Here is a 288,358-nt window from a genome sequence, read left to right as displayed (position 1 = left end):
ATATCGACTATTAGAGAAGATATAGTAAATCCCCTACTATGGAGTGCACGTAAAAGAACAATAGCAGTGGAGAAGGTACCTACTAATTATTAAGAGAACATAGCTGGAGAGAGGATTAAGAATGAAATGTGTTGTCTCATCCATATGCCAATTCAATTCAGTTATTTGAATTCAATTCGACAGGTACTTACCGAGTAATACATCATGTGCATTATATATAGTATGAATAATTGTAAAAGGAATATACAGTTTTTAGACAAAAAGATAAATGCTTTGCAGAAGTGTTTAAGACTGGTGCTTGGGGATGTATGAATGGAAAATGTAAATAGTTCAAACAGAAATCAGTTAAGTATGGTTTAGATCAAGAACTGGCAATATTCATGATGTAAATATGATGCAAAATTCACATTTCAGTGTATGTACATAAAATTATACTGGAACACAACCACACCCATTTGTTTACTTGTGCCTTATGACCGTCCTTGAGCTACAAGGGTAGAATCAAGTAGTTGCAACAGAATTTGTGGTCCATAAAACCTAAAATAGATACTGTTTGGATCCTTACAGAAACTTAAAAAATCAAGAGCTCTAAAATCAAAACACCTGGTTTCAAATCCCAGGGCACTACTGCTTGTTAGCATGAGATTTTGGTAAGTTACTTTTCTGTACCTTGATTTTATCATGTATGAAATGATTATAACAATAGTACCCTCTTCAAGGGAATGCTGAAAGAAGTAAGGTGTTTATTTTATTTTATTTAAGATTTTATTTATTTGTGAGAGACAGAGAGAGAGAGAGAGAGAGGCAGAGACACAGGCAGAGGGAGAAGCAGGCTCCATGCAGGGAGCCCGACGTGGGACTCGATCCCAGGACCCCAGGATTATGCCCTGGGCCGAAGGCGGCGCTAAACTGCTGAGCCACCTGGGCTGCCCGTTTATTTTATTTTTTTAAGGGGTTGAAAATAGTACTTATCTTTTTTTTAAATTTTATTATTTATTCATGAGAATACACAGAGAAGAGACAGAGAGAGAAGCAGAGGCACAGGTGGAAGGAGAAGCAGGCTCCATGCAGGGAGTCCGACGTGGGACTCGATCCGGGGTCTCCAGGGTCACGCTCTGGGATGAAGGCAAGTGCTAAACCGCTGAGCCACCCGGGCTGCCCAGAAGTAAGGTGTTTAGAATACATCTAGAATATATAGAGAGTTCTCAAAACTCAACAAGATGATATGTAACCCAATTAAAAACTGTGCAAAAGATTTAAATAGCCACTTCACCAAAGAGGAGATAAGGATGGCAAGTGGCCATCTCTACATGCAGAGATGCTCAATATCATGAATTACTAGGGAAATGAAAATTAAAATCCGTGACATCACTGCACAACTATTAGAACAACTTAAAAACAAAAACTTATAATACCAAGTGCTGGTAAGGATGTTGAGCAACTAGAACTCTACAACACTGTGAGAGTGGGAATGCAAAATGGTAGCCACTTTAAACATTTTTTTATTATTATTTATTTATGATAGTCATACAGAAAGAGAGAGAGAGGCAGAGACACAGGCAGAGGGAGAAGCAGGCTCCATGCACCGGGAGCCTGATGTGGGATTCGATCCCCGGTCTCCAGGATCGCACCCTGGGCCAAAGGCAGGCGCCAAACCGCTGCGCCACCCAGGGATCCCTGGTAGCCACTTTAAAAACAATTTGGTTACCTCTTATAAATATTCACTTACCAAATGACTGAGTCCTTCCATTCCTAGGTAGTTAACTCAAGTGAAATGAAAGCATAGGTTCACACAAAGACATATACATGAATGTTTTTTTAGCAGCTTTATTCATAATAGCCTTAAAGTGGAAAGGACCCAAATGTCCACAGATACCAATTACAGTACATCCATATAATGGAATACTACACAGCAATTAAAAGGAATAAATGATGACATACATTAACTGTACGATTCTCAAAAATATTATGCGAATAAGTCAGACATAAGAGGCTACATATTGTATTGGCCCATCCATACAACACTTTTGAAAAGGCAAAAATATAAAGACAGAAATAAGACCAGTGGTTGCTAGAGTTTGGGATGGGTGTGGAGACTAACTAAAAGAATTATGAGGAAAAATTTGAGGTGATGGAAATAGTCTGTATCTTGATCACAGTAGTTATGTGACTATATAAAATTCAACAAACCTCATATCCAAAAAAACCCATAGATCGTATCTTTAAATCCAACTTTAAAAAATTAGCGTCCTGAAAATTTCCAGAAAATTGAAGATTTGTTATAGATAAATTTTCCAGAACCATGAGGGGAAATAGATCTATTTAGCACAAGGTAGTAGCTGGGAAAATTTTTAATGAGAAAATTCTTGGGTTCTAGAATGACCTAGGCAACATGAAGTCCCAATAAAGTTTTAAATCTATTATATAATACATGGTTTTAGAGTGTTGAGAAAAGAAGTATTATTCACAAAAGCAGGCATGGTTTCAATAATAATAAGCCATGTAAAAGTAACTTTTTCTTTTTTTTGGATGCATCTGTTTTGTTTTAAGATTTTATTTATTAGCGAGAGGGTGTGAGAAAGACCAAGCTAGGAGTAGGTAGAGGAAAGAGAAGCAGGCTCCCCGCAGAGCAGGGAGCCCAACACAGGGCTTGATCCCAGGACTCCAGGATCATGATCTGAGCCAAAGAAAGATGCTTAACCAACTGAGCCACCCAGGTGCCCTAGAATTATAGTTAAATAATAAAGACAGGTAAAACCTCAAAATAATGATGAAAACAACAGGCAAGGTATTGGAAAAAGATTAATCTCGACACATTTTGCTAAAAGGTGGAAGCATGCCAACCGAGGAGCAGAACTGGGGAAACCCCAGCCTAATTAAACTACATGCTGAGGGACTTCATCAGAGGATGTGTCCAGCAAACTCTGAGAGTTTCAGGTTGTGAATAGCAGATATAATAAAAGTTGGGAGTGAGAAGTGAGGTTGAAAATTGAAAAAGTAATTGAAGATTTATATATGGAAAAAATGGGGATCCCTGGGTGGCGCAGCGGTTTGGCGCCTGCCTTTGGCCCAGGGCGCGATCCTGGAGACCCCGGATCGAATCCCACGTCAGGCTCCCGGTGCATGGAGCCTGCTTCTCCCTCTGCCTATGTCTCTGCCTCTCTCTCTCTCTCTCTCTATGTGACTATCATAAATAAATAAAATTAAAAAAAAAAAAGATTTTAAAAAAAAAAAGAAAAAATGGACTTGTCTGCCATTCTCATCTTCATTCCTACCCCATGAAAAAAGGTAGACAGACATTTACTTTTAGGCAAATTAGATGCTTCTCAATTTCTTTAGAAAAGGACTACCCTAGGGATGCCTGGATGGCTCAGTGTTTGAGCATCTGCCTGAAGGCTCAGGGTATGATCCTAGGGTCTGGAATCGAGTCCTGCATTGGGCTTTCATCAGGGAGCCTGCTTCTCCTTCTACCTGTGTCTCTGCCTCTTTCTGAGTGTCTCTCATGAATAAATAAATAAAATCTTAAAAAAAAAAAAAAGAAGAGAAAAGAACTATCCCACATAGATGCTAAGAGCCCAAGTAAACTCTCTTTGTTTTGGCATTTATGGGGCTAAATTGTTCAAATTTCATATAATATTAAATTCCTACCACTTTACTTTGAAATAAAGCCCAACAATCAACAAATATCACCCACATATATAGAGCTCGTGGTTAACCTTTTTATTTCCTCATCTAGAAATACGTACAAATAACTAAACACAACCAGATATTTGAAGAACTGCTACAGCATAAAAGATAAATACTAGGATAAATAAATCTGACATCACAATTAACAAAGATAATTCAGAAAATAATAACTTTAGGGACATCTGGGTGGCTCAGTGGTTGAGTGTCTGCCTTTGGCTCAGGTCATGATCCTGGGGTCCTGGGATCAAGTCCCATGTCAGGCTCCCTGTGGGGAGTCTCTCTCCCTCTACCTATGTCTCTGCCTCTTTCTCCATGTCTCTCATGAATAAATAAATAAAATCTTGAAAAATAAAAAGAAAAAGAAAATAATAACTTTAAAAATACCCCTGAAGAGGATCTTTGAGAGATTATATTAATAAAGGTATTGTAGTTATATGAAAATCAGAGACAACATAATTTTTTGGGAGTAAAACAATGTATTTCCTAAAGGAATAGAGAATGAAGATGAGGAAGTCTCTCATAACGAACAAAAATATGGAAAATATAAAAAATAATATTCATTTCAAGAGATCTAAAACAGTAATTCTAGAAGAAAAATATGTAAATGAAGGGGAGAAAATGATAAAGAATACAATAAAATTTTCCACAGATGAAAACATACAACATTGAATTAAAAGGGCCTTGTCATATAGTCTCTCTTTCCCTGTTTTCTCATAAGGAGAAATAATCATACCTACTTCACAGGGCTGTTGGGTGTGATAATACATATAAAGCACTTCCAACAATCCTTTATGTATAATAAGTACTCAGTAAATTTAATTTGTGATTACTATATTATCAGTGTTGAGCAAGATGAATGCAGAAACATACACATAAGACACCACTGGGAAATTTTAGATCTTTAAGAATACAGAGAAACCCCTAAGAGTTTTCAGAAATAAAAGGATGTCCTATAAAAGAACAAAAATTTTATTGTGTCAAAAGGAAATATATTATGTCAGAAGAAAATAAAGCAATATCTTTAAAAACTTGTGAGAAAAAAAAAAGATTTTGAAATTGGAATTTTATACCCGACCAAATTATCAATCAAGTGTAAAGACAGAATGAAACCTGTTTTAAACATCCAAGACCTCAGAAAGCTTTCCTTCCATATATCCTTTCTTAATGAATTATTTGAACACATACTTCAGGACAAATAACAGTTTAAACCAAAAAATAAGAGAATGCAAAACAAAGAACAGGTTCTACTGAGGAGAGCAAAGCTGCAAACTCCAGATTACAATGGCATAGCTAATCTTGAAAGCAAATAGTTTGGAGTAGAAAGTTGGAAGGTATCAAGGTGGATGTCTTTGATTATAAAAAGGGCAGCATATACTTGATATCTGAGGGAAAATAAACTTGAGGCTATGTTAAAGCAGTTAGAAATGTCATTAGAAACATTAGAAAAAATACAAAGCTTCATTAAAATGTCACAGTTCAAAATTGAAGCAACTGGCCCAAATATGATAAAGAAGTCAGTAGACTTCAAGAACAAAACTGGAATCTATTCTGAAAAGTGAAAGGTGTACAGAAGGCATGGCCTAGATAGGAAACACTAAAATGTAGCAAAATATTTAACAATTAGTATCCTGTAAGAAAAGAGTGAGTATGCTTACTTATGTTTGTACCTATTACACTTGTTTGATGTTAGAAACATCTGAGAGGCACAGAGACTGGGACTTTGGAACCACAGCACACTATTCAACTTTGCTGGGATTAATATTTTCATGGTTATATAACATAAATGTTCCTATGTAATGTAAACTTGTGATTTTTTATTTTTTTTATGAAAAATTCAGAACTCATACAAAAATACTGTGTAGAACAATGAACCCATCATCACCCAGCCTCAACGGTGATCCATCTCAGTAAGGATGGATCCTGAGGGCCATCTCAGGGCCAATTTTGTTTCATTTATACTTCCTTCCTCACCCTATCTCCTGTATTGTTTGGAAACAGAGCTAAGCCATTATATCATTACGTCATTACATCCATAGTAACTAATCCAACAGTTCAGTTTTTAGCTTTAAATAATAACTGTTCTGGGCAGCCCAGGTGGCTCAGCGGTTGAGCGCCGCCGTCAGCCCAGGGCGTGATCCTGGAGACCCGAGATCAAGTCCCACGTCGGGCTCCCTGCATGGAGCCTGCTTCTCCCTCTGCCTGTGTCTCTGCCTCTCTCTCTCTCTGTGTCTTTCATAAATAAAAAATTAAAAAAATTTTAAAAAATAACTGTTCTTTCAATGAACTTCAAACATTGGTTGCTATGCCTCTTAGGTCTCCTTAATTTGTAGGATCTCCCTCCATCCTTGTATTTATTTTTATTTATTTTTTTATAGAAACAAAATTTTTTTCTTGATGAGTTTTTTGCAGTCTGGATTTCTCTTTTTTTCTATTTATTTATTTATTTATTTATGTATTTATTTATTTATTTTTCTTTTTTTAAAGATTTTATTTATTTAGGAGATAGAGACAGTGAAAGAAAGAGACCGTGGGTGGAGTGAGGGGCACAGAGAGCAACAAGCTCCCCTCCGAGAATGGAGCCCGATGTGGGACTTGATCCCAGCACCCTGGGATCAAGACCTGAGCTAATGGCAGACAATCACCTGAGCCACCCAGGCACCCCACAGTCTGGATTTTTCTAATTAAATCTCTATTTGTTGTCCTTTGTCTTCTGCATTTTCTGTAAATTAGTAAGTAGATCCAGAAGTTTAGCCTGATTCAGGTTTGAATTTTTGGCTTTTTAGACAATGGTATGTACTTTCCTTAGGAGGCTCAAAATGCTTAGCTGGTCTTTTTGTGATATTAGCACCTTTTGATGATCCTTAATTCATTAGCAATTGTAAATTGGGTCTTCTACTTCTATCACTCCTTCTTCACTTATTATTTGAGACACTTCTCTAAAGATAAACTTCCTGTCATCAGCCATCTGGGTAACCTGGGGTATAGCTCAAATAAGAAAGATAGGATAAATTATTGTTTCTTTCACTTTACTTACCCATTTTTATTAATGAGTTGATTCTCTAGTATCCTACCAAGATGACCAATAAGAATTTTTCATGTGTTTTTAAAATATGTTTGTAAAATCATGAATGTAAAGTAGTTGATGTTTCCACCCACTGCAGTTATTTTCCTTTTAATGCTCAAACTGTCCCATCCTTAAAAAATGAGAGCCTTTTCAGGTTGGCTTCTAGATCCTTTTGACATGACTTGAGTATATTTCACAATATTCTTGCTTCTGATGCAGCAGGATGTTCCAGCATCACTTTATATATTTCCTTACCCAGCTCTTGAACCAGCCATTTCTCGAAGGTGCTCTAGTTCTATTTAATGCACAATGGTGCTTATAGATCACAGTCTAGGTATAAGGAATTTCATCACTACTGGCCTGGTCATTGTTACTACACTTTTTCAATCTAAGAGCTAGAAAGCATTTTTGCTTGTTTTGCTTTAAGATAAATCATTACTTCCAAATGAAATTCAGGACTACAGGATTGCCCTTTTTGATTTTTTTTTTAAAAGATCTTATTTATTTATTTGACAGAGAGAGAGAGAGAGAGAGCACTTGCACATGTGCACAAGTAGGTGGAGTGGGGGAGCGGCAGACAGACTGAGAGGGAGAAGCAGGCTTCCCACTGCGTAGGAAATCTGAGATGGGGGTGGATCCCACAATCCTGGAATCATGACCGGATTGCAAGGCAGACACTTAACAGAACCACCCACACACCCTGCCCTTTTTGATTTTATATCTCCTTTCAGCCAGGCTGAATATACCAGCTCTCAACAACAAAAATATAATTACTAATTTGCCTTATCCTACCTAAAAACACAATACAATATTTTTTTTACATTTTTAAAATTTAAATTCAATTTGCCAACATATAACACCCAGTGCTCATCCCATCAAGTGCCCTCCTCAGGCTATCCTGTCCCCCAGTTACCCCATCCCTCCACCCACCTCCCCTTCCACAACCCTTTGTTTCCCAGAGTTAAGAGTCTTTCATGGTTTGTCTCCCTCTCTAATTTTTCCCACTCAGTTCCCTTCCTTTCCCTTATAATCCCTTTCACTATCTCTCATATTCCACATATGAGTGAAACCGTATGATGATTGTCCTCCAATTGACACAATACAATCTTAGAATACCAGAAACAATACTACAAAATCAGTTACAAAAATGTAACTGAAATACTTTAAGATTTTTTCTTCTGGCAATTTTTTTCTTAAGGCATATACCAGTAGAGATACATAGTCACATTTATTATATGTTAAAGTTACTTGAAATAGTTTTTCTTTGTGTGGTAATACCACCAACTGGATTTGTATTTGGGATAACTGTTCCATTTTGCTTTCAACTTAACAGAATTGTTTCCTTAAATTTAATTTTGTTTTAGAATGTGGACTATTTACATGTTTTGAAAGCCACATTTATGGAATTATATGTATTTAAAAAACCAACTTTATATTTTCATCACCACCTCTTATTATATTCCCTTCTTCTCCCTACAGAAAACTTGCTTTTATGGTTTATCCTTCACTTTTTTTAGGTAAGCAAATGTACATATAGAGATAGATATCATATCTTTCAATTTCTTAAATGGTAGCATACTATATGTACCTCTTCTCACATTGTTTTCATTTAATATATCCTGGAAATCGCTCCATAGGAACACACAGAAATATTCACATTCCTTTTAAATATTTTTTAAAGGTATAGTGGAAAGATAATAATGAAATGTAATGTTTAAAATGTAAACTTTTATCCATTTTTACACATGTATGCACCATGGTCAAGACAACAGACAATTCCTACTCTCATAAGTTTCCTGTGCCCCTTGTAATTTATCTCTCCACCACATTTGTCCCCAGCTGATTTTTTAAAGATATATTTATTTGAGAGAGAGAGAGAGAGAGAGAGAAAGAGAGAGAATGAGTGTGTGTGTGTGTGTGTGGGGGGAATAGGGAGATAATCTCAAGCAGACTCCCTGCTGAGTGCAGCGGTGGATGTGGGACTTGATCTCATGACCCTGAGGCCATGACCTGAGCCAAAAGCAAGAGTTGGATGCTTAATGGGATGCCTGAGTGGCTCAGTGATTGAGCATCTGCCTTTGGCTCAGGGCATGATCCCGAAGGGTTCCGGCATCCAGTCCCACAATGGGCTCCCCACAGGGAGACTGCTTCTCCCTCTGTCTGTCTCTGCCTCTTTCTCTGTCTCTCTCATGAATAACCTTTTAAAAAAGAGTTAGATACTTAATCAACTGAGCCACCCAAGTGCCCCTCCAGCCTATTTCTGATCAGCTTCCTATCACTACAGATCAGATTTTATTTTCTAAAATTTTGTTGCTTTTTAATAGTTATATCACATTATTTACTCATTCACCTACTTATGGATTATGTCCAGTTTTTGGCTATTACACATAAAGCTGCCATGAACATTGATGTACCAGATTTGTGTGAACATATCTTGTTGGTTTCTTCAAAAGCTAAACATACACTTAGCATAGAACTCAATCATTCTACTTTTAAGTAATACCACTTTTGTAGTTGCACGATAGTCTTTTGTATAAATGTTTCATAGTTTGTAGGATAGTTCTCTACTGATGGACATTAAAGCTGTTTTTAGTTTTTTACACAGTAAACAATCATCTATGTCATCTGGCATTTCTGCCAGTGCATATTTAGGGCAGATTCCTAGAAATGGGATTTTTACCAAAGTTTTTCCAGTGAAGGAGGGGCTAATAAGGAGAGAAATCGTTCAGTTTATGACTGCATTCTGGAAACTTATCATAATAGAATCTAAAGGTGAGCCAAAAATATCTGAAATTGCAGTCAACCCCAAGCCCCTCCTAGTTCAAATAACGACAAGTTCAAAGAGAGATGCACTTTAAATTCAAGATCCCAATAGGTTAAAAGCAAAAGGATGGAAAAAGATATACTATGCAAACAGTGATCACAAGAAATCTGATATGACTATATTAGTATCAGACAGAGTAGAATTTAAGACAAGAAGTATTACCAGAGATAAAGAGGGATACTTCATAATGTTAACAAAGTTAATTTACCAAGAAGACATCATCCTAAATGTGCAAGCACCTAATAACAGAATTTTTCTTTAATCATATACTCAATTTCCATACACAACTGAATATTGCTGTATTTTATAAAATCTTTTTTCATTGTTCTATTCACAGGCAAATACCATCCTGTTTTTATTAAGGCTTAGAGAAGCTTTGTGATGTGCTTTTAATATCTGTTAGACTTAGGCCCTCCATCTGCCCCCACTGCTCTTCTCAGTTTTTCTAGCTATTATTACTTGTTTTTCTCCCTTGAAGTGGACTTTATAATCAATTTATCTAGCTCCATAAAAAAAAGTTTGATGGTAGTTTTATTGTGTTACATTAAATTTATAAACTAACTTAGGAAGACAAAAACCTTTATGATGTTGAGCCTTCCTGCTCAAGGACATATATTTTCCTCATTGATTCAAATCTATTTGGCTTATTGATTTTTACCTTATGGAATAAAGCTATAGACAAATTATGGCAGATGTCGTAATAGTTATAAAACAATATTATCAATTTTGGAAATGCAAAAGAAAAAGTATAGCTGATTGCAGTTGAGGGACAGGAGGTGAGGAGGAGCAAAAAAGAAGTGTAGGGCTTTTATTATCCTTAATGAAGTAAGAAATCCAGAGATGACAAAACAAGAAAGACAGTGGTTACCTATTTTTACCGAAGTTAGAGAAATTATAACAGTTTTATGTTCCTATGTTGTGAGAGGAAAGAAGGGTCGAGAAGGTGTATAGAGCTAAAGCACTGTCCACCTTAGCAGGACCTAACAGGGAATGTCTAACAATAGTCCAATGATTTGGAGGACCGTAGGAATACGATTATTTAATGGATAGTTATGGAAAGTAGGACACCTTAAATAATCTGAGCTCTGTCCTCACACTTGGATTGCTGCTTTCATCAGGCAGATGCCTACAGACTCAACTCTATTTTGGAGGTCCCCCACCCCCCGTCCCCTCCCTGCACAGCAAAGATAGAAAGCCACTTACCAGTTCAGGAACAGTACCCCCCCCCACACACACACACACCCCGCCCCACCCCACTCCAGTGGGATCATGCCATACCAGGGCTGGCAAAACAAAAACTGTATTGTAGCTGTCCCTCTATGTTTTCCATCTGATCTCCGTGCCCCAAGAGGGACTTCTTTTCTTTTTATTGAAATCTAGGGGCTAATTGATTTGATTACTCATGCATACTAGGGAACAGTAAGTAGGCTATAAATTTTTGAAGTGGATTGGCTGAAGTCAGTTTACAATCAAAGACAGTGATTTGAGGAAGTAGGCGATGGAGTAAGGATGAGGCTGCTCCCCCAGTTAGAGCCTCAAAAAGCCTCAGGCTCCATCCACAACCAGCCCCAAATCCTTCCATGACTTCTCAGCAAAGCTTCTCCCCACCCCCACTTGCTCCCTTCTGGCTTTTTAGACCTTTTTTTTTTTTTTTTCTCTCTTTAGGGTTCTCTATTTATTCATTCAGATAAGAATATGTGAACTGATGGGTAAAGGGTGGGGCCAGGGAACATGAGACAGAGTACGTAGTGCATCTCCAGTTTTAGGTCATTTCCGTCCTTTCTCTCATAAGCCAATTTCTAAGTTTTAGATCTACCATGAGAATCAGGATCATTAAGTAGGCTGGATTTTCAGGTCTGCTGACCACCACAACTCCCATGGTGAGGCTATGAGATAAAGAATTATAATCCAAGGCATCCTTGGTGACAGCAGAATAAAACCAAAGAAAGCTGGAGAGTGTTCCAAGAAAGATCTCTTCATGAACAGAGAAAAACTTCACAATGACAAACACCCCCTGAGCTCCATGGAACACCTTAGGTGTTAACTCTCTAGAAAAGTTGTTCATCAAAGGCTAATTAAATAAAAGTGATAATTTGCCATGGAGGCTGGCCAAGGCCCAAACAATAAAATGATATATTTTGCATCTCCAACCCATCTCCATGACAGGAGAGTGTAGACACAGTCATTATAAGGACATTCAAGTCTCGAATCCTCCCCAAATCCTGTGTGATGGAAAACACCCCCTGATGTGGTTGGTGTTCCTGATACTTGCCATTGGGGATCACTACATACTTCCTGTAGGAAAATAAGTTATGTCGGTGAACATTACCTTGAAAAAAGGCAGCTTGTTGGTCTGGGTATTCCGACAGTTACTAAAGATGGGGTGATGTAAGGGGACTCAGGTATGTGAGGGAGAGGAAGAAGAGAGAAAGAAGTAACAAGAGAAAGGTCAACAAGAAGAGGAAGCTTTGTTTCTGAGAGTGAATCATGGCAGAGTGAGTTGGAAAAATGTTTTCTTTTGCCCCAGGCTTTCCCTGTCTTGCCCTTCACAGGCACAGAGGACTCCCTTCAAAGGGGAGAGGGAAGGAGCAGGAGGAGCTCCACTACCCCCCACACCAGCTGCATAGTTAGGTGTTTCCTTCCAATGCCCTCCTTCACCTGCCAGCCAACTGCGGAGTTGGAGCTTGTGCTCTGTTACCCACTTGTGAGAAGAGGGAAGTACTGTCATGCTACCTCCATTTTCTTGTGTCTCTGAGGAGATGTGGAGTCAGCTAATCTCTAATCCATCCATCTCCACTCAGATGAGGTCCTTCTCTGAAGAGCAGATGCCTTCTCAGGTCCAGGTGTCTAGCCGCTAAGTGTCTTTGGTGTCTGGAAGCCCAGCAGGGTGGCCCTGACAAGTTCCCTGGCATGCTGCCCTGATGCACCTTCTTTTGTCCAACTCTAGCAGCTCTTTCTGCAGCTCGGTTCCACACGCTTGCTCCGCTCTACCCACATATTTTCTATTGCTGGCTGCTTTCCTATATTTAACAATTCAGTCAACATTGGTTTGTACCATGGGTTTACTCTCTAGCTGAATGGAGGTAAAAAAAATCTGGTAATGGAATGAACAAATACACTTGAGCAAAAGGAGTAGAGTGGAAAGATAAATTAAACCCTACGGGAGACCAAGAGAAAAGATGATTAATTACAACAAAGTGAATCAGGAAGTGCTTCATGGAAATTGTATCTGCACTGGGCCTCAGTGGGCAGGTTTCAACAGGCAAAAACAGGAAAAGGTATTCTAAAGGGTAGAGGTGGTGTAAAACAAGGACAACTCCAGAAAAGATTAGGGGAGGTGAAATTCTGATCACTGAGGGCCTTGAATGCTCTGCTCAGGAATTTGGGCCACATTTTGTAAAGAGTGGGCAACCAGCGAAAGCTTTTATGCAGCATCAGATCTGATGGCAGTTATTATCTATACAGTACTCACTGTGATCCAGGCATCCTGCTAAACATTTCATAGGCGTTCACTTACTTTACCTTCATAATGAACCCTTGAGGATGGTGAATTGGGACAGCAGTTTGGAAATGAGTCAGAGATAGAACGGTTAGGGAATAAGCGGGAGGAGACGACATGATTTTAACAGGCCGGGGCTCAGGCACAAAGGCCTGAGCTCAAGCCTCCTGGCAGCGGCAATGAGAACTGGCATTAGAATTCTGAGAGGGGAGAATCAAAGGATCTGATGGCCAATTAGCTTCTGGAGTCAAGGATGCCAGTGACTAAGAGATCTAGTAAACAGTGTCAGCAGTCTTGGGACTTCACTCACTTACCCTCCTCCAAACTCCCTGCCTCAGGAGAATGAGGCACGTTCCCATCAGCCAAGTATGAGACTTGGAGTTTCAGGAAAGTGAGAGCAATGAGAGCTCTTCTAGCTGGTCCAGGTGGAAGACAAGCTAGGATGCAGAGACAAATGAACTGGGAGCAATAAGCCCTCCCTATAGGAACTATGAAGTAATTATGTGGCAGGCCCCGTGCTGGGCACTTCACAGACCTCATGTCATTTAATATTCAAAATATTACCATACTGCTTTACTATAATGAAACTGAGATTCAGAGGGATTAGGTAATCTTCCTGAGCTCACACAGCTACTAAGGGGCAGCACTGAGAGACACATCCAAAGTTGATGCTTCTTGCCAGTGCCTAAAACTGTCTATAGGGAAGACAACTTCTCACAGAGCCACACCTGGCTCAAGTTGGGTCCATTCTCACATCTCTTCATTCAGATATTAATCCATTCATTCATTTATTCATATATTGTGCAATTGCTGATCACCTACCATGTGGCAGGCCCTGTGTTGCATATTTAGGATAACCCTCAATGAGAACAGTCTAGAAGGGGAGGCAGACAAGCAAACAGAGGAAAGCAGCTAGCCTGGCTTGAGAGGGTGAAGAGGAAACTGAAGAATACTTTCAGAGGTGACACCTAGGCTCAGTCTGGAAGGAGTAGAGGATGGCTAGGCTAAGGTGAAGAAGTGAGGAGAGAGCAATATTCCAGCCAGTAGGACTGCTGCAAATATGCACAGGCCAGCTCGAGGAATGATGAACTCTGTACTGAAGACCAGAAGCAACTTGGGTTGCCAAAGGCAGAGATGAGAGGCAGGAGGCTGGAGTGGGGGGCAAGAGAGTACACCATTCAGAGTCATGGGGATTGAATTTCACCCTGCAAGCCTCAGGGACCACTGAAGGACAGACCTATATTGAATGAGAAAATGCTCCACATCACTTGCCATCAGGGAAATACAAATCAAAACCACAATGAGATACCACCTCACACCAGTGAGAATGGGGAAAATTAACAAGACAGGAAACAACAAATGTTGGAGAGGATGTGGAGAAAAGGGAACCCTCTTGCATTGTTGGTGGGAATGTGAACTGGTGCAGCCACTCTGGAAAACTGTGTGGAGGTTCCTCAAAGAGTTAAAAATAGACCTGCCCTAGGACCCAGCAATTGCACTGCTGGGGATTTACCCCAAAGATTCAGATGCAGTGAAACGCCGGGACACCTGCACCCCGATGTTTCTAGCAGCAATGTCCACAATAGCCAAACTGTGGAAGGAGCCTCGGTGTCCATCGAAAGATGAATGGATAAAGAAGATGTGGTTTATGTATACAATGGAATATTCCTCAGCCATTAGAAACAATGAACACCCACCATTTGCTTCAACGTGGATGGAACTGGAGGGTATTATGCTGAGTGAAGTAAGTCAATCGGAGAGGGACAAACATTATATGGTTTCATTCATTCAGGGAATATAAAAAATAGTGAATAGGATTAAAGGGGAAAGGAGAGAAAATGAGTGGGAAATATCAGAGAGGGTGACAGAACATGAGAACTAACTCTGGGAAACGACCAAGGGATATGGACGGAGAGGTGGGTGGGGAGATGCGGTGACTGGGTGACAGGCACTGAGGGGGGCACTTGACAGATGAGCACTGGGTGTTGCACTATATGTTGGCAAATCGAACTCCAATGGAAAAAAAAAAAAAAACACTTAAAATCCCATCCTTTCTCCCAACAGGTAGCTGGTTGAACAATCCAGTTGTTCTCTTCTAGGTGGATCAAAGAGACATTAAAAATAAAATTTCTTTTTATTTGAAAATAAATGAATGAATGAATGAATGAATGCTCCCTCAGGCTGCAGTGGGGAAGAGACAGGTGGTGAGGGAGGAGGCTGCTGATATGCTAAGCAGAGGGAAGAAGATCTGAAAAGTGTTCACAGGCTAACACAGGGGCTCCTAATAAGTGATCTTGCAGGGCAGCAAAGAGCTGAGGCCCCCTTGAGGATGACCCATGTACTCTGCTGCCTCCACTCTCAATGGCCTTCTGCAGGTAGTGTGGATACCAGTCAATCCTTATGCTCAGTGCAGACAGCCTGTTGGATGCCTGTGGTTCCCAAGCCATGCTATGTCTCTGTGGAGTGAGGCTTCAGTCCTGTGGCCACCAGCCCAAAGAGGGTGTACTCCTCTCCCCATGTGGAAAAGGTAAATTCAGGAGATCTAAATCTCTCAAATCTTTCATGTTCCCAAGAAAGACCTGACTTCAGGAATGGCCCTTGGCCAGCTCCTGGGAGGTGAGTTCTGAGTCTCTGGAACAGTCTGCCTGGTAAGAGTGTTTTTGTATGCCTGAAGCCTTGGGCCATATGTTACCAGTTTGATCAGATAGTTTAAACAATGTGATTTATGGTGAACACCTGATTTGCTCTGGGGGCTGAGGTCTGAGTAGCTGAGGTCAGCCACACAGCATGGCATGCCTACATGACAGATCTCCCCACCAATAAAAACCCTGGACACCAGGGCTTGAGTGAACTTCCTTGGCTGGCAACACTTTGCATGTGTTCTCCTGCACTAGTACCAGGAGGATTAAGCATATCCCCATCAGCTCTCCTGGAAGGGGACACCTGGAAGCTTGTACCTGGTTTCTCCTGGACTTTGCCCCATATGCCTTTTTCCTTTGCTGATTTTAATCTATATCCATTTACTGTAGTAAACCCTAACTGTGGGTATAACAGCTTTCCTGAACCCTGCGAGTTCCTCTAACAAATCACAGAGCCTCAGGATTGTCCTAGGTACCCCAACACATTCTCACCTGGGGTGACAGCAGAAGAGACAGCTGGGCAAGCACACAGCCCAAACCCAGTCTTTCACCCCAGAGTAGGCGACTTTAGAGTCAGGTCTGCAAAAACCACCTACATGGAACATCATGTACTGCACAGAATGGACAAGAATGCCTGGAACACTGGGAGGATCTTTTCCAAAAAATACTCGCTGTTCTCCCTGTGGCCTCTAGGAGCTTGCTTTGACTTGACCTCTATTATCCAACAAAGCGCTTCACCTTTTCGTTTTCAGCTTTTGCGAAAAGCCTAATATCCTCCCTTTACCCTTCCAGTTTGTTTCTTTTGCCAGATAGTTGTGGCAAAATTGGACCCATAACTGCAGGCAATTTCCAGATTTTGTAAAACTGAATTTGCCCCAGAAAACAGATGTAAGAATCTACAGTATGCTCTAGAAATGTAATATATCACTGTTGGGTAAATTTATAGGTTATCCTAATAATGTGCTGTGACACAATAGGGAAATTAAGCTTCTCAGCAATGGGTCTTACCTACAGCCAGGAAATCTGAGGTTCGATGTTATGTGAATACAAGCTTTTTGTGTGCAACCTTCCTCCTCACTTTACCATTCGGTTGGTTTGTTTACAGAACATGAGATACCACCGTGAGTGGTGTCCACATCCTCTTCACAGAGAAGGATACAGATTAACAGGTATTTATGCTCAACTTGCAGTCCAAGTCCATTCTTGGTTTCAACTAAAGCCTAGACACTAGGAACTTTTTACAACATTTCAGTTAAAGACTTTTCAGAACACAACCATGTACATATTTGTAAAGCTACTGATTCTCCCCAGGCTCTCCCATGACCTGGCTGTGCTTCCCCTTCATGATCTCCCACTCTCCAGTACACTGGGACCCTCAGTTGCATACCTAGGTCAGTGGCAAGCAAGACAGAAGGTTCTTCCCCTGTTTATGACCTTGTATGAGGCAGGGCTCCATGTGGAAAACAGAAATCTGGGTATTGTAGGCAGAAAGGAATTTAATATAGGCAATGAGGTGGTAGCAAGTTATGAGAAGGGCTGGCAATGTGGATTCTAGGCTGGGTTCCAGAAAGCCAGCACTTATAACTGTAGGGTTCAAGTCTACACTGACATGACTGCTAACCAAAGATCTACATCCTCTGTTACCTCCTCCACAACCACCTCAAAACACCAGGAAGCTAGAGACTGACAGTGCTGCAGGACTCCCCTCTGTCCTTCACCTAGCTCAGCAACAACCACCAAGGGAACAAGAAGACAGCCTCTCCCTCACAATTCAAATCCTGCTCAGACATGTAAGTGCATGCAAGGCCCTAGCTGTGAGGGAAGCTTGGGAACTTTCCAGCATTCTCAGTACAGGAAACATACCAGGAGATGAGAGTATAGGCAGAGTCGTGCGATATGCTGCATCCACTGCAGGCCATCGAGGTCCCTTCAGTATCTAACATTCCATGTGTAACCAGGATCCTGAATGGGAAAAGACAACCATCTCCAGAGAAGGCCATTAAAGAGGAAAATATGCCTTTTGCTACCATTGCCCCCTTCACTACCTTCTGCTTAGGGAAGCAGTTATTTCCAAGCTGTCCTGCCCTCTTAGCTGGTATCTCCTCTGACTACTTTCAATCTAGCCCCCCGTTCATAAAAGCAGACACTGACCCCAAGTCTGAAGCTGGAAGGGATCCTAGAGACAACTTTTTTATTTAAAGGAAAACAGGGGATCCCTGGGTGGCTCAGCGGTTTGGCGCCTGCCTTTGGCCCAGGACGTGATCCTGGAGTACCGGGATCGAGTCCCGCGTCGGGCTCCTGGCATGGAGCCTGCTTCTCCCTCCTCCTGTGTCTCTGCCTCTCTCTCTCTCTCTCTCTCTCTCTCTCTGTGTGTGTGTGTGTGTGTGTCTATTGTAAATAAAAATAAATAAATAAATAAATCTTTAAAAAAAAATAAAGGAAAACAGCTAGAATGTGAGTTCCCATAACTCTCTGACTTTATCACTTGGGTTTTCTGCCATCTTCATCAAAATATTTAAGGTAACTCAGTGCTGGTAGAGATGCCAGAGCTTTTCTCTTTCTATTTAAGTAAAGGTTAAAATGCCCTAACTTTTCCTATCAGGTATTAATCTCTTAATTTTGAATGCAAGTGGCCCCCCAAAAGGGCCCTGGTTGACCAGACCTTAGGAGGTCCTTCCTTAACTCTGACATAGGGAATGTAGGGACTATTCAGGAAGAGTATTTTAGCCAGAGAGATTTTCATTTGCTTCATTTGCTGCTCTGTATATTCATTCTGTATTTCCTAAAACAATATGAGGTATGAAAAGCAGAATTTAAAAAACAACATAAAAGGGAATACAGTACTCCAGGGTGGGGCTGGGAGGCAGAGATTTGGCTAGTAAAGAGACATACACACATCTTGGGACCTGTGATTCTGAAGATTCCAGAACTATTTCTTGGATAACTCTGAAGAAAGAGTCCAAGGATTTTGAGAATGGGATTTTGAGAATTTAGTTGGAAGACCTTAAACTGAAGAGTCTGAGAGTTTGTACCACTGAACATGACATTGGTAAACAGACAACAGACTGTTTTAAGGCAGGGTTTCCTAACATCAGTACTACTGACATTTTGGACCAGATAATACTTTGCTGTGGGGCTGTCCTGTGCATGGTAGAATGGTTAATGGTGTCTCTGGCCTATTGTCTTCAAGTGCAAGTAGCACCTCCACAGTCCTGATCACCAAAAACATACAATAGGTTACAACAGATGGTTCAAGTTAACATCAGCTAAACCCAGTGATCAATCCTAACATCTTAAAAAGTGAGATAATCCATCATATGTTCCTCTCAATGTGATGGAGTAGAAAGCACATAGCACTACGTATGGAGTATTACAGGGAAAAATAAAAGAGTGCTGAATCTAATTAAGTCTCTAGATTTAACTACCCAGTAAAAGGAAATACATGGGGTTAAAGGAACAGGTTAAATGACACCAAGAGGATGCAATCTGACAAATTCAGAATGAAGGAAATTCTACAGAGCAAATAATCTAGTTTCCTCAACAAATAAATGGGATGAGATAGCAAAATAATAATAATATTAATAAGAGCTGGTAGAGATTAAGATAAATTTAAAATACAGATCAACCAAATGGAACTTTGTAGATCTGATTTAGATCTTGATTCAAACCAACCAACCATAAAAAATATTTCTTTGGGAAATTATTTGAAATTAAACATGAACTAGATATTAGATGATATTAAAGACTTATCATTAATTTTGTTGAGAATAATAATGGTATTGTGATTGTTAGTCTTAAAAGAGTCCTCATGTTAGTGATAGACAAAGAAATGTTCACAGATTAAATGATAGGATATTTGAGATGGCTAAACTATTCCAGTTATATTCATGTATTGGTTGCATAAAGATGTAAATGAAAAGTAAAAGAAAAAAATAAAGTGCAGAGACTGTGTCTTTTTTATTCACCATTAACATACAAGACGGATCTCCTTTAATCTAAAGAGTTGGGTAGAAGGCATGTCTATAGAAACCAGGTTCCAATGATATAGATTATTGCAGAAGAGGTTTTCTGAAGAAAGAGAGAAGCAGATAAGATGTGTTCTAAGACTTTGCTACTCAAAGAGTAGTCCATGACCCATGAGCACCAGCATCTCTTGGGTTCTATAAATGCAAAGTCTTAGGCCCACCTCAGACCCACTGAATCAGAAACTGCATTTTAACAAGATACCCAGGTGATTCATTTGCACATTAAAGTTGTAGACTTACTGCTTTAAGTGCATGCTCATCTTTTAATAAAGTTGCTTCATTATCCACCTCTGAAAGCTCCTAGTGACCAAATCGAAGATTTCATGCAGGATCCCCTGGGAGCAAAGATTTGTGTATTAATCTGTTGCAACACCTACACCAGTTCCCTTACTAATGGCTGATCTACCATCTATTCCTGGCCCCAAGCCACACAACATCCTCCCTGCCATGCTTCCTAATTGGTAATCTGCCACCCATGACCTTGACCAGATGGTGTACTGCCTTGGGACCCCTGGCCTCATCAGCTGATTCCACACTTAGCCAGAACCACATTACAAAGGGAGGTTAGTGCCTGGAGCATCCATGGAGATGGATGGGCCCCCAAAGATTGTGGCATGCAATTAAAGGGAAAGAACTCTATTAAGTATTTTTATGAGAGGCCAAGGCCCTTTACAGATAGGGGTCACCAGCCCTGCTATTAATCTACTCTTGCTCTGTCCTCCAAATAGAAAATACTTTACATATGAAGAGATATGAGAAGGGCACAGGGGCAGATGTGGAGTACTTCAAATCCATTCGGAAAAGTGGGACTCTTTTCTACCTTCTCTTTCCCTAAGACAGGAAGGAAGGTTTGTCTCCGTTAGTGTTATCTTTCCTTTTGGGCAGAGCCAACTTGGGTGCAGCATCTATGCCTTCTTTGTGATTAACTTTTGTTCATGCACATGGCTGTTTAATGAATATTGATTCTGGTGATTGCTTGATTAATAAGGTCTGAGGAATTTCACACTTAATATCTGAGTTGAGATGAGGCACGTGGCATCATTTCAATTCTCATGAAACTGGCAACTACATCACAGCCTCTTTTATGAAGTGTCTTAAAAGAAATCCTTTCCATGTTTCTGAATATTTGCCATCAGATATGCCCGACATCTTCAAGTGTGACTCTTACAGTTTTGTGTCAGCTGCCTGTGGGTGAGCATTGGGGACTGTATTGGGGTAGAGTTTTAGGAGGTGGGCTCTAGAGCCTAATTGCTTGGGTTTAAATCCTAATTTTGCTACTTACCACCTCTGTGCCTCAGTTTCCTACATATAAAATGGGGATGATAAGGTCTTCTGTCTCACAACTTCATTGTGAGGGTTAGATGTAAAGCACTCAGAATAATGCCTGGGACAGAGTAAGTGCTCATTAATGTCATTATTATCACCTATGCAAATACTTACTATGTTCTAATACTAATTATGACACTAACTGGGTACCCTACAGTTCAATTTAAATCTGACACTAACTACTCAGACTTAGCACAGAGCCTAGAAATTAAGGGCAAAGTCCTTCTATTCTAAAACTACCTACCTGTAGTACCAGATACCACAAGATAAAGGGTAAGGTCCCCAAGACTGCTTTTACTTCAGATACCCATTGCAAGTGGTAACCTCAGGATACTTGCACTTCCTTATGATTTGGTTACAAATTCAGGGGTTTCTTTGAGCCCCACTCCCTTCAGGTTTGATACATCACTAGAGGTACACAGGATAAGTTCTTGGGAGAAAGGCACAGAGCTTCTTTGCCCTCTCTGGCTAGCTTCTTGGCACATCTATTTCTTTACCAACCAGGAAGCTCTCCTGAGCACTGGTTTTCAGTTTTTAACTGGGGTTTCATTACATTGGCACAGCTGATTAAATCATTGGTCACGTGACTGAACTCAATCTCCAGTCTCTCCCCTCTCCCCAGAGGTCAGGGGGTGGGGTTGAAAGTTCTAGTACTCTTTTTTTTTTTTAACATTGGTATTTCTTTTTTTTTTTTTTTAATTTTTATTTATTTATTCATGAGAGAGAGAGAGGCAGAGACACAGGCAGAGGGAAAAGCAGGCTCCATGCAGGGAGCCCGATGTGGGAGTTGATCCCAGGTCTCCAGGATCAGGCACTGGGCTGAAGGCGGCACTAAACAGCTGAGCCACCAGGGCTGCCCAGTTCTAGTACTCTAATCACAATCATGTCTTGTTTTTTTTTGACATGACCAGTCCCTCCACTGAAACTATTTAATAAGGCTCATCAAGAGTCACCTCATTAGCATAAACTCAGGTATGGTCAAGGGGCTCTTATAATAAAAAATTCTATCACACAGGAAATTCCAAGGGTTTTTGAAACTCTGTGCCAGGAACTAAGGACAAAGACCAGCTGTGTTTTTTATTATACGACACTCAACAAATATCCTAGCACTTACATTGGGCCAGGTACCACGTGAGGTAATGGGGAAAAATCTACACTTTCAATGGTTTTCATTAAGCCATAAGCCTGCAGGACAGTGCCGTATCTAGATCATGAATCAGGACCACCACCCTTATATCTCCATCATGACCACCCACACAGGAAGCACATTTCAGGGGTTTGGAGAACCTCATTTTTGAGCTGCAGGGTACCTGAGAACTTACAAACAATTCCGCCCTTTTACAGATGAAGAAACCAAGAATTAGTTGGCTCAAAGTTTTGTATGACATGTGCCATACATAATAATCTGATAACGCGGAGCTATTTCCATTCACCATAAGCTATGGGAGCGAAGACATCAGTACTTGATCAAAGGTAAAGGTAGATATTTAATGTCCTTTGCATTAAGGGCCTAGTCATCTTCCTTTGCCTACCTACTATTATGGTTCTCAGAGCTGGCTTGGAAGACCTATAGGACGTGATAGTGAGAGGCGTTGGTCAGAGGAACAGGCATCAGAACATGCTCCCTTTTCTCTTCCCTCCTCCTAAGCTAATTAGCTCTCCAGCCACCATCCTCCTTCCTTGGAGGAAAGGCCTTAAAACTTTGGCAAGCCCATCTGACTCAATATTTGGGGAAGGGACCCCCACTATGTACAAAGCAACCTACTAGCTGCTAAGTATACAGAGCTGAGTAGGATATGGGCTTAAATGATATCTACACCTATAACATGAAAAAAAAAGTTAGAAATGTGGTACCAAAGGCCTAATATACCATCAGAATATAGGGGAAAGAAAGATGAACTCAGGTGAGGAGTCCTAGTAACACTGCTTTCAGAAGATATTGACTTCCTTGCTAATCTAAAGGCCAATGAGAAAGGACCAAAAAGCTAAAATTATGGTGTGTGCCTGCCATGGTATGCAAATACACATTGTTGTATTTGACTTCAATTATCTAAACTAGAGACTTTCCAATAATTTTTATCACGTGCCCTGATTTATAAAACATTTTGATAATTTTATAAATACGTACATACTTAGCAATGGGTAAAATGTGAACATATACTGATGTACTGTATAAAACACATAAAACATAGCAAGACAATAAAAATGATAAACTGAGAAAACTGTTTTTCCCACAAATGTCTATATCACATAATATGTTCCCCCCTATTTTTATTTTGCAACCTGACACTGAAACTCCTGGATTGAGGGGTGATGTCTGTGTTCCCTCCTTTTGAGCCTGGACAGAAGTTTGTAACTACCTAGCTAGACTAGGTCATAAAAGGAGATACTGCTCTGATTGGCTTTTTCTCTCTTGGTATGCATGCCTTGTGGGGGGCTGAGCTGACACAGAAGGGTAGATGGTGGATAGGAGTGGACAGTTGGCATTTACTCCTGGACAGGAAGATTCGAGGCTAGCCTTTGAGCTGATGCAGGTGACACCATGTGGAACACAGATAAGCTATCCCTGTTGAGCACTGCCCAAATTGTTAAATAGTGTGCAAAATCAATATTGTGGTTGTTTTGAATCCTAAGTTTGGGGATGATCTGTTCTACAGCCATAGTAACTGGAAAAAAGAAAAAGATGAAGTAAAAAAATATTTCTAAAATCATTTTACTTTTTAAGGATACAAAAACTCTCTTTTAATATTATAATTTATAGATATTTTTAGTTAGAGCAAAGCAGTTGGATATACTTCATTAAAAAGTAAACTTCGTTTAACAATTTATAATACAATAATTCAAAGTTGTGGTTCTGTGCCTAGTTTATTTCTCTACTAGAATTTTTTAATTGATAATGATTCGATATTCATATATATTTTGAAGTGATCAACACAGTAAGTCCAGTTAATATCCACCACCCACAGTTACACTTTTTTTTTTTTTTTTGGCTAAAGTACTTTTAAGTACTTAGTAACTTTCAAATATACAACATATTATTATTAACTATAGTCACGATGTTATGTTGTTATGTATTATATTTCCAGAGGTTACTTATTTTATAACTGTAAGTTTGTACCCTTTGACCCTCTTCCCCATTAGATTTTCGTGACAGACTTGGCCAGGCAGATACCTCATTTCATGAAAACACAATATGTATCTATGGCTCGTATCCTGTTACTAATGTTACTAATCCATATCTCAGAGTCTTGAAAAATTTTAATTTTTTGTCTAACTTTTTGTCAGAGCTAAGCCTACCCATTTTGCTTTTACCCCATAATGTGGCTGACAGCTCAGGCCAAGAGTAGAAGGTTGGCTCTACCATTCTCCTGTTTGCTTGTCTGCTGCTTCTTTGCAGGAACCTCCTATTGCCACTCATTCATTTAGTGAGGAAGAGTTGAACTGAACCAAATTTTAAAGAGTATAAGCACTATTGCTGCAGTGATCTGCTCCTACCCTCTCTGTTTACCACCTTCAGTGCCTCCTCACCACCTTCAGAATGAATGAATGAATAAATAAATAAATAAATAAATAAATAAATATCCAAGCCTCAAACCTGGCAAGCTATGTTGTCTGCTCCCTCACATGCACCTGGGTGCTAGCCTTTCCAAATCACTTGCAGCCTCCGTTCAATTTCCCAATGAATGATCACAGAATAAATTGATATATATGAATTTAAATCAAATGCACAGAAGATAGCCACTCATGCAAATTCATATACACTTTGTCAAGGACAGCACAGAGAAGGGGTTCCACTTACTTGTAAGATAACCTTCTTACACAAAATGATGGCAAAAACTAAGCAAACATTCCTTAAAGGTGCCTGAAACTGTAGAGTTCAGGGTAGGGACAAAGGAGTCCTTCTCCTAAGTAAGGAGTCTGTACCAACCATAGTGTAATCTGTCTCTTCTGACTTAGCATGGATGTATTAATGACAGTCCCCCAACAATCAGCCTTGACCACCTTTCCCTCAGATGTGTGATCTTTAAAGCCTTATAATGGTTTAAGTATGGTTCCTATTATCCCTTAGAACAAGACTATTTATCTGATACACAACTTTACTTTTCAGATGAACATCTGTGGCAAAATACAATTCTGTTACCCAGACATTTCTTTTTTAGCCAAACCTTTAAAAACTCATCTATTCTGTAAAGTAGGTATATTTATATTCCTCTTTTCCTTAAGGGATGGAGGAGGGAAATGGAGTAGTCATATGCATTCAGCTCACCAGTTATTAATGTTGTGGATTACATTCTCTGTGGATTATAAGGGGTGTGTTTTTCATTCTGGGCCAACACTGACCGAAGTACCTGGGGAATAAAAACTCATTTTAAAATTAGCCCAAGCAAAAATAAATAAGGAGGGAAGAAAATGCATTGTTAAAAAGAATAATATGAAGCAGGTGAAAACCAGATAATACGGTTTTGATCAATCACTGCTTTGGATTGTCTTTTCCCTGCTTTCTCTGCTATTTGCATGCATAATTGAATGTTGCCTACTCCATGAAAAGAACACTTATGAGAAAATATTGCTATCAAGATGACCAAGAATGGTTAAATGTGTGCTTTACTAAAACTTCAAGGACCCCTTGTAGGAAATCTCTCCTGTTTGTGCCCACTGAGAGTTCAGGTCTGGTTCACCTTTCCTGGATAGCTGATGGACCTTCTAGGTAATGAGTTAGTTCTCCATATCTCAGTGCATCCCTATTAGGGATCCCTAATAGTATTTTCTTATGAAATGCCCTCAGCCATTCACAGTTCCTAGGAGATCCAAAAGTGACATTTCTTAACACTCATATTTACTTTTTATTTACTCCTCCTTTCTCTTATTCATCCTTTGGAAAGTATTCTGAAGATGTGGTCTCTTTTTCCTTTTCCAAATATATAATGACCTAAACCTTTAGCTCCTTGGTAACCTCTGTTTGGGAGTATCTTCATCTCTTACCTTTGTTGTCACTGGAGTGATAGCATCTGAGTTAGCTCAAGCGAAGAAGATAACATTAATTTTATACACTTCCAAAAGAATGAGAAGACTGTACATGATGTCGACACAGCTATTGGGATGACTTATTTATTAAAATGTAAGGTTTATAGTACAGATAAAAGAAAATTGTTTGATGGCAACTTCTTCTGTGGTAGAACATCCAATAGCTCAGGCCTGTATTTAGTGGAGTAATACCCAGAAAGCCTTTTCTTCCCTGCCTTGTTAAGTAGTACTATGTATCAGAACATCAACAAATCTTGTAAAATAATACCTTGAGGTGTCTCATTCTAGAAGCCATCTTTAGGAGCCAATCAAGCTCAGTGAACTGCTCCAGCGAAAGTTCTGACTTTCCAGTGAGTTCTTTGCTGGGCTTCTGTTGATAAGCTATTGACCTGAGGGGCAGAGGGCATCCTGGTTTTTTGTTCACCACTGGAAGTTTCAATGTATTCAGAGACACTCCTTAAGAAGGACAGAAAATGCCTTCTTTTACTCTTTTTGTGATAATGTTAATTACTAGGACCTTGAACTCCACGCAAAATAAGTGAAAATTGGTCTTCTACAACTCCCTACACAGGAAGGTTACTCAGCAGATTTCACTACAACCAAATTGCTTTCTCCTCCCTTACATATTTTCCATTTTTTAATCTAGACTTACAGATGCAGTCATTGAAAAAAAAAAAAAAACAACTAGCCTTTGGGCCTAATGTATTTTTTTTATTAATGATTTTTTTTAAATGGAACCTACATTGGCCTGACTTCCTTTTGTCTGAATAAAAGCTTTAGCACAGTATAAAAGGGTTGCATGTGCTGAAATGTTGCCCAAGGATATGTGTTATTATTCCTCCCCCCTTGACCAGCAGGGTCTCCGTTCTCTTTCCCTTTCAGCCTTTTGTTTGAACAGATGGGATTGGGGAAGCAGGGAAAGAAAGCCATTCTGTTCTCATTAACTCTCCCCATACACAAACACAAACCCGGGCTTCAGGGACTCTGAAACGGGATGGCTCCCACTCTATTGCCATTGAGACCCAATGTACTAAGATACAAAGGACGCCAGGCCAGAGGACTCACATCACCATTTCAATAAGGCCGACAACCAGTGAAATTACGTTTATATATGGTTTTATAAATGCATTCACAAAAATATGTGCCTATATCTTATACAACAGAAGCAAACATTATACGTATAGAGAAATCAATCTATTATATATACTATATGTAGTATAGTACTTTCAGAAATTTGTCACGTATGGTGATATCTTGAGCACAAATATATTTGTGATGAAAGATACTGGTATTCTGTGAATTATAAAATCCTCTCCCCCTTTATCATGTCTTCTCTCTATACAACAGAGCTTAAATATATTGAGAATGGTGGGGTTTTCCTATATCATGCTTTCTTGTTCAATTTTGATGTAAAAATTATCATTAAGGTTTCTAGTTTGGATGGTCTTGTTTGTTACAACTCTTGACCAAAAAACACAAAAATTTTAAAATATGGTCCAAATACTGACAGCTCTCTCTTTAGGGAGAGAGAATAAAAATAAAAAACTTAAATAAAAATATCTTGAGAGAAAGTGAAAGGCTTTACAGAACTAGATGAGGGTGTTTCCCCCTTGGTGAGCTAATTCTGGGAAGTGCTATCTTTTGTTCTGGATGCTGGATTAGAAAGTGGTCTGGCCTATCTGTTAGATCATATTTGCCTTTAAATCTCCGTCCATCCTCATTATTATGATGAGGGTACTGAGGCAAAGATAAACAGAGCCTGCAAAGATGTCTTCTCATGGCCAGATGCTACCACCTGAGCTTTTGCCTCCATGAGCCCCGAGTCTCAGGGGGGCAAGGAAAAAAGGAACACTGCCCAGGAACAGATGCATTTATATTTCATAGCACATTCATACATTTAGAGTGCAGTCCCAGAGGAGTGGGATGCTACTTTTATTCTTCTAGGACTTCCAATGGTGTGAAATACGTAGAATAAAACTGAAATGGATAAAACTATGGAGATAGTTAAAAGATCAGTGGATTTCTGGGGGTTGGGAAGAAGGAGAGAGGAGTACATGGAATACAGAGGGTTTTTAGGGCAGTGAAAATATTCCACAAGATATCATAATGATGGATATGTGTCATTATACATTTGTCAAAACCCACAGAACGTGCACCACCAAGAGTAAGCCCTAATGTAAACTATAGGTTTTGGGTGATAATGACATGTCAATGTAGATTCTTGACTATAACAAATGTAGCACTCTGGCAGGGGATGCTGATAGTAGGGGAGGCTGTGTGTGTGAGGGCAGAAGGTAAGTGGGAAATCTTTACACTGTCCTCTCGTTTTTTTTGTTTTTGTTTTTGTTTTGTCCTCTCACAGTTTTGCTCTGAACCTAAAACTTCTTTTTAAAAAAAGTCTATTTTTGTGAAAAGAAAATAAAAGAAAAAAGAAAAGAAAAAAAGAAAAGAAAAGGATTCTGTGGTATCTCTCTTGGAGGAATTCCCCTAAACACAGGGGAATATTTGTGTCAAAAATTAAACATTTCTACATGATAAACAGTCCTTTGCAGTTCTATGAAATATTTCCTTGGAGTCTGTTATGAACACAAATTAGCCAGTTTACGTTTTTAGACCCAAAGAAATTGAAGCACAAAATACTCTAAGCCTGAGTTTGTGATCAAAAAGAGAAACCAGGTAGAATCTGTATTATTTATTGGTAATTGCTAACTCATGACCACAGGATCCAAAAGAACCTGTTGAAAATAAAGCATTTTGTCAACTATCCAGATCACATCAAAATATGCTGATATTTAATATCCTGTTAGATAGAAAAAAAACTCTGCTGTATAGCATAATTGTTTCCTGCTGTATACAGAAAACAGAGATTTAGACTCTAACTAGAAAATCTTAGAGTGTCTTTCAGGATTTTTATTTTCAAAATCGGTTCAGATCGACTAGGCTGAGGACAGAGGAAGAGGACTATAAATTGGCCAAACAACTGCAGGGAAAAAAGGCCAGTGATAAAAGGCAGCCAGTCCCAAGGGGAGTTGCCTAGCAGGGCGCTGCAGGGGTCAGCACTGGCTTTAGTCCTATTTAATATTTTTATTACCAATCTGAGGGGGGAGGGGAGGTGGAATAAAAATGAAATCTGCAGATGGCTACTCATTATGGAGGATTTGCAGACCCCAGGAAGAGCAGGAATGAAATTCAGAGGTTCATTTGGAAAGGTGGTCAGAAAAGGACAAAGGAGGCTGAAAGCAGCGAGATGGGGAATCCCTAGGCAGTGACTCCACTGCAGCAGGTGAAAGGCATCTCGGGCTGCAGGAATTCTGAGAGCAGCCTGGCAGCAGTCAAGTTTCACCCCACACATTTTGGGTGTTTGACCTGGCAAGGTAAAGGTCTGTGACACTGACTTTAGAGTGCTGAATCTAGTTACAAGAGGACAAAGGAAATTTAAGTTAGGATCTCTCTCATCTCTGCCTTCATAACTGCAGGTGCTCCTGCTGAGGGGTGACTGAAGGCACACGGATGATTGAAAAGACCAGTATGCAAGCAGCTCCATGCCATTCTTTGATGTGCACCCACAGCCCTCTGTCCTCAGAGCCTGTCACCCTGGGCAGGTTGGCTCCTTAGATGTACAGTTAGCACAAAGCCTTTCTTCAGGAATAGCTACCCACCAACCTGGCCTCCCTTTGCCAGTGGCCCATTCAATTTTTGAAGTGGTACTCCTGAAAGTTCTGCAAGCCTTCCTTATTTGCTCAACAGAGAAGTCATCATCAACTCAAGAGATCTCCCCTTTGCTCTGAACCCTCTGTGGCTCCCCACCGCCTGTAGGAAATTAGCATTCCTTAGCCTGGGATTCTGGCTCTCCCCTAAAGACCATCTAGGTTTCTGCACTGTCCCTGGAGTCAGACTGATAGGCTTCAAACAGCCTGACTCACCAAATGCCCATTGTTCCAACTACCAATTACCAGGCACTTTCAACTACCAAATAGGGATGAAAACAGCAGCTGCCTCATAGTGTTCTAAGGGTCAAATGAAGTAAACATACATGAAATGCCTACATCATGTCTGGTATACCATAAGTGCTCAAGGGTTGCCAGCCACAGCTTTTTGTTTGACAATTATTCACAATCTATCCCCAATAACCACTTTATAAAATAACCTTTAAAGACAATCTTCTTTAATTTATGGCATGCATTTTATCTTCCAAAAATTGATATTTCTAAGACAAATATTTAACCTACCATATAAAAGTATATTTTTCCTATGGAAGCTTGATGACCTGCTCTGTGTTTGGACAGGTGTCGAAGTCTGTAGTGTTGCCTGCCTCATTGTGGACTAGCCTGTCATAGAGCATTCTTGGCTCTCTGGTCTCAGTCCAGCCATCTAGCCTCCCATCTTTCCCCTGCTTCCCCAGGCCTCTCACAGGCACATCCTGCCTTGGTCCAACACCCAGCCCCAGTCACCCATGTTGCTTGTTCCCCCACCTCACACAGCTAGGGGTTTCATGCCTCTGTGTATCACTCACAATGCCCTCTCTGTCCTGCCACTACTTCCTCATTTGGAAACAAAATCTCAAGTATTCTCTTTAAGGCCCAATCAAGATGGTACCTCTTCTGTGAAGCCTTCCCAGAACTACTCTGCTCCATCCCATCTCTGAGGAAATGAGTCTCTTCTTCTGGGTGCCCACTCTTATGACTCCCAATATCCTGCATATCTGTCTCCATCTCGATTGTAAGGGCTCCCCAGGGTCAGAACCATGTCTTACTCAACCTATATTCAAGTTCCTGGCACAACAGCCCTCAACAAATATTTGTCGAGTGGTTTATTAAACTTGTTAAATTAATGAGTGGAAGTTGTTCCAGCTAGAGAAAGGAAAGAAGCCCCAAGAAATCGAAGGATCACCTAGGAAAGGGGTACACCGGTAGAGGTAGAGGTAGAGAGAGAGAGAGAGAGAGAGAGAGAACAAACTTGGTCTATCCACTAGGACCCCCTGCTGGAGAAATTGAGTGCAAGTAGCTCTGAAATTAACCTTGGGACTGGGAGCCCTTTCCCCATGGGAACTGGGTCTGGGTTAGCCACAGAGAAGTGTTGGAAGTGAGGCTCCAAAATGCAATTTCACAGTTGGAGCCACCTCCCTCCTCCAGCGTGGCAGCAGCACGTCTGTCCTGGGACAGGCACACAGACTGTGTAATCAGGCTCAGCTGGTAATCAGGGAGCTGCCAAACAGACGCGAGACTAAATTACCTCCCTGTCCCAGACAAAGTGGCCTTCTCGATGAGGGTTAAAACCAGTGATGGCGGAAAAAACAAAAGAAGGAAAGTGGCAGCTGCTACCAAACACCTGGCCAGTGGACAGCTCCCAACTCGTCCTTATTCACCCGCAGACCCTCTAAAGCCAGGGTTGCTTAATGAGGAACGGGCATTTCAGACCAAAGGTATTTGGTGCCAAAGTCATCGTTAGAAGAGGAAAACAATTTATGCCCACAATAACAACAAAAGGGGCAGAACCAATTTCCTGTCAACAGTTTGCCAATGGCAGCCCGAGGAAACTTGAATGAAACAATGCGTCTCAGTTTCCCTCTTTTGGAATTGAGAGGAATGCACCCTCACACTCAAGATTCAGATGATGAGATCTTTTTGGAAAAGAAGACTCTATTACTATTCCTGCATGTGTGTGTCCTTGGGAGGGCTGGAAGGGACCTTGTAATTATAGTCAGAACCATGTAAGTTCATGAGCTGAGAGATACAAAGGGCTAGAGAAAGGAAGGAAAACCCAGAACTCAAATAAATGACCTAGGAAAGGGGCACTTCTGAGGCTTGGAAAGAGAATGAGGCTGCTTTATTCAATTTGTAGTTACTAAGAACTCTGTGTCCCAGGTCCTTGCTATGCACTGAGCATGCGGTGGTGGGCAAATCAACCATAAACTTCATGCCTTCATGAAGCTTACAGGTGGGGGTGGGGTGGGGCAAACTGCCATTAAACAAATCTTCCCAAAAGTAAATGTCAAACTGCATCTCTAAGTGCAATGAAGAAGCAGCAAGCTATAGGAGTGGCCATGGGGGACTGGATCCAGTCGGGTAAGGTCCCTGAGAAAGTGGTATCAGAGGGGAGAGATGAGGGGACAGGTGGGGTCCATTCCATGTGGAAGGGAAGGATGATCATTCCAAGCTGCTTGGACAGGTGGGCAAAAAAGGCTTTTGTAATTGCAGGTAGGTCTCATGATTCACTCAATCAATTATTGTCTGATTCAAACATTGTATACTATAGGTCTATAGCATAGGGCCAGGTTAGCTGCAAGGCAAGGCTGCTTTCTACTATGGAGGTGGATGATGAAGCAGAGGGTCTTCCCGAGTAGGATGGTAAACTTCACCTTCTACAGGGGCCAAGGGAGGTCTTGTGTTTCACTCAGCTGTTTGGCTAATCTGAACAAGGTCAAGATGTTCTGCTACAGCTCGTGGGTAGCAGACACTGAAATGGGCAGGAGTTACTCCAAGGAAGGGATTTTAGACAGGGCCTATAACGTTACATCATCTGTATCAGGCATCTATTGCCATAATGATCCTGAAAAACAAGTGAGCCCAGCAGTCAGTGCATTACCACACCAGCATTTATGCTCATGCTCACAGTCTACAGTTTTTCTGTAATTTAGCTGATCTAGAATGGGCTACCTGGGAGGTACCCCAGATTGTGGGTCAGCTAGGCAGGGCACCTGTCTTCATGTTGGGCTCAAGCCCACTCCGTGTGTCATTCTAGGATCCAGGCTGAAGAGGCAGGGCTACCCTCAAGGCATGTTCTTGTCATGGCAGATCACTGGATACAAAAACAAGACATTCAAGAACATTTAAGGCATCTGTTTGTGTCATGTCCATAAACATTCCAGTGGTCAAAGAAAGTCATATGACCAAAATCAACATTAATGAGACAAAGATGTATATTCCACCCATAGTGGGAAAGGGTAGGAAATGAATATTTGCTGACCAATAATGCAAATTATTATTCTATCCTTAAGACCAGCATGTGGTTATCTTAGGATCAGAAACTGGTGCTCTGGAAACTCGCTATTTGTATTGTCTGCTATTATTTCCTTTTTGTTCTCCCTTAGTATTTAGTTAAATTCTTTTTGAAAATGTCAGATTGTCTCAGCTGTGTTATGAATAACTGAGGGAGACACTTTTGTCTACCCTTGCACCTGAGTTTTAAATGGAAACTGATGTACTCCAGGGGGAGTATTCCAAGTGGGAGGTTAAACTCATGGGAACAGTTTCTAAGAATTCTTGTTCAGTAGCCACCGCCACCCCTTGCATGAGTTCTCCTTCCAGCATTCTTCTCTGCTCACTCTATGGAGGACTCTGGGTTTGACTTCATAAAAAAACAGTTTCAGTGTGTACATGTGTCAGGATACAGCATAGTAGACACAATGTGCTACCCATCCTAAACCAAGTTGCTTCCAGCTGACTTGCCATCAGCAAAACAAGCCTCCATAATACAGTCAGTTACTCTAACCATCAAGACAAGACTCTACACATCAGATTTCAGGCATGTCTTCATCTCTAGTCAGGCAGGGCAAGCAAAGTTGACCAATACTCTTATTTTAGAAAGTGAAACTCTGAAAAGTTATAAACACGTCCATGCTCTTTCTGAGAGAAGGTGCTGGAGGTAGTCAGGATCTGTCACTAAAACCCAAAATGCAGATCCAACCTCTGTGTCACAGAGAGTAGCCAGACCCTCTCCTCATTCTTCCTTACAGCCAGTGGTTCCGATTTGCAAGAGTGTTCCCCAAACTTTAATGGGCTGAGGAATCACTTGGGGAGGTTTGTTAAAATGCAGATTCTGATTCAATGGGCCTGGGGTGAGCTTAGAGTCTGCATTTCAAACAAGTTCCCAGGTTCTGACACTGCTGCTCCATCAACCACACTTTGAGCAGCAAGGGATATGGAAACCAAGCTCTGTTCCTTCTAGGAAATGAAGGGAATAAAACTGCCACTTTAGGTATATGAAAATATCAAAGTATGGGGCAACCTTTGTTAGACTTTGGAGGACTGGCTGCATATGGTTTCCAATCAAATCAGGGGAAAAGGGAAAAGTTATATAGAAGCTGATTTAGGCTTAATACTGATTCATTTAGCCTCAACCAACTGATTTAAACTAAATCTGGCTATAAAGAACTTATAACCACAGTTGTCTACCACTGAAATGGCTATTTCCGAAGTACAGCACTTCCATCTCTGAAGGTGCTGGTGAATGGGTGAAGAGACTACTGATGATTCTTTCTAATTTGTGATTTATCTTTTTTTGTTGTGAAATGCTCAGAAATGAAAGATGCTATAAAGCAAAACAGCCAATGGGAATGAATTCTAATCCCCTCTTCCCTCACAGACTTTGTCTTCCTAGGCAGTCACAGGTTTCTTAGGAATGGTGGGGGGCAGATGTGAAACTCTTACATACTGACCTCAAGGTACTGGCTTTGGAAGAATTCACGGGGTAATACAGAAACAAAGTATGAGAGACCCAGCAAGTCAGACAGGAGACAGTGCCCACCTGGGAACCCGAGCCTGTGGGCTCCAGTGCTAAGCCTGCCACCTGGACAGCTGTATGCCTTGGAGAGGCCATTGCCCTCGCTTTTCCTATAAGGGGATGAGAGATCTAGACTCCATCCCTTTACTTTGTTTTCCTGTCTTCTAAGTCATGGAGCCTTCTGTCAAATGAAATCTAAAGAGGAACCTAACATAAAAAGCAAAGCTGCTCTCATTGGGGCAGAGGGCCTGAACTTCTCTATAGGCCCCTCAACACTCCATGAAGCATTTCTATGGGAGCCAACAGCTGCAAAGACAGTGTGCAAACCAAAGCAAATCTCTGCCCTAGATGACCTCAAAGGTCCCTCCTGTTCCAAGGCTGCAGGAATCGCCTCATCTGCAAGAGTACCCTCTAAGACTGTGTAAAAGTTTGGAACTAAGCCTCTCCTAGCAGTAGGACACCTGTCTGTGAAAGGCGTGGACTTCCCCTTTTTGCTCTTATACACTCAAATTCAGGTTTTCACAGATACATGATAAAATCCTGAGCATGGGGTACTGTTCACTGATCTTTGGTTGCAAGGGACAGAAAATAAATTTGATCCCGGTTAGGCAAAAAAAGGAAAACGTGTTGGCTCACACGTCTAACGTTAAGAAGCACAGGAGGAGCTGATCTAAAGTCAACTAGAACTAAAGACTCAAAACTACTCTTTCCCTTCCTTCTGTCTTTGCTTCTGTTTATGTGTTGATTCCATTATCACTTCCCAAGTGATAAGCATCAGCTCTGGTCATTCTTCAAGCTTAGTAACTAGAAAAGGGTGAAACGGCCACTGAGACACCATGTCCAGTTAAAAAAATATATCAAAGGGAGGGCTCTGCCTGGACTATCCTGGGCTGGGCATCCCTCACTGGGACCCACTGCTACAGACACTGTCTGCATATAGACAACAGCACGGTGTCCTCTGTGGTGGGCAGAATCCACTGGAGCCACACGTTACGTGCGGCTGTTATGAAAATGAGGGGAAAGAGGAAGGGAAAGAAAAACAGCAGATGTCCACTGTACCTGCCATCCCAAGCCTTCCTCAGTGTGGTCCAGTGTGTGTTCAAGCATTACTGCTCATTAAAGCTGCATACAGCCTTCACTCCAACCAGACCAGACTGTCTCTTGCCTTTTGCTTTGTCTCCCTTGCCTTGACATGCCCTTTTCTCCCTTCTCTGCTGGTCTCCAGGCTCTCTATTCTTCAAGGGTTAGTTCAAATCCAAACTCCCCCAGAAAGGCCTCTTCTTCCATCTTGTATATTCTTTCCTTTGCAGGAGAAAGGATCTCCTGTCTGTACATTCACTGGTGTGTTGCCAATGTTTAAAAACCACTCTCCTGAAAAACAAAGAATCAGACAAAACCCCTGATTTTTAACTTGTCAACGTCCATGGTATATACACTCCTTCCATGGTCAGTTTCCTGCTCTCAGCGTGATGGTCACCGAAAGCAGAGTTGGAAAGAAGTGTGCAACACGGCATCATTACATAGAATTCCTAGCATACAGATCCAACAGACCCAAATAATCTCAAGAGCATATACATTAGTAAAGTGCAATAAATAATTACAAAGTTTATGAGTTTTGAGTATTTATTAGCTTTATCTTTAATGTAAATTCGTATCATTTTAAAATATTGGCAGTGTTTTAAAATCATCTCATAAAATTCTTAGAAAATTAATAGCTACTGTTTTAACTTTCCTAGGATCTCATTTCAGTAGGATCACATAGTAGGTAGTCTTTTGTTTCTGGCTTCTTTCATTAAGCCTAATACTTTTGAGGTTTATTCATGCTATTGCATGTTACTTTTTATTGATGAAGGATAGTCCATCACATGAATAATACCATAAAGTTGAAGTTATTCGTGATTTTGGTTTGTTTCTGGTTTTTGGCTATTATGCATAAAGTTGCTGTAAACATTTGTAGACAGGTCTTTTTATGGACAGGAGTATTCACCTGTCTTGGATAAATATGTAGGACATTGTTCTGTTGTAACAGTAAGTGTACATTTTACTTTAAAAGGAACCACATAAATGTTTTTCTAAGTGAGCTTATTATTTTGCATGAATATCAGAAAGGTAGAAGAACTCCACTTGCTCCCTGTGCTGTTGAACACTTAGTGTGATCAGTCTTTCTAATTTTAGACATTCTAGTGGGCAGTGTAGTGATAGCTTAATCTGATCTTGATATGTATTTCTCTAATGACTAGTGATGTTAAGGATCCTTTTATGTGTTTACTTGCCATTCATCTACCTTCTTTGGTGCAGTGTCAATTCAAATCTTTTGCTCAATTACCAATTGAGTTGTTTTATTATTGAGCTATAAGAATTATTTATATATTCTAGATGCAAATTATTTATTAGATGTACATTTTGTCAAAATATTCTCCCAGTCTGCGGCTCTCATTTTCTTAATATTATCTGCGCCCAACCCAAAGTCACAAATATTTTCTCCCACATAACAAAAACTACTATTTTTTTTAGCTCTTATATTTAAGTCTGTTTAATTTTTGTGTATCATATCAAGTAAGATTTGAGGTCCATTTCTTACATACGAATATCCAATTTTTCTAATGCTATATTTTTAAAAAGTCTTTGTTTTTTAGAATAGTTTTAGGTTCACAGCAAAACTGAGGGGAGGGTACAGATATTTTCCACATACCCCCTGCCCCCACACAGGCATAACCTCTCCAATTATCAACTTTCCCCACTACAGTGGCACATTTATTATAATTGCCAAACTTAAACTGACACATCATAATCACCTCAAGTCCATAGTTTACACTGGGATTCACCTTTGGTGGGTACATTCTGTGGGTTTGGACAGGTATACCATAACATGTATCCATAACATGTACCATAACATGTATTATGACAGCATATAGAATATTTTCACTGCCCTGAAAATCCTCTACTCTACCTATTTATCTCTCTTCTAACTCCTAATCTTTTTATTTACTGTCTTTTCCAATGTCTGATCTACTTTTTTTTTGTCTGATCTACTTTTAATCCCATTTAGTGTATTTTTATTTCAGATAGTTTATTTTTCATGTCTAGAAGTTCCATTTGTGTTTTCTTAGTGGGACCTACTCTTGTCACTTAGACATTTAAATTATTTGACTGGTCCTATCGGTGTTTAATAAGGCCATGGGATTTCTCAGAATAACCTACCAAATAATAGGGAGTTTGAAATATATAAATGTAGGGGCACCTGGGTGGCTCAGTCACTTAAATGTCTGCCTTCAGCTCAGGTCATGATCCCAGGGTCCTGAAATTGAGCCTCAGGGTCAGGCTCCCAGCTCAACAGGGAACCTGCTTCCCTCTCTCCCTCTGCCTCTCCCCCAATTTGTGCGTTCTCTCTTAGCTCACTCGCTCTCAAGAAAATAAATAAATAAAATATTTAAGAATATATATAGACGTGGATTATTAGTTGTATCACTTTGGGAAAGTCACTTAATTTCTCTGAGTTTAAGAATGATCATCTAGAAAAATAAAAGAATCATCATCTATAAAATTGAACTGAATGTTAATGTTAACTGAATGGGCAGGAATTTGTTGGAGCAGCAAACAGGTGGAAGAGGTATTTGTGGCCATGAGGCCCCTCTCTTAAGTTCTATAACATCACTGCTTTGGAAGCTGGTTTTAGCTATGAGTCAGAGGGAGGATTAGGAGTCCCTCTGCTCTTGGAAGGAGTGGAAGAGGAGGAATATTACTAAATACTACAAGCCCAGACCATACGTTGTAAGGTACAGTAGCTGTTCCCAGAACACAACTGAGATGATGATCTAGAGGATGTCATTCCTGCTCTTCAGAGGCCAGAAGTCTCAGGACTGTGGAGGGAGGATAATGAGGGAGTTTCAGGGAATGGGTGGCTCCTACCATAGAACCCAGCAAACAGGATGGGCATAAAGAGGAATCAAAGGATCGTATTCAAGCATGACCCCAGAAAAGGTAAAAGAATCAAGCAAGCTGTGACCACTTGTCTTGGGACAGTTAAGGACAGAGTGTCTTTCCTGATCTAAACTTATCCTGCAGCCCATGAGGCAAGGAGACAGAGCTATAAAGAGTAACAAGCCATACAGCTGAGGCTGGAGACACAGGCCAAGCCAGTGCTCACGTACCACACAAGGGATGAATTCTTCAGGTTCCGTGAGCACGGTTAGGATCACTGCTACTTAAGTCACAAAGACCAAAATGCTGGATAACATCCAGAGAGAGGGACTCTCGGTCAGCACATCGGCAGCAATCTTTCGGTCTAGTCTAGGAGCCCAGGTTTTTTCAGCTTCAGCACTAGTGATATTCTGGGATCAGACAATTCCTTATTGTGGGGAACTGTCTTGTGCACTGTAGAAAGTTTCATGCATCACTGACTTCTATCCACTAGGTGCCAGTAACACGCCAATCCCCTCCCCCTGACTTGTGACAACTGAAATGTTTTCAGGCATGGCCAAATGTCTCCTGGGTTGTCAGGTCGCCCTCAGATGAGAACTACTGATCTGGCCTTCTGGACTTACACCTTAGAAAAACTGATGGCACTAGCAATAATATTTCCTGACACCAGAGCTCAGTGTGAAATACAGGGACCTCTGCTCAAAATCCAGTATTTATGTTGGTTTAGTTACAGCTGTGAAGCAAAAAGCCATTTATATAAAAATCTGCCTCAAGCATTTAAAAGAAGGTAGTGGCTAATTACGCACACTCCAGAGCATGAATCCCAGGGCTCGGACTCCAGCTTCCCCACTTATTACTGTGTGGCATTGGGCAAGGAAATTTCGTCTTTGTGCCTCAGTTTATCTGTAAATTGTGGATAATCACAGGGACTACTTCACAAGGTATCTGAGAATATATATTTGTTGTTGTATGTAACACACTCAGGAGGACAGCATTTGGCAAATGGTGAGCCCTAAAGATGATCTATTTTAGCACTTCTCAGGGAGATTGCAACAATGTTCCAAGGGTACATGTGTTCATGACATTAATGCCACTAAGACTTCTTTCTTTTTTAAGTCTCCAAAATACTAACTTAAATATCTTGCCACTTACAACTACTTGAGAGCCTCCAATTAAATATGAGTATACATGGCCTTGAGTGGGGTCAGATAGGCCAGCTCCTGACTCAGACACTCAGATTATCACTCAGCTGCCACAGTGGTTTTGGCTACTGCAGAGCTTTCAATTATCTTTATTCTCAGTCATCATGTTTTCTAACCTGTGCCTATAACACGCTCTTGTACAAAGACAAAAAAATACAAGGAACACTGGTGCTGAAACACAAGAGGATGCATATGAAATTAACTAATTCTACGACTACGTCTGGAAATGATCTTCCTAAATCCATGAGTTTACTTTATCCAACCCAAATCCTAATTCACATATCCAGATACCGCCAACATTTCTAAAGTCAGTATCCAAAATATACTATTATAGTGAATTTAGCCTTTTATTTATTGGGAATAAAGAGACCCTTCACCCCTGCGTTGTGTTATTTGTCCCAAAGAGCTTACAAACAGCCTGACGCCCATTCAGGTAGACACTGATTGCTTCCTCCTACTGCTCTGACTTTGACTCCTTCCTGGTATCCAGGGCTTCAGAGGAAGCTGACTCCATCAGTCTCAGTGATTCAGTGTAAATGCATCCCTTGGACTCTGGTTTTCAGAGTAGACCTGATTTTAGCTTAAGAGATTGGGGAAGATGGTTGTTGGTAGTTTCTGGGGGGAACAGTACTCACAACTGTCTTCCTGGAAGTGGAAGAAGAAGCCTGGAGCCAGGAGTTGTTTGCAGTCAACTATCAACCACCAGGCATACGCCAATCATATGATAAGTGTTTAAGACAAGAGAAGGCAGAAGAGATGAAAACAAAAGAGATCCTGATGACACTGTCAAGCAGATGAATTATATCAATCCTACTGCCCTCCCCACTTCCAATAAAATGAGCTAAGCCAGCCTGCATTAGGTTTCTGTTACTTGAATCCTAACAAAATTTTACTGCTATACCTTTAGCTTCCCTATTTAGAAATAAACTTAAAAATTATAAGAACTAAATTAGAGATAAATGCAATCTATGAGAATGATCAACATTATATCATAAGAGCAGTTTTTATTTTGCTTGTATAGTCCATACTAAATTTCAATTTTCCAAGACTTTTGCTTCCAGTCAAAATGGAGCCAGCTTAACCCTTGTCTTTAAAACAATAAAAACTAATCCAGAAAAACACTTGAAATAAGTTTTTGAAATACTATACATTAGGCAATGAAAGAGTGTGATCCCTGAGATATAGGAAGCCAATGATGTAAGTCCTACAACTGCCCCAACACAAGGCCTGCAGAGAGCTTCTAGATGGTAGACAGGAAAGGATAACCATAGCAGAGTCCCTGCACTGAGGAAAAGGAGCTGAGGGCCCAGGGAGTCCAAAGAGGCTAAAGCTCACAAGCCATAGCAGCCGAAAAGAGAGCTGCACAGAGAGACAGCCATGAAAATCACAGAGGGCCCTCCTTGAGTACCGAGCAGCATAGTGATGAAGGTATCTGTGTCAGGGAACTACATGAGACTAGGCAAAAGAGCAATCCAAAAGGATCATACTAGGGGGAATGGTACCCACTGCTCATATATGGTCTAAGAAGGCCTGTTTCCACTAGCCAAACTGAAAAACCTTGTAATTTGTGAGGCATTGGGTAGACTGCTCAGAAGACTCTTGCCTCAAGAATAGAGAATAATTAGTCTTAGGTCAATTACTGCTCTGTTCCAGCCAAAAAATTATCTTAACTTTGAGATCAGAATGGAGACTAAACTTCCTCCAACCTCAAATTAATTTCATCACAAAGTTCAAGAAGATCTATAAAAATTTTAAAAACACAGCACCCAATTAGATAAAATTCACAAAGTCTGGCATCTATTTAAATATTATCAGGAATTCAAAAAAGCAGAAAAATAAGACTCATAATAATGACAATAATAATAATTGAAACTGACTCAGAATGGACACAGATATCAGAATTAGCAGACAAGGAAACTAAGATAATTATTATTCCATGTGTTTGAAAAATTAATTTAAGGAAGATACAAAAAGATCTAAATCAGACTTTCAGAAATGAAAGTATTAATATCTAAAATGAAAAATACACTGGCTGGGATTAACAAATCCTATACATTGAAAAAGAACAGATTAGTGAACTTGAAGATATAGCAATATAAGCTATCCAAAATGAAACGAGGAAAGAAAAAAGAATCTTGGAAAATGGAAAGAGCATCAGTGAGCTGTAAGGCAAGCCCAAGTGACTCTGTATAACTGGAGTTCTTCAGAGTGGAAGATACAAGAAAAATATCTGAAGAGATCGTGGTCTAATCTAACAAATTACATGAAAACTGCAAACCCAAAGTTCCAAGAAGTTCAACAAACCCCAAGCACCGGGAACATGAAAAAAACTCTATCACCAAATCATTAAACCAAGGCACATCAGAATATAATTGCATAAAACTAAGCATTAAAAGATCATCCTAAGCACAGCCTAAGGGAAAAAGGAAAATAGTGTACAATGGAACAAAGATAAGGATGATAGAATTGCTTGTGGGGCACAACACAAGCAAGATGACAGCAGAACAACTTTGAGGTACTGAAAAAAAACCATTAGCCTAGAACTTTTATCCACTGAAAAATATCTTTCAAAAACAAAAGCAAAATGAAAACATTTTAAGACAGGCAAAAGCTAAAACAATGGTTATCAACTGAGCCGTACCACAAGAAATGATAAAGGGAGTCCTTTGGGCAGAAGGAAAAATGCCGATTGGGCAATCTGGATGTTCACAAAGCAGTGCAGACCAATATCCTTCATGAACAAAGCTGCAAAAATTTTAAACAAAATTTCAGTACATTTAATTCAAAATTTATAAAAAAGGCAGTATATCATGACTAAATGGGGTTTATCTTAGAAATCCAAATTAACTTTGAAAAATTAGTCAGTCGGGCTGCCCTGGTGGCGCAGCGGTTTAGCGCCGCCTGCAGCCAGGGGTGTGATCCTGGAGACCCTGGATCGAGTCCCACATGGGGCTCCCAGCATGGAGCCTGCTTCTCCCTCTGCCTGTGTCTCTGCCTCTCTCTCTCTCTCTCTCTCTCTGTCTCAATAAATAAAAATAAAATCTTTAAAAAAAAGAAAAATTAGTCAATTTGGTAATTCACCACATCAACAAAGTAAAAAAGAAAAACCATATGGTCATTTCAATAGATGAAGAAAAAGTATATTCAGTCCTCTTTCCAAAAAATAAAATCAAAATCCATTTCTGATGAAAATTCTCAGCCAATTAGGAAAAAAAATGAACTTCTTCAACCTAATAAAGAAAATCTATAAAAAATCTACAGCTACTGTCATACCTAGTAATGAAAGACTGAATTCTTTTCTCAGAAGATCAGAGACAAGACAAGGGTATCCATCTCACCATGCCTATCCACACTGTACTGAAAGCTCTAGTCAGTGCAATAAAGCAAGTGAAAGAAACAGATGGCATCTAAATTTCAAATAAAGAAATATTCTCTTTGCAGATGACACGCCTGTAGAAAATGGAGAGGAATCCACAAAAAAGCTCCTAGAAATGCATAATGGAGTTTAGCAAGTTTATAGGATACAAGATCAATATACAAAAATCAAGGGTATCTCTATGTACATCAACAAAAAAATGGAAATCAAAATTTTAAGTTTATCATTTTAATCATCAAAAATATGAAATAGTTCCAGATAAATTGACAAAAGATAAGAGACATGTATACTGAAAACTACAAAACACTGCTGAAATGAAATTAAAGACCTATATCTAAGGAGAGATAGACTTTAATCATGTTCCAGAAAACTCAGTATTGTAAAGATGTCAATTCTCCCCAAATTGATTTATACATTCAACACAATGTATAAATATATAACTTGATGAGCTCATTCTAAAGTTCACATGGAAATGAAAAGGCCTTAGAAAAGACAAAAAAACTTGAAAGAGGAGAAGAAAGATGGAAGGTAAATATTACCTGATTTCAAGACTTTCAAAGCTACAGCAATCAAGTCTATGCAGTATTGACATTTAAAAAGATAAATAGATCAAATGAACAAAATAGAGAATCCAGAAATAGACTTACAGGTATACAGATAACTAATTTTTGACAATGGTATGAAGGCAAATCAGCGGGTAGTTTTTTCAAGAAGTGGTGCAAAACCAGTTGGATATTCTTACACACACCACCACCACCACCATCACCAAATTTGATCCAAACTTCACACCATATTACAAATTAACTCAAATCACAGGTCTAAATTTAATATTCACAGATTTATGTGTGAAAATAACCCAAACGTCTACAAATAGGGAATGGATAAACACACTGTGCATACTGATACAATGTAATTCTAATTGGCAATAAAAATGAATGAATTATATACAATAACAGGCTGAGTCTCAAAAGATAATTACACTGAGTGGCAGAAGCCAAATTAAAAAAAAAAAGGAGTAGGTAATATCATTCCATACATTCTCATAAGAGACTGGTGCAGTCTACAAGCTGGACAGATGACAGTTTCAATTCCCTATCTTTTAATGGTTGAATAAACTTTGGAGGATCACTCAGTCTCTCTGATTCTCAGGAGCCCCCCCCCCCTTGTCAAATGGGGAAGATTAGGGACACCTGGGTGGCTCAGTGGTTGAGTGTCTGCCTTTAGCTCAGGACGTGATCCTGGGGTCCTGGGATCCAGTCCTGGACTGGGCTCCCAGTGGAGAGCCTGCTTCTCCCTCTGCGTATGTCTCTTGTGAATAAGCAAATACAAATTTTTTTAAAGATTTTATTTATTTATTCATGAGAGACACACACACACACGCAGAGAGAGAAAGAGAGAGAGAGAGAGAGAGAGGCAGAGACACAGGCTGAGGGAGAAGCAGCCTCCCTCAGGGAGGGAGCCGGATGTCGGAATGGATCCTGGGACTCCGGGATCAAGCCCTGGGCCAAAGGCAGGCACTAAGCTGCTGAGCCACCCAGGGATCCCAGCAAATAAAAATCTTAAAAAAACAAACCCAAATGGGGATAACTATGCCTATAGTTAGTAACCTCCCAGTGCCTCATTTTACCCATCATTTTGGTCAGGAAGTTCAAAGACTCTGACTTTATTTCCCAGCTTTTGGTAAAATTCAATGGGGATACTAAAATTAGCAACTTCATAGGGCTGGTAAGGAGAATAAATGTATTAAATTTGTAAGGTACTTTAGAGTAAGACCCGGCACCAATTAAGTGCTTCAAATTTATTTAATAAATATTTAATGAGAACTATGATAGGCCAGGCTAATTTTGAGGATTACCATAAACAGATGCTGTCCCTGCTCCTATAAGGCTCAGTCTAGCTTGGAGAAAAAGAAATCCCCAGGGTAGAGATGTTTCCAAGGAGAAGTACTATCTAGGGGGAGTAAGTCAGCCTGGGGGCTACACTGAAGCTTCCCTGAGGACGTGACATTAGTTAAAACCCGGACTTGTTAGTGGGAGAGCTTTGGGGCTCTTTCTGCTTGGTCCTGTTTGGGGTTTCCTGGTGCTGGGAGCAAGCTCCTGGGGCTGCCTGATATTCAGAGGCAAAAAGAAAGGATGGCCTTGGGGTTGCCAAGAGGCCTGTTCTGAGCGACTAGACAAAGCCTGAGGCCGGGGTGCACAGGGCTCTGGACACAAGCACCCCTGGGACTCTATACCAGGCCAGCAGGCTGACTCCCTGGGCCAATGGCCCAGACGGAGGGAAGAACGGGATCCCAGAAAGAAAGATGCCATACTCCGCTTCGTCCACGCGGTGGAGTATTTAAGCCAAAGAAGGGACCTCTGGAGACCCTGAAGCCCTAGTTGCTCTGATTGGCCCAGAGTCACCCCCATCCAACCCTCTTCCCGCAGGTGCAGGTAGGACACCAAACTTCTCAAACCTGTGGGCAGTGCCGAGACCTATCCTGGGAAGAGGAAGTCCTCTATAGGCGTTAACAGATGGGAATATTTTAGAGCCAGGAAGGGGCCAAGGGAGACTATGTGGGCCTGGCCCTTTTCCCCACGAATGACGGCCGTGCAGGCCAGGAGGTGAGCGAGGGGTGCTGACCAGCGCGGCCCAGCCGGGGCTGCCAGACCAGCCCAGAACCCAGGTCCCCCGGCCGCCTGTCACAGTCCCCTCTCTGAGGGCCCTCTGGGTCCCCCCGACAGGGTCCCTGCCCTGTAGACCACCCCACCCCACCCCAGGATGTAAACTCAGCTGAGTTCAGACTAGCCACAAATCCCCAGTATGCAGCAGAGTGTCTGGTACATAGAAGACGCCCGATAAAAATATAATTAACAAGTAAGGGAAGACGATGACGTCAAGTCCTGATTGGTCTGTAAAATGAATTATTGTAAGGATTAAAATGAAATCAGTAAAAATTAAATAACGTATGCAAAATCACTATGCCACCTATGAAGAATTTAAAAAAAAAATGAAAGGGGTTAGGTCAAAGGACTGTATTTAGTGCCCACTCATAGGGTGGAGGACTGGAAATTGATAGCAAAAACAAGGGCCCTGCATTGTGACAATAATTAGCATATGTTTGTATTGATTTGTTTATTTTACTTCATCCTGTCCTGTTCAAGCAAAACAAAACAAGAATACGTGCTACATATGGGAACGATCCCATAAACTAGGATTGTGTGCGACACACAGTGACTGGGGCAGCAGCTAAACTGGGAGTGAACTGATTTGGTGGATACAAAGTTGACTCAAATTTCAGAAGCATTTCCCTGCTTATAAAATGAATTGATTAGGGCTGGTGAGCAAGAAAGCAAAGGAAAAACAAAGAGGAAAATAAAAGTAGCCAGAGAAATGGCTGGTACCTAAAAAGTAGACCATAGATGGTGAGAAAGCTGATTTCCAGGGCTGGGCTGTGAGGCCCCCAGTAGAGTCCAGGATCTGGGGACAGGAACTCTCCACACTGGAGTTTTTGTTTTTTTTTTTCTGTTAATACACAGTTCATCTCAAGCCAGACTTGAAGGTGAAACTTATATTTCAAAAATTTCTTTCTTTCTCTTGGTTATTTTTCATCAGTTTTGGTCAGGAAGTTCAAAGACTCTGACTTTATTTCCCAGCTTTTGGTAAAATTTTAAAAAACTTACATATTAAGAAAAGTAGGGCACATTCTAAATAAAGGGAACCCCGTGAGATTGAGACAATTGGAACAGTTTTCAGAACCTGACTTTGAAAAACACAAGACATATATGGTTTAACTTGGAAATCTTGTTCCCCTTAAATTTTCTAAAGAAAGCAGAGATCTCACATGTGGGCCAATGACATGGAAAGTTAACCATGTCTTAGGATGGCTATTTTTGTCTTCATCTTTAAAAACATAGAGAATTTGCCATTAGAAAGAATTGAAGGCTTTCACAGTTTCACTGATGGGTTCTCCAAGGTCCTGGCTTCCTGGACGTGAAGGTGTCCCGACAGACAGCAACTTGTCACACTGCCTCTCATCACAAGGCCCTCTGGCCTGGTCTCTCTTGAGAAGGATGACAAACTTCCCTTTTCCTTCGATCCTCTATAAATGTTGTGCATGACAGAGTCCTCACTCTTTCCAAAGCTGGTTTTCCAAGCCAAAGGAAGACAAAAATTTGGTCTGAATTCTAAGAGCCATAGATCACTCTAAAGAGTGGAAAGACATGACTAGACTATTCTTTGACCAGAAGAGATGGTTGAGGAGCCACTTAAGAAAAGGGATGTTTGCAGAGGAATTGCCCTGAGTCAGAGTTCAAGCAGCCAGGAGCACTGGGCTCCTGAGTCCTCACGTTGGCAGTCTCAAACAAGTTGCTAATCTTTCTGAATCTCAGCTCACCTGGAAAATGAGCACTAATCGCTTCTGCCCCAATTGTCTGCTGGATTCAAGGAGAAAATGGAACAGAAAAGGATTCACAAACTGTTATTGTTAGAAACTGACAAGTATTATAATAACCTATGTTCCACCATCTCCAGCCAAGAATGAAGTAAGAATGATAGCTACCATATCTGGGTACCTGCTTTGTACAATGATTTTCCATTTCTCTGTGCTAAACCTTACAATATGGTCATAATTATCCCCATTTGACAAGGGGGAACTGAGAACTGGAGAAAGTGAGTGACCCTCCAAAGTGCATTCAGCTAGTAAAAGGCAGAATGGGAATTAGAAGTCCCATCTGTCCAACTTCTAGGCTCTGTGTACCAGTCTGTTTTTAATGAAGAGGAAAGAAACAAAAACAATGTATTAGGGGCTCAGGTAAAAAAAAAAAAATATATGACAGAGATGGTAGCAAAAAAAACGAAGAGGGTTTCTGAGGAAGGCTGCTGAACTTTTATGTAAAATACTTTTAAATTTCTTTTTTAAGATTTTATGTATTTATTTTAGAGAGAGAGAGGATGGGGAGGGGCAGAGGGAGAGGGAGAGAATCTCAAGGAGACTCCCACTGAGCATGGAGCTAGACATGGGGCTCAATCCCATGACCCTGAGATCACGACCTAGGCCAAAATCAAGAGTTGGAGGCTTACCCAACTGAGCCACTCAGGTGCCCCTGAAATTTATTTTAAAATAGGGATGGGTCATCCTGGTGTCAAGAGTGTTCAGGTGTGGGCAGGGGTAGAAGAAGAGGAAGTGTGGCCCTGGGTGGGCTGCCAGGAAGGGTGTCCCTCTATCCCTCGCCTGGTGCCTGGCAGAGCCGTGTGAGCATGCATGGCACGGGGCCAGCCCAGGCCCCGTTCCCAAGAAGAGGGGATGGGAGGCAGAGAAAGGCAGGTGCAGAACATAAAGTTCACCTCGGGGGCTGCACTTGGTTCGTGTGTGAGCAGTGAGGAGGTAGGGGACAAGCAGCCCACCAGGAGGGGACAGGCTGGATTCTCTCCCTATAGTAATTGAATGAATCCGAGGTCTGGGTGGCCCTGTGTCTGTGCACACATCTCCACTGGCTGTTCCACCACTGTCCCACCTCTCTCCCGTCTCATCTTCTCTTCCTCCTTTTTGAGCTTATTTCTCTTTCTTGACCTTGCTGGCCTCCTTATTTCTCATGCACACGTTCTCCGCTTTCCTTCCTACCTCCTCCCTTTCCACCACTCTGGCCGACTGTATCAGCGAATCCCTCAACAGTGTCATATCTAACTTTTTTATTCATTGCATGATTTATTTTTAGCCTGAAACAACTGCATCCTAAAAATGGAGTTCCTGATGAGACAGGGGCTGGGCCGAGCTATGCGAGGTATCTGGGGCTGGGCCGCCCAGCCTGGCCCTCAGTCTCCGCTCGCGTGTGTCCTGAGCCCACGCGCACTGCTAGGCGGAGCCCAGGCGGCGGTGGACAGTCGGTCCCCGGGCCCAGGAGGGACACAGGAGAGGGACCAAATCTGCTTCTCTGCTCCCCACTTCTCTCAACCAGTCCTCCGAGAGTCTTCAAGCCGCTTTCCTGCACTCAATCTTTCTGGGAAAGTAAAAGGAGACTTTTCCCAGATGAAGAGAACACACCTGTTCATCGCGGGGCTCTACCTGCTGGCCTCCTGCCGGGCAGAAGAGGGGCTCAACTTCCCCACGTATGATGGCAAAGACCGTGTGGTCAGTCTCACTGAGAAGAACTTCAAGCAGGTTTTGAAGAAATACGACGTGCTTTGCCTCTACTACCACGAGTCCGTGTCTTCGGACAAAGTCGCGCAGAAACAGTTCCAGCTGAAGGAAATCGTGCTCGAGGTAAGCAGGGAGGCACACGGACCACATTGGCCCAGTGACCGGGGCCTGGCCGGCGGCTGGGATGTGGGAACACGGGTGCAGAGGCTCTGTCCTGAAGGCCACCTGCATTTTAGTCTGGTTTGAATCTGAAGATACTCTTGCTGCAGAGCTGGGGTGTGTGAACAGCAAAGGGTGGGTCCCGCCTCCTAAAATGGGGACAATTAGATGTGCTGCATGATGCCTAGTTCTGATTGAAGCCTATCACATGACAGTCCCCTTGACTTTTCAAGGGCAATAGTCCCAAGCGACTAATTCTTCTGAGATGATGTTAAAACTATCATTGAAAAGCCTGGCTGAAATGCAATTCAGAGATTATTTGTGGGTTTCATTCTGGGGTGCTAACTCCCCCCTCTTGGCTCCCTGAATTTCCCCCCGCAATCCTGGAGACACAGGAGGTATTTGACCTTGCTTCTCTTTCCATGGGTCAGATGCAGAATATCACGAAGTGACCTTTGCCTCTTGTGATTTGGGGCCAGTCTACATTGCACGGGTGTGAAAATCGTTAGCTGCGAGTTCATTAACGGGATTTTTGTTTTGTTTTGTTTTACCTTCAGAAAGTTCTTGGTGTGCATTCAGGGCAGATGCTGAAGTCAGTTCTTATTTTATCTGCATTACATGGCCTGTTTGTAAGCCTAGCACGGGGGCCCATTCTCTAATCCTTGGTGAGTGCCCCAGGGCCGATTTCCGCAGTGCCTCCTGGACAGTTTAAGATTGCTTACACCTCAGGAGCACCTGTGAATGCTAGGAACTCTAGTTGTCACCAAGATCCCTTCTCAGCCCCATGCTCAGCCCAAGCACAAACCTGGGGGAAAGGACTATTTGAGAATTAACAGCAGCTCACGAACTAGCGTATCAGAAAGCTCAACTTAATTGAATACTTTGATAAACCAAGTGTCCATATATGAAAACATGTCCATTTGAATCCCCCAAAATAGATTCTAATAAATTCCATGAAAACCGTCTCCAATATAGTAAAACATTTTTGATGACTTGAAAAGTACTTAAAAATCCTTAGTATCTCCAGAGCATCATACAAACACCTACTTTCAGAGCACTTACGTATGGTGGGGTGGTTATTACAGAGAGCTGGGGCTGACGAAATGCTAAGCATTTTAAAAATATCACCAGTACCGTCATATTTTTCCTCAGGCTTATCCTGGGGGTTGGAAGTGGAAATTCAGTTCCTTCTGTGGATTGCAAGCAAAGAGAAAGCAGGGACAGTTTTTAGATCTTTGTACTATATTTGGAAACATCAGAGGCTGGAAGAAACGAGGACATATAGCATAGCTTAGTCCTGACATCCTCACTCATATCGTCATCTCTGTTTCAAATTGCCCTACTCAGGTATCAAGAGACATTTTTTTATTGAAAAGGTGCGTGGAAGGCATAAGGATTCTACCCAGTATGCTCATCACTGCCTGATAGTCTAGATCTCAAAAAGAATGCCAGTATAGGTAATGACCTCCCATTTCTGATTCCCCATCATAGTAAAGCACAAACACACACACACACACACACACACACACACACACACACACACACACACATTCTCCCAAGGATGTATCTCCCCCAAAGTAAACCTGAGAAGGGACCTTTCCCTGGGCTGCCCATCCCTTCAGACACCTTTGATCCAAGAGTGGCCGGCAGAGACTGATGGGACATAGTGATGTCCCTCAGGCTGCTAAAGCTGGGGTGGACATCATTAGGGGGAGAAGGACGCAGAACTTAGAGTCAGGAGGTCTAGATTTATATTCTGGCTTTGCCTTTCCTAGGCACATGATGCAGGGCAAGTCACCTAGTTTCTCGGAGTCTCTTTTTCTTCTCTATAAACATGGGAAAAAAACCAATCATCATACATGGGTAAGAAATAATTAAATAACAGTAATATTTATTGAATGCTTGCTGTGTACAGAGACTGTTCTAAGCACTTTGTGTACATTAGCTAGTTTAATCTGTACGGTATTCCTGTGACATAAGCACAGTTCCTATCCTCATTTTACATAGGGGGACACTGAGGTACAGAGAGGGTAAATTGCCCAGTGCAGGCAAAGTCTTAGCCTCTGCACTGCACTATTGCTGTAACCAAATGAGATGCTGTTTAGTTAGCTGCTGGATACCCTGTTGAGGATCCTTTGGAGTCTGCCTTAAATAGAGTTGCTCCGCCCGTGGGCTGGGCCTGGGGAGGCCAGCTCTATCAGCAACAGGGTTGAGAGGCACCAAGCCCCCCACCACTACTCCTGTCCCTACCACGGAAGAACCTGGGGTCCCTTAGTGAGGACAGGGGAGGGGGAGTGTTTACTGGGGTGCTTGTCAGGTGCAGGCTCTTTTTCAGAGTCCAGGACAAAAATGGTTCCAGGAATCCCATGCATAGAAAGAGAGGGATGAAGCCTCTGCATTTCCTTCCTCGTCAAAACAGTTATTTTGTCCTCTTGATTCCCTGGCCCCCAAACCTGCGTTTAGGGAAATACTCTGCCAGTTTCAGGGTTGTGGCTGTTGAGGGATGAGAGAAGAGGAGCTCCTAGTGAGTATCCACAGGAAATGAGGCCTCGGCCATAGGCAGACAGCGCAGGGACAACCGGCACCTTTCCCCCAACTAATTCAGGAAGGTGGCTTCTGATGTGTCTTTATCACAATTCACTAAGACCTGGTGCTCATGAGCACATGCGGACACACATACACACACACAAAGGAAACGCAGATTTCGTGGGACGACACTTAATATTATTTGGGGAATGCTTGGATTTTTAACAAAATCCTTTGTCTTTTATTCTGTTCTGTTCTAGTCCATTTTGTTCTTCACTTAAAAAAATATTGATTCCAGGGTGCCTGGGTGGCTCAGTGGGTTAAGCAGCTGCTTTTGGCTCTGGTCATGATCTCAGGGTCCATTGATCGAGCCCCATGTGGGCCTCCCTGCTCAGCAGGGAGCCTGCTTCTCACTCTCCTCCTCCCTTATGCTCTCTCTCTCTTTCTGTCTCAAATAAATAAATAAATAAATAAATAAATAAATAAATAAATAAATAAAATCTTTAAAAATATATTGATTCCAACTTGTTAAATTGATTTCATTCTACAAAAGTGAGTTGTCACCTCCCAGTTGAAACACCTGAGAGATTTTTAGGGATTTGGAGCTCATAACTTGTCATGTAAGGGCCACCCCATTCTGTTAAAAACCCAAGGAAACCAGGGCCAGTTGTGCATATTTTGCCTGCCACTCTAAGGGATAGACAATGGAAAGACCCAGCAACAGCACCATCTGCAGGGTGAGGAGGTCATTCCCTGGGATTCAGGTTCTTGAAATGCTGATCAGTCACACAGAGATCTGTCACTAGCAGGTTGGACTTTTGGAGTAGCTGCTGTGGATACAGGGACATGAGACACCCAGGTGGCTCATGGCCTATGATGGAAGAAGGGCAAACAAAAAGCTATAGTGCAATAGGATCATTGTAATAGTGGAACAACTTACAAGGTGCTCTGAGAAGAACAAGGTCTCCTGCTCTCTGGGAGATATGTGGAAGGCATGAGGAAGAACTGGTCTGTGACAATGAGTAGAATTTAGCAGGCAATACAGAAGGGCTGGGGGTGGGGGGGACTGCAAGAGCAAGGATTCTAACAGCTCTCAAGTACTTTCCTCACCCAATTTTCCTAAAATTTGGCCATGAGGGCCTCATTCCTTTAGGATGGGGTTTTTGTCTTAGCTGAGGCCCTCTGGGAGAGGTAGTCCTTTGTAATGTTGCCCATAACTTACACCCGCATCTAACCAAGTTTGAGTTCTGTTTGAGAACAAGGTCTGATAAGGGGAAGAGGAGTTGGGAAAGAATGTAAGGTCACTAAAAGCTTAGGCAGAAAAAGAGAAAAAAAATAAAAAGACACTCAAGCTGGGAGGAGCACCCAAGCTCAAAACCGTTTTCCAGTCTGGCTGGGTCTAACTCTGGAGGGCAGGCACCAGGGGTGATGTGCGGTGCATAGTTAGGTAGATGCGTTGGGTAGAGGCTTGCTGAATGTGCAACATGTCAGATGAAATGTTGTCCTTGAGGACCGTCTAGATTGCTCTGAACCAGGACGCCTGAGTGGCTCAGCGGTTGAGTGCCTGCCTTTGGCTCAGGTTGTGGTCCTGGGGTCCCAGGATCAAGTCCCACATCTGGCTCCCTACATGGAGCCTACTTCTTCCTTTACCTGTGTCTCTGCCTCTCTCACTCTGGGTCTCTCATGAATAAATAAATAAAATCTTTAAAAAAAAAAAAAAGATTGTTCTGAACCCTTTACTTCAGAGCTGAGGCTTTGTTGTGACAGGACTGATAATCCTGACTCTTGACTGGGCATTTCATCCACGAAAGAGCGCATACTCATTTAGTAATGTTAGAATACATGGAGAAGAAAAAGGAAGAAAAAAAAAAAGGAAAAAAAAAGAAAAAGAAAAGAAAAAAGAAAAAAAAAGGAAAAAAAAGAAATAGCCCCCTCAGAAAGAAACAGTTCACGTCCTGAGATTTCTCTCCCATATTTTCTGTCTATATGTAAACATACATTTCTCTCTCTCTCTCTCCCTCTCTTTTTAAAGATTTTACTTATTTATATAAGTAAAAGGCAGAAGCATAGGCGTAGGCAGAGGGAGAAGCAGGCTCCCTGCAGGGAGCCCAATGCAGGACTCAAACCCAGGACCCCGGGATCACGCCCAGAGCCAAAGGCAGATGCTCAACCACTCAGCCACTCAAGTGCCCAAAACATACATTTTTAAAATGGATTTGTACCCTTTATACAGTTTTGTTTCCTGCTTTCTTCATTTCAGTATATTGTGAGTACTTCTGTGTCATTATAGAGTTTTTATATTCTTGACAAACCTGTCAGCACTGGCCTGGTATTCCTTTGTATGACCATGCATATATTTTTTTAAAGATTTTATTTATTTATTCATGAGAGACACACACACACAGAGAGAGAGAGAGAGAGAGAGAGAGAGAGAGAGAGGCAGAGACACAGGCAGAGGGAGAAGCAGGCTTCATGCAGGGAGCCCGACGTGAGACTCGATCCCAGGTCTCCAGGATCACGCCCTGGGTTGAAGGCGGCACTAAACCGCTGAGCCACCTGGGCTGCCTGACCATGCATATTTTTGAGATATTTTGCCTATTTGGAGATTTTGACACAATTTTCAGAGTTTTAAAAATCTTTGTTTAGACTGCCATTGTACTTTTAATGAAAATTCTTTGATTTTTTAAAAGCTAGATGAAATTTTTTCATAAAATTATCTGCCATTTACATTTTTTTTCTCCCATGAATTATTTTTCTGTGTCTTTCCCCCATTTTTCTATTGAGGTGTCAACACCATTATAAATTTTGTATACTATTTCCTTCAGCTTCGGCTGAGACAACATGCTGAGTTTTGCCACAGTGGCCAAGTTCTATTAGCATCACAGGACTCAGACCCAAGAGGAGCATCTGCCTAGTGATTTTGAGTCCTCCTTGCTCTTTGTTTCTTGCTTCTACTTCCCCCTTGAAACCACAATGTAAGCCACTGCTGCTGTCATGTGTTCTACAAAGGTTGCCAGAGAAAGTCCTCTGACATCACCAATCTCTCTTGGGTTCAAATGCTTGAGAAGTGGTGTGCTCTAACAGGGGCTTCCTAATCAGATGGACTTGGGTCCAGTTCCAAGGAAGTCTGTCTGTGTTCGGGCTCCTTGTTTGTAATGTGGAGACAGTGGTGGTGTGATGTCAAGGTAGCATGGTAGGAGTGTGGCTTCTGGCACATGGAAGGTCCTCCACAAATACTGGCAACTTGCAGCCCATGCTCCCCTCTCCGGTCACGATTTTAGACACCACCCAGCCTAATCCCATCGCTTAACAGACTGAGGATCCAGGCCACTTTCAGAGAGCTCAGGACTGGTAACGCGGTGCCATGTGGCTTATTCAGCCGGCTAAGCTCCAGAGAGCAGGCGAGACTTGCCCTTGATCACAGATTCTTGATGCCCACCCCCCCATCTCAGCTCTCCATCTGCTCTCCACCTCTGTATGTGATACACTCAGCAATTTCGCCCACACCATTAATTAACTAGGCCCCTTCCACAAATTCGGTCACAGTGCAGTCTATCTTTGAGAGGTGCTTCCAGTTTTCTTCCAACTCCTTCTCACTTACTCTTTCTCCCCATGGAGACATATGTTGAAGTTCTCCCTCTGGATTGGAAGCCTCCCGAGGGCAACCTGAATTCAAAGCAAACTTGGTAATAGAGGAAGTGAAAAAAAACAACAACAACGGAATCAAATTCATATGGGCAAGGACCAAAATCCTGCTTGTGAGTCAAAACCACAACTAGATGATCTAAGGGTGTGACAAGGTGGCAGAAGGGCACCTGGGTGGCAGAAGGAGTCTGAGCAGCTGTGCACAAGCACTATGACATCCATATTAGGAGTTCCTGAGCTCCCCGGAAATGGCATTCTAAATAGCTAAGCCTGGTATGGAAACTGTTTACTTCTTCCTGTCCCCTCCTGCCTTCACACAGATCGTATCTTTCCTCTACACCACTCCACTTCCAGGAAGACAGCATTCCAGCCTGAATAGGGAGAAAGGAAGAAGGACCAAAACTTTTTCCTAGTGAGCTTCATGCTCATATAGAAACAATGCCATGGCTATGTCAACATCTCTAGAAGGGAAGGAGAAAGGAGACATGCATGGACCTCAGTTTTAGGATCTCTGGGTATTCTGGATCGCATCTCATGTTCCAAGTTGATACTGTTAACTGTGCACATGTGTTTTGTGGGAGCAACTAAATAGGCCAAGCTATTACTAATATACATTTATTGGACTAGGAGAAAACATGGGGGATCTTCTCAGGCAAGTTATGGAATGCTTTGAACATGAAAATAAGTAATGTGAATCCCTGAACAGAAATATTAATTCATCAAGTATCCATTGCTGTTACCTGACTCTGAGTCATGTTAGCATGAATAGATGAGTGAATCAGTGAAAAGATGATAAATGAGCTGTGCTTTCCTCGTTGTGGATGGTGACAACTAGTTCAGTTGTTTACGGTGAGCAATGTCCCTTGGATGGACAAGTAGTCTGAGGTCTTATAGGAATAGCCATACCATCCTGGTAGTTGCATGCCAGGTTGACCTGGTGCTCCTGTTATTTTTCAAGAGACCTCAGCTAGGGTGAGAAGTCCGAGACTGCTCCTCAGCATCTCCCTGCAGGGACCTTCTGTTCTTCCTGCTTACGGGGGTCCCACTTCCACTCACCATGTAAAAGCTACTGCCATCCACACACACACAGCCTGCCTGGTGACTTTCTCCTTGGTCCTCTTAGATACTGAATGCAGCATCATCACATTAAATTATTGGAAATGGCCTGTCTACCAGTAGGAAGACAGCTTTTCATTATGACCAATTTTCCAGTGCTGGTAAACAGATTATTTTTCAATAGTTTTTGATGATAATTCTGGCATAGATCATTCATTGAGCCCTGTGAGGGATGGGGGAGGCTGGTTCCACCATCTGTAGCAGAATCAAGAATCAGAATCCTGATCAATGAAGGGCTCTGGGTTCTGGTGCTTTTTAAGGAAGTCTCTTGATGATGCTGCGCCCAGTCTACCAAGGTCCCTAACAGACTGAGCTCCCTTCTCTATTCTGAACTTAGTCTCCTAATCAATTTGCATATCAGTGAAATCTCTTTGGCTGGGAATGACACAATGTGTTTAGACCCTGCAGTATGCTCAGTGTCATTGACATGATTCTCATGTGCACTTTCTGAGCATGGCTGCCCTCTCATATCCAATCTCAGATGAGGGAGTCATGCTCAGGAAAAGCAGACAACTGGAGTTCAGAGTGCCTGAAATTCTCTTATACTTGCTTTTTGACCCAGAGCAGATCATGGATAGGCACCTCATTTCACTTATCTATTAAACCAGTCTTGTAGTTTCTATCAGTGAGTTTAAAGACTTAAATGAAAACAGATGAATAAAAATTTCTTATGAAATTATTAGAAGCTGTACAAGAATCAGATATTATTTTGTTCCACTGATTACTATTTAGGAGATTAATCTATGTAGAAGGCCTAAATGAGTGCCTAAAATTTAACCAGTGCTTATCAAATGCTAATTCTCTTCACCTGTTGTTTGAAATTCAGACCACATTCTTGGCCAATTGCAATAGTTCTCAAGTTTGGCTGCATATTAGAATCAACAAAGAGTTTTTTAAAATATTGGCACCTCAAGGTGCCTGGGTGGCTCAGTTGGTTGAGTGTCTGACTCAGTTATAGCTCAGGTCATGAGATGGAGCTCAGCATCATACTCCACACTCAATGGGGAGTCTGCTTGAGATTCTCTTTCACCCTCTTCCTCTGCCCACCCCCCTCACTCACATGTGCACTCTTCCTGTCTCTCCCTCTCTCTAAAATAAATCTTTGAAAACCAAAATACTGGTGCCTGGGTCTCCTCCTCCTGGATACTGATTTAATTGGTGATGGGGTAAAGGATGAATCCAGGTACTACAGTTTTTAAAAGCTCCAAGGGTGATTCTCATGTGCAGCCAAGCTTGTAGACACTTGAGACTTGATGCTCAAAATACAGACCCCAGAGCAGCATCAAAGGAATCACCTGGGTGCTTGTTACATTTAAATGGGATTCTCTAAATGATTCATAGGTACGGTGAAGTTTGCAAAGCACTGGTCTCTTTGGCTAGAGAAATTTTCTAACTGACCAGAATCATTTTGTAACTGCTTGACCTTTGGTCTATTGACTCTCTTAAATGCTATTGGACCTGTTAGCATACCTCTGTGGGTTTTTTTTTTTAATTTTTTTTTTCATACCTCTGTTTTGAAACTTCTGGGATAAATTGGTTCTGGGGCTGCAGGGATTCGGGTCTTCTCTGGGATTCAATCAAGCCTCTCAGTATTCTCCCACTGTCCCCTGTCACAGCCAGGGACTGACATTTTGGGCCTTCTTAAAAGGGGATGATTGGGCCCATGGGAAGTCCTACCTTCTTGAGAGGTTTCCAGTTGAATTATGGGGTTTTCTAAGGCCAAATCAAAAAGTAATCTTTGGTCAGGGTCCAGGATTTACCCTCTGAAAGAAAAAGCCATCTATTTGGTTGCTATGTAACATTGCCCTTTTCTACAAAGAAATGACAAATCTGAGAACCCTGGAGAATATGGGATACTGAGGTGTTAACCTGTTTAACAAGAAACTGTGGGAAAGCTGCTCAGAGCAAACTAGGAAGTGTTCTATAATGTGAAACTTAGCCCTGTGGCCATCCAAAGAGAAATATTCATTCTTTTATTTATTCATCACATATTCATACCTGCTTCCTTACCAGATGCAGATGAGAGGCGCCTGGGTGGCTCAGTCAGTTGAGCAGCTGACTCAGTTTTGCCTCAGGTCACAATCTCAGGGTCTTGGGGAATCAAGCCCTGCCTTGGGCTACGAGCTCAGCAGGAAGTCTGCTTAAAGATTCTTTTTCTCCCTCTCTTCCTTCTCCCTCTGCTCCTCCCCTGGTTCATGTGTTTGCTCTCTCTCTCTCAAATAAATCTTTCTTAAAAAATCTTCAAAAACAAAAAAACAACAAAACAAAACAAAACAAAACAAAACCAAAATGCAGACAGCATGGCCCCTGATAGCAAAGGACATATACTTTTATTAATGCTAAAAACTCATTTCCTTTAGTTCTTTGCTTAAATATCGCCTTATGAACAAAGTCATCTCCCTGACTGTGTATATAGATCACTCTTCGAGCACTCATTATATTTTTATTATTTTTTGTATATATATTTTTTATTGGAGTTCGATTTGCCAACATATAGCATAGCACCCAGTTGAGCACTCTTTTTAATCTCTTTTCCCTACTCTTTCTCCATAGAACTTGGCTGCCAGGTTGCCCATTGTCTGACACCCTTATAGAATGTAAAATCCACACAGGCAAATGCAAAATTTTCTCTTCATTGTTGTATGCCAGCACCTACATTAGTGTCTGGTTCATGGTAGGCACTCAGCAGTGTTTGTTGAGTGAATGTTAAATGAACAGAAGAGAAGAAGGAGAAGGGAGATAGCACTTATTATGAATTTACCATAAACCAGACCAATATGCATGCTTTATATATGTTATTTTACTTAATTCTTACAGCTTTTTTTCACACTACATGCAAAGAAATGATCCCAAAAGTTAAGTAGAAATTTTCCAAAGTCACAAAGCCATAAAATGGCAGAACATGAATCAGGATTTGAATTCATATCTATTTGGTTCCAAATGACATGTCCCTTCCATTACACCAAGGAACAGCTGAAAGGGATTGCTTCATGTTTGTAAGCAGTGCCAACTTACTAAGGGACAAGTGTCTTTAGTTTGTATTCTGGATTTTCACCCACACTTGAGCAACATTTAATTGTACCGTTGAACTATGTGAACCGAAATGACCAGTGTGAGCAAATGGGCTAATGCTTAACACCGAATTGGGATTTAATAAAAATCCAGCAAACACTGAATAGATGAATGGATGGGATGGATGGATGGATGGATGGAGAGAGAAGGAATGGCAAACAATTATAAATCTATTGCCTGTATTGAAAATATATTTCCCCTTGATCTCTTTAAGGTTAAATTAATTTTAAAAAAGCGTTGAGTAGAAAAGTATAAAATTAGGTTGACTGTCAGATTCAGGGAACTTTTTGTCATCCTTGTCTAATCCCACTGAAATATGGGTAAAACCAGTTTTTTTTTTTTTTTTCAAATCACAGGACACTTAGTCCCAAATATATATCCAGCATGGCCAGAAACCTCTGGGCTCTGGGAGGCTGACCCGGCCTTCAGACCTATTTAGCACTGGCAAATGTCCCTACGGTTGCATTTCTAAACCCCAAGAGAGGAAGGCAAAATGAAGTTACTGGAGTCAAGTAAATCTGCAGATGGAATGATGTGGGAACCGTGGGCAGAGAATAGCAACACGCAGAGGATTCAGGTATTTCTTCCAACTGTTCACTGCCCAAAAATGGCATCCTCCAAACTTGCACCTGCTGCCCTCTGTAAAATCAGATGAGGTCAGGCTTATTTTGGTTTGGCTTTGGGAATGAATCCTCTCCTGGAGCCAGTCCTCTCTCAGACGATGTATACCATGCCCACTCTGAAATTGCAGATCTCCTTAGAGTCCAAGTGCCACCCAAATATTTGATGAGAGTTTACTGTGCACTTCCCAGGAGCAGATGGTGGAGAGACAGAAGCGCTATTAGAAGATCATGAGTCTAATCATAGAATAGATTAATTCTCCTTCCACCTAGAGAATTAATAGAGATTTTATAAAATGGAAAACACACTCTTGATTGAGAAGTTTTGAGACCATTGGAACTTTCTTCCCTCACTCTAATGCTCAATTCCAAAGAGGGTATTTGGCCATCATATCCCTTCTCCCAAAGTTATAAAATGTTACATGGAGACCTGAGATACCATGAAAGTCAGAGCTATAAAACTATTAGAAGGTAAAGCAGTAAGATTAAAAAGTCAGAAATAAAGTGTTTCAGAATCACAGGGTTTTTCTTTGAAAACAGCAGCCCCGCTCTCTTGTAGTTTGAGCATCTCTGGTTGGTGTGGAGGATTTTTGTATAATTAACTGCTCAGCCTTAGCATCTAAAGTGACTTGTTCCACCACGAAAGCCAACCCTCCAAAAGTTCTGAGTCTGTACAATGAAGCCTCGAAGCTCCCTCTTCTATCAACTGGATGTGATTTTATCCAGATAGGCCTTTTTGGTTTGGACAGCCATGCAGGAAAGTGGCCAGCGTGCCATCTTGCAGTGTGCTGGGCTGGGCAGGCCAAAGCCGCTTCTGAGTGCCCACAAAGCCTGTTCCAGGAGCGCCCGCCTGCTGCCTGGTGCCCCACGCCAGGCAGGCCTCTCCTCACCATCTGCTGTGTGCTGGGCAGGGAGGCAGACCAGGCGAGCCAACAGGTACTCCCTCACATGCTCACCTGCCCCTACTTCACACTGACACACACAGCCAATTTGGCTCACGACACCAAACGATTCTGACCACACACACCCAACTTATTTATGAAGGCAAAGAAAGCATTCCCCGGACTCAAAAGAACAAGGGAACACAACAGTAAACAGCAGCCCTCAATATTGCCTGGTAATCAGACACACACTTTGGAGTGAGACCCATCTGACTGGAGTCCTTGCACTAGTGTGTGATTGCAGGTGGGTCACTTGGCTCCTCCAGGCTTCCTTTGGAAAATAAAAACCACAATGCCTCCAGCACAGAGTTCTTACAAAGAGAAAAGAGGTGATGTGTTAAAGTGACCGGCACATGTTTGGTGCACAGTAAAGGGCTGGCTGTTCTTAAAATGACTGCGTATGTGAAAGCATGTCGCAAGCTCCAGCTCTTCCCACGTACTGGATATCCGTGGTTGGTTGTCATTAGCGGATGCTGTCAACATAAATACTGGTCAGACATTTCATAAAGTTCAGCCAAGCAGTAACAGGCTTCTCTTCTGCTTTTCACGGCACCCTATAGGAGCAACAAGTCCAGGAGCTCCTGGCCTCGTCATTGTTTTACATTTAGGAAGCCTCTCCATCTGCTGAGGCACCTCCTGCCTATTTTCTTTTCTTTTTAAAGATTTTATTTATTTGAGAGACAGAGAGCACAGGTGAGGTGTGTGTGTGTGGGGGGGGGTGCATAGGGAGAGGGAGAAACAGGCTCCCTGTGGGCAGGGACGGGGGTGGATCCTGAGATGGAGCCCCATATTGGGCTCCCTGCTCAGTGGGGAGTCGGCTTCCCCCTCTCCCTCTGCCTGCCACTCCCTCTGCCTGTGCTCTCTCTTTCTCTCTCTGTCAAATAAATACAATCTTTAAAAAAAAAAAAACTCTACTGCAATAATGCTTGTAGGATGAAAAGGAAAAAAAAAAACTGGCCTTTCTCATTCAGCCAGTTTGAACATTGCCAGATGCTACATGATAAAAGATTGTGATTGTATGGTAGAGATGGTTGTAAAGTAGTGGTTCTCGATGTGTGGGCCTGGGATCAGCAGTATCAGCATCACCAGAGATGCATTTCTTGTCATAAATGCAAATGTTTGGGTCTCATCCCAGACCTGCTGAATCAATAAATCTGAGGTAGGCCCAGGAATCTGTTTTCACAAGGCTTCCCTCCAGGTAATGCTGATGTGGGCTAGGGGTCAGAAGCCACTAGCTTAGTGTCATGGGGTTGCCGAAAATGAATTTTTTTAAAGATTTTATTTATTTGTTTGACGGGGTGGTGGTGGAGCACAAATAGGGGGAACAGCAGAGGGAGAGGGAGAAGCAGACTCCCCGCTGAGCAGAGAGCCTAATGTGGGGCTCAATCCCAGGACCCTGAGATCATGACCTGAGCCGAAGGCAGACGCTTAACCAACTAAGCCCCTCAGGCCCCCTATCTCAAGTGAATTTAGAGGGAACAAATATTCTCTAAGTACTTGCTTCCATGCTACTTCTACAAGAATTAAATCCCACTTTTAGGTTAGAAAACGGAGATCAGAGAAGTCGTGACCTGCTCAGTCTCACAGTAGCAGAGCCAGGATCTGGGCCTGGGTGTTTCTGGGGCCCAGGTGCAGAGAGTGGAATGTAATGGTTGAGAGCCTGGGCTCTCTAGCTACAGTGTCAGTTTGGAACCCAGCTATGTCACTTAAGAGCTGTGTGGTCGTAGGCAAGTTGATTGACCTCTCTATGCATCTAAACTTCTGCTCTCTGTGGGTTTTGGGAAGATTCAATGAGATAATCCACCTAAGGCATTGGAGTAGTATTTGGTGTATAATAAACACCCAATGGGTGCTATTTTTATTATTGTTGTTACAGTGCTTCTCAACATGGTGGAAAGAACACATAGCCTTGGTCCTTGGGTCTCTTCCTTGGCATTGACCAAAGAGAGAGCCTAAGAGTGCCAGTGGAAGCCATCAACAGCCTCCCTCTTCTCCAAAGCTCTCTTGGAGGTCACCCATTTTAGCCTCAAGAGGCCCAATATTTACTTCCATCTCATAAAATAGCTGTTCCATTCCCTTGCCCGCCTCCTGCATGGAGACATCACGTGCCAACGCCTAGCTATACATAGCCCGGGCCTCATCTGAGGGTGGCAGAAAGTGACAGGAGATTACCGGGGATAAACGTCAGCTCTCCAGTTTCAAGGGAGGACACGCAGTTGTTGAATTGCTTGACATGTAGCCAGATGGTATCAGGGACAGTGGGTGAAAACAGTGTGCTTCTTGGCTTACATGGAAAGAGCAGGATTGCAGCCAGGGTATTTTTAATGACGGCCCGAGGGACATTCACTTTGAGCAAAGATCGGTGACATTTTTTCCTCCACGCTCCCCAGTCCTTGATTTTCTTCAGAATCTTGCCCCTGCTGAAGGTACCCCTCCTCACACTCAGTTCCCATTAACGGAACCACTGCATGCCTTCCCCATCTTCCCTCTGACCACTGAATGTGGTACAAATGTAGGAATGCATTTGGAGGGACAAACACAGGGTCCCTGCTAATGTGCATTTGCTGTCCAGAGGCCCAGGGAGCAGTCACGCAGCCCACGGAACATGACTGCTGGTGCTGCTGGACTTTTCTCTCCCACTTTTCATGGGCAAACTTCTTGAATGAGTGATCCACACCTGCTCTAACATGTCCTTGCCACCCACTCAGCTGCTTAACTCCCAGTGCTTTGGCTTCTGGCCCAGATCTTCTCTGAAAGGTCACTGGTGACTTACCAGTCTCACCTCACGGTGGTCCCACTGTCCGTGACTCCCTGTAATATTTGATCCAACCACCTGCTCCTTCTTGAGCTTCTCTCCTGCCGTGACTTTGGAGTCATCACACTATGTTCCTTGTCCTCCTCTGATATCTCCCCGTACTCCTCCTCTCTGCCCTCAGGGCAGGCTCCTCTTTCTACTCATGCCTCCTATGAGATGGCCAGTCTTCCAGCCTGTGGTTTTCTCACACACTGACCTCCCTGAAAATGCCACCTGCCCTTATGCCTCCACCTTTCACTTCCACTGCTCCTTTGGGACTTCACCCCCTGAGCACTAGGTTGGCACTTCCATCTCTTGGCTGGACTTGGATTGCCATGGACGCGTTGCATCTAAATCCAAGCTGAGAACTTTGCCTCCAGTCCTGGCATGCCCTTCTGATATCACTGTGTTGTCCTTCACTCTGTTCCCTGGCTGGGGACCCTGGAATCATCTTGCCTCCTCTTTTTTGTGAGTTCTCCCTCATTTCTCTCTCCAAAGCCATGGAAGAGTTGCCAGTCTGACTGACTCTCTACTTGAACCATCACCTCCCACGTTACATCTCCTCCGTCCACTGCCTCCACTTCAGTCTGAGACCAGTCCTCTCCCATTCAGGCAATGGCATCAGCCTCTCAACTGGTCACTTTTCCTTTCCACTCTCTTTTCTGTCTGTCTGGCCTATGCCCTCAGATCAACCTTCCTCAAACTTCAATTAGTCATATTGTTCTTCTACCCAAATACCTCCTGCTCAGAATCGCTCATCCTAATATTCAAATCCTTTACATTCTTTTTCTCATGTGCCTTAAATACATCACTCCATTCAGTGCCCTCAGATAAGCTCTCTGCCCAAGTAAACCAGCCTGTTCGACGCCCACCCTGCATGTCTGCATCTCCCAACCTCTGCTTCTGCCATTCGTCTTCCTGAGATGCGCTCGATGCTGACCTCTGCCTATCTGTGCACTCCTCCTTGGTCCAGGTCTAGCTGGTCTCTCCTCTCCCAAGCAATCTCCTCATTCATTGATTCATTTCCTTGAGAAATTAATTGTGTTTATAGTTACTGCAAGGTAGTGATGTGGTTCCAGCTCCTCTGACTTTTCAAGGAAAGCCAGAAATCTCAATTTCCATGTGAAATTGCTTAATTAAAATTTTTTTACACCATGCTGTAAAGCTGCTACCTACCAGAGGCACATAGTCCCTTAAAATTATAATGTATAGACTACTTCATGTGCAACACAGATATGAAATAGTAATATATTCAAGGTACAGAGACAAAAGAGGGGAACAATTCTACCTTTCAGGACAGGTTTTAGGTCTATACAAGTAGATTTTCTTGCCAGTCAGGAGTTGGACATTCATCCTATGAGTGTGGGATTTAAATGACAGGACAAAAATATAGCAGTGTTATCACTTTTTCATTTTACAGGTGAATTTAGTAATTTAATATTTCCATCAGTTAATGTAACCAGATGACTTTAAAATCTTGTCATTTTTATTTTATGAAAATATTCAATGAAACAAATTCAGGTTTTTTTTTTTTTTAGATAGGGAGGGAAAAAGACAGGGGGAGGAGGGGCAGAGGGAGAGAGAGAATCATAAGCAGGCTCCTCACAACCCTGAGATCATGACCTGAGCCAAAATCAAGAGTTGGGAGGCTTAAATGACTGAGCCACCCAGGTGCCCCTCAATGAAACTATTTTTTATGGGGATATAACTGACATATAACATTGTATTAGTTACCTGAAACTAATACAATAATATATGTATGCAATAATAATATAATATAATATAATACAATATACAATACAATAATAATATAATAAATATATGAAATATATATAAATGTATATATATATCTCATATATATAAATGCATATATAGTGAAATGATCCACCACAGTGTCACTAACACATCAATCACCATACATAGGTACTAATTTTTTTGTGTGATGAGAACCTTTAAGATCTGTTCTCTCACCACCTTTTAGACATACAATGCAGTATTAACTATGCCCATTATGCTGTAGAGTACATCCCCAAGTCTTATATTTCTTATAACTGGAAGTTTGTACCTTTTGACTCCGATTATTCATTTTACCCACCCCCTATAAACTCTTAGCTGTTCTTTGTATGTATGAGTTCAGTTTTGTTTTGTGTTTTGTTTTAGATTCCACAATTCAAATGAGATCACACTGAGAGCAAGGAACTAATATTTTCTGAGATCCATTCCGGTCAGGTTTATATATACTAGGGAGAGCACGGGAGGAAAAACAAACATGGACATAGAGCTTAACAGATATCAAATGAGTAGGTATAGAGAGACGATTGTATAGGTCAAGGTGTTTTTACGAACTGAGAAAGGTGTAAAGGAAACTCCCAAGACACCTTGGACAAGAGTACAAAAGGTACTTGATTCAGACGGGGGGTCAGGGAATGCCTTTTGAGAAACTGTCATTTATGTGTAGACTTCAAGGATAGTAGGAGTTGGCAAAGTATGAAGAAAAGAGTCTTCGAGAATGATGGAAGGGCGGACATGGAAGTAGAGCCATTCGGTGACTTTCTGTGAATAGACCCAGGCATTCCTTGCAGACAGCTGCAGCTGCTGCCCAGCCTCGGTCTTAGGGACACGGCTGAACAAGGACACCCCATGCACAGAGCTCCTGGGGCAGGAAAGAATTTGATGTTTTGAGGAACTGAAGAAGAGTGTATTAGGTAAGAGGCAGAGTGGCCCCACATGAGGTTGGAGATGCAAGCAGGCCAAACTGTGCAGGGCCCTGTTGGGTATATTAGGAATTTTAGATTTCATTCTGAGTGCGTGGAAGGTAAATCCATGCTGCTTATCACAGCCCCTTGGGCTCTGCATGATTTCACCTCCCTGCCCACGAGCTCGCTCGCTCTCTACTTCCCCATAACCCTTGTTTTCTACCTTTTGTCTTTATGTACCTACCAGCTAACTTTTCATTAGCTTCGTCCTTAATGAAATCAGAGGGTCCTTGACACTCTAACCTGCCTTACACACTTTTGTTGAGCACATACCTTGATCATAGCAGGTCCTTGATGAAAAGTTTTTGCTTTCTCTACATCCTGATACATTAGGCTTTGGTCCTTTTGAATTGGCACAAGGTCTAGAATCTTATCCAGCTGCCATAATATTAAGAAAAAAATATAACATTTATTAAGCACTTACTGCATGCCGAACACTGTGTCAGCAACTTTACGTGCATTATCTCATTTAATCTTCAAAATAGCCTCATGAAATAGATATTGTTATTGTCCATATTTTATAGCAGAGCCCCAGCACTTGTGATCCTGTCAGGAATCCTGTCAGAGACCCCAAGCATTGTATTCTTTTTTTTTTTTTTAATTTTTAAAAGATTTTATTTATTTATTCATGAGAGACACAGAGAGAGAGACAGAGACACAGGCAGAGGGAGAAGCAGGCTCCATGCAGGGAGCCCAATGTGGGACTCGATCCCAGGATCTGGGATCATGCCCTGCATGCCCTGAGCCAAAGGCAGACGCTCAACCGCTGAGCCACCCAGGCATCCCCCAAGCATTGTATTCTTAACCACTGGGCTAAACTATTTAAAGATGGGATTCATTTATTCATTTAAAGATGAAATTTACTTTGATTCCACCATTGCAGGTTAACAGTGCTGCCATAAATACATACTCAATGCGATATAAAGAGAGAAAGGGTATACTATGAATATCTTCTTATTTACACTGACTTGTGCATATTACTTAGTATAACTTTATTATTATTGTTATTAAGTTAGTTTGTACTCAAAGGAATCATCCAGGGCCAAAGAAAATGCTAATGCTTCTGGAAAGAATGAGCATTGGACCCATGCCCAGGGCTTCATGTACCAACCAATAAGAGATAACCTCGGGGATCCCTGGGTGGCTCAGCGGTTCAGCGCCTGCCTTTTACCCAGGGCGTGATCCTGGAGTCCCGGGATCGAGTCCCACATCAGGCTCCAGCATGGAGCCTGCTTCTGTCTCTGCCTCTCTCTTTCTGTCTGTCATGAATAAATAAATAAAATCTTCAAAAAGAAAAAAGAGAGATAACCTCATTCTGTAGGATAGAGAAGGCCATCTGAGAAGTAACCAACCAACCAGATAAAACCAGTGGGGAAAGATTATAAGCCAAAAGGAAAAGATTGAAGTCACATCGGAAAAGAGTATTCCAGTTTTCTGAGAATTCAGGAAATATATTGACTCTATTTTTTTTCTCTTCCTCATATTTGTGACTCTTAATCACTGTAATTAGTGATTGCCTCTTCCAACTTTGGCTCAAAAGTCCCTTGAACTTATCAAGTGCTTGGGCCAGCTGATTCATATATCCAAAGTATGCTGAATGTCTCTAAGGAGCTATACGAGAGATCAGAGGCGCAAAATGGGGTCCTTCTCCTTCGGGAGGAAAGATTGACAATACAGAAGAGGTTTATATGTGACTCTAATGACTGCAAAATAAGTAAGTGTCAGAGGGCCATGTTCTTGCCATGGGCTATTGGAATTCACAGAAAGGAGGCTGGAGTGAAAGATGAGCCTGGAGCTGGCTTTACAGCCAGGGGTGCCAAGGCTGGCAGCAACTGAGAGAGTGCAAAGAGACTGGGCTGCAGCAGAGTGGAGAAAGTAACATATGAGCTGGAGATTTAGGATCAGAGCAAAGGCAGAAACAAGATGGAGCCAAGTTTGAGAGGCAGACAATGTCCAGCTGGCCCCATCAGCTCGGCAGAGATTCTCGATCCTGGGGGTACTGGGTCATGTCGGGACTCAGCCCAGGAGAGCCTGGGCTTTCACCATAGACATTCTCCCCCAAACCAGTCTCACTGCTCTCTCTTGGGTTGCTGCCAGCACTGGCCACCCTTGGCTCAGCCCATTAAGGTTGCATGCTAGGGCTCACGGGAGTGATGACAGAGCTCAAGTGGGCAGGCTTTGGGCCTAATCAGGGTGGGAGGCGAGAGTGACAGGACACTACAGGGACCGTGCCTGTGGGTGCCAAGAAGGAGGTCGGGAGGTCTCAGCTAGCATGGGTTTCTGGTCCATCTGTGACTGCCAGCTCTATCCATCCATCTGTTCTTAGGACAGTGACTGGCTATGCTTAAACAGGAAACCCAATAAACAGGACTGAGCTTGCTTGAGATAGCACTTCTCACTCTGATGGGTTCAAAAGTCACATATAAATAATGATAAGGTAACTAGAGGCCGTGGCTTCCATGCCTAGGGGAGGCACACGTTTGCATCTACCTAAAGCCCAACAAAACATGGTGGGGTATGCCTAGGAGAGGTCAGAATTAAAATTGCTGCTTAATGCTCAGAGTTCATCTCTTATATTCTTACTATTATTAATATTTCTATCCTATGCCTAAGATAGAGGGGTCAACAGAGCCAAGCATGGGCTTGAGGGTCACAGTTGAAAAACATGATACTGTATCACTTTTGGATGAACTGACAATCATTTATAGCAGAGCTTTCCAGAGTGTGGTATGTGGTATGAGATCTGCTGTGTCAGAATCATGGGGTGTGGCAGTGTGGTTATGAAAACGTACATCTCTAAACCCCAGCCCAGCTCTATTCTCTGCTTTCTGGTGCTAAGGCCCAGGAAGCCCCATTTTAACCAGTGATTTAAATGTATGCTGAAGTTTAAGAACCATTGCTAGAGGCTCATGCTGCAGGAGTAGGAAAACTTACTACTATCACAAAACCATTAGGTCTCATCATCATTAATTTTGAATGATAGACAAGGGAACATTTAAATAAACATTTTGATAGCACTAAATAGGGCAATCACACTTAAATATTTTAGAAATGACCTTGTCTAATGAATTGAATACAGCAGAATAGAGCCAAGTGACTTTGCAGAAAGATTGGCCTGTTCAAGTATTGCAGGAAAGCTCAAGATGAGCCATAACATAAACACTGATGATGATGTATTTCATCCTAAGCCTTCCCTAGTCTCTGTGAAAATCCAAGAAAGGAGAAAAAAATGGCTGGAGGGGCAAGTGGTGCTGTTTGTTAACTGTTCTTCCACCCCCAGTCACCAGGGGCACTCCACAGAACAGCTTCTGTGCTTCTGATCAATATGTTAAGCCTTAAAGGAACAGAAGTGGCTAGGAGCAGAAGGAAAGAAAGGGAATGGGGAGCACGTGAGGAAGTTAAGGAGGGAAGAGTGAACAGGCAAAAAAATCCCTCAAAGAAGTTATAACAGGAAAGAAAATTCAGGGAAGAAGCCATAGATGCCAGGAGCAGTGAAGGGAGATATATGAATGAAGAGAAAATTAGAGAAGCAACCACAAAAGGGGAAGTAGAGGGACTTACAGCACAAACTGTAGAGCCAAGTAGATCCAGGGTTGCTCCACCAAGAAAGCAAAAAATCTAAAAGAATGTGTACCAAAGAACAGGACTACAAAATATGTGCAACAAAAACTGATAAAACTGAAAGGAGAAGTAGACAAATTCTTAAGGTTGAGAACAAGGCATAGATGTTCACTTTATTCAATATAATGCTGAAACTTCTTGTCAGTGTGATAAGAGAACACACAAAAATGAAAGACATACCTCTTATTTTTTTTAAGATTTTATTTATTTATTCATGAAAGACACACACACACAGAGAGAGAGAGAGAGAGAGAGGCAGAGACACAGGCAGAGGGAGAAGCAGGCTCCATGCAGGGAGCCCGACATGGGACTCCATCCTGGGTCTCCAGGATTGCACCCCGGGCTGCAGGCAGCGCTAAACTGCTGCGCCACTGGGGCTACCCTAAAGGCATAACTCTTAGAATTAATAATAGTTCAGCAGGGTTTCAAAATACATGATAAACATGCACAAACCAATTATATATCTATTTACTGGTGATAAACTGGCTTCTATTATATCCATGTGTTTATTGCCACCAAAATTTGAAATATGATACTATTAATAATCACTCAAAACTTTTAAATAGGTAGGTAGAAACCCAACAAAACACACAGAAGATTTGTATGCTAAAACCTATGTAATGCTGATGAGAGAAGTCAAAGAAGCTCTAACTAAATAGAGAGACATACCATGTTCATGAATTTACTATATAGATATAGTAAATCTGTCACTTCTTCCCAAGTTAATAAACAGATTTAAATGGGAAGATTCAATACAATTCTTGTGAAAATCCTAGAAATACTTTTTGTAATTATAGACAAGATTATTCTAAAGTTTCCGTAGAAATGCAAAGGAACTAAATGGCTAAAGCAATTTTGAAAAAGAAGAATCATGTGGGGGGGGGGGGGTGCCTGGCTGGATCAGTCAGGGAAGCGTGCAACTCTTGATCTTGGGGTTGTGAGTTCAAGTCCCATTTTGGGTGTAGGGATTACATAAGAATAAAATCTTAAAAAAAAGAAAAAGAATCATGTGGGGAGAGGTAGTCTGCTCACCTTCTATTATATAGCTACTGCAATCAAGGCCATGGGATATTGGCAGAAGAGTTCCACGTAATTATGTCAACTGATCTTTGGCAAAAGTGCAAAAGCAACTTAATGGAGGAGAAATGGACTTTTTGACAATGTTGCTGGACAAAACAACAACAACAGCAACTTTAACATAAATCTTAGACTTTCCCAAAATGTAGCTCAAAATGGATCAAGAACTTAAAAGTAAAAATAAAACAATAAAAATTTTAGGAAAAGAAGGGCACTTGGTTGGCTCAATCAGTTAGGCAGCCAACTCTGGATTTTGGATCAGGTCATGATTTCAGGCTCCTTGATCAGCAGGGAGTTGGCTTCAAAATTCTCTCTCCCTCTGCCCCTACTCCTGCTCTCTCTAAAATAAATAAATAAATCTTTTTCAAAAAAATTTTAGGAGAAATTTTCAGGATAAAGATCTAGACATGGGAGAAGATATTTGCAATGAGTTATCAGACAAAGGGCTAGTATCCAAGATCTATAAAGAGCTTATTAAACTCAACAGCAAAGAAACAAACACTCCAATCATGAAATGGGCAAAAGACATGAACAGAAATTTCACCAAAGAAGACATAGACATGGCCAACAAGCACATGAGAAAATGCTCCACATCACTGGCCATCAGGGAAATACAAATCAAAACCACAATGAGATACCACCTCACACCAGTGGGAATGTGAAAATTAACAAGACAGGAAACAACAAATGTTGGAGAGGATGTGGAGAAAGGGGAACCCTCTTGCACTGTTGGTGGGAATGTGAACTGGTGCAGCCACTCTGGAGAACTGTGTGGAGGTTCCTCAAAGAGTTAAAAATAGATCTGCCCTACGACCCAGCAATTGCACTGCTGGGGATTTACCCCAAAGATACAGATGCAGTGAAACGCCAGAACACCTGCACCCCGATGTTCATAGCAGCAATGTCCACAAGAGCCAAACTGTGGAAGGAGCCTCAGTGTCCATCGAAAGATGAATGGATAAAGAAGCTGTGGTCTATGTATACAATGGAATATTACTCAGCCATTAGAAACAACAAATACCCACCATTTGCTTCAATGTGGATGGAACTGGAGGGTATTATGATGAGTGAAGTAAGTCAATCGGAGAAGGACAAAATATATATGGTCTCATTCATTTGGGGAACATAAAAATTAGTGAAAGGGAATAAAGGGGAAAGGAGAGAAAATGAATGAAAATATCAGTGAGGGTGACAAAACATGAGAGACACCTAACTCTGGGAAATGAACAAGGGGTAGCAGAAAGGGATATGGGTGGGGGGTTGCGGTGACTGGGTGATGGGCACTGGGGGGGGGGGGCACTTGGCGGGATGAGCACTGGGTGTTATGCTATATGTTGGCAAATTGAACTCCAATATAAAAAAAGGTTAAAAATAAATTAATTTTTTTTAAAAAAAGATCTAGACATAGAGTTCCTAGACTTGACACTAAAGGCACAATCCATAAATGGAGAAGCTGTTAAATTGGACTTTATCAAAATTAAAGACTTTTCTTCTGTGGAAAACTCTATTAAGAATATAAAAAGATAAGCTACAGAGTGGGAGAAATATTCGTAAACCACATCTCTGACAAAGGGCTAATATTAAAGAGCTCTCAAAACTCAACAATCGGGCCCAGGTGGCCCAGTGGTTTAGCGCCGCCTTCAGCCCAGGGCCTGATCCTGGAGACCGGGGATTGAGTCCCCCGTCAGGCTCCCTGCATGGAGCCTGCTTCTCCCTCTACCTGTGTCTCTGCCTCTCTCTCTCTCTCTCTCTCATGAATAAATAAATAAAAACTTAAAAAAAAAACCCTCAACAATCAAAAAGCAACCCATTTAGTAAGTAAGCAAAGACCTGAGCAAGAATTTCATGGGAAAGGACTCTCTAGGTCAAATAAGTACATGAAAAAATGTTCAAATGTTCAGCCTCATTAGACATTAGAAAAATGCAAATTAAAATCATAATGAGGGATCCCTGGGTGGCACAGCGGTTTGGTGCCTGCCTTTGGCCCAGGGCGCGATCCTGGAGACCCGGGATCGAATCCCACGTCGGGCTCCCGGTGCATGGAGCCTGCTTCTCCCTCTGCCTGTGTCTCTGCCTCTCTCTCTCTCTCTCTCTCTCTCTCTCTCTGTGTGACTATCATACATAAATAAAAATTAAAAAAATAAAATAAAATAAAATCATAATGAAATGTCACTACCATCTATTGAAATGGCTGAAATTAAAAATAGTGACAACTCCAAATCCTGGCAAGGATGTGGGAGAACTGGATTACTCATCACTAAATTGCTGGTGGGAGTGCAATATCCAGCTACTCAGGAAGACAGTTTTACAGTTTCTTTAAACATTAAACATGCAATTACTTTATTCAGCAATCACACTCCTGAGCATGTTTCCTAGAATAATGAAAACTAAACTTCACAAAACATCTGTACATTAACGTTTGTAGGAGCTTTGTTCATGATAGTCAAAAACTTTAAACAACCTAGATGTCCTTCCATGGATGAATAATTGACCAAACTCTAGGTACCTCCATACCATGGAAATACTGCTCTGCAATTTTAAAAAAGATGGTCTTTTTCTCTACACAAAAATCTCGATGAATCTCCAGAGAAATATGATGAGTTAAAGAAACTAATCCCAAAAGGTTACATACTGTATGGTTAAACTTATGTAATATTCTTGAAATGAAAAGGTTATAGAAATCTCTTTAGGAAGGGAATGGGAGTGGGAGCAAGCAGATGTGACTATAAAGGGATAACATGAGGGGTCCTTGTGATTATGGAAATATTCCGTATCTTGACCACATCAATGCCAATGTCTAGTTTGTGATATTGTACAGTTTCACAAGGTGTTACTTTGGAGGAAACAGGGTGAAATGTACAAGAGATCTCTGTATTATTTCTTAGAATTACATGTTAATCTATAATTATCTTTTTTAAAAAGTTTAAAGAAAAGTAATTTTAATATTTCATGATCTCTCTGATAGTTTCTGCACTGTTTCTGTTTAAGCCCCCATTCATCAGAGAGCAGGACCTCCCTGCTTCCTTAGATGTGAGTTTCAGGAGGGTTAGCATGATGCCAGTCCCGGGTTTGGAGTCATCATCTGTTCTGGTGTCTACCCAGAGTAGCATCCAGCCATCTGTCCACCTGCTCTATCCTCTTCGCTTTTGTGCCTGATGGTTCCATTCCAGTGCTCCACTAGTTATTTCTCTCAGTCGGCTGCGGGAAAACTTCAAAGACCATCTCGGGTCTATTTGGCAGACACACCCAGTGGATATTCCCACTCCACAAGCCCAGGGGCTGGAGGAGCTCGAGGACTATGCCTGGGCATTGGGGACACGGGTCTCCTTTGTTTTAAGTTTCCTCAGCTTTTCTGGCATCCCTCAGCTGTATCAAGGATGAAACAGAGGATTTGATGGTGCATGGTTAAGTGACCACACAGTGCATGTTGTGGTCTCTTGTGTCCCCACGTGACTCCAGGTCCAGTTGGTGGCTAGGGAAGGGCTTTGGGCCCCTTGTCATGTATCCACAGCCATCCAAATACTCTTTGCTTCCTTTTTGATTCTTCTATCCTGCAATTTAAATTTATCTACCCAGAGGAAAGTGTGGGACAGTGGATATATTCTTCCAAATCCTATGTCTTAGGTCTGGTCCTCACATTTTTCTCTCTTTGGTTCTCAGCATTCGGCTAAATCCTTCTCCTGGGAGAATAGCATGGAATCCCTTTGTTGCCACTAGAATTGGTCAGATTAACAGGACACATGGAGGCAAATCCTCTTGTCATTACATCATAATATCATCCTGTGACATTTTCTACCATCTTTCTGTCCTCGGCCTACTTACTCTCCAGCTTGTCTTTCCCTTCAGCTTGTCGCCCAGGTCCTGGAGCATAAAGATATAGGCTTTGTGATGGTGGATGCCAAGAAAGAAGCCAAGCTTGCCAAGAAGCTGGGTAAGTGGGACTTTTTGAGGTCTACCAGGGAAAAAAATCAATGTGTCTTGCAAGAAAAGTACAGTTTAATTTCTTCATGCATGATGACTATTTAAAAATGAATAAAAAATGACTCTGCACACCTTAGGCCTGGGTGGGGAAGAGTTTCGTGAAAGCAGTATCATGTGAATTATTTCACATGAATGATCTAATATATATTTGTATCATTGTAGAAACTGATGCCAAAGAGTTAAATCTTTCTTTTTTGGCTCCTAGAGAAGGTTAAAAGCCTAACCTTTTTATCTGACTGCTGTGGTGATCTCTCTGGGGGAGAGAAAAATCCTTTCTTCCATCACCTATTATTTCTTTACCCCTTGGCTGAAGCAGCCAACACAACATAGCATTAATAGTAGTGACTCTGAGGTCCCAGTGGTTTCTAAATGTAAAGCTAAACCCCAGCGGGGCATTATCATTAAGATCGAGAGGGAGGATTTAGATGAGGCATGGTTAAGTGACCATACAGTGCATGTTGTGATCTCTTGTGTCAATAAATCATGTTTAAGTGCAAGTGAGCTTTCAGATTCTCACACCTCTAATCCCAAGGAGAGAGAGTATGGGTAGGTCCTCTGCTTTCTGAACACTCACACATGTGTACTGTCCATTTTGCCTTTTCTGCATGACCAGTGAAGAATGGCTATTTAAAAATAGCAAAGGGTTATAAACCAGGACCTTTGAAGAAAGGTTAATTGGATTTGGAGTAGTAAACACAGAGGGAAAAAAAAAAAAAAAAGATTGGTAGTGGCATCAGGTACGTGAAAGTTCATTATCTTAGGGCATTACAAACAATTGTTCTCTATTTTATTTTCAAGAAGACCAGCTTTTTTTTTTAAGATTTAAATTTTACAAGACTGTATTTAGATTAGACTAAGAAGAACTCATGACTGTAAAATGATAATGAATTATTAAGGATGTCTGGGGTATCTTTTTCCCTGGAGACAAATTAAGGAATATTTTTTTCCCTTGAGCAGGAAAACAAGGTATGTTAAACTCTTTCCCTAGTCAAAAGCAACTCAATGACTTGTTTCTCTTCTCCTAGAACCAATTGATTCCCTAGTTTTCTTTCCTATTGTTTTCATGGGAAGCTGAATTTGGGAGAGTTTCCAGTAAATTTAGTTAGAGGAAAACACTAGTGTTCTCATGATCTAAAGATTTAGAGAGGACACGCTGGGCAAACTTTCAAAAGAGTGGACCAGTGGTTATTCTCCCAATGGATAGAACTTGAAAAATCTACATGAACTTTTCTCCAAGCTCAGCCTGGAGGAATTGAGGCAGGTTCTTTTGGACTATTTGGTTCTTAGAGCTTACAGGACAATTATAGTTTGTGAACCTGCTCCTTCATCTTCACCTGCTCTTTCATTTGCCTGAGTTTCATCTCCATCGGGCTATGCTGAAAAAGCCTCCTAACTGATTTCACTCAGAGCAAAATCCGACATCAGAACACTGGCTGATGTTCTGAAGGTAACCTTCATGATTGGTCATTGCTGACATCAAGGAAACCTGGTACATTGGCCCTTTGGATTTACAAATGGTGCTCCGGGATATGACCAGAGCTCTTTAGAGATGCATGGGACACAGCAGGCAGTGGACCAGCCTCCCTTTCCCTAGAGGTTCTGCAAGAGAGTTCATTTGGAGAAAGCATCCTCCAGCTAATAGAAAGCTTGAAAACAATTAGTCTAAGGAATTAAGGATGCCATGTAGTTGGACTAAATGCTAGTCTCAGTTATTTAGCATTCCTGGGGGGGAAACACTGTTTTCCAGCAAACATTTGTTAAAGCACACAGCATTACACCAGGAGCAATGGAGGGTAGAAAAGATGTAGAACCTTCCCTGGTGGCATCATCAACAAAGTGGGAAAAGGAGATGTGCAGAATTCAGCTATGATTGAAAAGTAAGCTGTTTGTTCTGGCCACGGACATTTATGATGTACCTGATGTGTCCAGCCTCTGTACAAGGTCCTGGGGTACCAAGGTGACAGTGGTGCTGCCTTTGGAGAGCTTTCTGTTCCAGTGAGTACTGTAAATAGAACCAAGAGAAGAGCAGTAGTGACAAGAGTGTGGCCTTCTGGGGAAAAATAAGTCCTAAGCTGAGACCCGAAGGAACTGACCAGGATGGGGGCACAGGGGTAGAAGTGACCAAATTTGGGCAACCGGGAGAACATCTGTGACTTTTCCTGTGAAGGGCAGGATTGGCGTTATGTTGCAGAGGGACTGGAATGCCTGGGTAAGAAGTCAAGTGGGCAGGGGGCAGTGAAACTTTTAATAGGGAGAATAGGGTTGGCAGTATTTTTGGAAAATTAAAGCAGTGGTAGAGTAGAGAACAGATTTTTCTTTCAAGTTAAATAAAGTCCAGGTGGAGCTGGTGGTTCTTGACTATTTCAATTTAAATGTGTACTTCGGAAGCCCGTTGCAGGCATGGTTTCAAGGGAACTGATCCTAAGTTTAATGCTAGCTCCACTGGTCCTGACCCCACTGTCACCCAAGAATCCTGAGCCAGACCTCAGCCCACAGGATGGCTCTTCTTGCATCTGAATGACCTTGTCTCAGGGACTCTTTGTTTCTTCCAGGTTTTGATGAAGAAGGAAGCCTGTATGTTCTTAAGGGTGATCGCACGATTGAGTTTGATGGCGAGTTTGCAGCTGACGTCTTGGTGGAATTTCTCCTGGATGTAAGCATTTATGCACAGTGGCCCTGCATGGAGCTGTTTGGGTTCAAATGTATGGGGAAGTAGCATCCTAAAATAAGAACAGAGAAGCTAGGTAACCTGTCCTAGTCTAAGACCGATTCCTCATGCTTCACAAAAAACTAAGGAGTGCCTATTTCACAGTGGTGTTTTCTTTTTTTTTAAGATTTTATTTATTTATTCATGAGAGACACAGAAAGAGAGGCAGATATATAGGCAGAAGGAGAAGCAGGCTCCTCACAGGGAGGCCCGATGAGGGACTAAATCCCAGGACCCTGGGATCACAACCTGAGCCGAAGGCAGATGCTCAAGCATGGAGCCACCAAGGAGCCCCCACAGTGGTATTTTCTTCTACTGGGAAGCTAGTCCTTAAGTTACCTTAGAAACTGTTTTATTATTGACCAGAGGGTTACGAATCGGGACTGTGTAGTAGTAACCCATGAATTCTCTTAGCAATTATACACCACTGTGCCCTGAAATACCCTTGGCTTTGTTCCAGCGCTTCCGGAAGGGGGTTTAAGAGAGTGGGAAAGAGAGGTGGATAATCACCTGGAGATGGAGTAACAATCAGCTGAGTTACCCTCAGAATAGAATAAAAAGATACGGGGCTAATGAGCCCCCCAATATCACACTCCCTCCCAGCATGGAGGTCTTAGATCCACCTGCTTAGGCAGATAGAGGAACAAACACCATAAAAATATGTTATCCATAGATAAACGCACACTTTCAATAATAGCTGTGAAGCTGAATGCTTTTGAACAGATTCTTGTACAGGTAAATGACATCCCTCCTGATGATTCCCTGTCTACCAGCTAGCGCACAGGGTCTGTTGCCTTTTCCTCACAGCCTCAAAAACCCAGGGAGAGTGAGTCAGAAGTGAGTTGAAGGCCACCTTCTGCAAAAAAACACCCATAGATTCTGCTTGGCTCTCTCCTGGACTCATACCTGCAAGCCCTCAAAAAAATGAGGGAGGCAACAGAAAGCCTGGCACTGTCCCATATCTATCAGCTAAGTGGGGGCTCTTAGATGCACAGAACAGAAATCATGCTCAACCACCTGAACCAAAAAGCACAAATAGAAGAGCAGAGTGAGTACAGATTTTAGACTTATTGATGAATCATAGGTAATGCTTTATGTGTGGTTTTTCCTCACGCTGACTCTTCTCAAGTTGGCTATAAGATAACCAGTGACTGGAGTTGACATGTCACATCTCCTCATTCATATCCAATGTTTGGGGGGGTGTGAAGTGGGGGAGAGGATCTGGCTTCCACTGTTCTCTTAAAAGGAAAGGAGAACTTTCCTAAAGCTTTCGGGCAAATCTGCCCTACAGAGTCATTGGCCAGAATTGGGTCACATGCTATTCCTAAATCAATAATGGACAAGAGAAGTACAACTTGCCTAGTCTCGGCCTACCCCTTGAGTTAAGCCAGTTCCTCAGAATGCTCTGCTGCTGGGCATACTGGGGGAAGATGGGGTCCACAGCTTCCTGCCAAAGTGTCCTACATGTGCGCCTGGTTTCTCACTGAGGAAGGAATGGTTCTCTTACTGGGACATATTTCGTGTGTGTGTGTGTGTGGCATTCCAGCTAATTGAAGATCCTGTGGAGATCATCAACAGCAAACTCGAAGTCCAAGCCTTTGAACGCATTGAGGACCAGATCAAACTCATTGGCTTTTTCAAGAGTGAGGAGTCAGAGTGTAAGTTGTCTGTGAGCCCCACCTGTGAGTCCAAAGGATAGACTCCCAACCAGATATGTTAGAATGTTGCTTGTAAAGAGGATGGACCATCAATATATCCTGTGCTGGGTGGAATAGAGGAAGAATCTTCCTTGTACCCACACAATGGACACATCTATAAAAATTATGCAAAGCAGGCAAGGATACTGGAAGAGCATGAAGGTTGGGCCATGTTCTCTGGTCTTGGGAGGCAGGGGAGTGGTAAATGTTTTACAGAAGAGAGAAAAGTCTTCCTCCCCTTTTTCCACCTGCCCACCTACCAATGGGACTCTCTTCTAAAATAGGCAAATAGTGGGCTCTCTCTCTGATGTTGGCAGCTCCTGTGGCCACCAGTTGGAGAGCATCTCAGCCACTTGGACAGGATAAGAGGAAAATTTGGGTAGGCAGGGCTCAGCAGCCATAGCACAATGTGGACAGTTACTGGCCAACCCCACAGCTGACCACCAAGGCTGCCTGCAATAGCACAGCCTCGCCCTTGGGTATAATCCCTTTGAACACTTTGTGGCTAGGTTTTGGGTGGGCACAGAAATGCATCATAGCATCACCACAACCCATATGAAGGCGAGAGAGTGGAGTGTGGGAGTCAGGAAGAGGAGGGACCAAGCAGGCTAATTCCTTGAGTATGTTTTTTTAAACAACTTTGGCAGCATGGTTTGATGAGGTAAGCTTTTTTCTGGAGGTTCAGCTTTAGAGAGAAGGAGAGTAAAAGTAGCATTAGTACATGCGGGACGTGCAAAGGAGGGCTGCTCGTGATGTTTCTGGAAACTCCAGAATATTTGTAAAATATTTTGAAATTTATTTGTGAAATTGTTACTTTCCCTATCTGCCAACTGGCACCCTTTGTCTTCTCACCAGCAAGCTGCCTGTTTTCTTTCTCCCATGACCAGACTTAGCTGTCTTCTTGTTTGCTATATAAAAGCCTCTACTTACACCCCTTAAAAGTGTGCTGGGGGCAGATGGCTAGCCAGAGAAGTTTGCCCAGCCCTCCTTTGGGTGACTTCAATTTTTATGTTTTTTATAGATGCTGACTACTCTGGTGTGCTCCACCTGCCCTCTTTTTCTTTCTCCTTAATTTCCTCCTATTTCTCTTTATTGTTTTTTCTGTCCCACCCCTCAATTTGTTTCATCCTCTGTCTCTTTCCCCTCCATTAAGTTCAGGATAGCAGGTAACAAGCAAGGCAAGGCCAAGATTGGGGTAAGAGCACATCTTCTGGTTCTTATCCTCCCTACTAAGCCAGTGACAAAACCAGCTTCGCTTAATCAAACACATGTCATGTGCCAGGGCCTATGCCGGGAGCTCCATATAGATACCTTGCCTTCTTTCTCACTACTAGCCTGTAAAGTAGTTACCATATTATCAGCATTTTGATGAGGAGGAAATGAAAAGAACAAAAAAGTTAAATTAACTATCATACGGCTAGTGAATAAATCCTAGAGCCAAGATTTAAATCCTAGCAATCTGACTTTATAGCTCACACACTTAAACACTGTTTTGTACTTTCAAGACTTTATGTACTGGGATCCCTGGGTGGCGCAGCGGTTTGGTGCCTGCCTTTGGCCCAGGGTGCGATCCTGGAGACCCGGGATCGAGTCCCACATCGGGCTCCCGGTGCATGGAGCCTGCTTCTCCCTCTGCCTGTGTCTCTGCCTCTCTCTCTCTCTCTGTGACTATCATAAATAAATAAAAATTAAAAAAAAGACTTTATGTACTTTTTTAAGGCATGGCACACACAAAATGTGGTGATGCTTGAATAGCCCATGGGGTAAACTAAAAGGGATTTGGACTTAGTGGAAAAACAAAACAAAACATTCTTTTGCTTTATATACTACCACTACTAACAACAACAACAACAACAACAATAAAACAAGATAATAGAAAAGTTATCAATATTGCATTGTATAAATCTTCCAAATAAAATGTTTTTAGAGTTTTTGGGAAAAATGTTGTACTTGCTTCTAAAGCTATAGCTTTTGAAATAATGACATACAACTCCTGGTGAAGGGTTTAAATGATCTTTTCTTGACCATCACAGTCAACAAGAGACTTTGCTTGTGCATGTGGATGCTAGCAAATGACAGGGCAACAGTCATTGCTTTTTCTTTGATTGAGAAGCGGTCTTTTCTTCCCACTGAACAGAATTTAGGAAATCTAATCTCTAAATTGTCCTTCAAATGTGTGAGCATTCTTTAAGCCCTCATGGCTATTACTCTCCTTTTCACTGAAAACTGTAATATTCTTTGATAATCTGAATAGTTTTCAAATGCAATCAAAATTTCCCATATTATATATTTCAAAATAATATCAAGGCATTTCCTTAGGAAAACACAGATAGAGCTCTACTGGTCTTACCATGTTCTTCTGAAGAGTTAAGTAATAAAATCACCAGTGAGCCATGTCAATCTCTTTTTTAATGCTGAATTATTATCTTTAAATTGATGACAGACTTTGTCTTTAGGAAGGTCTACTACCAGATCATGTTAGTAATACTGATGATGATGATGATGATGATGATAAAAATAGCAATCATACATTCATTCCATTGATATTAGTAGACAATACAAACATTAGAGTATATTAAATCAAAACAAAACAGAAAGCCCTGACTATTTTACAGTGTGTCACAAACTGAAAAAACATCGCTGATGACAAACTAGCTTGGACTATATAGTCACAATCACACCAACAAAAAGACCCAGTCAGGAAGTCAGGGGAGCTGCCTCTCCAAGGATCTCTCTAGCTGCCATGCTTGCCAACATCTTAGATAGAAAATAATTGTTATAGGATACAAGAAGTTTATAGAAGGAACAATTACTTTCATATATAATATTAACTACTATAGAGTTTTGAATGGTTGTAGAAAACATGTAGAAAGGGTTTTGTTTATGATTTTATTTATTTATTCATGAGAGACACACAGAGAGAGGCAGAGACATAGGCAGAAGTAGAAGTAGAAGCTCCCCACAGGGAGCCCAATGTGGGACTCAATCCCAGGACCCCGGGATCACGTCCTGAGCCCAAGGCAGATGCTCAAACGTGGAGCCATCCATGCATCCCTAGAAAATTTTATCACCACAAAAAATATATGTCTGTTGTGACATACTCCTGGCTGTCACACATGGACTGAAAAGCATCATGATGTTCTCTCAGGCATCCATGTCTCTCTGTTTCTTCTTGCCCTCCAAAAGAGCATGGGGTCCATGGGTAGGGAGTTGGTAAGGTGCCTAGGGAAGCAGTGAAGAATACGGTATTTCTGCTGTAGTGTGAGGGTGTTTGGTCCAGGAAGTTTAATGGCACAGAGGCACTGGCTTTGGAAAATGATCCCAACCTATCCTCTAGAGCAAGAATAATGGAGACACAGTGGAGAACTGGAGGGCTTTAATGCATGGGTAGACTGGAATGGTCTTGGAAGAAAAGGCTCCTAAGAGATTTGGGATAAAATTAAAAAGGGCTTGGAAGAACTGGGTGGCTACATCTTCCAAGAAAGTTGGGCATGAAGGTTCACATCTGGCTTGAGCATGTAGCTTTGGATGCGAGTGTTGAGAGAGGGTGGCAGGAAATTTCTGAGGGAACTCAGCTGATGGTGAAGAATGCCAAACTGGGGAAAATCTGGAGCTAGGGATGGGAAATATCCAGTATGGAAAACCCTGAGAGATGGGAAGAAAGATGAGGAAATGCTAAGGTAAGTCTGCAATAAGCTGGAGGTTGAAGGCTGGGTCTTCAGGAGCCTATTCCAGGAGGGGAAACTGAGGGTCAGACTAGAAGAGCCAGGAAGGAGCTGGTCACCATCAGAGCAGGACGTGAGGGCAGGAAAAACCTGGGATCACATGAGATCAGGCAGCAGGAGATTAGACCATGTACCCTAGAAGACAACCACTGTTTGGGCAAGGCTCAAGGCTCAACCACAGTTTGAAGTGCCACCCTAGGGAGTTACCTTGCTCTACCCTTTTTCATCTTAAAAGGGCTATACACTGGTTCCCCAAGTGAATAAGGGAATTCTCTGGACACAGGTGTAGGTCATCCTTTCCAGGGGAGGACGTTCAAGGAGGTAGGGAGAGATTCATCAGGAACAAAGGGGTCAGGGAGGGAGGATACAGGGGATTCTATTGGAGCCCACTGCAGCTCTGGATAGGCATAAATGACTTAGGTATGGCTTTAACCCTTCCATTCTCTCCCACCTTCTCTCTATTCATTTTCCAAACTTCTCACCCACCTTCTTCCCCATCCACTCAGTTCTCTACCCCAACCATCAGGCTATAGGATATATTTTCTGACTACCCAGTTACTTTTATGGGGATGAGTTTGTGTGAATGTGTATCTGTATATACAGACATTCTTATAAATTTTCAACCCTCCTCATCTGTGTTTTTTTGCACTTACCTCTATTCTAGCAACTATCACATTGCACTGTGGTTCTTTAAAGATCCATACCCTCTCTGAACTGTGTGCCTTTAAGATCAGTGTCTTTGTCTTACTCATCTTGGTGTTCCCTGAGCCAGTATTAGTCTTGAATGTTTTTGATTGAATATTAGAAAATTCTGCATGCTCCTGGAACTCTAGCATAAGCTTATGCCTCTAATGATCAAGAGAGAGAATACCACAAAATGGGAAAAGGTTAATCTTCTTAAGAATGAATCATAGGATCACCAACTTTCAGGATGATAAATGTTATGCAATATCACCACCACCACCACCATCACCATTCACATTCCCATCACCCTCACTTTAAGGCTAAAATACCAGTGTCTTTCCCAGGTAGCTGATAAGATGTAGTAAGGCACAGCATGGCCATGCTCGTGTGTCTCATGTCTATCTTGACCAGTTTGGATTCAAGTTTTGGAACAGAATCAAGCATAAGCTTGATTGATTCTAAATCATCCTCTCAAGGGATCGGAATAAAGTTAATGAAAACTGAAAAAGAGGGAAAGAAAAATGAGGATTTACCAAAAGAGGGACTCCTGCTAAGAAGTTCAAGTACTTTCATGATGTCATTTTTTATTGAGGTTACTTTACCTGTTAAGGTAGATTTTCTTCTCAATTTAGTGGTCATTTATAATAAGCTGTGCTCTCTCTAGAGGGTCACTCTAGAGGCACACTTACAACTAATAGTGAGTCTGAATGGAAGAACTTTTTCCTTGGGTGTAGAATCAAATATTCTATTTTTTTCTCTCTCTCTCAGTTCCCTCACTTTCTCCATCCTGTTTATCAATTTCTAAAAACTCATGAAAATGTGGTAAAGGGTTCTTCTTTAGCTCAATTGAATACCAGCTAATTTAAACTCCTTGGGGGAAATTGTAAGGGTTTAAATAGTACTAAGTAATTTTCTATCTAAATAATATCTACTAGATAATTACCCAGTCAGGATTAATTGGCTCCCCACTCTCTCTACATTATTTAAAAAGAGAAATGTCTTCAGTGCACATCTTGAAAAGGTCTCTCTCTCTTTTTTTATCTTTTTTTCCCTCCCAGATTATAAGGCTTTTGAGGAGGCAGCTGAACACTTCCAACCTTACATCAAATTTTTTGCTACCTTTGACAAAGGGGTAAGTACCCATGAAATCCCAATTTGAATACTTTTGTAGGCACAAAGAATTAAAATTTGAACTTTCTAGTACCTTTTTTAAATTTTAGAAACGTTTGCCATCCTCCATCCACTAACACTTTCTCCAGAAGTGTTGGAAATACTGCAGTAAGTCACTTTTGATTGGGAGATGACTGCAAAGATGATTATTAGTTCAGATGAACTAAGGGTATTTCTGAAAACAGACAATGAAAAGTGGTGAACCACTCTTAACTGCCTTGAACACTAAGAATGGGCAGTGCATGAGCAGAGTGTGCCAGGACACTGGTTACTGCTTCCTTGTCTTTAGAGCTATTCTCTCCCTCCCCAGGGTTCCATACCTCCCCTTCTACTGGGTTAGGATGGGGGATGGAATGAGGAGGACCACTGGTCATCTGAAGCCTGAAGTGCTTCCATAGTTGCCTATATCTTCAAGAAATGTCATTAATGTACTCTTCTACAGTTCAATTTTTCTTTCTTTCTGGATGTGGCACGTGCTATTGTAAGCCAAAGATCATGATATAGGAGGGACCTTTAATCAGTGCGTAATTTATTTGGAGTCTACTCTAGGTAGAGTACTCCACTCTAATTCGAGTTCTGACAAAAATGGCGCTATTTATTGAGTGCTTTCTGTGTGTTGGGTACAACTTGATATATTGTGTAGATATGACCTCTAATCCTTTCAACGACTTTGAGAGGCAAGAAGCCCCATGTCCCATATGACAAAACAGATTTAGAAAGATTAAGTAATATCCAAGGTCTCCAGTGAGTTAATGGTAGTGCTGAGATCTCAGTCTATGCCCCACAACAACCATGCCCCTTCCTTCGTACCACACACTTAAGTAGAAGACTCTGTATCTGCCCTTGAGATTCAGGGCACATTGACAGACACCCACACTCATATAGGAGACATACATAACATGAAAAAACTGCATACTTCACACACATGTAAAACAACCAACACACATATAATACACACAACAAACAGAGCACACATACATAACACACAACACACAAACACAACACTCATAAGCACACAACAAACAGGACACATACAACACCCATGAACATAACATTTACCTGCTCACATACACTCACACTCAAACCCACACCCACACTTGTATAACATTCAGTACACACATTCACACATCCACACTTACACACATATGACTCTATCATGCACACACACATACACACTCACACCCCAACTAAAAACCTTCAATCACCATATTTACTAGAACAAATAAATCTAGGACAGACTAAATCCCAATCACATTCAAGTATAAGTTCCTTAGAAGGTGACCTACTGATGAGTACGGCAGTTGGAGAGCGGGGCTCATGGCCTTTATAGTACGGGGAGTTCAAGCTTTCTGTGAAAAACAAAAGGAAGCCTGTGGTGCTGGAGCAGGGAAGGGGTATTACAAAAAGAGATTATATTCAATCTTGGTAATATGTAAATTGAACCACTTCTATGGATATGGTCCTGGCCTAAAAATTCTGTGTTGAAAATAATACAGAAGAAAGTCTAGAATCTGAGTAATGTAATCAAGTAATCTAAACTTGAAGAAAAATTACCTGAATTAAGGCTGGTTTAGAGTCAAGGGAGATCTTTTTAAATTTTTTAAAAGATTTTATTTTTATTTATTCATGAGAGACACACAGAGAGAGGCAGAGACAAAGGCAGAGGGAGAAGCAGGCTCCCTGTGGGGAACCCAGTGTGGGACTTGATCCCAGAACCCTGGGATCATACCCTGAGCCAAAGGAAGACGCTCAACCACTGAGCCATCCATGCGTCCCCTGAGTCAAGAGAGATCTGGAGCAAAAATACCAAAAGCAATAAGAACGATCACTTGTTAAGTACTTTTTACATGCTAGGCTTTGTGCTGAGAGCTTTACATAGCTCTTTCAATCATCTCAATGTGCCTGGAAAGAACAGATTAGTCTTCTCAATCTACAGAGAATGAAACCAAGGCACCGAGAGATTAGATGATTTGCCCATGGTCACATGGTGAGTTGAGTAGTGAAGCTTGATATAATCACAGGTCAGTCAGTGCTCTATACCACTGTACCCCAGAGAAAGAAACAATACATGTGAAGCGCTTAGCTGGCATCTGGCACGTGGTAAGCATTCAGTAAATGTTAGCTAGTCCTGTTGTGCATAGAAAGCAGCCATATCAGCCCAGAAGAGTGGAGTTTGGAAGACAATTTTAGTAGAGAAGGGGAGGTACAGGGCAGCCTAAACTGAAAACATCACTGATGTTCAGTTATGATAGGCCAGCAGTGACTGAGGTGGTTCCTGGGGATAAGAACTCCTCTGAGAGAACAGAACCAGGCAGGCAGGCTTGGCCAAGCAACAAAGCCTCAATTCTTAGAAGGGTGGCCCAATGCTGAGTTCAGAGTAGCAACTGTTTTCAGACGTGCCTCCCAGCCCAGCCATATGGCTTCATGTCTGTGGCCCATGAAGTAGGTGAGGTCAGGCTATAATTAAAAACTCAGAAGCCTCTTCACTCAAGACTCTGTAAGACATTGAGTCATAAGTGCCCCCATTCATGTAGCCTTGTGGGATTTTATAACTTAACGGGAGAGAGGCACACTCTCTACTTCTACATGGAACACGGAAAGAAGAGCAGTCACGGTCAGAGGACCCAGAGACATTTGGGACTTGAAAGTTGCACCGGTCAGTTGTGGGGAGGAAGGGAGGGAGGGAGACAAAGCCCAAGAAAGCCTTAGTGGTGTCCAGCAGGGGGCGCTGGTGCAGAAGAGGATGCAGGAAGAACCTTTTGTTGGGGAAAAGGTTCCCTTTTCTTAGGGAAGCCCAGAGGGACAAGGGGGAGGGGAAGTGCTTTGTAGAGATGTGAAGTCAGGAGAGGCCAGGGCCAAGAAGGCACTAACACGGTCCCAAAGATGAAAAGCCAACTGGCAGACAGTGGAGATAACAAGAGGATTTGGTCACTGTTGAGGTAACGGAGAGAAAGCAAAGAGAAGACTCAAAAATAACAAGATTGCAAGACAGCAAAGATTGTGAAGCTCCTGAAAACATTAGAGAATTAAGGAGAAGAAGCTACTGAGGAACAAACCAATAAAAATGTTATATTCTATATATGAGTTAGAGAGCCATTAAGGCGCTGAGATGTCAGGGCTGCTGATGTAGATTTGGGAGTTAGTAGTTTCCAATCATTGTCCATATTGGTATCCCCCAAAGAGCTTTTAAAATCATGGATTCCTAGGCCCCACATCTAGAAATTTGTATCTTTTTTTTATGTTGTGACCAGGCCCAGGAACATGCATTTCCAGGGAGCTCCCTGGGGAGTTTTACCTGGCCTGTACATTTGGGACCAGCAATGATCTTTGCATCCAGATCCTAATAAATCAATTCACAACATCTCTGAATCAAATGGATCCAGAGAGTCAGAAGGCTAAGGATGATGTGCTTACTGACCAAGATACAACTGAAAAAAATGAAAGAAAGGGCTTCTCTGAGATACAGGCCAAGGGCACTCAGTGGTAGTGGTGAGAATAGAATGAATAGGCCTCTGGAGAATTTTTTGCAGGGTCCCCAGGACTTAAACTTTAGAATATCACAATCCAACTTTACATTTGTGGTCTGAACATCGCAGACCCAGACACTGGCATTCAAGGACCCTCCTTCCCCTACACACACATACACACACACTTTGAAAGTTGAGAATGAAAAGAAATCACAATTCCAGTTGATACTTTATTTTATTTCATTTTTTTGAGATTTTATTTATTTACCCATGAGAGACAGAGAGAGAAAGAAGGAGGCAAAGACAGAGGAAGAAGTAGGCTCCCCATGGAGCAGGGAGCCCAACACGAGACTCAATCCCGGGACCCCAGGATCATGACCTGAGCCAAAGGCAGACACTCAACTGACTGAGCACCCCACCACCCCCCGCCCCAGGCACCCATTAAGTTGGTAGTTTAGAACATTCCACTGCCTAGATTTGAATTCAGGCTCTATCCCCTCCACATGTGATCTTGATAAGTTGCATACACTGATTGGGTCTCTGGTTCGTTATGTGTAAAATAAGTATTAATAATGGCTCTTACCTCAGCAATCCAAGAGAGGATTCATAAAGTACTGAAAGCATTTGGTGCTAGCGCCTGACACAGAGTGAACACCCTGTGTTCTTGCTACTATTACTGTTTTCCTTCATCTGGTCACTCCCCATTTCATTTAAGCACTGTTTGCTGGTTCCTAAAGTATGTAGTACGTAAAGTCAGAAACCCAGAATCCAGTGGCATTTAAAGCCACTATGAAAAATAAATAAATAAATAAAAAATAAAGCCACTATGAAAAAAAATGAAAAAAAAAAAATAAAGCCACTATGAGGGCCCCAGTCTTGTGAAGAACAGCGTGGAAACCCAGACACTGGTTGTGTAGTTCCTAGTTCCTTCCCACACTCCCCACCGAATCATCCACACCACCCCCATCCCTAGAAGAGGGAGGAAAGTAAGAAAAAACCCACACTTCCCTTAAAACCAAATCAACATGACCATAAATCTCTTTTGATGGACTATAGGTCTTAACATGGCCTGTTTCCTTTAGCTCTGAAGAGGCTTCTGGAGTTTCTTTCCCTGACATACTGTAAGAAATGTCTTTTGGAATATAGTGACCTGGAATTAATAGCAATTGATGACAAAAGCCATAGGGACACCAGTGTTTGCTCAGAATGGCCTTCCTTGTATAACGGCTTATGTAATACCCAGTTCCTCCCCGTCCCCAATTAGTCACAGCCGCCCTGGGCCTCTGCACCGTTGGTTACCACCACAGGGCGTCAGCTCTTAGGCAATTCTTCAGTTTCAAGGGAACCACTGTTCATCCCTGTGCTTTCTTGGACTACAGCTCAAACTAGAAAAGAATGAGAATGGCATTTGGTTTTCTACAAAGCATTGCACATTCCAGGCCTCTCAAATCATTTCACGAAAAGAGATTTGAGCTCAGCAGTTCTGCAGGCAAACACAGCAACCATTCTGCCCCAACAGCAGACTATGTGGCCACTTTAATCAAGAGAGCAGATGTCTTCCAGACTACAGGCTGGCTCTCCCTGAGCTTTGTATCTGGTGTAGGGTGAGTAGTAACTCATCCTGGCTGGCTGGGTACTCTCCCAGTTGTAGCACTAAGGACTTGAATCCTGGGACACTGCTTCCCTCTGGACAAACCAGGGTGGTTGGTCACCTTCTGGCTGGTAACAAAGCGGGCAGTTCCTAAAGTCTGAGAAACCATCAGACAAGCCCCAGTACTGAGATATAACCCCAGAGCCAGTGCTTCAGCCTAAATCACAAGTAGGGGTTAGGAGCTGATCGAGGACAGATTAATGGGTTGACCTCTGATTTTGAGTACTTGTCAGCTTTAAATGGTTTCTGTCAATTGCCTGTGTTAAAATTGGTTCAGCTAAATCCACACATCCCAGAACACTGAGCTTGCTCTGTTGACATTTGCTTCTTCCTCCAGCCCTGGCAAATACAGTGGATTGATGATGATTGTACAAGTAGATTTCACACTTTTCATTCCCACTGCTCCCTGTTTCTGCTTAGACCCCATTTGCCAGATAGGGTCTTTCCTTTCTGTCTGTCCTTCTTTGATTGGTCCAGTGAGGGTTTCAGCAATGAGTTTCTACCACTTCAACATTTATGTTAAAACTGCATGTATATGCTCATACCTTTGCCAGAAAACACACACACTCCTTATAGATGGGCAACCCACTGCTATTCTAGACTAGCATTCAAGGAAACTCTTGTCGTATTTCTCATTGTTACAGGTTGCAAAGAAATTGTCCTTGAAGATGAATGAGGTTGACTTCTATGAGCCATTTATGGATGAGCCCATTGCCATCCCTGACAAACCTTACACAGAAGAGGAGCTTGTGGAGTTTGTGAAGGAACACCAAAGGTGCCCCAGATGGCATGCAGGGGAGGGTGGTGGTGGTGGGGTATGGTGTCTGGAAGATGAAGAAGAACTTCTCAGTCCTAACATTTTTAAGCCTCTCAGGAGCAACAAGTTGGAGCTACTACCCCAGCAGAACTGAAATCAGTAGTATGGCTTTGTTGGTCATTGATCAGTTGGGCAGAGATATTGCTACCTTTTCTGAATATGGGGTTCTGTCTGCCAACAGGGTTAGACCACCTCCCCACAATCAGCAGATCCCCTCCAAGTCGAAGTAAGTTACAAGTCAAATTCTGCAATAATAACAAGAGAGATTTAGTGACAGCCTCTTATATGCCAAATACAATGCTAGGTGCTTACAGAAGCTATTTTATCTAATATTTAACATTAAAGAGTATTATTATTACCCCAGTTTTACGGATCAAGGAATTGGGCTCAAGAGTAGTTACATAACTTTGCCATGGATGAGCATTTTATACATGGAAGTTCTGGGGGAGGAATATTTGATACCACTTAGAGTAGCTGTAGCATGGACCAGCAAACTTTTCCTGTAGAGGGCCAGAGAATAAATATTTCAGGTTCTGCGGGCCAGATGGTTTCTATCGCAATACAAAACTCTGCTATTGTAGTGTGAGAGCAGCTGTGGACCATATGTAAACAAATGGGTGTGGCTGTATCGCAATAAAAGTTTATTTATAAATACAGGAGGCCCTGGCTGGATTTGGCCCACCGGCTATGGTTGGTTGACCCCTGCTTTTGAGGGAGGGACAATATTGAAACATTGAACATGGTGGTGGGTTCACCACCTCACCACACCACCCACCCTCTCCAGCATGTGGTCACATGTGCCTGTGGAACCCGGAACAAGCACAATGATTCTATTACCCAGTTGTCCTGGACCCAACAGGGAGGCAGCATTTGGAGGAGCAAATCTCAATGAGTCTGACATAGCTTTGCCAACATTCAGAAGGAGAGAAAACCATGAGCAAAATATAGTTTTACCTGTTCATCCACACATCTCTCAAAAGCTTTGGATTGATGCCCCTACGATACAACAATGCATTTCTGGTCCAGGAAAACCAAGACTTCTGTTTTTGCTCCCAGGTGTCCTCATTCTGGGTCTGCTCTGGGCTCTCAAGAGTGGCCCCAGTCTATGAGGAAGGAAATGGCTTCTTGCCCTGGGAATACACTGTGACCCTGCACCCTCTGACCCATTGTTTCTAATAGACTTCATTTATTTATTTATTTATTTATTTATTTATTTATTTATTTATTTATTTATATCTTTAAGTAGGCTCTGCACTCAGCATGGAGCCCAATGCTGGGCTTGAACTCACAACCATGAGATCAAGACCTGAGCTGAAATCAAGAGTCGCATGCCTAACTGACTGAGCCACCCAGGTGCCACTGTAATTAGGCTTTATAATCCTTGGATCAAATGGGTCTGTGCAAAGGCTGGGAGCTTCAGACCCAGCTCCCCATGTGGTGCATCAGGATAAAACAGCTCCATCTCCTTAGGGGAGATTTCTAGAGTTTTTCATGTCCTTGCAAATGAACCAGCATTGCATTTTACATTTCACTGTGCTGAAGCTGCGGTGTCTGCTGTGGTAATCCCTACTCAAGGAAGCTCGTCTTTGTTTTGTTTTTTTCAGACCCACCCTACGTCGCCTACGCCCAGAAGACATGTTTGAAACATGGGTAAGAAAGTGGCAAACTCTTTCTGCCTTGTAGACACCAGTATATTGCCCAAGAGGAATACCCCTTTGAGTCCTCGAACTTCAACCACATTTTATTTTGCCAGAGTGGATGTCTGGATGGCGGAATATTTGAAACATGGATAACATCACACTCATTTAAAGCCCAGTTCTCCATGAATCTAATTTAAGCCTCTTTGGTACTACCCATGAGGCAAAACTGCTCCATCTCTGAGTTTATTTCCCACGATGACTACTGGCTTCTGTTCACTGGCCACCAGAAACCCAGGGTAACATAATGAAAGGAGTCATATAGACTTGGGTTCAAATCTGGAATCTGCTACCTGGTAGCTCTAAGTCTTACATTGTCATGTTATCTTTCTAACTTTAGTTAGTTTCTGCTTCTCAAATCAGGGCGTTTTGTAAGGATGAGAGGTTGCAAAGAGCCCAGAACCTGGTAAGTGTCTGTCTGGCTGATCAATCTTAGTGGTTTTCATAAATATCAACAACTCAAGGTGCTGGAAGGCACTGAGTCAGATTGCGCTCAGGTCTAAGTCATAGACAATGTGTCAGCAGGTCAAATAGTGTAGAGAGAGGGTCACAGACATACAACCTCCCACCCCACCTCAGCTTTTATACAAAACTCCATAACCAGTGATAACCAAAGCCTGTGGAGCATTTTTTCAAAGCAGTCCATGTATCCTTTTAACCTGGATGTTTCAACAGTTCTAAAAAGTGTTGTAGAACAAGTATTATTTAACTTCATGTTACATGGGGAAACTGGTGATCATACAGATTAAGTTAATTACTACAGGCCAGCTAACTAATAAGCATTAGATCTTGGGATTTAAATTTGCATCATTTGGAGCCAAATCTTGTGTTCCCTTCAATATAATTCCCTAGAGTAAGCCATATCCCCGTAAGGCAACATTTTGTCAAGGGCTGGGATGGGGGAGGGGGCTGGAGAATTAACATGGAAGCATATATTTATTTATGCTTTGATTCCGAGTCTAAAATGACATATGAACAGAATCATGGAGTAACTTGACACTTGATGTCTTATTACTGGTAACCTATTTGTACCTTTGAAGGCAGAACAAACATTTCAAAAGACACTGAAGAGCAAGTAATCCAGTCTGGAGGAGTGGACTATTTAAGAACAACCCAGCACAATGGCAACATACTTTCCTAACATTTGAACTTTCCAAAAATTTATCCTTTAAAAGGCTTTGTTACTAGATTTAAAAATAACAAGAGTGTAACAGTGCTTTAAAAATAATATTCCTCTTAGTTTTAAAATTTTTTAAGATTTTATTTATTTAGTTGGGAGAGAGAAAAAGAGAGCACACATGCACACAAGTGAGGTGGGGGATGAGTAAGGAGCACAAGGAGAAGCAGACTCTCCATAGAGCAGGGAGCCCGACTTGGGGCTCAATCCCAGGATCCTGGGATCAAGACCTGAGCCAAAGGCAGACACGTAACCAATTGAGCCATCCAGGCGCCCCTCAATAATATTCCTTTTAAAAGATATTTTTGACTTTTACTCAAAATAATTCCAGACTTACAAAAAATAATGTAAAGAATTCCATGATCTCTTTACCAGATTCCCTAAATGTTAACATTTTACCTCCTTTGCTTGATCACACAGTTCTTAACAGATAATAGGTATAAACATTCTCCCTACTGTCCACCACCCCTCCCCGCCGGACTATTTGAGAGCAAGTAGCAGACACAACTCCCCTAACCCCTACATACTTCAGATATTTTCTAAAAACAAGGAATGTCTCTCATAACCATAGTATACTCATCAGGAAATCAGTAAAACTCGATTTCATCTATGGACCTTATTCAAATTGACCAGTGTCCCACTAATGTCCTTTATATTACACACACACAAAATTTTTTTTCCTGGCCCAGGATCTGATCTTGGCCATGAACACCATCATGGAATCCCCATATGATTTCTCCAGAAGCTGTAATCAGACCTAACCAGTCCCAAGTCTTCAACTAAGGAAGGAAGACAGGATCATCTTCCCATCCTTACAAAGGAGAAGCCGGAATCATTTGGTCAGAGGGATCTCTGGGGAGTCACTTCCCATGTGCCTTCCCCATCCACCTTTGCCACCTAGGAAAGCATTGCTCTGAAAAGCAGCATCTCCATGGGTCCTTGGCCACAGCAAATCAAACCGTAGAAGCTGGGGAGAGTGACCAGTTAATGAATTTGGAAGTCTTGATCTTCAACACCCACTTCCCCAGACATTGCAAAATATTTAAATCAGATAGGAAAACTAAGTTGAGTGAAAGCAAGTATTGACTTTTGTCTTTCTCCAGTTGTGCAGGTTCTTAAAGCAGCGACCCATAAAAAACGCATTCTTAATTATTACTAAAGAAATTGGTGATGCAATACTTGCCTTGTGTAAATCGAATAGCTATTTATTTATTTATTTAGAATACTCAAAGAATAAATAAAAAATCTTTTTTTAAAAAAAACAAAAAATAACAAAAAAAGAGAGAGTATTCAAAGAATGTCAAAATGGGGCAGGGTGGTCACCCAGACTGAGTGCTGACCGGTCCTCCCCCTTTGACACCTTACCTTCCAACCAGCTTTCTAGCCTGGCAAGTGGTCAGGGTCCTGGCCAAAAGCCCACAGGGATGGGAGTCAGCAGTGCTTTAGGGAATAACCCTCTCTCTGTGGCAGTAACAAAGTAGTGCTTCCAAAAGGGGGCCAGAAACCTCCAGATAAGCCCCTGGGATGCTCCATCACACCAGGGAGTCCGTAGTTTTAAGCGCATGTTTTTTTCTTTACTTCGCTTCATTCAACAAGAGAACAAGTATCAACAGACTCTGGAAGGAAACAGAACAAAACAAGAACAGTGGTAATATATCTGGTTGGTGGGTAACTGATGTGTGGTTTCCTTTTGGTATCTCTAATATTTTCTCTTTTTTTTCAACTAGTGTGTAAGATTTTTATCACCGTATGCTTTTTTTTTTTTTAAGTCAGTGAGCATTTAATTACCTATTACATTGTGCTAAGCACAGGGGTTATAAAAATGAACATCGCTGTTGTGTCCTTAGGAGTTCAGGGTTGAGTAGATGAAACAGTCTCAAAACATATAATGCCACTCCAGTATAGCTCATACTATGACAGATGGACATACAAAGTGAAAGAGAATTCAGAGTAGGGTATTCAGCAAAGTAATTCCTAAGTCTTCAGCTCTTTGGGGGAATCTGGGGCTCAGTCAGCTTACCTTATCAGCATCCATTTTATTTTATTGTTTTGATTTATTTTATTTTATTTTATTTTATTTTATTTTATTTTATTTTATTTTAGAGAAAGAGCAGGAGCAGGGTGGGGTGGTGAGAAGAGCAGAGGAAGAGGGAGAAGCAGACTGCCTGCTGGGCAGGGAACCTGATGCAGGGCTCCATCCCAGGACCCCAAGATCATGACCTGAGCAGAAGGCAGACGCTTAACCGACTGAGCCACCCAGGCCTTCTCATCAGCCTCTTTTAACTTAAGAGTCATTAATCTGAGTTTGAAACATCTGCAAACCCTATAGGGGACAATAGATTCATTCTGTTGCTATTGGTGATGTCAAGGAGGAAAACTGTTTCTCCTACCCTCTTAGGTTCAGTTCTGAAGGGCCGAAAATTAAACTGACAAAATACAGATTGGCGTGGGCAAGAGACAGATTTAATGACCTATTTATTATGCAAGGGCGTTTACAAGGAAATGTGAAGGGGCTTATCCACCATCTTAACTGGAAATGGGAGAGGCAAGGGGTCACTTCTGGGAGAACAAGTGACTTGTTAGGAGGTTGTGGAGAAAGGGAACTTATGGAAAGACAAATGTCTTTTTGGGAAAGAGAAATGGGCTTTTGGCGAATAGGTGGGAGATTTTGCTAGTTCTGTGATAATATCTGTCTGAGAAGAGAAATCAGAGCGGCTCTTGGGGATGGGGTTTATGACAACCAAGTTCTTCTGGGAGGCTCTGTTTTTAGGTAGATAAGGCATTCAGGGATTCATATGCTTTTGGCTCAAAACAATTTTTATGCCACAGTGGCTTATTCTGGACCCTTTCAGTGAGAGAAAAATCACGCAAGGCCAGATAGAACTGGCTTGAATCCCAGTTATGTCACGCACTAGTTCTGTAGCATTTAGATAAGTCCCTTCGATTCTTTAAGCACTAATTAGGAATAAGACTTTTGTCTGAGATTTAGAAATAACGTACTTACAAAGTACTGATACAAAGAACGGCAGGGGGCAGATGCTATGGTGGCTATTTTAATCATCAGTGTTATTCGAAGGCATAATCCTTTCCCTCAGAGTGCTTGCCATCTGGTTGAGAAGGGACGATTTCTGCTATTAGAAAGATAGTTTCCAAAGCAATGTGGTTCAAAGGTCAAACGGGTGACCTGAAGCAAAGGTTCAAGAGAAAGCCCCTGAGTGGTGTCAGTCCAGTGCCTGGTGAGCTAGGCTCTTCCTCACTCATGCACATTGGATTCTCACTGACTAACCCTGATTCGTGCACTTGCCCATGGATTCTTGCCTTGTGAGTTTATTACTGAAAATACCTGGCACCCAGCATGCACCTGCTTCCTTATAAGTGTTCAGCACAGGTTTATGAGCTGACTCTGAGCCTTGATTATAGCCCTCCATTCAGGCACCATCTTAGGCCTGTGGAGTGACAGCCATATGATGAGCAGCCTCTTAGCAAACAAATATGGATTCTTAATTCCAAAACCAATTTCCCGATGCATTCTAGAAGGGCACACAGAAGTGAAGCCTGCTGCACAGAGTTAACACTGCTCACTTCCCGCTGATGGCAGGAGACAGAGAAGAAGGGAAGTCTAATGAGAACTGATCAGGATATTCTGTTGGGTGATCATAGCAAATGTAAAACAGTGAAACCTCAGACTCCCCTTCTGGTTGCTGTCGGATCTGTGTAATAAACCTGCACACGCATGCACACGCGCACACACGTACCTATCTGTAAAATTCAATTCCCCAGAGCGTCTCACCAAGCCCATGCTCACTCTCTTGTTTTTAATAATAATATTTCCCATTTAATCTGTCTTAGAATTTTTGGAGGTTTTGTCCATTCCAAACTCAAAGGGAAAAATTAGCATTTAGATAGGATTGCACCAGCATTAAAATCAATTGAAATGGAAACGGGGATCATAGGAGGGTTGAGATGCCCGGAGTTTTTTCCACAGGATGATTCTGATATGACATCCAGGGTGCCCAGTGACTCCCTTTTCCGGGGTTAGCAATAATCAGTATTCACTCCAGTTCATCACTGGTGCCTCATTTTTACACATCCTCCTCTCCATGTTTTTTGAGGAATCACATTTTTCCTACAGAGTCTCCGCCGAAGCTCCTGCTCTTCCTTTTGCAGGATGCATTGATGCAAAGGGGACACAGGTGCATGGTCCCTTCTGTCCAGGATGTAGAAACATGGAATACCCTTGCTTGCCCAGTGACCCTGTTACTGCCATCCCTTCACCTCTAGATCCATTCTTTGCATAGCCTCCCACATCTCAGAAATGCGTTAGAGGCCTTCCGCCAGCCTTGGCCCCAAGCAGGAGCCGCCCCCACCTCCACCCCAGGAAGGTGCCCCTTGCTGACTACACAGTTCCCCAGTAGGGGGCGTGCTCACGAAGACACCCTATGCTCCTATGCTCCTATATGATTCTTGCATGAACAGGACAGACCTACGGCCTAATTTACCTCAGTCTACCTGCTGCCAACTTGGGGACAGCTTCAGGATCTGTCAGCGGCATTCAGACTGTCCCGTAATCGCTGGTTGCTGGTGGTGAATTCTTGAAACGCAGACCAACAGTTGCATTTACTGAGCTGTGCTTCTGGGCTTGCTGCCTTCGGGCTCCTGATGAGCCAGACTCATGTTTTTCCTCTTTTGCCTTTTACTGCTGCCCTCCTGGATCCTGCAGCCCACAGGAGTGAGGCCCATTCAGTGCTCATGTCTTGTGTGTAGTGGGTGTTTGCCCGTCTCGCAAACCCATGCATTGGACAGCACACATTCCTCCCAGTTGCTCAGAGTGTTTCCTTCCTCCCCGTGTGTCCCTCTGTCCCCCTGGCCCCGGGTGTCCACTGCCCCTCCACCGCCTCCCCACTGCCCACTTCCATCCCAGCCTCTGTGTCTGTCCCTGACTTGCCCCCTTGTCTCTCCACTCAGGAGCGTAACCTCTGATTCCTTTCTCCTCCAGGAAGATGATTTGAACGGCATCCACATTGTGGCCTTTGCAGAGAGGAGTGACCCAGGTAGGAAACCCTCCCCATCTGCCCCCTTACACCTTAAGCGGGATCTGACTTCTCACCTTTGGCAGCCCTCATTCCTTGCTCTTCCCTCACTTCCGGTCTACAAGGCCACTGCAAGATATTGGGCACCCCCTGGTGGTCGTTGGTTGGCCACGAATCCTTTGTCAGTGTGCATTCAGCTAAGAGGAGAGATGTGGGTGGAGCTGAACCTCATTCTATTCTGCGTAGCTCTCCAAAGTATGAAGAAGCGCTGAATACTGGGGAGAATATAAAGACATCCTAGCTTTCCAGGGTGTGTGTGTGTGTGTGTGTGTGTGTGTGTGTGTGTGTGTGTGTGTGAGAGAGAGAGACAGAGAGAGAGAGAGAGAGAGAACTTGTGTATTATTTACCAGGATTATGATCTAGCCTATATAAATAACAATCCTACATTAAAATTACAACAAATGTATGCTTTGGTTTGTAAAATATGGTCTGTGCTTGGAAAACTTAATAGATAATATTCGTTCAAGCAGTGAGAACTGGACAAAACCAGCAGTTGATTTCTCAAGTGCAAAATGACCCTGCAAATGGATGCGTGACTTTGTTTTATTTTGGAACCTGGACGACTTTTTCCTGGCCTCACTCTTTTTAACATCGGCAGAGAGGGAAGGGCAGGAAAAATCAATATTGCTGGCAATAAAATGCTAAGTCCCTTTGGCAATGCTCTGTGAGATGAGGGGGCCCCAGGGGGATCGTGTAAGTGGGCATTCCGGAGCGCGTAAGGGGAGTCTGGGCATAATCCGCACTGCAAACAGAGAAGGCAAGGCACTTCATTTAGGATGGCTCAGCAGCAAGGCCTTGGGCCGTGAGGTGCCCAGGCGGGGGTCCTGGGACCTGACAGTGTGGAGAGCCACAAGCACCAAAGCCACCAGGGGCTGATTATGACAGGACCTCCAGAAACCTGTGATTTCATGGAGCTCGGAAGCAAGTGTTAAGGCACCATCAGGCTTAGGAACTGCCACCCCAGGCATAGGAACTGCCACCCCAGGCAATGTAGAACGGTGGCGCTTGCCTGGGACCTCTGTACACCCTTAGGGACAGCCAAGGGAGCTCCAAGAAGTTGAGCAAACTTCCCAAGAGGGCACAAGGAGTTAATGGGAGGTCACGAAGGAGCCATGGGTTGTCTTGGTCATCAATACATACCTGGTCCTTGCATAGCACCCTGACACAGAGTAGGTGCTCAATAAATGGCTCTTGGGAGGTGAGCAGATAGGAAGATGACTGACGAACACTGATTCTCAACACCAGTTTTTTTGTTGTCGTTACCACATTATCAGCCTCTGTGATTCTTACAGATGGAAACCTAAATGCTCTTATCACACCATTTCTAAACTTGTGAGATAATCCACACATGACAGTATTTGCCTTTTTAAAATGTGCGATTCAGTGGTAATTTCAGTATAGTCACACGGTTTTGCACTATCTAATTCCAGATCATTTTCAACACCTTTTTCAAAAGGAAATCCCATGCCTGTTGGCAGTCACCCCTACTTCCCCTCCCCCAGCCCCTGGCAACCACTAATCAACTTTCTGTCTCAACGGATTTGATGACTGTGGACACTTCATGGAAATGGAATTATGTAATCTGTGGCCTTTTGTGCCTGGCCCCTTTCAGTCAGCATAGTACATTCGAGGCTCATCCATTATGTAGTGTGTATCTGTGATTCATTCCTTTTTAGGGCCAAACAATGTTCTGTTGTATCAAAACCAAATTTACACTCCAAATTATCTGAGGGTGTTTCCTCCTCCTTTGTTTTTGTTAAAGTCTTTGAATGCTCACTGGCATCTCAGTTTTCCCACTGTGGACTTGGAGGGTTGGCAAAACTCTTCAAGGATAGCTAGTCTTTGTCTGAAAACGAAATGCCAGCGTGGTTCTAGCAGTTTCTGGCCACCCCTCTGCCCCTGCAGGGGAAAACAGCGAAGGAAGCCAATTGCCCAGGTTTTACAAGCCATAATCAAACAGAGTTGGATCCCTGGTGTTGTGTGAACAGAGATGAAACTGCCATCAGCGGCAGCCTGCTGGCATGACTCCAGGGGGCTTCCTCCCCCCCACCCCCCACCCCCATCCAGGATTGTGGGGAAGCCTGTCTGGCTCTGTGGAACAATGGAACAAATTGGCCTCCAAGAAGTTGCAGGAACCTGTCTGACCGAGATTGTGGCTGTAATGAATCAAGCTCCTGAAACTACTTCCACCTCCTCCCTGCACAAATATCTCTGGGCCTGAAGCTGTTCTTTTCCCCAGAGGAGGCCAAGCCAGGGCTTGTTACTGGGAAGCTGGAAGAAATGCCCTGAAAGGGAGGGGTGGGGGGGGGGATCAGGGCGTTTGCTTCAAGGGAGGGCCTGGCCCACTTGGGGCTGGGAAAGAAAGACTTTTCTGTGCAAGTCCCAACTCTGCGGCTAGTCGGTTGTGACCTCCAGGTCACTGAAGTGTAACCCGGGGCAGAGGGGCCTGGCCGAGGGATCAGGAGCTTCATTCCTGCCCAGACGGCAGTTCCTTGTGTACCTTTGCTCCTGCTAACAAGCTGTGCAAGGCTGATGGCCCCAGCCAGACCCCTACTGGCTTGGCCAAAGAAAGAAGGACATACATCTGGGACATCCATGCAGCTCTCCTTAGAGAGCTAAGACTTGAGGGCCAGTGGGACGTGGAGATGATCTCACTGGGTCCCATTCTGTGTAAGTGCATGATCATGACCATCCCAGCCTAGATGAGAAGAGTGAGTCTTCTGAATCACTTGCTGTGATTCGAATTCCAGCGGGCTTTCCTGACCTCTGCCTGGGTCCTGATTATGATGAAGTTGGTGATGATCACTTGTATGCTTATGTGACGGAACCCCACGTGGGCACTGCTTGTTTTCTTCTCATTTTACAAACGAGGAGGGTGAGGCCAAGACAGGGTGACCTGCTAGGGGAAAGCAGAGCAGGAATGGAGCTAAGGGCTGACTGGCTTCCTTCAGGGGGCCAGGCTTTGCTGATGACCATGGGCCCCATCCAGTTATGACCCCTGGGGACCTCCAGTGATCATTCAGCCTGCCTCCTTCCTCTCTGTGCTCTTCACCACTCCCTCCACCTCTACCATGTGGAAGACCTGGAGAAGATCAGAGAAGATCAGTGGCCAGCTGGAGATCATGCAGCTAGAGGCACAGCGGACATGCGAGCTTTGATTTCCTGGCGGCTTTTCTGGGCACAGTGCAGCTGAGCTTGCTACCTGCCTGGCTGCCCTGCAGAGGCTGGCCTGAGCATGCGCTCTGCTGCTGCACAATGGGTGTGTGTGTGTGTGTGTGTGTGTGTGCGGTGTGCAGGGCAAGCAGAAGGCGGGAAGTGAGAAGAGAGCAGCCATCTGGACGCTTGAGAGCCAGTTAAGGAAGAGAAGTCAGCCATCCCCCTGCTGTCCACTGATGTCCCCAATTGGGGATAGGACTGACTATCCCAGGGACCGGGGTCCCCCTAGGGCTCCTCTCCAAGTCGTTCTGCCACTGCCAGACTGCAGATCTGCTCTCCAGGCCCTGGAAGGACAAGTCCTGTGCTCTGCTCCTGCCCCAGGCCCTGCGCACTGCTCCGTCTTCCTCCTCCAGAGCCTCCTGAGCTCAGGATGGCCCCGGAGCCACTGCTTGACAGGTTTGCAAATGAACACCTCTCCTCTGCCGCCCCCCGATGTGTCTGCGTCAGGCTGACATCTTCTTTATAACACCTGCTGAAAGGTTCGCAGAGTGGCATTTCTACATGAGTGCACGCTGGATGGATATCCTCCAAGGGCCCAGGGAATATTAGCACTAACAGGCTGGAAATGCAAGGACAGGCTGCCGTGCACACGCGTGGATTGGCCGTGGAATGAGTGTCTCCAAGCCCCGTTCCAATTGGATTGCAACCGCCTGGGGGTTCTTGTAAAATGTTTTTGAGATCAGTTGTCTCAAATGGGAGGGCTGACTGCTTCTTTGAGCTTCCCAGATGTAAATCTGGTTTATCAAACTTAACATTTTTTTGTTCTTGCTAAGTGTGAACCATGCATGTAATCTTCACAACAGCCCTGTGCACTAGGTATCGTCCGTATGTTCTTCCCCGATACACAGATGAGGAAACAAAGGTATGGAGACATTAAACAATGTCGCCAGGTCACATAGCTCATAAGTGGCAGAACTGGGATTCAAACCCAGGCTCTCAGCCCCTAGGCCGCGCTCTGAGATACACCCGTCTGTGCCAGACAGAGCCCTGGCTCCTAACAGGGCTGTGACTGGCCTGGAACTGGTCCCCCAGGGCTTGGTGCAGCCTCATTCCCACCAGATCCTCCCTGCCTGGGAAGGAGGAGAGCATAATCACCAGTTTCCCCTCCCACAGAGATGTGATTCCCCGAGGCCTCTTGCTTGCCGTGGGAAACCTGGCTGCACATGAGCCCTCAGCCCTGGGTCATGGGACTTCAGGTTCCAAGCCCGTGTGGCAGTCAGGGAGTCTTGGTTCTCACAGTGCCAGGTCCCTCTTCTTTATTTAGGCTGATCTCTAAGACTCTAGTGGCACTTAGAGACCTCGCCGAGTTAACCAAGCAAGCACACTGTGGCTGGGGGGAGGATGTGGTGTGATTAGAAGGAGGGGCGGGGGGCAGGGGGCATCCAACTGCCCCAGAGGACGCTGCCTCCAGGCTGTCTCCTCAAGCCCCTTGCTCCCCTCCTGTTGAAGCATTCACACTCCACTCACAAATCTTGAGCACAACCTTGAGGAAGGAAAATGGCAACAGCTTTGGTAGGAGGCCCAAGACCCCAGACGGAAAATGCTTGTGGAAATGGCTCTAGACCTGCAGACCAAAGACCTGAGTTAGAATCCTGACTCCTCCCCGCGCTCTCACGTGATGCTGGGCGAGCCACATTCTCTCCCCAGTCTCAACTCCATCCTCTTTAAAATGGAAATAAGAAAATCTTCCTGACTCTAGGAGGACTAGATAAGAAGATTAAAGGCAGAGACTAGTTTCAGTGGCTAAATAACTGCTAGGTCCAAAATCATGGAACAATATTTCCTCCTTTTTTTTTTTTTTTATTTAGCTTAAAAAAAATGATGGACTCTTCCTTCTAAAAGATACATGGCCACAATTTTAAAAGGTCTCTAAGTTTAGGTATCATTGATGAAGGAAACATTCATCTGTTTCAGATCTATCCATTCATTCATGCAATTCCAATTGTGGACTTGTCTTGGGCTTTACATTGAATTACAGAAGTGAAATATGGTTTCATGCACCTGCTTCCCCCATCAAAAAGGGAAAGTCCACGGTGGCTATTTCCCTTTTCCAAAGGCACCTGCCCAGACACCAGTTCTACAAAAAAACAGAAGCTCTCCCTAAGAGGAAATTGAACTTGTAACTTACAATTGTAGCAACTAAATACCTGGGAGACCAGTTTAGTGGCCTTCCCTCAACTTTCCCACATGCATGAGAATCCATTCCAGCAGGTCTACATTCAAGGCTGGGAATAAAAAGGTAGAGAACGTACCAGGCCTGTGAACCTTGAATCAGGAATGTCCAAGTTAGCTTAATGACCTTGAAATAAAGGAATTAAACCTTGCTTTAACCCACATATTGAGGCAAGGTTCTCATAATCACACCTGCTGGCACAGCCACCCCTGAAGCCTTCAGTCATGGAATCATTAACAGGGGCCAGAAGGAACTGCCCCATAACACCATATCTCCTTTTTTTAAAGAGAGACGCGGAGAGAGAGGCAGAGACGTAGGCAGAGGGAGAAGCAGGCCCCCTGAGAAGAGCCCAATGCGGGACTCGATCCTATGACCCTGGGATCACACCCCAAGCCGAAGGCAGATGCTCAACCACTGAGCCACCCAGGTGTCCCGACATCCTATCTCCTGGCGTAACTTCCTATCAGCCTGTCTTCTCTACTGTGTGGGCCAAGACTGCACCTAACACACTGTTTGTGCTCAGATCATTGTACTTATTACCTACGCACTAATGGAGAAATGAACGGCCACATTCCCTTTATTTAAGCAGGAGTCCAGATCATTTAGGAATAATGGCTAAAGCTTACTATGTGTTAGGCGCTGTCTCAGTGATTTAGAGGTACTAACTCATGTGACCTACAACCACCTTATGAAATAGGTACTTTTATTATCATCATCCCAATTTTACAGATGAGGGACCAAGACTTAAGTAACTTGCCCTAAGTCACACTCAAAATGGCAGAACCAGGATTTGGACCCAGGTGGTTTGCCCCAAGTGTCTGTATGTTCAAGCCTCATGCTGGGCTGCCTCCCTCTACTCTATTTTTGGAAATATCCAGGGATGCAGAAGGATTATGCCTATTATAGAATTCATCACCCCAAAAATAAAAAAAAAACTGTCCTTGGCTCTGGATGAGGTTTCTTTTGCTTTAGTGTCAAACTCATTTATCAATTTACTCTGTGAATGTTTTTTGAGTTTTCCTTAGTCTTCTGTAGGTGCAAAACCCTGTCATAGTTCTAAAATTGAGCACTAAGCCAAAATGTTGTCTTCTCTTGTTTTACGTAAATACTCCAACCTGTTTGATTTTCCTAGTAGAATCCGATTTTTATTCCCTCAATCTTTTCATTTTTATCTCCAAACCTGCTTTAGCATGTAAAGTAAAAAGGGTTCCTGTATGTATCATTCCTTTTTATTAATTCCAACATTCTGTGGGGTTTTCCATCACAAATCTACAGCACTCTCTTGTGTGTGCAGCTGTAGTACCGATGATGCAATACGGTGCCTAGGTGGCTTCTCCCCTCCCTTTACACAAGTCTATCTCTTGTACCTCAGATTTACTTTCTACATGAATCAGGGGCTATGTTGTTGAATTTTATCCTCCTCATGAATTTCTGATTTGTCAAGTTCACTTTTACATTCGTCAAGTTCACCTTCCAGAGTACTTCCTTCTGGCTCCCAAGAGTAGTCATAGAAAGTGTTTTTAGAGAGTTTCCCATTGTGGTGTGTGCATGATGATACATAATCCACAGGTTCCAGAGAAGGGAGATCCACAGTGTTCGGACAGCAGTGGCCAGTGGCACTCTAGAGGAGCTCGACCTTCTCAGCCACTCCTACAGGCAGCAGGAGTTACAGCCCCCAAACCCAACTCCACCCAACCGCCACAATGATAATGACCTCTAAAGCCCCTGGCCCTATGCATCCCAAGTGTCTGTCTACAACGTAGCTTGTGATATACAGGTTTCCCTCACTGTCTCAATAATCTCATCACATCCCTTTGCATTTACGAAATATCTATGTTGTTACTTGTTTTTGCTGATGAAAAGAGATCCAAAGAGGATTTTTGACTTTATGGAATGTTATTGCTTCTCTACAACATTTTGGTACATAGGAACATTCTACTTTTGGATATCGGGGGAGATCTGTAATTCAGAAATAGATAGAAAAATCTGCCCTACGACCCAGCAATTGCACTGCTGGGGATTTACCCCAAAGATACAGATGCAGTGAAACACTGGAACACCTGCACCCCGATGTTTCTAGCAGCCATGTCCACAATAGCCAAACTGTGGAAGGAGCCTCGGTGTCCATCGAAAGATGAATGGATAAAGAAGCTGTGGTCTATGTATACAATGGAATATTACTCAGCCTTTAGAAGCGACAAATACCCACTATTTGCTTTGACGTGGAGGGACCTGGAGGGTATTGTGCTGAGTGAAGTAAGTCAATCGGAGAAGGACAAACATTATATGGTTTCATTCATTCGGGGAATATAAAAAATAGTGGAAAGGAATAAAGGGGAAAGGAGAGAGGATGAGTGAAAATATCAGTGAGGGTGACAAAACATGAGAGACACCTAACTCTGGGAAATGAACAAGGAGTAATGGAAAGGGAGGTGGGGGGGGGTTGGGGTGACTGGGTGATGGGCATTGGGGGGGGCACTTGGCGGGATGAGCACTGGGTGTTATGCTCTATGTTGGCAAATTGAACTCCAATGAAATATATATATATATATTTCTATATACGCAAATCACCCAAGCAGAGCACATCTCTGCAGGAAGGGGGTGTAGGCTCTTCTTTCCGAGCAGGAGCTCTGCTTTCCAGGTAGCAAGGCTTGAGGAAGCCCAGCCTGAATCCTACGGCTAGCAGTACAAGTTAGCGACATTGAGAGTGACCCACTCAGAGCACTCAGAGCACCCACTCAGAGCAGAGCTGCTAAGAATAGCATGCATTTCACCTGGAATGTATAGAATATGAGGAAGTGCGGAGAAGAACCTTTATGGAGAGGCCCCAAGGAGCCAAACAAAGGCTGGAGCTTCTGGGGAGAGGAGAGACTTGTTTTTGTTTTGTTTTGTTTTGTTTTTTGAGAGACTTGTTAAACAGGTGCTCAAAGTGACTGGGACCTCTGACAAAGGAAGAAACTTAACAACGAAAGGGCAGTTGCCAGATGGAATTCCAAGGCAGGTGGTGGGTTGCTTGTAGAGAAGATGTACACTGCAGGCCACACATTCAGCCAGGCCAGAAATGTGACTTTCCTGTCTAGAATCAAACTTGTTTTGTTTTGTTTTGTTTTGTTTTGTTTTGTTTTGTTTAGAATCAAACTTGTACCTGGTGGGAACTGGATCTGGTCACGGATGGCTCCCTACCTTCACCCCAGCATCTCTAAAAGTCCATTGTCATGCGGCTTCCCAGGCCTAGACTGGTGGGGTATATATCTGGCCAGAGTCGCTGTGGTTCCTGCGGCCTCTAGCCCTTGTTCCCAGCAGATCACCACTGGTCCTGTTCATCCCAACTGTGGCTTCGTCCGCATTCCTCAGAACCACAGAGAACTAGTGGGGCCTCCCGACAGACCTTCCTGCCCTAATGCTCCTGCACTAAGGGGTCCTCCAGGAGATTCTGGGGCCTTCCCATTGGCCAGAGTTTCATTCTGAAACAAAGCATGGGTCCCCTGTGCTCTGAGATTCCCTGGATGTGTGGAGTTTCTGTGTGTGGACGCACAGGCACACATTGGCTTGCATCTCTGTGCACGCACACACACGTATGTACATGCAAACACATACACGCAGGGGCAGAGCTTATTCTCGGGAACTTTCCAGAATCTCTACTATTTGTTCCTAGTCAGGAGTGGGGTGGGGATGCTGGGGCTTTAGGGTGACTAAACATGCTTCTGAAATTTTTTGTTTATGGTATAAATTTTATGCTCCCAGTCCTTAAAGGTTTAGGCTTTAATTTTTTTTTAATTAAAAAAAATTGTGTTCTTGAGGCTCACAAGGCTTGTCTCTGCTTTTCTTATGAATCATCCCTCCCCTGGGGGCAATAAATGCCGCTGCCTGACTAGGGGGAGGGCAGAGCATACAAGGAAATGGTGCGAGAGGGAGGGAAGCCCCATTTACTATCTCACAGCTATAAAGCCAGCTATAAATCAGAAGCTTGGTTTGAAGGTTTTAGAAATTCCAAGTTGTAGAAATCTCAGGGTCCTGCCTAAATGTTCTTGGTCCGTAGAACTCAGAGGGATAGCAAATTATTGGTTTCAAGAGAGGGCACAGAGGGCCAGGCAGGGGTTCTTCTGATCCGGGATTGCACTTGCTGACTCAAGGCTGGTTGGTTTTCACATGTGGACCAGCAAATGGAGCCCGGCTTTGAGTTAAGAACCAGAGTCTTCCCTGTGAACTTTTCATTTTTTTAATTTAAAATTTGTATTGTTTCCTCTGAGTAAGCTGCTCGGTGGCTGGAGCTCTCATCTGACTCATTTTATAGAATAATCCTACAACTGGGGTATACACCAAATGGCCTAGGAAACCCTCATGGAAAAACCACACTCCCTACTCTTCAGTCTGCATCCCATGTGTGTGCAGGGAGTAACTCAGACTTCTTGAATCCTGCTTTAGATGGCTACGAGTTCCTGGAAATCCTGAAACAGGTGGCCCGAGACAATACAGACAACCCTGACCTGAGCATCGTGTGGATTGACCCGGATGACTTTCCTCTGGTGAGTGGCCCAGACCCAGGCACTGTCCTTGGTCACCTTCACAGCCCCGTGTTTGTGTTTAGTGTGAGACCCAGAAGCATGAAGGAGGATGTGAAATAGGAGGACCATTTGCGGAAACATAGTGACCACCTCTATCCAGTGTGGAAGACCTTGGTGACATTGTGGGGCAACATTGAATTTTGTACCTGGTGCTGACGCTGACATGCTTACACTCACCATTCTCACTCCCTGGAAACCACGGAGCCGTCCACATGAGTGAGCTGGGTGAAATCCTGCTAACACTTCCGTTCCTGTGCCCCATCCCACCACTACCCTTGCTACAGCCTCTTTCCTGTCCCGGCAGGGGCCCATCATTCTCCAGCAACCTGAGATGCTAAGTTATAAAAAATCCCACCTGACCATTTTGCAGAGTGAAGAACTTTGTGGAGAGAACTCCAACCTCTTGGAGGGTAGAGACCCTGTCTGTCTTGTTTCATTGTGTTCTTTCAGGCCATAGCATGTTGAATGTATAAGAAATTTAGAGTCAGAACTCTTGCTCGTGTTAGTGATCAATGGCCAGAAAGTCTTAAGTATGCTTAATTTTAAAGAGAATAAACAGAATTTGTATGGTACATGAGCCCAGTGGTGGTGACAATGGATGTAGCTACTGTATGCCAAGAACTATAGTAAATTCTTCACAGGCACCATCTCATCAAACCCTCCCATCAACCCTATATAGTAAGTAAGGACTGTCATAATCCATATCTGACAGATGAAAAGAATAACAGCTGGCAAGGGTAAAGCCACCATGTGGGAGATGTGATATCCTGGTCCAGGTGTGTGTGATGCCAAAGATTTGTCTACTAGTGAGTCAATAGACTTTAGGCTGAATTTAATTGCTGGTAAGCAGTACAAGTTTAGCTATCAGAGGTTATAAATGTTAACTTCTCTTCTTCTAGGACTTATCATTTTTTGCATATTACATGGCTGATCATATCATGACCAAAAAGCCAAAATTGAGGGAGTTTAATGACCTCAAGGGTCCTGACACCCAATTCTACATACAGAATAAGTGAATCAAAGGCAGAGACTTTCAGGACACTGGGAGCCAAGGTCATAACTCTGGGTAATCATAACAATGTCATGGGCTCATCAGACCCTAAATACCATGATTCTTTAGTTAACCTCTGCCTGGCTGTGTTTCTAGTTTATTTGGACTGCTTTGTCGTGCAAGCTTGCAGATGGTCTGCTGTTGTCCCAACCTACTCTATATGTTTGTTTGCCTTGGTTTTTACAAAGGAGAAATCTTCAGACTGTTCGGATTTCCCAGGTTCCTGATTATCCCCAGTCCCCATCAGGCCATATATTCGCCTTGGAGAGTTCCTGCCACTGGACATTTGCATTGTCTTAGCTCCATGGTCCCTTACTCCTTTAGTCCCGCCCCAGTCAGACATTAGTCCCTGTGGATCCCAAGCCCGGTGAACAAAAAAGCCCTCCTTTTACTTCCATGGCCCTTCACTGCCTTCCCAGCTCATCTCATGGATCAGAGTAGTGCAAGGTAAGGGATTTTAAAATGGAAGCTTGAAAGAGAAGTGGAGTAAAATTGTTCCCTCACCACACGTGAACTATAAAAGAGCCACAGTAATTTGGAAATCGGCATTGGACCATCTCTGTAATATTCCTCCTTACAGCTGTCAAAGCTTTTAGATGACATGTTTTCATAGTTTGTGTTATGACCTCTTTTTCTCATACTTCTTTAAAGTACTCGAGGGCTGAGGCCAAGTCTTCAATTTCTGAAGTGCCCACAGCTGTTTGGGAGACCTTTAAGCAATGGTGACCGATGATGGGAGGGCAGGCGGGTCCAGCCACAATATGTGGCTTTGACAGGGAATGCCCTCTGCCTGTGGTCTAATCTTATTTTTTGTTGCTTCAGCTTGTTGCCTACTGGGAAAAGACTTTCAAGATTGACCTATTCAAGCCACAGATCGGGGTGGTGAATGTGACAGATGTGAGTATCCCTCAGGAAAACTCGCTTTGTCGCCCTTTGTTGTCCTGTTTTCTGCCTGGCAGCCCAGACTGTGACACCACGTATAGGAATCTATCCTCCTCTGAAACAAGCAGGGCCCTTGGCTCAGCCCAAGCTCAGAAAAATTGCCAGTGTGGCCCAAGCCTTGCCTCTGAGCCAGTCCCAATCTATGGAGTCATGATTGTCTTCCATGGGCCTTCCACGGAAATACATGGCCCATTTCCTTCCTTCTGGGGCCAGCCCGTCCTGTTTTACCAACTATTTGGAACTTTCCATGCAAGTATGCTGTCCTGTGTTTTCTCCTAAAGCCCAACAACAAATTCGTTTTATACAAAGGAACCCGCACGTGAAGCTGCCATTGCACAGTGGGTGATTGAAGGGGCTGCAGGAGGGCAGGAGGAAGATCACGGAGGAGCAGGGGCCACTCCTCACCAGCAGACACCATTGATCTGAGTCTGAGAGAAGCCGGTGTGGTGGACTAGCGGAGCAGGAGGAGCTTTAGACCTCAGTCTCGATGGTTGATACAAGTCCACCATAATAACAAAAACAGAAGGGGAGACAGATACAACAGACAATGAGCAAATAGTGGACAGAAAGAGATGGCCCCAGAGAAGTCACTAGAGCCATAATTGATTTGCAGTGGAAATGCTTGTGGATGTTAGCAATGTTATCCCGTTGGTAGGCGTTCGGTCACCTTGGGAATTCTACATTTGTTTAGTCTGTAAACTGCTTTTTTAATTAGTAATACTGATTGATAATTTTTAAAACTGACTCAAAACGCTTGTAAATAAAACGGTAGCCTATGAGGTGGAAAGCAAAAGTACTTCCCACTGCCCTGACCCCTTTCTTGGTTCCAGTTCCTGAGGGAGCCGTTGCTGATAGTGTCATGGCTGTCCTCCCGGAAGTGGCATGTACGTGTTTGCTGCTGTTAGATGGGTATCTTGTAGATATGCTCATGAAATCAGAAGGAAAAAAAATGGTGTGAATATACTTGTGATTCATAATGATACTTGATTCCAATACCCCGGGAACTGCCCCAATTCTGGGCTGCCTCCCACCCTCCAGCACTTTCCACAGGGTCAGGCTCATGCTGGGGATAAGGAGGGCAGGCAGGTCAGGGTAGGGAGAGGGGTCCACCAGGCGGTGCTGGTGACCTGGAGAGACTACTCCAGGGTGGGAAGGGAAGGCAGAAATTCGGGGGGTGGGGTTGGAGCAGCTGCTGGTCGTAGTGGGCTGGACCTGGCCCATTCCCCTCCAACCCTCCACAGCCCTGCCTCCATACCCACTCTCCTTCCCCAGAGAGCCTTCTGTGCCAGTTATACACACACACAATGGAAACACACTTTTCCGTTTACACTGTACAAGCAGGCTCCTACACACAGCACTCTGCATCGAGGCATGCCCATCAAACAGCGCACACGTGTTCCTGATGACTGGGCCAGGCTGCTCGGAGCCCTCTGGTTTGGCTGGTCCTTCTGGCACTCACTTGCTCGCTCTCTTGCTCTCTCGCTGTAGGCCGACAGTGTCTGGATGGAGATTCCTGATGATGATGACCTGCCCACAGCTGAGGAGCTGGAGGACTGGATCGAGGATGTGCTTTCTGGAAAGATAAACACTGAAGATGATGACAATGAAGAGGGGGATGACGGGGATGATGACGAGGACGACGACGATGATGATGGCAATAATTCTGATGAGGAGTCTAATGACGACAGTGATGATGATGATGAGTAGCCCCGACCCCGGGTGATGGGTGAAAACACAATCACAGCTGCCCACTACCATGCAGACAGCACCAGGGGGCAGCGAGCAGCCCCAGCCTCCGCGCACCAGCTCCTTCTCCCTTTCCCATGCCTTTTCCCACCCCCTTCTCACCGGGAGCTGTTCCACTCAGCAAACGCCTCTAAACCCAGTAATCCCACTCAGCAGGGACTAGTGGGGAATTATTCCCATGTGGACTGTCTTGATTGTCTTGGAAAAGCTCTTGTTCTTTGCCAGACCATCACTGGTCATGGCAAGGCCGGAACCTGGCGGTCTGGGGACAATAATCCTCTGACACCTCAACTCAAGTCTACTTGTCCTTGATGTGATAATAACAGAATTGACAGCCGGCAAACTCAAAGCAGAGAGTGACCTCACAGTCCGAGCCCAGGGAGACCCACGATTCATCCATTTAGCTTCGTGCCTAGAACATCAGTGATAATCCCTCCTTCAAGCGAGAGGTTCCCTCTTAGGAAAGGCTCAGCCTTGGAAACAAGTGTATAAATCAGGTTTTCTTGGCTCTATTAAACGTACTATTTCAAGGGTATGTCAGACCATTATGAATTCAGATCCAAGGGTTTGGATAGCTATCAGGAGGCCTTGATACACATGCGTACAAACGTCACCATCATTTCTAGCACGTTGGGACATGGGATGGGAGGTCGATTTGCTTTCTTAATTTCTTGTCAGTGGCAAGTCTCACATTATACACAAGGGGCTGGGGGAACTGTAAGGATGAAAGATTTTAAATATTTTTTCTCTAGGGTTCATGCCCTTGATTGAGTCAGCTGGCTTCTTAGCCTGAGCTGGGATCTGGATACACTTTTCTGTTGCTGCTAGTGGGTGCTCCCATTGGGAGTGGAAGTTGGTTTATCCAGAGGTCAATCAATGCTCCATTTGTCAGCCCTCCCACACTTGAGCAGGACAATAGCTAGAGTTCAGAATGGTGCCCCGAGGCACTGAGAAAATCCCAAAGTGCCTTCCAAACTATCTAAAAGTTCCATTGTGCTCAGTAGTTTTAGCATTAAGTGTGCTGATATTATGATGTTCTAATTTATTTTCTCAATCTTTTAACACATGTGTAAGACACTGTGCAAATTCTTTGGAAATAGGGTAATTCTTTTATGGAATAGTAGCCAACTAACTCTGTCATTAAACTTATACTTTGAAAATATTGAGGCTATCTTAAACATCCTCTTGGTTTTTCTGATCCTGCTTGTTCTCTCTTGGTTCCTGTCCTACATTTCCATCCCTTCTCTGTTTTTCTTTCTGGCCCCTCTTCCTCTGCCTGCCCTTTAAGTGAGAGTGTTTCACAGTATCTCACAACTCTAACATTGTTCCAAGGTATTACCATCCATGCCCATCAGCTACCACCTTTGTGCTAATGACCTCCAAGTCTGGGTCTCTAACCTTGACCACTCTCTCGAGTTTTAGATGCTTTCATTGATCTTGGTTTGGATGTTGCACAAGCAATTCAAACAGCAGAGCAAAATCCTAACTCATTTTTTAAAAAAGATTTTATTTTTATTTACTCATGAGAGACACACACAGAGAGAGAAAGGCAGAGACACAGGCAGAGGGAGAAGCAGGCTCTACGCAGGAAGCCCTGTGTAGGACTTGATCCTGGGACTCTAGGATCATGCCCTGAGCCAAAGACGGATGCTCAACCACTGACCCACCCAGAAGTCCCGAAATCCCAACTCATTACCCTTTCCCCTAAACTCCTCCTCTTCATTGTGTCCCAGATTGGAAGAGTGATATCACCACATATCCAATTGTCCAGGTGGTCCGAAGGGGTCCCCTTCCCTTCTGCAACCATGGTATTTTGTGCATACCCCCAAGCATGGAAATTGTCTTTTAGATTGTAGTACATATTTACATGTCTGTCCTTTTGCTAAATTGTAGGCTTCTTGGAGGCAAGGAATTTATTTATCTTTGTATCCTTAGCAGCTAGCACTTTGTCCAACACAAAGTAGATACTCATTTATTGAATTGATGGGTGACTAGTTGATTACCTGGAATACCTAGGATTCCCCAGCACTGTTGGATAACAATGCTTACAAGGCCTCCTTATTTTTATTTCTCCCCCTCATAAATCAAGGCAGGCACTTCACAAGGCAAACTATGCAGCAATCCAGTCAGATCCAACCACACTTCTACTAAACTCTTGGGGAGGTAAATTTTCAAAGCAACCTTTGAAGCTAATCTTTCAAACAGCCGAAGAATGTAATCTGTCATGAAAGTGGTCTATTCCCCAGCTCAGAAAATTCTCTTGTTCCTGGAGGCCTGAGTAATATGCATTAAGTCTAAGTCATATCATGGTACTCCCATATTAAGAAGCACTGAGTGTTAAGCTAGTACTATCTGTAGGTACTCATGCTGTTTAGTTATTGGTCTAAACCTTTTTAAGCTGGTATTTTTATTGAATGCTTGGTATGTGCCTGGAGCACTATGCTATGTCCTTTACATGTATTATGTCATTTCATCCTTACAAAGTTCTTAGGAAATAAGTCTTGTTATTATCCCCATTTTACAGATGAAGAAACTAAGACACAGAGGGCCCAAGTAATTTTCCCAGGGTCACACAAACACTGCACAGGAGTATAAGTGTAACCCCATTTTTATACTTAAATCAAGGATTTAGATTAAATTCTTTAAATTAATCAAAGGATTCCATTTCTTTTCCTCAGATAGCGTCCTGAGATAGACTCAAGTGAATTTCCCATAACCTCTTATACCAAGATACTCTTTCTCTTTTCCTTCTGGAGGCCATAATCACCTTATCCCATATTGAAAACGTAGGGCAATTAGAACAGCAAGATCTGGCTGTCCTGTTGAGAAAAAAAAAATCATTGTGTTATCAAGAATGCACAATCATTTTCAGTGTATTAATTAAGTCTTTATGTATTTGTGTGTGCCCATGCATGGTGGGGAGGGGCAGAGACTCCTTAGGAGTCTCCTAAGCAGACTCCTTGCTGAGCACAGAGCCCAACGTGGGGCTCGATCCCAGAACCCTGAGATCATGACCTGAGCTGAAACCAAGAGTCTGACGCCCAACTGCCTGGGATACCTAGGCAACCCCTCAGTGTATTCTTTAAAAGATAATATCTCATAATTAGAAATAAGTTTATCTTTTCCATAATAAGGCTGTGTACTGTCTAGGCCCCAGTTCATATAACACAGGAGGCCAATATTTGAAATAATGTCACTTGTCATAGACTATTACCAAGTAGCTTTTGATCAACCATCCTGATACATGGAGACACATGCACCTCTCATAAGTGTTGATGGGTTCTGGGGCTGTGCCCTCCAACTTTCCACTCTCACCAGGGCTTCTCAACCCTGCGCAGTGAGCATCAGAATACTGTCTGCCCAGCTGATATAGAAAAGACAGATAGATGCCTGGCACCAGCCCAGAGATCATGATGAGCCACCTCCAGAGCTAGAGCTTGACCATCTGCATTTTAGAAAGTGTCACTGGGAACTGACACAAGCCAGGGCTGGGGACCACGGCTCGTCCTCTCCCCCAGGTCATCTCTCCCAGCTCGTGCTTACCAACATCTGTCTCCAGACAGGCTTTCCTGTTTCCAAACCCCTCATTCCAATGGTTTCTCCTGGACAGCTTCATCTGGAGGTCCCAGAGGGCCCTCGAATCAACACGGCTTTGAGGTCTAAAGATCTCTCTAAAATTAGGTCAAGAAGTCAGCTGTGCAACATTAATAATAATAAATAATCACCATTATTATATAAAAACAGTAATTTGGAGACTAGAGATGAGTAAAATAGGCTTCCTAGCTTCCTACCTCCAACTGCAGGCCACCCAAGGGAATCAGGCTTGTAGAGCAGACCCAGGCCATTGCTGCTCAGTGGGCAAGGAGGGACGGGAAGGAGAAAAAAAAAAAAAAACAGACCCTCCACAATAACTTCACCCCAAGAAACATGGACAAAGGGTTGTTGCCCATTAACCTGGTAACTCTATCTCTGGCAAAAGTCCAGCAGCATTCAGGAAAAGGTCCTTCTTCATAGATGCAGAGGAGCAGGGGAGAGACATACCCCTCCGACAGTGCTCAAGCCAGAAACCTTAGAGCCATTCCATTGTGTCCTGCTACTGCACTAATTGGGGGCATGTGCTGTGCTCTCCTCTGCACCCACCCCTACCAGGCAACAGGTTTTACAGTCTCTCACCTGGGTTGCCCCAGCTGCTCTCCCATCTCTGAGACAGCCTGCATGCTGAGATCAAGTGAACTTTCTTTTCTTTTCTTTTTTTTAAGATTTTATTTATTTATTAATGAGAGAGGCACAGGCAGAGGGAGAAGCAGGCTCCCAGCAGGGAGCCTGATGTGGGACTCGATTCCAGGACTCCAGGACAAAGGCAGACACTCAACCACTGAAGCACCTAGGTGTCCCTCAAGTGATCTTTCTAAAATGAAAAGCTGATCATGTCACACACATGCTTAAAATTCTTCAGTGGTTCTCTATTCCCAGTAGGTGTTTAAAAGATTTTTTTAAGACTAAGAGGCCAAAGAGCGAGCTATGAATGGAAAGGGTGTTGACTGCTGAATGTCGAGCTGTGTGCATGTGGTGGGAGGTTGGGGAGGAGAAACGAGATAGGTCTTATAAAATAGAAAGTCCTTGAAGCGTCTTTCCTGCCTATGAAGAAAGCAAAGTCCGAGTAGTGCTGATGCTGATGCTGGTGGTAGCTAGGCTCCTGGGTCAGGAAAGGATCAGACTAAATGGGGCAATTTCTGCTACGTACAAGGAGTGTCTGTCTTGGAATTAGGGCGTCCAGATAGCTCATTGGGGATTATAGCATCCAGTTGTTATTCTTAGCAGAAGTTGGGTCGGCACCCTTAGCATCAAGATAGGGCGTCAGGTGTAGCTTTGTAATTGGTAAAAGCCAATTTCCTTCACAGGGCACTCAAGGTCTGCATGACCTGCCTTCTAGCCACCTTGCCAGCCTCATCTCTCACAAGCCTCCCAGCCACCTGCCTCCTCTCCTCTTAGAACCAGAAGTTGGTAGAAGCTGCCTGGCTGCTTAACAACTCCAAGCCTTGCCTCATGCTCTTCCATACTAGAACACCTGTCTTTTCCCATCTGCCTGGCAAACTCCCAACTATATTAAGTGTAAAGTAAGGTCCGTCCTATGACTATTCCGGTCATACCCAGGTGAACGGGCCACCTCATCCACTGAGCCCTCACTGTACCACGTACAAAGCTCTCTTACAGAAGCCACAATTTATCCTGCTTTTACTTATATGTCTTCTTCCCCCTAGTTGTCTCAAACAAGCTTAGGAAAAAAGACATCAGCTAATTCTGTTCCATCCTCAGTGCCTAAGTTCTGATAGGTACTTAGTAAACTTGTTAGACTGAGTACTCTCTAAGCCCTATGCAAAGCTAATTGAACAGTGATTAGTACCATGAAGAACATGCTAGTGGTTATCAAAAGTTAATCAGCACCATTTTGGCGATGGTGTCATCTGTTCCGATTTGCTTCAAATAACAAATTGCGACTATACAAAAAATAGGAACGCAGAATCACTTTGACTCAGAGAGGAGTTTCTGATGTGCAATGTTCTTTACTCAGGTTAGCAAAGTCCACTAGAAATACAGGCATCGTGATGAAGAGCAAAGTAGCATGGGGATGACAGAAGTCCCAGGCCCCACTCTCCGGGAACAGAATGCTCCATAGCCCCCTAAGTATCCATTCATTTATTTTAATGTATTTGCAGACCCAAATGCTTGCAAGATGAATTAAGGACCTCTTTTGAATTAATCTGATATTTTACCCATCTGAACTCTTCACAGTAGTGATGGCTAGAATTGTTATTGTTAACCCTAGGATCCTTCAAAATCCCAATGATTCCCCCAAAATAATCATGTGTGATTAGGTTATAGCTGATAGCTTCAGCACTGAGTATGCCATCATGTTCTCATTTACTTATTCACTCAAATATTCAATCAATGGACCTTACAGCTTGTTTAGCACATGCAGATCAAAGAAGGCAAAAATGAGGGGACAAGATGGAATGTCTGAGCAAAACTCTAGAAAAAGCAATGGTTTAAAGTACCTTGTGCCACCACCATTTTGTCTGAAAATATTACAAATTCTCAGAACCTCAGTAACACGTTCATATGCAAATACAGAGAACGCACCCAAATGTCAAATGTAGTTTTGTTTTTCCACGGCAACATTAGCCTGTATAACTAGATGTTTGCATGACTTGTTGACACCAACAACGAATTGCCAAGCTTCTCTGGAAGCAGGGATACTGTCCCTGGCTGTGCTGCCGCTGGTGTGTCCAGTCTCTGGCACTGGATATACAGGCAGTGACATAATTGGTGCCATCTTGATATCCTTCACTCCACTTCCATAATCTGATAGCTTATCATCTGATCATCTCAATACTTCTCCAAAATTCTATAGCTGTGTGATGGGTAATGAATGAAAAAAGAGAAGAGTCCTTGGTTTATGTCTGCAGCAACTTGAGTCTTTTCTCTAGCAGGGGTTGCTAGTGCAGATTTAAATTATGCATGGGTTGGCCAATGGCCCAGAGAAATAGACCTTATGGATAATCTAAACAATGAACATCTTCAAATCAATTGCTATCTCTAACCCCTGTCCATGGAATAGGTTAAGAATTTGATTGTGTGTTATCAGTACTCTATATAGATAAAAAAAGATAGCTGAGGGTAGCAGAAGGCAAGTTCCAACATTTCTTTTTTTTCTAAATTAATTTTAAGTAGGCTCCACATGCAAAGTGGAACTTCAACTCACAACCTGACCCTGAGATCAAGAGTCGCATGCAATACTGACTGAGCCAGCCAGGCGCTCCCACTGTCCCCTTCTCCCCACAACATTTCTGTCATATTATCAAGTTCCTTTTAAATAGACCTATTTTTAAATCAGTCAGTAATGAAAACTGAATTACTAAGCCACTCACCACAAGATTCCAGTATTCACCCCCCTCATCAATCCAGGGTCTGATGCTTCTCTTCCTCCTTACTTGACTCAAAGATCTTTATTCACTTGCTGATTTACTTAAAAGGCCTATTTCATCTTCATTTCTAGAGCCTAAGATTTTAATTTTCAGTAATCTATTCATTTAAAACATTCTCTCAAGCATAAAATGATTGCAACAGATTTTCATTACAATGACAATCCATTCTCAGATTCAATCTATCATAGTTATCTTAGTGTTCATAGAAACTTCACAGGTTGTCTTTTTTTTTTTTTAGGATTTATTTATTTGAGAGGGGGAAAGAATGAGTGGGAGGGGCAGAGGGAGAGGGAGAGAGAATCTCAAGCAGACTCCCCACTGAGGATGGAACTTGATGTAGGTCTCAAATCCAGGACTCTGGGATCATGACCTGAGCTGAAACTGAGGATGCTTAACTAACTGTACCACCCAGGTGCCCCTTGATGGGTTGTCTTTAAGACAGTATCAAAATTATGCAAGAGTGAAAATGTTCCCTATACAAGCAGACAACCTTTTAAATTGAAATATATGAAAAAAGGAAGCGAACCACAATTTGGGATTTCTGTTTATTTTTCAAGTTTTACAGTATTAAAAAATGTAACATATAAAATGTTTTACAGTTAATTGGGATGGAGGATCCAAAAGGGAACCAAATAACTTGGCTGCCAGGTACACCATGTCAGTAGTAGATGCTAACATTATTAATGATGGATGTCACAATGAAGAGATTTCATTACATACACCTCATGAACATAGGTAAACTTACTTTCGCAGATGGTTGCTAGTAGAGTCATTCATTTAGATGTTTGAAATGCCTCAACAGAGCCTGCCACCTGTTTACGCAGGACATCATATTTAGACTTTCTCCTACAGATACAGTGATCGGAGTAGAGACATTAGCAAAACTGCCTCTCCTGGTTACAAGCTATAGTATTAACTACTGAGAAAGAACACAAGGACCTCTGGCCACATCTTTGCACATCTGGCCACATCTTTGCTCTATCCATCAGACAGAGCCAGATGGTTTTGTCACAGAACTTTCTAAGTTCGAAATCCAGAAGCAAAAAATTCTTTGAACACAAGAGCAATTGTCAAATAAACTTATCTGAAGAAGATCTGACTCAGGCCTCCCTAGCCTTCTCTCTAGCATCTTTGCCACTGCATAAGATCTCACCACCCCAGTAAGACAATATCCACCTGTGCTCATTCTGGTTAGTGTCCTGCACTCCACACAATAGTAGTGCTCATAAACAACTACTTGGAAATAAAATTTGGTTAATGTCATCATTTAGGGGTCTCAGGGAATTTGCTATTTAAAGCCTCCAGTGAATCCATTATAAAAATAAGGAATTACCACCAAGGTTTGAATTTTACATCCCTTTTTCTTTTTCTTCTTCTTCTTCTTTTTTTTTTTTTTTTTTTTTGAGGATGATGAACAACATTAAGTGAACATTCCATTATTTCTGTGACCAAGGAGCACCGGCACATGAAAAGACACTGCCACCTCTTTCTACCTGGCCCCTGGAATGGTGACAGTGTGCAACAACACGAGTTAAACTAGACTCATCACCCACAGATCAGCTGCCTGGGTCCCACTGCTAATTCCCTGAGCAACAGTCGCTGGACCTCAGAGATGAAGCTTTCCTAGGCTTTGGGCTCATGGGGAGCTTAAGAGCTCCTAAATGATAAGTTCTTCCAGAATGAAAACTCCTGTTATAAGAGAAAGCTCCGATAAATATAAGCAAACACAACACCAGACAACTATACATTCAAATAGTTATAAGCAAATATAATTTCAGTGCCCAAAGAAGTGCCGAAAGGCACTCTTACAATAAAAGCCTGGGGGTTTTCACATTTGCTCTCCAGGCTTAAGAGTATTTTTATCCTACTAAGACAAAACATTGGTGTGTTTTCAAGCTGCAACACATATAAACTGTAGATTCTTAGTGTCATTTTGGAAGTGGCCTTTTACAGTACTGCTTCAGATATTAGAAATCTGTTATGCTGGGGGGACTCAAAGACAACCCATTAAAGATATTTATTTTACAGGTGAAACACAGCAAATTGGATTATCTAAGTAGAAATGGGATGGTGCATGGGAGACTCATGGAGTCCTCAACTTCCTATCTTATTAGTTTTATTATTTCTCTTCTACCCTTTGAAAATCTGTCCTGATTCTAAATGAGTAGCCAAGCTGAGGAATGTATCAGCTTCATCTTCCTGTGCTCTGAAGAAAATGAACAGCATGAAAGAAAAGGGTAGTTTGTGCACAATGGAACAGAATCTTAAAGACATTAGAAGAGAGGAAAACCATGTTTTCAGACTTCTGTTTTATGTATGTTCTGTTAAAACTCTTGAGGGCAAATGTGGGGAAAAACAGTGGGATGTGAAATGCCTGCTGTGAACACACAGGTCAAGGAGGGAGGCCAGGGGACCCCAGTTCCAGACCTCTGGAGGCTGGGCCTGCAGGTGGTGCCTCTACCACCCTAACCAGAGGGAGTGGAGCACCAGTGAAGGGTTCCTCAGCTTGAGAAGAGGCCAGGTCTGCCCCTGCCCAGCTCCCTGCCCGGGGTGGAGGGCCAGAGGGGCCAAAGTAAAGGACAGCTACCAGAACAACAGCTCCTTGGTCTATGTGTGGTGCTAGCAGGGCTAGTTTTCCCAGGGGAAGGGCATTCACAAATTCTTTCAATTTAGAAATCCTATGAAATTTGCCAGCACGATGGAGACACTCCCTCGGGCCACAGCTCTGGTACAAAATGGAAGAACAGAAGGGATTCCACTCCCTGGGAGGAACCCTCAGCCCAGGTTCTGATTCCAGGTTAGGGGTCCTCAGCTCCCTTATTCACATTCCAGAATGCCAGCTTGTTTAGATCACACATCAAGGTGCAGGGAGTGAGGTGCTGGAGTCAGACATTAGATTTGAAACCCCATTCACTAGGCAGGAGACCTGAGACAAGTCCCTCCCTCTCTGATCGTCCTCTTCCTCCCCTGTTAAACTGAGAGAACTGCCTAAAAGGAGTTCATGTTCTAGAACAGCACCTAAATACGTAATACCTGATAAATGTGCTGGTACTCTTCTCTTCCTTGTGTGGCCAGAATACATTTTGTCAAAAACATGATCTGAAATCTAATTTTCTCAGCATCCACTTGGTTAAAGGGCAATACAGGCAACTTCAATGTAGCATCTAAACTACCTTGGTTGACTGCTGCGCTGAATACCATTCAAGAACTGTGCTATGGGCTTAAGAACAATTCATATTTTATTTATGATGGAATATGACCACAAGCTTACATAGTAAAATCACAGTCGTGATTTTTTTTTGTAACAAGATCCATAAAGCATAAATGCTACCCAGAAATGCATTACTTTACAATTGCAGGATCTCTGTTGGATGACTTAAAATATTAACATTTCTGTGCTACTTTTGATAATCAGTCTTATTTTTCTTTATGAAGCTCAACTTTTAAGTTATATTGAGAAATAGATAGTAAGGCTTCCAGGGTGGTAAAGTTGTAGCAGTAATTATCACAAAGCTTGACCTTTCTTTCTCTGTTTCTTGCTGTTTTCAGGCCATAGGGTCCTAAGGCAAGAAAGAGTCTAATGGATTGCCTGCAGGACATCAAGCTTTCCAGAAGACACTTCTATGCTAAAGCCATTTACTCCTGGGGAGAAGCCAGTGTAACTGCCAGGACGGAATAAAGAGCCAGGGGAGAAGTAAACTGGCTTTAGAACAGCCTTCCAGAAAACGGGTGCTGTTAGGAAATCCCTCCCCCATGGGCCACAGGCAGAAACACACTCTGAAGACACTCACCCATACAAACACATGTCTAAGTTACTTGTTGACGGGACACCCACCAGCTACACACAACACAGAGGTTCCAGAGGCCTCACACATAAATGTGCCATCCGTGTGGTAATTCGACGCAGAGCCATGCACATATATATGGAAAACACACAGCTACCACTTAGGGAGACTTGCATCGCACGATCCAGCCAGAGGGAGTGTGAACCAAGGATCTGATTCTCTTGGTTTCACAGAGACTAACCCTTCCCCAGGTGCGGGTTGGGGGCGGGGGGAGGAGGAGCAAGGCAATGATTTCCACCATCCTGACAGGCTGGGGGCTTGCCACAGAGCTACACCCTCATCTAAATACATGCCTGCAAAACCAAGAGGAGCCCCAAGTATGGTGAAAGGGGAGGGGGACACCCCATCTCATCCTCCCCAACAGCAGCCCAGCCACCACCACCTCCCTGCTGGAAAGGAGCTCCAGCTCCATGAACGAACCCCAATGTGACGCGTGCACGTGCACACACGTGCTCCAGGGCCACTCACCTCCACCCACTTCTATACAGAATTTGTCCTATCCGTAGACTTGAAAGGGGAGGACAGAGAGGAAGACAGGGGATGATGACAGCTGGGCAAAAACCTGCTCAAGCATCTTCTCAAAGGCTTACCTGGTGAACTTTAGCAGAAGCATTCAGCATTCTGACCAAACTGATTGATGCAAAGGATGGGAAAACTGTAAAACCTTCAAGATCCTTCCAACTCTGAGCATGCAGACTTTTTAACATTCAGTTCACGGATGATTAAGAAGTGTCATCCCCTTCAGAAGTATATGTTGAACAGCAAGTTAGCCACTGGTTAAGACACTGCCGAGGGTAGAGAGAGATAGATCTCAGGCACGGGCTCCCTACAGGGTCCTCTCCACCAAACATTTTAACTTCCACGTTTTAATAACTGAGGTTGCAAGTCATAGGAAATCTATAAACATTTAAGGCAAATGAAATCTTACCTCCTCCACTGTGAAGTCTCATGTATTTTACTAGCCCTAGGGCACTTTACCTGCTTTTTAAGAATAGCCTATTGGTTCCAAGAAGCGAAATAAAAATGCTTCGCACTCGGCTGTGTGACGAGGCTTTCTGAAACCTTCAATCTTTTTAATGCCATTTACATTGTTCCCACTGCACCAGTAACTCAAGTTATTAAGATTTTGAAAGTGCAAAGCCTTTATACAAAGATCCTGCATTTTATTTTGTTATTCTTTCAAAAGGGACTCAATACAAAGTCAGTGTAAAAAAATCAATATCCAATTTAAAACCAAAACAATAATTTCAGAAAGTCTTGACATTCTCCTATGTAAAGACTGTGGGGAGAGACAAGGGGGTGGACAGAAAATAAATTCCTTATTTTAAACCTTTCTTCACCCTGCTGGGAATGAAAATAGGCACCAAAGCCATGATTCCATCTTCACCCCTTCTGGCCTGGTAGCTTAAGACAGGGTTGGAAGCACAATATTTTAGGGTGCAAATGAATAGTGTCATCACGAACTCCATGTTCTGTATATGCGCCACAGCAACTACTTATGGCATCTTCAGCTGCTATGCTCCTGATGCAGAAGCCTGTGACACACTTAGTCTGGGACATCGTAACTGTGACCCAGCTAAGGTCCCAGGCACTTTGACCATCCTTTGTCCTATCTCCCCAAAATATATTTCCTGAGAAAGTCATCATTGTAAGGAATGTCCACTTCAAAAACTAAGAACAGAAGCACCATGGTTACATGGTATGTGTTTTCCATAAACAGGACCACGTAGTTACATAGCACATCTTGGCTGCATGCCACACCGACTGGTACCTTCCTTCTTTTCCAACACATCGTTTTGAGCTGCAGGCTGTTGATTCAAGAATGCTGTTCGCTTTTTCAGGTACAGGTGTATTAAGAAGTATCCAAAGCCAATTCTGATTGTAAAAAATGATACACAAATACAGCACCCCTTTTTGGAATGCACAAACCAGGACGGGTACTTGCGGTCGCAAAGAGCATTGAGACAGTGTCTCCCTTTTCTAAAGCGAGGTGACTGGACACCCCAAATCCCTAGGAGAAGCAAGGGTAAATACTCTGGAAAGGTCTGCCTATCCAGTGGATACAGGAAGGCAAATGGAGGCCCAGGTGGGAGTGCCCCTGCAGCAGGGCTCTGCCAAGATGGCTTGCCACCTACCCCCCGGCCACGGCTGCACCCCCGGGCCAAGGCTGAGCCTCCTGACACCAGCTACATTTAAGAAACAGATCACAGATGAATCGTTTGGGATAAGATTGGCTCCCCACCTTTCCTTTCCCCTAGCTCTGCTGCTCATCCACTCTCTCTCCCCACTTTACCAAGAACTACAAGGAATTCTAACACCAGGGCCAAAGTAGCCCCTTCCCTGGTGGCTGAGGTCATGAGCTGCACAGTGACGGTGGTCAGAAATCAGGAACCGGACAGCAGCGGCGGTCACTGCAGTGGGCACTGTTTGGTCTCCCTTGGCAGGGCAGCTTGCTATGAAGCCTTGCGAGGGCTTAGCTCCCCGGGGAAATTAGAGGCTCTAGGCTGCACCTGCCAGTCCCTGAGTGGCAGTATCTGTCTTCCCCCAGGTCCCTGTGAGCAGTGGGGAGGACAGGTGGGAGGGGAGGGGCTCATGCTGCCTAACAGGGACAATCTGGCAGGCTTGCTCTCCCAGTGTTCTCCTTGGTTGGCATTCTAGGCTTCTTTACGCAGACAGTCCGTGGCACCCGCTGGAGGCGGTACACAGGGCCTGTGAGCACACAGGAAGAGCCAGGTCCTGGGCAGCTCTGAAGGCTGGGCTTCCCCAGCCAGGGCTACCACCCAGGTGGGAGTGTGGTGTGTGCGCAGGGAAGGGTGGATGGCATGAGACGAGTGGGCAATCATGGGATCTGCAAACCTATGCAAACAGGGTCAGAAACAGGACAGGTAGGTTTTCTCTCGGGGCAGAGGGGACCAAAATCAAATCACTGATTGCTGTAAACAGTGCACATTTTTTGTTGTGATCTTTCTCAGCAGAATCTAAGGCAACAGAGAACAGAGACGAAGGCAGGTATTTCTGGAGCAGCCCCGGGGCTCCCGTGGGTGACGTGGAACTGGACGTTTACACACCCAAGCACGTACATGGACGTGTCATGTCTAGTTTCCCAAAACGGAATGAAGACGTGTCCTGCCCCCGGGAGTCTCGGAGGGGGCGGACCAGAAGCGCCAGGAGGGCGTGATCCTGGATGAGAGGTGGGGGGACCAGCTGCTGTAAGGCGAGGCTCCCAAGGACCACCTGCTCCGCTTTGGTTTACAGCTGTCACACAATTGCCAGGGAACCGCTTCGCGAGAAGTCCCATCCACAAAAGTTAGATGTCGTCCGTCACTTTTTTCCAGGGTGGACATCCCCTGCTTCCTTCCAGATAAAGTGCAGATGGTCGAAGGATATTGGTTTATCATCTGCCAGTTCCAGGCAGCAATGAGGAATAATAATAATAAAAAAAAGATGCCCCTCTGGTATACATATAGATATCTCTCTCTCTAAATATATATATATATATGTATATATATATATATTCTTTTTTTTTTTTGTAATAAAGCCACACATAGAAAACTTTTAAACCGAGGTCTCGGACTGCAAGCGTAGGACAAACTTGTGAGATTTGGGGTCTATGAACTCTTCTGAGAGCACGATGAATGGAATTCTCTTCACATTGACCACGAGGCTGAAGTCCAAGCATTTCAGGACGAAGACGATTCCGTCCCGCAGTCCACTCGTCACGGCCTCGTCGCTAACCAGCCTCCACTGCGTCGAGAGCCAGCGCTCCTTGTCATATTGCAGGGTAGGGCCCGCACTGAGGTAACGTTCTAGAAAGGCCTGAGAAAGAAGGGGAATGGCCATTAGAGAAAAAATAGCCCGCTATGCTGAGGGCAGGGCTGCAGGGGCATATCCACCTTACACTGATGGAGAGGGTGCCCAGCAAACCAAGACAGAACCCAGCTAATCCCGCCGGATTCCCATCAGACCCTCCCAAGGGGTCCTTGCTGAGTTCTTGTTGGGGGAGGGAAGCCTCCCTGGACTTGCTCATTCCCCTCTGCCGACTTGCAACCAGAGGTGGGGCAGGTGGGGGGCTGGCAGCTATGTGTGCCCACAGGCCATCTCCGAGGCACCAGCCTGGCCAAGGCACGGCCCCAGGGCACATGCCGCTGCTTGTGACTGCACTGCGTCTCCTGCTCCTTCACAGAAGGCTGCTCCGGGCAAAGGGCCGGCCACAGGGAAGGCATGCTCTGCAACTCACAGGTTGTCTCGGGACAAGGCACTAGACCTCCCTGTAAGTGGGGGAAGGATCAGCTCCTAACTCGGGCCCCAGGGTGGCTCAGGGCGTGATCCTAGAGTCCCAGGATCGAGTCCTGCATCAGGCTCCCTGCCTGGAGCCCGCTTCTTCCTCTGCCTGTGTCTCTGCCTCTCTCTCTCTCTGTTGTCTCTCATGAATAAATAAAATCTTTAAAAAGAAAAACAAAACCAAAAAACAGCTCCTAACTCACAAGGCCACTGGCAAGGATGACGTGGTTGCCTCTAACCGTCTAATGGCACAAGGTAAAAGCCCAGCCAGTGTGGGCGATGGTGCTTTCCTGTGGGGTCAAGTGTGCCCGGGGCAGGTCGGAGGGATGCCAGAGCCCATGTCCCCATCCCTCCCATGCCTCTCCTGCTCCAGCAGTGCTTAGCTTGTGGGAGCTCTTGGACACCCCCTGCCCTCCCACCACCCATGATGTTCACATGCACTGTTCCTCCTGGGCCCTTAAATTTCAGACCGCTCCCTGCATCTCCGGGCAGAGTAACACACCTCCTCCAAGGGCTTATAATCATCGGTCTGAGTCCCTTGTGACATTTACATCCCTAACAATTGCGTGTCTGTCTCCCACACTGGACTACACCCTCCTGGAGGGCAGGAACTTTTTTTTAAATCTGAATTTCCAATATGCCTGGACGTAACAGGAGCTCAATAGCATGTGCATTAAATCGATAAATATGCTGACTTAGCTGTAAGAAAAGAGAAGAAAGAATGAGCCAGTGATTCAGACAGGATACGCTGGGATCTATCATTCTGGCCCTAGACACAGGTCAAGGATGCTTTCTGCGTGGTATCCTCTTCCATCCACACCTCACTGCTGCTGCCAAGGACATTATTTCTGACCTGTAAGCATATATTCTAAGGCAGGAAGTAGAGCCACGCTGAGGCGTGTGTGTTGAGACACACTTTTAATATAAAAATAGCTCTTATGAATCATAAGAAAAGGATACAGCTCAGCAATGAGAGAACTAAATAAGATAATTTATAGAATAAATATTAATAGAAAACTAACACAAGAAGATGTTCTATGACATCAATAATTCATGAAATATGAATTCAAGTAACAAATTTTTTTTTTGTCTCTTATGTGGGCAACGAGTATAAAAAGAATGGCAACAGCTGATACGTCAAGTGAGTGGGGGAAAGAAACAGAGTCACATCCCAGAGGCTAACGTGTAAAAACAGTGTCCCTTTGAAGGACAATCTAGCAGGATCTGTACCCTTGATCTATGTGTTCCTCTATCAGAAATTTATACTTTGGAAATACTTGCATGGATGCACAGAGACACCTGTGAAAAACACACTTGCGGCACCACTGTTTAGATGAGAGGTTGGCAAACTTTTCTCTAACATAAATATTTTCAGCTTCGCAAGCCACACTGTGTCACGACTGCTCAACTTGGCCTGTGTAGAGAGAAAGCAGCCATAGATGATGTGGAAATAAAAGGGTGTGGTTGTGGTCCAATAAAACTCGATTATCAGAAACAGTCAAGCCCTGATTAAAACTAAGGAAAGATGTTAATCCAAGTGCACGTTGTAAGCATCAGTCACACCGATCGATCGTGGTGTTCAGTAGGATAAGATGCAGCTATTATGGAAAGAGTTAGAGCTTTATGACAGGGGCCTGGAAGTACTGACAGGGAAAAACAGTACAGGGATAGTTTTAAGTAAAAAAAAAAAAAAAAAGTAAGTTTCCAAGTTCTGTGTGTATATGTGTGTGGTATGAACTCCCATTTGTGGTTTGCTTTTTTTTCCACCTCTGCTTTAAACACACACACACACACCTCCAAAAGCATATGCACCAACTCCTCATCACCGAGAACCATTTAGGGTAGGAGAATGGAAACTTCCCTTTGCACGTGATATTTTTCTTTTCCTTTTTTTTTTTTTTAAAGAGTCATTTATTTATTTGAGAGAGTGCATGGCATGAGCCTGGGGGGAGGGGCAGAGGGATGGAGAATTTTAGAGCAGACTCTGTGCTGAGCGCAGAGCCTGACGCAGGGCTCGATCCCACGATCCTGAGATCATGACCTGAGCTGAAACCAAGAGCTGGCTGCTTAACTGACTGCATCACCCAGGCACCTCCATTATCTTTTTCTTCAATGCCTGATTTTTACACAAAGAAAGGGTATCAATTATTTTTAAGTCAGAAAAGTATACAATTTTTAAATGGAAATGGAAGCAACAAGGAATCTAAAAGATGAACACCGTGTTCATATTTTTTTTTTGCATTGTGTTTTGTAACTTAATATACTAACAAAGATTCCTTCTATTTTTAACAGGTGATACGCGGTAATAATTTAGAAGCCACTGTTCTATTTTTAAGTTATGTCCAGTTTGGAGTTATTCCAGATTTTTTTGCAAAGCACGTATTTTTGTGTATGCGTCCGATTGTGCTGAGCGCTTTTTCTAGGAGAGGGATTAGCGAGTCAAAGAATATGCAAAGCTTTACAGATTCTTACTAAATATTTCTGTATTGCTTTCCTAAGGGTTGTTACTGAGGAGTGACAATGCCACCATAGATGGTACACACACAGGGCAGTGCATGAACATGGGTCCTTATGACAAAAGCCACCAAACATTACATGTGCACTATATGCCAAGCTCATTTACTCTCTAGCATGTGACTGACATGTCATGTTGCCATATTTAATATAATTTTCACACAACAACCCTATCAGGAGGATCCTACTATTTTCCCCATTTTATGAAAGAGGAAACAAACATAGAGTGACTTCTACAAAGATACAAACCTATCAACTGGTAGAGCTAGGATCTGAACCTGATGACAGGCCATTTGCTAACCTGATGATTCTATTCTGTTTCCTTGGCCACACCCTCTCTTAAATACATGGCTGTCTCCTACCAGCATCCCTAAAAGTGTGCTCATATAGTAATTCAAAAGACCATTCGAGTAAAACTACCTCCATGACACCCCAAATCCCTCACCAGGTGACGGCATCCTCTCCACCACCAATAACAGCCATGTGTTCAGTCCTTACCATATGATGGGCATGGTTTTAAGCCCTTCACACAAACTATCTCTTTTAGTTCCCACAACAACCTAATGAGGTACATATTACAATTAGCCCCAGTTTACAGAGTAGGAAAGTGAGGCCCAGAGCCATCACACTGTTCGCCCAAGGACACCAGCTCGTGGGTGGAGGAACCAGGTTAGAATGAGTCAGCTCAGCTCCAGAACCCAGAGAGTTCTACCTATATTGACTCCCAAGTCCAAGTCTTTCCTCTGCCTAAATCCAGAGTCTGTCAAAAGGCAATTTGAAAAAAACCAGTTGCACCAAAGTAATATAAAGTAAATGGGAGTTGCTAATCCTCATGAGCTGGTGCTCTGGAGAAGCCATGGACTGCACCGCCCCTGGGCACCCCTGACCACGGGACCTGCCGAGCTCGGTGGCAGGCCGCACCTTGGGGGTCATGCTGTTGGTGATGCAGAAGGCCAGGTGCTGCAGGATGCTCTCCATGCTGTGGTAGTGCTGCTGCCGAGTGGTACGCAGGTACTTCTGCAGAGCCCGGGCCATGGAGGGGAAGATGGCCTGGGCGGCCTCCCGTGGGTCCATCACCTCCCCTGGGGCTTTCTGCTGCTCCTCGGCCTGGAGCCGCTGGATGTGGATGAAGGCCTCCTCCACTGCGACCACCAGTCTGGGGGGGTGAGGACACGAGACAGTTGTTAGGGTAGTGCCTGCCACAAGGCACTAGGGCCTAGAAGGCCTCCTCCCCACCTCTGTGTCCCAGCCTGCCACCAGCTCACCCAAGCCTCCCCTCCTTAGTGGTCACTCCAGATGGTTGGGCAGGGAGGGAGGGAGAAAGGAAGGCACAGGGGGAGGGGGGCTGTAGGGGTGAGATGGAGGGAGCCCTGGGACTAGGAGATTGACCTCTGTCCTCAATTCTGCCACTAAGGGGGGTTTGGAGAGCTTGTTTCAATCTTTCCAACTCTAAAATGAAGGGTTAGATGAAAAGGGCTCTAAGATTCCTCAAACTCTGGCCCTGCAAATACCGAGAGGCGTGCGGCTGGTGATACAGAAACAGCCTGCAAAGGAGCAGAGTTGTATCCCCCTCGATCCAGCCACCCACACCAGCAGCCCCTTGGGAAAAGGAAGGAAGAGGCCCAGCATCCATGATGGGAACCAACTCTGTCCACTTCATGTTAACACGATCAGAACCTTAGAACCCACAAGGGCCTGGGGGTGGGCTAGGGGGCTGCTCCAAGCATGGGCCATAGGAAGTCAGCATCAGCTGGGAATCTGTAAGACATGCAAATTCTTGGGCCCAACTCCAGCCCCACTGAATAGTAAGTCAGTCACTTCTGCAGGTGGGGCCTCAGAGCCTCAGATCTGTGCTTTAAGGGACGCGTGGGTGGCTCAGTGATTGAGTGTCTGACTTTGGCTCAGGTTGTGATCCTGGAGTCCCAGGATCGTGTCCCACATCAGGCTTCCTGCATGGAGCCTGCTTCTCCCTCTGCCTGTGTCTCTGCCTCTCTCCGTGTCTCTCATGAATAAATAAATAAAATCTTAAAAAAAAAAAAGATCTGTGCTTTAATAAGCCCTCCTGGTGATGATGGTGCACACGAAACAATCGAGCAGGAACACTTCCAAGGCTCGAGGAGCTCACGTTTATACACTGAGATTTCATTCTAGCAGTAAAAAAGATAAAAAAATCAAAAGTCTGCTACAATAGGGTGTTGGTGTCGGGTGTGGGGGGCAACGCACCTTGCTCTCCGCTTCTTCACCCGCCGCTCATGCTCTGCCTCTTCATAATACAACTCGTTGTGGCTTGAATCTCTGCGCCGAGCGGCTGCAGCGATCATGGCCCGGGACTGACCGGTGGCATTGTTACTGGGGCCTTTGGGGAAGGACAATGGAGGAAGAACAGTTTTAATGCCAAGAGGCTGCAAAACAGCAGGAAACTAGTACCATGGTCTGTTGAGACCATCCACCCACCTTCTGAGAGGCACATACACAAATGTCAAAAGAAACTTCCAAAAGGGTGGATGGTACTCCTGGCTCACATTCGGTATGCTCATGAGAAGGAAATCTCCCCGAAACCCAATTTGATCAGTAGGAATGGAAAAAGAACTCAGAAGGAGATGAAGAATGCCGGACAATGAAAATGTTGGCCAAAGATAACACACAAGAGAATGCTGTAGAGGTTACTCACCATCTGTTACATAAAGCTGCAGTTTGGCCATAAGGGTAGCTGGAACATCACATTTCAGCAACAAGACAATGAGAGAGAATGAGAGGGATGGGGAGAACAAGCACAGAGAGAAAGAAAGTCAGGGGACACAGAGACACTGATTACGCACAGGACAATAAGCCATGCTGGAATGTCACCGGAGTCACAATTTTAATAAAAAAACAAAATACTTGAGGACTTGCAATACGGCACGTCTGTGAACACAGACTCGCAACTCCCCACCCTGGTGCCCTGACCACAGATCACCTTAACTTTTCAGAAGGACAAAGCATATCACACGCTTTCTTCTGTATCAACTATTTGGTTAATGGTTTGGTTTCACCAGTGGGAATTTTCAGTAAGTTTTCAGATCACAGGTGACGTTTACCAACCCTCTGGGAATTCCAACTGAACACACATCTTATAAAGGCCCCCCTCCCGGTCACCCCCACCCTCGCCAAAATGGGGAGGGTATCCTCAGTAAAAATTGACAACCGTCCATTGATCACGTGACTTGCTAACACTATGGTCCTCTTCTAGGCTCTACAGAGCTCTTGCTCTGACCCAAGACACCCAGCAAGAAATGACACTGTGTCCTGTTTCTTGCACTGAACCATCTGATAGCCTGAGATGCAGCTCTCATGTCCTCGGCTTGGCCTCTGGCCTCCTGCCACCCACTCAGCCCCAGCTCCCAGCCAGGATTGAGAAATCCCTGGAAGTATCTCACCAGATGCCTGAGCTACTGAGAGTTACTGACTTCATGGAGCCTTTAAGTAACTGATCCAAAATTTGAAAAGCAGCTTTCCATAGATGTTCCCACCAGGAGGCAGGAAACACACATCACTATTGTTTTCAATCAGAAAACCCCAAAATGAATGAACCTCCCACATGTATAGACTGTAAATCAACATTCCTTTGAAAGTATATTTGCCTGCAGAAAGAAAGAAGGAAAGCAAGCAAGCAAGCAAGCAAGAAAGAAAACAAAAAGGAAAGGAAAGAGAAAAGACAAAAATTGTTCTGAATTGAGAGTGTACCAGAAAGACAGACACTGAGGGGAGGGAAAACAAAACGGACCATAAAATTTAAGTTAAAGAGTCGTCCAACCTGTGCCCCCTACACCCACCAACCACAGACGCCATTTCAAGGCACGTACCATCTACATTGTAGACTTTCAGCCCGGCCATGTGCTTGGCTGCTCGGAATTTGGAGGCTGTTAGGAGATTGGGGTTATAGATGGTGAAATCTTTATAGTAATTTTCCAGAACCACCAATGCTGCTCGCTGGATACTGAGAAAAGAGAGCAAAATTAATGCAATGCTTTTTCATCGAAGAAGCAGGTCCCAAATGACAACAAAAATAAATCCTCTTTTGGAGGGAGGGAGGGCGGAACACTACTGGTAACCTCCTGTAGTGGCAGGCTCCTGGCTCTGACCATGCCATTTGTCTCCAGGATGAGACTTGAAAGGTGAAACTGAGTTCGGTCATCAAGTGGCTTCTTGGCCTCCTCCCAGGCTATATCCACCTCATCTAGCCAAGAGTTGAGAAAGGAATCAGTTGTAACTTAGGTTTGTTGAGGCCGCACAGAACTTTCCCATTTCTCCCAGTTTACAGAGGAAGAGACGGAGGCTCCCGGAACAGTCAAGAGACCTAAAGATGGTGGCAGGACGAATGGGTGAAAGAACAAAGTGTAGACTCAGGTTTCTCAGGTCCCAGTACAGGGTCTCCTCTAAGCTCCACCCCCGCCCCCCTTTCCCTGTCTCTTGCTGTAAGGAAGGCTGGGTTTTGGGTTCCACAGAGATCAAACTACAACTGTACAGGACACAGGGCAGGGGGCACACGAAAGCAGCTGGCTGTAGACGTTAATGAATCCCGAGGTTCCATCCTCTGGGCTGCCCTGGGCCAGCTGGAGCTCCCTCTTTCAGAGAAAGCAAGACCCCCTTCCGAGCCCTCTGCTGAGATTCTGATCCTTCTTGGTCTGTGAGGCCTTCTGCCTCTAGGACTGTTGTCTCTGGCCCTCAGCTGGGATGAGGGGACACAGGGGACTCTCCTTGCCTTAATGTCCTTGACCTCTGCTGTCACCTGTTTGGCTCCTCAGACAGCAGCAGAGGAACAGAGAATAGGAAACACCAACAGGTGGGAGGGCAGTGGAGGGGGAGCACCCATACTCCCTACTGGCAGCAAAAGAACTCACTCTTGGCCATAGATGTGGGCAACTCACCACTTCGATGAGAAACTTGTACTAATACAGCACGGATTTTCATGCACCATCTTGTCTGACTTCCACAATCATTCAAGGTAAGAAAACTGAGGTTCAGAAAAACCTCTGACCAGCACACAGCATGCATCTACCAAACAGGAGAGCTGCAAGTCCAATCTGGATTTACAAGCCCCCAACCTGCGCTCTTTCCCTGGGATGTGTGACCTCTGTGGGACAGTGTGCATACCGATGCCAACTCCACTCATTTATTTTTATTTATGTATTTATTTTTTAAGATTATTTATTTATTTATTCATGAGAGATACAGAGAGAGGCAGAGACACAGGCAGAGGGAGAAGCAGGCTCCATGCAGGAAGTCCAACGTGGGACCCGATCCTGGGATTCTGGGATCACACCCTGGGCCAAAGGCAGACACTCAACCCCGAGCCACCCAGGCATCCCTCCACTAATTTATTTTTACCTTGCCCTTTATATTTTCCTCCCTAGACCTGCTAAGCAGGTGTGGTTATAAGGATTACTCACAACAGCCTGGGAGCCAAGACGTAGCTGCCTTGGGTTCCTGGATGACCACCCTAACTCTGCATAGCTTGCGGATGTTCACTTTACACTGAGACAATGCAGCCTCTAACCTACTGGCTGGACACGCTGTCAACCCATTGCTCGACTCCTGTCGTTTAGCACGAGATCGAAAAACGATCTAGAAGTCAATCAGCTAACCTCCTCAAGAGCAGTCATGGCAAAGCTTTCTGAGTTACCTCCCACGGTGCCTCGATCCACAGTCTTGCTGCTTAGTACTGGCCTTGACCTGCACACTCATGGGGGGCTGGAAGAATCTGGTGAAAATACCCTGTATCATGGAAGTAGAAGAGCCCTACGAGCAAATCTACATTTTCAAAGCCCTGCTCATTCATTACCCAGTTGCTCATCATCCGTTTCACGCTGAGAGCCTCCATCCGCCCAGCCCTGGGCATGCAAAGACAGGACACCAGGAGCGGCTCCAAGGCCAGGCAGCTAACTGGAATATGCGTGGGTCGGGGGAATGTGGAGAAGAGCTTTGGAACACCCAGCCTCAGGTGGGTGCAAGAGTAGCTCCCTGAACAAGGGAAGGGGCCCCTGAGTTGAGGTTTCATGTCATAAGTCTTTGCACAGAAGTCCCCTCTGTTCACGTGCGAGTCTGCCCAGTGGCTTCCAGCTCAGTGTGGCCTAGTCTCCTCCTTGACCTCTGACTCTGGTATTTTCCAAAGTGGGGCCAGCCCTTCTTCTTCTCCTCCTCCCCCTTCCATCCAGAGACTCTCCATGGCCCGATGACACATGTGCGTGCACACACACGAACTTGCCATTGTAAGCACATCTCCCACTCCCCGCCCCCTGCACCACTTCTCCGGAGGCTCCAGGCTTGGTGACACAAGACGCCCCTCTACACTGAAATGCCTCAGTTCGTTGCACACAGACATGCTGGGGTGCAAATATTTCCTCCCACGCTTCCATATGGACATGGAAACATCTCTAGGCTCCTGGATTCCAGCAGAAAATTACTTCCCTGATCAAAATTTAAAAATCAAAAAGGCGACTCAGGGATTATTCACAGGCCTGTCTTCAAAGCAACCCCCCCTGTGGTTGCTGGGGTTGGCTCTTCTGTTCAGCCAGGCCACAAAGGGGAGCCCAGGGGATCCCACTAGCTCAGCCAGGGCCTGCTAGACGGGTGAGAGAAAGCTGGATGGGAGCCTGGTGGCCCTATTTCCCAACCTCCCCACCCCAACACCACAGACAATGCACTGTGCTGCCCAGAGGAGGGGTGTGTGCCCATGCCCAGGGCTGGCAGGGCTTCCTGGGCTGGGGTGCACATCCCACATCCTTTCTTCTTTCAGTGCAGGGCAAACTGGGACAAGTCCATGGCCCCCTAGAAGCCCACTGATGCCAGAGCCCTGGTGGCCCTGGGGAGTGCTCAGGGATGGGGCAGGGAAGACGGGCTAGGAGCTGCCCATGTCAGGTCTGTGGATCTCATTGTCTTTGAGAACCTCTGCCCAGGGGAACTGGACGAGGGGAAGAAGACAGGCAGGGCTCACTTCTTCCAGCACTGTCATCTCACCCAGAAGCAGAGTGGACTGAGCCAGTCCCCAGGCTGACGAGCTACCCAAGAGCTGAGTGACTCTCCCAGGAAGCTTAGAAATGCTTCTGAGAAGGCTGTAGGCCCTCCCTTGCCTATAGAAAACCATCTGTGCAACACCCAGCAGATCTAGCAAATGTCAAGCTATGAGAAACTCCGCACACCAGAAAACATGCATAACTAAGTACCCAACTTAAATAAAAATGGTTGTGAAATTTGCATTAAAATCCAATATGCCCAAAAAAATTCAATATGCCTTTTTTCACCTTTTTAAAGAGTAAGCTATATATGACTTAAGCCTTGCTGGTGACTCAGGATGGCTGTTTCACGCATTAATTATGAGCTGGGCCAAGAAGGGAGCCAAGGGAAGATGTCAGACCCCACAGGAGACAGAAGCCACCTGTCCCACACCCCCTCACTGCAGGGCGGTCTGAGCACTGGCTGTGTCTTCACATCTTTTCTTATTCCCTCTGACGATGGCAATGGCGATCACAGTCCTCCCCAGGTGCCGTACACTCTCTGCCTCTGGCAAGCCTCTTTCTATAGAGTATAAACAGGGAAAAGTGCTTCGAGGGACCCAAGGGAGGAAGCCTGCTCCAGCTAAGTGATACCTGCTGTGGCATGGGGAGTCTGAGGTCTATTTCAATCCAAAGTCTAAGGTCTTTTTCATTTCTGTTCTGGATCCTGATTCATGCTGTGGATTGACTGAATTTGTCAGATACCTAACTTGTAGGTTCAAAGTAACATGCTACTAATAGATCACTTAGCTTTCCAGTAAAAGAACGACTTGGTACCCACTGAGGGGACATCCTGCCGGGCACCTGGCATTGGCCCTCAGACATGGCCCGTAAGACCAGGATGTAGGAGCACCCTTCTCCTTGGCTAAGGTCAAGGGTCAGTATCTTCCTGCCTCTGTTCTTTGCCATCTTCCACAAATGGCGTCTTCCAAGGCCAAAGCAGGCCCAATATCTTTTAGGAACCTTTTCTGACCCTCTGGCTACCACTCATTTATCCCTAACTACACAGCCATCAACAGCCACCACACAAGACTCGAGAGGTCCTCCAACATGCTACACTCCCTCTTTTGGCCATGAAAGTCCCCTGTACACAAGGGACACCTCCTACAACTTCCCCCAAGAACAAAATACTCATTTGGCTCAACTTGGTCATGTAGGAAACCCAAAATTCCAACAGGTACAGGATCAATCCTAAGCATGTGTTTACTAAAACCATGGGGTTTCCAAGGCAAGAAGGGCCTCAGGGATGGAGAAAAGCAAACCCTTCACCTAGTCCCAGTCTTCAGACCAGATCATCTCTAGGGAAGGAGGGAGGCAAGAAAAATCAAGTTGGTGAGAAATCTGCCATCTCTTTTATCACTGTCATATTCTGAAAAGTAGTAATCTAACTAAACAATCCTTACGTGGAAACCCTGCATTATAGGCAGGAGGAGGCTGATGTACAGATTGTGGACATGGCCCCACCAAAAATCCACGACAAGGAACACCCTCTCGAGGTAGAGAATGCTAGTATGTGTTCCGGCCTACCATTCCGTAGCACCATCCAGGCAAACACCTCTTCACAGATCACATGTATTTGTGGAGAACAGCACAGTGATATGTGGAGCTGTAACGGACCTGTGCACTGATAGGACTCCCAGATATGTGCACGGAAGGAAACATGGATGAGGCAATATTTAGGGTCTGAAGAAGACGAAGTTATTGCCAGTGTGAAAGTGAGCCTGTCAAGTCTGCCTGGCCCAGGCTGATCCCAACGTGAACTCACGGAAAAGACAGGCTAGCAACGGATCAACATGTCCAAGGCACTTCCACGGCCACTTCTGAAAGTGCAACTCACTGCTGGCCATGTGGCCTTACTGGTCTATTCTTTTTTCAGGACAAAGATGGTGAAACAAGAAGGCCTGTGGCCTTTTGTGGCTTATCAATCACGAAAACATCCCCAGTGCTGTTGACAACTGTCACACAACTGCTGTGGCAACAGGGATGGGGGGCTTGTGCTTGCCCTAGAGCAGAGAAGCATCTCCAAACACAGTTCACATCTGAGTTCGTAAAAACCTGAAAGACATGTCTTTGAAAGATGAATTCTGAAAAACAAAACTAGAACCAAATTACTGTCCTAGCTATCCATGCCTCCTGCTGTTCTGCATGTTTCTGTTGTGGGAGAAAGCATGTGCGGAGCAAATGGCACCAGGGTTTGGCCCTGGACAGCAGGACTCTTGGCTCTATCATTTGTTTCTTGACCTTGAACAAACTAATTCATTTCTCTAAACTTCTGATTCTTTGCCCAGAGGATGAGAAGAATACAGAAAGCCCTACTATAAACATAAGTGGCCCCCAAATACTCAACTTTATAAAATGTATTACTTCTTTTTAAAAAGATTTATTTACTCATGAGAGACACACAGAGAGAGGCAGAGACATAGGCAGAGGGAGAAGCAGGCTCCCTGTGGAGAGCCCAACGTGAGACTCAGTCTCTGGACCCTAGGATCATGACCTGCGCCGATGCTCAGCCACTGAGCCACCCCGGCACCCCTATAAAATGTATTACTGAAGTTCAAAGAAATGACTAGGGGTGGGGGTGGGGTAGCTGGTCAGATATTCCAGGGACAGACAGTGAGATTCAAATATGCAAGGTGCTGGCTGAAGTCTGGTGTCTCCTGTGGCAGTTAACTCCTGAGCTTAAATATCAGTGGGGACAAACCCAAATTCTATGACTTTCTGAGACTTCACAATCAGTTGGCATTGAGGTTGGAAAAAAATATCAGAGACTCGTGAATCCACTCCCTACTTTCTTGCTCCTAAGAAGGGGTTGCCTGCCTGGTTTAAGTGTGTATGAAAGATTAAATGAGATACTCTATTTCCAAGCACCTGGCCCAAAGCAAATGGCTTGTATACAGCAGCACTGTGAGCTTCCATGTCCATGGATGCTGGAGAGGCCTGTCTGTCCCCATGTGCCCCCGTCTTCCCCACCAAGAGCCCACCATGAGGCAGAGCCACAGGAAACAAGCCAGAGCAGATCCTGTCCACACAGCTCTCCTGGTGACTTAGACTCTAAGGTGATGCCACTGTCTGCTTTTATGCGTTTCCTGCCAACTCTCAGCCTCCTGAAAACCAGGCCTACTTGCAGGGAGGCCTCCAGGGCACACACTGTAAAGAAGGACCAGCCTCAGAGTCAGAAGGCTGAGATTCCAGCTCTGCTCCTGCTCCTCTGCAGCCCCGGAGACGTCATTTCCCTTTCTGAACCTGTTTCTTGGTCCATGCTGGACAGAGGGCACCTATTGCTGCATGTGGACGATGGGAAGAGCAAATGAAATAATGCCAGGGAATGCATTTATAAGCTACACGGCATCAGACAACCACAAACTGTCATATTACTAAGGAGCCCGAGCATTTGGCAGCAACAAATGAGTTTGGCTGGTGGCTCGATTATTCATGTAGTCTCTGGGCATGAAAGCATGACCTAAACTCCGCTTACACTGAATCACAACATTTCACTCTTCACAGAACGAAGAGAATCTTGGTGCTCATCCAAGCAGAGACACAAGAAGCAAAGAAATCAGAGCCCATCTAGGCCAAACTCCCAATCCACGTACCAATTCTCTTTATAACACCCCAGAGGGCAACCGGCCTCCTTGCGAAAATAAAGTTCACTCTCACATGGCCTTGAAATGACCTTCCTCTAAGATTTGCCCAGTGGTCAGCCCACCACTTCTTTCTGGACCCAAACCCCCCTTTTCTTGTGAAAGCTCATCAAATATTTGAAGGAAACAATGGTGGCCAACAACCTCCCTCCTTTTCACTCTCTTACCAGGCAAGTAAGAGCACTGAAGTCTAGAAGAGCATGTGCATGTGTATGCACACTCATACATGCACAGATGCACACACATGCTACACATAAAGAATTGCCTATGTCATTCACTTTTCCCTGGATTTGGTTATGGTCTCTGCAGTTAATACATGCTTAAGCATCCGACTCTTGATTTTGGCTCAGGTCATGATCTCAAGGTTGTGAGATCAAGCCTCATGTTGGGCTCTGAGCACAGCACAGAGGATGGGAAGAATACTGCTTATCCCTCTCCCTCTGCTCTTCTCCCCACTCTCTCTCTCAAATAAATAAACACAATCTTAAAAAAAAATACATGCTATTAAAATCAGAAATATCCAGGCTTTGTTGCTCAGCCAGTCCAAGACCCTCATACTCTAGTCTTTAATGTCTCCCAGGGCAGCGAGAAAGGCCCTCCCTGACAGGGCCAAGTGGGGAAGTCTCATTCAGGTCTCAGCCACTTCTTTTCAAATATTCATTTGCCCTCTTTCACTCTGTCAACAAAAACAGCTTTCTTCATGTGTGAAAAATGTGGAAGCATCTCTTACGTGTTAACACCCATGTAAATGCCAGCCACCATCATTCTGATCACCTTGGTGGTGTGCTGATGGGAAAGCCCGGAGAGAGAGCGTTCCAGTCCCAGTAAAAGTCTGCAGAGGTCTGCTTTCAGGGCCATACTCCTCTTCCTGTGAGCCAACTAAGGATGCTGACACTCAAAAATCTTAATAGCCAGTTTCTCCAAAGCCATTCACAGGCTAGTATGAATTATGAGCACCCGTTAAATCCCAAGGACTGGGACACAGATATGAACAGAACCTCAAGAGGCTCTAGCTCCCGTCGATGTGGTGATCTATGGGCTGTGACAGGACATGTGACTGTGGGAGTGGATGTGGAGGGTTTCAGGTGAAGACCCACTGAGGCGGCAAAGCTGAGTTTTTGTGCTAAGTCTTAAATGCTGAACGATGGCTACACCATGTGGACACATGCTGTCAAGCTCCTTCCAGGCAGAGGAAGCAGTGTGGGCAGAAGTAGGTGGGAGCGAGACAATCTCCCTAAACAACTTCAGTAAGAGCAATAGGGCCCCACTGTTGAATCACAAAGCAGCTCTGAGCGTCTGCTATAGTGGGGTGAACAGCGTCTCCCCAAATCCACGTGTCTACCCAAAACCACAGAATAGGATCTTTGCAGAAATGATTACAGTAAGTTCAGGTCATGCTGGTGCCTTTTTTTTTTTTTTTTAAAGATTTTATTTATTTAATCATGAGACACACAGAGAGAGACAGAGACGTAGGCAGAGGGAGAAGCAGGCTCCCTGTGGGGAGGCCCGATGTGGGACTCGATCCTAGGACCCTGGGATCATGACCTGAGCCGAAGGCAGACGCTCAACCACTGAGCCAGCCAGGCATCCCGTCCTGATGTCTTTATAAAGAAAAGGAGATACACATGGAGGATGTCACGTGCCAACAGAGCAGAGATTGCAAGGAGCGCCGAGGAGTGCTGACAACCACCAGAAGCTAGCGGGACAAGGAAGGATGCTTCCCTAGAACCTTCAGAGGGGGCATGGCCTTGTCAGTACCTAGATTTTAGGCGCCGAGCTTCCAAAACGGAGAGAAAACACTGTTTGAAGCCACTCTGCGTGCGGTCCTCTACTAGAGCAGCTTTAGGAAACACACAGACTTTTATTAGGGCCAGAAGGATGGAGGGCAGGGCAGCAAAGACAAGAGGGTAAGGAGGGAGGGTGGGACAGAGGTGGAGTGTGGGTAGGGGAGAGGGCGGGCAGGCCACGGAGACCTGACGGACGCCAAGAGTAAAGGTGGCCTGGGCACCAGCAGTCTTCTATTCCTCCTCTTTAGGGAGTGTCTGCTCCAGTCACTGTGTTTTAGGCCTAAAGCAAGGTCTTCTAGAAAATTCTAAAACGGCTCAGCTTTTTTGTGAAAACACCCAATGCGGGCAAGCTGCTTGAGAGACTCCGCTTTATCGGACTTCTCCCTGGGAAGTCAGCAAGACTGCAACTTCCAGTTTGTGGGCCTCCCTGTCCCCTGCATGCAGAGGTCGAGTGACTTTGTGTGACCAGGACTCAGGGCGATTTGCAGCCACACTCATGGGAGTCCCAGAGTTGAAAGTATAAATAGCCCCCGGACACCGCTGCCACCTCCACCAGGAACCTGATACACGATGTCTGCATCTCTGGGCCCTCCTACCTTATGAGAATGTTTGTCTTGCGACTGCCTTTGGGGCTATGGTTTCAAGTCCTACACAGATAACAGGCAATGATCACCTTGAACTTGAGGACAGGGTGGGGCAGAAATGAGGAATGGCTGTGTTGACGGACAGATCTGGATCAGACGATAGAAAGATCTGGAAGATCGGTGCGGGGGGAGGGGGGAGGGGAGGCTGGATTTCTGGGGACTCGGTCACAATAGGCCAGGAGGGACCTGTGTTGTTGCTCAAGGTCTTGAGACATGAGGCGGACCGCCCACCCCGACAGAGGACACAGAGCAGGGGGGCCTGTCGGGGCTGGCTGTCCAGCTGATGGCCTTTCTCTCGGCAGAGAAATGCTGGCGAACCTGTGAAGACATGCTTCCCTTTTAGCGACAGACTTGGCTACTGCCACAGTAGGCCTGCCAGGCCAGACCTGCTGCCAGGCTAGGGCTCGGACCCCGCCCCTCTGCCACCCACCCCAGCAAGTCCACCTTGGGCTGCATCTGCCCTGCCTGGGATGGAAATTCAGCTTTCTCAATGCTTCAAATTACTGCGCTGAATCACACCGGTAAACAGCAGAGATAGCTGCCTGCTTGGGGCTCTCTAAGGCGGAGATTGAGATAGGAACCAAGGTACCTCCAAGGCCCACCTGGGATGCTTGACTGGCATTCTCTCATCTGGCCTCACCTTTTTTTTTTTTTTTTTTTTTAAGATTTTTAAAATTTATTCACTTGTGAGAGAGACAGAGACAGAGATGGAGCACAAGCAAGGGGAGAAGAGGGAGAAGCAGGCTTCCTGCTGAGCCAAAGCCCAAGATGGGGCTCAATCCCAGGACCCAGGGATCACGGCATGAGATGAAGACAGAGGCTTAACAGCCTGAGCCACCCAGGTGCGCGGCCCCTAGCATCCACCCCCACCCATTTCTTAACAACAGCACCTCCCTCTGGCCTTGGGAAGAAGCACAGGAGCACAGCACAAGAAGTCTGGAGTCTGCAGGCAGCCAGCCTGGCCAAGTGGGCCTCTGCTGGCAGGGACTGAGCCAGGATCTGGTCCACAGACCAGAGTTGGGCAGTGGCTCTGCAGGGCCAGGAAAGCAGACCCCTGCCCACGTGTATTCTGGAGTGTTAGCATAGCTTATCTGCTGCATGAAATCATACCCACTGATCCGTGGGGGAGGCACGCAGAATGCCAGGTCCTGTCTGCAGGGTGAGTCCTTCAGGAAAATGAACAGCACTCCCTCCAGGATTCGGGATCCACCATCCAGGCACCTGCAGCCCTGCTGGAAGGCCATCTAAAGCAGCTCTGCATCCACGAGCTCCCTGGCTCGCAGTGGCCGTGCTCTGCGAGGGGTAGAGGAAGACTTTTGGGCAGACGCTGTGCGAGGGAAGCCTTCCCAGCTGCGGCGGCTGCCAGGAGGCAGCTGTACAAACACAGTGCTGCAGTGTCCGGCACCTTACACTCTCATTACCGCCACTTTTAACAGGCACCACAGGGCCAAACCACAAACGGCAGCTCTGCGCCCGCCTTCAAAATTCTCCCACAGCAAAGCAGATCTGAGCAAAATCCTTTCCACTCAACTACTCTTCAGCTCTTACTTGTTTCTATCCTTGGCCTTTTTAGGGGGTGGGAGGGAAGACCAGCAAACTGAAAGCAGTTTTTTTTTGAAAAGCAGTCTTTACTGAAAAGCAGTTAAGCAAAACACGCATTTCTAAAAATGAAATTGTGTATGAAACCGTGATCACAGGGACGCCTGGGTGGCTCAGTGGTTCAGCATCGGCCTTCTGCTCAGGTCGTGATCCTAGGGTCCCAGGATCGAGTCCTGTATCAGGCTCTTTTCCCTCTGCCTGTGTCTCTGCCTCTCTGTGTCTCATGAATAAATAGATAAAATCTTTTAAAAAAAAAAAAAAAGGAAAGAAAAAAAGAAAGAAAGAAAAAGAAAGAAAGAAACCATGATTATAAGTGACATGAAGCAAAACCTCTGGTGCTCATATAAAACTCTCCCTGACTTCACAGCTGATGGCACTGGGTCCTCCCTGAACCATTAGTGCCAGTCTTGAACGTGGGAGGGAGGGCGCACAGACCAGTGTGACAGTCCAATCTGATCAGGATCAGTAGCTTGGATATCACTTGACCCAGAATCACAGACAAGATTTCAAGGAGAGCTGGCTCTAGCCTGGAATTACTAGAGTAACCTTAATCTTCCCAGGAGACTCTCCCTTTCTCACGTCTAACTGGAAAACTGAAGTGCATTCAAGAGAAGCAAGGCTCCCACTCAAGCTGTGAGGATGCAGGCCTGAGCTGGAGAAGGGACAATATGAGCTCTGTTCCATCAGGGCTGAACCACACTCACTGATCCCATGGTTTCCTGGGGCTCTGGGGTCAAGTGTCACCAGTGCATAAAGTTCCTGTCTTAGCTTGGGTTGCCATAACAGAATGCTATAGACTGAGTGGCTGAAACAACAAAAACTTATTTTCTTACAGTTCTGAAGCCTAGAAGTGCAAGATCAAGGGTTGGCTGATTCCATGTCTGATGAGAGGCCTGTTCCTGGCTTGTAAATAATGACCTTCTCATGACATCCATACATAGCCTTTCTTTGGTCCATGTATACAGGGGGAAAGAGAGAGAGAGAGAGAGAGCTCTCTGGTGTCTCTTCTTATAAAGACACAAATTTCATCAGATCTATGACCTCACTGAACTTTAATGACTTCCTTGGATACCCATCTCCAAAGACAACCACATGGAGTTTAGAGCTTCAACTTCTGGATTTTGGGTGACCACAATTTAGTCCATGACATTCCATCACTGGCCCCTAAAACTCATGTCCTTCTCCCATGCAAAGTATACCAATTCCATCCTAAGACCCCAAAGGTCTTGACTCATTCTGGCACCAGCTCTAAGTGCAAAGTCTCATCTAAGTGCCAAGACTCAAGGTATAACCTGCACTGACTCAAGACCCCTCTCCAGCCACGGTGAACCTGTGGAACCAGACAATGTAGGTACTTCCAACAGAATAATGAGACAGGCATAGGATAGGCATTCCCATTCCAAAAGGGAGAAACTGGAAGGAAAGGGGTGATGGGTCCCAAACAAGTCCAAACACCTAGTGAGGCCAATTCCATTGGATAATTCCCTTTGGGTCAATGCTGCATCCTCGGGGCTCTGTGGGGTAGCCCTGTCCAAGCAGCTCTTAGAGGTGGCCAATTGGCTCTCTGAAACCCTGGTGGGGGGGACTATCTTCTGAAGCCAGTGAGGGACCAACCTGGCCCCTGGGCCTGAGGATCTCTGGATCACCTCTGGGGTCATTCTCCCCTTGAAGGATAATGCACATTCACAGCCTTCCTTCAATCCACTCCCCTTTCTGTTTCCTTTTAGTACAGTGGTGCTGTTCTGGTACCAATCCCATCTTCCCATCTTTTTTCTTGGCTTCTGCTAGAATGGCTGATTAAATCCTGAATTAAATCAGTTGGTGCCTGGCTGGCTCAAGCGGTAAAGTATACAACTCTTGATCTTGGGGTCATGAATTTGAGCCCCTCAGTGGGTGTGGAGATTACTTAAATAGATAGATAGACAAACTAAAAAAAAAAAAAAAAAAAAAAAAAAAAGAAAAAATCAAACAGCTGTGTGGCCATACCCTTGGTGTTTTCTTCAATACACACCTAGTTATTGTTTGGAATATGGATAGGCTGAGAAGTTTCCAAATCTAAGTTTGGATTCCCTTTTGCTTTACAGTTCCTTCTGCAACCCATCTCCCTCCTCTCACACTTTCTGTAAGCAGTTCAAGAGGATCCAAGTGGCATCTTTTGGGTGATAGATGCACCCAGTGGGTGCCTCCTCAGTACTTTGCTTAGAAATTCCTCAGCTAAGGGGCGCCTGGGTGGCTCAGTTGTTTAAGCATTCGACACTTGATTTCGGCTCAGGTCGTGATCTCACGGTTGTGAGACTGAGCCCCTGTGACCAGCTTGCACTGGGCATGGAGCCTGCTTACGATTTTCTCTCTCCTTCTGCCTCTGCCCCCACCCCTTTGTGCATGCTTTCTCTCTCTGAAAAAAAAGAAAAAAGAAAAAAAGAAAAGAAAGAAAAAGAAATTCCTCAGCTAAATATTCAATTCCATCACTCATAAGCTCTACCTGCCACAGAACACCAGAACGCAAACAGTTCAGCCAAGTTCCTTGCCATGTTGTAACAAGGATCGTCTTTTCACGTATGTCCAATGACATGTTGTTCATTTCCATCTGTGAATTTAGTGAGGGGGGAACGCAGCAGTTCCTTTCAACACAGCAACGCTATGATCGTGCACGATGATAAACCTGCACTGTTTGGAAAAGCAATCTGAGAATCATTTCCTCTAAAGCACAGAGGGTCTGGTCCTTTGGTCAGTAGCCAGACCTTCGATAAAAAGGTGCAGGGTCGGCCCCAAGTTATAAGGTGCTCTCGGTCAACAAATGAAGCGTGCTTAGGAACCCAAACAGTGAAAGCCCACTGGCTGACACGGTAGGATGGAGCTTCAGCCAAACGACTACCTTACAGAAGGGGCCACGGCAAGGGGCAGGGGGCGGCTGTGGAAAGGCAAGAGTTCTGCTTGTTTCTGTGCTTTCCGTCTCTCTGCTGACGACTACCCACTACCACTTTCCACCCATGTTCACATGCCTCCCTCTAGTAGCCCTCACGTGAAACATGTTACTTGGGGACTTTTGAGAGAGAGAAGTCAGTAATGAAATTTGTTAGAACTATATGCCAAAGTTGGAGCAAGCAGACTCCGAGAACAAGAGCCTGATGTGGTTGTGGGAGTCTGCTAGGCTGTGGACCCCGATGACCCCACGTTCCCAGCTCCCTGCCCTGTGGCCCTCTTCTGTTAGGTCTGGGCTGGGGCTCTGACTTGCATTAACAAGAGAATACAATGCAAGTAGCACGGGGCTGGTTCCAGACACAGGCCTTAGATGGCTTTTTGTGTTCTTGGGAACCTTGAGAGGAAGCCTACCTACCCTAATGAAGAAACTACTCCCCTAAAGGGCTGAGGAGGGAGAGAGTCGTAGAACATGTGGGAAGAGGAAGAAAGAAGCCCAGCCCCAGCAGCCTTGCCACGTGGCTGCAATCACACAGAAAACACTGGTCAGACCAGCAAAAGAACCTCCCCCAGCTGAGACCAGCCCATGAGAGTATTAAAACAAATGAATAAATAAAAGGCTGCCCAACACTATTACAGTTTGGGGTGGTTTTTTACAGTCATAGTTAAAAGAGGTCTTTTGGGGACATGTGACCTACAGAAAAGCTAAAAAGTTTTGACCAATGGCTCAAACCTACTGCTGTAGTCTGGAGGTCCAGGTTTTGTTTCCTAACTGAGCAAAAGAACCAATGGGCTAAGAAATGGCTCTAGAGTGCAAGCCAGCCATCTCTGACAATCCTCTGCATTCTCTCTTTCCAGCCCTGGGAGGGGTTTTGTTTGTTTGTTTGTTTGTTTTAAGATTTTATTTATTTATTCATGAGGCACAGAGAGAGAGAGAGCCAGAGACACAGGCAGACAGAGAAGCAGGCCCCATGTAGGGAGTCCCATGCGGGACTCAACCCCAGGACCCTGGGATCATGCCCTGAGCCAAAGGCAGACGCTCAACCACTGAGTCACCCATGTGCCCCCAGCCCTGGGAGTTAAACAGAATCCTGTATTTAACAAAATAGCTAGCACCCGGCCTGGCACATGGTACCCAACTCAAAAATGCCTATGCATTCATTCACGTGTTCTGAGAGCAGTGATGTGACTATGAACACATCTATCCAGAGGCACGGGGAGGGCTGTGATTCCCAGGAAGCACGTAGTCCCTGGACCTGGCTTCTCCTCTGCAAAGGGCAGCCATCTCGTACCACCTGCCCGGCCCTGACAGCACAGGAGGGATGAATGACATCGGACATCTGCAAAGCCCTCTGTCATCCCCCCAGCCCTGGGCAGAAAGGTTAGGAAGGACCTTAATCTATTTACAGTATCTCACTTTGTCCCACAGTAACCTTTTACCTTTCTGGAAGTTTTCAGATACACCCATAACACCACTCCTGCCAACAAGTGGGGCCACTGTACCTTTTCTGAGAGCTAACGAGAAGCATCTTTTAAGAAACTGAAAAATAGGCATTCTTCTGACAACTGTCAAAAATAGTTCAGTCAAAAAAAAAAAATAGTTCAGTCGATTCCCTAAAATCAGCTTTGAGAACACCACAAGAAAAGAACTCACCAACACTCTGTACCGAAGCCCATCAGGCCACTGCCACCGGGAAGGCTTTTCCATAAAGGGAAGGTGAACGGCCAGCCAACTAGCAGAGGAAGTCTTGCTATTCTGATCTTCGGGCTCACTCTTTGTGTCTTCTGATTCCCCCATCCCTCCTATCCGTTTCCACATTTTACAAAAGGGTTTAGAAGTTATATTTCTGGCCCCGTGACTCTTGCAGCCACTGCTGGGTTGAGACCAGATTTAGCCCAAGGAGCGGCAGGTGACTGAGCCCACAGGGTGCCAGCAGGGGAGATGCCAAGCCTGCTCCAGCTCACACACGCTGGCTGGCCTAGAGGCAGCCAGCCCTGCCAGGGGGCTCTATCTGAGAGTAAAGGCGCCTCCCCTTCCCTGGCCATCTTTCCACCCCATGAGCAAAGGCTCCCCTCCATGTGAGGGACACAGGGGACCTTACCAAGGGCAGGGGAAGGACTCCTCCTGGAGAGAAGCCCAAAGGAAGATACTGGCTCTACCTCAACATGCTCCCCCCTAGGGCTGCTAGAAAGGTGCTCCCCTTGGGTCTCCCCAGGAGCTGGTGGCTTCAGGGTTAACAAGTTAAGGCCAGGCAGTTGTTGGTCATGGCGAGGACAGGCATGGAAGGTGTGCAGCAAGCCTGGGACTCAGCCCTGCCTGCCCACCCACCCAGGTCTCCCTGGGCAGCAGGGCTGAGTGGTCAGGTGCCAGGGTCGCCGCCAGTTTTCTGAACACAGCACGGCCATACTCCCCCGGGGCGATTTTGTCTGTCCCCTCTGCACCCCTGCCCCTGTCCAGCTCGCAGAGCAACCAGTCTCGGAGGGAGGGGCGAAGCGGGAGCTGTGGAGGGGAAGTCAGCTCCATCACCTGGATGACTCAAGGGGAGATGATTCCCTTCACATTTCCACCCCACAGACAGGGTTCGTGCCAGTGAGAGTCGTGGCCACTTGCGTTAAGAGTCTCAAATAGCACCTGTCTCTACTGTAACCAGAGCTAGATCTCTTTCCACCCTCTTAATCTTGAGCAAGACCTGTCCTGTCCTGGGATAGACCGCTTCCTGCTGGGCTCTGTTGCTGCCACACTGCCTCGTCCTCCTGTGCTCCATCGCCTGTGCCCAGGCCTGTGTCGGCAACTGTCCAAGTAGAGCAGCGTCTACTTGACCGTGAAAGCCAAGGGACCATGAGCTCCAGGAGTTCCAGAACAGAGCTCTGAAGGCAGCCATCGTTGTGTCTTGGGAGCCCCCAGCTCTACATGTGGTAGATTTTTAACACAAGTCTGCTGGTCATTCTCCACTGAAAACGGGGGAAAGAAAGCAGACATGAGTAACAGCACTGACTTACTTATCTTCAGAGCCCCACAGGCACATGCAAAGGACTCGAAACATATGATTCTGCCATGCATAGCATGTGACTCAGACACTGATTCCCTCCAAGGACCAGTCAGGACGGCAGCAGCTCCCAGTGCTAAACCACCCAATCCTGGGGGGTGGGGGGTAGAAGCTGAGCCAGAAGCACAATAGAGTGGGCATGCCAACACTGAGACGGTTTGGCAGTGTGACCCAACCCCAAACCAGGGCTGGGCCACCTTCCTGTCCCAGCCAAAAATATGACAAAGCCCATTGTTCTGACACCACTAGGGTGTCCTTGCAGGTCTTGGCTGCTCTGCCAACTACACAATCATGGGCCGGAATGGCCACAATTAACCAAGTGCTCACCATGTGTCAAGCAGGTTACACACAACGGCAGATATCGCCTGAGGAGGCAAGAGAGCCCAAGGAGATGGCAAAGTCAGGCTAGCTACTGATTGGTGACCATGTGAGTGCCGTCTGTACACCATGCTCCAGGCCAGGCACTGGGGATGCAATGAGAGTGAGACACAGCCTCTGTCCTCTGCCCCCTCCTCAATTTGTGGAAGAAAACAGAAAAAATGGTCCGGTGAACACGAAGGAAGACCATCTAGAGAAACTTGCCCATGTGCACCAGTAATCCTGAACAAGAATGATCATAACAGTTGTGCTTGTAATAGCAAACAAAGAAGATAAAATAAAATGGAAATAACATTAATGGCCACCACCCCCACCCCCACCCCGCCCCAACCAAACTTCTAGAGAAACACAAAGTGAGAGATGCCACAGTGAGGGCATTAAGTGAAGCCCAGCTTCATGACAACGGGATAAATCCTAAATGAGGCCTGCCATATTGTTCTCTACAAATTGCTTAAATCCCCCAATCCCCTATTTCCTCATATATAATACTGGCAAGTATCAAAGGGTTCTGTGAAGACTGAACGTGACAATCTATCCAAAGTGTTTACCTCAGGATAAATAAACATGAAATAAAATAGAATATCATCACTTTTTTAGCTAACTATGAAACAGATTACATGCACAAATTTAAAGTATGATATCTCGACATATTTCTAACTTTATCACATGCGTACATTTCCAAAACGCTCAACTCTCACAAGTCTGGGGTGTCTAACCTGCACTTCTTTCCTTATTGAGGGTCACTAGGGTGGCCCTGTAATTTAGTGCCTAAACCTGGACACTTCTGAGAGCGGAAGGGAAAAAAAAAGGAATGATGAATAATTCCACTAGGACAAGGGTGGAAACCAGATGTAGCATTCTGAGCAAACTGGAGGGGCCGGTCACTTTGCCGCTGTTCACAGGCTCCTTTCAGGGGCAAGGCCAGCAGCCATCACCACATATCACCTCCATCCCTTCTGGAGGGGCCACATCTGAGAACTGGCCCAACAAAACCGCAGCCTGGATGAAACTGGCAACGTGTCACCCGCCTCCCCGCCAGCAGTCAGGAAAGTCAATGCACATGGACACCCCCCCCAACACACACACACACACACACACACACACACACACACAGCTCCTCCCAAAAGCTGGAGAGAGGAGTCAGACCACGGTCCAGGCCCTCGGCCCCTGTCCTCATCCGACCCTGTCCGCATCCGACAGCTGTCCTTCCTGCCTCTCGAGGACGTGCCCCCTACCTGAGGTGTCCCAGGCTGTAGAACCGGGACTCGCCGTCGGTGGATCGCACCACTTGCAGCGTGAACATGGGCTGCAGCTGCCTGAGCTCCAGCAGCACGATGGCCAGGTAATGGATGAAGAGCAGCGCGTCCACCAGGGACACGGCGTACTGCACGATGCCCTGGTAATTCCGGTCCCGCGAGTCCAGAATGCGAACCCCGTAGAAGAGCCAATAGGAGACCACGAAAAGGAAGACGAGGACCAACAACAGGGCGCGGAACACGAAAACCCGCGGCACGTCGGCCCTTTGCTTGCGGAAAAAGAGCGCCCACGTCCCGATGAGCAGGATGAGGAGCTTGAACGCCACGGAGATAAAGAGGCCCTCACAAATGGTGCCGCAGGGCTCCAGCTCGTCCCGCCACAGGATGGGGGGCAGCAGGATGAAGGCGATGGGCGTGAGGAACACTAGAAGTCCGAGGACCGAGGCCACAGTGAGGCCCAGGTAGCGCTTGCAGTCCAGCCCCACGCTGTCCTCCAGGTCCTTGCTGATCCTGGCAATGTCCTCCTGGGATATGCTGTGCTCTGAGGTGCCCGTGATGGCTGTTGTGGTCTCTCCCCAGTTGTCATCCTGATGGGGACAGAAAGGTGAGCGTCAAGAGCCACAGAGGGCAGGTCGTCAGTCAAAGCCACGAAGCAGGCACCTGGAGAGAGGTGACGGACGAGGGGCCCACCTCCCCGAACCAACCCGCACCCATGAGCAACCCTAGAAGGTGGAGGCTTAACTCTTCCAAACAGAGGAGCTGTGAATCTTAATGAGTTTCCTTAAAGTTTTTTTTTTTTAATATAGATTTTATTTATTTATTCATGACAGACACATGGAGAGAGGCAGAGACACAGGCAGAGGGAGAAGCAGGCTCCCTGTGGGGAGCCCAACGAGGGACTTGAACCCAGGACTCCGGGATCACACCCTGAGCCAGAGGCAGATGCTCAACCGCTGAGCCCCCCAGGCACCCCGCCTTGAAGCTTTCCAAGTTGTATCACATATTCACCTTTTCTAACAGAGAAAACACAGCCTAACCTTCTGGTTGGTTCGTGGGGTGCTCTGTTACTCTGACGTAGATCATCCTCCGTGTTGCAACCTCCGGAAGGGCTCTGTGCCCTGCAGTAAGCAATCCCACCATGAGACTAACACGGAAGGGCTCGCCTCTGGCCTAAGAAGGCTTTGCTTTTCCTTCTAGATTCATGGCTGTGTTAGAAAGGCTGACCAAGGCTAACTTCTGGAAGTGGGGTGTTACGATACCCTCCAGCAGCTCTGAAGAGCTAGGGAACTTACACTGCTACGTACAAATCACAGCTGACCTGTAGCTAGTCTTTTGGGTTTGTCTGTTTGTTTTAGTAAGTATCAGCGTCAAGCACTCCGTGACCATGGTTCTCATTGAGCAAGCTAAGCAAATTCAAGTATCGCTGGCCAGGACAGCTCAAAAATCCCTCCCTGAACACACATTCTTGTGACACACCACAGACAACAAGGGCACGGAACTCCCAGGCTATTGCAATGTGTCTATGACTGTCTTGCTTTCTCTTTTTAAACTTTGAGGCAGTTTCCAGTTGGACTCATTAGTCTCCTTACTGAACATGATCCAGTTCTTAGGATTCTTAAACCGTTCTGCTATTTCGCTGGGAACTCTGACTGCTACAAAGCAACAAAACAGAGCAAGAAAACAAAGAAAAGCCACATGGGTTCCAACAAGGTTTTGCCTCAGGGATTTGCGTATATGATTTACCTTGGAAAAAAACAGTCTGATGTAGGGGCAAGCTGGGTGAAATCCATGTGGAAGACACCAACTTAGAAAAATCTAGTGTAAGTTGACAGCTGGATCATCAAGATAGGGATCTCACAACCAACAATAACCTTAAATCTAGTAATGATTAGAAAAATATGATGTATCGGTGCATAGGCTGCGACAAGGAGCCGTGGCAGTGGCAAAGGTCTTGACCTATGAGCAAAGAGTTCTTCAACTTGGAAAGTCTGACATACCATGAAAGAAACGACTCAAGACAATGGCCAGAAGCCACTAAGGCTCCCACACAGGGCTGAGGGAAGTATAAAATGGTACAATTACTCTTGAAAATGGGTCTGGCAGTGTCATGTAAATTGGAGTAGATGCTCAACTGTACGACCCAGCAATTCCACTCTCAGGTTTTTATCCAAAATAAATGTAAACATATGTCTGCAAGACCTGTGTAAGGACATTTGTAACAGCTCTACTCGGAATAGCCCAAGATGGCATACCTCCAGTGTCTATTCATCAGGAGGATGGATAATAAATTCATGTAACAGAACGCTCACCAAAAGCAAAAAAGGATGAATTGCTAAAACATGCCAACACGTGGATAAATCTCAAAATCATCATGCTTACTGGAAAAAGTTCGAAACAAAAGAATATGAATGGTCCCAATTATATGAAGTTCTAAAGGAGGCAAACTGAATCTATAGTGAGAGAAATCACAATAGACTTTGTCTTAGAGAGCTGCAGGTAGGGACAGGAACTGACTGGGGAGACAGTAGTGATAGTGTTTTATGGGCTCAGTTAGCAGTTTGAACTTCCCGAACCATATACTTTAGACCTAGTTCATGTCTTCGTGTATAAATTTACTTCAATTAAAAAAAAAAAAAAACAAAAAAAAACCACCTCACCAACAGGGGAAAAAAACAGCTACAAATTCAAAGATCAACAACTCATTATAACGTCAATTCACAAAATAATTTATTTTACAACACTCTGAGTGAAGAACAAAAACCGGATTCCATGTTTTGCACTGGGCCTAAAATTTAGTCGATAATCGATGTGGAAGTAATTATTACTAGTATCTTGTGGCCATTTTGTTGACCACCACACTGCTATGATTTAGCTATTCAATGCCCTTGTTCCTACCAGAGTTGCTAACTTAATCCCCTGGACATTTTGAGAATGAGTATACATCTGTGCCTAAGAAAATGTAGATGTCCAAAAGGTCCTCTTAAGCTTGGAGGGTCTTAGAACAGAAAGGATCTGAGATGCTCTAATCTGACACCCAAGATCTTCACTCCAGAGCTTGAGGTCCACAGAGGTCAGGACTGCCCATGGTCACAGAGCTACCAAGAAACACAGCCTCCAAAAGCCCATTTCAGTGCTGTTCCCATCACATCCACTTGGAATAAACGCCAACAGCTTCTCAGTGAGCTCCAAGACGTAGAGAAGCTGCAAAGAAGAAATGCCTTCACAGTGGGCCACCAGCACCTCCGAATCCGCATCTAGAAGGAAAGTGACCCCCCTATAAGGTAGTCTAATCTTAGGATTAGTCCCAACCATCTAACCGTCCCTCTGGTACTTCCAGAGCTATGGCAGGTGGGGTGATGGTAAGTACCAGCAACAAACTCTACATTCATCCCACAGCACCTCATGTGCTCTGAGGAATTCCAATTTCAGGCCACCTATCTGCTTATAAATGCATATATGTGTGTGTGTACGTACCTGCAGGCGTGAGCAGACATTGGTTTATTTGGGGCCAAGGCCGGCCACACATATATTTCAAGAACTGTGGAGGGTGTGCAAACATGTTTCTGAGTATGCTTCAGATGTTTATTTAAGTCAGGTGGGCTGCCAGATAGTTAAGACCCAGCGAGGAGAACTCACACAGTGTCTTTTAAAAGTTCACAGGTTGCCAATATTTGAATATTGGGTGATTTCACATAAAAATGCTAATTTTCAGCTTTTCTTAAATACCACTAGATCAGGAACACTGAATTCCTGCATTCCTGAGCAGTAATAAGTGTCTGGAGCTGGGGAGCTGCAGTTCTGCTAACAGAGATGCATTCTCCACTTTGCCACAGACCCCATCGCTCCGCACCACGACCCCGACAACGGAAGTGCCACACAGGTTACAGCTCACCCCTGAGCTTGCCTGGTATGTTTTTTTGCCCCTTCTCTGTGACCCAAGGCCTACTTCATTCATCCAGTTTTCCTGTCAAGCATCTGAGTGTACAACCCCCCAATTTATTTCATGCACTTCATGGTGGTCGGTCTGGGCTCCCTTAACCTCTTGTTCCCCACTGTACTCAAGGTTTCTGGACAGCATTTCCTTCCTTCCCTCATGCACTGTTCCACTTTGGACCATGTCTCGGGAGACTACAGCCTGTAACTTTCCCTTTCTCTGCCCAGTCATCAGGCTGGCTGGCTTCTTTTCAACACCATTCAAAGCAGGCCAACCAATCACACTCCAGAAGAATCCCCAAGGTAGCCAATGGCAGGACAGGCTGTCCTTAGACCGACAAGAAACCACGAGACATAGATAAACTCATTACCATGCTAGAAAAATAAAGATAAAAACCCAAGAGAATCTACTGCAACAAGACTTAGGAAAACATTTGCTGAAAGGAGTCTCCATCAAGGAGCAGTGAGCTTACAGACTGCCTTTGATCCTTACCTGAACTTCCTCTGCCCGAGTAGAATCATTTGCCAACAGGGGCTCTCCGGTAGGAGCTTGAATGGTGACAGATTTTTCTGACCCTCTGCCATCTTTATTCCGGGGTGATTTGTGTCTCTCTCTATTTCTCTCCCTGGGGGGGAAAAAGATCATCAGCCAGCACATTTATACCATGTGAATCACCCCCCATTGAAATATATTATAAATTTCATTTTGAGCTTAGTAAAATTCAACACACACACACACACAAACACACATGCCGTGCCAATACCCACCCAAGCCTCCCCCGTTGCAAGGAGTAAGCTAATTTTTACTCCCTACTTAGTATTATCTTTCTGCCATTCCAAGACCCTAAATAAAGGCTGTCACTCCTCCCTCAACAATGGAATTGAAAATATTTTCTCAAAGCCTTTAATTGTAAATTTCAGAATTTCTGTAGCTGAAGCACATTTTACTGTGAAATTACTGACTTGATTTGGTTATAACCTGCCTAAATCTATTTTCTCGGACTTTCCTGTGAGGACAACATGGCAAGATATTTTACACGTTGGTCTGTCCACAAAAATCTGGGACACACTGTCACCCTACACCTTTGGACAAGTTGAGAAGAAAGGAAATTCTAAACCAGTACAAAGAAGCCTTTACTTCTCATTCTTACAAAATCAGACTAAAAGTCACTCCCCTAGGTTCTGGCTGAACTTAAAGGCAACCCAGAGGAACAATAAAAGCCAGGACAAACGAAACCAAGGGGTGTGTTTGTGTGTGTGTGCATGTGTGTGTATTTTTAGGCTTCCTGAGGAGAACAGGCTGCTGCCTCATTTTACCGCAGATGGACCTCCTGGGTAGTCGTCCAGGGTAACCGCCAGAGCACCCTGCCATGGGTCAATCTTGAAATTACCAAAGGAATCAATCACTGTGCAAAACTCAGAAGTTACAACATGGCCATTAAGCACCTATGGACACTAGCACTCCTGTCCCCCTACCTGAGAACACTCGACAGAGGAGCCCCCACAGAAGGAGCCTGCCCATTGGTGACCAAGAATAAGTTCCCTCAACTCCCTGTCTTATGGGCCACCTTGACATTAGTCCTCCCTTCAAACACCTGCTCTCATTCCCAAGGTGTCCTCCCCCAGCCCAGAGCAGGACAGAGCACTGCGCACAGATTTTGGGGACAAGAGTCAGATCTCAGTTCTACCCCTTAGATGTGTGACCTTGTGCAAGTTATTCAACTTCTGAAAGCCTCAGTTTCCTCTCTGTGAAACAGGGACAATGATAAGAGATAATGTGTGCAGAGCTCGGTACGGGGGCCTCAGGGGAGATGTAGAAGCAACTGTTAACACACGACCCAGCTTCTTCCTCTCCACGGCGTGTCCCCTGTTAGCCTGCTACTTAGCCAACAAAATCACACACAGACTTCCTGCGGGCCAACACCTATCTTATTGGCACCTCCCTAGGATAAGCACTGGTTAGTTCCTTCAAAGAGCAGGGAAGCATCCTGGGGTCCAGACACTCTCAGTGAGGAGCATCTCGAATTTCTAGAGCTTAACCTATCATCCCGATCTATTGCTAAATAGAGTCCAGAAACACATGTGTCCTGGTCAACTTGGGTGTTTTAGTTTAACCAGGTTAACGAGGGGGACAGCAGAGAATCTGTTCACCTAGAGATGTAGCTATTGATGCCAGTCATTCCACCCCCCACCCCCACTTTGGAGAGCACTCTACTAGGGGCTTTATTGTATTAATTCCATTCGATCCTAACAATCACTGTATGAGGATGGTAGTCTTGTCTCCATTTTAGAGATGAAGAAATTGAGGCTTATGGAGGTTAATGGACCTCCCAAAATAGTAGTAAGAGGCAGAGCAAGATGTGAACCCGGTTTTGCTCCCACCACCTCGATTCACACCCACTGTGCTGCGCTGATCTGAAGAGCAACCGGAAGATCTAGCATGACTGTTCCTGATGCTCGCCCTGACACCCTCTACTTGAACTACTGGCGCTCTGGAATGCGCCTGTGGTGCGACTGCTGGCAGTCACAAATTACTGTGCACGTGAATAGCATAAGGCCACAGGCCCAAGGCTCTGGGCTGCCAAAGATAATCACTTCACAAGGCCCCAGTGGGAGAAACAATAAACAACTGGGGAGAGCCTTCCCATGTGCCTGGGCAGTCTTCCGGATGACCTGTGTGGATGAAGTCTAGAACCCTGCTCCCCAGGGCCTGCACCAGCCAGATCCAGGAGGTTCCTCTTCTAGCTTATGTTTCCATCATCCCCACCTGCTCCCCGAGCTATCGACTCTTTCTGTAATCAGCCAAGTCACATGCTCCCCTAACCCGACTATCTATTTACCAGTCCCATGGGTCAAATCCTGTGACAGCACAAATTCCACTGGAAGTCAAAATTCTTTCAGTGAATGCCAAGCGCTGGAGCCTGAACACAGCAGAGGCAGAGAGCAGGAGAGGGACACACCCAGGGCTGGAAACAGCTTCTCTAGGGCCAGCCATTCCTCTGACCCCTGGCCCATCTCACCTGGCTCATAAAGGGCCCAACGACATCCAAAGGAGAAGTGACTGCCTGAACCATTCCCTTGGTGACATCTGGTAAACCAGATAGGAGCCTAGGATCTGATAACCCCAGGAAGGTTTTATCATCCCCCTAAGCCAGAAACCTGAAACCAGCGAAACCAGCGCTTTTCACACCCTGAGTGTGCAGAGCCACCACCTGGGGCAGGAATTTAGGTGCAGATTCGCTGGCCCCACCCCTAGGGAGTTCTGTAGGGGAGAGGACAGGAATCTGCATTTCTCACCAGCATCCCAGGTGATCAGGATGCAGGTGGTCTAGGAAACTGTCCCCAAGGTTCTCCCACCCAAATGCTCCTGGAGAGAGGGTTGGGGGAGTGAGTGCTTGGAAGTCTGGTGGTTTGTGAAATGCCTGTATACAGCAGGGGCTCAATAATGGGAGCCAAGAGGTGAGTGTAATGCTCAGCTGTACAATATTGAGATACAGAGTGGCTTCTTTATTAAAATAGCATTAAATGGATATCTTTACCTTGGAGACTGTGTCTATGCAACATCTACCTGTAAGGGTACAGACCAGAGTGTATCTGTGCTTGTGTGTATGCAGGCGAGAGGGTGGGAAGAGCAAGCAACAGCACGCAGGAGGCCCAGGCATGCGTCTGTACCTGCACGTGTGTGTGTCAACGCATCTATTTAGGCAACTCCCCCGCTGGGCGTCTGGGGGCTGCTGTAAAACCCCCTCGCTGCAGCCAGACCCCCATCCACCCCTGTTCTCTTCCCACTACAGTAGGCATTTCCTGGGAAGACTATTTCGCTAGGTTTCTGTTGTTTGTCTATTTCTATTTGGGGAAAGCCGGCCCCACCAGTCACTCCTCCCTTTCCTCCTCTACCACCACCCACTACCTGTCCTTTCCCTGCTGATGGTGGGGCTGGCTGGCTGCTTCCGCTGGCTCGGCACCCGCTGGCTCGGCACGCTCGGGTGGGAGGGCTGGGCACTCCACAAACTGACTCTGAGGCCGCCTGGGAACAAAAGCGCCCATTCCCTCTGCATTCTGGCCGCCCTCTTTTCAACAGTGCATTTCAGCACATTAGTCACACGAATTGCCCCCACCTTCCCCCTATCGGTTCCTCCTGCTGTTCCCCATCTAGCACAGCCCAGAGGGGAAAGCCTGGGCTTCCAAAGGCCCAACAAGTCAGGCCTGAAACCTATCTCCTAGCCTCGGAACGTCAGGCAAATAACACTGCCTCTCCGCACCGCCACTCTATTGCCTGCTGGAGGGAGGCACCACCTCTGGGGGGACAGAGACTGAGGGGCCTCTCCAGTGCCCACCAAGTGTTTATCAGCATCACTGCCCACTGCTGTACGGAACTTGGGGAACCACTGCTCTAGACTCCCCAGATGAGGCAAGGTCACTGAAGTCTGCACCATCTTCCCAGCAAGTGAACTAACTGGACACCCTCTGGAGAGAGCAGACATCACAAAACCAGGCCACTGACTTCTTTGTCAAAAAAGAGTCACTTATCATCTGTTTGGAAACCAGCCAGTCCCCCAAAGATGATCTCGGTGTCACTGGGCGTATCAAGTTTGATGCATTTCATTATTCCTCTCTGAGTTAGAGGCCTGCAAAAGTTACCAAAAAGCCCTCTTCTTTCCCACTTTTTCCATTAAAGTCGCTGAGCAGAGAAGCTGCACAGGGAGCCTCCTGGGGGTACCAGACCCTTGGCTGGGTCTAGGGCCTGCATACACACTGATGAGGGGTATCATTACTGCGCAATTTTTTTTTTTTAAGGATTTTATATATGTATCTACTTATGAGAGACACAGAGAGAGGCAGAGACACAGGCAGATGGAGAGGCAGGCTCCCCACAGGGAGCCCGATGTGGGACTCGATCCCAGGACTCCAGGATCATGCCCTGAGCCCAAGGCAGATATTCAACCTCTGAGCCCCCCAGGAGTCCCACTGTACAATATTCTTTATGCCCTGCCGAAGCACTCCCCAGCACACACCATCTACAGGCTACAAGCTCTGCCCCATAGTTGGCCGCTATGCCCTACAGGGCCCTCAGAGAATTCACTGCAAGTGGGGGTTGTCTTTTCATCAAGAACCCATGGAATCTTGAATGGCCATCCCTTCCACACAAAGCTTTTCTGAATAGGCTTTCAGTAACACCCCCTGAGTACTTTACTAAAAGTCTCAGCTTGTACTATCATTTGCCAAGTACTTTCCACATGGGCCCTAGAAAGTATGAACAGTTCTGCATGCTGTTTCGATCATAAAGTCACCACAAGGGCACTGCTGTCTCAATTTCTGGGGGCCCCAAGAGGCCTCAGAAAAGAGCAAAGGACAGCCTGGGGCCCCTACGTATGAGAGTTGGGACGCACATGTATAGGCAGAGGAGGCCAGAGATGGTTCCTACTTAAATACCGTAATGTGTCATCCCCAATCCATCCCCAAGCACCAGCAGCACCCCAAATTCCTATGCCTGTCACTGCCGTGTGGAAAGAGAAGCTTGGCACACCGACAAAGGAATGACTGTCTGCAGGAAGATGCAAAGATGTCGTGTTTCCAAATGGCTGTTTCTGGTGTTTTATGATTTACTTATTTTTTAAAAGATTTTATTTATTTATTCATGAGAGACACAGAGAGAGAGAGTCAGAGACACAGGCAGAGGGAGAAGCAGGCTACCTGCGGGGAGCCCGATGTGGGACTTGACCCTGGGACCCTGGCATCACACCCTGCGCCGACGGTGGCGCTAAACCACTGAGCCACCCGGGCTGCCCTCATTTTTAGGATTTTAAGACCAGTATGTGAAAATTCAGAAAATTGAGGTTTAAAAAAAAAAAAGAAACTCACCCATAATCTTAATAATTCTATACTCAGAGACAAGACAGGTGCAGCCAATGACGTTACCATTCATCTTCTTTTTTTTTTTTTAAAATTTTTTTTAAAACCATTCATCTTATAAGAATATAGTTTTGAGTCTTTTTTTAGAACATGCCCTTGTAAACATGATTTCTCAGACCATTAAACAATCTTTGAAAGTTTCTGTTTTATACGCTTTTATCTCATTCATATTTTAAATTACAAAACACTCCCTTGTAGAAGACTGAACAGGTACAGAAAGATAAAGCAAAAACAAAATTCCCATCAGTCACTGCCTTGTGTCCAGTCCCTGTCCCATGGGTGACCACTGCTGGCAGCTCAGAGAACATCCTTCTACACCTTTTGCAGCCTGTGTACATCCATATGGGCTCGCAAATACATAAGTCAATTAGATAAACACATTTTATTGCCCTATTACAAAACAAAACGCCACTCTGCATTCGGCTGCTTGTGTGAGCAACTGCTTGGTCAGGAAAACACCACTACAACCGGTGCTCCCAGCCCTCCCAGCCCTCGCAGCATTGCCAACACAGCTGGACCTTTGGGCTCTAGCCAGTTGGGACCTTTGAATGTGGTGCTGAAATGCCAAGACTGTTAATAGCATTAACACAGTCACTGATTAGTGACCTCCCACTTTGTGCTAGGTTAAACACTTTATATGAACAGTCTTACTGAATCCTCTCAACAGCCCTGTGAGATGGCCATACCCACTTCACAGATGACGAGTCTAAGCAAGAGGCAGCACTACAACTTCACCAACTGTCTTCTTAACCACCTCTCCATTATTCATTCATTCATTCACTCATTCATGCCCTTGTTCCTTGACTTACCAAACATTCTGCAGGTCTGTAAACAGCAGACTCTACGAGTGCCAGGGCAGACCTGTGCATTTTGCACAGACGAGGAGGAGAGTTTGGTCCCCATCACCCCAGATGGTGGTTTCTGTTTTCTTTTCTTAAAGACTTTATCTATTTATTTGACAGAGAGAGAGCAAGCACTAGCAAAGGGAGAAGCAGGCACCCAGCTGAGCAGGGAGCCTGAGGTGGGGCTCGATCCAGGGACCCTGGGATCATGACCTGAGTCAAAGGCAGATGCTTAACCGACTGAGCCACCCAGGCGTCTCAATGGCAATCTTCCATTACCTAGGCTTGTTCCCTGGGAAAACTAGCCAGAGAGCAACATGGCACGAGACCCATCCTACCACCTAGTGTATAAACATCACAGCAAATGCCTAACAAACAATGAGTCAGCAACTTTAGGTGAAAAGCAACAAATCAACACCTTTTTTTTTTTTTTTTTAAACTTTCATTTACATTTTTGGTAAAGCTTTGGGAGAAGTGTCATCTCTGAGAAGTCCTTAAAAATGGAAAACATTTCCACTGCAGGAAGAAACTTTAATTTAAAACCAATTGTCAAAAAAAAAAAAAAAACAAAATAAAATAAAATCAACTGTCAGACATTTAGGTCATCAACCGTAATGACAGCTATAAAATGTAAATTGGTGGTATGGTTACTCCCAACGCACGCTAAATGCTCTGAAAGCCCAGCTTCTCATCCACGGGTGAACTGAACCTCCAATATCAACAGCCCCGAAACCCAGCTTCACCGCTTGAAAAGTGAGTCTGGGGGCCCCTGGGTGGCTCAGGCCACTTGTGTGCTCTGCTCTCTCTCCATCTCTCTAATAAATAAATAAAATATTTAAAGAAAAGAAAAGTGAGCCTAGAAAGCAGGACCAACCTGCAAGTTTTCCCAAATGGAAATAAAGGTGGAACAATCAAGAGCTTACATACCCTTGTCTGTGAGATTTCTTCGAATGACTTGAATAGTAAGAATATCCAGAATATGTGGATTCGGTATCCATAGCAATGGGGAGCTTGCTCTTGAGGAAGGAGCGGGCAGTGTTTCTCCTCAGAGGCAGAGAATTTCACCTACTAGGCTCCTAAAGCCCCAAAGGGCCTGGATATCCAGGAGCCACTCTTCAAAGGGAACAAATTCTAGGAAAAACAGGGAGAAAAAAAAAAGATATTAACTTTCAAAGGTAACCTAAAGATTCCAGAAGATAAATGATGGCAGCTACCTCCTCTCTGGGGCCTGTTCCAGAACACATGAGCAAAGAGGAAGAGTCTGAATGCTAAATGCTTCCCCAAGTGTCCAGGAGGGAGATAGGCAGGTGCTGGCAGGCCAAACCTCTATGACAGTGGCAGGCACAGCAGCAGAGGGAGAGACCTGGCCCTTGGCCATTTCCTGGACGCAGCCTCCCTGCGTGGGTTCAGGCTGGAGGAAGTGGCTTCCCATCCGACAGCCTGGGTTCAGGCTGGAGGAAGTGGCTTCCCATCCGACAGCCGAGACAGTGCCCAGCCCCCACTGCCAGTTTGCTGGTGACCAGAACAATACCCAGGGAAGTAGCTTTTAAGGGATTTTGTTCATAGTTTCCAAAAGACAATAAAAAAAAAAAAAAAAAGTTCTCTATCTCTTTAAACCAGGAATCCAAACTCATGAGAATTTATCTTCGAGAACTGATTCTTTTTGGAAAAAAAAAAAAAAGAAAGAAAGAAAAACTATTATGGCATTGTTTACAACAGGAGAAAGCCCAAAATAATCTAAATGCCCCCAAAGCAGGGCGGAGTTGGGGGGGGACGAGGTAAGGAAAACAGGATTCCTCCACCCAAAGAAATATCAGATAGCTGTTTAAAATAACCAGGAAGGATGGAAAGTTTTACAACATAATGATAAATTTAAAAAGCAAACTGCAGGACTGTAGATACATCCTGAATCTGCTTTACAGTTACAGTCTTATAAAAGGCTTCTGTAAACACAGTGATTAAGAAGGAACATCGGAAAAGGAAAGTGAGCAGGTGATTTATTAGTTGCAGGCTCCTGGGTCTTTCCCCACATTTTCATTAGATATTGCTTTGCAATAAAAATAAATTGGAAACATTTCCAAGTACATTCCTGAGCCCCACATGCCACAACCTTTACTCCTAAAGGCCCCAGAACCTCAAGTTTGTCTCTCCCTTTATCCTGCACCTCCAGAGCTGGTCTCCGCCCATCAGGGCTCCTCCTTGCAGTGTTGAAACAGCAAACTAGAGCTGGTGACATAAGTGTGAAGACAGAACAAAGGAGCTGCAAATGCCACAGCCCTACCCCTACTGGGAGGGGACCAAAGCTCCCTGACCCCTGCACCCACCTGCAGGCCGGAAGCCAACCTTTGGGTCACCTCCACATACCAGCATACCTTCCAGGCTCAAAGATAGCTTAAGATGCCTTTGCCCTTAGCATTCGTTCTGTGTGGAAGTATGGAAATGAGGTGCGTTCGCTTGCAGGCACTGTGACCTCTGGGCCCAGCCTCCCTTGTCCTGGGTGTTCTGGCTCATCGTTTCATTTCTCCTCTGCCATCAAGAGCCCCAGGCGAGCAGTGGGTTCTAGCCCAGCACTCTTCACCCTCTGATACAACCCAGGAGAAGCCCCTTGCTTTTCTCAGGCTCAGACTCCTCACCTGTCAAACTGGGATAAATCACAGGGCTGATCTGAGAACACTAACACACACAGGGTCTGGGGCTGGGTTCCAATCCCAGGCTTTACCCACTTCTTGGTCATGTAACCTCAGTCACATTACTAGACCTCGCACCGTAAACCGTGAGGAACAGGAAGGCTGTGAGTAGCAAGGGGGCTCCTACTGCATCGAACGGAGAGTTGTGGCTCCCAGCACCTCCCTGTTCAGGTCCTGAAAGCTGATGTCCCTCCTTGCCTTTCTCTGCAAGAGCAGAGCATGGACAGGAGCAGGGCAGAGCTGGCCCCACTCGCCTTTCCACCTGCTGCCCGCCTACAGTCAGACAGCACTGGGCGGGCGTCTCAGCCCCGGGTGGCTAACTACAGCTGTGCGCTGGAGCAAGGCAGTTTCTCACCCGTAAAATGCAAATAAGGACCCTAGTCTGGGGGCTGAGTGTAAAAACAAACATAGTGGCTTTTTTTTTTTTGGAATGTGCGTTTTGCTCTTGAACCACCTCCACTTTCCTAGAAAACTTGAAGAGCACACTCATCCTCTTTTTTACCACTGACTCCGCCTCCCACCGTTTTCAGCCAGTAATTTCAGTGAGCTTCCAGCTCCAGTGCCTTCGATTCTCACTTCCTTTCGGCTCTGGACTTTGTGGCTTCTGCATCTGCTTTGTACCTAGTGGACACCTGGCTTAGGAGGTGAGCTAGGGTCCCCGGGCCTGTCCAGAATGAGCTTCTTCCCATGATGGCCCTTGGCCCCAGCTCTCCCAATCTCCCCATTCCCATCCCCACTTCCAGCTAATTTTGGCTAAATGCTGCCTGGGGTGTCTCAGAGGCAGATGACCCAGGCCCTTGCAGACCTGGGCTGGCTGTGACATGTCTGAGCCACTGTTGCCCTGCCCCCCATAAAAAAGGCCATTTAACATGAGCTCTTCCTCTGTTGGTGAGAGCAATAAACCAGGCTCCTTACGGAAGGCGCATGGTAACCCAGGCTCCCCTTCCTTCCCCCCTCTGAGAAAGGACATCATTTTAGGTCCCCATTAAAATCTCTGGCCATCCATTAAGACAACTCCAGGCATGTCCCTTAAAGGAAATCATGGGTTCCCAAGTGCCTTCTGGGGAAAGGCTTCACCTAACTCTACCAGCACCCACGTACAGGTTCTCCCACAAGTCCTACCTGTATTCCTCAGAGGGGCGGTCTGTATGCACTGCCACTCCCTCCCCCTCAACTGTCCCCCCAATCCTCCTCCCTCCACACTCTACTGAAGCAGCTCTAAGTGGGCCAAATGCAGAGGTCACATCCTCGTCCTCCTTTCCAGAGACCTTCTGATCCCATTTTTGCATTCATCTTACTCCGCATTCAGCAAGCAGCCACAGGAGGCCATGCTAAGCAATGCTGGCACAGCAACAACAACAGCACATGTGCACAGCAAGTGGCCTGTCCTCCCAGAGCTTTCCACTACCGGTCATCCTCTGACCCGATGGCGTTGGGGCTACTATTTCTCCAACACTCTTTCCCTCGCCCCCATCAAGTTATCCTTTAAGGCTCAAAACTCGCCCGTTCTTCTTCTCCGTCTGTGGATTTATCCTAGCATAAGCTCCCCGGAGATGGGAGCCACGGTGTACCTATTGCAGGATATTCTGGGCATAACAGGTACTTGACAAATACTGAAAAAATAAATCCCCCTCAGGGCACCTCTCCTACTCGGCTGCCCCCTGCTCTTTTTGGAGCACCCCCACAAGTGCCCCCTGGAGTCCTGGCCTAGTCTTTCCAACATCCTTGGCCAGGGGGATCCAGTCATCCCACCTATCCCATCTACCCAGGCCTGTGCCACCTCCAACACTCTCTCTCCTGTGATTCGCATGCATCCCACTGTCATTAAGTGGCACCTCCAACACTCTCTCTCCTGTGATTCGCATGCATCCCACTATCATTAAGTGCCACCTCCAACACTCTCTCCTGTGATTCCCATGCATCCCACTGTCATTAAGTGCCACCTGCCCTCAGGAGCCTCCTCTCATTCCCCCAATGCTCAGCCACCCACCTCCTCCAGGCTCCATGCACAGAGGGCTAACCTACTACTAAGTCTGCAGCTCGCTCCCCACCACCCCCACCATGGAATCCAGTCTCCGCTGAGTACGGGCTCCTTTCCCGAAGTCATGCTGTTTCTATCACAGCTATAGAATCCTGTCCCAGATCTCGGTAAGGATTAAGCATGAGCAACAGGAGGCAAACTAAGAAAATCCAGAGCGGACTTATTTTCAGGGCCAATGAAAGAGCTTGCATACAGTTAACACAAACACCCATCATGAAGCTTATCACCGCAATGATGTTTATAAGATAGTTCACTTGTATGCATAAGAAATTAGCAGAACTCAAATAAGGTCAGAGGGATGCCTTATCAGGAAGACAGTAAAGTAATGAAAAGGAATCAGGTCCCCAGGGTAATAAACAGATCAGCTGCCACACAGTCACAGAAAGGTGTAAATATGGATCCTGTAATCTGGATCCTGTCCCTCTATCATCCTGACCCCAGCGATGACCCCCATGGTATAGGGCATGGGCAGCTGCCAGAGCGATCTTTCATATCACAAGGTGGATGTCACTTCTCTGCTTAAAACCCTTGCATGGTGTCCCACTCCAGTGGGAGTACAACACAGCATCTTCCACTTGGGTCAGTGGGGCCCTGCCCACCTCACCAGCTGCACCCCTCTTTCTTCAGCGCCAGGCCCATCAAAGCACCAGGCTCTCTGCAGCCTCAGTCTTGGCAGAGCCCAGTACAACTGCTATACTCTCCCCACGCCCCATTTTGCTCCACTCCTACTCATCCCTCTCCACTAAATCCTGCTTCTTTCCAGAGGCCTTTCCAGATCCTCTTGTCTACGTGAGGCCCCTTCACAGCACCCCATCCTTTCCCTTTATATCACAATTTCCGATGACACGTTGGCATGATTACTTCACATCTGGCTCCCGAAGAGACTATGAGCTCCATGAGGGCAGGGACCACGTTCCGTAGGATTTGTCCAGCTCCTAGAATGCAACAGGCACTCAGTAAATATGTGCCGAGCAAGGTTTTCTGGGGCAGACCTCACGTCGTGGAGGCCACAGACCCATTGTAGAAGGAATGGTGGAGGCTGCCTATTTTACATTCTCTGTGGAGAGGACAACGCAGAGATCAGGTTAGCAGTGATGTCAGAACCACCAGCAATGTGCTCACAAAACCATCTCACTCGGCAGCAGGGTTTATAAGTCCAGACAGGCTAAGTTAACAGTCAGCAGCAGTCGCCTGCTAGAGTAGGAGCAAGGGCCACAGTACCAGCTACAGGCACTGCCTGGAGGGAAGCTGGGGCCACAGGCCAGGCCAGGGTCGAGGCTGGTCAATTCACATCCCCCAAAGGCCAAGAGGGCAGTGTTGAGACAGGTGCACTTTTGCCTGCATGGCAGCATCTGAAATTCTGGGATTCCCAGGCAAAAAGGTCAGCGAGAACCCCCTTTGCCACGCTTTATTAAAAACTGAAGATGGGTGGCCTCAAAGAGAATCTTTCCCTCAAGTTAAGTTCACCCACATAAAATATACCTGCCTACTACTTAAAAGAAAAACACAGTGTTCAGAAGCTCATATGAGGGAAATAATATGTTATGGTAATGACAGTGGTAAACATTAAGTTAACCTTGACGAAAAGGAAATTATAAAAACATCAACAGCTCTGCCTACAGCTATAAAATAATTAAGGGAACTCTGGTTTGGAAGGTAGAAAGTTATCTCAAGAGGGGGTACAGACACACACACACACACTCTCTGCACTTAAAGGGTCATTCTACTCCTTCAGCAGTGGGTCTATTTCTAAGGGAAAGAAGTTTCTGGCACAGTCGTTTTTATGTACACTGTGCACGTGACTTTTCTACCAGACACATAATGCTAAAGGGTTTTACTCCATTAATTATTTTTTTCCCCATCAATCATTATTTTTATTGTTTTGCGGTGAACATTATTCTCAAGGTCCCCCTTTCCAGTCAAATGGCACTTAAGGGGAAAATGTAAATGGAGATAATTTCATTCATAGTCAGCTCTTCTTTGGCAGAGGAGGAGCAACGAAGACAAGTGAAAACTGTCATTGTTCAAATCGTGGCTCCGGTACGCGCCAGCTGTGTAACCTCAGATCAAGTTACTTACCTTTTCTGTGCCTGTGTTCCTAACAACATAATTATATTTTACTTATCGGCTTGTGGTGGGTATCAAATGAGAGAATTCATAGCCATTTAGAATAGTGCCTAGCATGTGGAAAGCCCTCACACCATTTGGCGTTGTTATTTATCATCAGTAAAGTCAAATTCATTCAGTTACGAAGCATACCTTCCCATGGCACAAGATCTCCTTAGCACTTGCATTAAACTTAACGAATCTTGTTGGGTCAGTGCTACTCTACCCAGAATGAATACCATTAACTTTAGCTAATTTAGGGATTTCCATTCTGTTCCTTGGACCTCCTTTTACTAGTCCCAGGTTGGAAGTGAATATCAGACAGATCAAGAAAACAAAAACAAAAACAAAAGCTGTTTTGTGGAGTTTATTTGGAGGACTTGGGGGTTGAAAGGGAGGGTAGGAAGAAGTATGGCAAGCTCTGAAAAACCTTTTGCTGAACTTGTGGCCTATAAACCATAAAACATTATCCAGGTCACTGATGTGGGGATCAGAGGGCTTGTGGCATTTGTGACAAACTCAATGATTCTTTCATTACAACAGACCCCTTAAAATTGAATGACTCTGGGCTGCTTGCGTTCAAAATGTCAACTTCATTTTACCTGTTTTGCTAATGATTTCAAATCACCTTCCTAGAATAACTACTCTTGGTTCGAATCTCTAATTACCTCTGAAACAGTCCCAGCAGCTGGATATAGATTTCTGAAGAGCTGTGAATGGTTAACGTGTCTGGGGTCCCGTGATGTAGATCTGTTTTCAAGTCACCCCCTTAACCTCTGCTAGACTTTTAAGCTTCAAAAAATAGATTTTATGAGTACCACCTCCTCTGTAAATCCCATGGTGCCAAGTCCAATGACTGCGTCCAATTAAATGGGATTCAGAAAGACCCTGATTGGGGAGAACAGCATGTACCTTTTCATCAGGCTTCAGGCAAGACCAAAGCCACGAGCAGAAACATGGTCCAGCCCCAAGTCCCCTTAAACTTGTCTTGTCCGCCTTCTGGAAAGCAGCATAGCACAATGCCCACATCACATGCCCACACACAGCCAGTCCCCTAACCACGGCTAGTTTGCTTTACAGAGAGAAGGCATGGCACTAATAATCTTACAGATCACTGTGTGCTTACTGCGTGTTGTGGACCGTTTAAATCATTTGCATGCAATATCTCAATCCTCAAAACAAGCCATGTAAGGGACAACAGATATTCAGGTCATGTTACAGTTAAGCAAAGCAAGGTCACATTAAGTGAGGAAGCCGTGGCGTGACCTCTGAGAATCTAATCCCACAACCTGCACTCTTAGTTATGGAAAATAGACAGCGATACAGCAATTAACCAGAACCGTTTACTTATACATTGGAGGGTAGGCAACGGTCATAAATTGTCCCAAACCATACATAACCCACAAAGAATTTTGCAATTTCAACTCCTGCTCACAGGTTCAGTGTCCCAAGCATTGTGGGGAGTCTGAGAGAAAAGAATGTCGAATGGCTGTAACTCCCAAGGAGTTCTCAGCCCAAAGGTAGACAGACGCTGCCTACATTATTAGACACTGCTAAAATACAATGTGGGGATCCCTGGGTGGTGCAGCGGTTTGGCGCCTGCCTTTGGCCCAGGGCACGATCCTGGAGACCCGGGATCGAGTCCCACGTCGGGTTCCCAGTGTGTGGAGCCTGCTTCTCCCTCTGCCTGTGTCTCTGCCTCTCTCTCTCTCTCTGTGACTATCATAAATAAATAAAAATCAAAAAATAAAAATAAAAATAAAATACAATGTGATAAGCACCCAGGTGACACAAACACTGCCAAGGTCTGGGGTAACAAACAGGGTGTGTGTTTGTGTGTGTCAGGGGCAAAGAGGGGACAACACTTTTCTCACTCAACATCTGTTTATTCTTCAACAGACTGGGTGACACAGAATGGGTGCTCGGGGAGGAAACCATCCTCTATGGTTCTGTCCTGTTGCTCAAACACATAAGACAATAAAAAGGGACTGCCCGGCCAAGCCGTCCTTACAAATATGCCATTCTCAAGATTCTTGTCCCATTTTACTTACAAATGACGTTGCAACCCAGTTGCACCGCCAGGGCTGTGAGAGCGAAAACTTCACTAATTACCTTGAGAGACACCAACGTTCGGGAACGCTCAATGCTCCCGGGTAGGCGAAGAGGGTTATTTCTCGGAACTGCAGAATAAAACAGTTTCCTCCCAGAAATCAAAGCCCCAGAGAGATCACACTGATTTAATTCAACTCTAAAAACTCTAATTAGTGGTTACATAAAATGACTAATTACTTCTCCCTGGTTTTAGGCAGTTTGTGCCGTGTCACTTGGAAAGCCTAGGAGCTGTGCAATCCGCAGGAAGCAGGATGCTAATTAGCATTGTCGATTGGGGACACGGCTGTAATATTTCCCAGCAACTCTGTGAAATTTGTACACATATCAAGCGAGAATGCCAGACTCTCTGCAGCTTTTGCTAGCTTTTGGCGTAAAGGTCTAAAAATACACGCAGGCATTTCCAACCGCAGCCGCGACGGTGCAAGGGGCCAACAGAGTGCACGCGCCGGCCACGCAACCCTCCCCCCCGGGGCGGCGCTGCGCTGCGGCCTCTGCTGCCGAGGAGCTGAGCGGCCGGGCCCGGGCCGTGCGGAGGCAGAGCGAGGGGCTTCTCGGCGGCTCCAGGCCCCGGCTCCGCCCCACGCCTGCCTCCGCGGGCGCCGCGCCTCGGTTCTCATAAAGCTTCACACTTCCCGGGCGCGCGGCTCGGGGCAGTTCAAAGGCTGCAGGAGGAAGTGAGGTCCCGGCGCGGCGCGGGGAGGGGAGGGGAGAGGAGGGGAGGGGAGAGGAGAGGAGAGGAGGGGAGGGGAGGGGAGGGGAGGGAGGGGGGGGCGGGAGGGCAGGGCTCCCGCAGCGCGGCCCTCGGGCAGGGGCTCGCCGGACGCCAGCCGCCCACCCCGGCGCTTTTGAAAGTAAACTCGTACCTGCCTGTTGCGCTCTCCGCGGCGCCGGCGGACTCGCCCCCCCGCCTCCGGGGCCGCCTGAGCCTCGGCAGCGAGGTGCGGACACAGGCCGGCTCCGGGCGCTGACCCGGGCGCTGACCCGGGCGCTGGCCCCGCGGCGGGGCGGGAACGCGGTGCGCGCCCGGCTCCCGGGGAGCGGAGGACCGCCCGGCCCCGCCCGGCCCCCGCCCCGGGAACGTCCTGGCCGGGACGCGCACCGGGGACGCACCCCGAAGTCCGAGGCGCGGGCGCAGCAGCGACCGCGGGGAGGGCGAGGGCGGGGGCGGGGGCTCGATCGGGGTGCGGCGCGGGGCGCGGGGCGCGGGGTCCCAGCCCGGGGCGGGGGCGCGGGGCGCGGGGGCTCCGCGGCTGGGGGGGGGCCTGCACCCCGCGCCCGGCCTCTCGCGGGACTCACCTCTGCGCCGGCCGAGCGGGCTCCGCGGCCCGCGCTCTCGGCTCTCAGCGGCCCCGGCTGCGCGGCCTGCGCTGGGCTCCCTGAGAGGCAGAGCCCCGCCGCCGCCGCCGCTGCGCTGCCGCTTTCCGCTTCCTGTCCCGGCGCCGCCCCGCAGCCCGAGCCCAGCCCCGCGAGCCCGGCGCGGCCGCGAGCCAAGAGCAGCGAGCGCGGCCGCCCCGCCGCGGGCCCGGCCCACCTGCAGCGCAGGGCGGGCCCGGCCGGCGTCTCCCCGCCCCCCGCTCGCGATCACCCACGCGCGTGCACGCTCACGCTCACGCACACGCGGGCCGACCTCACACACGCCCGCTCCTCCACACACCGCGAGCACGCGGCTTGCCATTGACCCCACGCGAGCCCCAACATTCTTGCACCCTCAAAAGCGCGCGTGCATGCGCCCCCCCCACACCCACACACACACTCACAATCGTGCACAAAATCCCAGCCTGTTTGCCTACACCAGAGCCCCGCACACATTCGTACTGACCAGGGACTAACCCTCCCCACCACCCACACTCATATACACGGTCCAAGAGCTGAACTACAACTGTCCATAGACACCCACACCTCAACCAAGGTACATTACTCACACGTAAACTCACACACAGCCCAGGAAATGAGCCCACAAATAACCACACACAGCCAGACCCCCGCCGCCAACCCTCTCCCTTGTAACAGAGGAATCATTGCCATCCTCCCCTGCCCCTCCCCCCACCTGTTTTCTAGAAACTGCTGGAAGAACACACCTCTGAAGGCCGGCAGGCAGCCCCAGGTTTCAGTCCTGATTCAACCAGATTGGCATCCATCTCTGAGTCCATTTCCCTGTCCAGAAAGTAAGAGGCTGAGAACCGCAACCTTGCAGGATCATGGTGGGGAGATAGTGGCAAGTGGCTGGTGCCAAGTAGGCCTGAACAGATGTCAACTGTTTCTACGAATATTTGCATTCTTCTTCCTTAGTTGTCTTGTGTGGGTAGGGCTAGGGATCCCTGTAGAGAGTCTGGAATCTGGCTGGAACCCAAAGCTGCTTACATGAGCTCTCGAGTAGAGGCATGCCTGATGAACCACTGTGGGCAGTTGGTGTGGGGAAACACACACCTACCCCGAGCTCGCCTTACTTGGGGAACTTTAACCCCCAAAGCCATCACTGGCCCCTCACCACCTCTCTTCCCCACCCCATAGTCTCTCCCGTATATTGGACTTCTTCAGGGTACATACATTACATGTCTGGTGTGCCAACCCTGACCCCCACCCTCACCCCCCAGCCTGCCACCAGGTTTCACTGCTCACTCTTGGCAACCCAGGACATCTGCCTACCTTTCACCAACCTGTCACCAGTCCCCAGAGGGCAGGTGCTGCTGACTCAGGTAGCCAGCTTCCCAAGGATAAAGTCAGTTGTCTCTCCACCATGCTCAGGTGCAGAAATGTAGAGCTTTATAAAAACCTGTGTCCTTCATCTTTAAAATGTAGACCCTTCAAGTTTACAACAGGCCAGGGATTTCCATTCCTAGTTATGATGCTCCTGAATAGTCCCTATGAAATACACAAATCCTCACTAAACATTGGTGGGAAGTGACTATAATTCACTGCAGTTTATGAAATCTAGGGGAATAGTGCAAAATAAACTCTATTCTAAGACAATAAATTCACATTTAAATGCCATTTAGTCTTTGTTTTAACTTCTCAAGTATCCAAATGTAACAGGTAAGAGCTGGAAAACACGTCAGGTGCTGAAGGATGGTCTGTATCACCTGGAGGCCTGCCCTGGCTCCCATTTTCTATATAAAGCCGCTTAGGCTTATTTAGCTCTTGCCTAAAGCTGAATTCTCCAGCTTAACCTGAATTAGTAATGAAGGTAAAATTGTGAATTCCATCTGCCACTCCATTGTTTCACTTCTCCATTTGTTACAAACCCAACGAGGTAAGTACGGTACTAGGTGTTGGGTGTTCTCAAGACTCCAGCATGACTATTTTTGTTTCACAAATTCATGCATATATTTCTCCCTGCCCATCCTCATGGACCTGGAATGCTACTCACTAAAACTTCCTCTGTCTGCCAAGATCCAACTCAAATGCCATCTCTTCCCAAAGCCTTCCCTAGTTCTCACAACCAGAAAGCATTCCTCTACTCTATTTAAACTCACATAGCACTCTGAGTTTTTATACTCACCTTCTTACCTTGTATTGGTTATTCTGCTGCCCAGTAATGTAACTACCATGTCTCATTTATCTTATTTCCATCAAAGATCTTTCCACATAGTAGTTGCTTAAAAAAAAAAAAAAAAAAAAAAAAGCCTAGCAAAAGAATGAATGACTATAAGATACCACTTGCCCTTGAGACGTTCATAATCTAACCGGGGAACAATCTAATTGAAAAGTTATGACATAAGCGCATAAAGATAGCTAACAACAGAAGAAAATACATAAAATGCCAAATGCACTAAAGGTACACTTTTCAAGAAGTCACTTATCCAGCCTCGAGAATCCTGAATACACTTGAAGAATAGCAGTTACATGAGAAAGGCCTCTGATCAACAAAATAAACCATACAAAATCCATGCTTTCAAGTGGATAGACTTTACAAATGGGAGAATCTCTCACACCCTCACTTAGGTACTGTTTATACTTTGTTTACAAACCTTTCTTGTAAACTTCATCATCTGATTTCTAACCCCACTGTCAATTAGACACTTATCAATGGAGAGCAGGAGGTGATGTCAGGAGACCCCAGAGTCTACAAAGGGGGGTCTTTGTGAAGCTTGTTAAATTCCTAAGTGCCAATTACATGTCTTGACACACTGTCAAGCCACAGAATAATAGCGATGAGCCTGAGGTTAGGTGGATATTCTGTATACAGTACTCTAGGGAGACAGGAAAAAAATTTTTTAAAAAGGAGAAAGATTTGTATCCAATATGTTTGAAATGTTATAAAATGCTGATTTTTTTATAGAGAAATATTCTGCGAAAGCCACATATGTAAAGGATACATGTTATCTAGGTTAGTAATGCCGGTGATGGAGTGCTGAAATGTGGGTTCTTAGTGTCTAAGGAGAGAGTCACAAGGGCCTGGATGGTCAGTCAGGGTCAACTTCTCATTACCTTGAGGACAGAAGGAAGGAGAATGAGCAGAGGTGGATGGCATGGCTGGAAGAGTGATTGGCTTATCTCAAGTGCTTAATAAATATGAGTTGAATAAATGGGTAAATAGTATTTCTGTTTGGAGTAGGGGCAGGGGTGTGGGAAGACCAGTGTCTGAGATATGGTCAAGAGCAGTAGCCGAGCAGTTAGGCTCAAGATAAGCACTCATGCTAAGACACAGAGCATTCAGAATTGAGTGGCCATCTCAGAAGGTAGAGAATTTTGAATCCAATGTAGTGTTTGAACTTTTTTAAAAACAGGCTAGCAACATAATATTTATTCATTGGTCCATTCATTCAAAAACATACACTTAAAACCTACTACAAGCCAGACAATGTATGAACTATTAGAGATACACAGATAGGTATAGAAACAAATATTTCCTGAATACTTACTGGTGCCAGTCACTATTCTAGGCAGACAAAAGCTTCTGCCCTCATGAAGTGTATATTCTAGAGCAGAGAGAGATATGGACAAAGGAGCAACATGTATGTTGGAGTCAAACAAATAAAAACAGGAGGAAAGGGATGAGGGCAGGAGCTCAGGCTGCTGGATGAGGCTGCTACTCACACCCACACAACCAATATGAGAGCCCTGTGACTGACCCAGACTCGAGATGGGAACCCTGTGGGTGCAGAGAAAGAAGGGCCAGCTCAGCCAGCAGAGGCAGCATGGCTTCCCCTGGCCGTGACTCTGGGAGCAGAACTTGGAGGATGAGTATCTGGCAGATAAAGAAGGAGGAGATTTTCTGGGTAAAAGCACGGAAGTGTGATGAAGCACGTCCAGGAGGCTGTATTGGACGGCGGCGAACAGTGCTGAGAAGCTGGTGGAGAGCAGGGCAGGGAGGAGGCTGTGTGGAATGCAGACTGGAGGCCTTGGGGGCTCTGGTGCCTGCCGGTGGTGTCATGGGGCAAGGACAGGAAGGCCCAGAGTGTTGAAGCAGCATGCACCTGTGAGCAGAGTGGCAAGGGGTGAGCATAAGGAAAGACGCAGGGCTGAGGTGGGAGGGAGAGGGGAGAAGGGTGGGCTCAGCCCAGAAGAGGAGGCACAGAAAGCTTTATATGGTGAACCTAAAAGTTTGGACATTATCTGGCAGGCAATCGGGAACCTATGGAGAGGAGTGAGATGAGCTGGTTTGTGGCACGTGGAGAGTGATTTGTGGAGGAAGAAGTAGAGGCAGGGAGACCCAGGCAGGGGCTGGTGAGACACCGGGAACCCGAATGACAGATGCTGCCATTCTAGGCAGGTGGAGAACCAGGAGGAAAATGTGCAAGGAGGGAAGGGGAGTCCGTTTTAGGCATGTTGGATGTCAGTACCATCGGGATGTGTCCGTGCAGACAGTACTAGAACCGACTGAGCACTCATTCTATACCAGGCATTGCGCTTTGTGTTTTATAGGTCTTATTCATTCCTCACTCTTGTAGAAATTATATTATCTGCATTTTACAGAGAAGAAGACGCAGGCATAGAAAAGGGGAGTAAGTTGCGAGAGGTCACCCAGCAGCTAGGAAGAGGTGAGGCCAGGCTCTGAACCCAAATTGGCTGATTGCAGATGTCCCATCTTTAATCCGAAAGCTATCCTGCTTTTTGGCAGTGTGGGTTTAGTCCCGGGAAGAGACAGGCTGTATAAGGTTTTTGGAGATTAGTTGACGATGCAGTAGATAAGGGAGCAAGAAGTGGGTAGAGGAATGAATGCAGACTGAGAGACAGAGAGATAAGACAGGGGCAGGAGGAGGTGAGACAGGTGCCACTGTCCTGTTTCGACATAGGAAGCCCTTAAGCCTGTTTACAGACCAGGCTTACAATGAAATCGTACATTTCGTAACTTCAGAAAGAAAGGCTAACTTAGGAGACAGGTGGAAGGACAAGTCTTGCACAGGTAGAGATAGAGGTGAGCACACAGGGTGGGCATAGGAGGTCAAGGGCTTCCTGGGCATTCTCCATGAAATAGGAGGCAGGAAGCTCCAACCAACCTGGGAAGCTGGGAGTTGGAGTCAGGCCAGGGAGAAGCAGCACGTCGATGGCTTCCCAGGGCTCTTTGAGAATCTGATTGCCCCTGGGATGAACACCACGGAAAAACACACATTCCCCAGTTTTCCAAATGATTTGAATGGGCTCACACCCTGAAGACCTTGGGGGGACCCCAGACATAGGGCTCGGTAAAGTCTCTTCTGTGTCTAAGAACTGTCACCCTTTATGAGTTGAGTTTGAGGTGAGGGTAGGATGTCCAGCGCTAACTTGAAAGAGCAGTTGAAATGGTGGGAGTTTCTATCAGAGAGCTTTGAGGGCCTTGGCTGTGGAGTCTGTGGCAGAAAGCTGACGGGCTCTGGGGAAAGGCACCGGGCCCGCGGGAGCCTCACCAAGCAGTCGTGGCCAGGGACCAAGTGCGCTCCTAGCTCTGCGGTGAGGCCAGGCACCGGTGCCCACGCTGCCGCTGCAGCGCACGTCCAGGCAGGCAGGCCCCCTCCCAGGCCCTACAGCTGTCATTACCCTGGGGGCTGGGAGGGAGCAAAATGTCAGGCAGGGCTCAGATCTCAGAAGCAGGATCCCGCCAAGCCTTTCGGTGGCTTTGTTATCAGTGGAGGGATAGAGCCAGAGGCAGAGAGCCTGATGCAGGTGCCAGTCAGCGCACAAGACCTTGGCCCTTGCTTCTAGGTGTTCCTGAGTCGATCCCACTTGCCTGGGCAGCGCAGAGGATCACATTCAGGGCTGGTCGTGGGCAGGGCTGAACTGGCTAATAATACCTTCTGGGGCCTGGAAGTTTCTTCTTCACTGCTGTTTTTAATCTAGGGAGTCATCATCAGTAATTCATTACCTATTTATGAGAAACACTTGAATAACACCCTGCATACCACGTTAAGCTAATTACTTGGCACAACACCTGGTGGCATTACTTCCTGAGGGTGAACCAGCCTCTGGCACTGCAGGCGTGGGCTCAGACCCCTCAGGCATGGACGGAAGGCCCCCAGCCTCTGGCCCAAACTCAGAGCCACTTTCCCCCTGTGTCATAAATGGTCTGCATGGGTCCAGCAGAGGGAGAGCCACGTCTGGGCATAGTAGGACACCACATTAATCCGCCCTAGTTATTGGGGTTTGTATTCATCTTGCCTATATTTTCTGTATTTTGAGGCTCTGACATCTGGCCCTGGGAGACTGTCCCTTTCCAGGACTAGCTACTTCCTGGGGACAGTGAAGCCTCCCTTGTGAGTATGCTTCTCCCATGCAAACCATCAATCCAGAGCCCAAATCCTATCCACCTCCTTCAGTAGGCTCTAACACTCTAGGCCAACATCCACAAGCCCTACTCGCCCCCAGGATCAAGTGCCAGTCAAGTAGAGGCAGCGCTTCCCCCCCAGAACCTGCTGAAATTATTCAAGGTAGCAGGTCCTAGGCTTGCTTACCTCGTCTAGCTCCATCTCACAGGCAAATGAAAGAGGCTCTTGCCCTTGTTTTCTGTTTATCCCTCTGCCTCCTAACTGACCCTGTGCTTCCCTGGGTGACCCCACACTGTGGTGTGCTCTCTCCTCTTGGGAACTATCTTTTCAAGGGTAATTGTCTCCTGATCTGTTGGCCTTATCATACCTGAGTAATAATAAAACTTGCATTTTTAAATAGGGTTTCAAACAAAAAGTAAAAATAAAATAGGGCTTCTCCTGAAACTTTGCTGATTTGTGAGCCATATGAATGACCAAGCAGAGAGAAGAAATTAGTATTTGTTGGTTTTTTTAATTATGTGATGACCATTGTAATGGTCATTTAAAAAAATCTCCTATCTCATTTAATGGTATTTCCCTGGTAGTTGCATAAAGTGTATATTTTACAAAAGCTCAGGTAGGTTCAGTGACGTTCCCAAGCTCACGAGACTGAGGCTACACCCAGTCTGGCTCCCAGTCAAGAATTTCTCACTGCACTGCTTATAGATTGCTGAGACAGATTTCTTTTTGTTATTTCTTTATTCCCTCTCCCCTTCTCTGACCAATGATTACTGCCCGCCCCATCCTCCACCACTTTTTTTTTTCTACCTTTACCTTTAAAAGGAAATTCCTTTGCTGTGTTCTTTTTTTTTTTTTAAGATTTTATTTATTTATTCATGAGAGAGAGAGAGAGGCAGAGACACAGGCAGAGGGAGAAGCAGGCTCCATGCATGGAGCCCGACGTGGGACTCAATCCCGGGTCTCCAGGATCGTGCCCTGGGCCGAAGTCAGGTGCTAAACTGCTAAGCCACCCAGGTGCCCTGCTGTGTTCTTTGTGTTGCTTTCCCACCTTGGTGAGAATCTGAAAGACAAATAATAAATTCCATGATATAATAACATTCTTTCTTTTCATTACAAAAGACTTGAAGTTCTGACTTTATAATTCTTTTTACATTTTAAGGTCAATAATACAATTTTTGGCTTGTGAATGTCCGATTATTCCAGCACTTTTGTCAAAAAGCCCATCTTGCTCTATTGTATTGCTCTTGTGTCTTGTCAGATATAGTTGACTGTAGTCACGTGAGTCTGTTCTGGGCTTTTCCATTCCGTTGATCTACTCTTCCCCAGCCTTGTCGGCATCGTCTTGGTATTGGTGTAGAATTCTGGACTCAAGAGAAGGAATAGAGGGTTTTTCCTTCTACTCTTCTTCCTGCAACAGTGGTTCCTTGCCTATGTCCTGGGAGAGGCTTTTCTACCTTCTCCCAGAAGCCATGGATCTGGAGAGTTCACTATTCCTCCTTCGGTGGCTTATTGCTTCTGCTTCAGAGGAGAAGAGGGGCCAGGGAAGCAACAGGGCTTTGTGCCATCTTCTTCCCTCCTGTGTCAGAGAGGAGACTCCCTCAGTCTCCTTCCCTGCCCCCAATCTTTCCTGTGAGTGCCCAGTGGAGGGTCATGAAGAAGAAATTGCAAGGGAAGCAGTTCTCCTGGCGTCTCGGGCCCCCAGCTGTTCTAAGCTGACATGCTGACCCACCCTTGGCCTCCAAGGATTTGTTGACATTTTAGTTTATTTCTTATTCGTTTGTTTGGCAGCCACATCTGTCTCCTGTACTCTGCCAAGTGAGAGACACTGTGTGTCCCATTTTTGCCGTCTGTCCATCTTAGGAATTTGGTTTACTTGGTTGCCTTGTGATGTCAGACTTCTCATGGGCTCCATAAAACTTAAATTCTGTAGCCTATCCAGCTTTTCTTCATTGTGAGGGTGGGAACAACATTCTTTCCAGTTTTCTTCATCCCAAGTGGAAGCCTCATTCTCTTATCATCAGATTTGCTCTCATTCTCAATGGCCAGAAGAGGTAAGTCTCCCATGTTATATATGGGGAAACTGGGCTCTTGGAGAGATTGTGGTCCTCCACTGGTACGTGATGACGCTGGGACCCCCCAGCTACAAGAAGTCTAGGAGGTCTTCACTGGGAAGGGGCAGGCAGAAAGGGTCCTGAGGGGTGAGAGCACATGGAGAATAGAGGCTGCCCAGGGGGTGAGGGTCATAGTTCTTTACACCTCTGACAGAGACAAGATTCCAGCAATCAGCCAAGAACGAAAAACCTGACTGGGTGGCTTCCTGAAATTTCACTGGCCAAGAACTGCCCCACCTAGGGTGAGGGGCATTGAGATGGTGTGATGAGGGCCTCTCCACGGAGTTCAGGGGCCAGGCCAGTGCCCCTCCCCTGCCTGCCCCAGTGGCCTTCACAGCTGCACTCTCCTGTGCACACCCAGCCTGCTGCCCCACAACCACCATCCATGATGCAGACACACTTGCCTCCTTGCCATTTCTCCAGCGTGCCCCTCCCTTCCCTGATATCACCGACTTTTTCAAGAGGTTCCCTAACCTGCAATGCCCTTTCTACTCCCACAAAGTTGCTATCCCTGCTGGCCGTTCTGCCTATCTAAAGCTGAGGATGGGGGAAAAGCATGTGTTTGCATTGCATGTGTGAAATGAAAGAAAGGCTGTGAGTAGGAAGGGCAGGAGGAGAGGTGCCCAGCAAAGGTGGGAGACAACTCAGGAGGTACTCAAGAGGGAGGAGAGACCAGCAAAAACGGAATTGCTGATATTATCATTTCAGAACAGCCCTGGAGATGTGCCTTATCTATCAGCGCTAATGTTTTGCTAAGGTGCAGGTGTCTAGCTACAAATGAGACGGCATTAGCCCTGTAGGGTCACAATGACAGCTCATACTGGGAAGCCTCCTGTAGGCTGGCTGCGTGGAGGGGGACTGGGTGAGGTGTCCCAGGCTGCAGACAGAGTAAGCAGAGGCAGGATAGAGGCACTTGTGAATGGCTTGAGGGGTTGGGGGTGGGCTAATGCCAGAGTATATGGAGTCCCACCATGAGGGATTCAATACTATACCATGTTCCCCATCCCATGTCCTTAAAATGCTAATCTTTCAAAGGGTAATGTATTCAATTCCTTTAGTTCAATTTTATGTTAATAGCAAAGGTTTTGAATCCATTAGAACTGAGTTCAAATCCTGACTCTACCAATTACCAGCAATGAGCATTGTGAACCTTTTGTTTTTGGTTCTTAACTGAGTGTCCATTTTCTCACGGGGGTAAAAGGTGGATAATAAAACCTGCCTTACAGGTTCGTCATGAGGATGAAATGAAAGAATGTGCATAAAATGCCCCACATGGCATCTCTTTCGAGAATCATCCATGTGTCCGTTCACCAAATATTTATTGAGCAGCTACTAATGGCAGGTGCTTCCTTTATTACATGCTGGAGGTTCAGCAGCAAACAAATTTCCCACCATCGTGGAGCTCATGTTCTGGAGCAGGACAATAAAAAAAAATAACTACACAAGTAAATATAAAGTAGGTCAGACAGTAAGTATACTTTGGGGGCAAAAAAGCAAGGGGATAAGGATTGTGGGGGAAGGGTCACTATTACAATTTTCTGTAGGGCAATCAGAAGACCTCTCTCATGAGGTGAGATTTGGGCAGAGCCTGCAGGAAGTGAGGGAATCAGTGCTAAGATCTGGGGGTACGGCTGGCAGAACAGGGAAGAGGGAACAGGGGTGTGGAGCCCGCAGCATGCTGGGCAAGTGTGAGGGAGGGCAAGGGCGGCCTGTGGCCACAGCAGAGTGAGGAAACGGGGAGCCATGGGAGAGGTAGGGCAGAGGAGTGTTATGTCACGCAGGACTTCTGGGCTCTGCTGAGAACCACAGCTTTACCTGTTGGGAGCCGTGGGAGGCCTATAGGAGAGGAGAGCCACAGGCCCACTCTTCCCTCCAGGTCCTGTGTGGAGTGTAGACTGCAGGGAGGGGAAAGGTGTAGATGCAGGGAGACTGTTTAGGACATCATTGCAATACAAGGAAACGATGGCTGGGACTTGGGTCTAACTGTGCAGGTAGTGAGAAGTGAGGTTCTAGATAGAAAGCGAATGTGCTGATGAGTAGAATGTAGTATGAGAGAGGGAGCAAGGATAACCCCCACGTCTCGACTCAAGCAACTGCGAGGACAGGTATGCCAGTTACTGAACTAGGAACTCTGGAGAGGGTTAGTTTTGAACATGTTTGATTGGACACCCAAGAGGAGCTGTCAGGCAGACAGACAGACATGGAGTCTGGCATGCAGAGGAGAGGTTTTATCTGGAGACAGCAATGGACAGGGAGAGGTAGGGCAGTGTTTGGGGACTCTTCCTTTTTTTTTTTTTTCCCCCATCCAGATTTGGCTGTAGGGGGGTATAGAGAAGGTTCTGGAAATGAGGGTGGGGTTCCGAGAGCTCCTATCCAGGCTCTACTATGTGTACTTCTACAGGTGATTCCTCGATTTCGATCCCATTTCTTTGTCCATGGAGGAGGAGCTGGACCAAATGATCTAAGGTCTGACATACTAAGGTGCTATGAATATCCCACAAAGATGCAGATACACTTAGAAGATGACGTAGCACAACAAACTATTAATAATACCTTGTGTGGGTCCTTCTAGGAATTGCCTACTTGGGAAAGCCAGGGAGGATAGGATGGTTAGAACCCACAAAGTCCGGTGTTACAGCTAGGCAGGGCAGGACTGGGGGCCCACCTGGATGGACATGGGGTTCTGTTCTTTACTAGAAGGGGGCAAAAGATGGGCTTCCCAACACCACCTGGAGCTGCTCTGAGTCAGCTGCCTACACTTGTACTCCTGGGGCCTGGCCAGCCCAGCAGCCGAGTGGCCTGTTATGTTGCAGCTCAAACCCGAAAGCCTCACCTTCCTGAGATCTGAGTGACTGCCTTTTCTAAAGGGGGCTGTCTCCCTGCCTGGAAGCGCGTCCTTCTGTAGCTGTACAAGTCAGGACAGGCTTCTGGTTCTATGATTAACTGACAGAAGTGGTTCTTTCGGGGCACCTGGGTGGCTCAGTTGGTTAAGTGTCTGCCTTCAGCCCAGGTCATGACTCCAGGGTCCTGGGATCAAGCCCCATGTCAAGCTCTCTGCTCAGTGAGGAGCCTGCTTCTCCCTTTTCCTCTGCGTGTTCCCGCTGCTTATTCATGCGTGCTCTCTCTCAAGTCAATAAATAAAATCTTCAAAAAAAAAAAAAAAGTAGTTCTTTGGCTTGAAAGCCAACAATCTGTGATTAGTGGCCTCTCAGAGAATGTCCTGATGAAGTGGAACCTTCACTTAGCCAAGAAAGAAATTTAACAGTGTCATTAGCACTTCAAGTTGCTAAAATGGGGTGGGGAGCACTCGTAGAATATATTATCATTAAATGAAAAACAAAAGGAGTCAAGTCAAATTAAGCAAGAATCTAAGTCCAGCCATAGAACAGGGCATGCTAGGATTTAAATGAACTGGCTGCATGTTACCCCCAACAAGGAGCTCATTGCAAAGGTCATGCTGGTAAGAAGTGATGCCCACAAGCAGAGGTTCAATAGAACCTTCACTCCAAGGTCATTCATAGCAGGGAATAGCACACCACTTCCATTGGTCCAAGGAAAGCATAGGTGAGAATGATCGATGGCACGGTTCTCAAACTCTGCAGTGCATAGGGTCATCTTTCAAACTTTCAGACTGCTATGTCTGTCTCTAAAGATCCAGTGTCTCTGGGATGTGGCCTGAGGTTTGACATTCTAACAAGCACCTCTGGTGATCATGGGTCACCCTTGAAGAAACACTGATAGAGGAGGGGAGAGACTAAGGGACCAAGGGACCAAGGGGGCTGGGGACTAAGGGAGGGCCCCAGTGTTTTAGGTGAGCATTTGCTAACTGTGGACACTAAAGCCTGAAGCTGTGTGCAGACCAGCAAGGCAGGAGCAGGATGAGGCTGCTAATTGAGCCTGTGCAGACTCATCCCTGGTGGCCAAGTATTGGGGTCCATCCCTGGAAAGGCACACAGGGTAGCTGAGAAAGTGGGGAGAAGTGAAAGCAGGAGGAGGGGATCTGCAACTCTGCCTGGATAAACAGGGAGGAGAGAAATGGACAATTAGCTCAACTACATAACACGCCAATATAATTTATGAGGTGTGCGTATGTACACATGTTTCAACCATGGCTAATTCTGAAATGAAAGGGCTTTGTTTCCAGAAGATTCATTAATAAGACTGTGACTACTGTGCTGGTATTCTCCTGGCTGAATGTGAAAGAAGTTTTTGAACTGAGAGTCAAGTTTTACAAAGAGAAATTTTACAGGCCTGTCAGGGAAGCCTGTTGATTTAAATGGGAAGCTGCATCCCAGAGGGGTAGGCTTGCAGGACATTTTCCATTCAGTCTGGCATAGAGAGGTTAGGCTCTAAGTGTGAGGATGTGCAAACTCACCAGGCTGTAGTTATGAATGGGGCCCCTTTATCGTGTAAGACCACCCCCTGTTGGCTCATCACCTCCACCCTGTGTCAACACAGCACTGCCGTGGACGATGAGACAGGTAAGCGAGCATAAGCAAGGAAGAGGGTGCAGACGACCCCCCGACCAGGTCGTAAAATCAGTCAGTTTTTCAATCTGCATATTGAACAGGATCATATTGAACAGTTGAGATTGTAATTTTGTTTCTCTTGGCAGAAGGAGCAATTTATAACTCTGGACAGCTATGCTAAGAGGTGTGGAGATAATGAATAAATAGATGCGGAATTCTTTCCAGTGGGTTGTATTGCATGGGATTTGTAATGGTTCTTGAAATCATCCTGCTGCTTTGTCTACTTTTCTGTTTTTATGATGTTTGAAATGGGTGAAAGAATCTGAAATGCTACATGTGCAAGGCTGATTTATTAATTTACAAAAGTAGGATCATTGCTGAGGATAATTTTCCTTGTTAAGTCTGCCACGACAAGAGTCTCAACTGCCTGCAAGAATCCAATATGTAAAATTGTGATTGTCTTTTCGAATGTCTGAGGAAATATGATTAATTAAAAAATAAGTGGAGCAAATGTTTAAGAAGGATTTAATCTGTTAGACTTGTTAGTTGAACATTGATCAAAGAGCCAGTAGAAATGATATTTTAAATTCTTTTTAATTGATGAATTTGTAAATAGAACAAGATGATTTGGAGGTTGAACTTGAAGGTTTAAGACTAGGTTTTAAAAATGAAAACTTTAATATGTCACATAATAGATTAAACACACATATACACACTGAACTATAATTAGTGTTATGCAGGTACAAAAGCCTTCTTTCCCTGTCCACACAAAAAGGAAAGAAAAAATTATAACCACATTCTCATCAGCTGCCTGAAGAGCAGCTCCAGTTCCTGCTCAACATTGGTTGTGATTATTCTTATTAATTTCTGCCAACCCTATGTATCAAAGTGATATTTCATTGTTGCTTTCATTTCCATTTCTATGCCTACAGTGAGGCTGAGCATATTTTCATCTTGAATTGGACATTGACAGGGGTGTCAGAATTTCTGCAGAAGCTTCAAAGCGAAAAGCCATGGATGATGAATACCACCAGATTCTAAAGAGAGGCTCTGGACCCCATCCCCACAAGGTGGTTAGGGAGTGGCAGAGCTGGTTCAGAGGTTGCTTCCCCATCTATAAAGAGAAAGTATTAAGTCAGTGAGGATGACAGGAGATTCTGAAAGGGATGGTGGAGTGGAGAGTGCTGCAGTTTTTCTTCCTCTCCTCAATGTGGGGAGAAATCCCTTACCCTCAAGCTAAATAGGAAGAGCCCAAAGATGCTGCTCTTAGGAAATGGGGGAATTCCAAGGGGACCGATCTTCCCATCCTGGCCAGCTGTTCATTTGGGGAGATTGGAAGGGAGGGTGCATTATATACATTCCACCAAGAGGCACGGGAAGGATTCCAATAAAATGAGGCTACAGCTGCTACCTGCCCATCCTGGGATCCCTCTGGCAATAGAGCAGCAGGTGAAGAAAGGAGTTGCGAGACTGGGAGGGACAGTTGGCCCTAGTTACCATGATGATCTGGAGTCAGGTTGCTGCTGCACAACGGAAGTACCTCTGGAACCCCAAGGACTGCCTTCCCGTGGCCCAACAAAGGCTCTGACCTCTCTAAGGCGAAGGTCTGAAGACCACACCAAGCAAGCAACCTAGACCCATCCAAGTGCTGGCTGAGCAGAAGGGAAATCTAGAAGGAGCCGTGGACGTGGGCCATGATGAAGATAATGAGGGCTTTGGCACCACTTACAACGCACACTCTAGTTTGCTTCAATACGTCTTTTATGTTAAGTCTGGCCATTCCGAAGGCTCTGTAAGTTTGGACTTAATGTCCGGCATGGCTGTGAATGGTGCAAAGACCCATCCTCTTGGGTCACCTTTGTCACTCTGATAATTCCTGAGGCAACCAGTGGGGCACTGGTGTAAACTGACAGCATCTGGCCTCAGCTGCACTGAATCCCTCTAGCTTTTTTCTCTGCGGTTCTTCTGGCACTGCTATGTGATGTACCCACAAAAGTATGCCCGGTCATCCTCAGATGTGTGCCCGCCTTCACCTGCAAAGGGAGTTAATACCTTGTGGGGCAGTCCAGGTGAGTCCTCCAAGAAACTGATGCTGAGTTGGAGTTAGGGGTGCATGTGGCTCATGGGGGTGTGACTCCAATGAAAGCTACAACAGGGGTTGGGGGAGAGTTTGGTAGGAAATACCTCTAGACCAGATACAGGTCAGATACCAGTGAAAGTAAACTAGAGGAAGCAGGGTTGGACAGGGGGAGCCTCAAATGGTGACGCCCATCCAACAAAGTGTTGAGCCAACAGGGAGCTCTGGAACAAACATTGCCTGTTAGTGGAGTCCTGTGTTGGGCAGAAATAGCAAGATCCTAGGACACCTGACTGTGCTCACCCATGAACTGGGTGCTGCTCCAGAAGGGCAGGACTAGCTTAAAAGCTGAGACAGATCCTGAAGGCACTGCAGTTGGAGGCTTTTGGCTAAGTGTACTCACTCCTTGCTGCTACATGGCAAAATTTTTGTAAAGATTTATTTTGTTTTTTATTGAGAGAGAGTGAGAGTGAGAGCGAGAGCGAGAGAGAGAGAAGGGGTAGGGGCAGAGGGAGAGGGAGATAAGCAGACTCCTTGCTGAGCAGGAAGCCCCAAGGTGGGGCTCGATCCCAGGACCCCAAGATCATGACCTGAGTTGAAATCTGGCTCTATGGACTGAACCACCCAGGCTCCACTGTATGGCAAATTCTTGAAAGGATGGTGAACAGCACACCTCAATGGCTGCCACATTAACCCATGGGGTTAAGTTAAACTTCACCCAGTGAATTAAATACTCCGCTCTTCTTTCTCTAGGGCAGACGATTCTGTAGCCTAGAGGGCTTCCCAGAGGGTCAGCAGCAAGACTGATTCCAGTTTCGTACAGCAATAATCAGCTCAGTAATGTAACCTTGGCTCGATTTTCCCTCCTTCCTTTGACCCTGTCCCTTATGCCTCACACTTGTTTCTTGAGACCTGTTTCTCAGGTTACCTGCATGCAAGGCCGCATCTCAAATTCTGTGGGAACCAAGGCTGACAGTACTTTACATTTCTTAATTCAACAGCGCCCTCTTCAGCTAGTACAATGAAGTTCAGTTTCTTAATGCATGGGGTGTGTGTGTAGGGTCCTCATTGATTCAGATTTTGTGATACTTTCTGAGGACACTTGAATTAAAATGTTTCCTCTTCTTTTCTTTCACCATCAAGCCTCTAAGGGATGCCTCCTCCTTTCAAGGCTCCCGCTAAAATCCTCAATCTTTCCTCCATTATAAAACAATTAAAGCACACCGTTTCCTCTTAGAAAGTTTTAGCAGCATTCCAAAGATTTTCACAGGTAGTATATTCATTATTCCTCACTTTTAAGTTGTCATAGCCTGGGGCCTTCAGAAAGCAGAGCCTGAAGCAACAGTTTGGATGTTAACATGTTTGGAAGGTACAAGTGCAAGGCAGTAAGGGGAAGAACAGAAGTGAGGTGAGAAAGTCTGGAAGGAAATAGAAAGCCTAAGTGTGCCATGTACTATGAGCTGTGGAGAAGCAATGGTTGCTTAGCACCTCTGTCCACTCTGTGTATTAAATTTCTCCAGAAAGATTGGAAGAAGGGACCTCACCTGAGAGGGGTCTGCAGGAGAGAGAAAGGAGGAGGAATTTATCTTCCCAGGGGCTTTTCATCTCCCACTCCCCATTGGTCAAGATTCGTACCAAATGATACTCATTCCCCTACATTTCCAGCGGGTATCATCAAACCCTTTCCTGGGTGCTCAGGAAGCCAGATCCCGCACCCCACAGTGAGGTGTTCACTCGAGTCCCAACTGTAGAAGCAACCTGGTGTGTGGGTGGGTGACTAACCAAGCAAGAGAGAGAAGTAGGTAGTTGAGAAGCTGAGAAGGTACACAGATTTGTTTTTACCAACCATAGATAATATCTAATTTCCACCATAATTAAATTTTTGACTCATGAATCGTTAAGAAATGCATTAATAAGTTTTCAAATATATTGATTTGTAAGGCCATCATTTAAAAAAATTTGATTTTCTGTGTGCCTGAAGAATGTGTGTAATCTCTACTCATTGAATGCAAAATTCTGTATATGTCCATTAGATCAACCTAGCTAATTGTGTTGTTCAAAATCCTCTATATCCTCCCTAGTTTATAATCAGGAATGGCCCTTTAGTTACTGAGAGTAACATGCGTGATAAAATCTAGCATAATGGAATGATACATTTCTCTCTGTCAATCTTGCTTTTTGTAGATTGGGGCTATTCGGTACTTAGAAGTTTAGAATCACTGTTTTTTGTTTTTTTTTTCCCCTGGTAAAGTATTTTATTTTTATGTGGCAGTCTCTTTATGTCTCTTTATCTCTAATAATGCCTTTTGCCTTAAAGTCTCTTTTACTGGCTTTAATATATAGCTATAACACTTTCTTTTGGTTGCTATTTTCCTGGTTTCTTTTTTCTTTTACATTTCATCTTTCTGTTTCCTTAATTTTTAGCTGTATCTTTTAACACATAGTTGGTCAGGCTCCGTGCTCAGTGCAGAATCTGCTTGGGATTCTCTCTCTCTCCCTCTTCCTCTGCCCTCCACCCCCACTCATGCTCTCTTTCTCAAAATAAATAAATACATCTTTTTAAAAAACACAACACATTGTTGGATCTTTAAAAATCTAGTCTGGCAATTTTGGTATTTTAACTAGAGCCTTTAGGCCATTCATAGTTGCCATGATTACTGATATGGTATCATACTAAATGGTATTTCTACCATTTTTAAAAACTTTCTGTTTATCTCATGTTTCCATTATTTTTTCCTTCTTTCTTACCTCTTTTGGATTAATTTCTACATTTTCTTATTCCACGTTCCACTCTACTAGTTCAGAAGTTACTGTTTTTTTCTTATATTACAATGATTACCTAAAAATTTTTGACATTTATACTAACCAAAGTTAATCAATGTTTTTTCACTCTCCTCCCAAAGAATGAGAGAAACGGAGAACACTAACTCTGATCACCCACTTGCAGCTTCTGTGCTATTGTCATGCTTACATCATTCTCTCTTTAAAGTTAATAAGGCATTATTTTCATTACCTTATTATATAGTCAAGATACTTAGATTTACTCACACCATTACAGTTTAATTTTCTTTTTTTTTTAATTTTCTTATTATTGTTTCTTGCATCTCATCTATTTCTTCTGGAATAATTATATTTTTTCCCCTAAATACTCTTTGGTATTCCTTTGATGGATAGTCCTTTGTGGTAAACTCTTGCCTTTTTTTCTGGGCCTAAAAATGAGTTTATTTCATCTTTGTGTTTAAAAAATTCTCTTATTGTTATATTAGTTATTTTCTTTTCAGCAAGTTAAGGCTATTATTCCACTATATTCTTTCATTATTGCCTTTGAACAGTTATCTGTGCAGTTCTCAATTTTTCATAGCTAGTTTCTTTTTTTCTCTGCTTTGAAAATTATTTTTTCCTTTGGTGTTTTTAACTGGATTTATTTTTATTTAGTTAGTTTATTTAACAAACATTAAGCCCTTTACTGGGCCTCAGGCATTTCTAAGCACTATGTAAATATGAACTCATTTTAACCTCAAAACAACCTTATGAGGTAAATGTTATCAAGTATCTTTATATTATGAGGAGACAGCCTCACAGAAGTTAGGTAACTTCCCCAAGTTTACAAGCTAGTAAGTGGTAGCAGCATAATTTCAACCAGGACAGTTGGACCTAGACTTTTCTTTACCACTATAAAGATATAAAGATAAATATTGTCTTCTTGAGTAGGCTTTGGTAATTTGTATCTTTCAAAAATTTAATTCATTTTATGTAAGTTTTATATAATTTATTGGCATAAAGTCTTTTGAACTGTTACTCTATTATCCTGTTAAATGTCTGTAGGGTCTGTAGTGATGTCCTCTTTTTAAATCCTGTTATTGGTAATTGGCATCTTCTGCTCTTATCCTTATTTTCATTATTTGCTTGATTTGGGTTTAATTTGCTCTTCTTGTGCTTGCTTTGGCAGCACATATATTAATTTGCTCTTCTTTTTCTTATTTTTTGAAATGAGAACTGGGATTACTGACTTGAAATTTTCCTTTCTAATATAAATATTAAATGCAATAGATTCCCTCTAAGCACTACTTTATTTTTTAAAAAAGATTTATTTATTTATTCATGAGAGATATACAGAGAGAGAGAGGCAGAGACACAAGCAGAGGGAGAAGCAGGCTTCTCTCAGGGAGCCTGATGTGGGACTGGATCTCGGATCCTGGGATCATGCCCTGAGCTGAAGGCAGACGCTCAACCACTGAGCCGCCCAGGTGTCCCTAAGCACTACTTTAATTTTGATATGTTGTAATTTCATTTTCACTGAGTTCAAAATGTTTTCTCATTTCTCTTGTGACTTCCTCTTTGGTGCTTGGGTTATTTAGACGTTTTTTGTTTAACTTATGAATATTTTGAGATTTTTTTCTTTTTGTTATTGATCTTTAGTTTAACTGAACTGTTGTTAGAGAACATCCTTTGCACAATTTCACTCCCTTTAGCTTCATAAAGTGTCGTTTACGGCCCAGAATATGGCTTATCATGATGGATGTTTCATGTGTACTTCAAAAGAAAGTGTACTATGCTGTTGTCATGTGTGGGTTGTTCTACAAATGTTAACTAGGTCACATTGTTTCAATAGCATTGTTCAGGTTTTCCATACCACTGCTGATTTTCTTTCTATTTGTTCTATCAATTATGAAAGTGGAGTGTTGCAATTGAAAACTATATTTGTAGATTTATTAATTTCTCCTTTCAGTGCTTTTAGTTTTTGCTTCCGATATACTGAAGATCAGTTGTTAGGTGCATACACATTTGGAATTGTTATATATTTTCAGTAAATTAACCCCTTCATCATTATGTAATCACCCTCTTTATCTCTGGTAATATTCCTTGTTCTGAAGTTTGCTTTGTTTGATGTTAATATAGCAACTCTATTCTTTTTCCATCCTTTGATCTAACTGTGACTTTACATTTAAAGTAGGTTTCTTGTCAACAATAATAACTGGTGGTGTCTAAAAAGCTAAAAGAAGGAAAAAGTATTGTGATGATTAATCTTATGTTCACCTCTGTGGGGCGATAGGGTACCCAGATATTCGCCAAACATTACTACTGGCACCAAGATCTGTTAGGATTATTTAGAGAAAGAAAATCAATAGGATTTGTTTGCTTATTAGTTAAAAGGAATTAGTTCACACAAGCCAAAGCTGACAAGTCCCAAGATCTGCATTTGGCAAGCTAGAGACCCAGGAGAACTGATAGTACAGTTCCAGTCCAAAGGCTGGCAATCTCAAGGAAGAGCTGGTATTTCAGTTGGAGTCTGAAGGCGGGAAAAAAGTGATGTCACAGCTCAAAGACACTTAGGCAGGAGGAGGAGCTCACGCTGGTGGAATTCACTGGCCTTGCCATCTTCCCCATGACCCTGAAGCAGCTGGCCTAATAGGACAGTGGGATGGCCATTTGAAGATGCAGCTATAGTGCCAGATAGGTGACAATTCCTTGCAGGCTAGGACAAGGTTCTCCAGAGGGCTTTATATGTTCCAAATCAGCATCCAATATATGATGCTGTTTCTCCCATCGCTCACATTCACGGGTGCAGGAATCAAGGACTGGAACTGGGAGTGGTACCACTCACTATAACCCTTCATGATCTACTTGCAAAATGTTTACTTTCTGTTCCCACGATTTTATATTCTGCTGGCCTAGAGGTCTCAGTTTCAAAGAGAGACACAAAAACAATCCCACTGAACTGGAAATTGAAACTGCTGCCTGGCCACTTTGAGTTCTTCATGCCTCTGAATCAATAGGCAAGGAAGGAAGTTACTATGCTGGCTGGGTGACTAATCCCAAATACCTGGGAGAAATTGGATGAACTCCACAATGGAGGTTCAGAAGAGCATATGTGAAAATCAGAGGATCACTTAAGACATCTTTTAATATTACCTTCATGTTTTCATTTTCATTTTCTTCCATGTATTTTTTAATTTATACTTTAATTTCCTGGTTAACCCATTCATTATTAGCAGGAGGATATTCTTTAACCTCCATGTATTTGTGGTATTTCCAAATTTTTTCTTGTGGTTGACCTTAAGTTTCATATCATTGTGGTTGGAAAATATGCATGGTATAATCTTAATCTTTTTGTACTTGTTAAGGGCTGATTTGTGACCTGGTATATGATCTATTCTGGAGAATGTTTCATATGCACTCAAAAAGACTGTGTATTCTGCTGTTTTGGGATGAAATGTTCTGAATATATTTGTTAAGTCCATCTGGTCCAGTGTGTCATTCAAAGCCTTTGTTTCCTTGCTGATTTTCTGCTTAGATTATCTGTCAATTGCTGTAACGGGCGTTAAAATCCCCTAGTATTATTATGTTATTATCACTGAGTTTCTTTATGTTTGTTATTAATTGATTTAAATATTTGAGGGCAAAAATAAATAAATAAATAAATATTTGAGGGCATAAATATTTACAATTGTTAGATCTTCTGGTTGGATACACCACCTTTATTATGATATAGTGCCCTTCTTCATCTCTTATTACAGTTTGTGGTTTAAAATCTAGTTTGTTTGATGTAAGTATGGCTACTTGGACTTTCTTTTGATGCCCATTAGCATGACAAATGATTCTCCATCCCCTCACTTTCAATCTGCAGGTGTCTTTAGGTCTGAAATGAGTTCTCTTGTAGGCAGCATACAGATGATTCTTATTTTTTTATTCATTCTGATACCCTATGTCTTTTGATTGGAGCATTTACTCCATTTTCATTCAGAGTGATTGCTGATGGATATGAATTTATATTACCTATAAAGTTGTTGTTTCTGGAGTTTTTCTCTGTTCCTGTCTAATCTTTGTTGCTTTTGGCCTTTCTTTCCCCCTCAAAGAGTCTTCTTTAATACACCTTGCAGGGCTAGTTTTGTGGTCATGAACTCCTTTTGTTTTTGTTTGGGAGACTCTTTATCCCTTCTTCTATTCTGAATGACAGCCTTGCTAGGTAAAATATTCTTGACTGCATATTTTCCCCATTCAGCAAGTTCAGTGTATCATTCCACTCTCTTCTGGCCTGCCAAGTTTCTTTGGATAGATCTGCTGCTACTCTTATTTATCTTCTCTTGTAAGTTAAGAATTTCTTTTCTCTTATTGCATTTATTTATTTATTTATTTATTTATTTATTTATTTATTTATTTTTCCTTTTTAAAAAAATTCTTTTTATCGGAGTTCAATTTGCCAACATATAGCATAACACTCAGTGCCAAGTGCTCCCCTCACTGCCCATCACCCAGTCACCTCAACCCCCCACCCACCTCCCCTTCTATCACACCTTGTTCATTTCCCAGAGTTAGGTGTCTCTCATATTTTGTCACCCTCACTGATATTTTCACTCATTTTCTCTCCTTTCCCTTTATTCCCTTTCACTAATTTTTATATTCCCCAAATGAATGAGACCATATAATGTTTGTCCTTTTCCGATTGACTTATTTCACTCAGCATAATACCCTCCAGGTCCCTCCACGTCGAAGCAAATAGTGGGTATTTGTCATTTCTAATGGCTGAGTAATATTCCATTGCATACATAGACCACATCTTCTTTATCCATTCATCTTTTGATGGACACCGAGGCTCCTTCCACAGTTTGGCTATTTTGGACATTGCTGCTATAAACATCGGGGTGCAGGTGTCCCGGCGTTTCACTGCATCTGTATCTTTGGGGTAAACCCCCAGCAGTGCAATTGCTGCGTCATAGGGCAGATCTATTTTTAACTCTTTGAGGAACCTCCACACAGTTTTCCAGAGGGGCTGTACCAGTTCACATTCCCACCAACAGTGTAAGAGGGTTCCCCTTTCTCCACATCCTCTCCAACATTTGTTGTTTCCTGTCTTGTTAATTTTCCCCATTCTCACTGGTGTGAGGTGGTATCTCATTGTGGTTTTGATTTGTATTTCCCCAATGGCAAGTGATGCGGAGCATTTTCTCATGTGCTTGTTGGCCATGTCTATGTCTTCTTTGGTGGAATTTCTGTTCATGTCTTTTGCCCATTTCATGATTGGATTGTTTGTTTCTTTGCTGTTGAGTTCGATAAGTTCTTTATAGATCTTGGATATTAGCCCTTTATCTGATACATCATTTGCAAACATCTCCCATTCTGTAGGTTGTTTTTTAGTTTTGTTGACTTTTTTTTTTTTTTTTTTTGCTGTGCAGAAGCTTTTTATTGGGATGAAGTCCCAATAATTCATTTTTGCTTTTGTTTCCTTTGCCTTCATAGATGTATCTTGCAAGAAGTTGGTATGGCCAAGTTCCAAAAGGGTGTTGCCTGTGTTCTTCTCCAGGATTTTGATGGAATCTTGTCTCACATTTAGATCTTTCATCCATTTTGAGTTTATCTTTGTGTATGGTGTAAGAGAGTGGTCTAGTTTCATTCTTCTGCATGTGGATGTCCAATTTTCCCAGCACCATTTATTGAAGAGACTGTCTTTTTTTTTTAAAGATTTTTATTTATTTATTCATGAGAGACACAGAGAGAGGGAGAGAAGCAGAGACACAGGCAGAAGGAGAAGCAGGCTCCATGCAAGGAATCCGATATGAGATTCGATCCTGGGACTCCAGGATCATGCCCTGGGCCGAAGGCAGGCACTAAACTGCTGAGCCACCGAAGGATCCCGAAGAGACTGTCTTTTTTCCAGTGGATAGTCTTTCCTGCTTTGTTGAACATTTGTTGACCATAAAGTTGAGGGTCCACTTCTGGATTCTCTATTCTGTTCCATTGATCTATGTGTCTGTTTTTGTGCCAGTACCACACTGTCTTGATGACCACAGCTTTGTAGCACAACCTGAAATCTGGCATTGTGATGCCCCCAGCTATGGTTTTCTTTTTAAATATTCCCCTGGCTATTCGAGTCTTTTCTGATTCCACACAAATCTTAAGATGATTTGTTCCAACTCTCTGAAGAAAGTCCATAGTATTTTTATAGGGATTGCATTAAATGTGTAAATTGCCCTGGATAACATTGACATTTTCACAATATTAATTCTTCCAGTCCATGAGCAGGAATACTCATGCATTCCAATCCAAAATATTCCATGAAGGAATATTTTTCCATCTCTTTGTGTCTTCCTCAATTTCTTTCAGAAGTGTTCTGTAGTTTTTAGGGTATAGATCCTTTACCTCTTTGGTTAGGTTTATTCCTAGGTATCTTATGCTTTTGGGTGCAATTGTAAATGGGATTGACTCCTTAATTTCTCTTTCTTCAGTTTCATTGTTAGTGTATAGAAATGCCACTGATTACTGGGCATTGGTTTTGTATCCTGCCACACTGCCGAATTGCTGTATGAGTTCTAGCAATCTTGGGGTGGAGTCTTTTGGGTTTTCTAGGTACAGTATCATGTCATCTGCGAAGAGGGAGAGTTTGACTTCTTCTTTTCCAATTTGAATGCCTTTTATTTCTTTTTGTTGTCTGATTGCTGAGGCTAGGACTTCCAGTACTATGTTGAATAGCAGTGGTGAGAGTGGACATCCCTGTCGTGTTCCTGATCTTAGGGAAAAGGCTCCCAGTGCTTCCCCATTGAGAATGATATTTGCTGTGGGCTTTTCTTAGATGGCTTTTAAGATGCTGAGGAATGTTCCCTCTATTCCTACACTTTGAAGAGTTTTGATCAGGAATGGGTGCTATATTTTGTCAAATGCTTTCTCTGCATCTATTGGGAGGATCATATGGTTCTTGTTTTTCTCTTGCTGATATAATCAATCACATTGATTGCTTTATGAGTGTTGAACCAGCATTGCGCCCTGGGGATAAATCCTACTTGGTCATGGTGAATAATCTTAATTCTTATTGCTTTTAGAATTTTTTCCTTATCTCTGTATTTTGTAAATTTTATTATGATATGTTTTGGTATTGGCCTGCTTTTGTTGATTTTGAGACGATTTCTCTGTCTTTCCTGGCTTTGGATATCTGTTTCCTTCCCTAGATTAGAGAAGTTTTCAGGTATAATTTGCTCAAATAAACCGTCTGCCCCCTTTTCCCTCTTTTCTTCTTCTGGAACTCCTATAATACGAATATTATTACACTTTACGGAGTCACTGAGTTCCCTAGATCTACATTCGTGATGCGTATTTTTCTCTCCCTCATCTTTTCAGCTTCATTATTTTCCATAATTTTATCTTCTATGTCACTTATTCATTCCTCTGCTTCTTCTATCCTTGTGGTCATTACATCCAGTTGGATGTAATTTTGGCCTGACTAGTTTTTAGGTCTTTTATCTCTGCAGTAAGGGACTCCCCTGGTGCCTTCTATGCTTTTTTTCAGGCCCAGCTAATATCCTTATATTGTTGTTTTAAATTCTAGATTAGGCATATTACTTATATCTGTTTGGATTAGATCTCTAGCCATGACTTTTTCTTTTTTCTTTTGGGAATGATGATTCCTCTATCCTGGCATTTTGTCTAGGTCTCTGTTTTCTTCTCTGTGTTAGGAAAGCCTGTTATGTTTCCTGCTCTTGAGAGTAATGGCTTTAGGAAAAAGAGGTCATAAATTGTCCAGGGCCTAGTGCTTCAGGAAGTGTTTCTGATGTATGTTGTGTGCACTCTGCTGTTCTTTCCCTCAGGTCAGTCCTCTTCAGAGTTTCTACTTGCCTGCATGGGAGGGTGGGGGTGAGGGTGGAGTGGTGGTGTTTGGACTTTGTCCAGTGTGTGGCAAGTTTTAACTAGGCGTGTTTTGTTCTGCTTTTTAAAAGAAGATAGAGGGATGCCTGGGTGGCTCAGCAGTTGAGCATCTGTCTTTGGCTCAGGGCATGATCCCGCGGTCTTGGGATCAAGTCCCGCCTCAGGATCCCTGAGAGGAGCCTGCTTTTCCCTCTGCCTATGTCTCTGCCTCTCTGTGTGTCTCTCATGAATGAATAAATAAAATCTTTAAAAAAATAAAAGAAGATATTTCCTCTAGAGCTGAAGCTTTGCACACTCTATAGTCAGTAGACTTGGTGTGTGCATATGGGGGGTTTGTGCTGGTCTTCTGGGGGAGTGGCCTCTGTTGCTCTGGCTCTCATAAAGTAAAGCAGCACCTGCAGAGCACTGGTGTGGGAGGGTGTGGTGTAAGTGGCTCCAGCCTCCACTGTGGGCACGGTGTTGCTTGCTGAAGTCTGTCCATGCTGGTGAGGGTGAAAAAATGGCCTTAGCTGCTCTTGTCCCTGGGAAAGGAATTTGCACCCAGTGCTGCTCAGGAAGAGTGAACTAACTCCCCTCTTATGTTCTAGGCTTCCCTCAGATCTCTGCCTCTATCCTATCTGTGTCTGAGCTGTCTGCCTTCCTGGGAGCGCAGTCCTCCTGTGTTTTACCTCAGGCATGCCAGCTAGTTTCAAAACTCCAAATATTAGGGATCTGCTAGGCAGGCACCTATGCTGAACCACTGGGGGAAGGTCTCACCACACTGTGGTTGATGCCAGTTTGTCCCAGAAGGGCAATTGATCCAACTTGCAGGGGCTTGGGGTTTATGGTAAAGGGTGGCAAAAAGCCAGTGTCTAGGCTAGCTGCCTTTAGCACGTGTCTCTACCCGTATGCTAATGAACAGGGAAGTGCAATGGCACCTGCCGGCTCTTTTATCTCCTGAGAGGCAGTGCCACCTCTTTTAAACGCATTCGAAGAAGGGGAACTATCTCTCCCAGGGAATCCTCAGATGATGCTGTCTGCTTCTAGGGCCTCTGCCTTCCTTCTCCATAGCAGCACCACTACACCCACCAGACTCCACACAAGCCCCTGGGTGGACTTCTAAAACTTCAGTCTTCGAGCCCTGCTGGCTGTAAAAACTCACGATAATCAGTCCCTCTGATTTTCCCAGTCAATTGTTTTGGGGAAGTGTTTTTCTTGTGCAACCTCCTGTGAGCAGTTCTTAATATCTTTCTCTGTCTCTCTTCTCTCTTTCTTTTCCTTTCTCTCTCTCTCTCTCTCTCTCTCTCTCTCTCTGTCCTTTCTCCATGATCAGGGCTCCCTCCCTCATGATTCATTTCACCTTCAAATTATACCTCCGCACCTGCTACCTTCCATGATGTGGCCTCTTTTCTCCTTCTAGTTGTACAGTTTGTTCTCTCAGTCCTCAGATCGAATTCCTGGATGTTCAGAATGATTTGATATTTTTTTTAGCTGTTTTTGAGGGATGAGACAAGCATAGGGCTCCCGTAATTCTCCACCATCTTCAAGATGAAGGGAACTAAGTATTATCAATTTTAGGTCATGTATTTAAGTTACATGACATCAAGGAGAAGAACAAGCATAACTCAAGGACTTTATGTCCTCTTCTGAGGAAGGAGTTAGTGTATTTTCATTTGTATGTGGGATGCACATACAAATGTGCATACAAAAACAGGTTATCTGTCTCATGTTAGGTGGCATTATGACTTTCTCATTGTCTTTATTTGGATATTAAATATGATTTAAGGTGATGTGATGGGTGCCAAGTGGATAATGGTTGGACTTGTGATGGTTCATTTTAAATGTCAATTTTTTTGGGTCATGGGGTGCTCAGATAGTTGGTCAAACATTCTGGGTGTTTCTATATAGGTGTTTTTGGGGATGAGTTTAACATTTATGTTGGACTGAATTGTTTTTTAAAGAATGTTTTTAAATTTAGCTTTTTAACTTTTATTTATTTATAGGTAAGCTCTACACCCAATGTGGGGCTCGAAATCACCACACTGAGATCAAGATGGATGAGTTTGACATTTAAATCAATAAAGCAAAAAAAAGCAAAAAAAAATCAATAAAGCAGATTGTTTTCCCTACTGTAGGTGGGCCTCATTCAATCAGTTGAAGACCTGAATAAGAGCAAAAACAGTTGACCTTCCCCTGAATAAGAGGGGGTTGGGTATGAGGTGCTGAGATTAAAGATCCAGAGATGACCATGTTGAATCTGTGTATCTGTCTAGAAAGAAACCAGTAAAAAAATACCAGCTTGAAACTTGGGAAATTTTGCTGAAGATACAGATTTAGGGGGAGTCAGCACAATTCTTAAAACCATGTAAATGTACATAATTATCCATGCAAAACAGGATAGATAGAAGATATAGTCCTTCATGAGAGTTGTTCCCAAAATGTGGTTCAGAGTTTTGTCTCACAAACACCTGAGATGCTAGTTAGGACAACACATTCCTGGGTGCCCCTCCACAAACTAAATTAAAAGGTCAGTGCCCGGAGCCCAGAGGTCCTCATTCTTAATAAGAATGGGTGATTTTCATGCACACTAAGGTCTGAGAACATCTGCATAGCGAGGAGGCAAACTGACTTCATGGGAGAGCCATTCCTGACATGGTGACAGACGGCTTGTGCGTCACTAGATGGCACCAAATACACACTAAATCTCCAGTTATGCTGATTCCTCAGCCAGAATGGAAAAGGACTTGTAAGAGGCTCCTCTGGATTTTTTACAAGAAATTCTGTAGAAGGATTTCCACCAGACCTTCCTCATAGTGAAAGAAAGAGAAAGACAGAAAGCTGACTGGAGTATCTGCCCTGGCACTATCAATCACCCACGAAAGGTGGACCCAGTAGAGGTTGAAAGTATTGATAGGAAACAGGTAATTAAAATTCTCTGCCAATGGACTTTCTGCAACCACAGGGGTTCCACCAGGTGGTTCTGGGAGGCAATGGCATGAATCTCCTAAGACCCAAACAAGAGGCAGTGCTGTGGAGAACCAGGGGCCTGCAGTTTTCCCACCAGCCCTCCCAGTCATGGTGTCTGTTTGCACCAAGCAGAGGTGAAGCTGTGAATTTCAGTGTCAGACCCAGGTCTCAGGTCACCCTCCAGAGCCAGGTGCATCCTTGTACCCATTTCTTCAGCAGCAGTATCTCCTCTGCCTTTCCTTGAAGAGCTCTTAATACCACAGTTGTTTCCAACATTCTGGCTGAAAAACACCTGCTCCTGCTGCTCCACTGCCTGTCTGATGCTCACACAAACTTGCAAGCCTCTAACAGAATGAGGAACCCACCATAGCATCCCTCTGCCTTTGCCTTAGACCCTCAGTGCTTCACCCCTGAGCCATTTCCACAGCATTTGTCTTGCACTCCTGCCCCCAGGCTCCTTGATCTTCCCTCCAGTCTGCACATGCAGTTGTTAGATCTCAAAGCACTCCTGTTCAAAGTCTCAAGGCTTAGCCTGGCATTAAGGATTCTCGTCTTCTGGGCCCATCGACATGAGACTGCTGGAGCTCCTGTGTCAGGGAAGTGCTGGTGGAGGGGAGCTGGGAAGTGAGCAGGAGACTGGGGCGGGGGGGGGGGGGGGGGGGGGGGGGGGGGGGGGGGGGGGGGGGGGCTGAGTACCTGCAAAAGGAAGGCAGGAGTATCACAAGCTTAGGGATGGGAACAAATGGGGAGAGTTCAGTCAGGAACCCTATGGGGGAGGGAAGACACATTTGAACAGGGTAATGGAGGAGGGTTTCATGATGGAGCAAGGTACAAGGGATCACAGGATCGCAGAAAACCAGTGAGAGATGAGGCCCACAATGCTGCTAGTGACACAGAGAAGAAAGCCATTACCATCCCCAGGCCAAGGTCAGTTGAGCAATTACTGGAATCTAGCAAGTAATCTAGCCAAAGCAATCTAGCTTTGGCTCCAGGAGAAGCCATAGGAGGACTGGAGGGATCCAGGGGAATAAATGTCCCAAACTCTCTTTCCTTGGATCTCTACTTCCTGCTTCCTCTCATCTCCACTTCCTGGGATCCCTGTAGGGGCCTCCCTTTGGCCAAACCCAGTGAGAAGCCAGAGGGCAGGGGTGTCCTTTGATGCAGGTGTGAAATTGAGCCTGAGACAGAGAGCAGAGAGGAGAAGGCAGGACGGGACCCTGGAGGAACAAGAAGCTGGGACCATGGAAGTCACATGGTGGTGCTCAGTCCTTTACAAGTTCATCATTGTTGCAGCAGCACAAGTCTAGGACTTTCTGAGCTGGAGGGACCTATATCCCACCCTAACACACAAGACACTTCTGGCAAGTTCCTTAATGCCTAACATGGAACAATGGTGGTAACAACATGTTATCTTCCAGACTGCATGAGGATTCAAAGAGATGATGTGCCTCTGGTATTAGCCTGATCATGGCCAGGGGGAGATGTGGGGACCCAGGGAAAAGGGTCTCTTCCCTTGCCATGTCCTTACTATATGCCTAGGAGTCCACCTCCCTGCCCCTGGTGCCCTCCCACCCTCAGTCCTGTTCTTCACGTTCTCAGGGCCAGAGTGAGAACCTGCAAGCCCAGGCAGGCCCAGCGGTACTCCAGCAGCTCAGGGCTGAGCATGGGGATCTGCTCCTGCAATAAGGGGATGAGGCTGTGATCCTAGGGTCAAAGAAATGATCGTTTACCAATTCATAGGAGACTGGGCTGAATTGGTTCCAAGGCTGTGTAGGCTGCTGAAGGAAGAACTGGGGGCCTCTGCTCCTCCTCACACCCCAGATCTGAGGAAGCTGTCTCCCACAAGGCAGCCTGTGTTTCTACAATGCTGCACTCCCCTCGGATGCACCCCACATGCCTTCTTCCTCCCTCGGCCAACCTGGAGGGGACCACACAGGAGAGTGAGGCATGAGGAGGCAGGGCTGGGAAGGCCTGGTCTCCCCTACTCTGGAAGCCTGAAGTGTGACCGCAGTCTTATTTCCTAATGGGTTATTCAGTTAGAGCTTTTTGGGTAAGAAGCACTAATGAAAATTTTATAAATTGCCTTGCTTTGAATCCCTTTCTTTAAAATAGAGCAGAAGCTTCAAGAAATGGAAGCAGAGGTGCCTGGGTGGCTCAGTTGGTTAAGTGTCTGCCTTCGGCTCAGGTCATGATCCTGGGGTCCTGGAATTGAGCCCTACATTGGGCTCACTGATCAGTGGGGAGCCTGCTTCTCCCTCTCCTCCCACTTGTGCTCTCTGTGTGTCTCTCTCTCTGTCTTTCTCAAATAAATAAATAAATAAAATCTTTGGGAAAAAAAATAAGAAGAAATGGAAGCATACCAGACCTTTCTCAGATGGTGGAGGTCCCTGCTCCAGAGGGTCCTAGAGTATCTAAAATGAAGCAGGTGCCTGGGTATAGGTGAGTTCTAGCTTGCATCCTCTTCCCCATCCTCCCTAGAGTCAGGAGAAACCCTCAAAAGCAAATTATGGTCTGGCCGTGAAGCAGCCTGAGAGGGCCTGGGGCTGGGGCTACCCAGCTTCCCCTGGCTTCCTCCAGGTGGGTGGGCCAGCCCTCCTCTAACACCCAGGGCCACATCTGTGTTGACCCAAGAGGGGCCACACCTCCCAGGCCAGCTTCTCCTGCCTCAGCAGCAGCTGCTAACTATCTCCTCCCACCCCCAACACACAGACCACGCAGGAGACCCTGCAAACACATGTCCAAGCACCATCTCCCAGGCTGCGCACAGTCACCTGGGGCATAGGAGCCTGAGACCCAGAAACACATGCCCAGATGGGAAACAATGACAAATGCAGAGCCTGGCCTCCAGAAGTCAAAGCCTTAGCAGGTAGAAGCAGCCACCGAGGATTACAAATAAGTCAAGGGAGAAGAGTTGGGTCAGACCACCTATTAGCTTGCTAATCTACCAGGCTGAGAACGGTACTGGGAAATGGCTGAGAAAAGGAGTGATGATAATACAGTAGGTGCCATTTCCTTCTTGCCAGGAACTGCTCTGCAAGTTTTACAGACGTTTATCAGCCACCCTGGACTGTGCATATTGTTTTGTTTTGTTTTTTCCGCTCCTGAGATAAGGAAATTGAGGGTTAACAGAGCTTGGGTACCTGCTGGCTCTCCTAGCAGTAAAGGATGAAGGATTCCAGACCAGATCCCAAGCTTTTGATATGAGGGTGTCACATCCCCATTCCTGGAAGGGAAGATGAGCAGGTGGGGTCTGGCAGCAGACCCCCCAGAATGGGTCAGTGTTTCTAGGAAGTAGCATTTAGGCATCAAGCACTTAAATCTGACCCTCCCTCCTCTGATTTTAAAATATAATCTCTCTTGAACTCTCAATTGGACACTGCCTCTTCTTAGTGGCAAGTTACCTCTTCTATTCATTTGCTATATTTTTATCTTTTATGTGGTGCATGGATGCACCTGTGGTGCCAGGCTCTGCCCTGGGCCTGTCAAGATCATGAAAACATGCAAGTGCTTTGAGAACCTCGGAGAGGAGATTTTTCTACCTGGAGGAGGAGCTGGGAAGGCTTCCTGGTGAAGGATGTGTTTGAGCTGGGTGTGGAGGAATGTTAGGGTTTGGTGCAGGAATCCTGCTGGAGAAGTGGAGGTAGGAATTTAAGGGGCGGGGGGTGACAGCAAGCTAGAATGTCAAACCTAAGAAGTTCTGTCCACTAGACCGCCTGCAGTGCCTTTAATCTTAAGTAAATCTCTCCCCTCTCAAGGTCCCCCAAATTTGCTAAGGTCCCTCGCTTGTTCTTGGAAAAATTCTTTATTTAAATTCAATTTAGTTAACATATACTGTATTATTAGTTTCAGGGGTAGAGTTCAGTGATTCATCATTTGCATATAACACCCAGTGCCCATTACATCATGTGCCCTTCCTTAATGCCCATCACCCAGTTACCCCATCTCCCCATCCACCTCCTCTTCAGCGACCTTCAGTTTGTTCCCGAGAGTTCAGTGTCTCTTATGGTTTGATGGTTTGCCTCCCTCTCTATTTTCATCTTATTTTATTTTTCCTTCGGGCTTTCCAGGAAGTGGCCTACTTTACCATCTGCAAGAATAGGACCCTAGAAACCAGGAGCTCACTCACATTCCCAGCAGGATTTTATAGGCATTAGCTCTATAATTAAAGTCAACCCTTGTTCCTTAAAAGTAGCTGTTCACACTTAATTCAATGAGGATTATTCTTGTATATGGCACTCCAGCTAAAGTCTTGGTTGTACAATCTTTTGTCCAATTAGATCCTGGTAAGGACCCATGCAAAAAACTATTACCGCAGAAATTAAGGAAACTCAGAGTTCAGAATTTCTGATTTGGGGTTCAGGGATAATAAGATAACATTTTTAAATGTTTTATTTCAGTTTACTGAAGTAGTTTATTAAATTGATTTGGACCATGGAAAGCTTAGGGAAAAAAAAGGACTTTCTTATATACATGGAAGATAATGACCTTATTAAAGTGATATCGACAATATTCAAAGAAAATAACCATAAAGATGTCTCTCCTCAGTTTATTTGGTCTTATGCCATTAATTTTTGTTTTAAAGATTTAAAATCCTCAAAGATTTTAAGAGAGGGAGAGCATGCATGTTCACCTGAGTGGAGGGTAGAGGGGTGGGAGAGGAGCAGAGAGAGAGAGGGAACAGAAATTTTCAAGCAGACTCCCTGCTGAGTGTGGAGCCCCCTCAGGACTCAATCTCACAACTCTGAGATCATGACTTGAGCAGAAATCAAGAGTCAGATGCTCAACCCACTGAGCAACCCGGGTACCTCCTTATGTCATTAATTCTTATTATGCTGGATCCTGGGCTAGTTAGTAGTCTACTTCCATGAAGCCATCTGTTTCTAGCCATCTTTTCCTGGAAATCCTGACTCAGTCCACTATTGTGGCCTGGAAGTTGCCTAATCAATGCCAGGATGGAAGCCTAGACTGAAGAGCCAGTCTTTGAAGTGTCAGTTGTTTATAGTACAAGGTACTGGGCTGGGAGACTGTCCTTTGCTGAAGACACAAATGCTGACCTGTATTTACAGAAGAGTCTTCAAGCAAGCAACTGAGACAAAAGCCACCTGTAATTGACAGAGACTAAATATACCAACAGACAAAGGATGGAATGTATACGGAGCTGATACACAATCTGCAGCAACCAGCCCAGGAAGCCAACCTACTGTATGTAGTAACTTCTTCAAGGATCCAAAGGATAACTTTCATAGCAATTGGCCCCAAATGGCCAAGACTTGATCAATAACTGAAAGCTTCCCTAAATTTTGCCCGCACTTCCCAAAAGGGCCAACTAGAGAAGGCTAAAAATGATTCCCTAATCAATCACACAGAATGTCGATGGCTTCCCCGTATCAACAGGACATATCTAAAGCCTTGCATCTTTCCTGATATAGAGATATCCCACTATGCCTGCCTTTAAGTCTCAGTTAAGTGGCAGTGGGTGACTCTCCTGCTCTAGCAAACTCAGAATAACTAGCGTTTGCTTGTTTTTATTTGGGTGGTTTTTATTGATTTTCACAACACAGACTTTATGACTGGTTATTTCATAACTGATTACTGTGAAGTGTGAAAGATCTGATGAATGTTCATAAAATGAAAAATGCAATTGTCAAGGAACTTTGGTTGCTTCCAGTTTGAAGATTAAAAAGTCTTGAGGTTAATATATAATAAATGTCAAAACATATTTTTCTTAGAATATTAACTAAAGAGATTCAGTAAGTATGGACTAGGGCCTATATATTTGTATTTTTATAAAACTCCAGCAATGTCTGCATCCCAACTTAAGAGTCACTAGCCTAGAAGATGCTTTACACAAATGAAAGTGGCCAATTAAACATTTTAATAATATGCAAAATTATTACCAGTAACAGGATACCATTGTTTTCTGGCAAAGCACTTCTATTACTCTGATAAGTACAGGAAAATGCAACTGACTATTTTGTCAGAGTTTTGATGAGTGTTATTCCAGAGGGAAAAAACATTATGGCCAAATACCCAGAGACTTCCCACAAAGCATATAATTCCTGAAATATTTATATTAATAACATTTTACATATGCAAATTTAACACAGGGAAGGTTGAGTATCTTTTCTGATGTGACGACTCTTATCGTGCAACTCTTATATTAGATGCACATCAAATTAATCAAATTATTTCTAGTTCTTCTCTTTTTATAAGGTAATAAAACAAATCATTGCGATTTTCCAGACAATTTTAGGTATAAGAGAGATCCCGAAAGTTTTATTTTTTCCTGTGTGTGGGATCCAAATTTGAGCAAAGTTAAAAAAAAAAAAAAGCTGTAAGAGGAGATTTGGATAGTTATCTAAAATTGGATCATGGGTTGATTGAAAAACAGTATTGGTTGCCTTTTCAGTCAAAATGATAATAAAACATTTAAAAGTAAACCTAAGTGATGCAGGATTTAAAAGAATCTTTGTTCTTTTGTAAGTGGAGACACTTTTTTCTTCTTAGATAATAAAGATCCTAGTGAAGTCAATATAGAAATCAGAAAATTATTCTGGTAAGACCCAGACTCTCTATTATATAGGTGGATATAAAGAAAGTAGAAAGTAGCCTTTCAAAGGCAAGCATGTCAATTGGTAAACTGAGAAGTAAATTCATCAATGTTAAATGAACTTTACAACAATTGTAACACATTTCATAGCTTTTTTTTTCAGAGGCAGGTAAACCAAAGCAAATAAATTTAACTTTCCATCTTTTGTATTCTGGAACAAACTGACACTTCTATTTTAGGACAGTAGTTCTCTATCAAGGGTCCAGGGGGTTGAAACTACTTTAATAATATGAAGATGTTATTTTTGCTAACATGCAATGCCTTTAATCATTGCTATCCTTAAATGAGCCAATTAATAAATAAGTGCCTTAAAAATTCTCAGTATCAGTTTCTAATATGGATAAAATCGACAGTTATAACCCACTTCTATAAAAGCTCCTTGAGATCTGTTGTGGACAATGCCTGTGATGATCACTAGTGACCCTGCTTCCTGCTATCACATCTTTGTATGGTCTCCTGTCCTTGAATGTGGGCTGGACTTATCGACTTGCTTCTAATGAAGAAAATATGACATAAGTGATGGGATGTGAGGTTAAAAAAAGACTGTGACTTCCTTCTTGGGTGCTCTCTCTCCCTCTCTGGTTTACTTACTCTGAGAGAAGCAGCTGCCATGTTGTGACCTCTACAGAAAGGCCCTGTGGTTGGAAACCAAAGAAGGCTTTTGGCCAACAGTCCATGAGAAAAGATATAACCAGGCCTAAGCACCCCATGAGGTGTACTCCTCAGGCAGTGTAATTAACCAGGTGAATTCAGTATGTGACTTAGATAATCTCCAAAACTGTTAAAATAATATTTTTTAACAAAAATAAGATCACAATTCACCCAAACATAAAATAAACATGTACAAAACATTTTATTTAACTCATTTATTAATGTGAGGAACCATAGGACATTACAACTGCTTCAATGAAGTCAAAGAGGAGATACTTTCATGGGCTACCAGGAATGTCAAAACAAATTTGCTTAATTATGTGAAACCAGCCAATATTCACAGGGAAATAATCAATTTCACCTTCACTAACTATAATTTGCATTTCCATGCACAAGAATCAATGTATTATTAGTTTGTACAACATCAGAGTTGTAAAATAGCTCAAAGGCAATGACAGGTGGAGATAACCTAGTGGGGTGTACTAGACAGGACACCATGTCATCTTCTTTGCCCCTTTCAAATTGTTTTCCAATTCCCCTGACAGAGAGTTCTGAAGAATTGACTCCATGTGTCCCCTTTCTCATGTCTGATTAAATTAGAATATTTCTCAAATATGGCATTCCAGGTGTGGATTTGATTGTACAGTTGATGTTTACAATTATACCCTGGTGAAAACAAAGCCAGATTTTTATCAAACCTATGCAATAGCTCCACTGTGTTCAAAAAAGTCTAGGGGACTCCCTAAGCATTTCTGAATTGGCAGGTGAAGGGAGTGCCAGTGAGAATTGGATACCATTTGTTTCATTTCAGGTAAAAAACAGAGTCTGCCAAATAGGGTTAGAGATAGCTTAAGAAGGAAGAGAAGGTGTTTTTTGATAAATCCATTGAAAAAAAATACATAAAAACAACACGAAAAATACTCCAAACAAAAAGCTCCAATTAAACTTACCTCATCGAGTTCACTCTAATGTAGTAACGTCAATAATTCTGCTGCTGCTGAGTTTTTAGTCTGCAGCTTGTTTTCATGAAATCATTTGCTTCCAGTCTAGAAAAAGTCTTGAAAATCCCACTTAGTCCTCTAGTGTGGTCTGAAGTTGGCTAAGAAGTGTCAGTGTGGAAACCTATACCCAAGAATCTGTTTTTTAAACTATCAATAGTCAAAATCTCTGACTCCTTAGTTGAAGACACAAACCCTAGCTTGTAGCTTATTAGAGAGCAAGTATCTAGGTAAAACAGAAGTTATTTGTAGATGACAAGCATTGAAAGGCTAAGGCCAATTGTTATAGTAATCAATAATACCAGACTATAGAAAAATAAGATTCTCTGCCGGGATACATTTCATATGAGTTTGAATCAATGTTTTTCCCTGAGAACAAAAAAATGTATGATGGAGAGTGAATGCAGTAAAAATTTTTCAGGGCCTTCACATAAAGCATACAACTTTAAAAATATTTATATTAACAACAGTTTACTTATTCTAACTTAATCCAAGAAGGCTAAGTGTTTTTTTATGATTTGGTAATTCTTCCCATGCAGCTCTTATACTAATGTTGAGCTAGTTAGGAAACGTGGAGCATGCCAAACAAACCTAATTATTTCTAACATCTCTCATTTTGTAAGGCAAAAATAACAAATTGTTGCCACTTCCCATGAACCTTTCGGTTACCTCAAAGATTTGTTTAGGTCTCCAGGCCTAAGACCCCATGAGGGGCACACCTCACTGTAAGCAGCTTATCCGCCCCTTCAGGAGAGTACACTGTAGTAGCCTGGTGATGATCTCCAAAAGCTCTAAGAACATTACTTTCAAAATGGCAAATTCATGAGTCTCATACAAATTTAAATTGGACATATGTCAAAGATTATAGAACTCTTTAATTAAAGAGGGAAATAATAAGGTATTAAAATCGGTCCATTTTTAAAATTTTTCTTTTATTTAAATTCAATTAATTAACATATAGTGTATTGTTAGTTTCAGGATGGAATTCAGTGATCATCATTTGCATATAACACCCAGTGTTCATTACTTCAAGTGCCCTCCCTAATGCCCATCACCTAGTTACCCCCCCCAACCACTTCCCTTCCAGCAACCCTCAGTTTGTTCCCTATAGTTAAGAGTCTCTTCTGGTTTGTCTGTCTCTCTGATTTCATCTTATTTCTTCCTCCCTTACTCTATGATCCTCTGTTTTGTTTCTAAAATTCTATGTATGAGTGGAATTATATAATTGTCTTTCTCTTATTATTTCACTCAGTATAATACCATCCAGTTCTATCCGTGTCAAATGGTAAGATTTCATTTTTTGATCACTAAGTAATAGTCCATCGTGTATATATATACTACATTTTCTTTATGTATTCATCTGTTGATGGACATCTAGGCTCTTTTCATAGTTTGAATATTGTGGACATTGCTGCTATGAACATTGAGGTGCATGTGCCCCTTTGGATCACTATGTTTGTATTCTTTGGCTAAATACCTAGTAGTGCAACTGCTGTTAAAATCAGTTTAAATTGGGCAGCCCAGGTGGCTTGGCGGTTTAGTGCCGCCTTTGGCCCAGGGCGTGATCCTGGAGACCCAGGATTGAGTCCCACGTCAGGCTCCCTGCATGGAGCCTGCTTCTCCCTCTACCTGTGTCTCTGCACCTCTCTCTCTCTCTGTGTCTCTCATGAATAAATAAATTTTAAAAACCTTTAAAAAAATCAGTTTAAATCAAGATTTGACTGACAGTAATTTATAGTCTCTCTAGGATTAAATTCATTTGCTTAGTTATGGACATGGATCATTCGCATTGCTGTGGAAGAAAATGCTTGCATGACATCAGTGTGCTACAACTTAACCCTGAATTCTACAGAGCTGTGAAGAACCAAGTCTATCAAAGCCAGCTCTATAGAGCTGGACCATCCCTGACAGTTCCGCTAGACAAGGCCAATATTTCCTAGAAAGTGCTCCTAATAATTGCTTTTCTTCATTTTTAAGTCTGACATATTTTTCCCCCTGAGAAGCAGAGAGGTTTTTTAGAGGAGTTAATTTGTCCACGTGTGACTGTGGGGGTGAGGGAGGGGCAGGGAACCCGATGAGGGGCTATTCATGTATCAGCAATGAGACCAAATTGTGACAGCTTTCTATGCCATGCCAAAATATCTGAACTTTACCCTGTGTAATAACAAGGTTGTGAAGCCGGAAAGTGACATGATCACTTTATTTTATTTATTTATTTTTAAAAGTTTTATTTATTTATTCATGAGAGATGCAGAGAGAGAGGCAGAAATGCAGACAGAGGGAGAAGCAGGCTCCTTGCAGGGATCCTGATGTGGGACTTGATCCCAGACCCTGGGATCACGCCCTGAGCCAAAGGCAGAAGCTTAACTGCTGAGCCACTCAGGCGTCCCATGATCACTTTATATATATATATATATATATTAAATTAGATATTAAAATATATAATTTTTAATATTAAAAATGATTAGTGAAAGATTATATAGAGAAGACAAACATAGAGGTGGAGGTTCAGTTAGGAGGTTGGTGTGATGGCTCCAGGAAAAGACACATGTTACTCAATAGTCAAGAAGAAGAGGAGGAGATACGGCAATTCCAGAGTAAAACCAACCAACACTTGGCAAGGTATTAGATTCAGAAATCCAGAGATAGAATGCATCCAAGTTTATCCCAGATTTCTCACTTGTAGCCATTGTTGGAGTCTGGGAATACAGGAGGAGCAGTAGGTTCTAGAAGAATGAGAAAAGCATGAGAGAAGCCTGGAAGCCTTCAACAACAACATCTAACAGATAGTTGAAAATATGGTCAGGAGTTAAGGAGACCCGTCAGGGCTGGGAATGAGATGTCAAAACTAAAGGGGTGGCTGCTTGGCCCAGAGAGTCAGATGACCAGAGGGTGGGAAATGATTTCTGGTAAGAGGGAAGGGAGCCATGAAGCAAACTGGAGAGCTGTGGAACATTTCCTTTATTTGACTCTTTATTCTACCACTTGTGACTGGTATTATCCCCTCCTACCTTTGTGGAGGCTATTTGGGAACATCGCTTCCTTGACCAACTGCATTTCTACTATGTTAGCCCCCTCACCAGCATAGAACCTTGCACATGGTTGCCGTTCATACATATTGAGTAAATTATTAAAAGAGCTATGAAATGAAGAGACTAAAAGGAAGTTCTTTTTTAAAAAAATATTTTATTTATTCATTAATGAGAAACATAGAGAGAAAGAGAGAGAGAGAGAGAAAGGCAAAGACATAGGCAGAGGGAGAAGCAAGGTCTCTGTGGGGACCCCGATATGGGACTCGATCCTAGGACCCTGGGATCATGCCCTGAGCCAAAGGCAGACACTCAACCACTGAGCCACCCAGATGTCCCTAAAAAGAAGTTCTAAGCCACAAAGGGAAACTGGGAAAATGGTCTGCTAGAAATATCTTAAGAGGAACATCAGGACAACACAGAAAACTGTGGGGTTGGGATAGGGAGGCATTCCAGGGGGGCACCAATATGCATGGGCGTGCACAACAGCTTATTCTGTTCTGGTGGCAGCATGCCCCAAGGCAACCTCTCACTGTTCGCTGGAGCAAGGCCCTCTGTGTTTGGGTCATAAGCCAAAGCATTGCCTTCTGACCACATATGTAGTGTGCATCCTTGTAGGGAGGCTCCTTTGGAAAGGAACTGGGCCTGCCTACATAGCTCGCAGATTGGTTGCCCAAAGAAAGCACTGACTCATATCATCAATGAAAATAACCATTTCACGAGGAAACTCAAGTTTCTCCTTAAAAATATTTATTTATGTATTTATATAAGTAATCTCTACACCCAATATGGGGCTCAAACTCATGACCCTGGGATCAAGAGTCACATCACATGCTCCTCTGACTGAGCCAGTCAAGATGCCTCACAAGTTTCTACTTTTGATTTCATCTTTGTGAGTCAGATGACCACTAGATTCTTTTTGTCAATGTGCGCAATTTACGAGTTATTTCCCCTGCTGGCTCTCCTATTACTGGTTGATGTCTTTCTCACCTTATAGTCATTATCTGGCACTATAGAACTAGTATTTAAAAGTGGAAGCTTTACTGTTAGACCAGATGGACTTAACAGACATATATGGAACATTCCATTCAAAAGTAATAGAATATTTCTCCAGGGCACATGGATCATTCTCTAAGATAGATCATATATTAGGCTACAAGACAAGTCTTGACAAATTTAAAAAGATTGAAAATCACATCAAGCATACTTTCTGACCAAAATGAAATGGAACTAGAAATCAATTATAAGAAGAAGCTGGAAAATTCACAAATATGTAGAGACTAAGCAACATTCTACTGAACAACCAGTAATTCTACTGCATTATTGAAGAAATCAAAAGTAAAAAAAAAAAAAAAGTGAAATTGAAAATGCTCTGATTCAAAAAAAAAAAAAAAAAAAGACAGACTCTTTAATAAGTTGTTCTGGGAAAACTGGATAGCAGCCTGCCAAAGAATGGGACTAGATCCTCATCTTACACCGTATACAAAAATTAACTCAAAATTGATTAAAGACTTGAATATAAGACCTGAGACAATTAAAACTTCTAGAGGGAGGGGCACCTAGGTGGTTCAGTCAGGTAAGCATCCAACTTTTGATTCTGGTTCAGGTCATGATCTCCGGCTTTCAGGGAGATGGTCTGCTCTCAATGAGAAAGAAAAAACACCCCATCTCATTCCTCTAGCAAAGGTACAATAATGAGTTAACTTTTTTGAACTTTCTTCATTTAATACCCATCGTCGTAGTATGGTAGTAAACGTAGTAAACATTAAAGGGACATTTCCCAACTATGTCCAATTTCATCTCCAACATATCAGTAAAACCAAAAATTTAAACTTCTGGCAGATGAGGCATTTATTTAAAGCAGAGGTTCCCATCTCTCTTAACCATGAGGATCCCTTTAAAATGTCAAACGATTTAGTGGAGTCTCACAAGTGTATCTGAGGTTTTAATGATGTTTTGTTAACTGAGAAGTCATTCTGACTAACAGCTTTTATGGATTCAGTAGCCCTCTTAAATGAATTTCCAATTAGTGAGTGACAGTGCTGTAGGCCCTCACAGTGTTGGTTGGCAAAGAATCAAACCTCCTAGTTTAGTTTCCTGCCACCTTAACTTTCTGGACTTGGCTGGTGTGGCCAAGAAGACCTCAGTGAATACAACACCCGCATCAGCTTGGGAAGTGCTTACCCTTTCGGTTTGCCTTCTTGAAACCTGACTTCCATCATGGGAGGAAGCCAGTCTAAACTCCTTGAGGATAGAAGACCATAAGGGGAGAGAGAGGCCCAGCTGCCCCAACATGAGTGACCCCAGGCAAAACCAGCAGAATCACCCAACCCATGAGCGGAATCATGAGAAATAACAAATCGTTGTTTTAAGACATTAAGTTCTGGAGTAGACTAGTTTGTTATGCAGCAACAGATAACCAAAACACCATGATATTTACATAATTTGAAATAGACTAGTATGTAAATGAATCACATGGCTTATTCATTCATTCATTTAATAAATATTTATCAGGGCCTACTACACGCACATCATTCAGACTATCCTCAAGGCTGGCTCTGCATGAGGATTCACGGACCCTGTGTAATAACTCTATGGCCCCAAACTCGCAAGTAGAGAAGGATGTCCCCAATTAGGATAATATTCTATTTAAAGTATTTTCAAACTTAGAAAAAAACTAGAACCACCTCCCTACCCCCACCCCAGGTCTGTAACACAAACCGATCCTTTAATTCTGGTGGTCTGAAAATAAAGCCTGAGCTGTGGCTTTGTACCTGCCTGAGCTAATCATTTTTCTTTGCTCTACTCCATGATTATATACTGTACCGCGTGCGTTCTGGTCAGTTTGTCTTCAACAGGAACTAATCATGTGTTAATGTAGCTCTTTACAGTTTATAAAGTGTTCTTCATTTTACAAAGCACTTTCCTGGAAATTATCTCATTAAACCTTGAAATGACCCAGGGAGGTTGTTTGCTCCAGGCCCCTTGGAGCAAACATGTGTGGAGAGGGTCAGTGCAAATCTGTCACCACTGTTGAACAAATGCTTTTGAGCACTGACCTTATGAGTGGTTGGGCATTTTCATAAACTTATATTGAAGATGGCACTCTCATAAATGACATCTTCATAATACAATTCAAAAGGTGACACTCTCATATATGGCATTAATGCTTTTCCCAGTTAGAATTTTAGGTCAATTTCTGTTTCATTCCCTGAAAGTTTTAGTTAAGACAGAAAAACTTTACCGCCTCAGATCCTTTGTGATATCCATTAAAAGTTTGGATTTTTCTCTTTTTGAGGCCCCCATGCCCCCAGGGATATTTTAGCGAGAAGAATGTGATTCAAAGATTTCCAGATGTTACTTTTCAGATGTGTCTCAGCAGGCATCCGTAAACCATCTGGTAGCAGCAACAGCTGGACTAGGTCCAAATGTAAATGTTCATTCAGGTAAAAGGGTATTAATAGGAAAACTTGGACCAATTAGTGGCTTGTCAGCTAAGTGTGTGATATTGTTTTATCGACTCTCAGTAACCAAGACAGGCTTCCAAAATTCTATAGCCAGTTTTCCTTTCCGCTCCAGGTGAGTATTTCTCACTTGGACATTCTAAGAAATCATTGGTGGTTAGTCTCAGGTTAAATTCTGTTTTATTTAAGTGTTCTGAAGTGTCTGGGGGGTGTTGCTTTCACCCATATTTAAATACCTTTGCACCCCCATGCCCTTTCCAATTAGAGAAAGAAAGAACTATCTCTGAAATGTGCAGAGGAGCAGGAGTGGAAACAGATAGTGGGTCTCTGGGGGCGCTAGTAAATGTATATCTTGATCATCCAGCTTCTGACTCAGGAAACTGCGCAAAGCATAAGCAAGTGACAGCATTCCCACCTCCTCCCTTAGTTCTCCCAGCCATCTGACTCTGGGACCTCCAACAGGATAGGATCATCTCATGAATTAAGGTCCTCTCTTTTCTGGGAGGTTTTGATAATTATGCTGGGGGCTGGACTGAACTTTCCCTAGCTATGTGCTAACTTTTAACTCGCAAATTGGTGAAGATAATGGTGAAGATCATCAGAAAAAAAAAATCACAATTCATAAAGAAAAAATTTCAAGGAGAATATTCGATCTACATGTAAAAAAAAAGTACTGCCAAGCACCTCAGAAACAACTGTTTTCTTAATTTAAACATGGTGATAAAAGCAAATATTTATTAAGCATTTACCATGTGCAAGGTACTTTGCTAATGTATTTATTAAACAATCTCATTGAATTGTCACTTTGAACTCTTATTCATCCTAATTGTATAGATGAGGAAACTGAGCTGTAGGGCATTAGGAAATTTGTGCAAGGTCCCAAGTCTTGTAAATGGTAGCTAGTGAAAGCCTACTCTGCCTCAAGGACATCCACACATGCTAATATTTCTCACAATAATTTTGGGAGGCAATTTTTGTTCTTATTATTCCCACTTTGCAGGTGAGGAAAATGAAGCCCACAAATTCTATGATTTTTCTTTAGATCCCAGAACTAGCCCATGGCACAGTGAGAATGTGATCTCAGTTCTGCAGATTCCAAAAGCTTATGTTCTTCTAAGACCCTGCAGTATCCTTTTCTGGGTAATTAGGTCCAAAGCCCTGAGGACACAGAGCCATTAAACCCACAGAGCTGGGCTTGGGTGGATTGGGAGCAGGGGAGGGGTCCCTATTTGGATTATCCCTAGAATCCTTTGGGTATGATACTTTGCAAAAATCAGCCATTGGACCTTCCTGGAGAATCACAGTGTTTCCTGGTCTCATCCCAATGCTGAAATAACAAGTTGGCTAACTGCAATGTGGAGCAACATTTGATGATTCCCCATCTGGCCATCGGGTCATCATGCACCACCGGGGGATGTCTCTGATTGCACCAGGGGAGTTCTACTGGCGATTTCCAAAAGCAGCAAGGAAATCCATCTGCAGTTAGGAATCAGGTTCACATGAAAGAGGGATTTCTGAATCAGAGCAGACAGTAGACTCTCGACCACATCAAGGAGGAAACAGACTTTGAGGCAGACATTGAGCTGCAGCGTTGGGGAATGTGGACTGATTAGCCAACCGCAGGGTGGGTGGTGCTGAGCTCCTGGCCAAAACAAAAAGGAAGAGTGAGGCTGGAAGGTGAACGGAAGCAGGCAGGGAGGCATGAAGTGTCAGGATCTACAGCATCTGGGGATGCTTAATGGGGAGGAAATGTAGACCTCCCACACAGTAGCACTATTATGAGCTCTGATTACACACAAGGGTACAGAAAAAAATAACAGAAACTAGTGCGCTGGTAAAATAATAGCCATCCTTGATGCGAAAAACCTATGGCTTTCCTGAAGCTTACCTCTTCACCAATGTGTCTGAAAGACAGATGATGCCCAGTGTCTCCGTGCGACGGGAAGGGAGCTAAGTGCATGTCTACCACTGATGCCTCCTGGGAGGCCAGGGACAAAAAAGACAAGTCTGAACCAAGATTCCTTTGGGAAATCTATGCAATTATAACTCAGGTCTTGAGCTGGAGGGCAGAGTGGGGCCGGGGGTTCTGGGAGGAGGGAGGAGGAGGAGCAGGACCTTAGCTTGCTCTTTCCCTCACTCATTCATTCATTTTGAACAATGTTAAAAATGTGTGCTATGGAGTCAGGCTCACTTGGATTCAAATTCTAGCCCTACTTCTTGAGAGCTCTACGAACCACAGTGAGTTACTTAATCCACTGTAGGCTTCAGTTTCCCCCAAGCAGTCCCTGTATCACGGAGGCATTATAAGGAGTAAAATGTATGGTCCAATAACATGATAATACCACCCCTGGGACAGGTGAAGACAGATGATCAATGGACATATGCAGTGATCATTATTGAGTCTTTCAGTAAGTAATAATGAGCTCAGGGCTAGTTGCCAAGGTGCAGAGATGATGGCTTTGGGGCATAATGTGTTACCTTCCACTTGGGGAATACGATACATGGCAACTTCTAGGCCAACGTTCTTCTTCCCTTCTATTTCCTGTCTTCCCACTTTCCCATATACAGAAAACCCAATAGATGGAACAAAAGAGAAAGCAGGCTCTGTGGTCAGAGAGGAGATGAGAAAATGAGAACATTCTAGGACCTCCTCTGTGCCAGGCACACAGTAGGCACTTAATAGTTGAACAAGAAAGGTGACGCCAGGGGGCCACATTCTCAGAAGGAGAATGGAAATTCTTATTTAATTTTTCGGCTAAAATACAGTGTTTCGGCTAAAATACAGTCACTCATTTGGACTTCATGGTTGCAAACTGGTGGCCAATGGATCAGATCTGGCCCAGTGACAAGTTTTATTTGGCCTGCACACTATTTTAAAGATTGGGACATTTTACATTTTATTCACATAAAAACCTGAATTTCTGGCTTCTTCTGAAAAATGAGAAGGTTTGGCAGCCCTGGTCTGCATTCTTGTGTGGTAGAGGGAGTCAGAGGAGGCTGCCCCCATTCTGGGGACTTTCCCTCCTTGTCCCCCTAGCACCAACACTCCCTATTGTATTTCAGTCTCCCAGACAAGGGCACTGCTTTTCCCATGCTTTTCCCAAGTGAGCCACCATCTCGTTGGATCATCTTGGCCATCCTTGAGGTGATCCCAGATGAGAAGAAAAGAACTGAGGACTCCCGGCACAGTCTTTTCTCAAACCCGTGTCCTCTCTGCATGCAAGCCTTCGGTGCCTCTCTGCTTGGGCTGCAAGTCTCAAAGACAGATCTTTCTCTTTCTACCCAGATCTGTTGGCCCCGTGTCAACACAGCCGACACCACCCTTCCTTTGTGATTACTCCCCTTCCAGGCAATAAGAAAATGTTTGAATGACAGTTATTGTGGCATCTGATACAAGGGCAATTTCCCTCTGGTTAGCCAAGCACAGGATGGAACATAACTGCACATTCTTTGCATTCCGTCGGCGTGACTGAGAGCCATCCCAGAGCACGGGCTTCACTGATCCTGAGATCAGGACATTCAAAAGGGAAGACGTTGGGGAGTTGGAGCATCACACAGTAAGGTAGCTTTCAAGCTCACTTTGTTCTTTTTATTACCTGCAATCAATGGCACACTTTTATTTTTTTCTCCAATGAATCCTTATACGGGGGGCCTGGTAAACCCACACCTTCCCCTGGCAGCACATCCTTGGGTCCCCAGGGGGCATAGAGAGCCTAACTGAAAAACGTGGTTTTAATCACACTGTCCATTCCACAAACGAGGAAGCAGAGGCCTGGAGGGGGACAGTGGCTTGTCCACATTCCTGGAGGGTAGAAGCAGCGGTCGACTCAGAGAGGCTTCATTCTGGGTCAGGTGCCATTTGCCCTTTGACTCGTTGTCCTCAGCAGCAGCTCCCAGAGCAGCAGTAACAGCTGGACCTCTCTTCTGTCACTCTGACTGGGCAGTGCGACCTTCATTTTACAGCAATCAAGCCGGACCCTTCTCTGGCTGAGTGACAGCACCATCACTCACTTCCGATTTCTGGCTCTGTCCAGTCTGAGTGCTGGGAGTACTGCTGTCTCTCTGGAGCAGCCAGCCGCCAAGATGGCTCCACTGACCCTGCCTCCTTGTATTCACACCTGCTAGTCTCCTCTCACATTGTGCCAGGTTGGTCTGTAGGACCAATGGAAGTACTAGATATCACTTCTGAGATTAAGTTAAAAAGACACAGCAGCTCTCATGCTCTCTCTCTCACTCTCTCTTTCTCTCTTACTCTGGGGGGAAGCCATATTGTGAGCATCCCTGTGAAGAGGCTCATGGTGAGGTCCACTGCCAATAGTCACATGGGAGCACTGGAAGCTTAGCACACAGCTCCAATCCTGTGTTCAGGGAAGGCAGCCCTGGCTGATGGCTTGACTGAAACTCTCCTGGAGATCCTGAGCCCAACCCACTTGACTAAGCTGCTCCTGGACGCACAACCCACAGAATCTGTGAGGTCGTCAGTGCTCATTGTTTTAAGCTGCTGAGTTTTGGTGTGATTTGTTACCCAGCAGTAACACTAACAGATCACTAATACACAGCAGAGGTCAGTAATGTGTGATGATGGGCACCTTCAGGAAAACTTTATTTTTTTAAAGATTTATTTATTTATTTGTGTGTGTGTGTGTGTGTGTGTGTGTGAGAGAGAGAGAGAGAGAGAGAGGCAGAGACACAGGCAGAGGGAGAAGTAGGCTCCATGCAGGGAGCCTGATGTGGAACTTGATCCCGGGACCCCGGGGTCACGCCCTGGGCGGAAGGCGGCGCTAAACCACTGAGCCACCTGGGCTGCCCAGGAAAACTTTAAAATTCAGGCAAAAAAACCCCAAGCATTTGGTTTCCTATCACTAACTATGATTTTGAGGTCATGAATCAAAAGTCAGAATTTAACAATGTTATTACACCATATTTAACCAAACTCATATATATATATATATATATGCTTATGTATATATATACACACACATACATATATACATACATATATACATATGCATATATACATATACATATATATGTATATACACACACACATATATATGTATATATATATGATTGTTCCCCCCTTTTTAAAGATTTTATTTATTTATTTTATTTAAGAGAGAGCAAGCAAGATTGAGCACAGAGAGGGAGAGGGAGAGAGATGGGGAGAAACAGACTCCCTACTGAGCAAAGAGCCCAACATGGGGCTTGATCCCAGGGTTTTGGGATCACAATCCAAGCTTAAGGCAGACACTTAACTGACTGAGCCATCCAAGGGCCCCCTTTTTTCATCTTTTTAAATAAACTGTACATGGGACTAAAAATGAAAGGTTTTTGGTTTTTTTAAATTGAGATATAAGTCATATAACAGATAATTCACCCATTTAGGGGCATCTGGATGGCTCAGTCAGTTAAGTGGCCTACTCTTGATTTTGGCTCAGATTATGATCTTGGTCATGAGATCGAGCTACATATCAGGCTCCGCGCTGGGTGTGGAGGCTGCTTAAGATTCTCTCCCTCTGCCCCTCCCCCAATAGACTCTCTCTCTTTCTGAAAAAAGAAAGAAAATTCACCCTTTTAAAGTGTACAATCAGTGGTTTTTATTGTAGTCACTATGCCATGCAACCATCTAATTCTAGAATACTCCAAAAATATGACCCTTATTTGCTTATCCCTGCCCCCATCCTCTGACAACTATTAATCTGTTCTCTTTCTCTATGGCTTTGCCTATTATGGACATTTCATATAAACGGAATCATATAGTCCTCGGATCTCCTCGGCCTTTTCTGTCTAGCTTCTTTCATTTAGCAAGTTTTCTGGGTCCATCCATGTTCTGGCATTTATCGATACTTCATTCCTTCTTATTGCCAAATAATATTTCACTGAAGGGATATATCACATTTTGTTTATCCATTCATTAACTGGTGGATATTTGGTAGCCACTTTCTGGCCTACTGTAAATAACAGTAGCTTCATGAACATTCATGTATATATTTTTGCGTGAATATCTATTTCCACTTCTCTTGGGTGTATACTTAGGAGTAAAATTATAGGGTTGTTGGGTAATTCTATGTTTAACTTTTTGAGGGACTGCCAGGCTGTTTTCCACAGTGGCTATACCATTTTACATTCAAGATGGGCATTTTGAACCTAGTAAACAGTCTAACAACTGGACAGAAGTGGAACATGAAAACATGCATAAAATTGAGACCTAGAGAAATTTACTTCAGTATATTTGAGTTTTTGCTTTTGACATTTCATCATTGAGCATGTGGGTGACTCAGGACTTGTGGTTGTAGTTGAGCCTACTAGCTATACCCTGACATCCATTCTTCCCTCCTTCTTAGTAATTGGCCCCTTGAATTTAAGCTGGCCCTTCACTGCCCAAAATAAAGGTGCTAATTCTTAACTTCTTATGCACCAAGCATGACCACTGACTGAGTTCTGGCAAATGAGATGTAATCAGAAGTTTGGTACGTGTCTTCCAAAAAATGACCTCAAGGGGAAGAGACATGCCCTCTCTCTTCTTTCTCTCTCCTGCTGACTGGAACGCAGAGGTAGTGGCTGAACTCAAGATGCCATTTGGCATTAGGGTCTTCTTGTTCTGTGCCCCTCTCTTTCCACTTCGGCATCACTGACCTTTTTCCAACTCCTCGAACAGACCATGTTGCATCTCACCACAAGCTTTGGACAATGGTGGTCCTTCAGCTGAAAATTTCCCCCATATCCCACAACTGTCTGACCCAGTCAATTCATGATCATACCTGGGATCTCCTGAGAGAAGCCTTCTCTGACTGTCCTGACCCATGTGAGGACCGGTTCTGTGATGCTTTCTGCTCGCTATTGTATCTGGCATAGGGCCTGGCACATGGCAGGTGCTTAAAGAATGTTTATTAAATGAATCAATAAATGATCCCATGCCTAGTTGTATGAACTTGACACTTAGCCTCTTCAAGATTTCATCATTGGAAAATGGAGACAATGGCAGCGACTACTTCTCAGTGTTCTTATTAGTATTAACTGGGGAAGCACTGGTGTAGAGTTTCAAGTGTTAGCCACCATCATGGCTCTCACCATCAAGCTTCTTCTCTGACCAGGTATGAGCAAGATGCTTGAGCAAGGTGTAAATTCACTGTGTGAACAGAGAGGAGACTCTCCTATCCTGATTTCTCAGCATTACAAGAGTATAATAACCCATGGGCCTCTTCTATCATCCACCTAAATGTCCCACTGGACCAACACACATATGTATATACCTGTGACTGATGGGGAGATTATATTAGACACAAAAGTCCAGTGACGTGAGTAGATGTTAAAGAGATAATAAAATGTAACGAGGGATCCCTGGGTGGCGCAGTGGTTTGGCGCCTGCCTTTGGCCCAGGGCGCGATCCCGGAGACCCAGGATCGAATCCCACGTCGGGTTCCCGGTGCATGGAGCCTGCTTCTCCCTCTGCCTGTGTCTCTGCCTCTCTCTCTCTCTCTGTGACTATCATAAATAAATAAAAATTAAAATAAATAAATAAATAAAATGTAACGAGAAAAAGCCTGAATTCTGTTGCCAGAAAGACTTAGAGTCAAATATGAGCTTTGTCAACCTTGTGAGGTTACATGGTCCCCTGAACATCAATTTCCTTATCCATGAAATGGGAGAATAGTATAATTTACCTGCCAGCACCGTGTTGAGGATTAAATGTGAGCGAGTCCCATTGCCTGATAGGTGATAAATGCTCAATAAGTGGCAGCCAGTACTGATTACCAGGAAAGATCCAGAGCATACTTGATTTGATGAGCTTGCTTCTTCCTGGGATGATGAGGCCAGGTGATGTGTGGGGGTGCTGGCACATAGCATGCAGGAGTAGCAGGAAGAGGCTCTGTCCTCAGCAGCACCTCAGACTGAAGGCACATCAAGTGAGGATGAGCCACACGAGGCCTCCCTAGGATCCATGCCAGGGCACAGAGACTGCAGATAGAGCTAGTCATGGCAGGACCTCCTCCTTGGTTGCTGCGAGCTGGCCTCTGCCCCTTGAGCAGCACTTGTCCCTGTGCTTGAGGCCTGATTGAAGATCATTCTTGTCATCTCCCCTAATCCAGGTTCATTAAGTCCCAACATTCACCATTTTCTGATTTGGCTGGAATCTACAAGAAAGGGTAACAAATTACAACAGAGCTTTCTCCCCTCTGTCCTTTTCTTGTACGGAGTAAGAAGGAGGTAGATGATGAATAACAGACCTATAAGAGATGCATAGGCCAGTCTGTTACAGGGGTCACCAATGAGGAGTCACCCGCCCTGATTTTCCACAGGAGCATTCTCCTGGCCCTGAAGGCATAACTGGCAACACAATCTCCAGGCCAGTTGTCAAACATCCCTAAGAATTTCAAGATGGTGATGGCAGAGCGTTGAACCAAGCAGGGGCTCTTCTACATACAAGGTCCCGGATGACAGCACGTGTTGCATGCCCAGGAAATGAGTCCTGTTCTGCAAGTCTATAGTGCTATTAAGTCTGGCAAATAAGATTGTCAGAGAGCCTCTCAAGGAGCAGGAGTCCATGTTTATGCTTGGGATGGCAACAGAAGAAGTGAAGGTGGAAAGTTGGAATAGAGATTAATGGCCAAACCTTCTTGGAAGGCAGAACCCGGGGTCAGCCTGCAGTGCTCAGGATCAGGCCTATTGTGCATGTCTCTTTCTCATGGGGGTGGCCAGTCCTTGCAGACATTCCCATTTATCATAGTGGGATAGGTGACCATAAGACTTTGCTGCTGAGTGGGACTAGAGCAACGGTGAGATTTTTCTCTCTTGCCTGGATTTTTGTTGTCTGTCAACTCTCTTTATCCCAGCTGAAACCACTTTTCTCCCTATACTTCCAGGATCAGGACTCTGAAAATTCCACGTATGGGGCAAGCCAACCAAAATACACATTTCTTACCATGGATGGGTAACTTACCATAGAGTAGTTACCCAATTGCAGGTTTGGGAATGCTCTGTACCCACCCACTTGCTCATATACTGCCTTCCCCAGAACACACCTAGGTCAAACACACACATGCACACACACAAATGATTGTGACTTAGCCCAAGTCTGACAGTCCATTAAAAAATGTGAAGTCATACTATGCTCTGAAATGTTTGTGTCTCCTAAAACTCACATGTTGAAACCCTGATGTTCAACATGATGGATTTGAATGTGAGGCCTTTTGGCTCTACCCTCAGGAATGAAATTAATGTCTTATAAAAGATGCTTGAAAGAGCTCTCTTGCCCTCTCTGCCCTGTGAGGACACAGAATGCTGTGACCCCAGAAAAGGGCCCTCGCCTGGCCATTCTGGCAGCCTCATCTTGGACTTCCGGCCTCCAGACTGTGAGAAATGAATTTCCGTTGTCTGTAGGCTTCCCCAGTCTACGATATTTTGCCATAGCAGCCCAAATGGGGCTAACACAGGTCAGAGGGTGATGTGGCTGTCTAGTGTCCTTCTTCCCTGGGACATCTTCCTCCCCCTCCAAATCTTTGTGAAATTCTATCACACTCCCCACCACCAAAAAAAAAAAAAAAAAAAAAAACCACCCTAAAAAATAAAACCAACCTAACAAAAGCTCAAGACTGCTTGCTCGCATGCCCCAACCCATGAGGTGGCTGAGGCCTCCTTGAGAAGTCTATAACCAACTCCTTGATTTAGGATCAGCCCTAAAGTGGAGTCCATGCTTATATTGAAGGATTGTAATTCCCCAGAAACATTCTGAGGATGTGGGGGACTGCCTTCATGTGGAATATTTATATGACCTCATTTCATATGCACCACAGTTTTTGAGTTAGAATAAATGTCAAGCAGTCAATTGTTGGTCACAGCACAATAGTAACAAAAACAGAAGGAGGTCCACTAGTTTTCCCAACAAAGGTCTTATTCAGCTTCTTGGTCACACATGTTGAAGCCTCCATTCCCCTATAATGCTTAAACTTGCTTCAGCCCATTATGGGTCAGGGATCACTCCCTCCGGAGGCTTAGACAAACAGCCAAGTTCCTTAGGTGAGGGTCATCATCAGATCTGCTTCCCTCCCAGATGGTTTCCACTGCCTGCATGTCATCCCTCTCACCTCTTGGCCTGCAGCTGGAAGGACCACTCTTGTAGCCAATTTCATGCTGTCTCTTAGGAGCCTTGCCCTTGGCAGCTCTCCTCAGAAGAGTGAAACTTGATGATGAACTTTAAATTAAAAGTCTTCAGAAATGGAAAATCAAGTTAGGAGGCACAGAGTGAGAAAGAAAGGAAGAAAGGAAGAAAGAAAAAAAGAAGAAAGAAGAAAAGAAAGAAAGAAAGAAAGAAAGAAAGAAAGAAAGAAAGAAAGAAAGAAAGAAAAGAAAGAAAGAGTGAATTTATCCCCAGGAGCCAACCACTTCACCTTTAATAAGGGGGTAAAAAAGTTACCTATATTGCAGGGTTTCTGAATTTTGTTCTTCAGCTCTTCTTATACTTACTTTAGACTCGGCCAGTGGGTTTGTTAGCACTGCCAATGTCTGAGTCCAACCCAAACGCACTCAGTCAGATTCTTTGGGGGAATTTGACTTTGGACTCAACATTGCTGACAAACTCCTCAGGGAATTTGTTGGATTAACAAAGTTTGCAAAGTACTGTGCCACAGGTACTGTAGCCTTGAGAATGAACGAAAGACTGGCAGTCAGGGAGTTCTGCTGTCATGATTAATATGAAGTGCTTTTTCTTGAATAGCCATCTGGGGAAATATTAACAGATATTCCCTTTGGTTTGTGGGCTGAGCTAAGGCAAAGAAAAAACCTCAAAGAGCCAAAGGACTCATAAAAACAAGTGCATGAAATATGCTACTTCACATTTCCACAGTAAAAGAGAACTCAGTGGTGGCTATTACCTGGAGAAAAACAGACAATGTTTCCCAATGTGTTAAAACGGTGCCTGGTTACCAGCTGTATCACAAGGAATTCCAAATTTCACTTCATGTACAGAGTAAGCAGAGTGGAAAAAAAAAAAAAAAGAGAAATGCACATGGGTCCAGAGCACATTGATTTCAGAAAAAAGACAAGAGGATTTTCTTGAACAATTACTCTCCTTCTGAAAGACCAAGTGTCAACTACAGAACTCATGTCCAGAAACAGAATGTCGTATTGGTTGGAAGGTCTGTGAGGAATATTTCATGTTGGTAAATAAAGCCTATAATGTTACACAGTTAAATTATATTCAGTAGAACTTGCTTCCAATAATTTGTCTTCATGAACAGAAGCTCACTTTTGCTCCACGAAGGGACCATCTGTAAGGAGCTTACAGAATCATGGCTTCAGTGGAATAGTTCTGTTGACCAGTGTCCTGGCCTTATTTAGGAGCTGTTGGGAACACAAACTGGAAGTTCTTATTTGCCAGACAGAAAAAGCCCTGATTCTTTAACCTCTGGGGAGCAGAATATTGTGGTGTTTCATAAAGACACAAACTTTCTACTTAAGTCTCTCTTACCTGTTCTTTTCACGGTCAACTACTTTCCCATCATGCCTCCCATTTCAATCCTTCTCTGTATTTGTAAATGAAAGTTTGTAAATGAAAGTTAGTCCTTGCTTTAAAAAATGTGGATGTCATCAAGTAGCATGAATTGAGTATTTCGAGGGACAAAGGGACAGGTTTCATCGTGGCCTAGAGGCTAGTGAAAATAGAATAGGCTAATCACAGCCCTCATCATACTGTGTGATAACAGACTGTTTACTTGTCCAATATCTCCTCTTTGATGTAGCCCTTCAGGGCAGGGACTATGCTTTATTTCTCTCTCCATCATTCTGTATCTAGACAACTGGAACATAATAGGCACTCATTAAATATTTGTTGAGTGAATGAATAAAGCCAAGATCAAAGAAATGGAGTGGGGGGTGGGGAAATGAGTCTCTCAGAGTGTGATTAATAGGTATAATAGTCCAATCACCTTGAATTTAATCAAAGGCTTACTGGAGGTTGCCAAGAAGCAAGAGACCTTGGAGGTGTGAAAGGTAGATATGTTCATAAACAGCAAGGAGTCCTTTCTATTCATACAGGTCCTTGACGACAATATGCTAAGACCTCTTCATTTGTCACATGGAACACATGAAATAACCATTTGAAATAGATAGTGCTTTAACTCTGAAGTAAAAACAACTTGGTATTTTTTAATGAGTAAAAAACCCCAAAATTCCAAACTACAAATTGTCCCTGCATAGTGCATATCTGTTGTTCAGAATGCCCAAGAAAGCAAGCTTCCTATCTTGTCCTAGGCATGCTCGACTTCCCAGAACAACCATGTGGTTTGAATAGAGTTTGCTGTTTTCATTTAGATCCCTCCCCACTGGCCAGAGTGATTGTTTCAGAGGTCAGTATGTAACCTGAGCAAGGTCAGTCTTTTGTCCCCTTTCCTGGCCACAACCCATGGTTCAAAGTGAGATATAAACTGAGCCCAAGAGGGGCCAAGGGGAGCCCTTCCCTGGGTTAATATGAGGGTCTCAGGTCTCTAGGGATAGATGTAAGCCTGTAGGTTGACTACACCACCCACGGTGCAGAAGGAGCTGTTCTCAGCAAGAGACTCCAGAGTCCAAGTGAACACCATGGGTCACCTGGGCCCTTCCTACAGGTTCCTGAAACTTCTATCTGCCACATACATTTGAATAGGTTTCTGTCATCTGCAGCCAGAAAAGGTCTAATGCACTCAGCTCGATACTCCAGGCTCAGCAGTATCAGGTGAGGTTAGTGCTGTTCTTGGTATAAAAAGACGATTCCGTTGCATTTACATGTCCTCATGCAATCATTAGCATCCAGCTGCTAACGCAAGTAGTTCTCCATGCAATTCAATTCCTTGTGAAACCAAACACAAATGACTTCTTTTCAAAATTCAGATTTGTTTTGAAAAATACAGCTTTATTTCTTGTGCCATTGCAATATTTCATTTTGATGGTTCAGAAATTCACTTTAAAGCTTTCAAATAACTCTTATCTGCATTGATGTATTTCCTAGACTATGTCAGTTGGATGTTGATCTCTGGTTTTTTCCATCTCTTTTGTCCTCTAGGAACTTCTGCAGCTGGCTGCCTCAGCTTAGCTACTGTACAGAGGAAGATATTCTTTTTTTCCTTAAATTAAAATAAATACAGAAATTGCTTTGAGCTGCTCCCCTCCTTTCACAGACTTCTTAGATCTGGGCCACATATTTCTCTTTCATTTCAGCCAAAACAAAACAGAACAAAGCCAAAAAAACCATAGGAGGACCTAAGAAGTAGTGAAATAAATAATACAAAAAATGCAAATAATTTTAAAAACGTGAGTTTTTTGTTTGCATATAAGATTAATACATGCTATCAGTCATGGAGACTACCAAGAAAGCTAACTCAATCTTGGGCTGTATAATAAAAGACTATTTTTTGTATAACAAGGAAGATGATTGATAGTTCTCTATTTTTCATTTATCAACACAATTACTATGCGTCTGTACTATGGCGTGCAATTCAGGATGCTACGCCTGGAGAGTGATAGTCACAAACCGACGAAGGTCCAGCGTCTAGGAAGCTGTAGATTTGAAGTCTGTGACATTTTGACATTTTTCTCTCTCTCTCAAATAAATAAATAAAATCTTAAATAAACAAACTGCAATTTTAGCTCCTGCCTGAGAGTTCCCAGTCTGCTAGCCTACTCTGCAGGTTTGGGACTTACCAGCCCCTTGTCACCAGCTGGACCCCAAGATCTGACTTATTGCTTGTACACCTCAACATTTGTCCCACATTTCCAGCTTGTCTCTTATCTTAGGCAAAAGATCTGAGGAGCATAGCATCCCATGATGGATTTCAAAAGTACCCTTTCAAGCAATAACAACTGCGTGGAGGAGGGGCTCCGGTGGCCCAGACTACCCCCTGACCAGTTTCAACTTAATGCCTGACTCATGCTTGAGCAGATGGAGCACAGAGTGATCCATGGAGTGACTAACCTTTACCTCATTATAGTACTAAAATCTCTGCCCAAGGAGGAACACAAGCCTCATTTACAGAACATACGATGTATGTCTACACATGTTCCTTAAGGCCCATGCATGACCTTAGACGCACCTCTCCATACAATGACAAGGCCCCCTTTCTAAATGTTCTTCATAATGCACCCCTAGTTGGGTCTGAGGACACAGAGAGGGTCCTGCAGGGCTAGCCAAGAGGGTTCTTTGCTTTGTGCAGGATAGAAATCAAATGCAAACCAAGAAGAAGTGAGAGCAGAGTTTATAAAGATTTATGGAGAGTATAGTTATGGACAGTGTCTGTCTGGGAGACTCAGAAAGGAAAGCAGAGTGAGTGTCGACTGTGCCTGGGGCCTGGGGTTTTAATCGACGATGACGGTCTGGTGCACTTGTCTTCTCAGCAATCCAGGAATAAAGAGGAGGAGTGTTTAGGTATCCTCCATAAGTCATTGAGACCCTGGAAGCAGGGATCGGAGTGAGCCCAGTCAGTCACTCCTTAGGCGTTTGCTATTGTGCTGGAAGACTCCAAAGAGACCACTAAGTCCTTGACCTTTACAAGGAAGACATGTCTTAGCTTTTATATCAGGAGTGGATAACGTAGAGGTGTAGGTCCTAGTAAGAAAAGAAGCAAGAAAAAAAAAAGGAGTTAAAAAAGCAGTTTTTCACGGGATCCCTTTAGTTTCCCTGTCTCAATCTCAACCCTAAATAAAAGGAACCCATTCACCCTGGCTCAAGGAACCACAGCTTTGGAAGTTTTTCCCTGTTATCGCCTTATTTGCAGCCAATAAAGCTTTCTTTGTGTGATGAGTCCATCTGGTGTAGTTTGTATCTGTGACTCACCAAGGAGTGAACTCATTTAGTTCTGTTACACTCCCACAATCATATAAGCCAATTCCTTGAAACAAACAAATTTATAAGTAAATATATTTATATAAATATATAAAAATAGATAACACATAAATACATAAATATATACATATTTATGTATATTAGATACTTTTATACATAGATATAGATATAGATTACTGGTTCTGGTTCTCTTGCCAGCTTTCTGTGGCTGTCACCCTTACTCTATGCTAGTTTACTCCATGCATGAGCATTACTAAACTTCATTAATTCACGGAATCCAAGGTATGTTACTAACATTAGCAGAAGCTTTGGTGATAATCTTTCTCTAGAAAATGTAATGGAGCAGGAAAATGAATAACATTGTTCTTCACAGCCTTCTGTGAGCAGCACAAATGGATTTCTCACTGGTCAGCATTTCTTTGATCCCAGCCTGCTGCTTGATTGGAGCCTATCCTCTTCCCAAATCTGTCTCCCTTGCTCTCTTCCTGGATGTCAGGCCTCTAAATTTCAATTTCCTCCAACTGCCAAAAGAAAATCCCAAATTGCCAGCACTCTATTATAGATGAATATAAATTCCACAAAGGCAAGAATGTCGGTCCATTTTATTACCCGATATTTGCCAAGCACCAAGAAGTGCAGTTAGGCATTCAATAATTACTTACTGGGTGAATGAATGAACTGAATGAATTAAATGAATGCTAAGCTTTCTCCTCCCAATGACTCTCATTCCAGCCTAGCACCAAATGGCCTACTTTGCATAACTGAAAAAGCCCATTAACAATCTTTGCAAAATAAAATGCACCATCTTTTGCTGAATGGTTGGCGGTAGGTATGAGTTTATCTTGGCTATAATCCGTGGTTATTCAAACACTACTCTAAGTGTCCTTGTGAAGGTATTTTGTAGATGTGATTAAAGTCCGTAATCAGCTGATATTATAGGGGAGGTAATCCTATTGCTAATCTAGGTGGCTATGACTCAATCATTTGAAAGGTTTAAGAGCAGAATTGAAGTTTGTCTGAAGACGAAATCCTGCCCATACATGCTCATGCCCAAGAGTTCCAGGTTGCCCTTCTCAAAGGTCTGCCTTCTGCATTTTAGACTCAAGAATTGTGTGAGCCAAATTCTTGCAATAAACCTCTTAATGTATATCTCTTGTTGGTTCTGTTTTTCAGGTTAAACCCTGAATGATACAGTGCGGTGTAGTGTTGGTGGCCACAATAATATTTTTTAAAGCAATTTTTTTCCTTCTTCTGTATGAAGACCCTGGCATGGTATCTAAAATATAATGAACATTAATTAAATGGTAGCTCTCATTATCGTTCTAAAATTCAGAGAAAACCACCTAAATCCAGGGTTTACTTGGATTTTGTGTCTTTGAGATCCCAGTCATTTTTGTCAGAAAAGGTTCTCACACTTAATTGATAAATGATCAACTAAGGCATTGTCCAGTTCACTGCTAGCGTTCATTTTCAACTTGACACAGCCTAATTTTAGAATAAGTTTTTCCCTGATAAAATATGTTTAATTGAATAGGATCCCAGTGGAGGTAACCTGTAGAATGGTGTCACAGACATGGGTCATCTACAACTGTCACTATTATTTATTTATTTAGTTATCTATATTTATTTTTTCAACTAGGCTCCATGCCCTGCACGGAGCCCAGCATGGAGCCCAACAACCAATGTGGAGCTTGATCTCATGACCCTGAGATTAAGACCTGAGCTGAGATCACCTAGGCACCTCTGTCCCTATCTTTTAAATAGCACTGCTCCATATTCTGGTATTTCCCATATTGTGAATTCTATCTCCCCAAGGAATAATTTTTGGTGAATTCTTACATATCTGAGTGTCTTTGCTGCTAGAGGATGGACATGTGACTTAGATCCCAGACGTTAGTTACCAACCTGAAACAAGACTTGGTTTGGAATGAATTACCTGAGACTAGGCCTGGGATAGTGGTGACTGTGGCTCCCTCATCACAATTCTGTGTCACCAGATATCATTCCTGGAAGTCTGGTCTAGAACCCAATGCTGCAGCCCTCTCAACAATTCTGAGAGTTATCCAGGGTTTCATAATAAATCCAAGAGTGAATAGACTGTGAATAACTAAGCACTCTCACCTGACACAAACGAGTTGGGGTAGATGGGAAGATGCTTTACACAACTTTGCTGAATTAATTATACATTTTGTACATACATTTATTTCTAAATTATACATGTAAATTATGCCCATGGGGGAGGAGATTTTCTAATAGTACAGATGAGTGAGTATAAGGTGAAAAATAATTCTCTATGGCATCATACCCGACTGTACAGTCTGACTCTCAGGGGCAACAACTATTAACAATTCCTCTTGAGTTCATTGAAAAAATGTTGGTATATGTATACACACACACACACATCCACACACACCCCTAATTTTTTTTTTGAACTCAAAAGTAACACTATATTTTTCTGTAACTTGATTTTAAAAAATATTTTATTTATTTATTCATGAGAGACACAGAGAGAGGCAGAGACATGGCAGAGGTAGAAGCAGGCTCCTTGCAAGAAGCCTAATGTGGGACTTGATCCCAGGACCCCAGGATCACTACTTGAGTCAAAGGAGACACTCAACCACTGAGCTTCCCAGGTGCCCCTGTAACTTGATTTTTAAAAAAATTCTCAATATATCTTAACTCAGCATAGATTTACTTCCTTATTTTCATGGTTATAGAGTAATCTAATATATGAATGTGTCTTCATTTATTTAAACAGGCCCCATTGATGAACATTTAGTTATGACTAACTTGCAGCTCTTCCATTGCTGCTTTCAACATTTTTTTGTAAGTTGACAAATGACACGTCATTGTACACACACATACACATTTGTGCAAGTCTATCTACAGAATAAATTCCCAAAGTGGAATTGTGACATCAAAGGGTATTCGAACTTTAAATGTTGATAGATATTGCCAAATTCCCCTCCAAAAACGTTACTGAAATATATCTTACACTCAGCAATTTTCCCCTCAAGCATTAATGAGCTTTAAACTGCAGCAGCTGGAGTTTTGTTTGTTTGGTTGTTTTTAGAATTTTGCTTCTTAAACATTGCGTTCTGGGTTTACTTGCTTACTCAAACAAAAGAGCAGAAGCAGAGATGAAAATGAGCACAGAGGAAGCAGAGACAGACAGGCTCAGACCCAAGGACTGAATTGCACAGACCAAGGAGCAAGGCTCAGGCAAGGAAGCTTGGGTTGGTAATGTGTTGAGCAGGAAACGCATCCCACAGACAAGAGCGCGGACTGCAGGGCTTCCTTCAGATCCTCAAATATGGGGCTACAGACACAATAGATTTACTTAGGTGAAGTATGTGAGCGCATGTGAGGTAGGAGCTACATGAAAGAAGCCTCCACTTACGCTGCCTGTCCCAGGATATGGCCCAGTGTTCTGTAAGGTAAACAACAACAAAAAAGCTTTGTGTGCTTCCCAACTTTGGAGACACACCTGAAGCCTGAACTGTATGAAGTGCTACAAACCTTTTCATATTATTCATAAATTCAGGTCCACTAGCTAAGGTGTGACATTAAGCTCGACAATCAGTGTTTCTCTGGCTCTGTTGCCTCCTGCTTTTCAGGAAGACTAACTTTGCTCACAACCCTGCCAAGTAGTTCTGACTTGCTCAGGAATTGTCTACGTGTGCTCAGGAGGTCAATTCTTTCGTCTGCAAAAATGGGATCATCTTAGAGACTCTTCTACTTCTCTGGGTGATTGTGATGGTATCTTCCCTGTCAGTGCTCAAAGAAGCAATTATGCTATCGTCAGTGAAAGAAACCAGAATATGTTACCCCAAAATATGCCATTTGGCATAAGGATTATTTTGAGCTAAAAGGTAATTGAGAAGTAGATACGAGAAAAGCTCTCTGCCCTTTCTTTATTTGCTTAAAAGCAGGACATAAATTTCAAATTTCTCCTCTCTCTATGAGGACAGATTATCAGTTAAGAGAAGGCACCGGAGGAATCTACATAACAAATTTAACTAACTAGCCTTCATCTCCCATTAAATACCCATATATTTACCTTTCCACAGTTTGCTGCTCTTGCAAACCCAAAAACCTCTTTCCTTGTCATGTCATTGTTCTTTTTTGAAGATGGTTTATAAACCTGAATTCTAAGCTACCTCTTTGAGTTACCATCTCTGGTTACCCCTATATGTTATATTTGTAATACACAGGTTAATAAATTTGACTTTCTCTTGTTAATCTACCTTTTATACAGAGCCCAGCTTAGAAACCAATATGGGTGGAGGAAAAATTTTTTTGTCTCTGCTATTATTGTATCATTGCCTCTATTTTTCCCTTTAGATCTGTTAGTACTTACTTGATACTTTGAAGGGCTCTGATACTGAGTGCATATATATTTATAATTTTTATATGTTCTTGACAAATTGACCCCTCAATCATTATCTCTCTTGTTACTGTTTTTGTCTTAAAGTTTATTTTGTCTAATAGAAGTATAGCTACCCCTGCTCTATTTTGGTATCCACTTGCATAGAATCTTATTCCATCCTTCACTTTGAGTCTATGTGTGTTTTTAAAGCTGAAGTGAGTCTCGTGCAGACAGCATATTGTTGCATCTTGGTTTTTAAAAATCATTCAGCCATTCTGTGCCTTTTGATTGAGAATTCAACACTTAGAGTAGTTACTGGTATTAAGGCCTTACGAATACTTTCTTATCAAATGTTTTCTGGCTGTTTCATAGTTCTCTTGTTCCTTTCTTCCTTTCTGGCTGCCTTCCTATGTGAATTGATCATTTTCTATAGTAGTATGCTTTGATTACCTTCTCTTTACTTTTTGCAAATCTTCAATAGGTTTTTGGTTTGTAGTTGCTATGAAGCTTACATAAAACATCTTATATATATAGGAGTCTATTTTATGCTAATATGAACTTAACTTCGACCACATATTTAAAAACTACCCTTCTATGTGTCCCCCTTTTATGTTTGTGATATCACAATTTACCTCTTTTTATACTGTGCATTTTATACTTTTTATACTGTGCATTTTTATACTGTGCATTTTATACTTTTTATACTGTGCATTTTATACTGTGCATTAATAATTATTGTAGCTGTGCAATTATTTTTTTTAAAGATTTTATTATTTATTCATGAGAGACACACAGAGAGAGGCAAAGACATAGGCAGAGGGAGAAGCAGACTCCCCACGGGGAGCCTGATGTGGGACAGATCCCAGGACCCTGGGATCACTCCCTGAGCCAAAAGCAGACATTCAATCGCTGAGCCACCCAGGCATCCCTGTATAATTATTTTTAACATACTTACCCTTGAACTTTTATACCAGAGTTAAGTGGCCAATGCTCCTTTATATCATGTTGTAGAATTTTAAAAATTTGATTATATATTTAACTTTACTAGCATATTGTATATTTTCACATGTTTTCATTTTACTAATTATTGCTCTTTCATTTTAATTTTAAAAAATCCTTTTAGTATTTCTTGTAAGGCAGGTCTAGTGTTGACTCTCTCAGCCTTTGTCTGGAAAGACTTTCTCTTCCTTATTTCTGAAGGACAGCTTTACTGAGTCAAGTATTCTTGATTGCCAGATTTTTTCTTTCAGCACTCTGAATATATCATCCCACTCTCTCCTGGGCTGCCAGGATTCTGCTGAGAAATCCACTGATTAAAAATAATAATAATAAAAATAAAAAAGAAATCCACTGATAGCCTTATGGGAGTTCCCTTTCAAGTTACAAGCTTTTTCCCCCCTCCTTCTTGCTACTTTTAACAGTCCATCTTTGATTTTTGAAGTTTTAAAATAATGTGTCTTGGAGAGAATCTCTTTGATTTTGTTTCATGAACTTGAACATCCAAATCTCTTCAGATTTGGGAAATTTTCAACCATGATTTCATTAAATAATCTCCCCTTCTCCTTCTCTTCTCCTTCTGGAATGGCAATAATTTGCAAATTGGTTTTCTTGATTATTCCATAGATCACATAGGCTTTCTTCATTCTTTTTCATTATGTTTTCTTTATTCTACTCTGACTGGATGATACCAAGATTCCTGTCTTCTATCTCACATATTCTTTCATCTGCTTAATCCATTCTTGATGGTGAAACTCTATTGATTTTGTTTGTTCCATTCATCATATTCTTTGGCTCCAAGATTTTCTGTCTCATTGTTAAATTTCTTATTTTGCTTGTGGATTTTTTTTCTTAATTTCAGTGTATAGTTTTTTTGTGTTTCCTGATAGCTTATTGAGTTTCCTTAAAGTGGCTATTTTGATTTCCTTGTCAGGTAAATCATAGATTTCCATTGTATATAGGTTCAGTTAATAGAAGATGATTGTGATCCTTTGGTGGAGTCATTTTACTTTGATTTCTCATGTTTTTGGAGTTTTGTGTTTTTCTCTCCACAGCTGAAGTAGTATCATCTCCTCTAGTCTTTACTAACTGCCTCTGGGAGAGAGATATTTTTCTTCAGTCCTGCTAGAAATTCTGGGATTATCTCAGACCTTCTATGGATATACCTACTCCATGCTTTTTGCATCTCTTTGTTTCTTAGGTCTGTATGCCTTCTCTGGACTTTGCAACACAACAGGCTGAGAGCTAACAGTCCATCTTTTGTCTTTCCAAAGGTGGCAGTGAAGCTCAAGAATGTGTTTTTTTCCCCTGGCCTGCAGATTTGGGACAGCTTTCTCTGTGTTCACTATATATCTGCCAAAGCCTGCTTGCATTGCAGGTGGAAGCACACACAGGGAGCCTATTATAGGTGATGAGGTGTGTGAGTGAGGCATGCTGAGTGCTGGGGTGCCAGTGGGCCAGCTGTAGGGATAGCAGGTGGGACATTCCCAGCAACTGATAGTATGCTTGTTGATGGAGTCCTGCTATCAGGATTTTTGTCCCTTTAATGTCCCCAGGGAGTCCCATGTGCTACTCTCTCTGCCTCATCCTGCTTCCTACTCACATAACTCATGATTCAGTATTTGGGTGGGGTGATAGAGAAATGAACCTCTTTGGCAATGTGCTGCACAGCTGGGAAAGCTAAGTGTCCAAGTACTCTCCTTTTCCTGTGGGATAGATCACCAGCTGATAGGGTATCTCTTGATCCTAAGCTGTGCCAGCATGGGGGAAGAGTAATAAAGGTAAAGTCAAGCTGTTCCTCTTACCCACTCCAATGTGTCCAAATCTATACACGAATTCTTTTGCTCTGAAAGAGTGCTGAAACTTCTCTGGAAACCAGAGCCTCCGCATAGGCTCTCTCAACCATGGGTGATTGTGTAAGACAGTGTTTTCCAGGGTCTTCTGGACTATAGTCAAGAAGGGCTGAGGTAGGTTCATGAGCTGCTGCAGCATCCACAGCTAGGATAAAAATAGTCTATTACCTTATACATAGGTGGGCAAGATATAGTATGAAACCTATAGAAACTGTGCTAGAGTTCCATGGATTGCCTTTTGAGAAACTCTACCCTAAGGACTAAATGACTTAATCATACATGCAAAGATCTCAGAAGACTGGTGCAGAGTGGTGGCTATTACTGCACTGGAAACAAAGGTACTTGCCATTGGGAGAAGATTGGCATTAATACCCAAAACTATAATAAGGTCATTGCCTTAATGAAATAAAGTATATCTAAGTTCTCTGGGCACACTGAGGGGGGAGCTCCGAAAGTTTGCTCCACAGAATTAAGAGATGGTTTTACCTAGTCGTGGTATTCGGCTGAGATATGAAAAATGATTAGGTGCTTTCTAGTCAGACATTGGAAGGAGAGGGTGCTTTCGATAGACAAATCACACAGAGAAGCATCATTACATGTATAATAGATGATCACCAGCAAGATAAAAATAAGAAGGAAATGTACACATTCTATTTCTAGTTAGTCTTTAGTCTACACAAATGATCATTTCCTCATGCACCTTTGCCTCAATCAGCACTGCTAGAATTTAAAAGTGTTTGCTAAATCTAACTTCCTTACATGAGCTAGACAATTTGCAAAATCCAAACAAATTTTAGTTTGCTAATGGCCATAATCAGAGCAGAAGTGTGCATTTGATAACATCTGGCTTTAGGAAAATAAACAAGAACACAATTAGTTCATATTCAATGTTCTGCTCTACTCCAAGTTTACCTTTTCTGCAGCCATTCAGTAATTAGCTGGGAAACACAGGAGCAGGTATGTTTGTGGCAGTGCTTCACTCTAATGATGTTTCAGGAAATTCACGATCATGTTACCATGTTCCTATTGAGCTTTCAAAAAACACTTTACATTGAACAAACCTAATGCTCTTTCCAGCACTTGTTGGGATTTGAAAGTAAATCTCAGCTCTTGAGAAGAATGAGAGAGATTTAAGGAGGTGTGGAGAGAATGCTGAATTGAATCCAAAATCTCTTTATAAATGTATTATGAAAAAATAATTCAGCATTGTTTTTAAATCATGACTTCTAGAATGAGGGATAGAAATTGGCAAGTCTTATAATATGCAGCCTTGGCCAAAATAGTCTTTCACTTTTTGAAGTTTTTTTTTTTTTTTTTTTTTTTTTTTTTTCCCATCATTAGTGAAAACTCTGTTGCTGCCTTGAGTTTGCAAGCTCTTTGGTCAGAGTCCTTGCTCTGTTTAGAGAACAAGAAAAGAGTCATAGTGGAATTTGCACTGGAGAAAGCAGGCCCAAGGGATATGGTTGTGAAGCGTGAGCGTCCTTCTCTTCGTTAGCTTTCTGCCCACAGTGGTAAGTAGCCAAGACCCTGCTGCCCCTGGCACCACTGTGGGCTGTCATCAGAGTCTCAGGGACAGCATGGCAGTGCAATCAGAAGCTTCTGGTGCCATCCAAAGGAGTCAACGACATGGAGCACGAGAGGAAGGATAAGAGAAATTTGGGAATGGTCATTATCTGACTTCCCACAGATTAATCATTTTGTCCAAAGCCCTGAGGACCAGACTGTGAAAAACACTGTACCAGGAAAAGAATATAGAGGAAGGAAAAGAAACAAGGGTGGGGTGGGAAAGGACATGGGGTGGGAGAGAAGAGAGAGGCAGTCTGAGGGGAAAGGGCAGAAAGGGACCAGGGAATTCTGTTGGGTCAGAGGACCTTGCCAGGACCACCATTCGCTCAGAGCATGCTGGGCCCCTAGATGGCGCTGTGTAGTCAGCAAGTTCAGAAAGCAACCCTGACTCAGAGCAGAATCCCCCCTTCCCTCTGGTGCCTTTCTCTGTGTGCTAATGGTTTGGATCATTTCCCCCAAATTAACTCTTAGATGCTGCCTTTCGTCCTCTTCTCCTCTCCCTCCATTCTCTTTGCTCTTTCTCATCTACCCTGTGCAATGCTAGGTGCTTTATATATATGTGTGTTATCTCATGGATTTGCACAAGAAGCCTGTGTGAGAGGCCACATAATCTGTTTGATGAATGGAAACACTGAGAATCAGATATATGAAGCAAGAAGCCCAAGCTCTCTCAATCATTAGGCTCAACAGCTGGGAGGCAGGTTTTGAATCCAGATCTGTGGGACTGCAAAGTCTGTGTATCTGACAGTGGTCATGGTTGGTGTCATCTTTCCTGTGCTTTTGCTAGGAACCAGGCTGTCTGCCATCTGACCCCTCAGTCAATCGACACTCTTTATTGGGTAAACACCATGCTGTATACAAAGCCCTGCCCTGAGCCCTGTAGCAGGGAAAGTCATTGGTGACTTCCATGGGAGAGGGGTGAGTCATTACTTCCCCCAGAAGGAACCCAAGGTGAGTGCCTTGCTCGTTGGTCACCAGAGTGACACAACTGAGTGTGAGTAATAAGAAAAAGGAAGAGAGCAAGGGGGAAAAAGGGAAGAAACAAATAGCCTTAAAAAAAAAAAGATTTTATGTATTTATTTGAGAGCAAGAGAGAGAAAACACAACCAGGGAGAGGGGCAGAGGGAGAGGGAGAAGCAGACTCCCCACTGAGCAGGAAGCCTGATGCAGGGCTTGATCCCAGGACCCTGGGATCATTAACTGAGGCAAAGGCAGACGCTCAACTGACTGAGCCACCCAGGTGCCCCAAGAAACAAAATAACCTAAATCATGACTATGAAGACTTTTTTTTTTAAGATTTTATTTATTCATGATAGTCACACAGAGAGAGAGAGAGAGGCAGAGACACAGGCAGAGGGAGAAGCAGGCTCCATGCAGGGAGCCTGACGTGGGATCCGATCCGGGGTCTCCAGGATCGCGCCCTGGGCCAAAGGCAGGCGCCAAACCGCTGCGCCACCCAGGGATCCCGACTATGAAGACTTTATCTTTCACCTAAAATTCTACCTCTTAAGGTAGAATGGAAGCAATAGGCTAAGGATTCAAGAAATAGATGCTACTCTCAAATAAGTATCTCACATACTTATTTGTTAGTAATTAAATGGTACAAAACTCAAGATAAAGATCACAAGTAGGTGTTATTCCAGTGCTTATAATAATCCTTGAAACAGATAATCATTCCTTTCCACTTTCTAACTTGCTTGAAATTGGAGGGGAGTGAAAAAATTGTGAGAGAGAGAAAGAGGAAATAGAAGCAAATAAGGGACAGAAGAGAAAGAGAAAGAAAACACACCAAAAAGATCGCTCTGCACGGGGCCTGCTTGGGCACCTGTGTCTTTCCTTGGGATCCTTTCTTGCCTATTTCTTCTTTGTCGCCCCATGACTTTTCTCTCTACACATATCTGAAGATGAATAGGGAAAACAACCAGACTTCAGAGGTGAGTGGCCCCCCACGGCACATCTTACTGTCAGCCTGTTAATGACATGGTCATTTTCTCTGCATTGAGAACAATGATTGCTCAGTTATCAATTCAGGCAAGAAAATAAAATTAAGAGAAGTCTAGCCCAGATGAACTACTTCCTCAAAATTTACAAAACCGTCGAATGAGTTTAGTGTAGCTGTGTAGATACAGAAGAAAAGATGTGTCTGCGACCAGCAGGGGTGACGAGCAGACAGCTTTAAAAACGGTGCCCTATGTCCCTAAGACTGGACTAAGCAACTGGCAGATTCCAGAAGAGAATTAAGAGGAAAGAATTAAGAGAAAAACAAATATGAATGATATAGTGTTAATACTTTCCTTATATAAAAGTTCTTCAGGGCTTGTCAAAACAAAGGGTCATCTTGCCTTTCATGAGAGAGAGAAGAATGACTTCTGTGACATCTGGTAAAGTCATCTTTCGTTGGAGAAGGTACAGCCAAGTGTCCAGAGAAATGACCTCCTTTAGGCCCCTCAGTAAACTGTCTGGGTTCTATCAGTGGTCTTGACTTCGGAGAAGAGAGCAGCATGAAAGGCAGGCATCCAAGTGAGTTGGCTTCCAACTTTCAAGATGCATCTAGGCAAAAATTCTTGAATTGAGCAGCTGTGAACCATGAATAGTAGGGCCTCAGAATGTACTTGGGTACAGTGTTAAGATCAAGCAAGAAGACATTTAAGTTGAAGCACTAATGCCATTGCAATCACAATGAGATTTTATCTATGGAGTGAAAGATTAGGGGAGACTGAATTTATTGTCATTCAGAGGAAGTATTTATAAACTTGGCAGAGCCTCGTGTGAGAGCAGAACAAAGACTGCCAAGGGGGTTCATAAATTGAAATGGATGATCTGAAAGTATTTTGCACGTATGCTGCATGCATGTGGTTATGTAGACACAGCATGGCCCGAGTTTGGTACTGAATTGCCCTGCAGAAAGCTTTCTTCTGTGGGCATGGGATGGGGTCTTAGGGGAGCTGGAGTCAGTTCCCATTAGAATAGGGATGGAGAACAAATGGTCTTCTGAGGACGAGCCTGTGCAGAGGGACAGAGATGGAAGGAAGCCCAAGATTGTTCTGAAAGGGGAAGGGGCTACGGTGAGAGCAGAAGGCACTTCCTGATAAGTTGCATTGAGTAGAAGAAAGACCATGAGGGTTAAGCTGGGGGAAAGTGGGAAAGGGCATGACATTACATGGAGAATGAATGACACAAGGAATCACAGCATAAAGGCAAAAGGTTCAGCAGTTGGCGGGGGGGGGGGGGGGGGGGGGGGGGGGGGAGTGTTGCGGGGAGGGGACGGGAATAGGCTCAACCAGTAAGGCTCATGGGCCAAATCTGGCCTACTCTCTGATTTTTCAAGTAAAATTTTATTGGGAGTTTTCATTGGTTTGCACATTGCTTATGGTTGCTCCAGTGCTGAAACAATGGAGTTGAATCTTTGTAACAGAAGTCATTAAACCCACAGAGCCTAAAATATTTAGTATGTTGCTCTTCGCAGAAAATCTTTGCTGAGCCATCACCTTACTGGTGGTGTTCACACCCCTCTCTGCCACTCAGATGCTATTGGTCAGGCCTATTTGTCTTGATGGCAAAGAATGATTCTACTCTACATGTATTATCTACTATTTATATAGTGCTTAAAGCCCCACCAGATTATTCTTGGGGAAGTAAAGTTGTGTGATATCTTGTACAAAGTCCATAACAGGTACTGCTGGGGGACAGGAATGCATGCCCAAGAGACCTCTAACAGTGTCTCCTGAGGACACTCTTTCATTAAAGCAGCATCACACTGTTATGGGTTTTAAGTGTATACCTCTCAAATTCAGATGTTGAAGTCCTACCCCCCAGTACTGAGAATGTGACTTTATATGAAAGCAGAGTCGTTGCTGATGCAATTAGTTAAGAAGAAGTCATTCAGGTGGGCCATTAATTCAATATAACTTGGTGTCCTTACAAAAAGAGAAAATTGGGCAAAAACCCAGGGAAAATGCTATGTGAAGATGAAGGTGGTGATGCTGACAATGCAGCAGAAGCCAAGGAGCACAGAAGATTGCCTGCAAACCACCAGAGGGGAGGGGAGGGAGGGGAGGGGAGAGGAGAGGAGAGGAGCAACAAGCAGCCTCTCCCTTCTCCATCTCCCCCCACCTCCAACAGAAGCAACCACCCACACCATACCTTGATCTTGTGCCTCGAGCTTCCAGAACTCTGAGACAGTAAATTCTGTTGTTCAGTTTGTGGTAGTGTGTTACAGCAGCCTGAGCAAACTAATAATACACACACGTCCTGGGTTTCCCATGCAGACTTTCTCTGCTGGCAGTGACCATCTCCCCAGGGGCCACCTACATTCTCATGAGACATTTACTTCAGTCCAGAGCTTCCAGGAATTTAAGGGTTTTGCTTTCTTTCTCTCAGAAAATCCCCACTTGACAGATATGCCTTCTGACCCCTGACCTTCTGCTCTGGGATTGCCTGATTTCAACAGTTTCTCCCTTTGCCCAAGACTCCAGCAACTGTTATGGGCTTCATCTGCATACCCACGCTTAGGACAGACCAGAAGTGCTTTATCATATTTCTAATTCAAACTCATCTCTGGGGTTTAATCATAAGTTCGCAAAGTCATCAACCCTCTCATAAAAAGGCATATCCCTCAGAGGCCTGGTTGCCCACAGGAGTGCCCCAGATCCCCCAGTAGGCCAGGAGCTACAGCCGCTGACTTATCAATCTGTAGGTGCACCAAACTGTGCATTGGCTCCATTCAGTTTTAAAGATACTTATTTATAGGACTATATTTTATTAGGTCTGGTAAAATATTTATCCTCAAATAGTAAAAATATAACTAGTGGTTCAATGGTGCCTGGGTGACTCAGTCTGTTAGTGTGTGACTCTTAATTTCAACTCAGGATGTGATCTCAGGGTCTTGAGATCAAGCCCTGCATGGGCTCCATGCTCAGCATGGAGTCTGCTTAAAATTCTCTATCTTTGGGGGATCCCTGGGTGGCTCAGCGGTTTAGCACCTGCCTTTGGTCCGGGGCGTGATCCTGGAGTCCTGGGATCAAGTCCCACTTCGGGCTCCTTGCGTGGAGCCTGCTTCTCCCTCTGCCTGTGTCTGCCTCTCTCTCTCTCTCTCTCTCTCTCTCTCTCTGGGTCTCTCATGAATAAATAAGTAAAAAAAAAAAAAAAAAAAAAAAAAAAGATTCTCCTTCCCCCTCGTACCTCTCACTTGTGCTGTCTCTCCCTCTGTGTCTAAAACAGATAAATAAATCTTAAAAAAAAATTTAACTAGTGATACATACACGGATCCATGAAATAGTTTGATTTCAAAAAGGAGTCCTTGGGCAGCCCCGGTGGCTCAGCGGTTTAGTGCCACCTTCCGCCCAGGGCGTGATCCGGAGGCCCTGGATCGAGTCCCACATTGGGCTCCTTGCCCGCGTAGAGTCTGCTTCTCCCTCTGCCTGTGTCTCTACCCCTATCTCTCTCTCTCTCTCTCTCTCTCTGTCTATCATGAATAAATAAGTAAATTTTTAAAAAATAAATAAATAAATAAAAAATAAAAATGATCAATTCCCCCAATCATTCTCTTACTTGTATGAATGATAAATAGGTACCAGGGCAGGAAAGGAACAATGCATACTGTCCTCAAGGAGCTCTGAGTCTAGAGGAGAAAGCAGATAAAGAAATCAAGGATGAACTGCAAAGAAATCAGTGCTGTGTGGGAAGCGGGTGCATTGGAGAAAAGAGGTAGACACCAACTCAACACAAAATGACAGTCAGTAAAAGTTGAAACAAGCTTTAAAGAGTCATGGATGTTTGAACTTGACTGGGAGTTATTCTGGCAGTAGTACAAGGGCTTTCCAGAAAGAAGAAAGACGAATTCACATTTTGTGAGCACCTGCTATATGCCAGCATCATGCCAAATATATTCTGTATCTTCGTGTCTTTATTGTGACCTTCTGAGTTGGGTAGTATAATTCAAAAAATGTTTATTGTAGTAAAATATATATAATGCAAAACGTATAATTTTAACCATCTAAAGCGCACATTCCAGGCATTAACTACACATTCTTATGTAACTGGTCCTGTCATCTATTTATTTCCACGTGTTCATCTTCCCAAACTAAGACTCTGCACCTATTAAACAGTAATTTGCCATACTGAGTCTCTCCAGCCCCTGGCAACCACCATTCTACTTTTGTTCTCTATGAATTTGACAATTCTAGGTATCTTATATTGGTGTAACCATACAATATTTGCCCTTTCGTAACTGGCTTATTTTGCTTTGCATACTGTCTTCCAGGCCTGTCTATGTTGGCATGTATTAGGACTTCAATCCTTTTCAAGGTGAATAATAGTCCACTCTATGCATATACCTCATTTTGTTCATGCATTTATCCGAAGATGGTTGCTTGGGTTGCTTCTACCATTTGGTTATTGTGAATAATGTTGCTACAAACATGAGTGTACAAATATCTATTCGAATGTGTGCTTTCAGTTCTTTTTTGTTTATACCCAGAAGTGGAATTGCTGGATCATATGGCAATCCCAGGATTACTTGCAAAAATTGGGACACCAATTTTTAATTTTTCTGAAGAGCTGGAGTATCATTTTCTACAGAGGCTATATTATTTTACATTCCCTCCAGCAATGCACATAGGCTCCAATCTCTCCATGTCCTTGCAAACACTTGTTGTTTTCCTTTTTTTTTTTTTTTTGTTAATAACCATCCTAATGGGTGTGGAGTGATACCACACTATGATGAGATGGGTATGGTATTATCTGCATGTTTTTCAGATGAGGAAACAAAAGCTTACAAACTTGCCCAAGGCCACCTGGCAGAGTCAGAATTTTTTTTAAAGGATGAAATAAAACTGTATTTATTTGCACACTACACAGTTGTAAATGTATAAAATAGTCCAAAATAATTCTCTAACAAAACACTGTAAGTGAACTTATGTTCTATTCAACATAATTCCAATAAAAAATCTCAGTCCCTGTAAAAATCGATATATTTTTTGAGAGCATTTTATTTATTTATTTATTTAATTTATTTTGTTGGAGTTCAATTTGCGAACATATAGCACATCACCCAGTGCTCATCCTGTCAAGTGCCCTCCTAAGTGCCTGTCACCCAGTCACCCCATCCCCCCACCCACTTCCCTTTCCACTACCCCTGTTCATTTCCCAAAGTTAGGAATCTTTCAGGTTCTGTCACCTTCTCTGATATTTTCACTCATTTTCTCTCCTTTCCCCTTTATTCCCTTTCATTATTTTTTTATATTCCTCAAATGAATGAGACCATATAGTGTTTGTCCTCCTCCGATTGACTTACTTCAATCAGGATAATACCTTCCAGTTCTATCCACATCGAAGCAGAGTCAGAATTTAAACCTGAGTGCATCCTATTCTGGTTCCATGTTCTCAAATGTGATACCAGATGGCCCAGTGGGGAGCTGGGAGAGAACATGGGAAGTTTGGGGAATGTTGATAGAGGAATGACGGGGAGGGGGGAGCTGAGAACGGAGATGAGGTTGTATGCAGCGGCCAAATCATAAAGATCTTTGTGTTTTTTCCTGGAAAAAGTTTCAGTTCATATAAACAACTTGGAAACCTAAAATGTATATGGCAGTCATATTAGTCTAAGGATAAAGAGAAAGAAACACGAGATGAGCCCATGAAAAAAAAAAAAAAAACCAAAAACAAAACAACCCCCCGCCCCGTTTCTCAGAAATTTAATCAGAATAGCTGTAGGTTAAGGCTTAATGTAAGGAATAACTTATTTTTCCATCAAAGTACAACTGAAAATAACCAAGAATAATGTTGGTTTCACATTTTTCCATTTGTACCGAGCAGGGATATTTTGGGGCATCTTATGGAAAATATAACCTCAAGGGTTAAGGGAGCATTCATCAGGCATCTCAGTGAATTCCTATAAGGAATTTGTGTTTATATGAGGCAAAGCCTCTAGCACATGGTCCTAGACCAGGGGCCCACAAGGAAGGAAGGACCTCACTGTACATCTTGGGGTTGTCTATCCAGACATGCTCAGACAGCTTGCACTGAGGGTTGGGGAGAGAAGGGTCCCTATAAGTGAGGGACTAGAGCCAGCTGGTCAAATGTGAGGGTGGCCTAAGGAGCGTGGAGCCTGTCACTGGCGGATGAAAGAGGAGGCATTTGCTAGAGGAGTATTTTTGCCAACAAACTAGACCAGCACAGGGGCCAGACCTAAGTTCCCTTAAAAAAAAAAGATAGAAAAGTTTGGGTATAAATAGAGAGAGAGAGAGAGAGGAATAGTAGCTGAGGGCAAAGGAATGAATAAATGGGTATGCAATGAGGCAGATCCATTATTACATTAATGTTTTGAAAGAGACTCAGAGCAAGAGATGGTATTGTCTCTTAGCCCTTCGATCCCAGATGCCTGGAAGGATGAGACCATATATTGCCAGGATCACTCCTGCTTTGTGAACCTGCTGAGATCAATAGAATGCCTGCAAACCATAGTGGCCTCGCTCTGGGCGACATTGTGATCATGTGATATGACGACGGGCTGGACTAATTGCTAATGACCAGGTAGGACTCTTTTTTTCAGGCTGTATCTACTACATACTCTGATGCAGTACCACAATGGCTTCAGTGGCTTCAGTGGTAGGATTATAATGCCAATATTGATGCTCAAACTTACGAATTGGGAAATTGAGTCACGCCTCTTCCTACCCTACACTGGCTTCTCCAAATCTTAGGCATAGAAGACCATGGTCAAAGGTTGAAGGTAGTGATGGAGCACCTGGGTGGCTCAAGTCATGATCCCAGGTCCTGGGATCCAGTCCCACATCGGGCTTCCCACAGAGAGTCTGCTTCTCCCTCTGCCTGAGTCTCTGCCTCTCTCTGTGTGTCTCTCATGAATAAATAAATAAAATCTTAAAAAAAAAAAAAAGGCTGAGGGTGGCCTGTGTAGGGAAGACCTCTGGGTCTGAGTCCATTTGTCAGGCTGCAGGAACTTATCTCTACATTTTTCTGTTTTTTGATATTTTGGAGAAAGAGACATGCGTGAAAACTCCTTCAATCCCAAACCAGCAGAGGACTAAAGGATTAGAAGAAGAAGTGACAGGTGACTCATTCTGGGTATAAAGGGGCTTAGGATGTGTGCTTCTGAAGGTGGCAGGGGGTCAGAGGGGCCAGGAGAGGGTTGGTTAGAGGAGAAAGGGCAGAGCATAGGCATCTGAAGATGTTGTGCCATAATGCTATGCTCTGAGTCACTGGGCCTCCATGTAGAGGAGGCACGTCTCCATGCCTTGTCCTAGACATTGGATATGAATATGGATATGGATATGGATATGGGGAAACCCGGAGCCTCAAGGGCATCATCCCAGAGCCTCAGAACCCTATGGATACACCTAGGCATCAAGGGTGCCAATGGCCAGAGCTTTCCCCCTTAGGATCTTCCCCTCTGATGAATGCTCAGGTGAGACCACATGAAGGAGGAAGAGGCGAGGTACAGTGCCTGTGAGGTAGGACGGAGCAGGAAAAGGAGGGCCCTGCAGAGAGGGATGTTGTCTGTGTCCCAGCGGGGCTGGAGGTCCTGCAACTTCAGAGTGCTGAAGCAGAACTGCCCAAACAAGCTGTGTGAACTTGACCTTTCTGGGCCTCACTTTCTCCATTTACAAAACAGGAGTGAGGTTGGACTATTTGATTCTAAGATTACCTGACTTGGTCTCACACAATTATGGCCATTCTGCCTAATGGATGGGGACAAGAGTGAGCAGGTTGGGACACAGCAGCATTTCACTAAAGCTGGACTGGGGTAGGGGTGTCCCATTGGCTTGTGGCCTCTGAACAGGCATGGGGGCACCACACTGTACAAGGGCCAGCATCTCCCTTTGGCTTCTGAGCAGCTTGGAGGGCAGGGGCCGTGACACTGACCTTAGAACCTCCTGAGGAACCACGTGGAGAATAGGAGAAACACAGGGCACACTTTGTCAGGGAGAGGTATTTGAGAGTCTTTTTGGTCTCTGGAAAAGAAGACACTTAAGGAGAATGCAAGTGGGGTGTCTAAGCCCCCAAACGATGTCCTGAAGTGAAATTAAAAAGAAATGGACCTGTTTTGCTGCTGGGTCGTGGAGGGGTCGGGTGTCTGTCACTCACAGGGAGAGTTTAGATGCAGGAGACAGACAGCTGAAGATAACTGGGAAGTAGGGGTGTGGAAAATAAACCTCAGAGAGCAGCATCTGTCCAGTAACAGCAATAATAGCAGCTGCCACCTGTTCCACAACCAGGTCCATCTTGCACTATGCTACTCCACTCAACGTTACTTGCTTAGTCTACAAACATCTGTGGAACACCTGCCGTGCTCCAGGCACTGTGCTAGACTCAGGGGCTACAGTGTTGAGCAAAAATAGGCATATTTCCGCAGTGCTTGAGGTGGGGTAGGGTGGGTTCTCAGGCTGCTGGATGAGTCAGGAATAATTTAAACATCAGCTCTTTCTCCCAGCGTGTCCCTCCTGCATCCACATGGCCCTGCAGGAGCCTGTAGCCCTGTCCCTGGGGCCCCAGTAGGTTGCAGATGAAATGCAGCAGCACACCCAGATGGCTCACCAGGTGGACAGCACAGCCTTCGAGCTTCCCTGCTCTGGGCCTCCTGAGTGTCTGCACGCATGTGAAGGGCCCCTGGGTGCATTCCTCCTAGGGTTGCTTGCTAATATGTATGTTATGAACAAACATGCAAATCTAGTATGCATGTGTCAAAAGGTGCACATATGTTCAAGTGTGTGGTTCTCATCTGTGCTGGTGGCTTGTGTTGTGTTCATGAGCAGGAGACTATAGGCCATCAGTCTGTGGGCCTGTGATGCAGAGGATGAGCAGGTTTGAGAGCCCAACCAAAACCCACAGGCTTTCTGTCCTCCCTGGGATTTAGGGACTTAGCTTGTCAAGGGAGGGGAGGGAAGCTGGATCCTGAGGGGAGAGGAGTCCACATCCCTATGTGGGAACTCAGGCTGTGTCTCAGGTTTTGCTGGGAGGAGGAGGCAGTGAAATGAAGAACAGCTGATGAGAAACCCACTGGGAAGGTGACCTCTTGCCACTCTGATGCTAGGAGCCTGAGATGTTCCCCTTCCTAGGTCAAGTTGAAGCCCAGGACATAAGCTCCTGGGGCCCCTGGCAGCCCTGGGGGGGTCCTGCCCTGAGCTGCTTTTCTTTAGTTGCTAGGACTCATCAGCTGCACCTTACTGGATACTCACCCTGTATTATTTACTCCTCACGGACCCTGGGAGGTGTGGGTTATTGTGTCCATTACATAGATGAGGAAACAGATTCAGAGAGGCCAAAAAACTTACCCATGTCACACAAGTCAGTCTGTGGCAGCGAAGGACTCTGAACCCAGGTTTCTTGGACCTACAATCCTGTGAGTGGTCTAGACTCAGTTCCATGGACTCCCCCAAATAAACTTTGTTTTACAGACAAAGCCGGAAGAGGTGAAGGGACCAGGACAGGGACACTCAACCCAACAGCCTCTCATCCTCCCCCTCTTCCTTTTGCCCTGTATCCAGCGTATCACATGCAGCCTTTCCTGCGCCTGCTCTGAGAAGGGAGTGCTGGTATGCCCAGTCCAGAGCCTGACATTGACTTGGCTCACACAAAGATCTCCTTCCAATGGGCCGCAGCAGGCCGGGACCCTGGCGCCCTCAAAGGCTGTCAGAGGTCAGAGAAAGGCACTGCTCTTCTCCAACAGGCTTGGCAGGGGAAGAAGAAGGCCAAAAAGGTGCCAGGACCTTCCTCCCTTCACTGAGAGGGGCCCATCGGGCCTTGGCTTTTCCCTTTCCAGCAACAAATGTGCCCAGACAGGATGTACTGAGGGCTGGTGCCCAATGCCTGTAGGTGAATCAGAGCCCATGGGGGCCTGTGGGAGTGGAAGGGCCTATGTCTGGACAGCAGGATCTGGCAGGGCTGTCTGATGAGCACCATTCCCGGGGAACAGACTGACATCCCGAGCTGGCTCACCTGCTCACCAGGAGCCACTTTCTTTATTCCTAAGCCCTGTGCTAGAGGACAGCATGAGCCACTGCGAGCCCAGGAGGTAAGTTCCCCATGATAAAGATAATCCACGGTGCACATGCAGGGCTGGAGGTACTCCTGGGGTTAAGTGTGGGTAGAAAGGGCCATCAGAGCTCAGAGGGAGGATATGTCCTATTCAACAGAGATACAATCCAAACCATATGTGTAATTTTATATTTTCTAGTAGCTATGTTAGGAAGTATCAAAAGAAATAGGTGAAATAAATTTTAATAATACATTTTCTTTAAACAAATATATCCAAAACATTATATTGATCCAAAATACAAAATATTATAACTATAAATTTATCCAAAATATTATAATATGTGATCCATAACAGAAATGATAAATGAACTATTTTACACTTCTGTTTTCATAGGAAGTCTTCAAAATCCAGTGTGAATTTTTCACTTTCAGCCCATTTCTCCTTTCACTGGCCACGTTTCAAGTGCTCAGTAGCCACCTGTGCTGAGTGGCTAGGGTATCGGACAGCGCAGTCCTAGAGGTAAGCTGGACAGACTATTCATAGCAGGGGTTCATCAGAAGTTCCCCTGCCTCCCCTTCAGCACCAGGGGATGGACATTCACTATCCCTGCCTGGGGAGACAGTGCTCCCCTGGGCTGACCAGGTTCCCTGAGGCTGCTGCTGGGATTTCTGGGCTGTTTGGGGAAGAGAGGATTTGAGATAGGAGCTGGAAGATCATGACATTGGGACAGAATGGAGAGCACACAGTAGCTCCAGGTCTGGATGAGGAGGCAACCTAGTGGCCACCTGTGCCCACGGCCAGAGGAGTGGTGGCTGTAGGACACGAGTGTGGGAAGGAGGCGGTCAGGAGTCCAGAGCTGCGCACTGCTTGCCTGCCATACTTCCTTTGGCTTTATTGCTTTTGTCCAAGGCTTGTTTGTTTGTTTGTTTGTCCTCTTTAAGTGCTGCTGACTTTCTTTTTCTAGCCATGCTAGGTTGTTTTCATCTTTTTGGTGGGGCTACAGTTCAAAGTCCAAGGGCAAGCTGGGGTCTCTTCTTTTCTCTTGACCTACGTGGGCAGGGGCCAATATTCTTAAAGTTAGGTATATGCCTCTCTGCTTACCCTGCAGGGTCCCGTCCTGGGTCCCACATCAGCCCCAGGAGACAGTGCCCTACGGAAGTGACTGGGTAAGAGAGTACAGTCTGGCCTGATCTTTAGGATGGAATCAAATGAAACATAAATACAGATGACCCTTGAGCAACATGGGTTTGAACCGAGCAGGTCCACTGTATGCAGATTTTTCCTAATACAGTACAGCACCGCAAATGTATTTTCTCTTCCTTTTGTTTTCTTAATAACATTTTCTTCCTCTAGCTTACTTTGTTGGAAGTGTATAATACATATAGCACCCAAAATATGTGTTGTTCAGCTGCTAAGTTATCCGTAAGGCTTTAGGTCAACAGTTAAGTTTGGGTGGAGTCAAAAATTATGGGCAGATTTTTGACTGCCTGGGGGTTAGCACCCCAGCCCTCACATTGTCACATGTGTATGTGCGCACACACACACACACACACACACACACACACATATATATATACATACATATTTTTTAATTCTACCATAATTCTCTTTTAGTCATTTAACTAAAAACATCGTTGCCCTTCCCAGGTCATAAGAGGGACATGAGTGTATACAATATTATATATTGCACTATAACATGACTTTATTCATTTTCCATTTTATTTCATTTGATTTTCATTATATATTTTATGAGAAACACTTGATTATACAGGATCGATACAAGATAGTGCACCTCCAATCTAGTGTAAGAGATTTTTTTTACTATACCTCATTTTTTTTTGCCTTACATTCTCCGTAAAATTTATTCCTCATGTAAAAAAAAATTGTTTTTAATTGTATTTAACAAAGCAGCTTAAGCCAGCATGTATCAGAATCACTTGGAGCACTTGTTAAAACAGATTCCTGGGCCCCACTCCAGAGTTTCTGACTCACGGGTGGGACTCATGACTTTGCCTCTTGGATGCTCCCAGGTGACGCTGGGGCAGTGTGTCCTTGGACTGCACTTGCAGTGGCCATGTTTTAACAAACACCAATACTGTCCTCACTGTACTTAGGACAGTGCCACGCTGTGCTCTACACACCATGCAAATATCAAGACATCATCCTCATGACAGCCTTAAGTGGTGGGGGCTCTTATTATCTTACAGATGAGGAAACCGAGTTATGGGAAGGTTGAGTAACTTGCCCCAGGTCGCTTACCTAGTTGAGTACCAAAGCCAGGATTTATTCATATTTGTAGTCTGTTACGTTTCCCAAAGGAATCCAGGACTTCCGGATTGCATCCCTGGATGATTGTCACAGTGACTAAGGAAGATGGGCAAATGAGTGAGGGGCATATGCTGTTCCAGCTCCAAACCTGGCATGAGCACTAAAATCACTTTCCAAGATCCAGTGATGGCTCAGCTTCTCTGGATTTCCCAGCCAGTGGTGTGGCAGGAGGGGGAAAGCAACGGGAGCAGCTGAGATAGAATCTCTGCAGAGTCAGCCAGGTGTATCAGCTCCTTAGACCAATGATTGCAAATTCAGATGCCTACAGGGGCCAGACTCTAAACGAGAGAGCCTAGCCAGATATAAGGGACTATTTTCCTTCAAATCACTCATTTTCTCAGTCTGTTGCTTTTTTCCTCTTTTGGTAGATACATAGTTACAGGACACATTTCACATTTATTTCAACTCTACTGTAAGAAAAACAAAGCATAAAAGCATATCATATGGCGCAGTGAACCTTTGGTCTCCTTTTGGAATAGACTGTAATTGGGGAGTGGTAAGACTAGACAATCTGGCTCAGCTGTAGTGAGTAGTTGTGCTCATTTCCAATCAATTGCTTCCAAAGGCCAACCTCAAGAGAAGTTGAAATCCAGATGTGTATGTGATAGCTTTTGGTTTTTAAATTTTGGTGATGATGCATATACACAGAGACACAAACACCAATGTATATCTACGTTCAATCATTTTTCGCAGATATCATATTTATGAACTCCCTTGTTTGCTAATATGTATTTGAAATCTCCAAACCAATACTCGTGGGACTTTTCTGGCCATTTGTGGATATGCACACAGTGGCAAAAAAATTGTGTCATCCAACACAAGCAAACCTAGCTGAGGCTGAATAATGCAGCTCTTTTACAGTGCAGTGTGGAACAAGAAGCTCCATCTCCAGTACCAGTTAGAAGGGGTTTGAATCCCAACTTTGGCAGCATCTGTTAGTGGGGCCATGTGGTATAATAAAAATATATATATTTGGTCTTTGTGCCCAGACTTCTGGCACAGAGCTCCTAAAACTCTTGCTATTTCCTGAGTAATACAGTGTCTTTTATTATTGGTAACAGGCCCCTTTGACCACACCTAAGCTTATACTAGTGAGGTGACTCTTGGAAGTCCCCTAGGTAGCTTCAAGATGGGGGCTGGTCACCAAAGGAATCAACCCTGAGAATAGAGTTGGAATTTCCAACCCTAACCCCTGACCTTGAGGAGGGGAGAGGGGCTGGAGGTTGAGTCCAATCCCCGAGCAGCAATGATTTAATCAGTCATGCGCACATAATAAAACTTCAATTAAAAAAGTCTTGAAAAATAAGGTTTGAGGAGTTTATGGGTTGATGAACACATCAATGTACTGGAAGGGCGGCACTCCCACAGAGGGTATGGAAGCTCCGTGCTTCCCCTCCCCCCGCCCACCTTCACCTATGCTTCTCTTCATTTTGGCCATCTCTGAGTTGTATTCTTTATAATAAAGATACAGTTTTAAGTCTAATGCTTTCCTGTGAGTTGTTCTAGCAAATTATCAAACTTGAGTGGGGTGGTCATGGAAACCCCTAGATTTGTAGTTAGTCAGACAGAAATGCAGATCCCCTGGGGTCCCCAGTTGCAGCTGCCATCTGAAGCAGGGTTGATTCTTAGATTCTTTTTTTTTTAATTTTTATTTATTTACGATAGTCACAGAGAGAGAGAGAGAGAGAGAGAGAGAGGCAGAGGGAGAATCAGGCTCCATGCACCGGGAGCCCGACGTGGGATTCGATCCCAGGTCTCCAGGATCGTGCCCTGGGCCAAAGGCAGGCGCTAAACCGCTGCGCCACCCAGGGTTCCCTGATTCTTAGATTCTTAATTCATCCTTAATTTGTGGGGTCTGAGCTAATTCAGGGAAGTTAGTGTCAGAATTGAATTGACTGTTAGACCCTCAATGGTAGTGGGGAATTAGAGAATTGGTTGGCATTGGACTGAGATACTTGGTGTCAGAAAAAAACCAAACTGGTAGCCTCTGGTAAGTCACTTAATCCCTCTGAATGTTGCCTTCTCTTTTGTAAAATAAAGAAAATAGAATCCACCCTGATGGATTGTTTTAGGATTTAAGATTATAATCTAGGCGAGATGTATGTATGTATATATATTTGTGTGTGTATTGATATCTCACATCAATTAAAATTCACATATATATTTCTTCTAGGAGCAATGATTCAGTATTCACATGTTTGATGTTCACAGTGACTTTCTAGAACATAACTACTGTAAATAACTAGAATTGACTGTAATAATCATTAAGTCAATCTAGCTCAGAAATAAGCAATTAACTATCTTTGGCTTGATTATATACATTCACTACACCCCTGGTCCCAACACTGCAGCAGCCAGAGTGTATCAAGAGTTGGACTCAATCTTCTCTAGACCTTCCTATTAAAATAAAAAAGAGACGCCTGGGTGGCTCAATGGTTGAACATCTGCCTTCCATTCAGGTCGTGATCCCAGGGTCCTGGGATCGAGTTTTGCTTTGGGCTTGCTGCAGAGAGCCTGCTTCTCCCTCTGCCTGTGTCTCTGCCTCTCTCTCTCTCTCTGTCTCATGAATAAATAAATAAATATTTTAAAAATAAGAAAATACCATAAAAAGAGAAAGACTTCTTTAATTTTCAAAAACTAATATAGTTTATATTTTATCACAGGTTTAGGTTAACAGCAAAACTGAGTGGAAAGTACAGAGGCTTCCCACCTACTATCCATCCAACCTCTTCAACCATCAACATCCTCCATCAGAGTGTGTACCATTGGTTACAATAAGTAAACCTACACTGATTAAATCATTATTAACCAAAGTCCTTAGCTTACGGATTTTGAAAATGTATAATATCATGTATCCACAGTTACAGTATTATACAAAATAGTTTCACTGCCTTAAAATTTCCCTCTGCTCCACCTTTTCATTTCTCTCCCCCCAAAACCTGGTGACCACTGTTTTTTTTTTTTTTCTCTTTATACCATCACTATAGTTTTGCCTCTTACAGAATTATATATTTAGAATCATACAGTATGGAACTTTTCAGATTACCTCTTTTCCTTAGTAATATGCATTTAAGTTCCCTCCATGTCTCTTCATGGCTTGATAGCCATTGATAGATCCATTCACTTATCAATGGACATTTTTCCTTGTTTTTTGTTTTTTTTTTACATTTTTTTAAATTGAAGTGTATTTGACACAATGTTACATTAGTTTCAGGTGTAAAACGTGACTCAACAACTCTCTATGTTATGCTATGCTTATCACAATCGTAGCTTCCATTCTTCACCATACAGCACTATCACAGTACCATTGGCTATGTTCCCTATGCTGTGCCTTTTATCCTCATGACTTAGTCATTCCAAAACTGGAAGCCTGTGTCTCTCATTCCCCCTCACTCATTTTGCCGCCCCGCCCCCCAGCCCTGTCCCTTCAGGCGACCACTAGTTTGTTTTCTGTATTTTGTGAGTCTGTTTCTGCCTTTTGTTTGTTTTGATTTTTAGATCGCATATAAAAGGGAAATCATATGGTATTTGTCTTTCTCTGAGTTATTTCACTCAGCATAATATCCTGTACATCTATCCATGTTGTTGCACATGACAAAATCTCATCCTTTTTTATAAGTGAGTAGTAGTTCTCTGTGTATGTATGGGTAGATGGATAGATGGAGAGCTATCTATATCTCTATCTATCTATGTCTATCTATGTCTCACTTCTTTATTCATCTACTGATGGACGCTTGGGTAGTTTCCATATCTTGACTATTATAAACGATGCTACAGTAAACATAGGGATGCATATATCTTTTTTTTAAATTAGTGTTTTTGTTTTCTTTGGGTAAATATCTCATGGTGGAATTACTGGGTCATATGGCATTTCTATTTTTAATATTTTGAGGAACCTCCAAACCGTTTTCCACAGTGATTGCATCAATTTTCATTCCTACCAATAGTGCACAAGAGTTCCTTTTCCTGCACTTCCCTGCCAATGCTTGTTCTTTCTTGTCATTTTGATTTTAGCCATTCTAACTGCTATAAGGTGAAATCTCACTGTGGTTTTGATTTGCATTTCCCTGAGGATTAGTGATGTTGAGCATCTTTTCAAGTGTCTGTTAGCCATCTTTATGTCTTCTTTGGGAAAATAGATTTTTCCAAAGAAGGTCCTCTGCCTAATTTTTAATTGGATTGTTTGTTCTTTTAGTATTGAGTTGTGTAAGTTATTTATATATTTTAGATGTATTAACCTTTTATTGTATATATCACTTCTGAATATTTTCTCCCATTCAGTAGGTTACCTTTCCATTTTGTTGCTGGTTTCCCTCACTATCAAAGGCTTTTCATTTTGTTCTTCAATATTGTGTTGCTATCCTGAATCTTTTGACTTTGCATATAAATTTTTAATCAGTTTGTCAAAATCTCACAAAATATTGCATTGAGAATTTGATTGCTTTGCATCAGATGTATAGATCATGTTGGGAAAGACTGACATCTTAACAGTATCAAGTCCTCCTATCCATAAACATGGACTATCTCTGCATTTACTTCAATCTCTGATTTCTTTCATCAGAATTTAGTGGTTTTCCTCATATAGACCTAGTCCTATATTACTTTTTCTTTCTTCTTCCTTTCTTCCTACCTTCCTTCTTACCTTCCTCTTTCTTTTGGCAATAATGTCAATAGTATTGTGTTTTTAATTTCAAATTCCAGTTGTGTATTGCTGGTATATAGGAAGGCAGTTGACTTTTGCACACTTTGTACCTTTTTTGTATTAACTTTGTATCTTTCAACCTTGCTACAAGACTTACTTATAACCTAGCCTTGTTAGTACCAAGGAGTTTTTGTTGCTGACTTTGGAATTTTCTACATAGATAATCATGTCCTCTGCAAATAAAGACAGTTTTATTTCTTCCTTCTCAATCTGTATACCTTTTATTTTCTTGTCTCATTTTATTGCCTTAGCCGAGACTTTCAGTACAGTGCGTGATGAAAGTGGATGTCCTTACTTTGTTTCTCATCTTAAAAAGAAAGCACCTAGTTTTTCACCATTAAGTATTATGTAGGGTTTTTGTATATGTCCTTAACAAGTTGAGGAAGTTCTCCTCTATTCCAGAAAAATAGAACCAAGAGGATATATATTATATAAAATCGTGGAGATATACCTGACATTGCACTTACTATTTTTTTAAGCTTTTGTTTTTAAGTAATTCTACACCCAACATGGGGCTCGAACTCACAACGCTGAGATCAAGGGTCACATGTTCCATTGACTGAGACAGCCAGGTGCCCCCCTGATATTTCATTTAGACAACTATTTCTAGGAATCCATGTATTTTACCCGGACTTATTACAGAGTGTTCAGCACCTCTATTAATGTCTATAACACGGTTCTCAACATGCTAAGCAAAAACTATAGTTAGAAATATCATTTTTAGATGTTTCTTTACATGTTTCTTTAAAGATTTCTCTATATGCATTACACAAAAATATACATAAACATTACATATAATATATATTTGCCCTAATGCCAATATCCTCTCATTCTGCCACACAAATGACACACATATTACACCTTTTATGTTGTCTCTGAGGTCATCAGGGCTCTGTTCATTTTATAATATCTCTTTTCTCTCTGTTCTTCAGATTGGATACTTCCTGCAGGTCCACTGATTCTTTCCTTGGCTGTGTCCAGCCAACTAATGGTTCCATCAAAGGAATTCTTCATTTCTTTTTGACCTTCTCTTAGACTTTCCATCATTGCCTACATCACTCATTTGTGCTTGCATGCTGTCTACTTTTTTCCATTAGAGTCTTAGCATGTTAATTATCATCATTTTAAGTTCCCAGCCTGATGACTCCTACATACTTTTTCATATCTGAGTCTGGTCTGATGCATGCTCTGTCTCTTCAAACTATGTTGTCTACCGAAAGCTGAATGTGATGTATTTGGAAAGGGGAATGAGGCAAATAGGACTTTAGTGCATTGGTGGGCAGATGTAGGGGGCGGGGAACGTTTCCTGCGGCCCTATGATTAGGTCTCAGTCTCTGGTGAGCCTGTGTCCCTGGGCTGCAACCTTTACAAGTGTTTCTCAGTCCTACTCACTGCCACCACCCCCACCACCTCCCCGCTTCCTGATTTCTTAGGTGAAACAAGAAGTCTAGAATGGGCTGCAATTGGGCATTTCTCTTCTTCCACGTCCATTAGGCTTTGGTAAAATCCCATGTGGTGAGGCTTTAGTGAAATGTCTAATCTATTTTGATGACAGACCTTGTAAGAACAGAATCCTCCAGGAGCACCTGGGTGGCTCAGTCAGATAAGCATCTGACTCTTGATTTCAGCTCAGGTCATGATCTCAGAGTTGTGGGATCAAGCCCTGCATCAGGCTCTCTGCTGGGAATGGAGCCTGCTTGAGATTCTCTCTCTCTCTCTCTCTCTCTCTCTCTGCCCCTCCCCAACTCTAAAGCAAAAAGAAAAATAAAAAAGAACAGTCTTCTGATAGTGTTTTAAATGGCTATCTTGCCCTCTCAGTGCTGGAGGCACAAGGGGATTTTCCTCTGATTTTCCCTGTCAGAACATGGTAGAGCTCCTGGAAATAAAACTCATAAAAGTGTGTTCACCACCTCGTCCCCTCCCTCACTAAGCCTGGGTTTCTCCGTAGTTTTTAATTTTCGAGGATGTTCACCGCACTGAACCACCAGCAATTTGTCAATTATACTTCAGGTTTTCCTACCGTGGCCAAGTTCCCACGGAGGTTTCTGCCTACAGGTTTCAGCTCCAGTAAGTTATGATTCTCTATCCATCTCATCTCTCTAATTTTGGGGGCAGTGGTTCTCCCTGTGGCCTCAGTTCTCTTTTGAATCTAAGAAATGTTGTTGATTTTCCATTCATTCATCTTTTCTTCCCCTCTTGTGTGAACAGGTGTGATGACTTCCAAGCTTTTTATGTTCTGGACCAAACACCAAAAGTCCTAGCATCTTTTCTTCCTTTCCTTTCCTTTCCTTTCCTTTCCTTTCCTTTCCTTTCCTTTCCTTTCCTTTCCTTTCCTTTCCTTTCCTTTCCTTCTTTCCTTTCCTTTCCTTCCTTTCTTTTTCTTCTTCTTTTTGCAAGCAACAAACATTATTTTCTCACGACTGTGGCTGGGATGTTCTTCTGGTGTGGACAGCTTTGACGGGGCTAGATGATTTCAGATGGCCTCACTCCCATGTTGGAAGTTAGGCTGGTCCAGGAGGTCTCAGCTGAGATGACTCATGTTGCTCCATTGCCCAGCAAGCTAGTTGGGACTCTTTCACATGGCATTCTCAGGGAGCCAAAAAGCAAGACGTCTGGGAGCTCCAAAGCACAAGCACTTTCTGCACCTCCATTTATGCCGTATTTCCCACGATGTCACAGGCTAAAACAGGACATACAGCCAAGTCCAGAGTCCCACAGTCCCTCCCGGGTCGAGTGTGACACGAATGGGAAAAAAAAGTCCTGTAGCTATCCCCCCATGGCTTAGGACAGAGAGAGGTGGCAACATTGGCCATCTCTCTGTTCTCCCATTTCCTCCCTCCTTTTTCATAAAACACGCCCATCTACACGCTTCAGAATTTGCAGCCTGAGGGCCAGCCCTTCAAGCCAGCAGGGGCCAGGAATAGGCGATGATGTCCATACCCCCGACCCAGGAGGCCAGGGGACACTCTGCCTGCCGTCTTGCCTCAACCTGGGCCAGGCCACCAGCGTCTCCTCAGAAGGCGCTCCTTGGTGTTCTGTTTTCAAGTTTTCCTGTGGACGTTATCCAAGGTCCCAGAAGAGAAGGAAGAGGCTGTGGGAAGAAGGCAAAATGGATCTGGAGCATTCCAGATCACTGGGAGAGTATGGGGATGATTGGAGGACCCACCACTCAGAGAGAGGGTCCTTATAAGGACCTCATCATCCAAGGCCCCACCTCACAGCTGGGCTCACCCAGTCCTCTGCCAGCCTCCTTTCTGGAGAACACCCCCCCCAACTTCTGCCAAGACTTCGACATTCAAGCTGCCTTCACCTCTGCTTGTTGCTTGAATAACCCCTGGGAAAGACAACAGGCATTGGCTGTTTGAAACTTAGGGAATTTACCCCCACGCACAGGCAGCCCCAGAAGGGATGTGGGTGGAGAGCAGGTGAAGGTTTCTTCTCCCTGGAGGCAGGTCATCTGGAGGGTCAGCCCACATCTGTGTGCAGGAGAATGTGTGCAGCTGGGAGTGAGGAAGACTCCTTCCACCCTGCGCAGGCACTGGGCGCTAGCTGGAGGTTCTCCACTGGGGCAGCTCCGAACCTGGAGGCTTTGCTCCTGCCCCCGGGCGGAGAAGGGGCAGCAATGACGATGTGAGTAGGGGCCCCCTCAAAGTTCCTGTGTCCTCTGGCTTCAGAGCCCGGCCGTTCTGCACCTCTGGGCAGTGAAGGATGGGCTGCCGGCCAGCAGGTGCGCAGGCCAGGGCGGTGTGAGTCCAGCTCTGCTTAGTGAGCAAGAGATGGAGGAATAAATGCACACGCCAACTACCCGTGCAAACTGCTGTTGTTCGGGAGCGGTGCGCCCCTAGGCCTGCCCCCTACCCCGAATGCAGGAACAGGTGTGCATCCCTGGGCGCTTCTGCCTTGGAATTGTGCTCGGGGCCCACTGTGGCCAGAGGCAGGGACCGCAGCCCACGAAACTCCTCCTGCCTTCCTGTTGCCAGAGATGCTGCAAGACCTGGAGTGCAAGACCCAGTGACACCCGGGGGGGGGGGGCGCCGAAGGCCCCCTCCCCTCTAATATCCCCGAGAGCTCTGCTGGAGCCTGGGTTGGCCTTTCTCCCCCACCCTCAGCTGGGGGTCCCCTGGTGGCAGACTGGGGCAGGGGCCTTGTAGCTCTTCCTGCATTCGTGGTCCAGGGCCTCCTGGAGTTTGCAGATCCGCCCAGAGCGGGGCTCGGACTCCCCCACCATGCCCCTGCTCCATGCCCGCACACTGTCCCCGGACCCCCAGGCAAAGGCTCACAAGTGGACTTCCTTCATCTCAAAGGCTCCTTCCTGCAGGGAGCTTTCAGGGCCCTCCTCCAACCCCTGGCATCCATAGACAAGGCTCACTGGGTGATGGGGGCAGGAGGGGAGGCACTGAACACTCTAGGGCATGGACATTCCTTGGGCCAGGATTCGGAGTAAGACTCGGTTTTGGTCATTAAGTAGTTCCTAAAGCTCCTCCCCCTCCAATCCTGAGTCTGTCTTTGGGGCAGGTTGTGGGCAAGCAGGTGTCCTTGAGCAGAGCCTCCTTACTGGGCACTAAGAGTATGGCAGTGGGACAGACCCCGTGCTCCCCTTTGGAGAGGAGAGATGAAGTCCTGGCACAGCTATAGCACCAAGGGGGGGATCAGGTGGGGTGTGTGTGTTTGTGCATGTGTATGTCTTGGGGGGACAGGCCTGAGCAGAGTTGCTGGGGGTGGGGTTGGAGGAGACATGGTGAGTGGCCAGGCCAGCTTAGGGGAAAGCTCCTCTGCTAGGCAGACTCTGGTCTGGTCACTTCGGTCCCCCCTGACCAGGGCACTGTAGACTGCCAGCCGTCTTTGCCAGAGTGAGGCAAATTGGAGTCTCCCACCCTCCCCTCTGTCTCAGGGACTTCACTAGTTAGTCACCAGCTCTATGGACAGGAGCCTTTTTTTTTTTTTTTTAATAATTTTTTTAAGAGGCCAGATCTCTTACTTCCCACCCAAAGTGCTTTGAGAGAAGGAGACCCTTTCTATTTCCTCATTTTCACTTTGGCCTATCCAAAGCCTCTTAATCATGAATCTTGTCTTTATTGTTCAAAATCCAGCTGTAACCAACAGAACTTTTGCAGTGATGGAAAATGTTCTGTATCTGCACCATCCAATGAAGTGGCCATTAGCCATCCGTGACCACTGAGCACTTGAAATGGGGTTAGTGCAATGTTTAATTTAATTTAAACATAAATGTCAGTAAATAGCCATGTGTGCCTAGCGGCTACTGTATTGGACTGTGTAGGAGATGATAGGGGGGCTGCCCACTTAAGGTCATGGGGCCCCAGTGTGTCAGAGCTGAAAAGGATTCTGACCCTGACCCTTCAGTTTGCAGTGAGGAAATAACGCCAGGCAGGGCACATGAACTCAGAGAATCTACGGGGAAACAAGGCAGGGGCCAGCGTCCCCAGCCTAGGCTCATGCTCTTGGCTATGCACAGGGACGCAGCAGACCCCTCCTACCTGCAGGAATGCTGCCCTAAGGGGTCCTGCCCAATCCCAAAAGATGTGATTCCAGAGCACAAAGTTTGCCTGGGTCTAGTTCAACCCAGTTCAGCGACTCAACCTTTTTAATGAAAGAGCCCTCAAAAGAGCGACAGCTCCAGTGTCTTCAGGGGGACGCTGCCCTCTCCTCAAGCTACATGGCACCTGCAGACAGTCTGAGGGGATGAGAAGGGAGGAGAGCGTTCCTGCCAAGTTCCACATCTGCGAGCTGCACTAGTAGCAGTGTGAGCATCTGCTGTGTGCACGTAGACCCACACCAGGGCGTGTGAGGCTCTGTCCCTGAAAGGCACACCTGTACGTGGTAACGTGGAAAGCTCCCACGACCTAAAATCAGATGGGCTCGGTTCGAGTCTTGATTCTTTGATACTTCACCAAGCAATCTTGAACAAATGCCCTCCATTCTCTGGGGCTCAGTTTCCCCATGTGTAAAGTGAAAATATCATGCAGATTTCTGAGGTTCTATGTGTTTTTAGGTGGACTGTGCATGTAAATGGCTCTGTGGGGAACAGGGGTGCAGATCCTGAGCCCGGGGCTGGCTCCCATAACTGGAAGCATCATTCTGACTGACTGCCTAGCACAATAGGTTTGGTCCTCAAGAGGCTGGAGAGGGCACAGGGCTGGCTCTCTGCAAACTTCCTATCTTTGGTTGTATAAAGACCTCCACACTTCCAAGCCCCACCAATAGCAGACAGTTGGGTCATCCTCTGTGGTGACATCTGTAGACACCAGTCAGTGTCCCTCTCTAGGTGGTGGAGGCTGGTGTGCCCAGGTCACTGTTACTACAGGGGTCCTGGTGGGAAGGAGTGTTTCCTTACTGCCTGGCATGTATCCATTCTCTCCTCACCTTGCCTGACCCTAACAGCCATCTTCAACACATCCCTGCTCCCCTCCCCATCCACACCAGGCCTCCGTCACATCCTGGCCATGCACGGATTGCGCCCGTCCTGGATGCAGGCACTAGGCTGGACACTGGGCAAACAGGGCATCAGGCTAGCAGAGCATCTGATCCCAGACAAGGCATTTAACTTATCTAAACCCACTGAGTAAAAAAGGAAATAAAAATATTTCCATGAAAGATCTCCAGGAGCATTTGATGAGAAAATGGAGGTAAAGGGTCAAATGCAGTGATTTGTAAACTTGACTGCATATTGGCATCCCCCAGGGAGCTGTCTAAGGCACTGTCGTCCTGCTGCGGCACCTGGAGCACCTGGAGCTTCTGATTTAACAGATGGGAAGATGCGACCTGGGTATTGAGGTTTTAAAAACTCCCTAGATGAGTCTAACATGCCTCCAAGTTTGAGAACTGCTGGCCTAGAATATCATCTATGCATGATGACTTGTCTGCATCTTTGATGCCCCTGCCCACCTGTCCTACCTGCTGGTGAAGGGCCCATTCCAGCCTCGCTGGTAATACATCGTCTGCACTGTTGACCATGTTGGTTCTAACTTTGAGGGGGACAGGGATGTCACACCTACTTATATTCCTCAACATACTGGGGGAAGTGGCAAAGGGAGCCCACTGGGCATTTGAGTGCAGAGGTCCCTGAGGTAGACACAGCGCCCTCACTTCCTAGAGGACCAAGTATGTGAGAGGTGGGGAAAGAAGGCCCGAGAAAGCCTTATTTGGGACCTCACGCTGCCTGGGGTGATTTCAGGGCCTGGACTAGGTGATGTCCCCGCCCCCAGCCCCACACCTCTGTGGCTTCTCTTTATCTGTGCTCAGCTCCTTGGCCTCCAGTCTCTGTGAGCAGCCTCAGGGAGCTGGTGGGCCCCAAGGTGAGGAATGTGCTGATGTCTACCATGTGCAGCCCTCCCCACAGAGCCAGGGGACAGACCTCCCAGACCTTCCGGGGGAGGCTGCGGTCAGATAGGCGTAGGTGCTCCCCAGTCCTGTGGCTGGGCAGAGCTTGCAGAGAAGAAATGTGGGCGTGCCTCGAGAACTGGCTGCACTGGGGGCCAGGGCAGGACAGCAGCAGGGTTTTGGGAGAGGCGGGAAGGTTGAGGATTCCTGACCCTTCTTTCTGATTGGCAGGGGGCCAATCTTGCTGCCGCTCAGTGGTGGAACATCCCTGGGTGATAGCGGGGGTCGCTGCCCCCCAGCACAATCTTCCCGTGGCAAATAGGAGCTCCTAAAGAAAAGATCAGGGGCGCTTGGAGACCTGTAGCCTCTATAACCTCTGAGCCCCAGTGACGCCTGTAGTGAGGGCAAGTCGCTTTCAGGTGCAGGGTAGGGCAGGGGAAGGCGGGACCGATGGCAAGGCTGGGACGCTGCCACCAGGAAGCATGCAGAACATACTGCTTCTCCACCTTTCTTGCTCCTCCCGGAGCCCAACCAGAGGTGTTTCCAGGAGAGTCTGGCTGAGCCCGATAAAGCATCGCCAGCTACGTCACAGAAAAGGGACAGGCGCAAGGACAGTGAACAGTGCCTTGGTGTCCATCGAAAGATGAATGGGTAAAGAAGCTGTGGTCCATGTATACAATGGAATATTCCTCAGCCATTAGAAACGACAAATACCCACCATTTGCTTCGACGTGGATGGAACTGGAGGGTATTATGCTGAGTGAAATAAGTCAGTCGGAGAAGGACAAACATTATATGGTCTCATTCATTGGGGAATATAAAAATCGTGAAAGGGAATAAAGGGGAAAGGAGAAAAAAATGAGTGGGAAATATCAGAAAGGGAGACAGAACATGAAGACTCCTAACTCTGGGAAACGAACTAGGGGTGATGGAAGGGGAGGAGGGCGGGGGGTGGGGGTGAATGGGTGACGGGCACTGAGGGGGGCACTTGATGGGATGAGCACTGGGTGTTATTCTATATGTTGGCAAATTGAACACCAATAAAAATAAATTTATATAAAAAAAAAAGGACAGTGAATAGAATAATGCAAAGTAGGTGCTCCCGCCCTCCCATGGGTTCGGGTTGCTGCGGGTAGGGCCAGCGCTGGCAGGTGACTCTGGGGAGCTGCCGGGTGAGGGTGGGCGGGGGCAGAAGGCCAGGACGAAGAGGGGCTGAGCCCAGGCCAGCTGAGGTGGCTTTGGGGCAGGTGGTCTCTGTGACTCTGGGGCAGGTGGTCAGGGAGTTCTGGGGGGTCAGGGCCACGTGGGGCTCGGCTCCTTACCTGTAGAGGAAAACCAGCAGAAAGGAGGCTTTTGCTCCTGGTGAGCAGTGAGCCGCAGCAGCCTGCTCTTTGGCCGGGTGGGTATGAGTCACTCTCATTTGCCCTGCAGGCAATGGAGTCACGGAGAGGTGAAGTCACTTCCTGACATCAAGCAGGCCCTAGCGGAGCAACGGGGACCGGAGCCAGGGCTCTGGGTGCCCAGTCCCCAGCGGGTCCCCGTGCCTTCCTCCGCTCCACACTGCACGAGGCCTCTGTGGATCAGCGGCCACCTCAGGCCTGATTTCTGGAGAGTGCCCACGTGTGTGACACGGCTTTGCAGCATTCACGATAGGACGCTTGTGTACATGCACACTTGCATGCTTGGTGTGGAGGTGCGTACGTTACTTTGTGCGGGTGGAGTGGCAGGCTTGCAGATTCAGTACACACGTGCACGAGTCAGCACAAGTCTCTCCTGCCTGCCCCTCCCCTGCTAACCTCAGGACCCACCGGGTGTTCCCTCTTGCCCGGGGGAAGGGAAGAGGCCCTCTCTCCCCTCCAAGGCCCAACTTCTTCCTATTTGCCGAATCTTCATCCCTCCCACGGCCTCTCAGCCTAGCAACCTCTTTTCTTTCCTCCGTGTTTTCCATCCCTCTGTTTCCCTTGGCTTCTTCCTCCACCTGTGGGTATTGTCAGGCATCCCCTAGCCTTTGAAAACACCCTCCCTTCCTTGCCCTGGATCTCCCCTTCTCTCAGGATGTCTCCCCCAGCCCTCACCCCCCACATTCCACTACCTGTTGAGTTTCTCAGGAGGGCCTACATTTGCAACCTCCACTTCCTAACACCAGCCTCTACCCCTTAGCTGCTTGCCACCTGCCCTTCCCTAACATCCTCCTTTAAAAGAGCCCTTCCCGAGCCTGGCCCCCACTGCAGAGCTACCAAGTGGTGTGGTCTTTTCTCAGTGCCTCCCTTTCTCTCACTGGACCAGCACGTCCTCTCCACTGTACTTCAGAGATTCCCCTGGACTCTGACCTTCCTCTCCATCCTCAGTTCCACGGGACTGGTGGTGGTTTCCTGATGACCTCTCATCTCCAGCTCACACAATCTCTCTAAACCCAGCATTTTGGGGCAGATCACATCCTGCTCCAGACCTGATGGTCACTCCCCCAGGGCTGACTGAATCGCAGAGAAGCTCAGTCTAGACCTGAAAAGCGTCTGGTTCTTAGGGTTGTGCCCCCTGTGTGCCCATGACACTGAATGTGGCATAATGATTTTGTCTTCCCTGTTAGACTGTAAGCTTGGGGAGGGCAGGGACTCTGTTTTGCTCCCAGGGCCTCACATGGTGCTTAGCATATAAGCACCCAATCTCTATTGAATCAATGAGTGAGCAAATGAATGGATGAATGATGTTGGCTGTTTCTGTGTGAGAGGAGCCATGGGCGTCACAGGAGGGTTCCAAGGTTGGCTGCCCCACAAACACGTAAGCTGCTAGATCCTTCATAATCACCAGGTTGGAGGTAGGTCTCAACTTTGCTCTGCCATGGGCTCGGCTTCCTTGCTGCTTGAGCTGGTAGAAGCACAGCTCGGTGGTGCTCCAATCCTCAGGCATCAGGGTGGGCTGGAGCCCACCTCCCCCAGTGTGATCCCTACGGGGGCAGGAGAGCCCAGGGGGTCAGATGACGTGGGGTGACCCACAGACAGTGCCCATGTCCTGGTTCAGGAAGACCTTGCATTCCTCCAAACTCTTCCTCTGAACAGATGGTAAATTCTGTCCCATTTTCCATGTAGCTGGAGGATCGCAGTGGTTGTTTCTCTGACAGAGGGACAGAGGCTCAAGCCTGTGCAAGAGGGACTCAGGTAGGGGGCTCAGAGGCATGTGATGTTATGGATATCTCAGTGAGTCTTCCACTTCCCCAGGAAATCATACCACAAGGCCAAGGCTTCTGTCCAGTCCCTGTTGGAAAACAGAAACCCAGAGAGCAAATTCAGTATGCGTGTGCACAAGTTAGCGCAAGTCTCTCCTGCTCTGTGGTCCTCACCCACCACGGGGGCACAGGAAATGGGTGGTCCTGGGGTCAGGCACTTGGATAATGGCTTTCATCCATTAAGGGGACTGAGTTTCTTGAGTCCCTATTGTGCTATACCTCTGAGAATCTTGTTTCAAATGGCTCACTTTAATTGCTAGCACTAGGATGAGGAGAAGATCCTGGGCACAGAGTATTCAGCATGAAGTTCTGACTGAGGATGGGGATGGGGTGATAGTATGTGCGTGGGTCTGAGAATTCAGTTCTGTCTTAGTCTCAGGAGAACGGGGCCATGGTCTTCTGGGTGGGCCGAGGACTTCTGAGATTTGCCCTTTATCTTGCTGGCCATATCTAGAAAATGGGAGAGAGCTTCCTTTTTCCTGTCAGGGTCAGGGGTAGCAGAAGCAGAGAGGAAGCAGTTCAAACAGCAGGATGGGTTTAGGTGGGCAAGAGGCAGGACTACCCAAGAATGACAAGGCAGGGGGCCAGTCAGAGCCCCAGAGGTTCTGGGTCACACCATAAGCAGTGCAGACAGAATTGAACTTGCTGGGGCACCCAGAGGTTGGCTGAAACTTTCAAAAATGACCTGAAGGTCTGGGGTAGGGAGCTGTCTTGGTCCGCTTGGGCTGTTATGGCAAAGTACCATAAACCAGGTGGCTTATCAGTCACAGAAATTTGTTTTTTCCAGTTCTAGAAGCTAGAAGTCCAAGATCAGGATGCCAGCCTGGTCAATTCTGGTGAGGGCACTCCCCTGGGTTGCAGATTGCCAACTGCTGCTTGACCCTCACATGGCAGAAAGAGGGCAAGGGAGCTCTCTGGGCATCTTTTATAAGGGCACTAGTCCCATTCATGAGGCCTCCACCTTCATAACCTAACCACCTCTCGAAGGCCCCACCTCCTAGTACCATCGCATAGGGATTAGGATTTACTAGATGGATGCGGGTGGCACAAACGTTCAGTCTGTAACACGTGTCCATGCTGATCTTGCCATATTACTGAGTTTGTGGGGATGAAAAGAGAGAAGCTACCTGAGGGTTTGGAAGAGCCTTGGGCTTTGGGGTCCTGCCTGACCCCTTCCTTGGTCCTTAGGGTGAGATCAGGCAGGTGGGATAGGCTCTCTGGGTTTCTGTTTTCCATCAGGAACTGGACAGGAGGCTTAGCCCTGTCTTATGATTTTCCAGGAAATGGGAGACCCAGTGAGATAAAAAGGCAAAACAGAAATATTGACAATGAAGCAGGGCCCAAACTCTTGAGAAACCACTGGTGTGCAAGAGGTCAAGCTGTGCTGGGCTGCTCACAGAAAGTCCCACTGGAGGCCACACACCTGTGCCACCTACCAGTGACACCTGAGCTCCAGGCCAAGAGCCTGGGTTCCTGGGTTCTACCCTGACTGCCACTGATCCCTGTGCTCGTCCCTGCCCACTGTGCGTCAGGCTTTCCAGTTGTAAAATAGGCATTTTCTATGGTCTTTGCGTGTTCCTCAGATGGTCAAAGACAGCGAGGAAGAATGGGCCTTGCAGGGAGAAAGAGCTTTGAGTTCCAGAAAGAAGAGGGAGACAGGGAGAAAGTGAGGAGCTGAACCAGGCCCTCATGTCCAGCTTGTGGGTGAGGACCACAGAGTAGGCTCTATTGCCAAAGAGAGTCTCCTAGCGAGCTGGCTCCTCTCTGCACTGAGCCTGGCTGCATTCGTGCCTCTTTCCCTCAACCTTTGCTGGACTGAGGGTGTGTTCTTGGGGGAAATCCTGCCCCAGGGTGAGGAAGAAAAAGTAGAATAGGTCAGGTCTCTCCCACAATGGCAGAGTCCAGAAGGCCCTGCTTCTCTTACAGCCACCCCTAAGCCCGGGCCCCTAAGAATCACTATGTTCCTGGATGCCCTCTGAGGGAGAACTTACAGGCTTGCTTGAATCAACTACGCTGGCATTAAATATAACCTTCGACCAAGTTCCTCTTGCCTTTGACCTCCAGGACTGCAAAGCCATTTGTTGATTGATTGATTGATTCATTCATTCATTCATCCCGTAATTGTCTGTTGACTGCCTCTTCTCTGCCTGCACTGAGCTGGATGCTGGAGACACATATGGAGAAGATTCTTGCTGCCTTCAGGGAACGTCGCAGGCCTGGAGACGGACAAGGAAACTTGCAGTGACCTCTCTGGGCAGGTGAAGGCTAGGAGTGTGTCCCTCAAGCTGGACAGAGGAGGCAATGCCACATGGAGCCTATAGGTGGCAGCAGATGCCCACCACCACTGGCAGGGGCCCCTGGATACCTGGGGGCAGGTACCCTGCCAGGTGCCAGGGGGTGAAGGGTACTACGCCACAAGGTTGGCCATGGGGGGGAGCCCGACATCTTGAGTCTCTTGTCCTCAGAAAGACGTGTTTGGGCCTAAGTCCTGCTTCTTCCGTTTCTCATCCTGATGCCTTCCCGATCGTTGGGATGCTCACCCTGGCTGCTCCTGGGTGAGGGCCAAACACTGCACACGCACCAGGTACCCCCATAACAACTTTGCCAACCAGCAGGCCTCAATCCCATTTTAGAGATGCAGCAACCAAGGCTCCTGGGGAAGAAGGTGACTCCCAAGGGAGGGAGCAGGGATTCAAAGCAGCTGTGCCTGACTCTGTTTCTGTGAAGCCCAGGAGGTGGTGCCGACACACCTGCTGTTAGCAGCTGGGGGGACGTGAGGGGGCAGGGAGGGGGACCCAGCTCAGCTGAATCTTGCAGCAGGCTTTCCCCTCCAAATGAGGAGTCCGTCTTCTTTACTTGGACTATCCTTCCTCCCTCTTCACTATCCCACATTGTGTCCAGGAGGACACAATGAATGAATCCTATCTTCAGGCCTGTCGGTGCGACATTACAGTGGAAATGACATGTCAGACTTGTGTCCTGACACAAGCTTACCAAGTGTTCTCACAATTACGATCGTTATCTGATTCTGAGCTTTCCCACGAGGCTGGTAATTTTATTGTTTCCACTTTACAGATAGGGAAGTGGAGGGTCAGAGGTTTTATCTCCAAGAAGGTGCATTTCCCATTCTTCATTCCAAATAGCCTTCTGCTTTGGGACTTTGCCTTTGCCAATATCCTTTCAGAAAATATTTTTGCTTCTTCCTTTTTTTCCCCCCAAGTTTTCGATCCTTCTAAGCCCCAAGTGTGCCCCTCCTCCAGACAGCTTATTTGGAGGCTTGCCCAAACACTGGCCTTGCCTCCCCTTGGACTCCTGCTCCTTTCCCCACTAGCTAGCAAGGCACAGCTCGATGTTAGGGAGGCAGCACGGGGTGGTGAGAGGCCACAGCGCTCATGGGATGTGCCCGATTGCAGGAGCCTCCTCTTTACTCCCTGTGTGACTCTGAGCAACCTACCTAACTTCCTGGGCCTCTTCTGAGCCCCTCCGTAATGATGGGCTTAATCATACCACCCACCTCGGGGGACACGGGGTGGGGGTGGGGTCTCTGTGCCGATCATATGAGCTGCCTGCTGCTCAATAAATGTAAAGTGTGTAAGGCAATGAAAGAGCCCTGAGAATGGGGGTCACGTACTCAGAGCTCCCAAAGTGCCTCTGATGCTCTGCACAGAGCAGGTGCTAAATTCACGCAACTGTTTTTCAAAAGCCTGATCCCTTCTCCACCATGGCCCAGTTCCCAGGCCTGACTCTTACCTCTTGGAGAACGAGACAGGATGGCTTTACCCTTGCCCCCGAGCCGGTAGGTGGGGTGAGGCTGCCCTCACCCTGTTCCCCAACCAGGCAGTTTCTCTCTGGGAACCTTGCAGCAGGAGAAATAGGCTTGGGAACAACAGAGCAGGCATGTGTCCAGAGCCTCAATATCCTCCCCTGCGCACTGGGCCGGTTGGGCTGCTGGGGCGTGATTTGAGAGGAGACACGAGAAGAGGTTCTGTGAAGCCTAGGCATTTCACAGGGTGAGGCACTACGAATGCTACTAACCGGCCTCTTCTGGGCCTTCTGGTCTCCTGTGCACTCTCCAAACTGAAACCCCCTTTCTCCCAGGGGCCCCTCCCAACCCCCTGTCTTCCCTATGAATGACTTACTCCCACAGGGCTTGGCACAGAATGGACGTTAAGCCTCTCCACCCCCCTCCCTTGGGCTGCCTTAAGCCTTCCTCTTGCCTTTTTGCTGCCTTTTAGATCTTAAATCTTCCTGATGATCCGCCCTGTAGTAGGAATAATGGCTGAGTTCTTACCGTGTTTTCTGCACTGCACGAAGGGCTTTACATGCATTGTCTGAGGAAATCTTCGGAACAGTAGGTCCTGGCATTAACCCTGTTTTAAAAATGAGTAAACTGAGACTTCAGAGGCTTCCTGACAAGAGGTAACTTGTCCGTGGGTCTGGAGCTGGTTAGTTCTGCTAGTGGAGCAGCACGTAGACCAAGAAAATCTGATTCCAGGAGCCTGTGCTTTTCCCTGGTGGAGTCTGCTGTGCCCTTACCCTTCTGGACGCTTAGGCTGAGAGCCTGAGGGCAAGGGGCATGAACTCATCATCCCTGGGTTCCCCACAGTACCTCATGGCGGGGGCTGCCTAGTGGGAGCTCTGGGCAGGAATCAAAAGATACGGCTTCTGGGTCTCTGTACTACTTATCCTTTGTCCTTGTGCCTCGGGGCAAGTCACCAGGACCTCTCCGAATGGGACCATCCCTGCCCAGCTGATCTGAAAGCTTAGTGGGGCCTAGATAGGGGGGACCCATGCGCCCCTGGCACTGCCCTCTGCCTGAGTCACTGACGTGCTGGGGTCTATGAGGAGACAGATGGTGTGGGAGCCCCAAGTAACAGGAGGAGCCCCAGAGAGGCATACTGCTCCCCGAGGCCCATACCCTCAGTATGAGGCTTTCTTTCTGGGATCCACCAAAGCCTGTGGCCTCCATGGACTTCTCTTTTTGTTTACTCTGTATGGGGGAGCTAGGATTTTCCTACCTACTGACCTATTATCCTGGGGCAGATGGCAGGGCAGTCAGTAGTAAGTCTGCCCATTGTTGAACCTGGCTAGGAGAGTGCAGGTAACCACAGGGGCACTGTGAGTGAGGATGCTGTGGCCAGTAGGGCCAGCTGCCCCGCATCTCAGCCTGGCACCGGTCCCCCCAGAGGGCAGAGACTGACAGGGAACAGCACTGCATAGAGACAAGGACAGGGCTGAGACAAGCAACGAACCTGGGTTTCTAGACTCCTGGCTCAGATTCCCTCCCCTCCCCCCTTGCCCTTAAGCTACATTCTCTGTAATAACCTTGGCTGTCTCTCTGACTGGCTTCTCCCAGGCTATGTCTCAGTTTTCCCATCTGGAAAATGGGTGAATCCTTCTGGCTTATTCCTTGGTGGAGGAGATGGAGTACTGCCTCCCTCAGGCATCTGTCAGCAGCAGCTGTTTATGGGCAAAAGCCGCACGGCCCGGCAGGAGAGGAGGCACCTAGTGTGGCCCTCTGGAAGCAGGGGCATGGAGAGGAGCTGTCCATCCGCAGTAGAGCTAGAAATAGGGGATGGAAGCCCTCAGGGTTTGGGGAGCTTTGGCATATGTTCTTTCTATGGGACCACTGGTCTTCCAACTCTTCCTCGGCCCTAACTCCCCATGGGTCCCATGTCTCTGCCTTCTTCCCTTTCCCTGTAGCTTCTCGACCAGGCTGGGGCAGCTCCCAGACATGCTTCTACCCCCTGTGTCTCAGAATGGGTGCTGGTTATTCAGCCTACCAGGCCCCACCCTGGCTTCACTCTACTCACTTTTCAGGGCCCACTTTAACTGTCAGCACCTCCTCCAGAAGCAGGCCCTGACTCAGCCTGGAATCGACTTCTTTCTCCCGTGGGCTACACAGTGCAGAAAATGAGTGTTCTAGGAGACCACTGACCTCACTCAGTTCCCTTGTATCAGTTATTTACATGTGTGTACATTGGCCTCTTGCCTAGCACAAAGTATGGAGTAATACTTATTAAATGAGTAAACTAGTGAACTCTGACAGGCAGGGCAAAGAACCCTGGACTAGGCTCTACCAAGAACTTGCTATGTGATGTAGGATGGGTCTCTTTGCCTCTTTGGGCCTCAGTTTCTAAATAGGTACAATAAGGCAGATAGCTGGATGAACCCTTAGGTGTCTTCCAGTTCAGAGCCTCGGGCATTCTATACTTTGTGTCTCCAGGATCGTGCTTTTGGCCAGGGGAGGAAGAGAGTCCCACAGGGAGAAGCATGTGCAAACAGCCTGTGGAGAGAGGGAGAATGAGGGTGGGAGAGAGTCTGCGTGACCATACAGATTGATGAGAGCAGGTGGGATGAGAGATGGAGGCTGAGGAGGCTGGGGATCATCACAGCAGACACTAACTGAGCGCTTACTGTGTGCCAGGCACCATTCCAGTTCTTAACGCATCAATGCTCCTAGCAGTCCTGTGAGATAGGTACCAGAATTACCCCATTTTACAAATTAGGGGACTGGGATATGGGGGATTCAGAAGGGAACCCGGCCAGGATTGGACTGAGAGGGAGTGGTGGGGACAGGCTATGCATTTAGGCAGTAGGATCCAGAACTCCTTGCATCGCTGACTTGAGTGTTGAACCATAAAGGTTCTCAGACTCCATGCTAGGAAGTTCTGTATCTGCCCTCCAAGATGGAAGCTGTCAATGGGTTATGCATTATATCCTCACATAATTCCATGTGTTTCACAAAGGTCACTTTGGCTGCAACAGGGACTAGCAAGCAACTAGAATGGGTCTAGGACAGGGTAGCATATATACATTAGGGAGCATGGAGTGGAACTTCAGAGTCATGAATGGAATCCTGGACTAGGGTGGGCAGGCATGGTGGGAATGGAGAAAACTGGATCAAACTGAGAGAAATTTAGGAAATACAATTTGTAGGACTTGGTGGTTAATTAGATATAGAGAGTGAGGAAGAGGGAGGGTGCTGTGGAAGAGAACCCAGATTCTAGAAAGGGATGAAGTTGGGGGAGATCATGAATTTAAAGATCTGTTGAGTGTGGCACTACCAGTAAGACATCCTAGGGAGATCATCAATGGCAGGTGCCTAGATGGATCTAGTGAAAGACTTAGGCACTTTTCCCCCATAGGTCATTAATGCCACCGGTCGGAATGAAATTAGCCGGGGAGAAAGTCCAGAGAAAGTCCAGGGCTCCAAGCTCTAGTGGACCAGTATTGGAAAAAATCTACACAGAAGACCCAAAAGGAGTGGCCAGAGAAAACCACTAGGTGTCCCTGAAGCCACAGGAGGAGAGTGATGAGCAAATGGTGGGTACACCACAAAGTCAAGTGAGACTCCAGTTAAAAAGTAGACAGTGGACATGCAGTCAGGAGCGTTTCTCGGAGAGCAGAGGGGCAGGAATCCAGGGATAGCAGAGCAATGATGGGAGGAGGTCAAGGAGAGGAAGACAGCAGAGTATAGGCAGCTATTTGGAGAAATTGGCCTGTAAAGAAGAGGAAAGATGGGGATAGCTGGAGGGGAATGAGGGGCTTTCTCTCCTTCCTTCCTTTAGTTCCTCCCTCCATTCCTTATAATGGGAAGGAGTTGAATACATTTAAAGGCATAGAAAGGACTCACCTGAGGGGAAGAGATATGTCCAAGTTAGTAGCTAGTAAGTGGCAGAGTGGGAACTTGAGTTTATCCTCCACCTTCTCCTGTGTTATCCTCTTCCTACCCACAGGGGTCATCAGAGAGAAGAGTGGTCCAGGAGACAGGAGAATGGCTCGCTGTATAGAAAGGTGTTGTGTTTGTGATTCTTTACCAGAGATGCAGAGATATACCCCAAGCTCTTGGGGAATGAAATGCCCCCCTAAATCAATAGCATCACCCCTGCCCTGACATGCTATGACATGACCTCACAGCACTATTGATAATTTGGGAGCCCCCTGAGGATGGTTTCAAGATCAGAGATGAGGTGGGGGCAGGTTGTCCATTCCCATGGCAGCTAGTGTCATTGGCATAACAACACAACTCTGCCTCCATCCCATAGGGTCTTGGTTTCTGTCATGGGTGGAATGTGGTGGCACTTTATGGTATGATACTGAGTCTCACAGTCCCTCTGAGAAAGAACATTTCCATCCTAGATCAAGCAGGATGGGTGTAGCACGAGGCTATCAAGTAGGGCTGGATTTTCTTGTTTGGGGGGATGTGGATTTCCTGGGTTTTCCCTACTGACAAGCTCTACTCCTTCCTATAGCGATTCTGACTCAACAGTTGTTGGGGTCTCCAGAAATGTCCCCATAAGATCAACTGCCCTTTCTTGATCCCTATCACAGCTGACTCCAATGGAAACCCTGCTATTTCAGAGAAGGTCACAGTGCAGTGGGGGAGCCAGCCTCTGACACCAGGAGCCCTGGGGCTAGTATTAGGCTTGTCATTCACTGGCTGTGTGCTTTAAGTTATTTATCTTTCTGAAGCTGAGGTTTCTCACCTGTGAAAATGGGGACAATTCATGCCCATCTCCCTGGGTCGTTATGTGGATGAAGTGAAGGGACACCCTCTTCCTGGGCTTCATTGCAGGAGGGTGGATGGCCAGTCCACTGTATCTTTCTCTTGCCCAGGGAGTGGGGCTTCAGTGCCTTGAGGCTAAGCCCCCCAGGAGAGATCTGACTGTGAGAGTAAGATGATATGTAAGCTTCAGTGGGCAGGGCTGCTTCTGGGGATGGCAGGCATCATCTTCCAAAGCGAGCTTCCAAATGGCTAAGTTCCCTGAGAAAGAGACAGTGTGGGCTGTGACCCATGTCCCTTCGCAAAATGTTTGTTACCCCACGACAATGAGGGAAGTTCGAGAGTTAAAAAAAATCTTCAGAAAATGTTTTAGAAATTTGACATTTTTGAAACATCCAAGTGCCATCTCTTTGGGTTTCACTTCAGTTATTTTTTTTTTTTTCTAATTTCAGTTTTCTAGTGACTCACTTTTGTTGTATTAAAACAAACAAAACAAACTGATCCAGAACAGACCCTGAAGAAAAACCACTATTACTTCACCACATAGAGTTTGAGAAGCACTGATCTTGATAATACAAAAGCCATCTTAAAACCAACTGAATCCAATAAAGGGCTGGTTACAAAAATTAGCCACAAGTCACACATTGGTAAGATGGCAGCTGTTTCTTTAGTGCCTCAGGGCAGAAACTCCAATCTCCCTCACACCTGCTCAGGCTCTGTGAGCCCTGGTCCCTGGTTTGAAGTCTATTACCTGGAATTTCTGCCCTTAGCCCATCCCAGCCCCTCCATCTTGGTTTCTAGCCACATGGCCGGAGTCCAGATGTAGGTCCTTCTCCTGCTGTAGCAGCACCAGCCTGAGTTTGAATGCCAGGCAGCTGTGGTGAAAGAGCCCAAAGGCCTGGTCTTTCGGGTCCCACTGAGTTTTGGGGGATGAGGGACAGGCACACCAAGGCGTCTTGAGGGGCCAGATGGGATTCCTTTCCATACACCATGGGTTCTGCTCCCAGACGGCCAGGGGTCCGGGGGTCCCAGCTGCTGGCCTAGGACAGAGAGCCACAGGGAGAGGCTGCAGTGAGGCCAGGGCATCTTTAAATGCAGACGGATGGCTTCAGAACACCTGTTCCACCCCTATCCTATGACTCCCTTCTGCTCCTTGACGTGTTGGATGCTCGAGGCTAAAAGCCATACAGAACCAGCAGTACCCTCTGAGCTTAGGTAGCTCATTTGTTGCCCCTTCCTTCAGCATGGCTTTCATTGAAAATATTTACCAGAATAGTCTTAAATGTGTTTTATATAAAATTACTTCTCCTTAGGGAGCAAACGCAGTATAGCTTTGAAATAAAGAAAAGTATCTGTTGGGCATTCCGCTTTGCTGCCCTGCCTGGCTTGTCTGTTGAGTCTCTGTATCAGGATCCCCCATTGGACTGTGAGCTCCTGGGGACAGTGGGGCCATGCTCAGCCACCTGCATGCCTCAGGGTGCTTGAAGTAATGCCTTGCATGTAGTAGGGCCTCAGTAAATGCTTGTGAAATATATAAAAGCTAGTGAATAGCTTGTGGAAACAAAAATTGAGAAAGTGGAGCAAAGACTATTGTGCTTCCACCTACCTGGGATCCAAGTCTGGTCTCTGAGAATAATACCTGTGATGCCCTCCTAAGCTGTGTGAAGACCTGACAAAGAGCAAGAATATCTAGGTCACTTGAAGCCCCACCTCTTCCACCCCTGGGAAGTTTTCTTCCCTTTACACAGAGGGTGAACAAGGCCAGTCAGAAAGGCACCTCACATGCAGAGCTGAGTAAGTTAACTCTAATTTTGCCAGAAGTATAGCACAAGTAGCTCTGAGTAGACCACAACCCCAGCCAGTTGTGGCAAGAGATAGCAGAGATGTGGCCCAGTGTGGGTGTGTGTATGGATGCTAGGGGTGCCTGCTCTGCGGGACCCTGGCCCGCATGGGAGAAGAGGAGCGTGACACAGTCCAGAGTTCACAGCAAGCCCCCGAGGCCCTTCCCACCCTCTACCCTCCTAGGGCCCTTGATTGTGACCTGAACTTGGATTGCAACCAGAACAACCCCTGGTGTGAGAAATCTAGAGCCTTTCACCCGCCTCTCTGCCACTCTGGTATCTCTCATCTGATCTACTGATCTTTGCTTTGTGCTCCTGGGATCACATTCGTGTCTGAAGGATGAGTGGTTATAGCTCTCACACCTCTTTAAAGAGGGGACTTGGAGGAAGTAGGGGACAATAGATACCCATGCTGGGCCAGGCAACAGGGCTTGGCACTGCATCTGTGAACATGAGCAAGGCTGCTCCCTGCCCTGCATGTCTCACTGCCAACTTATACCTGAAACCAAATGATGCATGCAGGGCTCCCAAGGAGGTGATGTGTGTGGAATTCTGAAGGTTCAGGAGGATGCCTCTGGGTGGAACACGACAGAGGAACCAGAGGTCAGGGCAGGTGCAGCACATGTGGGGATTGGCGAGATCAATGTGGTTTCCCAGAGAATGGTCACCTACTGGGGGTAACTCCTCAGACAGAGATTGGCCATGCTGCTTGGTGTGGTCTGAGGAACAGTTAACCCAGAATCTCCCAGGAAGCGACTGGGGGCTATGTGCCTGAGAAGTGCCCATGGTTGCACAGAGCAGGGCTATTTATTATCACACCCACCTCATTCTGTATTCATAAATCTCAGATAACAAATGTGTCCAGATGCCAAGTGATTAAGACGTGGCTCTGAGACTCCTGCATTAGCCAAATCAGGCTTGCAACAGTGAGGAGCTGAAATCCTCTTAGCCAGAATGTCGCCCAAACTGGCTTGATTATCTGAAAGTCTGTGGTTCACAAGGGACTGACCAGTCATTTCCAGGCTCCTTCTTGAGAAATTTGACAAGTTAATCTAGAATATCTAGAGCCGTGCTGTTCAGGATAGGGGCCACTAGCTTACATGTGGTTATTTTAATAGAACACTTTCGTCATCACAGAAAATTCTACTCAATATTGCAGGGGAGAAAACAAATTCTGTTCCTCTGTGTGTTACTCAGAGATTTGACACTGGGTCTCTTGTGTGTGCTGGGACGAATGTCAGCTCTGAATGACAACACTCAGAGTTTGTGTCAGGTACCTGGACAGCCAGTCAATCTGGTTGGTCAGTTTGGTGGGGGAAAAGAAAAGGAGCTGGTCAGTAAATACTGTCTGTAGCAGTGGCGACATCGCTAACTTATTCAAAGATTCCCTTTTCAGCTACTCAGTCATTTTCCAGACATTCGTGGGGTACCTGTTATGTCTCAGCACCATGTCTAGACACTGGGGATTCCACAGGGACAGGACAGTTGTGTTTCTTGTCCTTGTGGAAGGTGTAGTCCTGTGTGGTTGGGCACCAGCATCACAGATGGATCTTGGAGCATTACCAGGGTGGCTTTAGATTTCTCTCAGGATGTATTTTAACCAACTGCCTGGGATTTTCAGTGAAACAGCACAGTAAAATTCTAAAGATCCCAAATTGTGTTTCAAGGGGGCAATGCCCAAGTCTCCCTGTAAGTGCCTCAGGCTTCCTCTACGGTCAGCCAGGGCCATCTGGACACATTTAGAACAATGGAGGTGAGAAAGGGGTCCTCAAGGCAGCTTGGGAGGCCCCCAAAGGGAGCTCCTGGGGGCAGCAGGAGTAAACACAGGCCGAGTGGCTGCTGAAATGGTTTGGCTGTAGAGGTTAATGTACCAAGGTTCAAAGCTTTCAAGAAAGTCTGCAGGGCAATAACAACAAACGACTTTGATTTAATTATGTACCACAGACTTTCTAACTGACTTTTGAGGGAAACGGCACTTCTAAGATCCCAAATCTGGCAAGAATTTGCCATAGGTGATTTTTTTCAGGTTATTTTACAGACTGACATTTTTGTGAGACTCAGGAAATAAACAAGTCCTTTGAAATGGTGTGTGTGTGTGTGTGTGTGTGTGTATGTGTGCGTGTATGACACCGCAATTTTCTAATTTTAAAATAGCATAGCTTGTTCTTGATCATAATGTGTGTCTCAAATTATAACTAAAAGTCTTTATGAGTGCCGCTTAGAAAAGTGTGTATAGAGCTATGTTGCAAAGTGTTTTGTGAAAAAACACTGTGGGGGGTGTGGACCGGGGGGCTTTTTTAGTTTATATTTCAGGCAATTATTTCAAGGGTTGAGTGATGAAGAGTGCAATTATTTGTATTGAGAATGGGCCTATTGTTTCGAAAATCTTCAGTACCCTCTGTGAACATTTCTAGAGGACTTACTGTGTGCTTGGCATTCACCTGGCTGCAGGAGGATATACAGAGAAGTGAGAAACCTTGTCTTTGTAAAGCTGGCAGATTCCCAGGAGAGACAGGCACAAGTCAGGCTGCACAGGAGGGGGAGATTTGCCCTCATGGGGGGAATCCAGGAACACCTCTTTCAGAAGGAAGGGGCATTGGACCTAGGCCAGGCATGTTCAACTGTCAGCTGGCTCACTGCACCAAGGAAAGAACTTCCCCAGACTCCACTAGCATGTTTGAGCCTCTGAGCACCATCCTGAGTATTGGAAATTGTCCCTAAATTGAACTTCATTTTATTGATTGATTGATTTTTTGTAATTTTAAGAGTTAAGTTGGGGTAGATTGAGATTTACAACAGAACTCTAAAATTGCATTTGTTTTTATTATGGATTTGTGAAGTCTTTCTTGGAGTGAAATCATCATCATTAAACTATATGCCATGTACCTGAGGTTGGGAAGCAAAAAGGTAGTGATTATATATGCAGCCAAATCAGAGGGATATGGGCTTGAATCCGGGCTCCACTCTAGTGAAATCTTGGGCAAGTTCCCGGACCTCTTTGAGCCTCAGTTTACTCACCTGGGAAATAGTAGTCAAAATTCCCATTCTATGAAGTCTGTCTGTGGTTAGAATTTAGTAAGTTACTTCGGTGAATTTCTCCGTATACTGTCAGGCACGTAGTACATGATTGGTTGCTGGTGGCTAAAACATAACTGACCCCTTGAGTTCTTAGCCTTATCCCATCTTAACTGACCTATGCTGTACTCTGGTCACTTACAATTCAGTACCAAAAATGGTGAACCCAAGTCCTTTGGGTGAGGGATAGTGGGCAAAAGGCTTTTCATGGAATTGTTTTAAGTAAAAGTCTGGAGGGAGCTACCTTGCATGAGGAAAGTTCTGACCTATCTTGTCGAAAACACCCTCTCTAGGCAGTCCAACTTGAGGTAACAGAGATAGGTTCATGTCCATCTCCTCTGCTCTCCAGGAGCCTGTATTCATCTCACTCTGGCTCTTGTCACCATGTTGAAATAGCCTGTACAGTTTGGCCTCTCCTAGTTGGCCATGAGCTCCTTTCAGACTGGGATTCTTCTTAATTCAGCAGCAAACCCAGTGCCTGGTATTAAGCTGGTGCTCACTACTTGAGTGAACCAGTAGGTGGATACATGGGTTCAAATCTGAGCCAGAGCGATGGCCAGATGCCAATATCTGGATTCTCTTTCAGTTCACTTCAGTGAGAGACAGGAGGCAAACTAAAAATATTTATTCAATATGTTATTTACTATCCTAGAAGAGCTAGTAGCATTTCCTTAAGTGGGCAAACTTAGGAAACCCAGAGAATTTTAAGGTTGATTGTTAGCTTCATTCTATTCAGCCTATTACCCTGACTCATGGAGATTCTATATTTGGGTGATCAAGAGAAATTATGGTATTCTCTCAGCTGGTCATGGGGATTGATTCATCCTATCTTCCTCTCCTCAACTGTTAGACTTGGAACAGCAAGGAGAAGAGGATGTCTGGGAAAGTTAACTCAGGTTGGGTACTGAACTAGGGAGCCAAAGGAAGGAGAACTTCTAAGGTCCAGGAAAGTCATTAATTGATGAGTCTGCAGAGGAAGAAATGGCCACATGTTATGTCAGTCCACGTCAACATTTCCTGCTTCCCACCTTCAGTGTAAACTCAGCAGAGGCTGGTCACTCCCTGATTCACCCTATGTAGTAACCAGTAACCATTATTCATTCATTAATTCAACAATGTAGAGGAATTTCTGTATATAATAGAGTACAAAAACTACCATATTAGGGCACATAAAAGCATATCCTAATATAAGCCTATCCTCAAAACTTACGGTTTGATAATACAGATTACTAGGTACACACGGACTAGATATAACAAAAGGTAGAAAATGAAACATTAAAAAGAGTCAAAGGGCCATGGGAGGCCAAGAGGCTGGAATATCATATCATTGCCACTGTCAGGTGGTATTACCAATGAGGTTGAGAGGCTCTGGAGGTAAATAGGTTAAAACCCCAGAATTACCATTTATCAACTGTATGACCTGAGGTAAGGTACTAAACCTCAGTGGGCCTCAGTTTCTTCACTTATTGGATTTTTGTGAGGGTTAAGTGAGAAAATGGGTGTGAAACCTTAGCATACAGCCTTACATACAGATGACTGGGATTTCTGAGCTTACTCTGTAGGCCAGTGGCGCTTTAACAATCATAGATGTCCAGGCACAGCGGTCAGGGTCACTGGGTTATAAACATGAAACGTACTTTGACTAACATTAAGCAAGCAAGAAATTTATTGGGAAGACATAGAGTGCTCACAATTGAAGAAAAGCACAAAAGCAGACTTTGGAAGACACCAGATGGTTCTGGGGTCTCTATGTGGGCATCATGGGCAGTTAACTTCAGGGAGCTTTACTGGAGGAAGCAGCTCTGGTCATTTTTCATTCCTCTTTTTCCAACCCAGGATTGGGACCCTGGGATAGTCTGCATGGCCCTGCTTGGTCCCATGCCCATGCCTCAGTTAAGGGAGTGGGGGCTAACATCTCCTCCAAGCAGTTTGTGGGGATGGTCTTGTTTCCCAGGGGATATGAGATGCTTTCAACTGAACTGATCATGGCCACATTGGAGATAACAATTGAACAGCACAGTGAGCAGCACAGTGTCCACTCTATATCTACATAGAAAGCATCGATGAATGGAGTACAAGTAAGTCTACTTCTAAAAAGACCCACAAATAATTCAGAGATGCATCAAAAGTTGAGAATCACTGAAAAGTCACTAAAAAAAGAGAGGAGTATCATTAGTTCTTAAGGCTGGGAGGGGAGGTAGGTACAAAGAAGAATATCTCTTCAGAACCTGAGGTCTATCATGATGGTTGGCCTAGTAGGATAATGCTAAGTGTGATTCAGCTCTCTTGTCTTCTAGTGGAGGAGATAAATACTATTCCCAGAGCTACAAGGATATGTACAAGGCTTTCAGGGACCCTTGACCTTTCCTCCAGACAACTATTTTGGTCTCTACAATACCAGTCACACCAGAGTCAGTCCAAGGCTCTCAGCAAGTGAGTGGTCTGAGAAGAAAGTGGGCTAGCACTGACCCAGGAGAGGTGATCATCCCTGCATTGGAGGTTATCACACTCTCAGATCGCAAAGAGAAGAAAGAACTGTAAGTCATTCTAGGGGAAATTCCACTCCCTGGTTTCAGGACCAGCTTCTTCCACCAAGGGATTGGGTATCTGCCAGGTGACCCGTGGGAGTAACCTGCACTTTCTGAACTTTTCTGTAGTGTTGGGGAGGGCTGAGGGAGCAGTAGACCTGGATGTCTGCCAAGAGATATGGAATCATGGGAATGTGCCTGACCAGCTCTGGGAGGTTGCCCAGCCCTGCTGGATGGGAGCTTCAGGGTCTCTGAAGGACCAAACATTGCTCTAGACTTTTGCTCTAGGTCCATTAATCCTGATGACAAGTTCCAAAGTTGCAAGGGATTGCAGATCACTTGTATCTATAGCCTGACATTAAAAAACTGACTTTGGCTTTTCTGTGTATAATTGGCACCCAAATATAGCTGAAGCAAAAAGGAAAAAAAAAAAAAAGAAAGAAAAGGAGAGGATTTTTGGCTTCCTCTCCAGCTTAAAAATTATACCATGACATTTATTGCTTCCATTATCCAAAAATGTCCATTTGGCACAGGCCTGCCTCTCCCTTTGCAGCTACCCCACCCCTGCACAAGGTCTTCCACACTGATCTAATCAGCTGTGAGCTCTTGTGTCTGGAAGTCCCATTGTACCTTCTGTTCCTACCAGGAGAGACCCCGGACAGGATTAGATCACAGGAGCAGGGTGTCTTTGGGCACTTCCAGTGTCTCTCTGTATGGTGTATACAATTTCAGAAAATGTAGATTACTAATGCAGAGATATTTACTTTTTTTCCCTTTATCTTTCATTGTCCAAAGAAAGAGTCGATCTCTTATTGGATGTCTTTAGGTTCCCTCCCGATCCGATTTCACTGCAGAAAGTAAGTTTTGGTCAAATCTTTGAATGATCAATTGAGAATTGATCATGTTTCTCTTCCCCAGAATGAGTTAGGAGAACAATGCTTAATCCAAAGGAATAAATTTCTAGTTGTGGAGTTTGAGGCAGCTCAAACTCCAAGATATGGAGGATTATTTGGACTGTGTGTGTGTGGGTAGATTATTAGGATATTGGTTTGGTTACCATAACAAAGGCCAAGATGGTGGTGACTTAGTCAAGGCAGAGATTTCTTTTTTCTCTATTAGCTAGGGCTAGTATGGTGGTTCACAGCATCAGGGGCTAAAGATCTTTCTGTCTTATTGCTCTGCCATCCTCAGAATGTGCCTCCACCTTGGGGTCCAGGCAGCCAGTCCCAGCTCCAACCATCAGATTTGTGCTATTATAGCCCACAGAACTGGGCAGAGGACTTTAGTGACCCAACCTGGAAGTTGTGTGGGTGGCCTCTTATCATGTTCTATTTTCTAGAACCTTGCCACAAAGCTATACGTAGTTGTAAGATAGTCTGAGAAATAGAGTCTTCAGTTGGGTCCATGAGTCATGTGTCCAGGCAACACTATATGACCACAGAGGACATGAAGGATAGATATTGGGGTGACAACTTGTAATGCCTGCCATAGGAAGCCTTCCTGCTCCTTTGTAGTTTACACTCCTGTTTTATATTTTTATAAAGAGTTTCTATCTGACCTTCAAACCTGTCTGTCTCCTTTTGGCCAATGTCTATGAATACTTTCAACAATCACTCTGCTGCCTAACTTAGAGCCCTAGTGACATTACTGCTGCTTTTTTACCCTCATTTCCCACTCCTATATTGGCCACAAAGTCCTATTGCTTTGACTGCAGAAGTATCTTCCACATCCGGCCTCTTCACTCCTTCTATACCACCACTGCCTTAGTTTGGGGTTTCAATATTCCATCTCACTCCCTGTGTTATTAATTTGTTCAATAAACAATTACTGAGTACCTACTTTGTAACAAGTAATAATATAGGTGCTGGCAGTAAAAAAAAAAAAAAATCCTTGCCAGCTAT

General features: G+C 44.6%; 2 protein-coding genes across 5 annotated transcripts; one reads left to right on the top strand and one right to left on the bottom strand.

The window, feature by feature from the left end:
• The first annotated feature begins 48,895 nt into the window (after nt 1–48,895).
• CASQ2 (calsequestrin 2) lies at nt 48,896–114,269 on the top strand. Its single transcript, NM_001313816.1, is given in 11 exon segments — nt 48,896–49,331; nt 75,382–75,466; nt 78,069–78,169; nt 79,770–79,881; nt 85,388–85,461; nt 91,262–91,392; nt 93,039–93,084; nt 99,305–99,359; nt 109,213–109,313; nt 111,226–111,300; nt 112,834–114,269. Coding segments are annotated over 11 exon segments (1,233 nt in total). The 5' UTR covers nt 48,896–49,097; the 3' UTR covers nt 113,053–114,269.
• A 6,339-nt stretch (nt 114,270–120,608) lies between these two features.
• On the bottom strand, nt 120,609–174,082 carry VANGL1 (VANGL planar cell polarity protein 1). Of its 4 annotated transcripts, none has more exons than XR_005372615.1 (9): nt 173,950–174,082; nt 164,635–164,838; nt 157,446–157,578; nt 152,999–153,606; nt 134,560–134,693; nt 132,941–133,073; nt 131,639–131,873; nt 124,513–127,738; nt 120,609–123,637 (listed from the first exon to the last, which is right to left on the bottom strand). XR_005372615.1 is itself a non-coding variant. In XM_038561859.1 (9 exons), the coding sequence occupies exons 3-9, from the start codon at nt 164,703–164,705 to the stop codon at nt 127,478–127,480; spliced, it is 1,575 nt and encodes a 524-aa protein (XP_038417787.1). In that variant the 5' UTR covers nt 164,706–164,838; nt 169,297–169,370; nt 173,950–174,060; the 3' UTR covers nt 120,609–127,477. The 4 variants fall into 4 exon arrangements, 3 of the variants coding, with proteins under 3 accessions (XP_038417787.1, XP_038417786.1, XP_038417788.1); XM_038561859.1 differs by adding an exon at nt 169,297–169,370 and having other exon boundaries at nt 120,609–127,738; nt 173,950–174,060; XM_038561858.1 differs by having other exon boundaries at nt 120,609–127,738.
• Nucleotides 174,083–288,358: the final 114,276 nt, after the last annotated feature.

This window comes from Canis lupus, chromosome 17 (assembly GCF_011100685.1).
Source record: "Canis lupus familiaris isolate Mischka breed German Shepherd chromosome 17, alternate assembly UU_Cfam_GSD_1.0, whole genome shotgun sequence".
Taxonomy (NCBI): Eukaryota; Metazoa; Chordata; class Mammalia; order Carnivora; family Canidae; genus Canis; species Canis lupus.
The sequence above is the reverse complement of the archived record's forward strand: the minus strand, read 5'-3'. Positions and strand labels throughout refer to the sequence as shown.

What these genes read in the sequence shown, in the direction of transcription:
- VANGL1 (XM_038561858.1), bottom strand. Translation starts at nt 164,705, where the DNA reads ATGGATACCGAATCCACATATTCTGGATATTCTTACTATTCAAGTCAT. An exon ending in CTCGGGCAGAGGAAGTTCAG is followed by an intron (nt 153,607 to 157,445) that starts GTAAGGATCAAA and finishes TGTCCCCATCAG; the next exon opens with GATGACAACTGGGGAGAGAC. An exon ending in CCAACAGCATGACCCCCAAG is followed by an intron (nt 127,739 to 131,638) that starts GTGCGGCCTGCC and finishes CTTCTTTCTCAG; the next exon opens with GCCTTTCTAGAACGTTACCT.